This window comes from Pinus tabuliformis, chromosome 1_1, assembly GCF_031772625.1.
Source record: "Pinus tabuliformis cultivar Carrire ecotype Pingquan chromosome 1_1, CPIR1, whole genome shotgun sequence".
Taxonomy (NCBI): domain Eukaryota; kingdom Viridiplantae; phylum Streptophyta; class Pinopsida; order Pinales; family Pinaceae; genus Pinus; species Pinus tabuliformis.
In genome coordinates, this window is record NC_142297.1 from 569,513,568 (window position 1) to 569,795,885 (window position 282,318).

At 38.1% G+C, this 282,318-nt stretch overlaps 3 protein-coding genes, 1 non-coding gene and 1 pseudogene across 4 annotated transcripts; all 5 read left to right on the forward strand.

The window, feature by feature from the left end:
- The first annotated feature begins 11,115 nt into the window (after positions 1 to 11,115).
- On the forward strand, positions 11,116 to 131,229 carry LOC149214447 (uncharacterized). Its single transcript, XM_089392307.1, has 2 exons — positions 11,116 to 11,928; positions 130,516 to 131,229. The coding sequence occupies exons 1-2, from the start codon at positions 11,759 to 11,761 to the stop codon at positions 130,721 to 130,723; spliced, it is 378 nt and encodes a 125-aa protein (XP_089248433.1). The 5' UTR covers positions 11,116 to 11,758; the 3' UTR covers positions 130,724 to 131,229.
- LOC149214448 (U6 spliceosomal RNA) lies at positions 12,364 to 12,419 on the forward strand (annotated as a pseudogene).
- Positions 12,478 to 12,579, forward strand: LOC149214449 (U6 spliceosomal RNA). The gene has a single exon (XR_016251529.1). It is a non-coding gene; the product is annotated as a U6 spliceosomal RNA (small nuclear RNA).
- Positions 131,230 to 170,458: 39,229 nt separating the features above from the next.
- On the forward strand, positions 170,459 to 175,964 carry LOC149214450 (uncharacterized). Its single transcript, XM_089389398.1, has 3 exons — positions 170,459 to 171,489; positions 171,747 to 174,126; positions 174,228 to 175,964. The coding sequence occupies exons 1-3, from the start codon at positions 170,459 to 170,461 to the stop codon at positions 175,962 to 175,964; spliced, it is 5,148 nt and encodes a 1,715-aa protein (XP_089245524.1).
- A 24,695-nt stretch (positions 175,965 to 200,659) lies between these two features.
- LOC149214451 (uncharacterized) lies at positions 200,660 to 211,023 on the forward strand. The gene is made up of 6 exons (XM_089392308.1): positions 200,660 to 200,971; positions 201,663 to 201,795; positions 207,133 to 207,236; positions 208,056 to 208,227; positions 208,698 to 208,838; positions 209,166 to 211,023. The coding sequence occupies exons 1-6, from the start codon at positions 200,916 to 200,918 to the stop codon at positions 210,489 to 210,491; spliced, it is 1,932 nt and encodes a 643-aa protein (XP_089248434.1). The 5' UTR covers positions 200,660 to 200,915; the 3' UTR covers positions 210,492 to 211,023.
- The last annotated feature ends 71,295 nt before the right edge of the window (positions 211,024 to 282,318 follow it).

Genomic DNA, 282,318 nt, shown 5'->3' on the forward strand with positions numbered 1-282,318 from the left:
TATTGCAGGTGACTTGGAGGAAGGTTGGAATTGGTATTTTGGTGGCATTTTTTTCTTGGTCTTGGTCTTGGATATCTCATTTTTATCTGATTCTATAAGAGAAGGATTGTTGGGTTTTCCCCTTGTGGGTTTTGCCCTAGCTAGAAACCTAATTTAGGTGTCTCTTGTCTCTTTGTGATCTTAATATTTTCTTGGAAGATTGAACATTTGTATAATTGCTTGATGAAGAAGACATAACAATAATAAGTAGAAATCTAACATTCATAAGTAATTATAAAAAAGATAAAACAAGTGTTGAACTATATTGCACTTGATTTTCCAACACAATGTTCATAATCATAAAAGAATCATATCAACATTCAAGCAGGTTGAGAATTACACTCAACCCACTTCTCATATATATTCAACAAGGCAATAGAATAAATTTCAACCTATCATATAGTGATTCCATCAGAATATTTGAAACTGATGCATTCAACATAATTTACGTGACATTTACAAGGTAAATAATACATTTATCTATTCCACATGAATTTTATGGAAACTAAAGAAGGGGAAACTACTCTACACCCAACTGTTAGCACAACTACATTGCAATTTTCTTATAGCCAACCATCCTCGATATGGATCCAATGTTTGAAGGATGCTTCACTCAAGGTATTCAACCAAGGGTCCATTTAGGGATACTTCACTTACATGAACCAGGGAATAGGAGTGCTACCTCTAAGGCATTAGGTTTGGGTTATTAACACAAAAAATCATGGCCACTAGGGGCCTCCACAACAAAAAGGGAGACCCCTTCACTACTTCCTACACTTCCCTTGGTGATCCTCCCTCTTTTAGTGTTTCTTGTGCATGATACAACTAGATAATCAAATTCATTCAATCTACTCGACTCAATTTGAAGGCTTCTTCTTAGTTGATTCAAGTGGATATTGGTGGCCACCCGCCTATTCCACTTGGACCCCCACCATTGTTTCTTTCAATTTCCTTAATTGTAGCACAATTTACTATTTTTGGTAGTTTTTTCGGGTCCTGAACTTTCAGAGTCGTTTTGAGGCCCTAAATGATGTTTTTTTGGAAAACGGGCAAACCCATAACATATGGCAGGGCTTTGCAGTCGAAAGTTGTAGTCCTTGAATAAATATTTCTAACGAGGTATTGTACGCATCGAATGGAGATTGTATGCAAAAAGTTACGACCCCGTGAAGTCAATGTACCACTTTATCCCAATGGGGGCCACAGCCTTTTGACACTTCATCTTGTTAAGTTATGGTATGTTCTATGCTTATAACAATTTACTTCTTTTTCTTATTATATTCCACCGATTAGCAATCACATGTACATAAAGTAAAGTGCAGATAGAACATTAAACGATCGACAGAAAACAAGCCAAGACAAGAGACACAAGATGTGGCGGCTAGCCAGGGACAAACCCCACAATGTGTGGGGAAACCCTTTGATCAAATCTTCTTTTATCTTCAATAATTCAGCAGAGAGAAATAGTACAATAAATCTGATTCATATCAGCAGTAGCAAACCCTAGATCAGTAGCATCAGCATTAGCGACTTCATTATCAAACTAGGGCAGACCATATCTCACAAACCGACAGTCAGATTGACTTCATTCCACCACCAAAATTTTCGGCTTCCAGAGGAGGTTCAGATGAACCTACAGCGCAGTTCAGATGAGGAGATATTCTAGGCCACGCAAGTCAATCTTTACTTCTGCAGTTGCAGCTTCAGTTTCAGCAGTTTCCGGCTTCAAACTAGGGCAGTCGATATCTTGCAAACCGTTCGTCGGATTGACTTCATTCCACCACCAAAAGTTGCGGCTTTCAAAGGAGGTTCAGATGAACCTACATCGCAGTTCCAAAGAGGAGATATTCTAGGCCACGCAAGTCAGTCTTTACTTCTGTAGTTGCAGCTTCAAATTCAACAGCTTCCGGCTTCACATGTGTGAGAGAGAGAGACCCAAATCAGCGCAGTAGAGAAGAGACTCATATCTGCGCAGTAGAGAGAGAGAGATGTGATGAGATGAGTGAGTCCAAATGAGTAAAATTCCTCTTATATTTATACACAACTTTGGTGGGTGAATAGATGCGACTGTTGGGCTTCTGAGCCTACATGAGTTGTAGGTCGGCTTGATAATAATTCCATAATCAAAATAAATTCATATCTTCATGAATACTTATCGGAATTGGATGATCTTTATATCAATCCTACACCTCTCGACAAGAGGAATCTAATAAAAATATTATTAGCCATGAATAAGATGACCCACATGAAGTTTTGCCCTGGTTGCCAATTTTAACACTCCCTCTCAACCATGGAGAACTTCATCTGCAATCTGTCTATCGGTCGTTACTATTCATCCATCAAATGCACTGCCTTGTACAACCTGACCCTTGCCCTGCTCTACTCTATTTTGCCTGTTCTTCTTTGTCTTGTTCTGCCCTGCACTGATCTGTACTGTTTTGATCTGTTCTGCTCTGCTCTTGCATTGTTCTGTTCTACTCTGCTTTTGTCCGAATTATGAAGAAGAAGAAATGATCGAGGATGTATCATACTGACTCAAAGTCAGTCTCAGAGTATGTACCACTGGTCCCAGACCAGTCTCAACCAACCCAAAGTCAGCATCATAGTGAGTACAACTCCAATGGTCCCAGACCAATATCATCCTCCACTGACTCAAAGTCAGTCTCAGAGTATGTACCACTGACCCCAGACCAGTCTCAACCGACCCGAAGTCAGCGTCATAGTATGGTACAACTCCTACCACTGGTCCCAGACCAGTATCATTGATCCCAGATCAATGGAGGTCATCCTAGCGTAGGGAGTACGGTAGTTACAACGATGCGTCCATCGGTACTACTATGGTCCCTAACTTCATTTCCCTGCTCATTGATCAGATGAGAGGTACTTCCCATGAGTCCCAGACTGCATGGGTAGGATGCCTCGACAGGAGAACTAATCAATCCTGTCCTCACAGGAGAACACATCAATCCTGCTACAATTGCCATGGAGAACACATCAATCCAGGCCTCACAGGAGAACACATCAATCCTGCTACAATGTCGCCACGAGGTGTACATGTATACCACCAGGGGATAGTGAATAATCCTGTGGTCATATGCTGCTCCAAGAAGCACCCCGCACCCCCCTGGAGCTCTCAGAGCTCAATGCATCATACATGACCCTCATTGCAGGGTCTTTGAACAACTCCAAGTTGTTCACGGAAAGTCAGAAATTTTACTTTCCCAAGGGGTTTTGTTAGAATGTCGGCGACCTGTTCATCTGTACCGATATGATGGAGCCTTATAGCTCCCTGTTGCACCATATCTCGAATATAATGGTATCTGATATCAATATGCTTGGAACGATCATGGAATACGAGATTCTTTGACAAACGAATCCCACTTTGGTTGTCACAAAGGATCATAGTGGTATCCAATGTGAATCCAAACAACTCACTGAAGAGCTTTCGCAACCAAACTGCCTCACAAGAAGCCATGCTAGCAGCAATATACTCTGCTTCGGCGGTGCTCAAAGCCACCGACTTTTGTTTCCTGCTCATCCAGGATATCGAAGCAGATCCCAAGGAGAAACAACACCCGGAAGTGCTCTTACGGTCCTCCACATTGCCTGCCCAATCAGCATCTGTGTATCCAAATAGTCTCACATCTCTGGCAATGTATCTTAACCCATAAGTGATAGTGCCACAAAGATATCTCAGCAGATTCTTGGCACCAATCCAGTGTATGTGGTGGGGTTCAACCATATGTTGGCTCAACGTGTTGACTACAAAGCATATATCTGGACGAGAGTTCACTAAGAACATTAATGCTCCGACGAGTTTGCCGATACTCGGTAGCATTTCGTAAAACAGGTCCAGCAGCACTACCGCTTAACTTCTTGAAGTCAAGCTCCATCGGAGTAGTTACAGGCTTGCAGTCCACCATTCTGAATCTTTCCAATATCTTCACCACATATTTTCCTTGAGATAGGAAAATTTCTCCTGGCTTTTGCCACACTTCAAGTCCTAGGAAGTAGTGCATCAGTCCTAGGTCTTTCATTTCAAATTCAGAGGCCAGCTCCCTCTTACATTTGTGAATGAGAGGGTCTGCACCTATTAGAAAGAGGTCATCCACATACAACACCAGTATGAGAGGCTTGTCATCTTCAACCTTAAAGTAAAGGTTAGGATCGGCTTCACTCCTAGTGAATCCCAGCTTCATCAAGTAGTTATCGATCCCCTCATACCATGCTCGGGGTGCTTGCTTCAGCCCATAGAGAGCTTTCTTCAACTTGCATACATGAGATTTTCGATCATAAATCTCAAATCCTTCGGGTTGCTCCACGTATACCTCTTCTTTGATCGAGCCATGCAAGAACGCAGTCTTGACATCCATCTGATGTAGGTTCCATCCTTGTGAAGCGGCAAGGGCTATGATCGAGCGGATGGTCGTATATTTGGAAACAGGTGCAAATATCTCATCATAGTCTATACCTTCCTTTTGGGAGAAATCTCGAGCAACAAAACGAGCCTTATACTTTTCCGTGCTTCCATCTGCTGCATGCTTTATCTTGTAAAGCCATTTGGAAGTAACAACAGTCTTGACCTGGGGTCTGGGAACTACTTCCCAAACATCATTCTTTATGATAGACTCATATTCTTCGGTCATAGCATCCTTCCATACTTGATGCTTGACGGCATCTGAGAATGACGAAGGCTCATTTTGTATGATCGTGCTCATGATGGTTAGGTATCCTTGATACCTATTAGGTTTCTTACTTTCACGAAAGGTTCCTCGGGGTGCAACATGTCCTTCAGCATCATCAAGTAACCCCTTAAGCCATGAAGGCCTCTTCCTAGAAGAGGAAGGCTCATATGGAGGAGGATCAATCGGATCCATGGGTTCTTCTACATCAGGCATTGATTCATCATCCTTTTCTTTCGGTTCCCTGGTGTCGGCTTCTTGAGAGCTCCTCAAAGTCGGAAGATTGATCACCTTGCTGAGAGCCATATCTTCGTCAAAGGTGACATCATGACTAATTATGACTTCCCTTTGACCGGCTACATAGATTCTATAGCCTTTAGAATTTTCACCATAGCCCACGAAAATTCCCTTCTTTCCAGATGCTCCCAATTTATTTCTTTTCTCTTTCGGAACATGACAGTATATAGGGCTTCCAAAAATTTTAAAATGAGAAACATCAGGTTTCTTACCGGTGAATTTTTCTTCAGGAGTCTTGGAACCCAATGCTTGATGAGGGCATCGATTTTGTACATATACGGCAGTGTTTGTAGCTTCAGCCCATAGAAACTTAGGAAGACTTTGATCATGTAGCATGGCCCGGACAGCTTCCATAATTGTGCGGTTCTTCCTTTCTGCCACACCATTTTGTTCAGGAGTATATGATGTAGTAGTCTCCCTCTTGATGCCAGCCTCTTTACAAAAATCATGGAACTCATTAGATTCATATTCAGTCCCATTGTCAGTTCTTAAGATCTTGATCTTCTTTTCGGTTTGATTCTCGATTAGGGCTTTGAAGTGTCGGAACCAAGGGAACACTTCATCCTTCTTTTTCAAGAAGTATATCCAGGTCTTTCGAGAATGGTCATCTGTAAAAGTGAGATAATATGAGTATCCTCCCAAGGAGTTCACAGGCATCATACCTGATATGTCTGAGTGAACTAGTTGTAATATATCGAAGGTCTTGCTTTGACTTGAAGGGAATGGTCCCCTTTTGAGCTTTCCTTCGGCACATCCCGGACATACACCTTCTTTCTCTACTTGGAATTCAGGCATCCCTGTTACCATCTGTCTTACATCGGGTAGAGCTTTGTAATGAAGGTGGGCAAACCTCCGATGCCAAAGTTCGGACTGAAGCGATGTGTCACAAGACATGACACCTAGCGGACTTCCACCGACTTGATATAAAGAATCAACTCGAAACCCAAGAGTGAAAGCATCTTTAACATTATTTTTCCATATGCGTACCTTACCATCGCTGAAGGTTACCTTATAGCCTTTGTCTTCCATTGCCGAGATGGATACTAGGTTCTTTTTGAGATCAGGTACATATAATACATCTTGTAAGTGAATCGTATTACCTTGATTCAGTTTAAGAGAAACATTGCCTACACCTTTCACTGGGTATTTCATGTCATCTCCAAGGACAATTTCCAGGTTAGTTTCTTTCTCTACCAGATTATAGAGTACTTCTTTGTAACCAGTGAAGTGTCTTGAGGCACCACTATCAATGAGCCAAATTCCCATTGAGTTCGAAGGAGCGGAGGTAGATAGAGCAGCTGGTAGATAATATTCAGCCTGCTTATCATCAACAGTGTTAGATTCATACCTGGAATTTCTAGCCTTCTTGAATGGTTGCCCTCTTCCTTGATTTCCAACATTCCTTTTTCCTTTGTTGTTGAATTTTCCATTCCTTCGATTACCATGAGAGGGATTTTGATCATCGTCACGGTGAGAGTCCTTTCTATCAGGGCATTCCCTTGCATAGTGACCTGCTTTATTGCAAATGAAACATCGTCCTTTTCTTCCACCCTTAAATCCAGCCTTTCTTTTCGATTTAGACCCAGAATTATTTATTTTCTTTGCATGAGAAGAAAAAGCAGCAGGAGGACCTTTAGGCAAGGGCATTTCCTGCTCTTCTACCCTTGTTTGTTCTTGAATGCATCTAGCCATTAATTCCTCGAAACTAGGAATTACATTATTGTTCAGAAGAGTAGTCCTGAACACATACCATTCAGATGGTAATCCTCCGAGAGTTGTGAGTGCCATTTCTCTGTCAGTAATGGTTTCCCCAATAGATAGGAGATCGTTCTTGATCTCGGTGATTCTTAAGAAGTATGCTTGCATACTTTCATCTTTACCCTTCTTGGTTTCCCTCAACTTATTTCTAAGAAACAAAACTTGATTTGCATCATTAACTTTAAATAAACTCACCAGTCTGTCGTAGATTTCCTTGGAGGTGTCTAGATCAGAGATGTAGGCCACCAAGCGCTTGTTGATAGAGTCCCGGATGATCTTCTTTGTTTTGACTTCTCCATTTTTCCATTTGTTCCAGGCAGCAGCAGATGCATTTGATGAAGGTTCAACAATATTGCCTCTTACATGGTGCAACACTCCTTGATCTTCAAGGGTTAGATCGATAAACATCTTCCATCCGTGATAGTCAGCTTTCTCACGGAGCTTGTCTTCGGCAGGAAAGAGTGTTGAGGACCCCATAGTTCTTTTAGGATAGCCTTGCCAATCTTCTCTTCAATGATTGCTCTTGCTCTTGCTCGGGCTTTGTCTTCACCTCAGCTCCGATACCATGTTAAGTTATGGTATGTTCTATGCTTATAACAGTTTACTTCTTTTTCTTATTATATTCCACCGATTAGCAATCACATGTACATAAAGTAAAGTGCAGATAGAACATTAAACGATCGACAGAAAACAAGCCAAGACAAGAGACACAAGATGTGGCGGCTAGCCAGGGACAAACCCCACAATGTGTGGGGAAACCCTTTGATCAAATCTTCTTTTATCTTCAATAATTCAGCAGAGAGAAATAGTACAATAAATTTGATTCATATAAGCAGTAGCAAACCCTAGATCAGTAGCATCAGCATTAGCGGCTTCGTTATCAAACTAGGGCAGACCATATCTCACAAACCGACAGTCGGATTGACTTCATTCCACCACCAAAAGTTTCGGCTTCCAGAGGAGGTTCAGATGAACCTACAACGCAGTTCAGATGAGGAGATCTTCTAGGCCACGCAAGTCAATCTTTACTTCTGCAGTTGCAGCTTCAGTTTCAGCAGTTTCCGGCTTCAAACTAGGGCAGTCGATATCTTGCAAACCGTTCGTTGGATTGACTTCATTCCACCACCAAAAGTTGCGGCTTTTAAAGGAGGTTCAGATGAACCTACAGCGCAGTTCCAAAGAGGAGATCTTCTAGGCCACATAAGTCAATCTTTACTTCTGCAGTTGCAGCTTCAAATTCAACAGCTTCCGGCTTCACATGTGAGAGAGAGAGAGACCCATTTCAGCGCAGTAGAGAAGAGACTCATATCTGCGTAGTAGAGAGAGAGAGATGTGATGAGATGAGTGAGTCCAAATGAGGAAAATTCCTCTTATATTTATACACAACGTTGGTGGGTGAATAGATGCGACTGTTGGGCTTCTCAGCCCACATGAGTTGTAGGTCGGTTTGATAATAATTCCATAATCAAAATAAATTCATATCTCCATGAATACTTATCGGAATTGGATGATCTTTATATCAATCCTACACCTCTTGATGAGAGGAATCTAATAAAAATATTATTAGCCATGAATAAGATGACCCACATGAAGTTTTGCCCTGGTTGCCAATTTTAACACATCTCCTAGGGTTAGGTTTTTGGATGTTTAGGGTTTTCCATTATTTCTCAATAATAAATAATCTTTCAAGCCTCATTGTAACATAGTTCAGAAGGCATGTAGCCACCACATCTCTTCTCAGAGATAAGCTACCATCGCTTGAGATAGTTTATTTCCATTCTACATGTAAAGAATTTTCAGTACTTTGTTATTAATGGATTGAAGTTTTGTTTTCATTATATCTTTGTGTTTTAGTTTATATTTGTATTTCATTTCGTTCCTTCATAAATCTTAATCATTAGTGGTTTCCAATCACAATTAAACATAGACTCCCTCACATATCTACCGTGAATCCAAGGGTGAATTTCATCTCCCTTCTAGATTCACTTTCTCATAACTTCCTCCATACGCATGAGATTTTGTAGATCGTTGGTTTACCAATAGTTTTGTGTTCTTTTCCCACATAATGTCTCTCTATCTTCAGTGGCTACCATTCGCAACCACACAACAACACACAACACTCCCGCATGAGTGTTGCCTCACTTTTGAGAGGTTTGGGGTCCCTCCTTGGGCTACATAGTCAACCAAGGCTACCACACAATATCAAGTCCATGCTTAGGTAGCATGGCATCTCCTATCCCATCTCCCTCATAACTTCTTGGCAGTTAAGTAGTTTAGCTTGAACATCATGGATCAAAAACATTTATTTCTAGAAGACAAGAAACTTCCCAACCCCCTTATAGGCTTCCTTAACCATGCTATCCATTCAAACATGGATATCCATATAGGCTTGTCCTCCTCTTAAGCTTTGAAAATTTATAATTTACTTAAATAGAATACTTACATCAAATGGTCTTAGAAAGACATCCATGCTGGCCCTCTACCATTATCATTCTTTAATTACATTATAAAATTTGTGGATTAGAAAAGGGATGTTACATAAAATACCTTAGCACCTACACAATTAAAGGTCCCTAAATCACCTGACACAAATTACAAATCGACCTTATCACCCACCTTAGCCACCAAACCTAAATTTCCTTTTGCCTCACCAAGACTTTCCCCTTTGTCACCCCAAGTGGAATACCTTAGAACACCATAAGTGAATTACTCTAGAACACAAAAGCCTTAGAGGGTCCAAATGCTCGTTGGTTCCATATGACTGTCTAATTAATCCACTAGTTGGACATCTTCAATTATTCTCTAGAAACCCTGGACCCCCCTAGCTCATCTCTCTAACAAGACTCCACACCATCTTCTAACATTATTTTCCATCAATCATAACTTTTTGGCTTGTTATTTGCAAATTATATAGACTATAACATTATGAGTTCCCACTTGCTTAATGCTCTTTCAAAGTGCACATTTAAAGGTATAAATTGGTGTAAATCCATCTCAACTTTAAATTTATTAAATATTAAAAAATAAATAACTAAAATAACATATATTACTTAAAATATTAAAGTTAAGACAACTCTACAAGTTTATTTAATTATTTTTAACATATTTTCCATCTAACTTCTAAAATATTAAAAAAATCATATTATCAATTATATTTGAAAATGTTTAATATTAATTTAATTTATCAATAATAATCATCATCTTTTATTTGTAAGGTTATAGCCAAGCCATGCACCAAATTGGTACATGAGATTCCATTGTTTCTAGGACAAAGGACACAAATTTTATTATTAAAGTTTATGGAGATATACATACCCTATCCCTTGTGGATTTGAACTTGTAAACAAGATCTCTTCTTTGTTTCTAAGACAAGGACTTGGATTTGATTATTAATATTTATGGAGATGTACATACTTTACTCTCTCTAGATTTTAACTTATAACCTCTTAAAAAGAAACCCATACTCTTAACTAACAAACCCACTTAATTAAAATTTCTTTAACTTGAATATCATCACAAAAAAACAATTCTCAAAATTAAAGTCTCCAACCACTTAAACATGAATTTATAAATATTTATTACGATTGCATAGTTAAATTTGTATCTATCGCCTAATACTCTTTCATTTCTTTAGTGTTCAAATTAAGCTATTAAAAATCTAGCTATTCTCGTCCTATCAAACTAGCCTAGATCCATCTTAATTCCAAATCTACTAAATGAGAGATCAAATCTTTTTTCACCCTAAAAGAAATATGCACTTCAAGAGAGAGATTTGATCCCTCTAGATGCTTGATAGATACGAAGTTAATATAGATCTATGCTAGTTTAACTATTAACCTTTAAATAAGCCACATTAGAGAAGAATACTAAGAGAAAAACCATAAATAAGAAATATAATAGAAAAAACTATGAACTATAGATTATTATTATTTTTTATTGTGATGGTTTTTTGTTTTTTGTTTTTTTGGTGTTTTGACTAAATTACATCTCTATCTCTGGTTTTTTGTTTTTTGTTTTTTGGTGTTTTGACTAAATTACATCTCTATCTCTACCATTCGGCACTCAACACAATTACCCTCAACAAAAAAGATGTTGTGATGTCACAAATTTGTTTTCTTGTCCGGTAAAAGCAATTTCGTGGACGATAGTTTTCTTGTAGCATTCAACAAAATCTGAATCCTGGAGTGTTTGAATCATTTTTATGAGGCAAATAAAAACAGGACCATCAAAAATTTATGGGGCACCCAAAATCTTGAAATTTGATAACTCCAACCTAAATTTTCAAAATCCTTTGCCAAATTTTATAATAGTCTTACCAGAATTTCCATATATTCTGAGCTAATTTATGGGGTTTTTAGACACACCTGAAGAAAAAGTTCGCCATCCTACTGACGGTTGAATGATACGGCCCTGTGTGCAATCATTCCCACTCCCCATTGGCGCTAAGGCTAACTACCACCCAAAGTCTGGTAGAGTTAAAATCATAGATTTTAAGCGAAGTGGAGGATTTCGTCAGCGTGCAATTATTAATTATGCGCCATCAAGTTATTGAAAACCAAATTCAGACCACATTAGGGAAGTGAGCAACTTTGACAAAACCATGTGAATCCGATCATAAACTGCTCTAATTGAATGAGATCTACTGGGTATGCTTGGGCTTTGAGCTCTCGTACCCAAAAATACAGCTTTGAGCTCTCGTACCCAAAAATACATTCATCATCTCTCATACCCAAAAATACATTCACCATCCAACTGAAAGATAGAAAGATCGAAATGGTCATCGACAGACACTCAGGGTCCTCAAGTAATTGGGCACATGCCATTGAATTGAATTTAGAGGGAGGGGAGTGTGTTCTGATTGATTGATAAAGGCAGGCGCATGTTCAGGGGAGCTACAGGGCCATGCCATTGAATTGAATTTACAGGGAGGGAGGGTGTTCTGGTTGATTAATAAGGTACATGTTTAGGAGAGCTACAGGGCCATGCAATTGTTTGGGCAAAGCATGGATCGCCCATATAAAGGGAGAAATCAGAAAGATTCAATGATAACTCGTTCACATTTAGCAGAACAACTCAGGGATTATCAGATTAGATCACAGCAGAATTGGGCATCTCTTTCCTTTTTTTCATCCACAAGCCAGATTGCTTCAAGGTATGTTAGACCCCAATACTTATCACATTGCGCACTCTTTCATTTTGCTTCTTGTTTGTATATTGGTCTGTGTGTTTGTCTGTCTATCATCTCTACACCTACAAATCAAGAAATTTAGCAATTAGGGCAATCCCAAGCTTGAGATCAGAAATAGTGTTCTACATATAAAACACCAGTAGGTGCGATTACAACAATATATCCAGTCGGCACCAAGTGCAATGATGACAGTATTAAATAGACACATACACCACTATCTTGGATAATGATTACTGCCCTCCGCGCACATGGTTAACAGTTGCTGGCTTAGTGTTGATGTCGCCGAAACGATGGAACTTGAGACTCACATTCGCGAAATTCTTTATTTTAGCTTGAGGCCACATGATCATGTGCGAACCTCTGGGCTTCACATTGCCAGACACATTATACCCAATTCATGTCTCTTAGGAGACATCTGATAAAATTGTAATGATATGGAGAAGATTAGCATGGCCGATGATCGTCTCCCAATTTCTGGGCTTCATATTGCCATACACATCATACCCAATTCATGTCTCTTAGGGGACATCTGATAAAATTGGAATGATATAGAGAAGATTAGAATGGCCCTGCATAAGGATGACACATACAAATCTAGAAAGAGTCCAAATTTTTTACATACGTTATACCCAATTCGGTTGGTCTGGTATTTTATTTGAAGAAAAACATGGAATTCATGTCATTAAACCTTTTGGAAAAATAAAAGTTTGAATTAAAGCTTCCTTTAAATTTTATTAATAAGCAATATGGGCCACAGGGCCTTGATACTAAAATGCAAGCTGCAACTACAGACTGCAGAGGCTTAGTCCGAGCTCAGACTGAGGGCTGGCCTACGCCAACACACTCACTAACATACAAACAACCTGACTATAATTAAAACATTGAACAAGATATAAACCTACATATTACAGTTATAGACAAAAAGCAAGGACCAGTGGCCCATGCACCAATTGACTTGGCTTTCTTGCCAATCCGTTTCTGGACGTCTGTTCAGCCTTTGTCCACCTTGCGGACATCAACAACCATAAGCTATCTATTGTCATCATCAGGAGCCTGAGAGCTAGCAGCATCTACCTGATTAGAAGAGTTGGCTCATCCTGAACCTAGTGGAGGGACCTGTCCTCACCAAAGTGGCGTTGTCCCCTTCGTTAGAAGTGGCAGCAAAGGGCTCTAGAAGTGGTAGTAGGAGGCAGGAGGTATGGGACCAGGATTGTCAGCAGGAGGCTTGACAAGCTCCACTTTGTTGAGCACCTTGTCCAGGTTCTTCCACCATGGAGGAGAGAGAGGACTAGCACGGTTACTCTCTGCTGTCTTAGGGCATGAAGTGACTAGGTGCCTAATGTTTGAAGTAAACTCTACAATGGAATAGAATATGCGTAGTATACCACCTGTGTCCAGTGGTGATCACCATACCTCACAATGATTTGATCTGGCAGCCCATTACTCAGATATGTGTAGATACACAAGTGACCAAAGGTAGTGGCTGTTTTACCCTTGGTGGGGTTGCTATTCTCCGAAAGCATCACCAATAGCATCCAAGGATTTGTGGCTCTATGATTTGAAAGGTAGATTTGGCAACCGAACACACAGTGGCACCAAGGATAGAGTTTTAGCATGACGTTTGAAGTCAGGATGCCATGGTTGCATAAAGAGACCGGCGCTGCCCATAAACCACTAACAGTGCAGCACAACTTTTTACTGATTTTCAATGGAAACAAATTTGAGGACAAAGAAGCTGTTTGCAGCAGGGTGAATGCTCACAACATTTATGAGAAAAGGGTCCCATGTTGATTCAATCCAAGTCTGCAACTGCTTCAGTGAAAGCCACAATGCATTAAGCTGGTAGGTTAGGCGACGATCCTTGATATGATTAGTCTTTAGCTCAATCCAATCCAATTCCAATATAATATCAGGGACCTGCACAAATTTTTTTCTTATAGAGATTCCAATTGATGAATACCAAGACCTTGACCCTTGACTTACTAGGCCACTCCAAGACCAAGACACCAATCCTCTTCTTTGACACTGCTGAGATCATCATCATTGCTGCACCATCACTGAGGTCTTCATCACCGAGATCTTCATATGTATAGGAGAGCTGTATGTAGATCCACTGATGACATGTCAGTCTCATCATAACTGTTCCTTCACCGAGATCATAACCTTTGTGACTGTGTCTTCATCAAGAACAAGGTCATGACTGTGATAGGATTATGACTGCTTCTTACTGTATGCCGAGATAGTGTTTCACTATGAGATCCTTCCATCATCATTATGTTGAGACTGTGATTATCCGTGTTACCAAGACTATTGAGATCTTTATTGAGAACATAACTGTGTTCTCTTTTCACTGAGATCACCCTTGTCACTGCACCTTCTTATTATGCTGAGACTGTGAGAGTGTGTATCCCCTGTAATATCCATCTGAAAACATGTAGACACCTTCTCAACCGAAATGTTGTAACATAGCCTTCATCCGAGATTCCTGTTCCATTACTTGTCACTGTAATTATTAGCGAAATTTCAGAGATATCTGAAGTTGCAGAGGCTTATACGAAGTTCTGTCTTTCTGTGACTCTAGCCACATATTTATAGGTGTTATGTCTCTGTATTTAGCCGACATGTAAGGGTGAACCGATGTGTCCCTATTTCTGAGCCAACTTGTCATTAATATTTATTTTGAGGCCGACTTAACTGTTTTCTTCATCGTTTTGTAGGCAGACTTCTTTGTGCTTGTCTTGGAGGGTTGTTCTAGACTTGTATATATTTCATATATGCTCAAGAAGAGCTCTTTACACATGTCTTTGACTCTTTGACTTTCCTAGACCTATGGAATGAGCAAGAAACTCATTCTTATAATTTACAAAATAATATTTCTTTTTCTTGACAAGCACAAAGATCAAAATTACATTTGTAAATACCGAACCTAGTTACACTTTCTTCAACACAAACATCCTAAAGACAAGTCAACCTCCCAAGCATCAAGTTATACCAATTTTAACCATTATACCATTCATCAACATATCATGAAAGTAACTATATCAATATAAGAACACCATGAAAAACATACACATGTGACACATATTTTTAGGTGGAAACTCTTCCAAGAGGAAAACCACCAAATGCTTTTAATATATGTCTTAAAGATTACATCAACAGGAAGCTCCAACTTCCAAGATTCTCTAGCAACATGTTAATTTTCAGTTAACATCTTCTTAGCTTAGGTCAGTTACTTCAGTGAGACATATTAGCCCAATTCACCATTTTATTGCAATCATATAAGCCATTATTATGTTGATAGTAACCGAGGAAAGAACGTAAACCATAATCACAGAGGACAAGCCAAGACAAGAGAACACAAATTTGGCTCAAGCCAGAGAAAAACCCCAAGATGGGGAAAACCCTTGATCAAATCTGCTTATTATTAAAATCAAATGTTCAATAGAGAGTACAATGATTTAGAGCCAGAATGACTTGCCAATATTAAGATCCGATAACACTGCTCTTGGACCCAATCAATCCTGAGGTTAGGGCAACTGCAGATCACTGAAGAAAGTGGATCTGATTAGGGCAACAGCTGATCACAGTAATCAAGGTTTAAAATTCGTTCTATCATTTGCGGCCTTCCTTATTCTTCATGATGCTATCCTTTGCTGGCTCTAGTAGCTGGTCTATGATCATATGAAAGGGCTTCAGAGGCATGCTGCATCAACCCTGCTTTAGTACAAGAATTGAAGAATTATAAAAAGAATCGATCAAGGGTTTCCCCACATTGGGGATTGTCCCTGGCTGGTGCCATATCTTGTGTCCTCTTGTCTTGGCTTGTCTTCTACTGTTATTGTTTATGTTCTATCTGCATTTTACTATCATGATGATGTGATTGCTAAATTGGATATTGATATTGGGCTAATAAAGAAATTGAAGTAAAATTGCTCTAAGCATAGAACATACCATTGTTATCTAAAATTAACATGGTATCGGAGTTGAGGTGAAGACAAAGCCCAAGCAAGAGTGAGAAGAGAAATCACTGATCAAGGACAAGATTCAATGGCCTCCACATCCTACTTCAAGTCTGATGACAAGCTTCATGATAAGTTTGATTATCATGCATGGAAGATGTCTCTTGATTTGACTTTAGAAGAGCAAGATGTTATGGATTATGTCTAGGGAAGGATTTAGGAACCTCCTTCAAATGCACTGGCCGCCGCTAAGACAAAGTACAAGAAGGGTGAAGTAAAAGCCAAGAAGATCATCAGGGATTCTATTCATAAGCATTTAGTTGCTTACATCTCCGATTTGAACACATCAAAGGAGATATATGACAGGTTGGTTGGCATGTTCAAATCTAGCAATGCAAACCAAGTTCTTTTCCTCAAGAACAAGCTAAAGGATATAAAGAAGGGAAGAAATGAAGATATTCAATCCTACTTCATGAGGATTACTGAGATAAAAATGATCTTCTTTCGATTGGAGAAGCTATTGCTGATAGGGAGCTTACTCTCATTGCCCTTGGAGGACTCCCTCGTGAATGGCACGTGTTCAACACTACTATTCTTAACAACGACAGGATTCCAGGTTTTGAAGAATTGCTGACTAGATGTTCTCAAGAAGAAACAAGGATGATGGAACTAGATATGCCTTCAAATAGGAATGATCCTACTACATTCTCCGCTCATGCTAAAAAGAAGAACAATGCAGGTTCAAACAAGCAATGTCAAGGAAGGCTGGGTTTCAAAAATGGAAGGAAGGGAAGATGCTTCATTTGCAACAAGTTTGGCCACTATGCTAGGGAGTGTCCTAATAGAAGGGATACACCTCATGATGATGACAACCACAACAACAACAATTTCAGGGGCAACAACAATCAAAGGAATGGCAGATTCAACAACCGAGGAAAAAGGAATGCTCCCGCTCCTCATCAAGGAAATGGTCACCCTCCCAAGAGATCAAGAAACACCAGGTATGATGAATCTAATGTTGTTGATAACAAGCAAAAATATTTTTATCTTATATCTGCGCTCTCCACTGCATCTCCTGCAGACACTTTGGGAAATTGGTTGATTGATAGTGGTGCCTCAAGGAACTTCACTAGGTATAAGGAATCTCTTTCAAATCTGATTGAAAAGGTTACAAATTTGGAAATTATGCTTGGAGACTGGGAATGTTACTCTTCAATTGAATCAAAGTAACACCATTCATCTATAAGAAGTACTATATGTACCTGATCTAAAGAAGAACCTGGTATCTATCTCGGTGATGGAGGACAAAGGATTTAAGGTGGCATTCATCGATGGAAGGGTACATGTGTGGAATAAAAATTTCAAAGATGCATTTACACTTGGCTTCAGGATTGATAGCCTATATCAAGTTGGAGGAAGCCCATTGGGAACTGTCTTGTGACTCATCACTTCAATCTGGATTATGGTACCGGAGGTCTGCTCATCTACATTATAAGGCTCTACCCGATGTGAGGAAGATGGTGACAGGTATGCTCGAATTTAAAGTAGAGAACATGAAGGTGTTTGTTAAGGGTGTGTCAAAGGAAAGCATACAAGGGGACAATTCCTCTCAAGTGATAGCAAGACTATTGACATATTACAATTGGTTCATTCTGATCTATCTGGTGCGATGCCCATGAACTCATTATGGATGATTTCTCTTGTAGGACTTGGATATATTTCTTAAAGAAGAAGGATGAAGTATTCTCATGGTTCCGTTCTTTCAAAGCTTTGGTCGAAAATCAAACTGGGAAGAAGATCAAAATATTGAGGACCAATAAAGGAATTGAATATGAATCAAATGAGTTCAATAATTATTGTAGAGAAGCTGGCATTAAGAGGGAGACTACTACCGCATATACTCCTGAGCAAAATGGTGTTGCTGAAAGGAAGAACTGTTCTATCGTAGAAGTCACTTGTGCCATGCTTCATGATCAAAGCCTTCCGAAGTTCTTATGGGCCGAAGCTGCAAACACCGCCGTGTATGTTCAAAATAGATGCCCTCATCAAGCGTTGGACTCCAAAACTCTCGAAGAAGTTTTCATCGGTAAGAAACCTGATGTTTCTCACTTTAGAATTTTTGGTAGTCCCGTATAGTTTCATGTTCTGAAAGAAAAGAGAAGCAAATTGGATGCTTCTGGGAAGAAAGGAACATTTGTGCGCTACAGTGAAACTTCTAAGGCATATAGAATCTATGTGCTTGGTCAAAGAGAAGTGGATATAAGTCATGATGTCACCTTCGATGAGGATGCTGCCCTTGGGAAGATTAGTAACCTTCATCTTCCAAGGAAGGACAAAGAAGCAGATTCAAGAAAGCAGGGAGAACCGCAGGATGAGCCGATGCCTGATGCTGAAGGACCAATGGATCCCATTGATCCACCCCCTCATGAGCCCTTCTCCTAAAAAAGGAGACCCTCATGGCTTAGGGAGACTCTCGAAGATGTCGAGAAACGTGTTTCACTTAGGGGGACATTTCGTGAAAGAAAGAAGCCGAATAGGTACCTAGGGTATGTAATTGCAATGAGCACCATTGTTCAATCTGAGCCTTGCACATTCGAAGAAGTTGCAAAGCACCAAGTTTGGAAGGATGCAATGAACGAAGAGTATGAGTCGATTATGAAGAATGATGTCTGGGATGTGGTCCCTAGACCCAAGGACAAATCCGTTGTCACCTTGAAATGGCTCTACAAGATCAAGCATGGAGCTGATGGAAGCACTGAAAAGTTCAAGGCCAAATTCGTTGCTCGAGGCTTCTTTCAAAAGGAAGGTGTAGATTATGATGAGATATTTGCACCGGTTGCCCGCTACACCACCATCCGTTCGATCATTGCCCTTGTTGCCTCGCTAGGATGGAATCTACACCAGATGGATGTCAAGATTGCCTTCTTGCATGGTTCACTTAAGGAGGAAGTTTATGTAGAACAACACGAAGGGTTAGAAGTTCAAGATCGTCAGACACATGTATGCAGGTTGAAGAAAGCCCTCTATGGGTTGAAACAAGCACCCCAGGCTTGGTATGAGAGGATTGATAACTATCTAATGAAGTTGGGATTTACGAGAAGTGAAGCTGATCCGAACCTTTATTTTAAGGTTGAGAATGATAGACCTCTCATCTTGGTACTTTATGTGGACGATCTCTTTCTGACAGGTGCAAACCCTCTTATTCATCAATGTAAGAGGGAGTTGGCTTCCGAATTTGAGATGAAGGACCTAGGATTGATGCATTACTTCCTAGGGTTGGAGGTCTGGCAAAAGGCAGGTGAAATTTTCCTTTCTCAAGGAAAATATATTGTGAAGATACTTGAAATATTTGGGATGGTGGACTGCAAGTCTGTGAGTACTTCGATGGAACTTAACTTCAAGAAGTTATGCGGAAGTGTTGCTGGGCGCGACTTGGGAAATTCTTTTGAGTATCGTCAACTTGTCAGGGCCCTGATGTTCTTAGTGAACTCTCGTCCGAACATATGTTTTGCAGTGAATACATTGAGTCAGTTTATGGTTGAGCCTCATCGCATCCCGTGTTTCATGACCGCTCCAAGCATATTGATATCAGGTACCACTTTATCTGGAATATGGTACAACGGGGAGCAATAAGGCTCCAACACATTGGGACTGATGATCAAGTCGCCGATATTCTTACGAAGCCCTTGGGGAAGGTCAAATTCTTAACCTTCCGTGAATGACTTGGAGTCGTGGAGAGACCCTCTTATGAGGGTCTCGTATGAGATGGATGTTGAGCTTTGGGAGCTTCGGGGGGCTTGGGGTACTTCTTGGAGCGATGAGCGACCATAGGGTGAGTGGTTCACCTTCCCCTAATGGTGTGCGATGTACAGGGTGAGTGGTTCACCTTCCCCTGTGATACCCCATGGTGACATATGCATAGGTTGAGTGGTTCACCTTCTCCTATGGCATATGAGCAGGATGAGTGGTTCACCTTCTCTTGCCGACACATCCTACCCATGCAGTCCGGGACTCATGGGAAGTACCTCTCATCTGGCCAATGAGTAGGGAAATGAGGATAGGGACCATAGTACTACCGATAGATGCATCATGTACTACCGTACTCCTTATGCTAGGATGTTGATATTGATCTAAGATCAATGGAAGCTAACTTCGGGTCAGTTAAGAGTGGTATGACACACTCTCTATTATTGGACACTGACTTCGGGTCAGTGGAGAATGTTATGATACATTCTCGATCATTTCTTCTTTCTTCATGGTTCAGTAGAGCAGAGTAGAGACAGTGATGGTACAGATTGTCAAACAGTTTGGCAGGCGAGGTTCTCCCTAGTTGAGAGGGAGTGTTAAATTTGGCAACTAGGGCCAAACTTCACCTTGGACAGCTCATATGAGGCAGCTGATATTTTTATTGGATTCCTCTCTCTGAGAGGTGTAGGATTGATCTAAAGATCATCCCATTCTGACATGTACAAATGGAGTTATGAATTTATTTTGATTATGGACAAATTGTCAAGGTCGGCCAACCATCAAATTAGCACCCTCAAGCCCTCAACGTTGCATATAAATACAAGGAGCCTCCTCCTCATTTTGGCATCTCACACATTCATTCTTTTCTCTTTCTCATTGTTTAGGTACGGATCTTTTGAGGCTTCTCTCTCTCCACACGTGCGAAGAAGGGACTGTTCTTTTGCTGTCCCTGCGTTGACCAGCGTTGACCGAAAGTTGCAGGAAGCTGTTTTGACCAGCGTTGACCATATTTGACTGTGGTTTTGTGTGGGGTATTTCTGTTTGGGCAGGCCACAGTTTTGGGCACGAAATCCGAGGCTATTTGACCAGTGTTGACTGTGCTAGGGCTTGCTGCTGTGTTGACTTTCGTTGACCAGACTTGACTGGATATTTTCAGACTATTTTTGGGCTATTTTGTCTCGCTGTTGGAGGCTGAGTTGACCGAGTTTGACTGAGCTGTTTTGGACGTCAAAATCTGCCTTGTTGACCAGTGTTGACTTCCTGGTTAGGGATTTCTGTTTCTTCTATTTGAATAATCAGATTTCATTGTGATCGGGCAAGTGAATATTGTATATTGTACTCACTCTCTCTACTGAACTTTTGAAGAATTATAAGAACTGATCAACGGTTTCCCCACATTGGGGTTTGTTCCTGGCTAGTGCCATATCTTGTGTCCCCTTGTCTTGGCTTGTCTTCTACTGTTATTGTTTATGTTCTATCTACATTTTACTATCATGATGATGTGATTGCTAAATTGGATATTGATATTGGGCTAATAAAGAAATTGAAGTAAAATTTCTCTAAGCATAAAACATACCATTGTTATCTAAAATCAACAAATTGCAATATAGAAAGGCCTTGACTAACAAGATGTAACTCTCCACTAGATTAGAGCACAATGCAGGGAGTCATACATATGGACACCAACACCACAGCCTCTTCAAGGCACATAACCCATCCAGACGTTCATCAGGTATGTCATTCCAGGACTATTCTTTTCTTGGATTCCCAATCCTCAAAGAATATCGGTCCTCTTCGAGTACTCTTATCTTGGATACCCTATCAAATCCTCAAAGAGTATCGGTCCGCGGGGACTACTACCTATCTTGGATTCCAAATCCTCAAGGTGTACCCTCCTAGATGCTTATCCAATCCTCCATTCTCCCTACCAGTGCCTTCACTAGACTTACGACTGTTAGTCCTGGCCTAGTGCATGACACATGGAGAATATAGTGTCCCACATCACTCCCTCTCAATCAAGGAGGTAATCCTCATTCCCTCTCAAACAAGGAGTAGATCCTTGCTCCCTCTCAACTAGGGAGACACAATCATAAGCTTCTTTTTGTCTAATTCATCAGCTACTTGTTCTTTCGTGGAGATCTTAGTAGTAGCTTCCAGGGCTCCTATCTCGCATCATCATATCATACCTAAGATTTGACCTTCCTAGATGTTATGGAGCCAAACTCTTTCTTAATCTATCTTCGTGACAAGGTTCTTGCCATCAACCTTTTATATCACTTTCCATCAACCATCATTTATAGTATCTTTGTCATCAAAAGTATTTTGTCAAACCAATCAATGTAGAGCTAATCATAGCTCCCTCTGTCTATCTGGGAAAGTGAACTTCTTCATCATCAAATCCAACATGACCAACAGGTTATCTCGTGACTTGCTACCTTTTTTTCCTTTATGGTGTACACATTTTTGCCATATATTCTTCTAAGCCAATACCAGTGTTGTCCACTCAATCCATGTGCTCTTTGAATTGAGTTAAACCAAACAATTGTAGATACATCATATTATCTCAACTGCTATCTTTTCCAGTCTATATACTACTGCAATATGTTCTTCTAGGTAGCCAAATCAAATCTCAAACAAATCATCAATATCAGAGTTACCAGATCATGATAGCTTCTTCTATTGCTTGCTCCCTTTGAGGTCAGCATCCCTTTGCATGGTCTACTAGAGTTCTTCTTCATGCTATTCAACTTTCAAACATCAATCAATGTGTTCATAGAATGAATCAATCAACAGGCGTCAATATCATATTCATCAGGGTCTTTACAACTCCCTCTGAAGTTGTCATTACTATCTTTCTTACTTCCTTCAGGAGAGCATATTGGATGTTGATCAATATCACCATGTGTCCTGCTCATCTATCATGCTTCTATATATCGAATAACCATATGGAAGAGTCCTGACTTTTTCAATCTAACCAAGACATACCATGCTCATGCTTCCAAGTATATTTTTGCATCCAACTCTTCCTACAATATTTTTTGAAGACATGAATCTACTTTTTAATGAAGAGCTCTTTTCTAAAGATATGCATACCTCTTCCTTTCAGATAACCATCTAGTTGACTTCATTTTGAACAATCTGCTTCTTTGAAGATGATGTCTAAGATTATATTCCTTCTTTAACATAAGAAATGCTCCAATTATACCTTCATGCCGATTTTCGACTATTTTTCATACTTTTAAACTTCTAGATTACTTTTTGATACCGCTTCCATAATATTCTAGTGGAATATACTCCTGCGATGTCACAATGATTCTTCCATATACTAAAGAACCTTCTTATAATGATGGTTTTGTTACTGTTAGGGATCCTTGTGATCCTTTCTTGCTAGAAGACTATTTCTATAACAACATGATGCCAAGAAGTAGCTGCATGAACTTGTGAAGTGCTAGATGGTCCAAATCCTTCTATCCTTGCTTTGCTAGATGACAACTACCAATGAGATGCAACTGACTGTGTAGACTCTAATCCTTCCAATGCTATATGCTTCTTTCCATGATACCATAATTCACAAAAACCAAGACTCTTCTACAAATGTAACTGCATATGCTACTCTAACTGCCATCTTCTAATAAAAGAGAAAACAAGTTGCTAGTAAACTTGGTAGTGGTGGAGTTCTTCAATAATAGAGATCCTTAGGATCTTCATTCTTCGGCTTCTTTTCAGGTTCTTCATTTTCTTCAGCTATGTGAGCTCCACTCCTTTCCTTCCTCTTATTGTTTTTCCTATTTTGAGGATCCTTAGGACAATCTCTTTTAAAATGTCCATATTCATTACACCCAAAGCATTGTACTTTGGACATATCTTGTCTTCCATGTGGTTGATTGTTGTTGTTATTGTTGTACTTTTGATGAGGTTCAAATCTTCCAAACTTTCCATTCTTCTTCTTTGATCTAGTAACAAAATCTTGAGACTTTTCATTGGGTTCGGTGTCATCTTTGGCTTTCAATCTTGTCTCTTCTAGAATACACAAATCCCACAGCTCATCAAAGTTTGGAGTGTCCTTTCTTGAATAGATGTTTGTCACAAAACTACTCTATTTTGAAGGTAATCATTGAGTATACAAGTTGTGTTGACCTAGATTGTCATTGATGTCAATATGGAAATATTCTAGGATACTAAATGATGATATGAAGCCAAGGAGAAGCAGAGTAGATCCATGAAGAAATAGGAGCAAGAAGCCAAGGAGCAAGGCCATCAGGAAAGCCAAGCCATGAGTAAGAGTCTGTTAACGGAGGAGTTAACAAAGGAGGCATATCAAAGCTATCGCTTATGCTTAAGAGTATTGCAGAGTATCAGAGGAGTTAACACATCAGAGGAGTATTGCAGAATATCAGAGCAAGAGAGGCATATCGGAAAAGATATCAGAAGCCATCAAGGTATGAAGGTATCAGAGAAGTTCATTGAAAGACATTGCAAAGCCAAAGGAAGACCTATTGGAGCAAGAGGAGCCATATCGGGAGTATCGCATGTATTATATGCCCAAGAAGTCCCGCAAAGAGGAAGAAGTCATCAAAAGAGAAGGAACAAAGAGGAACACGCATCAGGAGGAGAAGCCAGCGGAAGAGCAGTTAACAGAGGAGCCATATCATGCGATATCGGAGGAATATCAAAGAAGAGCTATTGGAGTAGTGCATCGGAAGCCATCGCGGAGTCATATCAGACCAGAAAAGAGCGGAGGAGTATATATCGGGTTAAAGTATATAACCACATATATCGGGTTAAAGTATATAATATCGGGTTAAAGTCAAAGTGAATGCACGTGGTTATATTCCAAAAGGCGGATTTGTAACAGTGGCAGTGGTTTTCGGGCAGACGCTAGGCGGTAAGTGGTATTTAGAGGAGAGCACCCGATTCCATTAACCGAGCGACACGTAGCACGAGGGTGGAGAGAGAAAACCGCTTTATCGGGCGGGTATTCTCCGTGCTATTTGTCCACCCGAAATCTTTGATAGCCGTTGGATCTAGCGCGAGTTAATCTATGGTGGAGAATGAGCCTGATAAAGGTAAGCATCGATAAACACCAAGGCTATGGAAAAGCAGAAAATGTGCAAAGGCTGTAAAAAGGCAGAAAAGGTAAGTTACGCATGATTATTGTGTATTTCTATTATATAAACATTATAATAGAAATAGTGCAAATATAAGGATTTCTTGTGGTTAAATTCTATATAACCATATTGCAATATGATTTAATATATTATCGCATTCGCCATATCGCAAGACTCTTGTAAAGCCTTGCCACATTGAAAGCGTCGATTACGATATTGTTGTGGACCCGACTACACCATTGTAACATGATTTAATAGTAATATCGCATTCGATTGAATCACAAAAGCTCAAAAAGGGATGACATGTTAAATCTGCCGATTGCCATATATATATATGGACCCGACAGGTATATTAACTTTTGTTTATTGTTATATCGTATCCGTCGCATATCACAAGTCATGAAGAATTGTAACTATGCCGAAACTTCCGATTACGATAATATATGCGGACCCGCGGCTCCATTATAAACTGCCCTAATGTAATATCACATCCGCTGTGTCGCTAGTCTCTAAGGGATGTTAAATCTGCCGATTGCGATGGAGCTATGGACCCGACAGAGTTATTAACAACAGTTTATAATCATATCGCATCCAGTAGGGGCAATCGGTAATCGGCCATCGACGATGTTATAGACATGACTTATAAAAGACCTCCTGAAAGCTGCGATTACGATTGCGATTGTGACGTGGCATGTGGGACCTCCTTGTTGGTACAGTCTCTCCAATGAAATCCTCCGTAAATAATGAAGTCTAATGTATGAATATTATTAAAGGAAAAAGGACCTCTCTGATATTTTTAATAAGCAACAATTCTTTGTATTTCGGCCTCTCTTCCTCCTGAACGTGTCCTGTGAGTATTGGAACACTCGAATAGACAAAGGAAGCCATGGATCGGGAAGCCGAAGTGTCAAGCGAGCATAGATGGTCGAGCGAGCGCAGAGGAAGCTAAAGCGACCGGAGGAGGGAAGCCAGAAGGTCGAGCGAGCGTTGAGGATGCCGAAGCTCAAGCGAGTAAGGAGGAAGCCAAAGGTCAGCATATCAGGCTTATATAACAGAGAATTATCTTTATGCAGTTGTTGTTGGCGAACTGGAAGAAAGGAGCAAGCCTTAGGTCCAGCAGGACAGGAGGAAGCCGAAGGTTCAATAGGACAGGAGGAAGCCGACGGACGAGCAACTCTGTTGATCGTGCTAACCTGTGAAAGGCTAGGACTAATGATGATTTAATATTTAATCAGGTACATAACACAACTTTAAGAACAATTTTGTGAAAAGATAAATAAAGTTCCATTTGATATCGCTTGAAGGGAACAGTAGCCAACACCAGTATCGAAGCATATGTGAATGTATTTCTGGGAAGTAAGAGATTGCAATAGCAAGAACAGTGCGCAGTATTCACGCTGGAAGCATTCACCGTGACAGTGAGAACAGAGGCTTGAAACAGAGAGTTGGTTCTTGTCCAGAGCTTAGTGCAGCTAATAGTAGACTCACTAAAGTTGTGTGGAGACTTATCAGAGATCATGATGGCTATTAGATATCATCATGAGATAACTTTTGTAGACCTTGTGTGGACAGTAGGAAGAGTTGTAAAGACTTCTCCATATGAAGACTGGTTGCCATTGATGCTGTAGCATGGAGACTACAGTGAAGCTGTAAACAGACATAATTCAGTAAAGAAGAGTTTTGGGAGCAGAGAATCACTATCAAACATGCCTTGACAAGATTGGGTCAGAGCCCTTGGGGTTGGAGCCTCAGAATTGGAAGGATTAGTGTCCTTGAGGGTGGTGCCTCAGAACTAGAAGGATTGGTGTCCTGGGAGTTGGTGCTCCTAAGTCCAAGGTTGGTGCCTTGGCCTCACAAAAGTCCAAGTTGGTGCTTGGCAACAGATTGGAACCATATATATATTGTATCTATTTTATTACAAAGATTATATTAATAAAAGCATTTATTCTTGTTGTTCATCTTGTGTTCTGAATATAAATGTTTTAACTAGTAAAATAACAATTGAAAAGAAATACTGATTCACCCCCCCAGTATTTCCAACAATTGGTATTAGAGCCAGTACCTTCATTCAAAGCCTAACAGCTTGAAGGTTGATCTTTAGAACACAAATGGCGAAGTCAAGGAAGAAAGTCTCCAATCCTCCTAAGGATGTGTCTCCCTCTACCACTAAAATAGAAGACAATCAATTTGAGGAGGCTCCATGGTTCAATGGGAACTTTAATATATGGGAAGCAAGAATGAGGAATTTCTTAAAGACTCAAGGCATTGAAATCTGGAAATCAATGATTGTTGATAGCATGATGGATGGAGAATCCAAGGAGTACAATGCAAAAGCAATGAAGGCAATCTTGAATGGGCTACCTGATTCTATAAAGAACAATTTAGGAAAATGTTCGTCAGCAAAGGGTATATGGGACAAACTTCATGACCTTCACTCAAAAGGAGCATTGACCATGACCATCAGTCAAGAAGATGATGGAAATCAAGAAGAAAATCTAGAACCCATCATAGAAGCTGAAAATGAGAATGATGACATCAAGGCTAAAGAAGACCTAGAAGATGAAGAGAATGAAAAAGATTTTGTAGAAGATCTCCTCGCTCAACTTACAGCTGCCATGGAAGAGATTATCAATTTGAAAAAGGAAAACAAGGAACTTAAGAAGAAAGCACTAGCTAGTGACCAAGACCAAACAAGGAAGAAAGTTGACCTTGTCCAACTTCAAATACAGGAAAGGGATGAAGAGCTTGTCAAGCTTAAGAAGGAATTTCATCAAAGCAAAAGAAAGCATCATGAAGAAGTCATATCCATGACAAATCAATTGGATAAAGCAAAGAAACGGGAAGATACCTTGTCAAGTCAACTTGAACAAAGGCACAAGAGCTTGAACAAACTTGAAGAAGAGATTGGTCAGTACAAGGTAGAGGTCTCCTCTCTCAAATCTCAACTACAAGAAGCAAGAAAGTTAGCACAAGGAGCTGAGAAGACAATGGAAACATTGGCAATCATAGAAGAACAGGTCAATGAAGTAGAAAAGGAGAGAAACACCATGATATGTCAACTAAAAGCAAAGGATGAAGAAATCTTCAAATTAAAATCTAACATCAAACTTCTCAAGGCCGAAACATGTAAAGCTACAAGGATCAAGGAAGAAATGGAGAGCAGTCTAGCAAAGGAAAATGAAGAAATCTTCAAAATGAAGTTAGATATCATCTCCCTTAAAATAGAAGCAAATGAAGCTGCTCATATCAAGGAAGAAACTAAGAAACAACTTGCTAAGAAGAATAATGAGTGTGAAAGATTGGAAGAAGAGATTGTCTTCCTCAAGAAAAAGGTTGAAGGGATGAACAAAACCTTGAAGAGCTCTCAAGCCTTGGATGACATGCTCAGCCATCAAATATGTCCATTTGATAAATCAGGTCTCGGGTATGCAGGTGAATCCTCAAACAAGAATGATAATGCTTCAAACAAAAGGGATGTGAAGAAGCCAGAAAGAAATGGTGATGCTCCCAGTTCCAGCAAAGGAAAGGAGAAAAATCAAGGCAACAATGGAAGAAATCCTGCTCCAAGAAGAAATGTAGATAATGTCAAGGATGCTAGAAGCAATGGTTATCATCAAAGGATCTCAAGACAGAAAGACTTCAGAAGTACATCAAGGAAATCTCCATCTCCCAGGTACCAAAGTTTATTTCTTGGTTATTGTTATTCTTGTACAAACTTTGGTCACATGGCAAAAGATTGTAAAGCATATCATAAAGATAGATGTTATGGTCCCCAACAATCTCCAAGGAACAATTTTGCAGGAAGAAATCATGAATTCTTATTCATGAACAATGTAGAATGCTTCAAGTGTCATAACATTGGTCATATGGCACGTGATTGTAACTTAACTTGGGTTCTTACACAAGCTATAACCATACAAAAGAAGAAAGTTACACAAGTATGGAGAAGGAAGCAAATACAATCCGAAAGTCCCTTGAACTCTCCAGCCAACAACACATGTTGTTGACCTGATCTTCGACAATCTGAGCATTTGATAGGAAGATTCTGCCAAAAGAGATGATGCATACAGTTAGGGGGAGCCTGTGATACTTGATCATTATTGCAGAAGCTACTAGTGAAAGGGTCCTTATGAAATCCTTGTTGAGCTATATTAACAGTCATTCATTGATAAAGATGATTTTTCAGGAGCACTCCATTGAAGAACTTGATCTCTTAACTATTCTTTGGACTGGTGTTGAAGATGTTTTCCACTTGATCACTAAGTAGAAATTGGAACAACAGAGAATGTCATCTAATACTAGAGAAATAGGGCAAATAACCATGTTGCTGTTATTACAAAAGTTTATGTCTCGACTCAGGGATTGAATGTGAGAACAGGTAAATTATGGACACAAATAAAGGCAACCTTCAAACAAACAGATACATCTGGGAATGAAGTATGAAGCAAGAGCAGTTGGCAGCATCTAACAAAACTGAAGCATTGTTGAAGCCATGATAAAGTAGTTCTGAGACATGAAGAGGGGATAATGTGCTAGTTGCAGCAATCCTTCTATCTTGAGTAAAAAGAAGAGCACTATGACAGGGGGAGTAACAGACCCATGAAGATCTACTATTCATGAAGAAGAGTAGCAGTTTGACAGGGGGAGTCCTTGTGCACTCCTTTGCCATTGATGTCAAAGGGGGAGAGAAGAAGAATATTGCCATCAATAACAAAGGGGGAGATTTGTTGACCTAGATTGTCATTGATGTCAATATGGCAATATTCTAGGATACTAAATGATGATATGAAGCCAAGGAGAAGCAGAGCAGATCCATGAAGAAACAGGAGCAAGAAGCCAAGGAGCAAGGCCATTAGTAAAGCCAAGCCATGAATAAGAGTCTGTTAATGGAGGAGTTAACAATGGAGGCATATCAAAGCTATCACTTATGTTTAAGAGTATTCAGAGTATTAGAGGAGTTAATACATTAGGGAGTATTGCAGAATATCAGAGCGAGAGAGGCATATCGGAAAAGATATCAGAAGCCATCAAGGTATGAAGGTATCAAAGAAGTTCATTGAAAGACATTGCAAAGCCAAAGGAAGACCTATTGGAGCAAGAGGAGCCATATCGGGAGTATTGCATGTATTATATTCCCAAGAAGTCCCGCAAAGAGGAAGAAGTCATCAAATGAGAAGGAACAAAGAGGAACACACATCAGGAGGAGAAGCCAACGGAAGAGCAGTTACGGAGGAGCCATATCATGCGATATCGGAGGAATATCAGAGAAGAGCTATTGGAGTAGTGCATCGGAAGCCATTGCGGAGTCATATTAGACTAGAAAAGAGCGGAGGAGTATATATTGGGTTAAAGTATATAACCACATATATCGGGTTAAAGTATATAATATCGGGTTAAAGTCAAAGTGAATGCACGTGGTTATATTCCAAAAGGCGGATTTGTAACAATGGCAGTGGTTTAGGCGGACGCTAGGCGGTAAGTGGTATTTAGAGGACAGCGCCCGATTCCATTAACCGAGCAACACGTAGCATGAGGGTGGAGAGAGAAAACCGCTTTATCGGGCGGGTATTCTCTGTGCTATTTGTCCACCCGAAATCTCTGATAGCTGTTGGATCTAGCACGAGTTAATCTACGGTGGAGAATGAGCCTGATAAAGGTAAGCATCGATAAATGCGCCAAGGCTATGGAAAAGCGGAAAATGTGCAAAGGCTATAAAAAGGCAGAAAAGGTAAGTTATGCATGATTATTGTGTATTTCTATTATATAAACATTATAATAGAAATAGCGCGGATATAAGGATTTCATGTGGTTAAATTCTATATAACCATATTGCAATATGATTTAATATATTATCGCATTCACCATATCGCAAGACTCTTGTAAAGCCTTGCCACATTGAAAGCGCCGATTGCGATATTGTTGTGGACCTGACTACACCATTGTAACATGATTTAATAGTAATATCGCATCCGATTGAATCACAAAAGCTCAAAAAGGGATGACATGTTAAATCTGCCGATTGCGATATATATATATATATATATATATATATATATATATATACACGTACCCGACAAGTATATTAACTTATGTTTATTGTTATATCGCATCCGTCGCATATCACAAGCCATGAAGAATTATAACTATGTCGAAACCTTCGATTGCGATAATATATGCGGACCCGCAGCTCCATTATAAATCGCCCTAATGTAATATCGCATCCGCTGTGTCGCTAGTCTCTAAGGGATGTTAAATCCGCTGATTGCGATGGAGCTATGGACCCGACGGAGTTATTAACAACAGTTTATAATCATATCGCATCTAGTAGGGGCAATTGGTAATCGGCCATCGGCAATGTTATAGACATGACTTATAAAAGACCTCCTGAAAGCTGCGATTGCGATTGCGATTGTGACGTGGCATGTGGGACCTCCCTGTTGGTACAGTCTCTCCAATGAAATCCTTCATAAATAATGAAGTCTAATGTATGAATATTATTAAAGGAAAAATGACCTCTCTGATATTTTTAATAAGAAACAATTCTTTGTATTTCGGCCTCTCTTCCTCCTGAACGTGTCTTGTGAGTATTGGAACACTCGAATAGACAGAGGAAGCCATGGATTGGGAAGCCGAAGTGTCAAGCGAGCATAGATGGTCGAGCGAGCGCAGAGGAAGCTAAAGCGATCGGAGGAGGGAAGCCAGAAGGTCGAGCGAGCGTTGAGGAAGCCGAAGCTCAAGCAAGCAAGGAGGAATCCAAAGGTCAACATATCAGGCTTATATAACAGAGAATTGTCTTTATGCAGTTGTTGTTGGCGAACTGGAAGAAAGGAGCAAGCCGTAGGTCCAGCAGGACAGAAAAGGGCTGAAGGTCCAGCAGGACAGGAGGAAGCCGAAGGTCCAGTAGGACAGGAGGAAGCCGACGGACGAGCAACTCTGTTGATCATGCTAACCTGTGAAAGGCTCGGACCAGCGATGAATTAATCAGGTACATAACACAACCTGAAGAACAATTTTGTGAAAAGATAAATAAAGTTTCATTTGATATCGCTTGAAGGGAACAATAGCTAGCACTAGTATTGAAGCATATGTGAATGTATTTCTGGGAAGTAAGAGATTGCAATAGCAAGAACAGTGCGCAGTAGTCACGCTGGAAGCATTCACCGTGATAGTGAGAACAGAGGCTTGAAACAAAGAGTTGGTTCTTGTGCAGAGCTTAGTGCAGCTAATAGTAGACTCACTAAAGCTGTGTGGAGACTTATCAAAGATCATGATGGCTATTTGATATCATCATGAGATAACTTTTGTAGACCCTGTGTGGACAGTATGAAGAGTTGTAAAGACTTCTTCATATGAAGATTGGTTGCCATTGATGCTGTAGCATGGAGACTACAGTGAAGCTGTAAACAGACAAAATTCAGTAAAGAAGAGTTTTGGGAGTAGAGAATCACTATCAAACATGCCTTGACAAGATTGGGTTGGAGCCCTTGGGGTTGGAGCCTCAGAATTGGAAGGATTGGTGTCCTTGAGGTTGGTGCCTCAGAATTGGAAGGATTGGTGTCCTGGGAGTTGGTGCTCCTAAGTCCAAGGTTGGTGCCTTGACAAAACAGAGTTGGTGCTCTGGAGGTTGGAGCCTCACAAAAGTCCAAGTTGGTGCTTGGCAACAGATTGGAACCATATATATATTGTATCTATTTTATTGCAAAGATTATATTAATAAAAGCATTTATTCTTGTTGTTCATCTTGTGTTCTGAATATAAATGTTTTAACTGGTAAAATAACAATTGAAAAGAAATACTGATTCACCCCCCCAGTATTTCCAACAAGTTGTTAATTAAAAATCAAAAACAACTTCTCCAAGCCCTTGTAGTTGATCCTTCAACTGTGAGACCTTTATGAGGTATGAGGCCAAATCTTTATCCTACGATAAACTTGTCTTGTAAAGTCGATTTCTCAAGGATATTTTCTGTTAGAGAATGTAACTAGGTTTGGTCTTCATAATTGTACTTGCATCATTATGTATTTTATGTAGAAAGAAAAAAAAAGAAAAAGGAAAATTATTATTATTTTCTAGACAAGCATGTTTTTCATGCTTCTAAGTTTTTGAGTCAAAATGTCAAAGTCTTATTTGGACCTTTTGTAAGGAAAAAGGAAAAAGTAAAAAGGAAAAAGAATTTTTTAAATATGTAATTTTGGTCAAAAACCCCTCTAAATGCCAAGTCGGCCTTGCCCCAATGGACTTGTCTATTCGCACCCCTCTGGACAGTATAAAAAGAGGGAAGATGGAGCTAATTTTAACACACACACTTGATGAAATGTGGTTTGAAATATCACAGAAAATACAGAGAGGAAGTGGAGCGCTGATGTCTGAAAGGAAGAAGTTCTTCTTGAGTTGGAATCTGCGAAAGTTCTGCCTTAGTACATCTCTTGTTGTTGGTCTCTTGATGATGAATTTGTTGTGCGGGAAGGAGGTTGACTTGGCATCTATGGGTTGAAGTTTTTTGTGGTCATGGGTCTTGGATATCTCATTTTTTGATCTAATTCTCTAAGAAGAGATTTTTTTCTGGGTTTTCCCCTTAGAGGGGTTTTGCCTTGGCTTGGAGCCTATATCTTGTGTTCTTTTGTTTCTGTGATCTTCATGTTCATGTTATGGTAATTGTTTGATGAAAGAATCAAAATAAAATTAATAAGAAGCCAGCTAATTTAACAAGCGGTTATCAAAGAAAGGGAAATCTAATCTAATCTAATCGTGAAGCTTCGAAATTTTCCAACATGGTATCAGAGCTAAGCTCTGAAATAGGAGGTTGAAGATCACATCTGTTGGCAAAGATTCTTAGTCTAATGCATCCTTGGAAAGTTCTCAGATCTTGGATGAATTTCCCTGTGGGTGAATCGAGATTCTAGGCATGTCATGAGACCTTATCTTTGTAAAGAAGACCCTGAGAATTACAGTGGCTTGGATTTATGCAACAATGATCTAGTACAATGGCTCGATCTCTATCACTATGGTTCGAATATGACTTATCTGACTCGCTCTCTGTTTCTGAGGCTCACCTGTGATCCCGCATGACTTTGTGGCTTTCGATATACAATAGTTCACATTTTTTCCACTATGGTAGACAGTGACTCGTTATATATGTGACATTGGCTCGTTGTTTCAGTAAGAAATGGATCACATTGATGGTTTGGCATCACATCGTTATTATACTAAGGAAGATCGCTCATGGTCTCTGTGGCTCGGTATCCCACAGTAATCTGCGCTTGACATTACAAAGACTCATTTAAATGGTTCACATGTCTAATATCTTTTTCGCTCTATGGCAAAGTCTCATTACATTAATGGTCTATGTGGCTTACGGTGATGGTCTCGCATTGTCTTGTGGCTTGATATTTGAAGCCTGATTTCTAAATAATATTACAATGGATCGGTGAAAGGCTTGAATAACACCTCCGTGGACTCATATAGCTACTCTCCTATGGTTTACATCTGTATGATGTACATATGTGGCTCAGATCTTCACTCATACACCGAGGTCTGGAGAGATTCGTATGGATTAACCCTCTATGGATCAATTGTAGTAGTCCGTAACCTCTAATGGCATCATTAATCCTCTGTGACTCTCAGTAACATCGTTTGACTTTATGGTTTGCGTTCATGGATAGCTTCTATGATCCGCTCACAGTGGTGACTTGTTGATGGCTCGATTGTATACTTTTGTGGCATCGCACTGTGTAGCATTGTATTACTGTACAATAATATCGAAATTAACATCATGGCATGGCTCACACAATTGATAAAGAATGTGACCCACATCGCTACAGTGGATGGGACATAATTATACCATGGCTCGTATAAACTACAATGAGACAATATGACTTAATCAACGATGACATGTGGCAAGTATATTGGAGGAGTAATTTATATGATAGACAATGGCATTGTTACCATGGCCATTGTATAACATATATTTGATATGCTGTGTAAAAGCCGATCTGTAGATCGCATAATAATTCTTGTGGTTTTGGTTTGTAAGGCACAAAATTGAAGTATGAACAGTCAATGACTTGGAGTGATATGTGAGTAATGGCGATGATGTACATAAGCAAGTAATCTTGGAGAGTTATGATGACCATGTCCTCTATGACATACCAGTGCCCTTGTTTGACAATAAAATTGTGATCTGTAATATGGTAGTAACTGGATGGCCATGATAGTAATGTGTGGCTTGACGATTACTGATAATAATGGTCAATAGACAATAGTTTGGATCATCTCCAAGAAATGTGATGACTTGGTTCAAGAAAGGAATGATATTTGAAGATTGGCATAACTTTAGTTGGCAGCTTAACATAGGAGAAGTTGAGACATTTGTTGAAGAATTGTTGACACATGAAGAAACACCAAATCTTTGAAGGTATGAGGTATATGTAATATTTTTTTTTTGCATTTCTTGTTGTGTCTAGGCTATGGTAATGATAATTAGAAAGGGTTTGTATAGTATTTAGGGTTTTGCAGTTAATTTGTTGCATCTAGGGTCTATAAATTTGTGAAGTTGTGAAGACTTTTGGTATTTAGGGTTTTTGAACCCTAGATTGAACTAACCCTAGGAATGAAATCCCTAACTGGTTGTTCCCTCTAAGGAAACCCTAAGCACTTGGGATATAACATCTAGGGTTTGCATATTTAAAAGGATAATCTAGGGTATGTGGTAAAACCCTAGCAAGAGTGGAATTGGATAAAACCTAGGGCTTGAAATCAAAACCCTAGGATTGATGTTTCTACTAAAAAACCCTAATAAGGGTTAGATCAATAAATTCAAGGTTTGTATCTAGAACCCTAGAATTACACCCTCTGAGTAACCATGGAAACCTTAGATTGACATCATGCTCTTTTCTTTGTATATTTTGCTTGGTTGTACTTGTTGAAATTGTAGACACAAAATTATGGAAACAAGATGAGAAGGATGGAAGAACAAAGCAAAGCAACACTCGTGCTTGTTGATGACTCCTTGAAAATGATGAGCATGATGGAAAGAGGGAACTGTAAGGACCCTGATGGACATGATGTTGAAGCTTCCAACTAATGAGTTCATTGATGATTGAAAGATGAAGCAGAACCTTGTTGCAATGTGAAGATAAATCATGCAAAGGAATGTTGACTTCCAAGGGCACAAGTAGCAAAATTTGACATGACACTCTAACTAGAGGATATTATAATTTGACAACTCTGATGATCTGCTCGAGATATGGCTTAGCTCCCTGAAAAGACATATTGCAAAAATATGTGAAAAGGTTGGAAGGAAAGTATGCATGATGATACTAATCAGCATCCGATGCAATCTCTAGAAGGAAGTAAGCAATGACAACTTCAAAAAGAAGGTTGGTCATAACAAAAAAGAATCTGATGGACAGTATATTGAATCTGGCTGATTGGTTCATTCCATAAACACATTGCTTGATGATTGGTATCATGGAAAAAGATTCTGGTACAATATGAAGAAAGACCATGTAAAAGGTTTTTGATCTTAAAAGAAACAAGTATAATTTGGCCATCATAATGAGGTAACTATGATTTGGTATTAGTTATCCAGTTAAGATATGGTTTGCTACCTGGAAGAATGTTGTTGAAATGCATAATGGCAATTGAATGTATCTACAACTGTTTGTTCTGAATTCAATTCAAAAAGGGCACTTGGATTGAATGGAGAGATTTGGAAATCTTCAGAGGACAATGTAGCAAATATGTTTACACCATCTTGGCAGAAAAAGAAAGGTAGTGGTACAAAAGATAACCTGATAGTCTTGTTTCAAATTTCACATTCGAATACGGTTGAAGGAAGTTATGACCTGCTTGACATTAATTGGCTCGATATAATGCCTTTGTTAAATGAAGGAAAGTGATATGAAAGATGGCCCGAACCCTGTTTGAAGAAAGAGTTTTGACTCTAGTACATCTAGAAAGGTCGAAGCTCTATTATGATATGATAGGAGCTAATGCAACTACAAGATAAACTAGTAGCTGGTGTATTGTTACAGTTTGAGACAAGTTGAGAGCTTGTGGTCATATCTCCCTAGTTGATAAGGAGTGAGGAATCTCCTTTATGTTTGAGAGGGAGCTAGGATCTATTCCCTAATTAAAAAGGTATTGAGAAACTCCTTTCTGGTTGAAAGGGAGTGATGATGGACATTATATTCTCTTCTTGATGTGTCATGTACTAGACCAGGACTAACAAACATATGTCTAGTGAAGTCCATGGAGAGAGAATGGGGCCTGGAGGATTGGATAAGCATATAAGACTGGTACTCCTTGAGGATTGGGAATCCAAGATAGGAAGTAGTCTCGTGGACTGACACTCTTTGAGTATGGGACAAGATGTCCAAGATAAGAGTGGTCAAAGAGGATATTCTTTGAGGATGTGTTAATCCAAGACAAGAATAATCCTAAAAGGACATACCTGGTGAACGTCCAGATGGGGTATGTGCCTTAAGAGGCTATGGTGGTGTCCATGTGTATGCCTCCCAACATTGTGCTCTATTCTAGTAGAGATATATAGCTTGTTAGTCAAGGCCTTGCTATATTAACAATGCTGGTCATAATGTTGATGCTTAAGATGGCTTATCAATTCGACTCTTTTTATGAGAATATTTTAATTTGAGAGTATCCTTGTACCGGGTGTACAATTATGAATACCTCCCTAGTCAAGAGGGAGTGCTGGAGAATGTAACTGAGTTCGGTCCATAATTTTACTTGCATCATTATGTATTTTATGTAAACAACAAAAGGAAAGAAAAAATAATTTTTTTATTATATTCTAGAAAAGCATGTTCTTCATGCTTCTAGGTTTTTGAGTAAAAAAATCAGTCCTATTTGGATCTATTGTAAGGAGAAAGGAAAAATAATTTTTTAAAAATTTAATTTTGGTCAAAAACCTCTCTAGATGCCAAGTCGGCCCTGCCCCAACAGACATGTCTATTCGCACCCCTCTGGACAATATAAATAGAGGGAAGATGGCACTCATTTGGACACACACACTTGATGAAATGTGGTCTCAAATATCACGAAAAAGATAGAGGAAGTCGAGGGCCGAAGTCTAAAAGGAAGAAGTTCTTCTTGAGCTAGAATCTGTGAAAGTTCTGCCTTGGTACATCTCTTGTTGTTGGTCTCTTGATGATGGATTTGTTGTGCAAAAAGGAGGTTGACTTGACATCTAGGGGTTGAAGTTTTTTGTGGTCATGGGTCATGGGCCTTGGATATCTCATTTTTTTATTTGGTTCTATAAGAAGAGGATTTTTATGGGTTTTCCCTTTAGAGGGGTTTTACCCTAGCTTGGAGCCTATATCTTGTGTTTTTTTGTTTCTGTGATCTTCATGTTCATGCTATGGTAATTGTTTGATGAAAGAATTAGAATAAATTGATAAGAAGCCAACTAATTTCACAAGCAATTATCAAAGAAAGGAAAATCTAGTTTAATCGTGAAGATTCCCGATTTTCCAACATTTTCTAACCCGTGGTACTGACTGAATATAGTTTTACCAGCTTGTCATAGATTGCTTTAGATGTTCCCAAGTTAGCAATAAAGGGAATAAGATGATCTTTGATATATTCAATAAGAATTCTTTGAGCCCTAACTTCTCCTTTAGTGTACTTGGCCAATTCTTGAGTCTTATCCTTCTCTAGTTTTGTAATCTTGCCTAGAACATAGTCCATGACTTCATTTTCTATGAGCACCAAATCTATTCTCTTCTTCCATGCTTGAAAGTTTGTTGACCCATCGAGTTTGTTGCCTTCCTTACAAAATGAAGTCATTTGATTTGAAGATTGAGACATAGAGAATAATATAGTACTTACTTGTCAAAAGAGTATCTTGCTTGATGATGATGTCTTCAAATGTCTTGATGCTCCAAGATTTTCAAGGGAGTTCAAAAAATGTCCTAGAATGATGACTTCTAGGATGGTTGGTACAATAATATCTTCAAGCTGCTTCAAAGATGAATAATGATGCTTCCAAGAGTGTAGATGATGTTCCCAGGATTCTTGATGCTTCTTAAGTAATGACTTTTATAGATATGTCTTCAAAGAGCTTCCAAGAGAGAGATGTTGATCTTCTTCAAAATGATGATGATGAGTAACCAATAACCTTCAATGATAGAGAGAGAGATGGATAGCTGATGTAGTAGTCTTCCTTTGAGTCTTCTTCCTTATGCCCTTCCTTGTGTCCTTAGCAAATGATGTCCTCCAAAGTAGCTTTGATGAATGTCTTCCACTTATGCCAACAAGAGTGATCTTCAAGCTGCTTTCTCCTCACCTTCTCTTTACTTGATAATTGCTTGTGAAGATATCTTGGCTTCTTATTAATTTTATTATGTTCTTTTCATCAAGCAATAACCAAAATCTTAAACCATGAAGATCACAAAAAGACAATGAACACAAGATACTCCAAGCCAGGGGAAAATCCCTGAAGGGGGAAAACACAGTCAACTTTTTTTTTTTATAGAATCAGATCAAAGTGAGAAATCCAAGACCTAAACTTCAAGAACAAGACCTCCCAGAAGACCCAAATCAACCCTCCAAGCTCTTCCAACAAGTCAAAATCAACTCAAGTCAACAATAGTCAAAGCCTTCCGAATCTAATCAAACTTCTGATTTTTGGCTCCTGCAACATAATTTCAGCCCCTGCAATAGGTATGCAATTTTCGGACCCTGCAACTCCTTCAATTTCTCACATGTGACAGAAATTAGGGAAAAAAAACTTCACACGTGGCATATTTCTTCCCCCTTTGACCCTTTCTATCCCTTGACTTTAGCTCTTCTTCTTGACTTCTTCGTTGGTTTTCTCTCTCTTCTTGGCACAAAAGTCGAACTTGCTTGTGATTCTCCAAATGAGGACGAGTTGCACTATATTTATACACATCCAGGGGTCAAATGGGTTCCTTCTAGGACTGACTTGTCTACGCAGGGCCGACTTGGTCTTGTGGGGACAAAATTGAAAATTTTGACTCAAATAAGATTCTCTTTCTTGCTTTTTCAAAAGTCCAAATAGGACTTGACTCTAGCACAACAGATTGACTTATGAAAATATTCTTTTGATTCAATAAACCCTAGAAGCATGAAGAACATGCTTGACTAAATAATAAACTGACTTGAGCATAAAATACATGCTTGAAAAAATAAAAATTCTTTTTCTTTTGCATTTTACATGAAAAATATGATGGCATAAGTACAAATATAATTATGAAGGCCAAACCTAGTTACATTTTTCAACACTTTCCACCTTGAAGTGTTCTTAGGCTCCAAGCCGAAGGGGACTTCCATCTCCGCCTTGCACCACCCTACCATCCTAAAGGTAAAAGATAAAAGAATAAGATAGATCACACTGGTCGCACTGATCTGCAACTGCACTTACGAATCTAATCACTACCCAACCACTGTTGTTAATAACCTTGGTGCCTTTGCTGTCAAGACACCAACAATACCCTCTGCTCATCAAGTTGTTAAACCCTAGTAGCAATATGCATATATCTGTCCTTAGTCATACAATTCATTGTCAATCTTCTGGCAACATTAATATGAACACTGTCTTCTCAGCTATGCATAGTATCAATAAAAAATCTCTACAACAAACAAACCCTAGTAGCAGTAGCAACTCAAATCTCTGCACACTGAAGCCTGTAGCTCAAGCTTGTCCATACAAACCTTGCCTCATCAAAAATTCTCCCCAGTATACCTCATTGACTCAACAACTTGTTACCCAACAACATCATACTCTGACTTTTAGAAAACTAGCAGCATCATACCAAACAATACATCAACTACAACTGTGACGATACATCAGGTCATAGATATTACAGGGGTAAGATTCAACAAGTAGCAACATTATCTCCAACATCTCTGAATATCAATAGCAAACACATCAAGCTCACTGATTAAACAGGTATTTCATAAACTCAAGAGACAATTTTTGACCACTCCACTCAGCATATGCAATAGTATGGCGACTACATCAATCTCAAATACAAGGCTAGTAACATGGCGACATTGTTAAAATTGGCAACTAGGGCCAAACTCCATATGGGTCGCCTCATTTATGGCTGCAGATATTTTTCTTGGATTCCTCTCTCCAAGAGGTGTAGGATTGATCTAACGATCATCCATGGAGATATGAATTTATTTGTATTCAAAACAATCATTTACACCCCCCGCTTATCCTCAACGTTGCATATAAAAGGAGGAGACCTTGTGGCATAATCTCATTCATCTCATCTCATATTCTTCTCTCTCCTAGCTTGATTGGGTATGCGTCGGAGGAGTAGATCTCTCACACGTGTGAAGAAGGAGGACGCAAATTTTGATTAGGGCAGCGTTGACCTAGGTTGACCGAAAACTGTAGGGTGTCTCTTTGACCAGCATTGAAAAACATGACTCCTCTTTGACTGCGGATTGGGTTAGGCTGCCTCTCCTTGGCAGGCCGCATTTTTGAACAGCTGTTTGGACCTCTCTTTGACCATACTTTGACTAGCATTGAAGGCTGACCGCAGGTTTGACCAGAATTGACTGAAGTTTGACTAGATATTTTGGACTGTTTTGGGTTTCCTTTTCTTGTTGTTGGAGGCCGAGTTCACTGAGCATTGACCGGGGTTGTCTAGAGGTCAAATATGACCTGTTTGACCAGCTTTGACTTTGCTGGTTAGGGTATTGCTGCTGCTGTCATAAAATTACAGATTTGTATAATTATACATCTCTCTCTCTGCTGAATTATTGAAGAATATAAGAAGAATTGATCAAGGATTTCCCCACATTGGGGTTTGTCTCTCGCTGGTGCCACATCTTGTGTCTTCTTGTCTTGGCTTGTTTTATACTGTTTATGTTTATGTTCTATCTGCATTTTACTATCATGCTGATGTGATTGCTATTCTGGAAATTAATATTGGGCTAATAAGAAAATTTGAAGCAAGTTGCTCTTAAGCATAGAACATAGCAAAATTAACATGGTATCAGAGCTGAGGTGAAGACAAAGCCCAAGCAAGAGTGAAAGAGAAATCACCATGGACAATTGGAAAGGAAAAAAGGCTCAATGGGTTCCTCATCCCACTTCCTGGCCGAAGACAAGCTCCTTGAGAAGTCTGACTATCACGGATGGAAGATGTCTCTTGATATGACATTGGAAGAACAAAAGTGTTGGACTATGTAAAGGGTAAAATCTCGGAGCCTCCATCAAATGCATCGACTACTACAAAGAACAAGTACACTAAGGGTGAAGTCAAAATGAAGAAGATTATTAGAGATTCTATTGACAAGCGTCTGGTGGCTTACATTTTTGATTTGAACATTTCCAAGGAGATCTACGACAGATTGGTAAGCATGTTTAAGGTTAGTGATGCAAATCAAGTTTTGTTCCTCAAAAATAAGTTCAAGGATATTAAGAAGGGAAAGGACGAGGATATTCAATTCTACTTCTTAAGGATCACAGAGATCAAGAATGATCTTCTATCGATTAGAGAAGTCATTCCTGACAGGGAACTAACTATCACTACCCTTGGAGGGCTCCCATCCGAATGGTATATATTTAGAACCACTCTTCTCAATAATGATCGAATTCTGGGGTTTGAAGAATTGATGTCGAGATGCATTCAAGAAGAGACAAGGATGGTGGAGCAAGAAATGCCTTCAAATAGAGGCAACCCCACTGCTTTCTCCTCTCATGCCAAAAGGAGAAATAATTTTGGGTCTAAAGGTCATTTCAAAGGAAAGCCCAGATCGAAGGGTGGAAGGAAGGGAAGATGCTTTGTTTGCAATAAATTTGGCCACTATGTGAGGGAGTGTCCAAATAGAAAGGACACATCACATGATGATGATCACAATCACTCCAAGGGCAACTTCAACAACAACAATCAAAGGAATGGCAGGTTCAATGGCAAAGGAAAGAGGAATGCGGGAAATCAAGGAAATGGTCAACCCTCCAAGAAAGCAAGGAACTCCAGGTATGAATCAAATGTTGTTAACAATAAGCAAGATGAGTATTATCTTATATCGGCCCTCTCCACTACCTCTCCTCTGGACTCGTTGGGAAATTGGCTTATTGATAATGGTGCCTCAAGGCACTTTACTAGTTACAAGGAAGCTCTCTCTAATTTGATAGAGAAGGAGACAAACTTGGAGATTATTCTTGGGACAATGCCACTTATCCCGTAAAAGGGTGTAGGGAATGTCACCCTTCAATTGAATTAGGGTAACATGATCCACTTGCAATAATTCTTATATGTACCTGATCTCAAGAAGAACTTGGTGTCCATTTCGACAATGGCAGACAAAGGCTACAAGGTGGCATTCATCGATGGAAAGGTACGTGTTTGGAAAAAGAATTTGAAAGATACTTTTACTCTTGGGTTTCGGGTTGACTCTTTATATCAAGTTGGAGGAAGTCCATTAGGGGCCATGTCTTGCGACACATCTCTACAATCTGAACTATGGCACCGGAGGTTTTCCCACCTTCATTATAAGGCTCTACCCGATGTAAGACAGATGGTGACAGGGATGCCCGAGTTCAAAGTAGAGCATGAAGGTGTATGTCCGGGATGTGCCGAAGGAAAGCTTAAAAGGGGATCATTCCCCTCAAGTAATAGCAAGACTTCAGATATATTGCAGTTGTTCCACTCTGACATATTTGGTATGGTGCCTGTAAACTCTTTGGGAGGATATCTATATTACCTCACTTTTACAGATGATTATTCTCGCAAGACTTGGATCTACTTCTTGAAAAAGAAGGATGAAGTGTTCACTTGGTTTTGTCACTTCAAAGCCTTGATCGAAAATCAAACCGAGAAGAGAATCAAGATATTAAGGACTGATAATGGGGCCGAGTATGAATCTAATGAGTTCCATGACTTTTGCAAAGAAGTTGGCATTAAGAGGGAGACCACTACACCATACACTCCTGAGTAGAATGGTGTGGCTGAAAGAAAGAATCGTACGATTGCGGAAGCTGTCCGTGCCATGCTCCATGATCAAACGCTTCCAAAGTTAAATACCGTTGTATATGTTCAAAACTGATGCCCTCATCAAGCATTGGACTCCAAGACTCCCAAAGAAATGCTCACTGGTAAGAAACCCGATGTCTCTCATTTTAGAATTTTTGGAAGACCCGTATACTTTCATGTGCTGAAAGAGAAAAGAAGCAAATTGGGTGCATCTGGAAAGAAAGGGATCTTTGTGGGCTATAGCAAAAATTCTAAGGGCTATAGAATTTATGTGGTTGGTCAATGGGAAGTCAAGATAAGTCATGATGTCACCTTTGACGAAGATATGGCTCTTAGCAAGGTTCACAATCTTCCTATTCCAAGGAAGGATAAAGAAGCTGACACTAGGAAGCCAGATGAAAAAGAAGATGAAACGATGTCGGATGTTGAAGAACCTATGGATCCTATTGATCCTCCTCCTCAAGAACCCTCCTCCTCTAGGAAGAGGCCCTCATGGCTTAGGGGGACTCTTGAAGATGCCGAGAGACATATTGCACCAAGAGGGACTTTCTGTGAAAGCAAGAAGCCGACCAGGTATCAGGGATACTTGACCATTATGAGCACCATCATTCAAAACGAGCCTACATCATTTGAAGAAGTTGTGAAGCATCGAGTATGGAAGGATGCTATGAATGAAGAATACGAGTCCATCATGAAGAATGATGTTTGGGATGTGGTCCCCAGACCCCAGGACAAATCAGTTGTCACCTAGAAATGGCTTTACAAAATCAAGCATGGAGCTGATGGGAGTGCTGAAAAGTACAAGGTTCGCTTTGTTGCTCGAGGCTTCTCTCAAAAGGACGATGTGTATTACGATGAGAAATTTGCACCTGTAGCTCGATACACCACCATTTGCTCGATCATAGCCCTTGCTGCTTCGCACGGATGGAACCTACATCAGATGGATGTCAAGACGCTTTCTTGCATGGTTCGATTAAAGAGGAAGTCTATGTGGAACAACTCGAGGGGTTTGTGATTCAGAATCTGGAATCTCATGTATGCAGGTTGAAGAAAGCTCTCTATGGGCTGAAGCAAGCACCCCGAGCTTGGTATGAGAGGATCGATAGCTATTTGATGAAGCCGGGATTCACTAGGAGTGAAGTTGATCTGAACCTTTACTTTAAGGTTGAAGATGAGAAGCTTCTCATACTGGTGCTCTATGTTGATGACCTCTTTTTGATTGGTGCAGACCCTCTCATTCACAAATGTAAGAGGGAGTTGGCTTCCGAATTTGAGATGAAGGACCTAGGATTGATGCACTACTTCCTAGGGTTGGAGGTCTGGCAAAAGCCAGGAGAAATTTTCCTATCTCAAGGAAAATACGTGGTGAAGATATTGGAAAGATTTGGGATGGTGGACTGCAAGCCTGTGACTACCCTGATGGAGCTTAACTTCAAGAAGTTATGCGGTAGTGCTGTCGGACCTGTATTGGGAAATGCTTTTGAGTATCGTCAACTCATAGGAGCACTGATGTTCTTGGTGAACTCCTGTCTGGATATATGTTTTGCAGTCAACACGTTGAGCCTCATCACTCATATTGGATTGGTGCCAAGAATATTTTGAGATATCTTTGGGGCACAATCACTCATGGACTGAGATACACTGTCGGAGATGTGAGGCTGCATGGTTATTCTGATGCTGATTGGGCAGGCAGTGTGGTGGATCGCAAGAGCACTTCCGGGTGCTGTTTCTCTTTGGGTTCTGCTTCAATATCCTGGATGAGCAGGAAGTAGAAGTTGGTGGCTTTGAGCACCGCTGAGGCCGAATACATTGCTGCGAGTATGGCCTCTTGTGAAGCTGTCTGGTTGAGGAAGCTCTTCAGTGAGCTGTTTGGACATACGTTGGATACTACTGTGATCCTCTGTGACAACCAGAGTGGGATTCGTTTATCAGAGAATCCTGTATTTCATGATCGCTCCAAGCACATCGATATCAGGTACCACTTTATCTGGGATATGGTACAATGAGGAGCAATAAGGCTCCATCATATTGGGACTGATGAGCAGGTCGCCGACATTCTGACGAAGCCCCTGGGAAAGGTCAAATTCTTGACTTTCCGAGAACGACTAGGAGTCGTGGAGAGACCCTCTTATGAGGGTCCTGTATGATATGTACATTGAGCTCTGGGAGCTCCGGGGGGCTTGGGGTACTTCTTGGAGCGATGAGCAACCATAGGGTGAGTGGTTCAACCTTCCCCTAGTGGTTTGTTGTGTACAGGGTGAGTGGTTCAGCCTTCCCTTGTGATACCCTGTGGCGACATGTAGGCAGGATGAGTGGTTCATCCTTCTCCTGCTGAGACATCCTACCCATGCAGTCTGGGACTCATGGGAAGTACCTCTCATCTAGCCAGTGAGTAGGGAAATGAGGATAGGGACCATAGTACTACTGATGGACACATTGTGTACTATCATACTCCCTATGCTAGGATGATATTGATCTGGGATCAATTGGAACTGACTTCGGGTCAGTAAGAGTGGTATGAGACACTCTCTTTACTTTGGAACTGATTTAAGATCAGTAAGAGTGGTATGACACTCTCTTCGTTGGGACTGACTTCGGGTCAGTAAGAGTGGTATGAGACACTCTTTTATCTGGGACTGACTTTGAGTCAGTAGAGAATGGTATGATACATTCTTGATCACTTCTTCTTCTTCATAGTTCAGCAAAGCAGAGCAGAGCAGTGCATTGATGGCAGAGATAGTACTGAAAGACAGATGGATTAGCGGATGGAGTTCTCCCTAATTGAGAGGGAGTGTTAAAATTGGAAACTAGGGCCAAACTCCATATGGGTCACCTCATTTATGGCAGATGATATTTTTCTTGGATTCCTCTCTCTGAGAGGTGTAGGATTGGTCTAACAATCATCCGATTCCGACATGTAGTCATGGAGATATGAATTTATTTGTAGTCTTGTCAATTTGTCAAGGTTGGCCAGCAAGCAAAACAGTCATTTACACCACCAACTTATCCTCAACGTTGCATATAAAAGGAGGAGACCTTGTGGCATAATCTCACTCATCTCATCTCACATTCTTCTCTCTCCTAGCTTGATTGGGTATGTGTTGGAGGAGCAGATCTCTCACACGTGTGAAGGAGGACACAGATTCTGATTAGGGTAGCGTTGACCTAGGTTGACCAAAAACTGCAGGGTGTCTCTTTGGCCAGCGTGGACTCCTCTTTGACTGCGGATTGGGTTAGGCTACCTCTCCTTGGCAGGGTGCATTTCTGAACAACTGTTTGGACCTCTCCTTGAACCATACTTTGACAAGCGTTGACTGTCAAAAAGCTGACTGCAGGTTTGACCAGAATTGACTGAAGTTTGACTGGATATTTTGCACTGTTTTGGGCTTCCTTTTCTTGCTATTGGAGGCCGAGTTTACTGAGCATTGACCATGGTTGTCTAGAGGTCAAATCTGACCTATTTGACCAACTTTGACTTTGCTGGTTGGGTTTTACTGCTGCTGTCATAAAATTACAGATTTGTATAATTGTACTATTTCTCTCTCTCTGTGCTGAATTATTGAAGAATATAAGAAGAATTGATCAAGGGTTTCCCCAATTTGGGTTTGTTCCTGGCTGGTGCCACTTCTTTTGTCCTCTTGTCTTGGCTTGTCTTCTACTGTTTATATTTATGTTCTATTTGCATTTTACTATCATGCTAATGTGATTGCTATTCTGGAAATTGATATTGGGCTAATAAGAAAATTTGAAGTAAATTGCTCTTAAGCATAGAACATACCAAAATTAACAGGCATACTAATAGCAGAGTATCCCTTGCAACAAAACTTTCACACAACTATGTGCAACAACAAGCAAAACTTTTGTGATCTGATCTAACAGTAGCACATACTTTGATCAGTAGCATATCTGTCATACCTCAGCAACAACTTCATCATCGCAGACTGTAACCAATCAATATCACAAGTGCTCTGAGTACATCTTAGTCATGTACTGGCTTCACAGTTATTTTCATGAACTTGACATTGACAACAACTTAGTAGTCCTTAGTATTCTTAGTAAGACATGAATTGCCATAAAATAACCTCCACAATACTCAAACCCTTGGTCCTTGAGCTGCCTCAAGATTCTACCTTGGAGCTTGGCTTACACAGGAAATTTGGTCTGATTAAACCCTCTAACAACCCTTTAGACAAACCTCTAAAATTGTCCTTAGATTTTTCCTTGGATGAGGCTGTTTGGCTCCGCAATTTGGCCTTGACAAAACTTATATTGGCCTCTTCAACTGCGGGTCAATGCAGCCTGATAGGATTCCTACAGCCCAAACACTTAACCTTTGTCTCTCCTTGTCCGACAGCTAAAACAGGCTTGAACTCGACCTCCTTCCACAGGCCTAACTTCGGCCTCTCCTGTGGCCTAGATAAGCCTTTACTGCGGCCCTATTACATTCTCTTCCCCTAGTTGCTACAAGCCCTACTGCGGTCTTCTCCCGTGGTTTGTTCAAGGTAAAATCAACCCTTTTTGGTGCATTTTCAATTGGTTCTTAAATATGTCCTTGGCAGCCTTAGATGGGTCTTAGAATAGTCCAAATTTTAATCAAAGATGGTCTTAGATTGGGCCTCAAAACTCGCCCTCACAACCTTGTAATATGTCCAAAATTAGCCCTTAAGCAACCCACACCAAACTTCGTCCAATCCAGCGAATTCACCACATAAAAGATGAAACAATGATGATCAAACACACTCAGAAACTCAACCTCCTTCAGATTAGCGTGACTCCTCTTAGCCTTCGACAAAAAAAAAGATAATGCGTGAGAAATTGATGGCTTTTGAAATGCAACCGAGTGCCCTATATATACACAAAAGAGGGGGTCAAAATGGGGGCTGACTTGCCCTAAAAACACCCCTAAATAGGTGGAGCTGACCTGATCATTTTAAAAATAAATTTACATTTCTCATAGGGTCGACCTGAGTTCCCTTTCTTAAAATTATTTTCAAAGATAAATACTCCTTTTTTAGGCCGACTTGGCTAACGAATAGTAACAACCATGACCCAACAAAATATATCAAAGATCACCCAATAAAATATATTAAATATTGTGCCAATCTTTGGACCAAGTCATTAAATAGATTTGGGCACCATGACTAGACATTTTGGGCTTCAAATTTGAGAAGGCATATCTCCTTAACCATGAGGAGTTACATGGCGTGCCACTAATGGTTAGAAATGATATGACGAATACTATCATCTGATGATGGTCTTGTTAACAAATTCGCTGATCTTCCCATTCATTTTCCTCAACAAATGCGGGGGTTCTTTTGGTTGCTGCTTGAGGTGACATCAATGACAACCAATTTCCAATAGTCCAAGCAAAAGCTAAGTCGACTAGGTTGAATGCACCACAAAGGAATGTTAAAATCTGAAAGTTCTATGCAGAAACTATTTTTTTTGCAAAAACTTGAAAATTCTATGCAGAAAACTAAATGTACTTTGCAGAAAACTGCATGTACTTTGCAGAAAGCTGAATGTACTTCGCAGAAAACTGAATGTTCTATGCTGAAACTTGAACATACTTTGCAGAAAAATAAATGTTCTATGTTGTTACAATTATTTAGAATGCAGATTTCTTCTTCAAATCTTTCTAGATCAACAATTGTAGATAGAACATAAATTTAAGGATCATATGAACATAGCGAAGCTCAAACATGAGAAACTGAGATTTAGGTCCAATGACCAAGACAAAACCCCTCGAGGGGGAAAACCCAAATGATTCTTCTTCTATTAGATTTCTTCAATTGTTCAACAGAGTGAGAGAGAGAATGAGAATGAATAAAGTCACCAATCTTGATCAACTTGTAGTTGAAGTCCTCTTGCTCTTTGCTTGATGATCTCCTCCTTCTCTTGATCAGATATTGTCCTTCACACTTTCTCCAACGTTTCCCTTGCTCTTGCTCTTTAATTGCTCTCACACTTCTCTTGCACACACTCAACACTTGCTCTCCTTCTTCACAATGAGCATGCTACGCTCAACTCTCACCTGTTCTTGCTTAAATAGATGAGAAATAAGAGAGTTACAAAATGAATTCATGACTTGAGCCAACAATAGGAGAATCAAATTCCATGAGGGAGGAGTTACTTGAGAAGTGTAACTCATCCTAAGAATATAGAGAGAGGTACACTTGCCTTGAGGAGTTACAATTCGAATTAGGAAGAGAGAGAGTTACACTTAGACATGAGAGAATATTTAGTGAGAGTTACAAATCGAATTGAGTGAGGGAGTTACAAGTGCATTTAATGAGGAGGAGTTACACTTTTGCCGTACATCAAATTAGTGAGGGAGAGTTATGTTCTCTTAAGTGTGGAGTTGTTATTTTATTCCAAGAGAGGCTCAATTTTCCAATTAAGAGATTCTCAATTTAATTGACTTATTCCATGAGACTATTGAGCATTTGTTTTTATTAATACATTAAAGGTGAATGACTTTAGACTATTTTATAAGTAATAGTATCATAATAATAATCATACTAGTAAGGATAAAATATTATTCTTGACTCATATAATCATGATTGATTTCATTTTAAAATGGATTCCATATGTCGAGATCATTCTTGATCATTTAGACATGACTTTCTATTTTTGGAAAGTCACTTCTAAATTGAGATGTGACTTACTTTTTTTGGAAAGTCATATTAGAATTGTCGGAAATGAAATTTTATTGTAGGTGGTTCAAACAAAACTGAAAGATATGATTTCTCTAGGAGTAATTCATCCTTGAGTTGCCAAATTTTAACAAGGAAATATGAATTAGCCAGCTTGAGTAAGTAGTTAACCCACTAGAAAATTACTCAGGAAAGATGAGAATCAGCCATGAAATTTTAGCATGCATCCTCTTCTTGCCAATACATAATGACATTGTTGAAATTGTAACTAGTATCGACCTTCATAATGTATATTTGTCATATGTTCAATTATTATTAAAGCATATTTTACATGCTTGGGGCAAAAACAATTTGTTTAAAGCATGGGTTTCATGCTCAAGAAAAAGGGAAAATATTATATTTGAAAAAGAAAAGAAAATTGGTTTTTTTTTTGGGTCTATAAGTCCACAAGATGATGAGTTAGCCCTCCTTGGACAAGTCGGCCTATTAGAATAATGCTATTTTAGTGTTTAATGCTCATTTATGTATTTTATTCGGATAAGATCGTCTATGATCTTATTAGTAGTTTCATATTAGAAACTTGTTGTTTCTGTTTCTTAGTAGAAACTTACTGTTTCTGTAAATACAGTTGTATTATTTATTGAGCTTCATTGCTCATTGTAAATCAATTCAATTCATTCATTGATTATGGTATCAGAGCTCGGGTATTTTTTTCGAAATAATTTTTCATTGTTTGAAAAATTTCGTGCTTCATTTCGAAATTGCTCTCTAGGAGTTTGATTTTTTTTTTACTGGGCGTCACAATTTCTGAGCCGCAGTTTTTTTTTTAATTGGGCATCGCGTTTGTTTTCCGCTGGAGTTCGACAGGTGCGAGTTAGTTTGCGATTTGGGATTCGAAGCAGGTTGGGTTTCGAGCTTCATGTGTGCATCGACAATATCATTCTTCTGCAGGGTTCGTCTCTTGTTTTCTTCAGTGTGAATCCAGGCCCTGAGAGTAAGCTCATTGATGAACATCTCGCAGGCCTTGGCAAACACCACTGGAGCCTCCGTAGATATCAACTTGACATTCTCGTCGTCTGACTTCATTATTGTCTTGATTCTCGTGAGAAGGAGATTGTGATTTTAGAAATCGACAGCGGGCTTGATTTCCTGCATCTGGTGGGCCCAGAAAACCTCGATTTGCTGGTGGTGGTGGTGACACAACTGTCGTTGGTCCCTGTTGCTTCGAAGTTGGATTCTGCTTGGAGTTTCGGCGTTGCCCTTGTGACCTACATAGTACTCTTGCCGCCCAGAGGTGCCGCCGCGCAAGCTCATATTCAAATTCGAATCCAGCGTGGATGAGATACCTGTTGCGTCCAGACTGGCATATCTGATATCGGGATCTGACGATGACGAGAGAGCGTCAAGAGGCTCCTGCAGGCGATTTATCATCCGAGGAATCAGTATCTATTGCACTTGGACAAGGCGGCTCGCGATGCTGAGAGGATAAGTCTCGGATTACACGTGCAGTCGGTGCCTGTTTTTGCAGCCGCCGGAAATGTCAATATAATTGGACGTCTACCATTGCCATAATTCGATCGCTGGTCGAGTTTTTGCGAGGGATTGGTCTCGCTGCTCTCAATAACATTTGGTATCGCTCCCAATTTGCCCCTGACAATTCTGGTAGCTCTGACTTTCAAATTTTTTGCCCACGCCTGCCCGTATCAATCTCTCTCACAATATATGTTTTTGGCTCTTCAGAAAACATAGATTTTTTGCATACACGTTAGTTTTTGGGCATGCAATTATCCTCCAAGTTTCTCCCTGCCTAAGCTTCTTAGAACGATTTCTGGTTCTATTTCATATTGCACCAGCACCTGTCAGATTTTGTCCGGATCAGCCAGCATCTGCATTGAAATCCGTGCCGGACTCCTTTGTTGTTTTTTGTCTTGGGAAACGTGCAGATGGCCTCGCTAACCAACCTGATGTTGGAAGGCAGTCAACGCTTTAATGGCACCAATTATAACATTTGGAAACAAAGAATGTTGACCATTTTTGAATATAGGCGTCTTGACCAGCTCGTTTTGGGCAAAGAGCTCAGTCTTGGTACACCTGGTGCAGATCAAGATAAGTTTGATGATCGAAATCGAGAGGCTGTTATGCTTCTCAAACTCTCTGTGACTAATGATCAGTTACCACAGATTCCTTCTGGCAAGACAGTTGCCGAAATCTGGCAACATTTGAAGGAATTGCACAAGACATCCGACAAGAGCAGAGCTTTCTTTCTAAAAAATCAGTTGTTCTCCATCATGATAGAAGAACGTATGTATTTACAGGAACATCTTAACAAGATTAAAGACATTCGATATCAGCTCGAAGCCATTGGTTGGACCATGGAGGAAGAAGATATGGTAGTCATCACTCTGAAAAGTCTACCAAAACCTTATGAGCACTTCATAGAAACACTCAACATTACCTCCACTAATGTTGATCTGAAGTTTCCGGAGTTATGCACCAAACTCCTGCAGCAGGATCGTTGGAAACAGCAGTTTGGTAGTGGTGCTTCATCAGCCTCCTCAGAAAATGCTTTTGTTGCCAAATATCAGTCCTCTCAGTCCTTTCAGCAAAAAGGTTCTTCTCAGCCTTCTGATCCTGCTAAGAAGAAAAATGTGCAGTGTAATTACTGTCACAAGTTCGGCCACATGAAGAAAGATTGCCGACAGAGGATTGCTTCTGAACAGAAGAAGCAGGGAGGGTCTCATCAGAAAGCGAATGTTGCAGAACATTCCGAGCAGAAGGAATCTGCCTTTTACGCCTTTATGGCTAAGAGGTCCTCAGATCATGCCCCGTCTTCTACCTGGTACATTGACTCTGGTGCATCACGTGATTCTGTGGTATTCGGCGGAGGTGAGGAGTACACAGTGGTTGGCAGAGGTACAGTTCAGATCCAGTCTGATGGGCGCACACTCATCTTCCTAAATGTGTACTATGTTCCTGGTATGGAACTTAATTTGCTGTCTATCAGCCAGATTATGAGGAACTCTCCTCAGCTCGATGTGGTGTTCAATGCGCACAAGTGCTCCATTATTGATAGGGAAACTCATCTTACGGTTGCTGTTGGCCTAGAGGATCATGGCCTATACAGGCTTCTTGACACTGGTGATTCTCCAGAAGTGGCTCTAGCAGCTCGTGTTTCTCCCATCAGCACTCTGTGGCATCAAAGATATGGGCATCTAAACATTTAGTATCTCTCTCAGCTATCTCGGGAGGGACTTGTGTCAGGGTTACCTGATATTCAGACTCAGCATTTGGGAGTGTGCGGCGCCTGTCAAGCTGGCAAGCAACATCGGTCTTCATTCAAGGATGGAGAATCTTGGTGCGCATCTAAGGTACTCCAGTTAATTCATGCTGATATTTGTGGTCCTATGAATACATCTTTAGTTACTGGTTGCAAATATTTTTTGCTTATTGTAGATGATTTCAGTAGAAAGATGTGGGTGTACTTTCTAAAACATAAATATGATGTATTTAGTATCTTTCAGAAGTTTAAGTCCTTAGTTGAAAAAGAGTCTGGCTGTAATATCATAACTCTTAGGACAGATAACGGGGGGGAATTTTGTTCTTCTGCTTTCTCCAACTTCTGTGATACCCATGGCATCAAACACCAGTTAATTACACCCTAAACTCCTCAGCAGAACAGTGTTGTCGAACGTCGCAACCGTACGGTTGTTGAAATGGCTCGTTCCATGTTATAACACAGGAGTGTTTCGAACAAATTTTGGGCTGAAGCAGTGTTTACTACTGTCTATCTTCTTAACCGATCACCTACTCAAGCTGTTAAGGGGAAGACTCCAAAAGAGGTTTGGTCTAGTCGGAAGCCTAAGATCAGTCACCTCAAAGTGTTTGGCTCAGTTGCATATGTTTGGATTCCAACTGCTAAGCACTCTAAGTTGGATTCCAAAACCCAGAAACTCATGATGACAGGGTACAATGATCACCACAAGGCCTATAGGCTAATAGATATAGACACTGATCGTCTTATCTTCAGTCGGGACGTAGTATTTGATGAAGACAGAGGGTTCTTTCAGTGGCCTCCTTCTGAGCAATGTTCTAAGGATCAGCCTCACAGTGTTCTTCTTCGTTAGGTCCACCTGATGGGAGGGATGATGCAGCATCAGTATTTGATGATGCACTACCTGAGTTCCCTCCGGAAAATAATCCTCCTCTCGCTGCTCCTGTTGTTCCTGAGCCTCCTCCACCTACTCCAGATATTGGTTCTTCTACTCTCTGGCCTAAATGGTGGGCTAAAACTATTGGTGATCTCCGGGATAATGAGCTCCTTGAAGGTAGAACTTCCAGAAATAAGAGCAAACAACAACCTACAATAAATTTTGCTCTTATGGCTAACCTACACAGTGTTTTTGAGCCTCAAACCTATTCAGAGGCTAAGGGTATACTTGAGTGGGAACAGGCTATGGAAGTTGAATTCCAGAGTCTTCAGAAGAATCACACTTGGACCCTTTCTGATCTTCCTACAGGGAAGAAGCCCATTAGCTGCAAATGGGTGTATAAAGTGAAATACAAAGCTGACGGAACCCTAGACAAGTATAAGGCTCGCCTTGTTGCTCGAGGGTTCTCACAGAAGGAAGGCATAGACTATGAGGAGACCTTTTCTCCTACAACCAAGATCAATACCATATGACTCGTCCTTGCCTTAGCAGCTCAGTTCAGTTGGAAAGTCCATCAGATGGATGTAAAGAGTGCTTTTCTGAATGGTTACTTACAAGAAGAAGTCTACATGACACAACCTCCAGGATTCAAGGTTGCCAGTCAAGGACAGAAACTCTGTAGATTAGTCAAAGCACTCTATGGTTTGAAACAAGCCCCTTGGGCTTGGTACATGAAAATTGATAAGTACCTAACAGATCATGGCTTTTAGCGGAGTCCATCTGATGCAAACCTATCAAGCATACTGGTGATGATATTCTGTTTGTGGTTGTCTATGTGGATGACCTTATCATCACTGGCAGTTCAGCACATTTGATCCATGGGATCAAACAGGATTTGTGCAACACTTTTGATATGACAGATTTGGGACTTCTTCATCACTGTTTGGGGGTTGAAGTCTGGCAAACTGAGAACAACATCTTTCTCTCTTAGTCCAAGTATGCCAGAAGTCTTGTGGACAGGTTCAGAATGCAGGATTGCAAACCTGCCACTACTCCTATGGAACCAGGGCTCAAACTTTCAGCTTAGTCATCCTCACCACTTGTGGATGAATCTTTATTCAGGCAACTAGTGGGCAGCCTCATCTACCTCACTGCCACTAGACCTGATATCAGTTTTGCAGTGAGCTACATTTCACGCTTCATGACAGCTCCTAAGGCTGATCATTGGATAGCAGTGAAGCATGTGCTGCGTTATGTGAGTGGCACTCCTGATTATGGACTTCTGTACACTCGGAGTTTAGATCCTACACTCAGTGGTTACACAAATTCCGATTGGGCAGGTTCGGTTGATGACCGTAAATCTACAGCTGGGTATGTGTTTAGTCTGGGATCTGATGTTGTCACATGGACTAGTAAGAAGCAGCAGGCAGTGGCTCTCTCCTCGACAGAAGTAGAGTATCGGGGAGCAGTTAAGGCATCTTGTGAGGCAGTTTGGCTTCGACGTATGCTTGCGGATATGCATGTTTCCCAGGCAGGTCCTACTCCCTTGTTCTGTGATAATCAGGGAGTGCTCAAACTCGCCAAGAATCCAGTCTTCCATGAACGAACAAAGCATGTGGAAACCCATTGTCACTACATTCGACAACTTGTTGAAGACAGATCCATTCAGTTGCTGTATGTTCCCACAACGGAGCAGCCAACAGACATCTTCACCAAGCCCCTTGGTCCTGATAAGTTTGTAAAATTCAGAGGGTCTATAGGTGTTGTAAATAGATTGAGCATTAAGGGAGGGTATTAGAATAATGCTATTTTAGTGTTTAATGCTCATTTATGTATTTTATTCGGATAAGATCGTCTGTGATCTTATTAGCAGTTTCTTATTAGAAACTTGCTGTTTCTGTAAATATAGTTGTATAATTTATTGAGCTTCATTGCTCATTGTAAATCAATTCAATTCATTCATTGATTACGACCTAGCCCTCCAAGTGGCACCTATTCGACCCTCCTGGACATGTATATATAAGAGACCTATTCGACCTACTTGGGAGCTCATTCATTCATCATCACATCAAGTATCTTTTGCACCTAGTGAATGAGAGAGAAGCTGAGTCAAAGGAGAGAGAAAGGAAAGTCAAACTCAAGAAGAATCTTCCTTCTTTAACCGAATCTTTCACTGCTATATCTCACATGTGTGGAGGATTGTTTTCAGTGGAAGAGTTGCAGATCCAAACTTCTGTGGTTTGACCAAATTTGAAGCAGGTTTGACTAGCATTGACTTTGACTTTGAATGAGACTTGGAGGAGGGTTTTGACTTGGTATCTTGGTGGCAGTTTGGTATTGGTTCTTGACTTGGATATCTTTCATTTTGAATTAATTCTATAAGGAAAGGATTGTTGGGTTTTTCCCCATTGTGAGTTTTCCCAGGGTAAAAAGGTGCATTGTCTCTTGCGTTTTGTGATCTTGGCTTCTTGATCTTGTATGGTTAAATTCTAATGTATAATTGCTTGATGAAGAAGAAATAAGAAGATATAAAAAAACACTTAATTTTCACAAGTAATTCTCAAGATCTAGAATTTAAATTCTTTTCTCCATTGCACTTGGTTTATCAACATGGTAGCAGAGCTTTAGTGAAGAAAGGAAGCTTGAAGATCACACATTGTTGGAAGACAACTTTCTAGCAACTCTCTCTCTCTCTCTCAAACTGAGTTTGTCATTTCAACAATAACAAGTTTAAGACAAGTCCGAGTTAGTATATTTTGGTGGAAGAAGACTAGTCCGAACCTCTTTATCTTTGAGAAATGTCACAAGTTTTGAGCTCTATGATCTCTATTCTTACATAATAGATGAAGACAAAAGACATCGCAAGGAGCTGACCTAATATCTCTTTGAAGCAACTCGAAGAAATTGTGATTTGGCACCATACTCAAAGGTAGAAATGGAGGACAAGGTTGAAATATTACTCCTTACACTCTACAATACAAGAAAGAGATCAAATCTGAAGTCTGTCGCTGAAATTCTAAAAGAATGAGGTGCGTATAATCTTTTGTTCTTAGAGCTAGGTTAGCAGAAACCAAGTCCATTTCAAAGTTCTCTTGGAACCAATTATTGACAGGTGTAACTAGGTTCGGTCTTCATAATGACATGTAATTGTGATTTTATGTAAAGAGATGTAAAGAAGAAAAATAAAATATTGTAAAGCTTGATCATAAGTTTCATGAGCAAGAGATTTTATTTTTGAGTCAAGGCTCCCATTGAGAGGCTTTAGAAATTTTGTCATTTAGTCATAAAAGAATAAAAGAGTCGTGTAATGAAGTCATGTTACACATTGTAAAGAGTCACACTTGTCTATGTAAAGTATTCCTCGAAGACCTTGTCACTAGCCCTCTCCAAGTCGGCCTACAACAAATAAATAACCTAGAAGAAGATGTCAACTCTCCTCCTTATGATCATGTCGGCCTAAAATTCACGAGGCAATGTGTATATATAGCCACACTTGGCCTCACTTAGAGGCAAGCAATTCTGTAAACAAGAAGAAGCATAAGTGCGAAGAATAGCTAGAGAAAAGGAAATGAAGATCAAGAGAAGGATAGTGAAGGAAGCATACTTCTGAGAAATCTGATTTGGGCATATATAATCTCCCTGGTGTGAAGAACGGAGGTCCCAAAGCATAAAGAGAAGGTTGAAGAAACCACTGCTGCATTAGGGTGACTTTGTTTGATCTCGCAAGAAGAAGCCGAGAAGAAATAGGTCTCTCTCTTGAAGAGACTAATCAAAAGGCATAAACTACTCTAGGGTTTTCTGAATTAGGGTTAACCTAAGAGACTGAGATTCTCTGGGGAAGTTGAGAAGAGCAGTGTGGAAGAATAGAGATCGAGATTCTATAGTGGAAACCGAGAAGAAAGAGTAGAGACCGAGATTCTCTAGAAGAAGTCGAGGAGAGCAGTTCGAGATCTAGGAGAAGTTGAGAAAGGGAAGAGGCAAAGCATCAAGGCTAGTGACAAGGGTCTTGGAAGGACACTAGAGTTAAGGGTCTTTGTCATTGTTGACGACTACCGGTCAACTACCCATGCAGTACACCCCCCTTTTCTTTGCAAAAAGGGGTAGCACTTGATCGACATGTCCGTGCCATCATGCAGTCATCAGCAGCTTGATCAATTTAATTGTGAACCCAGTCTGCATGTATGAATTGTAAATAATCCTAGCAAATATGAGTCGTGTATGTAAATTGCCTGGGTGGACCTAACTTTCTAATGATAATCTACGTCCCGGAAGGTTTTTCGTCTCACCGATCCATGATCGGCAGAGTTTTCCTTCAGCCTAACCCCAAAGCCGGGATGGATTTTGTCATCAGAATTTTAGGAGAATCCTAGTGTGTTAATCTGCTAGATTATAGTTGTGTCGCAGAACTGTGTGGTTTATGAGGGTCTATGTTAAAGGGGTTTTCCCCCTTAAGATGTAAAATTGTAAAAGTCATGATGTAAAGTGTCTTGAGGGCTGGAAAATGTTTTGAATCCCCTCATGAGTCCTACGTCCTAGGTCCTAGGTGATTTTTCCAAAGGCTAAGTTCGAGGATCCATTTAAAAATGAATTAAAAAATAAAATTAAAAAAAATAAAATAATAAATAAAAAATAAAAAAAAAAAAAAAAATAATAAATAAAAATAAAAATAAAAAATAATAAAAATAATAAAATAAAGCAAAAACCCTAAAAATAATAAAATAATAATATTTTGAGTAAATACATGCAAAATTTCATTTTTTAATGAATTAACAAATTCGACAGATGAGATTAAGAGATGTCTTGATCCTCATCGACGGTCGAGATCATTTCGACATGGATCACTCGAACTAGCCGTTGGGATCATTTCCTTTAAGTAGGGTGCTAGGGGTCATTTGAGATCAGATACGATCTGTGAGTCTTGTGCTGAAGAAGCTCTCTTGTAGTTCATTTTCTTGTGCAATAAAGAAGACTTTGGGGTTAAAAGTCTTGCTGGTGTTACTCTTCTGAAAATGCTGTAAGATTGTTCTATTTGTTCTGCATAATTTTATTTTCAGCCATTAATGATAGCTTAATGAAGATTGATCTAGGCACAGGTATCTTGTCCGATCTTTGGGGTTTGACTGATAGTTTAGATTCTGAAATATATTGGCAGGTATCTCCATTTGATCAGGGTTTCACTATTGTTTTCTCCTTCTACGTTGATGGTTGATTTTAAGTTGTGCAGGAAATCCTTTTTTCAGATTACCGGGCGTTAGGGGAAGTTCTCGGCTGAACCAGCCAACTCCTGGGTTGTGTTTTCTGAAAGAGCCCAGCCAGTTCTTGATCCCGGGCTTATCATTCGAAATATATTTTTTTATGAATGCATGCAGGGTTTTCTGAAGCATTTTATATTAAAATTAATTTCTGAAAATATTTATGCTCTTATTGCTAAATTTGGCTGTTAAGGGGCCAAAATCTGTAAACTACTCAGCTGATCCAGGGTTTCAAATTTTGCTTTATCACAGTTTTCATTAGGGTTTTGTTTTCTTGTAATTGCAGGTATAGGGTTTTGAAAAGTTTTTCAGGGTTTCCGGAGTCGGAAAAATTGAAAATCTTGTGATCAAGTTACTGGATTTTAATCCCTTCTGTTGCCATCTTTAGCTGCCCAACCTGCAAATCCATTTCCACACAGTGGTTACTCCCACACGCAGTCATTCGTAAGCAAGCATCGAATGTTCTGCTCCATCTACGCTCGAAACAAAGGGAAATGCAGTGAAATGAAACGTTGTTCAAAGGAGGAGCACATCTGCATAAATTAGATCGATGATCCTTGATATATCCAATCTGCCGTGGAGTTTTCTCCAGACCTGCATCTAATTTGAGAGATCTGTTGAAACGTTTCGAAAAGGGGCATTTTTTTTTTTGTTCATCCGCCATTTAAATTCTAGCAATGGATTGTGTAGCATTCCACCATTAAAGCCTGCGCAGGATAGCAAGGACGCAAATACGCGTTGTATGCTTTTACACGCGTTGGTATCTGGACCATTGCATCGCTGTTTCACAAACACGCTGCCGTCACCAAGCTTGAGCAGCCAAAGACAAAAAAAAAAAAATCGAAAGTCTGCGCAGTTATTACAGTTCAGATGAACCCGCACTGGGTTAGCACGTCGGCTGACAAACTTGAAAACACCCACGCATTTTTTCCCATCGCTGCCGTCGGATGTCTGAACCCGCAAGCCTGCGGATTTAGTAACAAGCTTTCGTGCATCGAAGCCCCGTCGACAATGGGAGTTTTTCTCTGCGTACACATGAAGAGTCACTCTCGGTTTTCTTAAACGTGACTGCGATTTGGCTCAGACCTTTCACATATGCGGTATGGTAAGTAGCAGGTATAACGTAGTTTTCTTAGTCGTTTCATTTTCATAGCATAGGTTTGTATTTTTATTTTTTTTGTTTTTCTTATATAAAGAAATCGAATTTCGTTTTTTTTAGGTTTAGGTTTTGTATATTGTTTAGATTATTTAATTTTAGATTTAAATTTATTTTAGATTTTTTTTTTCTCTCTTTTAGGAGTAAAATTTCTATTTTAGCTTGGTTCAATTTTATTTAGTTTTATTTTAATAGATTTGAGCTTTTAGGTTTAAAAAAAAAAAAAAATCATAAAAATTTCAAAATATTTAAAATCATAAAAATTTTCTTTTAAAGTGTAGAACTGGATTTTATTTTTTAAAGCTTTAATTTTTTTGCCAATATTTGAAAAAGCATAAAAAGCATCATGGGAATTTTTGCCAGATTCAGTTGTTTTTCTCAGGAAATTATCATGTTATATTTTTTTATGCTGAGATTTAAATTTTCAAGTCATGAATAGCTGCACATGATATCTGGTTAATGATTCCTAATTGCGTGGTTGTTTAAGGCATTGATTGAAATTCTTTTAATTGCTGGATATCGTTATTGAGCTTTGGTCATTATAAGAACTTTGTGGGTTTAACTGATATCTTGCACTGTTCTAGATATTTGATGACAAATGATTGTTGTTCATGGTCTATATTTCTATATCATCTAACAAGTAATCGTTTAAATATCAATCTCTTAAGGCACTGGTCTGCTAAATTAATAAAATCATTTTAGTGCTTCGTGTCTCCCAAACCAACTGGTCGACAGTTGGTCACCCATTTTTCTGTAGGGTCTACCCCCCTTAGCCACGGGAGACAGGCTTAAACGGAGAGATCGGGGATCAGAGTGACAGCCCCCGGTCTGAGCGTTGTCGTGTCAATCTGTGCGACAACATTTTTTGGCGCCGTTGCCGGGGATACTTTATTCTCGGTGTTTCAACGACTTTTTATCATTCATCGTTCATCTTTCTATCATTCGTTTGAGCCGGCAACGCCAACATTTTTTGGCGCCGTTGCCGGGGACAGAGTTTTTCTGTTCCTGGCGTTTCAACGACATTCATCTTCTCATTTCTCATCATTCTTTCATCTTTCTCATCTATAATCTGAGCTGGCAGATTCAACATTTTTTGGCATCATTTGGATCTTTTCATCACATATCAACAACTTCTCTTCAGTTCATTTCTTGTTTGGGTGGCGACTCCATTTCTTTTATTTTTCCCAGGCAAGAAGCCTCTCTCATATCTGTTTGTTGGTTGCTTTCTGGATCTTAGAATCAGATTCATTGTTCAAGTGGCGACTCCACTTCTTTCATCTCTTAATTTTCTTGAGCAGAAATCTCTTTCTATCATCCATTTGATCCCTTATTATTCATCATGGATTATTCATTTAAACCATGTCATTTTACTGACCGTCTCCATGATTTTCTGGAGGAGGCCATTTCTAAATTACCTATGTTCTCAGGTGGTGATTCATTCGCTGTTAGAAGGCATCTAGGCTTGTTTACTCGTATAATGATCATATATTGTAGATCCCCTCAGTTTAATCATGAAGATATCAAAATGCGTCTTTTTGTCTTTTCTTTAGAGGGTGATGCTTTGAATTGGTTTAACAATATTCCTAAGGATTCTTTTACTTCTTTACAAGACATTGTCAATGCTTTTAAAGATAGATATGGTAATCCAAACAGCTTGCCTTCTGCCCCTAAAATTGTGCAACAGAATGAAAGTAATTTGATAAAAGGTCCAGCTGTCGGTGAAAGATTCCAAGATGATTCTTCATATCAGAATGTGTCGTCCACCTGTACTATTTCAGATCAAGTCCATGATAGTGGAAAAGCAGGGACAAATGACAACGAAAAGGAAGATCAAAAGCAAATTATACAAGAACTAATGCTGCTGGTAAAAAATATGGAGATTAATCAAACTAATTACGTCAATGATGTGAGAACTTTATGCACCCACCTGGAAAAACGTAATAGGGAGATGGAGATTATGCAAAATCAGCATGCTAAAGAAATTGAGGCCATGAAGACTAACCATGACACAAAAATTAGTTTCATGCAAAGCAAAATGTCAGGCTTAGAGGAAAATATGACGACCATGAAAGCTGATCATGATAGGGAAATTAATTCTATGCAAAACAAGTTATTAACTATGGATGAAGAAATGACTATCATGACGTTCAATTGTAATAATCAGTTAGCTACCATGCAAGCAAATCATAAAGAAGAAATAAACTCCATGCAGTATTGCTTGATGAACATAAAGGAAAAGAACGATAAAGTAATAAAAGATATGGAAGAAGACCATGTCAGACAAATCAATGCTATAAAGGTTGAACACTCTAGTCAGATAAATGCCATTAAAATACAGGTTCAAAAGTTTCAACAATGGTCAAAGGATGAGAGAAACCAGGGGACATCAACAGATCAGGAGCCTTCTCATTTGCCGCAACAAGCTCCATCTTATTATGAGGAGGTCATTGGTTCAATTGAAAGGTGGTTAATTGAAGGTGATCCAGATAGAATTAAAAATGATAAAGATCAGATGCAGGATAAAGAAAGACATATCACGCATATCTTACATACTTCATCTGATAGCTTTGAAACAGAAAGTTCCATGTCATCAGTGGTACAGCCTGCCACAAAGAAAAAGCGCAAGAGAAAGAAAATGAGAAGAAGATTCGATGCATCAGACGGCCGCGAGCAGCTTGATTTTCGGATAGGGAAAAGTCCTACTATATGCAGAATTGGACATGGCACATCCGACAAGCAGTCGACAGATTTGCCTGAAAGCAGGCAAATGCTCAGTATACACTATATTGAACACATCTGATGCCAGGGGCATCCGTTGTATTTCTAACCCTACTCCTTGTTTTTCCGCATTTTCATTTCTGTTTTAGGATTAGATTTACTTTTCTAGATAGTTAATAAATGAAGAGCTTTTATCTTTCCTGTGCTTATTTTATATGATGATTTTTGGATGGACGCTACTTATCTGTGTGTTGCGTGGATGCAGATTCTGGATTCTCACATTCCTACAGTGCAGCAACGTGTCCCCAAGTAGAGCTAGATGTTGACCACTACCGGTCAACTACCCATGCAGTACACCCCCCTTTTCTTTGCAAAAAGGGGTAGCACTTGATCGACATGTCCGTGCCATCATGCAGTGATCAGCAGCTTGATCAATTTAATTGTGAACCCAGTCTGCATGTATGAATTGTAAATAATCCTAGCAAATATGAGTCGTGTATGTAAATTGCCTGGGTGGACCTAACTTTCTAATGATAATCTACGTCCCGCAAGGTTTTTCGTCTCACCGATCCATGATCGGCAGAGTTTTCCTTCAGCCTAACCCCAAAGTCGGGATGGATTTTGTCATTAGAATTTTAGGAGAATCCTAGTGTGTTAATCTGCTAGATTATAGTTGTGTCGCAGAACTGGGTGGTTTATGAGGGTCTATGTTAAAGGGGTTTTCCCCCTTAAGATGTAAAATTGTAAAAGTCATGATGTAAAGTGTCTTGAGGGTTGGAAAATGTTTTAAATCCCCTCATGAGTCCTAGGTCCTAGGTCCTAGGTGATTTTTTCAAAGGCTAAGTTCGAGGATCCATTTAAAAATGAATTAAAAAAAAAATTTAAAATAATAAAAAAAAAAAAATAAAAAAATAAATAAAAAATAAAAAATAATAAAATAAAGCAAAAACCCTAAAAATAATAAAATAATAATATTTTGAGTAAATACATGCAAAATTTCATTTTTTAATGAATTAACAAATTCGACGGATGAGATTAAGAGATGTCTTGATCCTCATCGACGGTCGAGATCATTTCGACATGGATCACTCGAACTAGCCGTTGGGATCATTTCCTTTAAGTAGGGTGCTAGGGGTCATTTGAGATCAGATAGGATCTGTGAGTCTTGTGCTGAAGAAGCTCTCTTGTAGTTCATTTTCTTGTGCAATAAAGAAGACTTTGGGGTTAAAAATCTTGCTGGTGTTACTCTTCTGAAAATGCTGTAAGATTGTTCTATTTGTTCTGCATAATTTTATTTTCAGCCATTAATGATAGCTTAATGAAGATTGATCTAGGCACAGGTATCTTGTCTGATCTTTGGGGTTTGAATGATAGTTTAGATTCTGAAATATATTGGCAGGTATCTCCATTTGATCAGGGTTTCACTATTGTTTTCTCCTTCTACGTTGATGGTTGATTTTAAGCTGTGCAGGAAATCCTTTTTTCAGATTACCGGGCGTTAGGGGAAGTTCTCGGCTGAACCAGCCAACTCCCGGGTTGTGTTTTCTGAAAGAGCCCAGCCAGTTCTTGATCCCGGGCTTATCATTCGAAATATATTTTTTTATGAATGCATGCAGGGTTTTCTGAAGCATTTTATATTAAAATTAAATTCTGAAAATATTTCTGCTGTTATTGCTAAATCTGGCTGTTAAGGGGCCAAAATTTGTAAACTACTCAGCTGATCCGGGGTTTCAAATTTTGCTTTATCACAGTTTTCATTAGGGTTTTGTTTTCTTGTAATTGCAGGTATAGGGTTTTGAAAAGTTCTTCAGGGGTTTCCGGAGCCGGAAAAATTGAAAATCTTGTGATCTTCAGCTGCCCAATCTGCAAATCCATTTCCACACAGTGGTTACTCCCACACGCAGTCATTCGTAAGCAAGCATCGAATGTTCTGCTCCATCTACGCTCAAAACAAAGGGAAATGCAGTGAAATGTAACGTTGTTCAAAGGAGGAGCACATCTGCATAAATTAGATCGATGATCCTTGATATATCCAATCTGCCGTGGAGTTTTCTCCAGACCTGCGTCTAATTTGAGAGATCTGTTGAAACGTTTCGAAAAGGGGCAGTTTTTTTTTTGTTCATCCGCCATTTAAATTCTAGCAATGGATTGTGCAGCATTCCACCATTAAAGCCTGCACAGGATAGCAAGGACACAAATACGTGTTGTATGCTTTTACACGCGTTGGTATCTGGACCATTGCATCGCTGTTTCACAAACACGCTGCCGTCACCAACCCTGAGCAGCCAAAGACAAAAAAAAAAAATCGAAAGTCTGCGCAGTTATTACAGTTCAGATGAACCCGCACTGGGTTAGCACGTCGGCTGACAAACTTGAAAACACCCACGCATTTTTTCCCATCGCCGCCGTCGGATGTCTGAACCCGCAAGCCTGCGGATTTAGTAACAAGCTTTCGTGCATCGAAGCCCCGTCGACAGTGGGAGTTTTTCTCTGCGTACACATGAAGAGTCACTCTCGGTTTTCTTAAACGTGACTGCGATTTGGCTCAGACCTTTCACATATGCGGTATGGTAAGTAGCAGGTATAACGTAGTTTTCTTAGTCGTTTCATTTTCATAGCATAGGTTTGTATTTTTTTTTTTTTTTTTTTCTTATATAAAGAAATCGAATTTCGTTTTTTTTAGGTTTAGGTTTTGTATATTGTTTAGATTATTTAATTTTAGATTTTTTTTTTCTCTCTCTTTTAGGAGTAAAATTTCTATTTTAGCTTGGTTCAATTTTATTTAGTTTTATTTTAATAGATTTGAGCTTTTAGGTTTAAAAAAAAAAAATCATAAAAATTTCAAAATATTTAAAATCATAAAAAATTTCTTTTAAAGTGTAGAACTGGATTTTATTTTTTAAAGCTTTAATTTTTTTGCCAATATTTGAAAAAGCATAAAAAGCATCGTGGGAATTTTTGCCAGATTCAGTGGTTTTTCTCAGGAAATTATCATGTTATATTTTTTTATGCTGAGATTTAAATTTTCAAGTCATGAATAGCTGCACATGATATCTGGTTAATGATTCCTAATTGCGTGGTTGTTTAAGGCATTGATTGAAATTCTTTTAATTGCTGGATATCGTTATTGAGCTTTGGTCATTATAAGAACTTTGTGGGTTTAACTGATATCTTGCACTGTTCTAGATATTTGATGACAAATGATTGTTGTTCATGGTCTATATTTCTATATCATCTAACAAGTAATCGTTTAAATATCAATCTCTTAAGGCATTGGTCCGCTAAATTAATAAAATCATTTTAGTGCTTCGTGTCTCCCAAACCAACTGGTCGACAGTTGCTCACCCATTTTTCTGTAGGGTCTACCCCCCTTCGCCACGGGAGACAGGCTTAAACGGAGAGATCGAGGATCAGAGTGACAGCCCCCGGTCTGAGCGTTGTCGTGTCAATTTGTGCGACAACAGTCATGGTCTTGGTATTCGTCAATTGAAGATATATAAGAAGAATTTTCTGATTGTGTTTTCCTCTCAAAGAATGAGAGGTTTTGGCCTTGGCTGACAAGCCTACATACTGTGTCTCTTGTCTTCTATTGTTTATTTGGTTATTGTCTTGATGAAAAGAACACATTGATAATATAACGAAGAGAAGATCATAATTCAAGAAGTAAAAGTATATCACAAACAATTATCAAGAAGAGAAATCTCCTAATCATTAATGCCCTAGATTTCTCAACATGGTATCAGAGCTTAGGTGCTGAAGTCAAGAAGGGGCATTCAAGCAAGAAGACACATGAGAATTGAACTTCAAAGAAGGATCAAAACAAGTCAAGGAACACCAAAGAAGATATCTAGATCTTCATCATACCAAAACCCTAGAAAGCATTTCCAATATCATCAACAAAAGAAGGCTAGAACATTCAAGAAGGATCGTGAAGCAAGGCCTCTCCCATCAATTCTTCAAGGAGTAATCTTCAATCAACATCAAGATTAAGAAGGAAGCAAACATCAATCACTCAATTAAGTTTATGACTTCATTGGATTCTATCAAAATGTCCTTTTGCAAGGAAAGCAACAAATTGGTTGGGGCTTCAAATTTCCTTGCATGGAAGAAAATAACTGACCTAAAGCTCATAGAGAATGAGGTCATGGATCACATTAAGGTGTCAATAACACAACCTACCAGAGAAGATACTCAAGCACATGCTAGATTCATGAAGGGGGGAGTTAGGGCCCAGAGGATTCTCATAGAATCCATCAAAGGCTCTCTAATCCCATATGTATCGAAATTAGACACTACAAAATCTATATATGACAAATTGGTAGAGTTATGCTCCGTAAGCATTGCAGGAGAAGTGATCTCATTAAGGCAAGAATTCTACAAACTAAAGATGATGAAGGAAGATGGAATAGTCTCATACTTTATGAGGATTTCTGAGATAGGAGATCAATTGCAAGATCTAGGAGAAGTCATGTCTGATAGAGAAATGACAACAATGGTGTTAAATGCACTACTGGAAGAATGGGGTAACTTTACTTCAAGTATTTATGGGAAGAAAGAAGTTACACATTCCAAGATCTGTGGTCCCTATGTAAGATCGAAGAAACTAGAATAAAAGGCAAAGACTGATGTAGGATCAAATGAGCAAAATCAAGTATATGTTGTTATGTCAAGAAGAAAAGGAAAGTTTGGAACATTTGGTCCTCAAAAGAAGAAGAAGAACATGGCTAAGGTACAGTGATATGGATGTCAAGAATATGGGCACTATCGAAGAGTTTTTTCTAAGCTTACAAGGGACAATAACAAGAGAAATAAGGAAGAAGCCCATATTACCGAAGAAGTAGAAGAGCTGGAGACAAAGAAGTCTAAGAAGGAGGAAGTGAAAGATCTCTACTATGACTGAGAGAATCTCCTTCACTAAAAGGTACTCTTTTGTTGTAGATAGAAAGCATTAAGACATGATGCATTATAGTAGAAAATAACATCCTGGTAGAAGCATTAAAAGTAAGAGCTCGTGACATATGTAATATGATGAATGTCTAGAACAAAACCTATGGAAGTCAACTAGGTAGGGTATAGCTCTTGGAAACCTCATTGAAAGCTCAAGTGATATTTATAAAAATCATCTGGAACAAGAGGTTATCATACATCTGTCAAAAAGATAGCCTCAGTAGGATAAGGATATACAAGATCCTCAAAGATTCTTTGATGGAATCTTCAATGCAAAGATTTGCCGATCAAGAGGAAAAGTAAGTGTTTCTTCAAGAATTCCAATCTTGTGGAATTCATAAAATGATGGTATGATAACATGACAGTGAAGCAGATCAAGGGAATGAAATTTGAAATTTCCTCATTCAAAGGGGGCTGTTGCAGGAAGTATGGATGACCCAATGGAAAGAAGAAGTATGCTCAAATTTAATATTGTGGAAGTCATGTCATATTGTTACAGATAACATTGATCATTACTCTTAAGAGGCATGATCAAAGAAGAAATCTCCTTCCTCAAAAGGAATGCTAGAATGCATAAGTCACATATTTATTAGATGAAATCAACATAATATGTCCTCATATGGAAGTATGAGGTGTTCTGATTACAACTGAGCAACTCTGAAGCTCTTGGGAATGAAATATGTGAAGAAAGGAAGGAAGAGATCATGAAGCTATGCAACTACGGTAAAGGAAGTCAACCTCCGAAGGACCAAGAATATTTGACTATGATATCTCTCGGAAAGATATGGAGACTCTAATGAAAGTCTGGAAAAAGATGGAGACCATTGACAATACATATCTTTAGGGAGGTGTGTCAACTTGTATGCAGGATGCTGATTCCTACGAAAAGATGTCATGATGAAAGACCATCACAAGGTAATTATGATTTAAGTATTCATTATTTATGAACTAGTATCTGGTTGGGCTTATGCAAGGCTATCAAAGAAAGAAACTATGAATGTCTTCCATGAAGAACCTTGTAGAAGGATTCATGAACCTTCCGAAATAGAAAGCCTGATGAAGGTAGCAAAACATGAAGCAATGCCAGATGAAGATTGACGAATCACTTTCCAATGAAACAAATGATGACATGACAGATGAATGAAAGTGATGAATGGTCTGTTCCCTATGAAGAAGTCCCCAAAAGATGAAGACTCCACAACAAAGAAGAAATTCATGACATCAAAGAAAGGAGTTCTTCAAGCAGTTGGTTTCCCCATCATCTCCACCTGAGGAGCTACTGAAGGTCCCTATTTTGAGAGGGAGCCTGGAAAGTTTCTTACTTGGAAGAAACTTGGAAATTCCTAAGCCAAGAGGGAGCTTAGGTACATTCCTTGTGTAGGAATGAGTAAATTCCTTTAATGGAATAGATATGTCCTCCCTAATTGAGAGGGAGAGATAGACACATCATTCTGGTCTTCACTTGGGAAGACAGAATGAGAGAATTGGGTAATCATTTGGCATATGATACTCTTTGAGGATGAGATAGGGCATCCAATAGGAGAGTAGTCGTGGAGGACCGATATTCTTTGAGTGATGGGGAGTCCAAGACATGAATATCCTCATGGAACATATCCCGAGTAGCTGGGTACGATATGCTCCGAGAGAGACAATGATGAGAGTGTCTATAAATCATTGGTCTCGCCAACATTGAGTTCAGATCTTTTGGAGAGATAGAGTTGTCAGTCAAGGCCTTGCAATGTAACAATTTTGGTTGATATGATGCTAAACAAATGGGTTACCAATCTGATTCTTCTTATGAGAAATTCTTCAGATTGAGAATGACCAAGTACCATTATGAATACCTCCCTAGTTAAGAGGGAGTGTTGAAAAGTGTAACTAGGTTCAGTCTTCATAATGACATGTAATTGTGATTTTATGTAAAGAGATGTAAAGAAGAAAAATAAAATATTGTAATGCTTGCATCATGGGTTTCATGAGCAAGAGATTTTATTTTTGAGTCAAGGCTCCCATTGAGAGCCTTTAGGATTTTTGTCATCTAGTCATAAAAAATAAAAGATTCATGTAATGAAGTCATGTTACACATTGTAAAGAGTCACACTTGTCTATGTAAAGCAGTGTTGCGAACATCACGACGGGATTAAATCGGCAAAAATCGGGAAAAAAATCGGTAAAAATTGGAAAAATCAGGAAAAAAATCGGTAAAAATTGGCAAATACAAAAATATTAATTTTTTTTGAATTTTTTTAATATCTAAACTTTAAAGCATATACAACATAAAATAAATGCATTGACACATAAATATGATAAAAGAACTAATATATAAGATGTGTAATATCATTTCTAGTGCTACATCATAGATAACAGTGAATCATGTCTTGAATACTAAGTCTCGAGTCCCAACTTAGCCTCAAAATATCAACAAAAAATATAATAATGTATCTCATACATGAGTTATAATGTCATATACAATGAAATGAACCAAATAACTAATACTATTGATTTCCTCTACCTCTCTTGTGAGAAAATGCAATAGCTTTCCCTCTATATGTAGATGGCGGTGGAGTTGGTAGTGGACTTGTTGTGCTCTAGAAGCTGAAGAACTAGGAGCTGTAGGAGGTGGACCATGTCCTCTACTGGTGACAGGGATAGCCTGGGTAGGTGGTGTCACCTCCTCCTCCTTTTCCTCCTCCTCCTCCTCTACCCCCCCACCTCCTGCTCTAACCAATTAGCGACCGACTCCATGAGAGGCCTGTCGGCCTCAACCCTCCATGCATCAGTGGTTTCAATCCCATCCAATGAGATGGCCTCCACATCAGGTGTTCTCTCAAGTTGTCTCACCCACATTCAAAGATTGTAGTAGACATAGACCATGTCATTAAGTCGCTGGGACTCCAACTTGTACAAGGGTCATAAATTAATAAATTATAAATAATAATATAATAATTATAAAAAAATATTATTTAATGAATTCAAAAAATTAATTGGAAATTTGGAATATTTTAAGTTTTAACCTATTGCACTTCTTGGTGTGTATTTTTTCAAATACACTCCAATTGCGCTCACATCTGAAGGAACTACATGTTTGGCTGAGCACTCGAATGGCAAGCCTTCAAAGATTGGGCACTTGGCCACCATAGCTTCTCCACCATGCATCTACATCAAATAAGATAAACATAAGAAAAAAATGAAATTTGAAAGTTGAAGCAAAGTATGAAGTTATGAACTTGAAGAGACAATGAAATTTGAAACAAACTAAAACATACCTGGCATTTTAGTCTTCGTATCAACCACAACCATGTTAAAGCTAAATGTGCCACCTGCCATCTTGTATATCTCCATTTCTTTGGAGATTTCTACAGTTTTGCTGGAGATGGCACCATCCTCTGAACACAAGTGAAGAATCCATCCATATTTTAAGTTTTAACCTATTGCACTTCTTGGTGTGTATTTTTTCAAATACACTCCAATTGCGCTCACATCCTAAGGAACTACATGTTTGGCTGAGCACTCGAATGGCAAGCCTTCAAAGATTGGGCACTTGGCCACCATAGCTTCTCCACCATGCATCTACATCAAATAAGATAAACATAAGAAAAAAATGAAATTTGAAAGTTGAAGCAAAGTATGAAGTTATGAACTTGAAGAGACAATGAAATTTGAAACAAACTAAAACATACCTGGCATTTTAGTCTTCGTATCAACCACAACCATGTTAAAGCTAAATGTGCCACCTGCCATCTTGTATATCTCCATTTCTTTGGAGATTTCTACAGTTTTGCTGGAGATGGCACCATCCTCTGAACACAAGTGAAGAATCCATCCATGACCTCAACGTCAAATGAGAAACCTCAAGAGTAAGAAAATGCGGGGTTTAGGTAGATCCCTGCAACATGAATGGGATGATGGAGTGTATTGTTCCATCGCTCATCAATCACTTCCCATAGGAGTTGTTTCTGAAACCCCTCGTCCCCCTTATCATCATAGTAGGTCCAAATGGATTCTTTGGCCCTATCCATGGCCTCATACAAGTAGCCCATTGTAGGTTTGCCTCCATCAACTAATCGAAGAACCTTTACCAAAGGTTCAGTAATGCTGCACACCTCCTGCATGTGAAAATTCCTTAAACCAGGGAATTCCTACTGCAACACTGACGATATTTCTCCTACTTGTGAGATTTACATAAACAAGTTATTTGCAATTTGCTACGGCAAACATCGAAATACATACACTGCAGCCTACACCAATTAAATTATATGCTGAAACAAGAAACTGAACAATAGAGAAAGATACACATAGGTGACACAATTATTTTTGGACAAACGTCCCCGGAAAAACCCAATGCCGGAAAACCGGTGCAACAGATCTGAGGGTTTTATTATTATGCAATCGTAAATTTGAATACAATCATTGGATGCCTTCCTAGCAATCCAGTTACAAAGAAATGTCACTGACAGAAGGATAAGTGAGATTACCTCACCCTATCACTGGAAATCCTGGCTGATCCAGCCCTTGAGTGAACAGCCCCTGGCTGACTCTGCGTTGCCTTTGTGCAGTGTCTGCGTCAGCCCAACATCTCACTATCTAGGAACTGCGTCACTCTTCCTGACTGCTCGATTTGCCTCTGGAAATCTGACTTCTGCTCTCTCGGTCTCACACCCCAGAATCTAGCCACAAAAATCGATCTCCTAGCAGATTTTCAGACTTCCTCTTGCTCTTTGCATTGCCTTTGTGTGGGTTTGTGTAGCTCTGCATCAGCCTCTTAGGCTCAGCACTGCCACTGTTGGATCTCCCTTTGTCTTCTCTGCTGAGTATTCTCCGACTGGGAAGAATTCCCTTCGGATACTATCCCTACCCCTCACTGCAAAAGCTCACTTCGAATCTCTGTCCGACAACTGCTTTGCTTCTGAAATTTGATCTTCTAAACTTTCTCTGTGTGTCTTCCAAATGACCTTCAAGCCTCCTTAAATAATCTTCTCGTTGACATTCGACAGCCCAGATTATAAGCTAATCAATGGCTAAGATCATTTCTGCTTGATCCTCGTCTTCATCTAGAAGTTACACCCATAGTTAGATTAATACCCATTAATTATTTTATTTTCCTAAATTTAGACTTAGAGTCCTATTAAAAATAATTAATTATTTTAATAAAACTGTTTCCGGGTGGAATTTCCCAAAACGCTTTCTGGGTTCTTTGGAATACATATGTCCAAGCCTCCCTGCAAAATTTGAGACTTAGAGCACATCCGATGCTACTAGAAATCAACACTCCCTCTTAGCGAGGAATGTGCTCTAATAATGCGCACTGCTGGAGCATCACCCTGTTCTGTAACATCTCCTTCTGCGCTGTTGATGTCTGACATCCTGTCCAACAACTATTGCACAAATGCTGCATCTGTACCGTTGCTGACCCTGCCACTGTCAACACTTCATCCATATTGCAACTCCCTCTGAATTTCTGCATCTGTGCTGCTGCTGGCATTGCCACTACCAACTGTTACTGCACTGCAAACTACTACTGTGTTAGTTTTAGGACAACAGTGGTATGTTCTATGCTTAGAGCAATTTTACTTCAATTTCTTTATTAGCCCAATATCAATATCCAGTTCAACAATCACATCACCATGATAGTAAAATGCAAATAGAACATAAACAATAACAATAGAAGACAAGCCAACACAAGAGGACACAAGATATGGCACCAGCCAGGGACAAACCCCAATGTGGGGAAACCCTTGATCAATTCTTCTTATAATTCTTCAAAAGTTCAGCAGAGAGAGAGTACAATTTACAATATTCACTTGCCTAATCTAATCAGTCAAACAACAAAAACAGAAAGCCCTAACCAGAAAGTCAATGCTGGTCAATAGGGCTGAAATAGACCTCCAAAACAGCTTGGTCAACCTTGGTCAACTCGACCTCCAACAACAAGATAATGCAGCCCAAAACAGTCTGAAAATAACCAGTCAAACCTGGTCAACAAAAGTCAATGCAGTAACCAGAACTATGGTAGTCAACCCTGCGGTCAAACAAACTTGATTTCTCGTGCCCAAAATTGCGGCCTGCCCAATCAGATGTCTCCCTCACAAAACCACAGTCAAATAGGATCAACGCTGGTCAAAGTCAGCCTCTTGAAATTTTGGTCAAATATGGTCAACACAACAGCTAGGAAAACCAGTCTTCCCTTAGCACATGTGGAGAGAGAAAAATGAATGAGAGTGATGCCAAAATGAGGAGGCTCCTTGAATTTAGATGCAACGTTGAAGGCTGGAGGAGGCTAATTTGATGGCTGCCCAACCTTGACAATTTGTCCATAATCAAAATAAATTCATAACTTCATTTGTACATGTCATAATGGGATGATCTTTAGATCAATCCTACACCTCTCGGAGAGATGAATCTAAGAAAAATATGAGCTGCCTCATATGACCTGTCCAATGTGAAGTTTGGCCCTAGTTGCCAAATTTAACACTCCCTCTCAATGAGGGAAAACTTCACTTGCCAAACTGTCTGACAATCTGTACCATCATTGTCTCTGCTTTGTTGAACTATGAAGAAAGAAGAAATGGTCGAGAATGTATCATACCATTCATCACTGACCCAAAGTCAGTCTCCAATAATAGGGAGTGTGTCATACCACTCTTAACCGACCAGAAGTTAGTTTCCATTGATCCTAAATTAATATCAACATCCTAGGATAGGGAGTACGGTAGTACATGATGCGTCCATCGGCAGTACTATGGTCCCTATCCTCATTTCCCTACTCATTGGCCAGATGAGAGGTACTTCCCACGAGTCCCGGATTGCATGGGTAGGATGTGCTGGTAGGAGAAGGTGAACCACTCATCCTGCTCATATGCCATAGGAGAAGGTGAACCACTCATCCTATGCATATGCCACAATGGGCTATCACAGGGGAAGGTGAACCACTCACCCTATACATCGCGCACCAATAGGGGAAGATGAACTACTCACCCTATGGTCGCTCATCGCTCCAATAAGTACCCCAAGCCCCTCGGAGCTCCCAGAGCTCAACATCCATCTCATATGGGACCTCGTAAGAGGGTCTCTCCACGACTCCATGTCGTTCACGGAAGGTTAAGAATTTGAACTTCCCTAGGGGCTTCGTAATAATATCGGCAACTTGATCATTAGTCCCAATGTGTTGGACCCTTATTGCTCCCCATTGTACCATATCCGAGATAAAGTGTACCTAATATCAATATGCTTGAAGCGGTCATGAAACACGTGATTCTTTGAAAGACGACTCCCACTCTGGTTGTCGCAGAAGATCACAGTGGTATCCAACACATGTCCAAACAGCTCACTAAAGAGCTTCCTCAACCAAACAACTTCACAGGAGGCCAAACTAGCAGCAATGTATTCAACCTCAGCGGTGCTCAAGGCAATCGACTTCTGCTTCCTGCTCATCCATGATATCGAAGCAAAACCTAAAGAGAAGCAACATCTAGATGTTCTTTTACGATCCACCACACTGCTAGCCCAGTCTGCATCAGAGTAACCATGGAGCCTCACATTTCCGACAGTGTATCTCAGTCCATAAGTGATTGTGCCCCGAAGATATCTCAAGAGATTCTTGGTAGCAATCCAATGTATGTGATGAGGATCGACCATAAACTGGCTCAATGTATTCATTGCAAAACATATGTCCGAACGGGAAGAACATCAGGGCCCCCACGAGTTGACGATACTCAAAAGGATTTCTCAAATTGTGCCCAGCAACACTTCGTATAACTTCTTAAAGTTAAGTTCCATCAAAGTAGTCATGGACTTGCAGCCCACCATCCCAAATCTTTCAAGTATTTTCACAATATACTTTCCTTGAGAAAGGAAAATCTTGCCTGGCTTTTGCCAGACCTCCAACCCTAGGAAGTAATGCATCAGTCCTAGATCCTTCATCTCGAATTCGGAAGCCAACTCCCTCTTACATTGATGAATAAGAGGATCTACACTTGTCAGAAAGAGATCATCCACATAGAGTACCAAGATGAGAGGTCTATCATTCTCAACCTTAAAGTAAATGTTTAGATCAGCTTCACTTCTTATAAATCCCAGCTTCATTAGATAGCTATCGATCCTCTCATACCAAGCCCAGGGTGCTTGCCCAAAGACGGGTTTCTTCAACCTGCATACATGTGTTTAATGATCTTGATCTTCGAACCCCTCAAGTTGTTCTACATAGACTTCGTCCTTAAGTGAACCATGCAAGAAGGCAGTCTTGACATCCATTTGGTGAAGATTCCATCCTTGCGAGCCCGCAAGGGCTAATATTGAACGAATGGTGGTGTAGCAGGCAATCAGTGCAAATATCTCATCATAATCTACACCTTTCTTTTGAGAGAAGCCTCGAGCAACGAATCTGGCCTTGAAATTTTCAGCACTTCCATCAACTCCATGCTTGATCTTGAAGAGCCATTTCCAAGCAATGTTGCACAAAGCGGGGACGTTTTTTGGAAGCAGGGACGCGGAAGCGTCATTTTCCAAAAATCTAGGAAGCGAAGCATCTGCTATATATATATATATATATGTATATTTTTTTGCATTTATACTCAAAACAAACATCCCAAATACCAAATTAGTTGTAGAAGACATGAAAACATGCATATTTTTGCATAAATCAAGATAGATATAACATCCATTGTACATTAATGATTAATTATTCGAGCATCAACCATTTAGATGCATCAACCATCTAGAATCTAGATTCTTCTCCTCTTGTCTAGCCTTTGCCTCTACCTCGATTGTCTAGGGATATTAGTCAACATTGCCCAATTTTGATCAAACTACCTAATTCAAGACTTAAAATATGGTAGAAAAAGCTTAACATGCTTGATCGATGATTTTGACTTGATTGAAAGGTAATTTTTTGCTAATGGCGTGCCGCGTGACAAAGGAGTTTAACAATTAACACCACCAACACTAGGGTACATATAGGGCTTGGTGCTCTTGATTAAATGCTAATCGCATACCTTCATACTTGATATAATCTTATGAAATGCCACAATCCCATTGATCCTGAATTCCTGAAGATTGTTAAGTCTGTTGAATTTTGAATAGGATATGAAATTCTATTTTCTCCATATGAAGTCCAATGAGGCTGGAACCACTCTCAAACATCCTGAGTCATTTCATGGTAATGTTAAAAATTTAAGTAAAATGATGAAAATGAAAAATAAAGGAGAATGTCACTTTTACTTTAAGAATTTAACATTACCATGAGGAGCATCTGCTATATTTAAATTTTTTTTTGCCTTCATTCGTCACCCTAACCCAAGGTGGACCCACCCCCAACAAGCAAACTCACCTAAAATAAAAAAAAAATGAAAAAAAAAAACGATTTTCTAAACGCTTTTCCGGAAGCGTACGAGAAGCATACGCTTCCTCCTCCAAAGCGCCACGCTTCCGACGCCCGAAGCGCCATACGAAGCGCGCTTCGGAAGCGGTGCTTCCGTACCACGCTTCCGAATTTCTAGGAAGCGGCAAAAAATTCGGAAGCGGCGCTTCCGAATTTCGGAAGCGGGCTTCCGGCCAATCTTCCTAGGCACTTCCATACGGGACGCGCTTCGGGGCTTGGAACCGGGGGGGCGCTTTGTGCAACATTGTTTCCAGGTGACAACGGATTTGTCGTTGGGTCTAGGGACCACATCCTAGACGTCATTCTTCATAATCGACTCATACTCTTCGTTCATTGCATCCTTCCAAACCTGGGGTTTGGCAGCTTCTTCGAATGTGCAAGGCTCAAATTAAACAATGGTGCTCATAGCAATTAAGTGCTCTTGGTACCTATTCGGCTTCTTGCTTTCATGAAATGTCCCCCTTGGTGCAAGATGTCTCTCGACATCTTTGAGAGTCTCCCTAAGCCATGAGGGTCTCCTTTTCGAGGAGGAGGGCTCATGAGGGGGTGGATCGATGGGATCCACTGGTCCTTCAATGTCGGGCATCTGCTCATCTTGCGGTTCTCCCTGCTTTCCGGAATTTGCTTCTTTGTCCTTCCTTGGAAGAGGAAGGTTACTAATCTTCCCAAGGGAAGCATCCTCATTGAAAGTGACATCATGACTTATCTCCAGTTCTCTTTAACCAGGCACATATTCTATATGACTTAGAAGTTTCACTGTAGCCCACAAAGGTTCCTTTCTTCCCAGAAGCATCCAATTTGCTTCTCTTTTCTTTCGGCACAAAAATATACAGGGCTACCAAAAATTTTAAAGTGAGAAACATCAGGTTTCTTACCGATGAAAAACTCTCCGGGAGTCTTGGAGTCCAACGCTTGATGAGGGCATCTACTTTGAACATACACAATGGTGTTTGTAGCTTTAGCCCATAAGAACTTCGGAAGGCTTTAATCATGAAGCATGGCATGAGTGGCTTCTACGATAGAATGGTTCTTCCTTTCAGCAACACCATTTTGTTCACGAGTATATGCGGTAGTAGTCTCCCTCTTAATGCCAACTTCTCTACAATAATCTTTGAACTCACTCGATTCGTATTCGGTTCCATTATCAGTCCTCAATGTTTTGATCTTCTTCCCGGTTTGATTTTCGACCAAAGCTTTGAAGGAACGAAACCATGAGAATACTTCGTCCTTTTTTTCAAGAAATATATCCAAGTCTTGCGAGAGAAATCATCTATAAAGGTTGCATAATATAAGTATCCTCCTAATGAGTTCACGGGCATTGCACCAGATAGATCAGAATGAATCAATTGCAATATGTCAGTAGTCTTGCTATCACTTGAGGGGAATGGTCCCCTTGTATGCTTTCCTTCAGCACACCCCTGACAAACACCTTCATGTTCTACTTTAAATTCGGGCATACCTGTCACCATCTTTCTTGCATCGGGTAGAGCCTTATAATGTAGATGAGCAAACCTCCTTTGCCATAATTCAGATTGAAGTGATGAGTCGCAAGACATAGCTCCCAATGGGCTTCCTCCAACTTGATATAGGTTATCAACCTTGAAGCCAAGTGTAAACGCATCTTTGAAACAATTATTCCACACACATACCTTTCCATTGATGAATGCCACCTTGAATCCTTTGTCCTCCATCGCCGAGATAGATACCAGGGTCTTCTTTAGATCGGGTACATATAGTATCTCTTGTAGATGAATGGTGTTACCCTGATTCAATTGAAGAGTAACATTCCCAACTCCCTTCATGGGATAGGTGGCATTGTCTCCAAGGATAATTTCTAAATTTGTATCCCTTTCAATCAGATTTGAAAGAGCTTCCTTATACCCGGTGAAGTGCCTTCAGGCACCACTATCAATCAACCAATTTCCCAAAGTGTTCGGAGGAGATGCACTTGAAAGCGCAGATATATGATAGAATTCTTTTTTCTTGTTATCAACAACATAGATTCATCATACCTAGTGTTTCTTGATCTCTTGGGAGGGCGACCATTTCCTTGATGAGAAGCAAGAGCATTCCTTTTTCCTTGGTTGTTGAATCTGCCATTCCTTTGATTGTTTCTGCCCCTGAAATTGTTGTTGTTGTGGTTGTCATTATCATGAGGTGTATCCATTCTATTAGGACACTCCCTAGCATAGTGACAAAACTTGTTGCAAATGAAGCATCTTCCCTTCCATTTTTGAAACCCGACCTTCCTTGACATTGCCTCTTTGAAACTGCATTGTTTTTCTTTTTAGCATGAGCGGAGAATGCAGTAGGATCATTCCTATTTGAAGGCATATCTAGTTCCACCATCCTTGTTTCTTCTTGAGAGCATATAGTCAACAATTCTTCAAAACCTGGAATCCTGTCGTTAATAAGAATAGTAGTGTTGAACACGTGCCATTCACAAGGGAGTCCTCTAAGGGAAATGAGGGTAACTCCCTATCAACAATAGCTTCTCCAATCGAAAGAAGATCATTTTTAGTTTTTGTAACCCTCATGAAGTAGGATTGAATATCTTCATTTCTTCCTTTCTTTATATTCTTCAGTTTGTTCTTCAGGAAAATAATTTGATTTGCATTGCTACATTTGAGCATGCCAACCAATCTGTCATATATCTCCTTTGAAGTGTTCAAACCGGAAATGTAAGTAACTAAATGCTTATGAATGGAATTCCCGATGATCTTCTTGGCTTTGACTTCACCCTTCTTGTACTTGGTCTTAGCAGCAACTGGTGCGTTAGAAGGAGGTTCTGAAATCTTTCCCTGCACATAATCCATCACATCTTGCTCTTCTAATGTCAAATCATGATACATCTTCCATGCATGATAATCAAACTTACCATGAAGCTTATCATCAGACTTGAAGTAGGATGTGGAAGCCATTGAATCTTATCTTTGATCAGTGATTTCTCCTCTCACTGTTTCTTGGGCTTTGTCTTCACCTCAGCTCCGATACCATGTTAATTTTAGGATAACAATGGTATGTTCTATGCTTAGAGCAATTTTACTTCAATTTCTTGATTAGCCCAATATCAATATCCAGTTCAGCAATCACATCATCATGCTAGTAAAATGCAGATAGAACATAAACAATAGCAGTAGAAGACAAGCCAACACAAGAAGACACAAGATATGGCACTAGCTAGGGACAAACCCCAATGTGGGGAAACCCTTCATCAATATTTCTTATAATTCTTCAAAAGTTCAGCACAGAGAGAGTACAATTTACAATATTCACTTGCCCAATTTGATCAGTCAAACAACAGAAACAAAAAGCCCTAACCAGAAAGTCAACGTTGGTCAACAGGGCTGAAATAGACCTCCAAAACAGCGTGGTCAACCTTGGTGAACTCAACCTCCAACAACAAGATAATGCAACCCAAAATATTCCGAAAATTACCAGTCAAACCTTGTCAACAAAAGTCAACGCAACAACTAGAACTACGACAGTCAATGCTAGTCAACGCTAGGGTCAAACAACCTCGGTTTTCGTGCCCATAATTGTGTCTTGCCCAAATAGAAGTCTCCCTCACAAAACCACAGTCAAATAGGGTCAACGCTGGTCAAAGTCAGCCTCCTGAAATTTTGGTCAAATTTGGTCAACGCAGCAGCTAGAAAAACCAGTCTTCCCTTCGCATGTGTGGAGAGAGAGAGGTGCCCAGAAATCTGTACCCAATCAAGATGAGAGAGAGAAAGATGAATGAGAGTGATGCCAAAATGACAAGGAGGCTCCTTGAATTTATATGCAACGTTGAAGGCTGGAGGAGACTAATTTGATGGCTGGCCGACCTTGACAATTTGTCCATAATCAAAATAAATTCGTAACTTCATTTGTACATGTTAGAATGGGATGATCTTTAGGTCAATCCTACACCTCTCGAAGAGAGGAATCCAAGAAAAATATGAGCTGCCTCATATGAGCTGTCCAATGTGAACTTTGGCCCTAGTTTCCAAATTTAACATGCTGCTACTGCATCAGCTACGGAAAAACATCCCAAATTATAGAACAAGTGTTCAACATAAATGCATCTCGATGTTGAAGATCTGACTGGTGCTAGTCTTAGGCTGTCCCTGTGAAGCCACTGCGTTGCTGCTGCTACTGCACTGTGCCTCCCTGCACTGCTGCAACTCTGCACTACGCTGCTCAAACTTGGCGTTCTAGCCACTGCATCTGTCGCTCCAACACTCCTCTGCACCAACTGACACTGGTCCATCCTGCTACTTCTGATCTGGGCTCCCGTAGCAAGGAATTGATCCGAGAGGTGGGCTCCTCAAGGATCCTGCCCATCTGTAGCTCTTTCGAACTACAACTCCAAATCAGCCAACTCCCTCCTAGAGGTATCTCGACTATCATGACAAACTCCTCCTCCTCGATCTTCGCGGGTGCAACGTTTGGATTGTGCTTCTCATCTTTGTCCTTCTTCCTGAAAGAACACTGTGTTGCATAGTGACCCATCTCACCACATGTAAGCACTTTATCTTCAAGACGTCCTTCTTCTGCCTCCGCTGCTCCTGTTGCCCCTTCGATGCAAGGATTGCATTCTCATCCTCCTCCTTGGTCTTCAACCCACTGCTGCTACTTCCGTCAAGCTTACACTTGTCCAAGTCTCTCCTAAGCTCCTCTTGCTTGAGAGCTGCCCACATCTCATCCCAATTCGGCAAATTTACCCTGCCCAGGATACTTTGGACAAAAACTTGCCGCTCATTTGAGATAGAATTGAGGGCCATTCTAACTAACTCGGAATCTTGAGGTGTAGACCCCACAGCTAATAACTCATCTCGGGTCTCATGAAGCTTCTTGAGGAATGGATCTACGCACTCCCCCTTCTGCATCTGTGCAAATCTCATTTTCTGCTCTAAGTACATCTTCCTCTGCTTGGAAGATCCCTGATACATTGTAGACAACACATCCCACATCTCCTTAGCAGTTCCTCTGCTAGCGATGTGACAGACTACATGATTGTTTACTTCGTAAAGTATCATTCTCTTTGCCTTCGCCATTTTTGCTCGTACTTCTTTAGCGAATCTTGATTTGCAGGCACAACCACCACGTTGTCGACATATGTCTTGAGAGCATGCTCATCTAGAAGGAATGGCATCCTTTCCTTCCATATGACGTAGTTGGATGCCCCATCCAACCTGTCTTGATCTCTCAAACAACTGGTTGCCATCTTTGCCTTGAAAAACTGTCGAACTGCTCATCTCTGCTCTTACTGCTGTTGCTCAGCCAATAAGAGAATGAAATTCTTGGCTAGAAGTCTACTGAGTAAAAGTTTCCTCACTGTGCTTCTCTTCTCTTTTGACGTCTTTCTTCCCAGCAAAACGACTTGTAGAAAAACTGCGTCCCACCAGCTCTTCCTCACGCTGAGGCTTCAGCGCCACTCCCTCTGCCACGATAAGATTTTGATTTGGAAGTCGTTCTCTTTGTTGACTCACCTAGAGAGAGACTGCCTCGAAATTCAGCGCTCCGGCCAGGATTGCGCAAACCCCTCTAGGGATTCAAACCGCTACCTCGTGCAGCTTTTTCGACCTCTTTTTCTTCTCAGCGCTTAGTTCTTTGGCAATATTCTTCTTGCTTCACCTGCACTTGCTCTGATACCATGTGAAAATTCCTTAAAATCGGGAATTCCTATTGCAGCACTGATGATATTTCTCCTACTTGTTAGATTTACATAAACAAGTTATTTGCAATTTCCTACGGAAAACATCGAAATACATACACTGTAGCCTACACTAATTAAATTTTATGCCGAAACAAGAAATTGAACAATAGACAAAGATACACACAAGTGAGTTGTTTTTGGACAAACGTCCCTGGAAAAACCCAATGCAGAAAAACTGGTGCAGCAGATTTGAGGGTTTTATTATTATGCAGTAGTAAATATGAATACAATCACTGGATTCCCTTCCAGCAATCCAGGTATAGAGAAATGTCATTGACAGAAGGATAAGTGAGATTACCTCACCCTATCACTAGAAATCTTGGTTGATCCAGCCCTTGAGTGAGCAGCCCCTAGCTGAATTTGCGCTGCCTCTGCGTCAACCCAACGTCTCACTATCTAGGAATTGCGTCACTCTTCCTGACTGCTCGATTTGCCTTTTGAAATTTGACTTCTGCTTGCCCGGTCTCACACCCCAAATCTAGCGACAGAATTCGATCTCCCAACAGATTTTCGGACTTCCTCTTGGCCTCTGTGTCAGCCTACGCTGCCTCTGCGTGGGCCTGTGTAGCTCTGCATCAGCCTCTTAGGCTCTGCGTTGCCACTGCAAGATCTCCCTCTGTCTTCTCTACTGAGTATTCTTCGACCGGGAAGAATTCCCTTTGGACACTGTCCCTACCCCTCACTGCAAAAGCTCACTTCGAATCTCTGTCCGGCAACTGCTTTGCTTCAGAAATTCGATCTTTTGAACTCTCTGCGTGTGTCTTCCAAATGACCCTCAAGCCTCCTTAAATAATCTTCTCGTTGAAATTCAACGACCTAGATTAGAAGCTAATTAATGGCTAAGGTCATTTCTGCTTGATCCTCATCTTCTTCTAAAATTTACACCCACAATTAGATTAATACCCATTAATTATTTTATTTTCCTAAGTTTAGACTTAGGGTCCCATTAAAAATAATTAATTATTTTAATAAAACTGTCTCCGGTTGGAATTTCGAAAAACGCTTTCTGGGTTCTTTGGAATATATGTGCCCAAGCCCCCCTGCAAAATTTGAGACTTAAAGCACATCTGATGCTACCAGAAATCAACACTGCATTCCCGCCCAGAAGCTTTCCTCACATGAAACTAATTTGCATATGGCCTCTCCTTTTGGTTTGCAGCTAGATGCCAAAGCACGCCAGTCATCTAAAAAAATCATTCTCCTCACATCCCACATAGAATTCAAGAGGGATTGAAGAGATATGAAACTGGTGGCAAACTGTGTAATGGCAGGGTGCACCAACTCCTTGTTGTTGGTGAATGTTCTCATCAAATGAAGAGCAAATGCATGATTATATATAAATTTTGTAATGCTTTTTTATGACTCAACAATATACTTGACAAAAGGAATTTTTCCTATGTCCTCCAACATCAAATCAATGCAGGCTGTAGCACAAGGTGTCCAAAATAAGTTAAGATGCCTTTCCATAAGCATCTTGCCAACAACAACATAATTTGCAGCATTGTCCGTTATGACTTGGATAACATGTTCTGGACCCACCTCCAGAATGAACGCATCCAACAAATCACATAATTACCTTGCATCTTTGATATGTGCAGATGCATCAACAGATTTCATAAACATTGTCCCTTTGGGACAAATTAACCAAGAAGTTTATAAGGCTTGTACCCTTTTGATCGGTCCAACCATTTGACATCACAACACATCTTGTGTGTGCCATGATGCCCTAAACTCCTTCAATCTCTTGGTGCAGAATACCTTTTCATTTTGAAGAATGTGCCCTCTAAAGTCATCATAAGAAGGGACTTTGTACCCTGGGCCAACAATAGCAATAGCATCAACTGCGGGCTGGAAAAATGGATTGTTCCTTGCAACGCTGAAAGGAATATCACTCCAAAGAAGAAATTTGCCCAACAACTTGTTAGCTTCTTCTTTCTCCCTTTTTTTAATAATTGAAGAGATAGATGGTTGTGAACCAGGTGTGGTTCTAGGAACAAAAAATGATGAGGCAACTACAAGGTTGGTTGTAGATATTGATGCTGAAGTAGAACCAATACCACTCTCATGTTCACCTCCCAATCCTGACACTCTACTCCCAGTCCCTGCTAGTTGACTCTTCAGAGCTGCCTTGGACAATTTGGATTGCTCTATATCTTCCAATGATTTGAGGGATTTTCGGATGATCTCTAGATTTGTATTTGTGCAAGGCCCTACCTCATGTCCAGGAATTTGTGCAAGGTGATACTTCAATCTGTATACCCCCCTGTCATATGATGCCCACATAATTTGCAAGTCAAGTTTGATCTGTCAAACCCTCCATTAGGTTCACCAAATTCCCATAGAGGGTCCAATTTCCTCTGCATGTTTGTAACTTTGTTGAACTATTGAGTTTTAATGTAAGATAAAGTTTGAAGTTGAACGCAGGGCACAAGAAGAATTGCAAGTTAAAAAAAAAAATTACATTCAACATATTGAATTTTTGACCAAAACAACCTCAACTCAATGCACAACAACGGAAAAAATACACATTCAAACCCAAGCAAAAATGATGGAAAAGAACTAGGGCACAAAAAGAAATTAAACTAATAAATCTAACAATCAAGTTTTTGTATTTTTGACCAAAATAAACGCTCTCCACTATCTGCAACAAAAATGAAAAAAAAAACACAATCAAATCCAATAAAAAATCATTGAAAATAAATGGGTGATAGAAACCCAAGGAAACACAAGAAAAAAAAGGGCCAAATTTGATGCCCATACTTGAAAACCACGCTTTGCTGAAGAAACTTGGTCCAAACTTGAATTTTTCTTGCTTGGGATGCTAAATTCCTTCACTTTTCTACTCTCTTGTCCTTGTAGATGACTTCTCCTCCTCCTTAACTCTCACTCTTGCTCTCTGTCTGAAAAAAATGACAAAAAAAACCTCAAAATTGCATTTGTAAGTCGTTGTTTTCGGCGGTCACGATTTTTAACGATCGGATCACGATCGCCGTGATTTTTTGAAAATAAAAAATCACTGAAAAAATCGACGATTATATCGGCCCAACAAAAAAATCGCGATGTTCGCAACACCGATGTAAATTATTCCTCCAAGACCTTGTCACTTGTTGAAGAAAGTGTAACTAGGTTCAGTCTTCATAAATGTACTTTTGATATTTGTATTTATTCAAGAAAAGAAATATTATTTTTGTTATATTTGTTAATGAGTTTCTTGTTCATTGCAATAGGTCTAGCACATGTCAAAGTGCTATAGGTGAGTCAAAGAGTCAAAAGAAAATGTTGAAGACCCTTAAGGGCATGTTACACCATGTATATATTTGTATAAGAGTCAAAGAATATCCCTCCAAGCAAAGACAAGTCCTCTCCATGCAACGACATCTTCAAAGGAGCAAAAAACGAAGAAGAAAAATGAAGTCGGCCTACTGTCCTCAAGTTGGCCTAAAGGAGAGACAGTCCTCTATATATAGAGGTTTTCCACTCCTTCAACAACAAGTCAACACACCTTTGAAATCAGCGAAGAAAGATAGCCGAGAAAAGGTGAAGAAAAGTTGAGTTTAGGGAGCCTCTAGTGCAACGAAGAAGGACAAGTCTAAGCGAAGTTTAAGGGATTGTTTTTAGGGTGAAAAACAGTCACACGTGTGAGAAATAGGGGACAATGTGCGGTTACATCAGCAGCAAGATCACAGTCATATATATCTTATTGTTTGGGCTAGAAAGTTAAGCCTATAAGGTCTCCTACTCAAGCGAAGGAGAGCCTCTCCCAAGCAAAGGTCAAAGGAGCCTAATATTCAAGGAAACCACCCACATGTGTGAGAAAATAGGGCTGCTGCACTGTCACATCAAGCCTACAACTACACATCAAGAAGAAACTCGGTTGGTCAAGAGAAGGAAGGTGTATCCATAGGTGAAGGATCTCACTAAGTATAAAAGATAAGTATCTCTTCTAGAGATCACATAAACAAGGTCTATCTCTAGTCGAAGAAGGAAGAAGGAGGACGAAGTGCCGGGGAACGAAGTGCCAGAAGAAGGAGGACGAAGTGCTAGGAAACAAAGTGCAGGAAGAAGGAAGGACTTGACTTGTGCTTGGAGGATATTCTTATCAAGGGTCTGGCATTGATCAATAAGAAGCTTCAATAAGAGAAATTTACGAAAGGGTTTTCCTCTCTAAAAGAGATCGGTTTTTCCCTGGCAGAGAGCCAACATCTTGTGTTCTTATTCTTATGTTTTTGGTAGCAATTTGATGAAGTAAACACATGCATTAATAAGAAGAGAAGAAGATTAAGCTAACAAGATAAATTGTAAAAGAGATTCACAAATTGTTATCAAGTCTAGAAGAATCCTACTATACCTCATTGCCCTAGATTCTTCAACATGGTATCAGAGCTAAGGTGACTCATCAAGGAAGAACATCTCAAGAACATCTACAAGGTTGAAGCATCAAGCCAAGAAGTCTCAATCACATCAAGGACAAGAAGGTCTACCATCTATCATTCATCAAGGAAGACTACAAAGCAAGAAGAAAAGCCTTATATAAAGGCACCTACAAGAAGAAAAATCAAAGAGGGACCTACATCAAGCTACACCATCTTCAAAAGGAAAAGCACTACAAAGTCAAGTCATCAAGCAAATCTCATCATCAAGCAAGTCCATTTGGAGAAAGCAACTTGAAGAACATCAAGATCTAAGGAAGGCAAGCCATCAAGTCTTCAAGAAGAAAGCAAGTCCACTACATCTCAAACTCTATCAAGTAAGTATATGTCCCCTCCTGAATATACCTCAATGTCTTTTTGCAAGGAAAGCAACAAATTGGTTGGGACCACTAACTTCCTTGCATGGAAGAAGAGGACTGATTTACTTCTCAAAGAGAATGAACTTCTAGACCACATCAAAGGGAATATCACTATCCCTGCTAAGGAACAAACTCAAGCCTTAGCCAAGTACAATAAGGATGAGACAAGAGCTCAAAGGATTCTAATAGAATCCATCAAAGACTCTCTCATTCCTTATGTCTCCAAATTTGAAACCTCAAAAGAAATCTATGACAAGCTAATAGAGCTATTCTCGGTAAGCACAACTAGAGAAGTGATATCTCTACAAAATGATTTGTACAAGATGAAGATATCAAAGGAAGGAATAGCTCCATACTTTATGAAGATCTCTGAGATGAGGGATCAACTTCAAGAGCTAGGAGAAGTCATGTCTGACAGAGAAATGACAACTGTAGTACTCATTGCTCTACTTGAGGATTGGGGCAACTTCACATCAAGCATATATGCCAAGAAGGAAGCTACTCCACTAAGTGAACTATGGTCTCTATGCAAGATAGAGGAAACTAGACTCAAAGCAAAGGATGATGTGGGATAAAAGGAGCAAGCATTTGCAACCATGGCCAAGAGAAAGGGAAAATTTGGCAAATTTGGTCCACGAAGAACAAGCAATAGAGATATGTCCAAAGTCCAATGCTTTGGATGCCAAGAATATGGACACTACAAAAGGGATTGTCCTAAACTTAAGAAGGACAACAACAACAAAAGAAAAAGGGAAGAAGCTCATGTAACTCAAGAAGTGAAAGAAGAAGACAAGAAGCAGAAGAAGGAAGATCCTCCAGATCTCTACAATGACTATGGCAACCTCTTTACGTAAAGTCTTCTTTCAAAGTTTTGAGTAGTATAGGAGCATGTAGAAATATAATAGAATGCATGGTTAAATATATCTTCTAGAATATAGGAGCATGGTGTAGATATAGCTCAAGATATTCATGTACGAGGAGCATACCGATTATAGGACCTCATCCATGATGAAAGAATAATTGATCATGATTAAAATCTTGGAAGGCCTCCATCATCAAAAGGAAGAAACATTTGTAGGATAAGGGTCTTCAAGATCCTCTGATAAAATCTTCAAAAGAAGAATCATAAATAAGAGCAAATGTTTCATTGGGAGTCCCATTCATGGGATTCAAGAAAGGATGATATGCAGGCAAGAAAAGATGAAGCAAGAAAGGCTACACCAATCAAGAAGATCCATCAAATGAAGCCAAGATGATCAAAGAAGAATCAAGATGAGGTATGTATACATCAAAGTTTAAGTCATGTCATCATATATATTATTGGGTCATGGGAATAGTTCTAAAGCATGATCAAGTATAAAAGGATCTCTTTCACCAATGACATGCTCGAAGGCATGTACTACAATGCAATGAAGGTCAACATGAAGAAGTGCTCCCATAAGGAGTATAAGGTGGTTGACTAATCAATCCAAGAAGAAGCAAATGAAGAAAGAGATCAAGCATGTGAAGAACACCATGGTCATAAAGAATCACTATCTGACAAGATCCACTAAAGACATCTCTCGAAAGAAGGCATGACAACTCTGACAAAGGAAGAAAAAGATCAAAGGACCCTTGACACCTATGAAGGCCTTAGAGATATCAAGATGCAGATAATTGATTCAACTCTACAAAGATGTCATGATGAAGAAGCCATCCAACAAAAGCACTATTTGATGTTGAAGCAATATCAGGATGAAGTCATGAAGGGCTACTAAATCGAAGTATGGGAACAAGCAAGTACAACTGAGCATCTATGTGATAAATATTCTAAAGCATAGTCAGATAACAAAGGAGTAGCCAGATGATGAAAGAACCTGACATATATCAAGAAGGCCACTTTCCACGAAGGGAGCAATGACATGACAAGACAGGAAGGAAAGTGATTGATGGCCAGTGCCCTACCAAGAAGAAGTTCAAACAAAGACTTCATGACATCAAAAGAAAGAAGGAGATCAAGCAGCTAAAGGACCCACAAAGAAGAAGTTGTTGATGTATGGACAAGTCCCTAGCTAAGAGGGAGTTCTAACAAGTTCCCAATTACAAAGGAGCTTGGGCAAGTTCCTTGTCAGAGGAAACTTGGGCATGTCTTCCTCAATTACAAGGAAGAGATAGACAGAACATTCTTGTCTTCACTTGGGAATAAAGAATAGAAGGATTGGGTAATCATCTGGCATTCGATACTCTTTGAGGATGTGTAGGGCATCCAAGACAAGAGTAGGCAAGAGGACCGATATTCTTTGAGGGCTGGGAACCCAAGACAAGAATAGTCCTAGAAGGTCATACTCAGTGAACACCCAGGTGGGTATGTACCTTGAGAGACAATGACTAAGGTGTCTATAAGTCATTGGTCTCGCCAACATTGTGCTCTAATCTTATGAGAGATAGAGCTGTTAGTCAAGGCATTGCTATGAACAATGTTGGTTACTATGATGCTATAACAGATGGATTGCCAATCCGGTTTCTCTTATGTGAATTCTTCAAGATTGAAAAATAGCCAAACACCTTATAATGATCTATGAATGCCTCCCTAGTTAAGAGGGAGTGTTGAAGAAAGTGTAACTAGGTTCGGGCTTCATAAATGTACTTTTGATATTTGTATTTATTCAAGAAAAGAAATATTATTTTGTTATATTTATCGATGAATTTCTTTCTCATTGAAATAGGTCTAGCGCATGTCAAAGTGCTATAGGTGAGTCAAAGAGTCAAAAGAAAATGTTGCAGACCCTTAAGGGCATGTTACACCATGTATATATTTGTATAAGAGTCAAAGAATATCCCTCCAAGCAAAGAAATTTCCTCTCCATGCAACGACATCTTCAAAGGAGCAAAAACAAAGAAGAAAAATGAAGTCGGCCTATTGTCCTCAAGTCGGCCTAAAGGAGAGACAGTGCTCTATATATAGAGGTTGTCCACTCCTCCAACAACAAGCCAACACACCTCTGAAATCAGCGAAGAAAGATAGCCAAGAAAAGGTGAAGAAAAGTGGAGTTTAAGGAGCCTCTAGTGCAATGAAGAGGGAGAAGTCTAAACAGAGGTTGAAGGGCTGTTTTAGGGTGAAAACAGTCACATGTGCAAGAAATAGAGGACAGTCTGCGGTTACATCAGCAACAAGATCACAGTCATATATATCTTATCATTTGGGCTAGAAAGTTAGGCCTATAAGGCCTCCTACTCAAGCGAAGGAGAGGCTCTCCCAAGCAAAGGTCAAAGGAGCCTAATATTCAAGGAAACCACCCACACATGCGAGAAACTAGGGTTGTTGTGCTGTCACATCAAGCCTACAACTACACATCAAGAAGAAACTCGGTTGGTCAAGAGAAGGAAGGTGTATCCATAGGTGAAGGATCTCACTAAGTATAAAAGATAAGTATCTCTTTTAGAGCTCACATAAACAAGGTCTATCTCTAGTCGAAGAAGGAGGATGAAGTGTCGAGGAACGAAGTGCTGGAAGGAGGACGAAGTGCCGAGAAACAAAGTGTCGGAAGAAGGAAGGACTTGACTTGTGCTTGGAGGATATTCTTGTCAAGGGTCTAGGGTTTGGCATTGATCAATAAGAAGCTTCAATAAGAGAAATTTATGAAAGGGTTTTCCTCTCTAAGAGAGAGAGGTTTTGCCCTGGCAGAGAGCCAACATCTTGTGTTCTTCTTCTTATGTTTTTGGCAACAGTTTGATGAAGTAAACACACATGCATTAATAAGAAGAGAAGAAGATTAAGCTAATAAGATAAATTGTAAAAGAGATTCACAAATTGTTATCAAGTCTAGAAGAATCCTGATTGGCCTAGATTCTTCAACATCACTAACCCTCTCCAAGTCTACCTACAACAAATAAATAACCTAGAAGAAGATGTTGGCTCTCCTCCTTGTGATCATGTCGGCCTAAAATTCATGAGGCAGTGTGTATATATAGCCACACTCGACCTCACTTAGAGGCAAGCAATTCGGTGAACAAGAAGAAGCATAAGTGCGAAGAAGAGCTAGAGAAAAGGAAGTGAAGATCAAGAGAAGGATAGCGAAGGAAGGATACTTCTTGGAAATCTGATTTGGGCATATATAATCTCCCTCATGTGAAGAATGGAGGTCCGAAAGCATAAAGAGAAGGTCGAAGAAACCACCGCTGCATTAAGGTGACTTTGTTTGATCTCGCAAGAAGTCGTCGAGGAGAAATAGGTCTCTCTCTTGAAGAGACTAATCAAAAGGCATAAATGACTCTAGGGTTTCTGAATTAGGGTTAACCTAAGAGACCGAGATTCTCTGGGGAAGCCGAGAAGAGCAGTGTGGAAGAATAAAGACTGAGATTCTCTCGTAGAAGTCGAGAAGAAAGAGTAGAGATCGATATTCAAAAGAACTAAGTCAAGGAGAGGAGTTCAAGGTCTAGGAGAAATCGAGAAAGGGAAGAGGCAGTGCATCAAGGCTAGTGGCAAGGGTCTTGGAATGACACTAGAGTCAAGGATCTTTGTCATGGTCTTAGTATTTGTCTATTGAAGATCCATAAGAATAATTTTCTGATTGGGTTTTCCTCTCAAAGAGTGAGAGGTTTTGGCCTTGGCTAACAAGCCTACATACTGTGTCTCATCTTCTATTGTTTATTGGGTAATTGTCTTGATGAAAAGAACACATTGATAATATAACAAAGAGAAGATCATAACTCAAGAAGTAAAAGTATATCACAAGCAATTATCAAGAAGAGAAATCTCCTAATCATTAATGCCCTAGATTTCTCAACACCATTGACTCCTAAGTTCATCAAAGCTAAGATGATCTCAAAAGACTACGTCAATCACATTGCATGGAATGCTAGATCTACTTTGATATAATCACATTTAGGTATTTTCAAAACAAGATAAGGAATAACACAAGTGTGAGCTAACAATCTTATTCACCATTGAAAGATATTGTTGACATTTGATGTATTATGAAAGGGTCTGTAAAAATACGTTGTATAAGAGGTCATGTTCCTTTCTCTTGAGGACAAAGACATAATCGATATAATAGGTTCTTCTTGCATGATCCTTTCTTTGCACATAATTTTTTGTGCTACAATCAAAGATATTTAGACCTAAGACAATCACTAAACGAAACATTGATGAGCTCCATTTCAAGTATAATGGCAATTCTAGGGTTTTCAACAAGCACACAAGTATACTTATAGAACTTGCAAATATGGAAGATGGTAGGTGTTGACCACTGGAGTGGCACCTGATGATTATATGAAGACTCCATGCCCAAGAATGATCTGAAGGACACTTGTAGCATCATATATCACTAGTCAACAAAGTTTTTAAACTCTACTTCTATTTCTAGGTGACAATGCCATTACTTCCGAAACTCACCTTAGGAATTTCCACCTTTGTGTGACGAAATGGTGCCATGATATTAACCATGAGGAAATTAAAATGAGACTTTTCATTTTTTCATTAGATGGCAATGTTATGGATTGGTTCATAGACTTACTTCCTAACAATTTCAAATTTTCCTGGATGCAGATTCCAGGTTCTTGCACACTATCATTTCACATCTAGCATGCATCTCCATATGGAGCCACATGTTGACCACTGGATTGGCACCTGATGATTATATGAAGACTTCATGCCCAAGGATGATCCGAAGGACACTTGTACTATCATATATCATTAGTCACCAAAGTTTTTAAACTCTACTTCTATTTCTCATCATCTTTCTTGTACCCAGATTCCACACCCAGCGGGGAATTGTTATAAGTGATATAAGTAATGATGAGTTTTGAGTCTATAACGGACCTAGGGTGTTGGGACTCGATCAGCAAATGAGTACATCTTGGAGTGTTTTTTTACTTGGTTAATTATCCCTTCTTTTTTAGAGGCAGATAATTTTCTAGGTTTTTCACTCACTTTTTACCCCAAAGTCGGGGTGACGATTTGAAGTTTGAGCCCCTAACACATCTTAGTGTCTAGAGTCGATGTACATTACCATAATAGATCACACAAAAAATTTCATGGAATTTGGTTAGTTCTAGGTAGTCTTTTTTTTTTAATTTTTTAGATTTTCTGCACTGCAGAAATTGCAATAAAAATTGTATTTGTAATGTAATAATTGATGTTTAGAGAGGTTGTATGGAGTATGAGTAATACAAATTGCACTTATCACCCTCAAATTTCTACTATGACACATTTTTGAAAGGTTAAAAATGTGTTTTGAACCCTCAAAACCCACTTTTCCTAAGTTCATTGGAAAATTTAGCAATTAATTAAGCCAAAAATTAAATAAATTGAGAAAAATAAATAGCCACACATGCTAAATTTTGTGGAAATGAGGTGGAAAATTATGGAGTTAAAGTGAAGTCCCAGGGTTGTATGGACTCATAAAATCCAAGAAATGACATGTGTTCAAATAAAATCGAATTTCTGACATTAAATGAGGAAACTGCTTACTTGGAAATTCGAATTTGTGAAGTTAATGCACATTTGGGAGGATTTGGGAGAATATTTGGTAGAGAGTTTTGTGGGAAATTGTCCCCACATGGGTTACCAGCCATCTACACTTGTCATTCCATCATAAAATTCGAATTTGGAACATAAGGAAAAAGAAAATGATGCCTACTTCATAGAAATCGTTTTTTACACTTGGCATTGGAGCCTCATTCAACAAATTCGAATTTCTCTTTGGGATTGGCTCTAATTCCATTTGTCATTGTCATTCTTCATTGAGATTTGTTTCGAACTCTCTATATAATAGAGTCATGGGCTCTCATATAAAATCATTGTCTACTAGCTCTTGTGCTTGTGGAAGCGCTTGCTACTTTGTACACTTTTCAAGAATATCAATGAAAAAACTTTGGGGGTCGATTCATTAGTGTTTTTCCTTTGGAGCATGGTGCATTGTGAGCTATTGGTATAATCTCTCTATGCTTTGAATTATTTTATTTTCCATATATTCTTGTAAACTTGCTAGTACACAACTATCTTGTAATAGCATTTGATTTGAAAGTAGGCTCTAGAGTTTGAAAGCTCTAGTTTCTATTAAAATGAATTTTTAGAAGTTTCAATTCATTGTTTGCTTATCTAAATTTATATGGACTAATGTTTGATTTGAGTATTGGAGAAGAATTTTTGTTGGATCAAGCGTGAGAGGAAAGTCTTTGGAAGACCAACCCACTCTTTGAGCACCATTCAAAGGAACTCTCATTTGTTATTTGGATTCACTTAGTTTATGTTACGAAAAGTGTCTTGCAAAGATTCGTTTTGGGCATTGCTTGTATACAAGCAATTATTTTAAAAAGTTTAAATCTCTGAAATAATGGTTCATTGATTCATATTAGCTATTTGAGAGCTTTTCTAAACTAAACTAAGTGATGGAGTTCAGTCCAATCACTTGATTTGGTTTATTGTATATTATTTAATTGTTTTCATATTCTTTCTACAATAATTTGTTTATTGGTCTTGCAACCCATAAGTAGAGTGTTGGTGATAAGAGCATCAAGGAAGGATCACACAGACTCTAACAATTTTCTTTGTAGGACCTCTCTACCCTTTCAAAGTTGATATTGTTGAGGAGGCCATGGGTAAAGAGGAGGGCTGCTATTTGGCAAGTCCGTGGGCTTTTGAGGAGGATTGAATCTTTGTTTTGTACAACATTTCATTCACCTTTGGAGGCCAAGCCTTGGGGCACCAAGAAACATTTAACTTCTTCAATCTCGAGAGCTTTCTCATTATACTTACTTAATTTTCTGAATTTGAGTTTCAAGAAGGAGATCTAGAGCTTGAGAAGCCCCATTAATTGTAAAGACTCTTCTTGAAGATTTACTTGAGACCTCTTCAAGGTTTCTTATCTTATAACATCTAATAGAAGCTTAGTTTTTCCTGAGGGAGCGTGGGTTTTCACCCAAGGGATTTTTTTCTCCTTTTTTGCAGAAGGAGGAACAGGTAGGTGGTTTGATTTTGAACTTGTTTTATAAGATTTTCATCTTGCATGCCTTAAAATTAACACAACATCACTTTCACAAACTAATTTTCTGAATTTGTTTTTTTATGTTACTTATTTTCGTGCTTTGCCATTTCAAGTTTAGCTTTCAAGTACAATTCTAAATCTTACTTTTGGAAGCAATTTATTTTATGAAGGTATCTAATTTCAAGTAACAAAGTTTAACCATTTGCTTCATGTTGGTCTCACAATAGGCTCATTGTTTACATGCTCATTTATTCAAGTTATTTGCTCACTTTGCAAGCACATAAATTTCAAGCTTCATTGCTTTAGTTGGTTATTGGTTTATCATTTGTCAATGCAATTATTTTGAGTAACATACAATTTTATATGTTAATGCAAGCTATGTATCTTGCATTATCTTGAACAACTATCCAAGTTATCTTTTCTGAACACATTTCCATTATATTGAATGCATTGCAAATCTCTATTTGGAAAACTTATCTGCATACCATATTAAGCATTTTGGTATAGTTGCATATCTTCATTAAAATTTACCTCCAACTTAAGTTGGCTGAATGAACATTTTTAGGGACCCTATACCTCTATGGACTCCTCATTGTGAGACCCAAATCTTTGGGCGAGGGTGAGGTCTCAGGACTAGAGTTCAATTGTAACTTTGTTGTAGCGCTAGTTAATAAAATAAACCAAGAACACTATTTCATCACATCTATTTTACTTGAAAAGTTCTTAAATTTCTTGCTATCTTGATGGTTAAAGTCTCATGAAAATTTTACTTCAAGTAGCATTTTGGATGCAAGCATTGTAATCTCTTAATTTTGCAACAAGTTTAGTTTAATTTTCTTGTACTTGGAAATTGGTTTACCTTTGAAGCTGAATTACATATTTTGCCATTTTGATGGCCATTGATCTCACTTTCAAGTACTCTCATTTTTGTCGCAAACTTAATTGCATGTTGTGATCTTGGTCTTGTTGATTTATGGTAGCTGTGAAAATTTCTAACATGAAATTCTACTGCAGTAACTCACTTATTTCTCCTACTTATCTTCCACAATAAGTTATTTACAAAAACCCTTCAGTAAACATTAAAATAAATTCTACTGCAGTTATCACATAATAGCATAGAGAAAATAACAGTGATATACAAGCACAAGAATCAATCACATCAACATAGTTATCTTTTGACAATTGTCCCGAAAAAACTCAATGCGGGAAAGCCGGTGTAATAGATGAGGGTTTATTTATTAATCTTCAGCAACAATCTCTTTACAAGGAACGATTCTACAAAATATAGAGACACTTCTGAGAGAAACACTTGAGACAATTTTCCTCCTCCCTTTGGAGAAATTTTGACACCCCGGAGACCCTCTATCGTTCTCTGCATCACCTCTGCATCACTTCTACATGAGGCTTGCATGAGGACTGCGTCTCCTGTTGCGCTCTCTTTGATCTTCCCTCTGCGCTGTACCTCTAATGCTCTGCGTCACCTCCTCCTCAGTCTCTGACTGATGCTGATGTCTTCCTCTTCCTTCACCCTGCAACACTCCCTCTGAAATCGAACTCCTTTTCCTTGAGAATCGATTTCTCTCGGGTTACTGAGTATTTGCCCGGTGTGTTTCCAAATGACTCTCAAGTCTTCTCTTATACTTTTCCTGTTGATGAATCAATGACCGAGATTAAGTCCCTAATCAACGACTAAGATTAAAACAGACTTGATCCTCGTCTCTTAGAAGCTTCTCACCCGTATCTTTATTAACACCCATTAATATTTTTATTTTCCTAAGTTTAGACTTAGGAACCCCATTAAAAATATTAATTATTTTAATAACTCATAATTCGGGTTGAATTTCTCCAAACGATTTCTGGGTCTTGGAAATCTCATGTATTCTAGCCTCTCCACAAAGTTTCAGACCTAGAGCACATCTGATGCTACCCAACATCAACACTCTCTCTTAGCGAGGATGTGCTCTAGAAATGCTTTTCAATAGAAGCATCACACTGACTCACGACATCGGTCCTCTGCGCTGTTAATGCTCGGCCTGCTGCCCCTCATCTACTGCGCTACTGCAACTTGTACTGCTGCCCATGACACTGCAACTGTCACTGCTACATCTGTACTGCAACTCCCTGTGAATATGTTGCATCATGCTTCCCATAGCACTGCCATTGCTGCACTGCAACTCCCTGTACTATCCGCTTCTGCTACTGAAACAGATTCTCAACCATCCCCATCTTCTCCCTGAAATAAACAAACTTTATTCTTCCTAGAGCCTTGGTGAGAATGTCTGCCACCTGTTCTCCTGTCGGGGTGTACCTTAACTGTACTGCCCTTTGTTGGACACAGTCTATGATAAAGTGACATTTGATGTCAATGTGCTTCAACCGATCATGAAAAACTGGATTCTCAGAGAGCTTGATGCAACTCTGATTATCACACGAAAATATTGGTCGCTTCCATCCTTCTCCTGAATAGATTCACAAGCAATTTCCTAAGCCATATGGCTTCATACGATGTTGTGCTAGCTGCCATATATACAGCTTCAGCTGAGCTTAGAACTACAGATTTCTATTTCCTACAACACTAGGAGGTCATTCCTGATCTAATGTTGAAACAGTACCCAATGGTACTTTTCCGATCTACTGAACTTCCGGCCCAATCTGCGTTGGTGAACCCACTCATCTTGATGTCATAGACTTAGGTGTACATTAGTCCATGCTCGACTGTTCCTTGTATATATCTGAGAACATGCTTAGCTGTTGCCTAGTGTGCCCTCTTTGGTTCTACCATGAAGTGACTGAGGGTGTTGACAGGGTAACAAATGTCTGGCCTAGTATTGACCAGTTACATCAGGGACCCTATGAGTTGCCTATACAAGGTGGGATCAACTTCTTTATCTTCGGATGCATCTATCTTCTTCTAGTGGTAATCATTCGAGTAGCCATAGGTCTACAACCCTACCTCTTTAGTTGCACCATGAAGTTATGAACTGACTGAGGGTGTTGACAACGTAACAAATGTCTGGCTTGGTATTGACCAGATACATCAGGGACCCTTTGAGCTGCTTGTACAAGGTGGGATCGAATTCTTTATCTTCGGATGCATCAATCTTCTTCCAGTTGGTAATCATTGGAGTAGCCATGGGTCTTCAGTCCTGCATTCTGAACCTTTTCAAAATCTCTGTAGTGTATCTCCCTTGTCCAAGGAAAATTCCACCCTTCTACTGCCAAAATTCCAACCCTAGGAAATAATGCATATGCCCCAAATCCTTCATGTCGAATTTTGTAGCTAGGTTTTCCTTGCAATCTTTGATGAGCCTGTTAGAAAAGGATCATCAACATATAACACCAGGATTAAAGGCTTATTCTCTACAACCAGATAATAGAGATTAGGATCTGCGTCACTCTTGAAGAATCCCATCTTCTGCAAGTAACCATCAATTCGACTGTACCATTCTTTATTCACTTGTTTAAGCCCATACAAGGCTTTCTTCAACCTGCATCCATGAGATTTATTCTCATGTGTCTCAAAACCCTCTGGTTGTTCAATGTATACTTCTTTTTTTATCACCTCGTTCAAGGATGCAGTCTTGATGTCCATCTGGTGAATCTCCCACCCCATCTGTGCTGCAAGGGATATCACGGATCTAATAGAAGTATACCTGGCTACTGAGGCGAAGGTTTCTTTGTAGTCTATTCCTTCCTTCTGAACAGACCCCTTAGCCACAAACCTGGCTTTGTATTTTTCCACACTGCCATTTGCAGTATATTTGACCTTGTAGATCCATCTCGAACCTACAACTGACCTATCTTGAGGCCTAGGTACCACTTCCCAGACGTCATTGACCATTATGGAATTGTATTCCTCCACCATAGCATCTACCCATACTTGATGCTGAACGGCCTCCTGAAAACTAGAGGGTTCTCCAACCTGAGTCCCCAAGGCCTGGTATCTGTCTGGCTGTCTACGCTCCCTTTTCTTGTTCCTAGGAGCACCAATGAAATCCTCTGCATCCCGTAGTATCTGTCGAAGTTCTAGACTCGTTCTTCAACTGGTAGTGGGTAGATATATCTGCTCCTCCTTTTCCTGAGACTCTACCTTTTGTGATACCTCTGGAGTTTTATCTTTAGGAGAAATACCGGTGCTAGTTTCCGTTGGTCGAAGTGGCTGGACCAATGAGTCATCTTTGATTGCTTTTCGGAAGGAATTTCTTGGGATTTCCTGAAAGCTCTGTACTCCATGAACTTTACATCTTGTCAAACTATGATCTTCCTATTTCCCGGAAGAGAGACTCTATATGCCTTAGTATTCTCGTTATATCCCACAAGATATCCTTTTTCTGTAGTTGGATTCAATTTCTTCCTCTTTTCTTTGGGTATATGGCAATATGCCAAACTCACAAATATCTCGAAATGATTCACCTCAAGCTTCTTATCGGTGAAGACACTCTCTGGAGTAATCTTACCTAATGCCCTATGAGGAGTCCTGTTCTGGACATAAACTATTGTGCTGCATGCCCATAGGAATTTGGGCATATCCTGATCATACATCGCCCTAGCTACTTCAACAATAGTCTTGTTCTTCCTTTCTGCTACTCCATTCTACTATGGATTATAGGGAGCTGTCCATTCTCTTCTGATGCCTTCCCTTGCGTGAAAATTAGTGAAGTCCTTGTCAATGTATATTCTCCACCATTGTCTGAGCGCAACACCTTTATCTTCTTTCTTGTCAAATTATCAACTAGAGCCTTTGAATTGACCAAAAACCTCATCCTTGGTTTTTAGAAAGTAGATCCAAGTCTTTCTGGAATGGTCATCAATGAAGGTGACAAAATATTTGGCACCACTAAGAGATTTTGTGGACATGGGTCCGTAGATATCTGAGTGTATCAATCGCAGAACACTCTTAGCCCTGTTGTTACTTCTAAAATAAGCCGCTTTGGCGTACTTGCTTAGCGCGCACCCTCTGCATACATCATCTTGTTTGGTACTCAACTCTGGAACTCCTGTGACAGTTCTTCCAAGAATTCTCAGAGCCCCATAGTGTAAGTGTCCCATCCTCCTATGACATAGTTCATTCAAATATTTTTCCCCATTGCTGCCTATCAGTGCCATTGGAGATTCTAGCTGTAACTTATACAGCCTGTTACTTCTGACTCCAATTTGGGCCTTCTTTTTCCAACTCGGGTGTTTGACATATACCTTCTTCCCAATGAAGAAAACATCATAGCCCTTGTTTTGTAGTTGAGATACAGAGAGTAAGTTCATCCCCAATCCTGGCACATGCAACACATTGGTTGCTTGAAGCCGATCCCCTGCTTCTGTTTGAAAGACTACAATACCTCTTCCAATGGGGGTACATTTTGACTTATTTCCCATGGTGATTTGGAAGTTCATATTTTCTTCTTGATAATTCGAAAAACATTCTCGTATTCTTGTCATGTGCGCAGAAGCTCCAATATCAATATACCAAACCTTAGAGGAGGCAGAACTTGCTAAGCAAGCGACTTCTTCTTCCAGTCTGGAAGCTAACATAGAATAATTGTGATCCATGTTCTTCGTGCTTTCCTCTTTCCCTGGAGAACTGCGTGAGTCCTTCTGAGTTGTTGCCCCAGCATTATGCTCCCGACTCATAGCAGATTCTCTAATCCTGTTGCCTGATCTCTACTCTAATACCATGTGAAAATTTCTAACACGAAATTCTACTGCAGTAACTAACTTATTTCTCCTACTTATCTTCCACAATAAGTTATTTACAAAAACCCTCAGTAAACATTAAAATAAATTCTACTGCAGTTATCACATAATAGCATAGAGAAAATAACAGTGATTTACAAGCACAAGAATCAATCACATCAACACAGTTATTTTTGGACCTTTGTCCCCGGAAAAACTCAATGCGCGAAAACCGGTGCAATAGATGAGGGTTTATTTATTAATCTTCAGCAACAATCTCTTTACAAGGAACGACTCTACAGAATATAGAGACACTTCTGAGAGAAACACCTGAGACAATTTTCTTCCTCCCTTTGGAGAAATTCTGACACCTTGGAGACCCTCTATCCTTCTTTGCATCACCTCTGCGTCACTTTTGTGTGAGGCTTGCATGAGGACTGCGTCCCCTGTTGCGCTCTCTGATCTTCCCTCTGCATTGTACCTCTGATGCTCTGCCTCACCTCCTCCTCAGTCTCTGAGTGATGTTGATGCCTTCCTCTTCCTTCACCCTGCAACTCTCCCTCTAAAATCGAACTCCTTCTCCTTGAGAATCGATTTCCCTAGGGTTACTGAGTATTTGCTTGGTGTGTTTCCAAATGACTCTCAAGTCTTCTCTTATACTTTTCCTGTCGATGAATCAATGACCGAGATTAAGTCCCTAATCAACGACTGAAATTAAAACAAACTTGATCCTCGTCTCTTAGAAGCTTCTCACCTGTATCTTTATTAATACCCATTAATATTTTTATTTTCCTAAGTTTAGACTTAGGAACCCCATTAAAAATATTAATTATTTTAATAACTCATAATTCGGGTTGAATTTCTCCAAACGATTTCTGGGTCTTGGAGATCTCATGTATTCTAGCCTCTCCACAAAATTTCGGAGGTAGAGCACATCCGATGCTACCCAAAATCAACACTCCCTCTTAGCGAGGAATGTGCTCTAGTAATGCTTTTCAATAGAAGCATCACACTAATCCACGACATCGGTCCTATGCACTGTTGATGCTCGGCCTGCTGCCCTCATCTATTGCGCTACTGCAACCTGTACTGCTGCCCATGACACTGCAACTTTCACTGCTACATCTGTACTGCTGTTCCCTCTGAATATGTTGCATCATGCTTCCCATAGCACTACCACTGTTGCATGCAACTCCCTGTACTATCCGCTTCTGCTACTGAAACGGATTCTCAACCATCCCCATCTTCTCCCTGAAATAAACAAACTTTGTTCTTCCTAGAGCCTTGGTGAGAATGTTTGCCACCTGTTCTCCTGTCAGGGTGTACCTTAACTGTACTGCCCCTTGTTGGACACAGTCTATGATAAAGTGACACTTGATGTCAATGTGCTTCGACCGATCATGAAAAACTGGATTCTCAGAGAGCTTGATGCAACTTTGATTATCACACAAAATATTGGTCGCTTCCATCCTTTTCTTGAATAGATTCACAAGCAATTTCCTAAGCCATATGGCTTCATACGATGTTGTGCTAGCTCCCATATATTCAGCTTCAACTGAGCTTAGAACTACGGATTTCTGTTTCCTACTACACCAGGGGTCATTCCTAATATAATGTTGAAACAGTACCCAATGGTACTTTTTCGCTCTACTGAACTTCCAGCCCAATCTGCGTCAGTGAACCCACTCAGCTTGATGTCATAGCCTTAGGTGTACATTAGTCCATGCTCGACTGTTCCTCGTATATATCTGAGACCATGCTTGGTTGTTGCCTAGTGTGCCCTCTTTGGTTCTACCATGAACTGAGTGAGAGTGATGACAGGGTAACAAATGTTTGGCCTGGTATTGACCAGATACATCAAGGACCCTATGAGTTGCTTGTACAAGGTGGGATCAACTTCTTTATCTTCGGATGCATCAATCTTCTTCCACTTGGTAATCATTCGAGTAGCCATAGGTCTACAATCCTGCCTCTTTGGTTCCACCATGAAGTTATGAATTGACTGAGGGTGTTGACAGCGTAACAAATGTCTGGCCTGGTATTGACCAGATACATCAGGGACCCTTTGAGCTGCTTGTACAAGGTGGGATCGACTTCTTTATCTTTAGATGCATCAATCTTCTTCCAGTTGGTAATAATTGGAGTAGCCATAGGTCTTCAGTTCTGCATTCTAAACCTTTTCAAAATCTCTGCAATGTATCTTCCTTGTCCAAGGAAAATTCCACCCTTCTACTGCCAAAATTCCAACCCCAGGAAATAATGCATCTGCCCCAAATCCTTCATGTCGAACTTTGTAGCTAGGTTTTCCTTGCAATCTTTGATGAGCCTGGATGAGCTTGTTAGAAAAATATCATCAACATATAACACCAGGATTAAAGGCTTATTCTCTACAACTAGATAATAGAGATTAGGATCTGCGTCACTCTTAACGAATCCCATCTTCTGCAAGTAACCATCAGTTCGACTGTACCATCCTTTATTCCCCTGTTTAAGCTAATACAAGGCTTTCTTCAACCTGCATACATGAGATTTCTTCTCATGTGTCTCAAAATCCTCTAGTTGTTCAATGTATACTTCTTTTTCTATCACCTCGTTCAAGGACGCAGTCTTGACGTCCATCTGGTGAATCTCCCACCCCATCTGTGCTGCAAGGGATATCATAGATCTAATAGAAGTATTCCTGGCTATTGGGGCGAAGGTTTCTTCGTAGTCACTTCCTTCCTTCTGAGCAGACCCCTTAGCCACAAACTTGGCTTTGTATTTTTCCACACTGCCATCTGCAGTATATTTGACCTTGTAGATCCATCTTGAACCTACAACTGACCTATCCTGAGGCCGAGGTAGCACTTCCCAAACATCATTCACCATTATGGAATTGTATTCCTCCACCATAGCATCTACCCATACTTGATGCTAAACGGCCTCCGGAAAACTAGAGGGTTCTCCAACCTGAGTCACCAAGGCCTGGTATCTGTCTGGCTATCTACGCTCCCTTTTCTTGTTCCTAGGAACACCAATGAAATCCTTTGCAGCCCGTAGTATCTGTCGAAGTTCCCGACTCGTTCTTCAACTGGTAGTGGGTAGATCTATCTGCTCTTCGTTTTCCTGAGACTCTACCTTTTGTGATACCTTTGGAGTTTTGTCTTTAGGAGAAATACTGGCGCTGGTTTTCGTTGGTCGAAGTGGCTGGACCAATGAATCATCCTTTGACTGCTCTTCGGAAGGCATTTCTTGGGATTTCCTGAAAGCTCTGTCCTCCATGAACATTACATCCTGTCGAACTATGATCTTCCTATTTCCCGGAAGATAGACTCTATATGCCTTAGTATTCTCGCTATATCCCACAAGATATGATTTTTTTGTAGTTTGATCCAATTTCTTCCTCTTTTCTTTGGGTATATGGCAGTATGCCAAACTCCCAAATATCTTGAAATGATTCACCTCAAGCTTCTTACTGGTGAAGACACTCTTTGGAGTAATCTTACCTAATGCCCTGTGAGGAGTCTTATTCTGGACATAAATTGTTGTGCTGCATGCCCATAGGAATTTGGGCATATCCTGATCATACATCGCCCTAGCTGCTTCAACAATAGTCCTGCTCTTCCTTTCTGCTACTCCATTCTACTTCGGATTATAGGGAGCTGTCCATTCTCTTCTGATGCCTTCACTTGCGTGAAAATTAGTGAAGTCCTTGTCAATGTATATTCTCCACCATTGTCTGAGTGCAACCCCTTTATCTTATTTCTTGTCAGATCATCAACTAGAGCCTTGAACTCTTTAAATTGACCAAAAACCTCATCCTTGGTTTTTAGAAAGTAGATCCAAGTCTTTCTGGAATGGTCATCAATGAAGGTGACGAAATATTCGACACCACTAAGAGATTTTGTGGACATGGGTCTGTAGATATCTGAGTGTATCAATCCCAAAACACTCTTAGCCCTATTGTTACTTCTGGAATAAGCCGCTTTGGCATACTTGCTTAGTGCGCACCCTCTGCATACATTGTCTTGTTTGGTACTCAACTTTGGAACTCCTGTGGCAGTTTTTCTAAGAATTCTCAGAGCCCCATGGTGTAAGTGTCCCATCCTCCTATGCCATAGATCATTCAAATATTTTTCCACACTGCTGCCTATCAGTGCCATTGGAGATTCTAGCTGCAACTTATACACCCTGTTACTTCTGACTCCAATTTGGGCCTTCTTTTTCCAACTCGGGTGTTTAACATATACCTTCTTCCCAATGAAGACAACATCATAGCCCTTGTTTTGTAGCTGAGATACAGAGAGTAAGTTCATCCCCAATCCTGGCACATGCAACACATTGGTTGCTTGAAGCCGATCCCCTGCTTCTGTTTGAAAGACTACAATACCTCTTCCTACGGGGGTACATTTTGACTTATTTCCCATCGTGATTTGGAAGTTCATATTTTCTTCCTGATAATTCAAAAAACATTCTCGTATTCTTGTCATGTGCGTAGGAGCTCCAATATCAATATACCAAACCTTAGAGGAGGCAAAACTCGCTAAGCAAGCGACTTCTTCTTCCAGTCTGGAAGCTAACATAGAATAATTGTGATCCATGTTCTTCGTGTTTTCCTCTTTCCCTAGAGAACTGCGTGAGTCCTTCTGAGTTGCTGCCCCGGCATCATGCTCCCGACTCATAGCAGATTCTCTAATCCTGTTGCCTGATCTCTACTCTGATACCATGTGAAAATTTCTAACACGAAATTCTACTGTAGTAACTGAGTTATTTCTCCTACTTATATTCCACAATAAGTTATTTACAAAAACACTTCAGTAAACATTAAAATAAATGCTACTGCAGTTATCACATAATAGCATAGAGAAAATAACATTGATATACGAGCACAAGAATCAATCACATCAACACAATTATTTTTGGACAATTGTCCCCGGAAAAACTCAATGCGGGAAAATCGGTGCAATAGATGAGGGTTTATTTATTAATCTTCAGCAACAATCTCTTTACAAGGAACGATTCTACAGAATACAAAGACACTTCTGAGAGAAACACCTGAGACAATTTTCCTCCTCCCTTTGGAGAAATTCTGACACCCCGGAGACCCTCTATACTTCTCTAAATCACCTCTGCGTCACTTCTGCGTGAGGCTTGCATGAGGACTGCGTCCCCTGTTGCACTATCTCTTTGATCTTCCCTCTGCACTGTACCTCTGATGCTCTGCGTCACCTCCTCCTCAGCCTCTGACTGATGTTGATGCCTTCCTCTTCCTTCACCCTGCAACTCTCCCTCTGAATCGAACTCCTTCTCCTTGAGAATCGATTTCCCTCGGGTTACTGAGTATTTGCTCGATGTGTTTCCAAATGACTCTCAAGTTTTCTCTTATACTTTCCTGTTGATGAATCAACAACCGAGATTAAGTCCATAATCAACGGCTAAGATTAAAACAGACTTGATCCTCGTCTCTTAGAAGCTTCTCACCCGTATCTTTATTAATACCCATTAATATTTTTATTTTCCTAAGTTTAGACTTAGGAACCCCATTAAAAATATTAATTATTTTAATAACTCATAATTCGGATTGAATTTCTCCAAACGATTTCTAGGTCTTGGAGATCTCATGTATTCTAGCCTCTCCACAAAATATCAGAGGTAGAGCACATCCGATGCTACCCAAAATCGACACTCCCTCTTAGCGAGGAATGCGCTCTAGCAATGCTTTTCAATAGAAGCATCACACTGATCCACGACATCGGTCCTCTGCGCTGTTGATGGTTGGCCTGCTGCCCCTCATCTACTGTGCTACTGCAACCTGTACTACTGCCCATGACACTGCAACTGTCACTGCTACATCTGTACTGCAGCTCCCTCTGAATATGCTGCATCATGCTTCCCATAGCACTGTCGCTGCTGCACTGCAACTTCTTGTACTATTCGCTTCTGCTACTGAAACGGATTCTCAACCATCCCCATCTTCTCCCTGAAATAAACAAACTTTGTTCTTCCTAGAGCCTTGGTGAGAATGTCTGCCACCTGTTCTCCTGTCGGGGTGTACCTTAACTGTACTGCCCCTTGTTGGACACAGTCTATGATAAAGTGACACTTGATGTCAATGTGCTTCGACCGATCATGAAAAACTGGATTCTCAGAGAGCTTGATGCAACTATGATTATCACACAAAATATTGATCACTTCCATCCTTCTCCTGAATAGATTCACAAGCAATTTCCTAAGCCATATGGCTTCATACAATGTTGTGCTAGCTGCCATATATTCAGCTTCAACTGAGCTTAGAACTACGGATTTCTGTTTCCTACTACACCAGGAGGTCATTCCTGATCCAATGTTGAAACAATACCTAGTGGTACTTTTCTGGTCTACTGAATTGTCAGCCCAATTTGCGTTAGTGAACCCACTTAGCTTGATGTCATAGCCTTAGGTGTACATTAATCCATGCTCGATTGTTCCTCGTATATATCTGAGAAGATGCTTGGCTATTGCCTAGTGTGCCCTCTTTGGTTCTACCATGAAGTGACTAAGGGTGTTGACAGGGTAACAAATGTTTGGCCTGGTATTGACCAGATACATCAAGGACCCTATGAGTTGCCTATACAAGGTGGGATCAACTTCTTTATCTTCGGATGCATCAATCTTCTTCCAGTTGATAATCATTCGAGTAGCCATAGGTCTACAATCCTGCCTCTTTGGTTCCACCATGAAGTTATGAACTGACTGAGGGTGTTGATAGCGTAACAAATGTCTGGCCTGGTATTGACCAGATACATCAGGGACCCTTTGAGCTGCTTGTACAAGGTGGGATCGACTTCTTTATCTTCAGATGCATCAATCTTCTTCTGGTTGGTAATAATTGGAGTAGCCATAGGTCTTCAGTCCTGCATTCTAAACCTTTTCAAAATCTCTGCAGCGTATCTCCCTTGTCCAAGGAAAATTCCACCCTTCTACTGCCAAAATTCCAACCCCAGGAAATAATGCATCTGCCCCAAATCCTTCATGTCGAATTTTGTAGCTAGGTTTTCCTTGTAATATTTGATGAGCCTAGATGAGCCTGTTAGAAAAAGATCATCAACATATAACACCAGGATTAAAGGCTTATTCTCTACAACCAGATAATAGAGATTAGGATCTGCGTCAATCTTGACGAATCCCATCTTCTGCAAGTAACCATCAATTCGACTGTACCATTCTTTATTCGCCTGTTTAAGCCCATACAAGGCTTTCTTCAACCTGCATACATGAGATTTCTTCTCATGTATCTCAAAACCCTCTGGTTGTTCAATGTATACTTATTTTTCTATCACTTCATTCAAGGACGCAGTCTTGACGTCCATCTGGTGAATCTCCCACCCCATCTGTGCTGCAAGGGATATCACGGATCTAATAAAAGTATACCTGGCTACTGGGGCGAAGGTTTATTCGTAGTCACTTCCTTCCTTTTAAGCAGACCCCTTAGCCACAAACTTGGCTTTGTATTTTTCCACACTGCCATCTGCAGTATATTTGACCTTGTAGATCCATCTTGAACCTACCACTGACCTATCCTGAGGCCTAGGTACCACTTCCCAGACGTCATTGACCATTATGGAATTGTATTCCTCCACCATAGCATCTACCCATACTTGATGCTGAACGGCCTCCGGAAAACTAGAGGGTTCTCCAACTTGAGTCACCAAGGCCTGGTATCTGTCTGGTTGTCTACGCTCCCTTTTCTTGTTCCTAGGAACACCAATGAAATCCTCTGCGTCCTGTAGTATCTGTTGAAGTTCTCGACTCGTTCTTCAACTGGTAGTGGGTAGATCTATCTGCTCTTCGTTTTCCTGAGACTCTACCTTTTGTGATACCTCTGGAGTTTTGTCTTTAGGAGAAATACTGGCGCTGGTTTCCGTTGGTCGAAGTGGCTGGACCAATGAATCATCCTTTGACTGCTCTTCGGAAGGCATTTCTCGGGATTTCTTGAAAGCTCTGTCCTCCATGAACTTTACATCCTGTCGAACTATGATCTTCCTATTTCCCGGTGTTGACCTCTACTGGTCAACCACCCATGCAGTGCACCCCGTTTTTCTTGACAGAAAGAAGCAGCACCTGATCAGCATGTCCGTGCCATCCTGCCATCATCAACAGCTTGATCTTTTTGATTGTAAACCCAGTCTGCATGTATTAATTGTAAATAATCTTAGCAGACATGAGTCATGTATGTATTTTGCCTAGGTGGACCTTACTTTCTGATGATAATCTACGTCCCGGAAGGTTTTTCGTCTCACCGATCCACGGATCGACAGAGTTTTCCTTCAAACCTGACCCCAAAGCCGGGATGGATTTTGTCATTAGAACTTTAGGAAAATCCTAGTGTGTTAAATCTGCTAGATTATAGTTGTGTCGCAGAACTGGGTGTTTTGTGAGGGTCTGTATCAGTGTTGATAATATCGGTATCGGGAAAATATCGGCGAGGGTCCGAAAAATATCTTATCGGCAATATCGGCGAAAATATCGGCAAAATATTGGCAAATATCGGCAAGCATAAAAAATGCATAATATATTCATTTTTTTCAGATTTATAAACATATAAAGCAATAACAACATGAACTAAACACATTGGCACATAAATATGAAGAAGGCATTGATATATATGATGTCAAATAGAAATGATACATCAAACTTCAAAGGCGATACCAAATCCTGTTGATCCCTGATAATTGTCCAATCAAGGACTCAAACAAAATAACATCACATATCCTGTTGATCCCTGATAGTGATAATTGTCCAATCAAGGACTCAAACAAAACAACATCACATATATAAAACTTTAAAAGTATTTCATCATCATGAGTTATAAACTTATATGTAGCAAAAGTTGCAAAACAAATAAAACTAGCAGCTATCTATCTGAGACCATTGGCCTCTCCCTAGCAGAGTTCTTTCTGTCTTGTTCAGCAATTGCTTCACGAGCTTTTTGTATAACCTCTGCACTAGAAACCATACAAGGCATCACATCTGCATCATATGCGGAGAGTTTAGCCAGATGGTATTTCAATCGTGTAATCCCTCCTGACATCTTGGTCCCACACAAGTTGCATGATATATATGCCTGATTTGCCCCACCAACAGCCTCCCCATACTCCCAAAATGGGTCCAAGGCTTTTGGCATATTTGACATTTGTACTGAACTAATTCAAACCTAGGGCACAAAAAAAACAAAAAGTTGGCATTAAACCCCCCAACACAAAATGTAAAAATAATAAGTAATAACAACCTCATTCAAAAAAGATTACTACATTATTTGCATTTTGCAATGTGAATGAAAAATGGCAATAAGAGGGTGCATAAGAAAGTTGAAAAAAAAAAACTGAAGCTTGCTGTCCAAATATGGAGAAAACCCTTGCATTGGTTCATGGGCATGAAAATCATAGCAAATGGAAAAAAACAAAGAAACAAAATGTTGGTAGGCAAAGAGGCAAGCAAGCATAACCCTAAATCTATGAAAAAATCATTAACATAGAGGTTTTTAAGAACATACCTGCTAATGGAAGAAATGAAGTTTGTCTCACTACTCTTCAATCTTTGATCCACAAAAAAATCTTAATTGGTGGTGATAATCGTCGTTTGATCTTCAAACCCTCCTTGACAAGCACCACAAAACTCTTTCCCTTTCTTCTCCAACACTCAGAAACAAAAATGAAGAAAAAAAAACCAATTTTCGTCTTTTATAGCCGCGGAAAAACACGCCCGGCGATATTTTAGATCGTCGCGCGATATTTTCGAAAATATCGCCGATATTTCGTAAATCTCGCGATATTTTCAGGACCCGAAAATATCGCGATATTTTCGGGGCGATATATCGGCTCGCCGAAAATATCGCGATATTTCCGATATTCGGCGATATATCGCCGATATTATCAACACTGGTCTGTATTAAATGGGTTTGTCCCTTAAGATGTAATTTTGTAAAAGTCATGATGTAATGAGTCCTGAGAGTCGAGAATTTAAATCCCCTCATGAGTCTTAAGTCCTAGGTCCTAGGTGATGTTTCCGAAAGGCTTAGTTCAGTGATCCATTTTAAAATGAATTAAAAAATTAAAAAAATGAATAAAAATAATAAAATAATAAAAAAAAATTAAAAAATGAAGCAAAAACCCTAACTAATAAAATAATAATATTTTAAGTTAATAAATCGACGGATGAGATCAAGAGATGTCTTGATCCTCATCAACGGTCGAGATCATTTCTACATGGATCACTCGAACTAGCCGTTAGGATCATTTCCTTTATATAGGGTCTTAGGGGGTCATTTCAAATCATCTGATCTGTACTGAAAAGCTCTCTTGTAATCTGATTTATGGTTAATAAAAGAAGACTTTGGGGTCCAAATCGTGCTGGTGTTACTCTCTGGAATTGCTGAAAACTTTTCTGAAGGAAATTGTGGGCGTTTGGGGAAGTTCTAGGCTGAACCAGCCGACTCCCACTGGCTCTTCTGTGCAGAGCCCAGCTGATTGTTCCCTGGGTTAATCATTCAAATTTTCTTTTCTGTTTTACATTGAGAAATTTTCTTTCTGTTCACAGTGAAGTTCAAGATTACATGATATTCTAAATATTTCTGTTATCATTTGCTGAATCAGGCTGTCAAGGGGCCATATCTGTAATTTTTTTTTTTTGTTAGACCTAGGGTTTTGATTTAGTTTACTGCATCTTTTTTTGTAATTTTAGGTTTTACTTTAAAATTTTGTGCATCTGCCTGGTTTTGTTTTCCTTCTTGCAGGATGCAGATCTGAGATAAGATCTGGGAGAAAAATTTTGCAGGGTTTCTGAGAAATTTCAGGGGTTTCATCAAACTATTTTATTGTTCAAGATCTGTTCACATTTACGTGGCCCCTGTCTACTCAAAATTCCATCAGTCAAGGTGGCATAAGCATGAAACGTTTCAAGCGTCCTTGAAAAACCTGCAAGAAATTGTAAAAGGAAGTAAAGCATGTTAGCTTAACCCTCATCGAGCCTGCGAAAATCTGTGGAGGCATAAGGCCAAATGTCTCACGGGTTTTTGGCGTAAGGTAATCTTCTGAGGATGCGTTGAGCATTTTTAAGCGTGGACATCATTCAGTGCTGGCCGAAGTTCCGTGGGCATGCATGGAAAACGTTCAGGTTGAACTCATCGTTTTCGTGTGACTGTCAAATCGATCTCCATTTGCCGCCGTCGACTGTAAAATTCTTTTTGTTCGAGGCTGAGTCAAACATTTCCTTCCTCCGGTGGCTAAGATATCATTCAACGCATTTCGATTTTTCATTTCTGCTGGGGACGTGATTGCATATGAGCGATAACGTTTTGATTTTCGAAGGAAAGTCGCATTTTTTGAAACGCTGGCTCCTGTTCCGCTCCAATCGCACCTGCACACAGCAAAAATCCACCATTATAAACCCGCTAACGTTCTATATGGGCCAGGTAAATGAGGGTTACGGTTTCTGTCTGAACTAGCAGCTCGAATTTTTGTATACGGCTTACGTTTCCATTTTTTAGTTTTAGTTTCATGTATATATGCGTTAGGGTTTAGTTTTTCATTTTTATTCGATTTTGTTTTAGACTTAGGATTTAGCTGTATTTAGATTTTAAATCTTTGAGTTTTATTTTAGTTTTGTTTTATAATTTCATTTCTTTTAAAAAAAATACATTATGAAAATAAAAAAATACGATTTTCCTTTTTCATTGTTAACGTAGATTTTAGACTTAAGATTTTTATTTTCTTTTGAGTTTTAGTTCCGTTTTATAGATTTTAATAGTTATATTTTAATGTATTGCTGTTTAGATAAAAATGTTTTTGTTAGATTTTTTTTTAATTTTAACTTAATTTTTTTTGTTTAGTTTAGTTTTAAAATTAGATTAGTTTTAGAATTTTAAATTTTTTTAGATTTATTTTTAATTTCCATAACATTAAAAAATAAAAATTGAAAAAAGATTTAAAAATTTTTGAAAAAATAAAATTTTTGTGGAAAATCATTTTGCCAGTTTCAGTTGCTTTCGCGATATATCTTTCATGCTGAGATCTGAAATTTTCAAGTCGAAACACGAAATCCAATGTCTGGTTAATAATTCATGATGCTCATGGTGGTTTAAGGCATTTATCTCTTCAAAGCTTTCAGTTGCCGGATATCGTTTTGGTCACATGATTTAGCTGATGATAGATGGTTGTTGTTCATGGTCCATGTTTCTTTAAAAAGTAATCATTTAAACATTGACTCCACAAGGCACTGGTCTATTAAATCTCTAAATCCATCTAGTGCTTATCATATCGTGTATCGTGTCTCCCACCCAACTGTTTGGCAGTTGGTCTTCACTATCTCGCAGGGTCTACTCCCCTTAGCCGCGGGAGACGGGCTTAAACGGAGGGATCGGGGATCAGAGTGACAGCCCCCGGTCCGAGCGTTGTCGTGCCAATCTGCGCGACAACACCCGAAAGATAGACTCTATATGCCTTAGTATTCTCATTATATCCCACAAGATATCATTTTTCTGTAGTTTGATCCAATTTCTTCCTCTTTTCTTTGTGTATATGGCAGTATGCCAAACTCCCAAATATCTTGAAATGATTCACCTCAAGCTTCTTACCGGTGAAGACACTCTCTAGAGTAATCTTACCTAATTCCCTGTGAGGAGTCCTGTTCTGGACATAAACTGTTGTGCTGCATGCCCGTAGGAGTTTGGGCATATCCTGATCATACATCGCCCTAGCTGCTTCAACAATAGTCCGATTCTTCCTTTCTGCTACTCCATTCTGCTCCGGATTATAGGGAGCTGTCCATTCTCTTCTGATGCCTTCCCTTGCGTGAAAATTAGTGAAGTCCTTGTCAATGCATATTCTCCACCATTGTCTGAGCGCAACACCTTTATCTTCTTTCCTGTCAGATTATCAACTAGAGCCTTGAATTCTTTGAATCGACCAAAAACCTCATCCTTGGTTTTTAGAAAGTAGATCCAAGTCTTTCTGGAATGGTCATCAATAAAGGTGACAAAATATTCGGCACCACTAAGAGATTTTGTGGACATGGGTCCATAGATATCTGAGTGTATCAATCCCAGAACACTCTTAGCCCTATTGTTACTTCTGGAATAAGTCACTTTGGCGTACTTGCTTAGTGCGCACCCTCTGCATACATCGTCTCGTTTTGTACTCAACTCTGGAACTCCTGTGACGGTTCTTCCAAGAATTCTCATAGCCCCATGGTGTAAGTGTCCCATCCTCCTATGCCATAGTTCATTCAAATATTTTTTCCCACTGCTGCCTATTAGTGCCTTTGGAGATTCTAGTTGTAACTTATTCACCCTGTTACTTCTGACTCCAATTTGGGCCTTCTTTTTCCAACTCGGGTGTTTAACATATACCCTTCTTCCCAATGAAGAAAACATCATAGCCCTTGTTTTGTAGCTGAGATACAAAGAGTAATTTCATCCCCAATCCTGGCATGTGCAACACATTGGTTGCTTGAAGCCGATCCCTTGCTTTTGTTTGAAAGACTACAATACCTCTTCCTATGGGGGTACATTTTGACTTATTTCCCATGGTGATTTGGAAGTTCCTCTTTTCTTCCTGATAATTCGAAAAACATTCTCGTATTCTTGTCATGTGCGCAGGAGCTCCACTATCAATATACCAAATCTTAGAGGAGGCAGAACTCGCTAAGCAAGCGACTTCTTCTTCCAGTCTAGAAGCTAACATAGAATAATCGTGATCCATGTTCTTCGTGCTTTCCTCTTTCCCTGGAGAACCGCGTGAGTCCTTCTGAGTTGCTGCCCCAACATCATGCTCTCGACTCATAGTAGATTCTCTAATCTTGTTGCCCGATCTCTGCTCTAATACCATATGAAAATTTCTAACACGAAATTCTACTGCAGTAACTGACTTATTTCTCCTACTTATCTTCCACAATAAGTTATTTACAAAAACCCTTCAGTAAACATTAAAATAAATTCTACTGCAGTTATCACATAATAGCATAGAGAAAATAACAGTGATATACAAGCACAAGAATCAATCACATCAACACAGTTATTTTTCGACAATTGTCCCCGAAAAACTCAATGCGGGAAAATCGGTGCAATAGATGAGGGTTTATTTATTAATCTTCAACAACAATCTCTTTACAAGGAACGATTCTACAAAATATAGAGACCAGTGTATATGATATCGCCGATATTCGGAAATATCGTGATATTTTTGGGGAGACGAGATATCACCGAGGAAATATCACGATATTTTGTCTCCCCGGAAATATCGCGATATTTCCGAAATATCGGCGATATCTCGGGATAATATCGCGCGACGAGCTAAAATATCGTCGGGAGACAAAGAAAAATGCCGCCGTGGCTATAAAAGTGAAATTTTGTTTTTTTTTTCAATCATTTTCATTTCTAATTGCTGGAAAAGGAAGGGGAGAGCTATGTGCTTGCTGCCAAGGAGGGTTTCAGTGTTGAATAGCTATTATCGCCACCAACAACGAAGATTTTGTTGATCTAAGCTTGAAGAACAGTGAGACAATTTCATTTCTTCCATTAACAGGTATGTTCAAATAAACCACTATGTTAATGAATTTTCTGATAGTTTTAGGATTATTCTTGCTTGCCTATTTGCCTACAATCATTTTGCTTGTTTTTCTTTTCCATTTGCTATGATTTTCATGCCCATGAGCAAATGCAAGGGTTTTCTCCATATTTGGAGAGCAAACTCCATTTTTTTTAAACTTTCAAATACACCCTCTTATTGTGATTTATGGTTTTTCATTGAATTCACATTGCAAATAATGTAGCAAAAAAATGATTTTGTAAAATGATGTGGTTATTGCTTATTAATTCCAATTGTTTTTTTTTGGTGCCCTAGGTTTGAATTAGCTCACTACAAAATTCAAATATGCCAAAAGCCGTGGACCCATTTTGGGAGTATGGGGACCCTGATGGTGGGACAAATCGAGCATATCTTGCATGCAAATTGTGTGGGACCAGGATGACAGGAGGTGTTACACGACTGAAATACCATCTGGCTAGACTCACTAGACATGATGTTGGGATTTGTACAATTTCTAGTCCGGAGCTTATACAAAAAGCTCTTGAGGCAATTGATGAAAAAGATAGAAAGAAGGAAGAGGCAGAAAGAAACAAGGCTGAATGTGCAGGTAGATCTTTCGGGATATCTTCTCCTGATTTTGATGTTGAGGGTAGTGGGAGGGTCTCCACAGCTGGCACATCATCACCTGCTATTGCTATTGCGAGGTCATCATTTTTTGTCCCACGAACAGGACATGGATCACAACGTGGCATAAAATCGCTTGTTAAAAAAACGAGAAGCAAGAAGCAGATAGAGTCATGGGGAGGTGTCTTTTCTGGAGCGACTTACCTCTCAGCATCACCAAAACCAATCCATTTTGGCAACCAATGTGTGATGCTATTGCTGTTGTGGGCCCAGAGTACAAAAGTGCTACATATGAGGAGTTGCGGGGGCCAATTCTTCAAGCAGAAAAGCAGGACATCAACTCTAGATTGGCAGAGTTGAAAAAAACATGGGAAGTTACTGGATGCATAGTGATGTCTGATGGTTGGACAGATAGGAAGGGTAGGACCCTTCTAAATTTCTTGGTACATTGTCTTAAAGGTACCATGTTTATTAAATCGGTGGATGTATCAGAACATATCAAAGATGCAACAACGATATGTGAGTTGTTAGATGGGTTCATTCGAGAGATTGGTGTGCAGAATGTGGTGCAAGTCATAACAGACAATGGAGCTAATTATGTGTCTGCCGGCAAGATGCTTATGGAGAGGCATCGCACATTGTTCAGGACTCCGTGTGTAGCACATTGTCTTGATTCGTTGCTTGAGGATATGGGGAAACTCTCCTTCATCAAGGAGGCAGTTGATATGGTTAGGAGCGTCCCCAAATTTATTTATAACCATGATTTTGTTCTTAGCCTCATGAGGAAGTTCACTAGAAACAAGGAGTTGCGGCGTCCTACGATCACATGTTTGGCCACAAACTTTATTACTCTTTAGTCTTTGCTTCGATGTTAGTTCGAGTTGAAGCAAATGTTTGTGTCTGATGACTGGCGTAATTGTAGATACAGCAGGAGACAGGACGGGAAAGCCATTGCAAAAATGGTGTACTCTGAGACGTTTTGGCATGGAGTAGAAGAAGCATCATCAGTTCAGTTAGTGAACCTATAGTAAAGGTTCTCAGATTGGTAGATGGGGAGAAGCCTGCAATGGCTTATTTGTATGAGGCCATGGATAGGGCCAAGGAGGCCATTCGTTCTTATTATGCAAACAAGGGTTCTGCTGGCCTTGATAGGCATATGATGTTATGGGATGTGATTGATAGTCGGTGTACAGGGATGCTTCATCGACCCATTCATACAGCAACACTCTTCCTCAACCCCACATTTTCATACAAATGTGGCTTTGATTTTGGTGGCGAGGTGATGGAAGGGCTCCATTCCTGTATTCATAGGATGGTACCTAATCCTGAGTTTCGTAGCAAAATCAATCGCGAGATACAGTTTTATCGGGATTGTGTTGGCCTATTTGGCTTTGATGATGCTATTAGGGAAAGGACCCTCTTCATGCCACGCAAGTGACAAGTCATCACTCATTAGAAATTAGAATTTTCAGTTTAGAATTTCCTTACTTATAATTCTATTTTTTTTTAAATTCAATTATGTAACTTTTATTTGAAAGTTTAATTATGTTTTAAGTTTTTGAATTTTTTATTTCTTTATTTTGTTGTAGATATTTGGTGGCAAAGCTATGGTGCAAGGGCACCAAATTTGCAAAAATTGGCCATAAGAATCTTGAGTCAAACATGTAGCTCTTCAGGGTGTGAGCGCAATTAGAGTGTATTTGAAAAAATACACGCAAAAAAGCGCAACAGGTATAACTTTGAGCTCCAACCTTCAGTTGAGCAATTACACTTATTGTAATTTTTAATTTTTAATTTGTGACCTTCAAGTGTCAAGAGTCAAGAGTCAAGACTCATTAATTTTTTTGACACTCTTACAGGTTGGAGTTTGCATGCCTCAATGATTTAGTGTATGTGCATTACAACATCCGACTTCGAGTGAGGCAAATAGAAGCACCAATGGAAACAAATGCCATTTCCTTAGACAATATTGATGTATTGTCTCAGTGGAGGGTGGAGTTGGAGGAGCCCATCTTGGAGGAGTCACCTGAGTCACCTTCATGGTTAGAGCCAGATGATCCATTAGAACAGGGGCAGCAAGAGGAGGAGGACTTGGAGGAGGAGCAGCACTCAGAGGAGGAGTAGGAGGAGGACACTGTGGGAGCATCAGCATCAACACCATTTGCTATAGATATAGGAGAGCACAACTCCATACCTAGCACTCATTATTTGACATTAGGTGCAGAGGAAGGGTCAAGGCCTTCTACTACTAGGGGCAGGCCTGGCAAACAACCCATCATGTTTTCCCGTAAAAGGGGGAGAGGGCAGTGATTTCAGATAGATAGCTGCTAGTTTTATTTGTTATGCTACATATAACTCATGATGATGAGATATTTTTATATATGTGATGTTATTTTTTATTGGTTCTCCACATTTGAGTCCTTGAATGGACAATTATCAGGGATCAGCAGGATTTGGTGTCGCCTTTGATGTATCATTTCTATTTGACATCATATATATCAGTGCTTTCTTCATATTTATGTGCCAATGTGTTTATTTCATGTTGTTATTGCTTTATATGTTTAAAAATCTGAAAAAAAATGAATATATTATGCATTTTTTATGCTTGCCGATATTTGTCGATACCGATATTTTCAACGCTGATAGAGACACTTTTGAGAGAAACACTAGAGACAATTTTCCTCCTCCCTTTGGAGAAATTTTGACACCCCGGAGACCCTCTATCCTTCTCTGCATCACCTCTGCGTCACTTCTGCGTGAGGCTTGCATGAGGACTTCGGGGCATGATGGCGAGCCTAAATCCTGCTCATTGCTCTGACAAATTTGTTTTAATTTTTTATCGCTCCAAATGCAGATAGGCCGAGAGGTTGACACGTCGGGAAGATGATAGGCCCCTGGGCGCTTTCTTGTCTAACCTTCACGACCGAGGGTTGTGATCAGTGCTCTTTGGTTCACTACTCGTCGCTAAGTTAGTTTCTGCATCCACACACTCCCCCGAGGTCGTGATATCGGGACAAATTTTTGATAGACATGGATATTCCCGTTCCTTGTTGTTGTCGATAGATGAGACTGCTTGCTGCTAGCAGAGTTTGCGATGCTCGTTCTCGTGTCGATGGGCAGTGGCCGATGGCCCCACCAGCGTAAAACCAAAAAAATCACAAAAACTGCAAAAATTAATTAATGCTGAGAAGTTCTGCAAAACTAGTCCTTGGGGCATATCTTGAAGCAACCAAAGTTGCCATGTCATGTCGACGTGCATCAACCAACGAGTGCCATATGTCATCCACGTCACTTGCCATGTGTTATCCACGTCATAATCACTGCCCCCTGTCATGCCACATCATTGCCAATGTCACGAGGAAAGGGTCCACTTGTCCACCCAAAAAGGCCATAACCACCTGCCACATGTCCTCACCACAGGATGCCACATCATCACCATACACTTCCCTGCCACAGGCTATCATCTCGTTGGGCCACGTCATTGACTTGTCACTTGTTTGTGCCAGCTGGTACCTACATGGAGGCGCCATGTGTGCTGACCACCACTCACCACTCAACACTATGTTATGTGTAGTTGAGTTTTCACGAAGTGGACCAATAAGCACCTTGTTGCTTAGGTCGAGCACTGTTGAGTTATGGTATGTTCTATGCTTATAATAGTTTACTTCTTTTTCTTATTATATTCCACATATTAGCAATCACATGTACATAAAGTAAAGTGCAGATAGAACATTAAATGATCGACAGAAAACAAGCCAAGACAAGAGACACAAGATGTGGCGGCTAGCCAGGGACAAACCCCACAATGTGTGGGGAAACCCTTTGATCAAATCTTCTTTTATCTTCAATTATTCAGCAGAGAGAATTAGTACAATAAATCTGATTCATATCAGCAGTAGCAAACCCTAGATTAGCAGCACCAGCATTAGCGACTTCATTATCAAACTAGGGCAGACAATATCTCACAAACCGACCGTCGGATTGACTTCATTCCACCACCAAAAGTTGCGGCTTCCAGAGGAGGTTCAGATGAACCTACAATGCAGTTCAGATGAGGAGATCTTCTAGGCCACGCAAGTCAATCTTTACTTCTGCAGTTGCAGCTTCAGTTTTAGCAGTTTCCAGCTTCAAACTAGGGCAGTGGATATCTTGCAAACCGTTCGTCGGATTGACTTCATTCCACCACCAAAAGTTGCGGCTTTCAGAGGAGCTTCAGATGAACCTACATCGCAGTTCCAAAGAGGAGATCTTCTAGGCCACGCACGTCAATCTTTACTTCTGCAGTTGCAACGTCAGGTTCAACAGCTTCCGGCTTCACATGTGTGAGAGAGAGACCCATTTCTGCGCAGTAGAGAAGAGACTCATTTCTGCGCAGTAGAGAGAGAGAGATATGTGATGAGAAGAGTGAGTGAAAATGAGGAAAAAGTCCTCTTATATTTATACACAACGTTGGTGTTTGAATAGATGCGATTATTGGGCTTCTGAGCCTACATGAGTTGTAGGTCGACTTGATAATAATTCCATAATCAAAATAAATTCATATCTCCATGAATACTTATCGGAATCGGATGATCTTTATATCATTCCTACACCTCTTGACGAGAGGAATCTAATAAAAATATTATCAGCCATGAAGAAGATGACCCACATGAAGTTTTGCCCTAGTTGCCAATTTTAACACTCCCTCTCAATCAGGGAGAACTTCATCTGCAATCTATCTGTTGGTCGTTACTATTCATCCATCAAATGCATTGCCTTGTACAACCTGACCCTTGCCCTGCTCTACTCTATTCTGCTTTGTCTTGTTCTACCTTGTACTGATCGGTACTGTCTTGCTCTGTTCTGCTCTGCTCTTGCATTGTTCTGTTCTGCTTTGCTTTTGTCCAAATTATGAAGAAGAAGAAATGATCGAGGATGTATCATACTGACTCAAAATCAGTCTCAGAGTATGTACCACTAGTCCCAGACCAGTCTTAACCAACCTGAAGTCAGCATCATAGTGAGTACAACTCCACTGGTCCTAGACCAGTATCATCCTCCACTGACTCAAAGTCAGTCTCAGAGTGCGTACCACTGGTCCTGGACCAGTCTCAGCCGACCCGAAGTCAGCGTCATAGTAAGTACCACTCCTACCACTGGTCCCAGACCAATATCGCAGTCTCAGAGAGTGTACCACTGGTCCCAGACCAGTATCGCAGTCTCAGAGAGTGTACCACTGGTTCCAGACCAGTCTCAACCGGCCCGAAGTCAGCATCATAGTATGTACCACTCTCACTGGTCCAAGACCAATACTGCACTGACATGAAGTCAGTCTCGGAGTATGTACCACTGGTCCCAGACCAGTCTCAACCGACTCGAAGTCAGTGTCATAGTATGGTAGAACTCCTACCACTAGTCCCAGACCAATATCATTGATCCTAGATCAATGGAGGTCATCCTAGCATAGGGAGTACGGTAGATACAATGATGCGTCCATCGGTACTGCTATGGTCCCTAACTTCATTTCCCTGCTCATTGATCAGATGAGAAGTACTTCCCATGAGTCCCAGATTGCATGGGTAGGATGCCTCGACAGGAGAACTAATCAATCCTGTCGTCACAGGAGAACACATCAATCTTGCTACAATCACCTTGGAGAACACATCAATCCAGGCCACCATGGAGAACACATCAATCCAGGCCTCACAGGAGAACTAATCATCCTACTACACAGGAGAGCGAATCATCCTGTTCCACAAGAGAGCGAATCATCTTGTCCCACAAGAGAGCGAATCATCTTGTTCCAGTGAGTCACCCTGTGGTCGTATGTTGTTCCAGTAAGAACCGCAAGCCCTCGGAGCTCCCAGAGCTCAATGTATGCAGGACCCTTTTACAAGGGTTTCTTGCCGACTCCAATTCGTTTGGGAAAATCACAGATTAGATCTTTCCTCAGGGCTTTGACAAGGTGTATCGACCTGTACATCATCTTAATGCGATGGAGCCTCCTTGCTCATCGACTTACCATATCCCAGATGATGTCTATCTGCTGGAGCAATCGATGAATACGAGATTCCTCAATAATCGAATCCCACCTCTGGTTGTTACAGAGAATCATAGTGGTATCCAATGTAAATCCAAACAGCTCACTGAAGAGCTTTCGCAACCAGACTGCCTCACACAAGGTCATGCTAACAACAATATATTCTGCTTCGGCGGTGCTCAAAGCCACCAACTTCTGCTTCCTGCTCATCCAGGATATCGAAGCAGATCCCAAGGTGAAACAGCACCCGAAAGTGCTCTTACGGTCCACCACACTGCCTGCCCAATCAGCATCAGTATATCCAAGTAGTCTCACATCTCCGGCAGTGTATCTTAACCCATTGTACCACGAAGATATCTCAGAAGATTCTTGGCATCAATCCAGTGAGGCTCAACCAAATATGAGCTCACAATGCTAACTGCAAAACATATGTTCAGATGGAGGTTCACTAAGAACATCAATGCGAATGAGTTTATGAAACTCAGAGGCATTTCCCAAATCTGGTCCGATATCACTACCATATAACTTCTAAAAGTTAAGATCCTCAAGGTAGTCACAGGCTTGCAGTTCATCATACCGAATCTTTCCAATATCTCTACCACATATTTTTCTTGAGATAGGAAAATTTCCCTTGGCTTCTGCCACACTTCAAGTCCTTGGTCCTTCATTTCAAATTCAGAAGCCAACTCCCTCTTACATTTGTGAATGAAAGGGTTTGCACATGTTAGAAAGAGGTCATCCACATACAACACCAGTATGAGAGGCTTGTCATCTTCAACCTTAAAGTAAAGGTTAGGATCGGCTTCACTCCTAGTGAATCCCAGCTTCATCAAGTAGCTGTCGATCCTCTCATACCATGCTCGGGGTGCTTGCTTCAGCCCATAGAGAGCCTTCTTCAACCTGCATACATGAGATTTTCGATCATAAATTTCAAATCCTTTGGGTTGCTCCACGTAGACCTCTTCTTTGATCGAGTTGTGTAAGAACGCAGTCTTGACATCCATCTGATGTAGGTTCCATCCTTGTGAAGCGGCAAGGGCTATGATCGAGCGGATGGTCGTATATCTGGCAACAGGTGCAAATATCACATCATAGTCTATACCTTCCTTCTGGGAGAAACCACGAGCAACAAAACGAGCCTTATACTTTTCCGTACTTCCATCTGCTGCATGCTTTATCTTGTAAAGCCATTAGGAAGTAACAACTGTCTTGTCCTGGGGTCTAGGAACTACTTCCCAGACATCATTCTTCATGATAGACTCATATTCTTTGGTCATAGCATCCTTCCATACTTGATGCTTGACGACGTCTGAGAATGATGAAGGCTTATTTTGTATGATCGTGCTCATGATGGTCAGGTATCCCTGATACCTATTAGGTTTCTTACTTTCACAAAAGGTTCCTCGAGGTGCAACATGTCCTTCAGCATCATCAAGTAGCCCCCTAAGCCATGAAGGCCTCTTCCTAGAAGAGGAAGGCTCATGTGGAGGAGGATCAATCGGATCCATGGGTTCTTCTACATCAGGCATTGATTCATCATCCTTTTCTTTCGGTTCCCTGGTGTCGGCTTCTTGAGAGCTCCTCAAAGTCGGAAGATTGTTCACCTTGCTGAGAGCCATATCTTCGTCAAAGGTGACATCATGACTAATTACAACTTCCCTTTGACCGGATACATAGATTCTATAGCCTTTAGTATTTTCAGCATAGCCCACGAAAATTCCCTTCTTTCTAGATGCACCCAATTTATTTCTTTTCTCTTTCGGCACATGAAAAATATACAGGGCTTCCAAAAATTCTAAAATGAGAAACATCAGGTTTCTTACCGGTGAACTTTTCTTCAGGATTCTTGGAACCCAATGCTTGATGAGGGCATCGATTTTGTACATATACGGCAGTGTTTGTAGTTTCAGCCCATAGAAACTTCGGAAGTCTTTGATCATGTAGCATGGCCCGGACAACTTCCATAATCATGCGGTTCTTCCTTCCCACCACACCATTCTGCTCAGGAGTATGTGGTGTAGTAGTCTCCCTCTTAATGCCAACCTCAGGTATGCCTGAGTGAACCAAATGTAATATATCGAAGGTCTTTCTTTGGCTGGAGGGGAATGGTCCCCTTTTGAGCTTTCCTTCGGCACATCCTGGACATACACCTTCTTTCTCTACTCAGAATTCGGGCATCCCTGTAACCATTTGTCTTACATCGAGTATAGCTTTATAATGAAGGGGGGCAAACCTCCAATGTCAAAGTTCGGACTGAAGAGATGTGTCATAAGACATGACACCTAGCAGACTTCCATCGACCTGATATAATGAATCAACACTAAACCCAAGAGTAAAGGCATCTTTAACATTATTTTTCCATATACGTACCTTGCCATCGCTAAAGGTTACCTTGTAGCCTTTGTCTTCCATTGCCGAGATGGACACTAGGTTCTTTTTGAGGTCAGGTGCATTTAATATATCTTGGAATTTCTAGCCTTCTTGAATGGTTGTCCTCTTCCTCGATCCCCAGCTCTCCTCTTACCTTTGCTGTTGAATTTGTCATTCCTTTGATTTGCCATCAGAGGGATTTTGATCATCGTCCTGGTGTGAGTCCTTTCTATTAGGGCACTCCCTTGCATAGTGACCTGCTTTATCGCAGATGTAACATCATCATTTTCCTCCACCCTTAGGTCTAGCCTTTCTTTTAGAGTTATTTATTTTCTTAGCATGAGAAAAAAAGGCAGCAGGAGGACCTTTAGGCATGGGCATTTCTTGCTCTTCTTCCCTTGTTTCTTCTTGAATGCATCTAGCCATTGATTCCTCGAAACCAGGAATTACATTATAGTTCAGAAGAGTAGTCTTGAACACGTACCATTTGGATGGTAATCCTCCAAGAGTCGTGAGTGCCATTTCCCAGTCTATCGTAGATTTCCTTGGAGGTGTCCAGTTCAAAGATGTAGGCCACCAAGTGCTTGTCGATAGAGTCCCGGATGATCTTCTATTTTGACTTCTTCGATTTTCCATTTGTTCCATGTAGCAACGAATGCATTTGATGGAGGCTCAACAATATTGCCTCTTACATGGTCCAGCACTCCTGGATCTTCTAGGGTTAGATTGATAGACATCTTCCATGCATGAAAGTTATCTTTCTCACGGAGCTTATCTTCGGCAGGAAAGAGTGTTGAGGACCCCATAGTTCTTTTAGGATAACCTTGCCAATCTTCTCTTCGGTGATTGCTCTTGCTCTTGCTCGGGCTTTGTCTTCACCTCAGCGTTGATACCATGTTGAGTTATGGTATGTTCTATGCTTATAACAGTTTACTTCTTTTTCTTATTATATTCCACAGATTAGCAATCACATGTACATAAAGTAAAGTGCAGATAGAACATTAAACGATCGACAGAAAACAAGCCAAGACAAGAGACACAAGATGTGGCGGCTAGCCAGGGACAAACCCCACAATGTGTGGGGAAACCCTTTGATCAAATCTTCTTTTATCTTCAATAATTCAGCAAAGAGAAATAGTACAATAAATCTGATTCATATCAGCAGTAGAAAACCCTAGATTAGCAGCATCAACATTAGCGGCTTCATTATCAAACTAGGGCAGACGATATCTCACAACCGTCGGATTGACTCCATTCCACCACCAAAAGTTGCAGCTTCCAGAGGAGGTTCAGATGAACCTACAACGCAGTTCAGATGAGGAGATCTTCTAGGCCATGCAGGTCAATCTTTACTTCTACAGTTGCAGCTTCAGTTTCAGCAGTTTCCGGGTTCAAACTAGGGCAGTCGATATCTTGCCAACCGTTCGTCAGATTGACTTCATTCCACTACCAAAAGTTGCGGCTTTCAGAGGAGGTTTAGATGAACCTACATCGCAGTTCCAAAGAGGAGATCTTCTAGGCCACACAGGTCAATCTTTACTTCTGCAGTTGCAGCTTCAAGTTCAACAGCTTCCGGCTTCACATGTGTGAGAGAGAAACCCATTTCTGTGCAGTAGAGAAGAGACTCATTTCTGCGTAGTAGAGAGAGAGAGAGATATGTGATGAGAAGAGTGAGTGAAAATGAGGAAAAAGTCCTCTTATATTTATACACAACGTTGGTGTTTGAATAGATGCGACTATTGGGCTTTTGAGCCTACATGAGTTGTAGGTTGGCTTGATAATAATTCCATAATCAAAATAAATTCATATCTCCATGAATACTTATCGGAATCGGATGATCTTTATATCAATCCTACACCTCTTGACGAGAGGAATCTAATAAAAATATTATCAGCCATGAATAAGATGACCCACATGAAGTTTTGCCCTAGTTTCCAATTTTAACAAGCATCCTATGTGTAGGGGTTGTGACTGGGGGCTTGTCGCCCTTGTTATTTGTGCATTGATAGGACCAGGGAGTTTGATAAGACCCTAAGTGCTTTACCCTAGCGCCTTGTGGATAGAGGCTAGGAACGATGGTTTACCACTCCCTCGCTTGCCAATACTCATCGCTTACCACTTGTGTCACTGAACTTTGTTAGCCATTGATTGTTAAAACTCTTGCTAGATCAAAGGCGGAGAATCATTTTGGGGTCCCCTTGCCTGCTCGATGTTTAACAAGAGCGGGGGTGGAGGGGCAAAATTTGTCACATATGCAACTAATCCACCTGCACCTCTGTTGAGCGCACCACACAAATCTAATAGCTTGTCAGATCAAATGGCTATAACTGAACTTCAACCCCCCGTAGTTTTTCCGCAGTTTAATGAGAGGGAAGGCGGGGGTGGAATTTTTTGTCATTTTGTGCGCACTGAAACCAGGAGGAGTTGGAACCCTGCCAAACTTTAACCTGACTTTTCTTGTCACTCCTTTGGAGTTAGGTCAAGTGCCATATATTGTTGGAAATGTCTTGGAGAGGACTATCCAACTGAACATGTAGTTGCCTCATTCGAGCTAAGAAATTGAAACATAAATGCCTCAAAGATATTACCTGCATCTTTGAACTAGGCTAGGCAGCAACACTCACACAACAATGATGACACACTTACTAGGCTCCCCGTGAACTTGACACAAACAATTGTAGCCGCCAACATGCTCAACCATCTCACTTCAATAAGCTCCCCCTTGAACTTGACATAGCTGGACATCAATGATTGAGACTTAACATCAGTGACAACAATTGACAGCAATGACTAAAATTTGACATCAATGACAACACCTTGCTCAACAGTCGCCACAGTCACATTGCAAGACGTAAAGTTAGAATTTGAACAGAATTCCTATACCACAGATTGGAGCAACAATGTCACTGAGTTGAAATAAATAAGGCAACGACCTATGAGTGAGTGGGAATGATGAAGAGAGTGCAGATTTATGATCAAGGAGCTGGTTATGAGGAAGCACAATTAAGTCTGTACATGTGAAGGATTGTGAAGGAAGAAGGATTGGGGAGGCTGCTCATAGAGGTGACTGCAAGGATGAAGGCTGTATCATCAGGACTAGTACAACATAGGACATGAAGAGGCTTGGTACACTAAATCTTCTTGTTTTATCCTTTTATTCTCTCTTTTTTTCAATGAAGTGCACATCTTGGGAAACCCACTAGGCACTTTCCCTCATTTTGAGGATCATGATACCCAGGGTAAACCAGCCAGTCGCAGTTTTGGCAACCTAACCCAGCTGGGATATCAAGTGAGGCTCACAGCATTCACAGAGGCAGCCAGCCATGGGACTTGACCCCATGACCACCTACCTGTAATTAACAGCAGTCAGCAACTCAAGCTTATCCACCGGGCTTGAACCTACCCAATGCTTTATTGTTCTTGAATTAAATAACATGAATTTATGAATTGCCTCCATCTCTGCATCAGCTGACCATTAAAAACCTTGTATTTGAGTTGCCATAACTATATATATATAAAAATAAAGAGAAAATTATAATCTTTCTACTCTTCAGAAGCATCAATTGTTACTAGGGAAATGCTTCTTGCAGTATATCTTACTTTTCTAAATAATTTCAAGTGAAAGAGTACATATATTAAAAATAAAGAGAAAATTATGATCTTTCTACTCTTCAGAAGCATCAATTGTTACTAGGGAAATGCTTCTTGCAGTATATCTTACTTTTCTAAATAATTTCAAGTGAAATAGTACATATATTTTTGCGTATTTTTTCTTTTTTTTTTCTGGAGAGAATGCCCCCACCTCTCCTCATCTTGCTATTGATATCTGCTGTGCATTTGAGTCCTATTTTCATATCTTTGGTCACAAGTGGATATTACAAAGAAATAATTTTTTTCTAGTCTGTAAGGTAATATGTGGCTTTAGCATTTTCCTTTTGGGTATTAGGGTTTGTAATGCAGAATTTTCAACATGCATAGACCAAGGTTTGATGGCTCTTCTGCAATTAATGCTATATTTTGGGGCATTAATAATTATATGTAATCCTTCTTGTAGGATGTCTCCTAAATTACAAATTTCCACTATCATAGTGAATGCTTAGGGTTAGTCTGTTACTATTGTTTGATATTCATAAAGCGATAACAGGAAGTTAGGAGGAGAGTAGCAACATTTAGGTGCAAGTTGGGTTTTTAGGAGTACATTTACGGTGGAAGGTAGGGTGTAAAACATAGAGCATAAAAGGGAAGGGTTTTAATCTTCATGATTCACCATGTAGTTATCCTGAATTAATCCTGTGGCTTTTAGCGGCTCTTGGCACATAGGCGAGTCGCTTACTGCAATTTATATTTCTATTGCCCAACCATTGTATTGGTTGAGCCGAGAGGCTCATTCTACAGCATAGTATGATGTGTAACCCTGTCCGTCCATCATCAAAGTTGAAATTTTGCTCATTTCGGCCAAAATAAAAATTTAAAAACTCTAAAAAGAAAAAAGATAACTATACAAAACATTTAATTAATGTCTGCTCATAAAAAAATTTGCACGTGAAGAAGTTGGATCCCTCTCGACTCATGTTAGATCCGTATTTAAAATGGATCTATGCTGGTTTTAGTTTAATGTGAGGATCTATGTTTTCCTTTTGTTTCCATTGTAAGGTCTGAATTGTTCTTTTGTCATCCATAGTTTTTCAAATATAAACTAGCAATGTGAATTCATTTAACCATCTTTCTAATGCATCTTAGCTTTTTTATATGGAATGTTGGTTCTTAGATCTACAAATACTCATGTCAAATATTGGTTGTTTCTAACTCAGAGGCTAATTTTATGTGTATGCAGGGATGATGCTGCCAAAGCTCGTTTATGGTTATTCCTGTTCTTTGTGTTATTGATATCTGCATGTATTGCTCTTTATCTCAAATATACTTGGCCTGCTGTCAGCTTTGTATGTTTTGCAATTCTTTTACCAATATGCTTAAAAATTATTCGACATTTCAAGCTAGCAAGGAAAAGGCAAAGGAGAATGTTGTTACCTTTATCCATGTAAGCCAGAAGATACTTTATTTGAATTGGGTCTTGACCGAATTTGAAGGATGCTAGGTTGCTAAATCTCTCTTCAGGAAAAGCTGACCATGCGAAGGATCTAGTCAGCTTAAGAAAGGAGATGCAAAAGAGGAATTATTAAAGCTTTGCATTTAAACTGGACAAGCCCATGTTTCTATATAATATATTTGTCTTGAATGGCCCATGTTTGGCATCGGTTCTGGATAATTTGATGCATTTTTTTATATGTGCTAAACTATATTGAATTCTGCCATTAAGTTCCAGTTCAGAAGCCTACCATGCAAGGTAGCTATTCAGGCAAAGAATGGAGATGCAGAAAATTGAATGAGGAAAGTTTGCATGGAAATAACATAACCTGTTTTGCCAATTCTTTTCTCTCTGGAGTTACCCATGCTCACTGAGAGTTTAATGTGTGCAAGAATTTTGGGAGTTTTACTACAGGCTCTGGACTCGTTCTATGTGACAAAATATATGGAATTTTGTTATACACGTTCCAGTCTCCATCATGTCTAACTTATGTAGAAATTTAAGTTCTAACCATCCAGTTGTATGACGTGTGGCAATAATAGCACTTTTAAAGCGTTTGTGGTATTTCCAAGATCCAGAATGCGTTTCCAGTAAAAATAGAAATACCTTTTCGTGGAGATGGCCGATCATGCAATGTCTCAGTGAGATAGAACCTCTGGCAACTTATTGGTTACGTTATGTGAAAATTGCATATAGTATACATTTTAACTTTTAAACTTCGTCTTAATTAGTGGGATGTCGGATACTGTATACATGCCTTTGTCTCTATGGTGCATGTGTATGGATACATGTTTTTGTTAGAACACATGATACAAGGTGGTTTGATTTATTGTTTCAACTGTAGCAGGTTGTTTCCTCATGGTGGCCTCTAAGCTTTGCATTACAGGACCTAACTCTGGGAGGAATGCAGACTTATTTTTGGTTAATTTTTTTAATGGTTTTTTTAGTCCGATGCTCTTTCATATATGAGTTCCAAATGATATCTTACACTACATTGTACAAATGATAACATTCAAGATTCTTGCAATTATGTGGCTACTCCTCACTCTTTAGCATGGTATTTCTCCTTTTGCTATATGCATCTGTTCAAGGTATGCGGCTGGTTTATGTGTTTGCAGATTTATTTCACAGTAGTTAGGGGATGGGGTGAGAGGGGCATGAATTTCAAGGATGGCTAGAGATACCGTCATAGATTTCAGCATATGGCACATGGGAGAACAAGGTACAGGACATAGGGGACATCCCCTTGCCCTGAAATATAAAATTTGTGCAGGGGACGACTTTCATAAAGTATGAACAGAGTCCATAAACACAAAAAAAAACTCTCTACTTTGTACGTGGAACTCTAAAAAGAGATGGAAAAATCAAAACTGGTTTTTAATGAGTTTCACCAACTGGGAGACACCTGGGCATTCCCCAGCTCATTGAGGGATGCCTTGGTATCCCTTTTGATAGGGGATGTCCCATTGAGGGATGCCTTGGTATCCCTTTTGATAGGGGATGTCCATGGGACATCCCTGTGACATCTCTTCTTGGAAAGAGGAAGGTAGGGGATGTTCTCAGTCTGTGCCCTCATCTTGGGATGCAGGTGATCCATCCCCATGGAGCATTGGCTGGTCTTTGTGCCCTCATCCTGGGATGTAGGTGGTCTATCCCAATGGAACATTGGTTGGTCTTTGAATTCTCTTTAGGAAATTGAAAACCATAATGTATGAGGTTTTTTTTTTTTTTTTTAAACCATGGTCAATCCATAACTTGTTGGAGTAATCTGGACAAGCCCAAGAACAAACCTTTGGGCTGCCACTATAACACCAAGTATATATCCAACAGCCTGCAACCCAGATATACCGAGAAAATTATAATAATAGTTGGAACATCATGACCCGACCGGAGTGGACTCTATCCCAGGGAGCGCCTGCTCTTCAAGCTTTATCACAATGTGCTAACATGTCCTTGTATGGGAATTGAAACCAGGTGGAGAAGATAACAAACTATTTTCCCAACCACTCGAACTAAACCCAAGGAACCAAGGTCTTGTTACAAAAATGTACTCAAATCTGGAGGATATATAGATAAATTTAGATTTGTCCAGCGGTTCTATGGCAAGTTCACATTATGGGGGCCACCAGTTTGATACCCATCGAATCGTTGTAAGATCTAATTGTACCTAAAGGATGTTTTTTATTTGAAGAACTGGGCCCTTTTCTCGGCCTAATTCATAAATGGTACCAAGTTTATTTAATGTTGAATTCTGTGGCAAAAGTTAATTTGGATAATCCTGTGAAAGTGTAATAAAAATGACAGTATGCCTTTGTGTATATGTTCCTATCATAGTTACCCAACTCTATCATAGTCACCTCCAACTCAATCTGTTGCATTCTCTCCTCCCTTTTTCATTTTGCTCATTGTATTCAACTTGTAAAAAAGAGTTTCACATATATATTGGATTGCTTTGGCAAAGAGTACAGTGACTCAATTGATGAATTGATACTGAAATAATGTAAAGTGAAATTTTCATTTTTATATGCTAGATATATGTTACTCAAGGTATGTATTATGGATGTACTATGGTCCATAACCATTGCAGAAGAATGTATTTATAGAGACAAGACATATTAACAGAAAAAAATAGTTCCTCTTTGTTATTATTCTCTTTAGTATTATAGTAATAACCATTAAGATTTGTACATAGCTAGGCATTGTAGACATTCCAAGCCATGGTGAATTGGATTGCTTTGTCAAAGAGTACAATGACTCTATTGTTGAATTGAGTAGTTAGTGAAATAATGAAAGTGCTAGATATATGTTATTCAAGGTATGCACTATGGATGTACTATGGTCCATAACCATTGTAGAAGAATGTATTTATAGAGATAGGACACATTAACAGGAAAAAATAGTTCCTTTGTTATTATTCTCGTAAGTATTATAGTAAAAACCATTAATATTTGTACATAGCTAGGCACTGTAGACATTCCAAGCCAGGGTGAGAACACAATTGTTTAATAAGCACACAATTATGTTTTAGCCCTTAGCTTCACCTACTCAAAATTGGAAGCCCAAAAAGGCAAGGCTATTAATTGTCTCTTTTCAGACAACAGCTTTTTCATCTTGGTGTTGCTTGCTTTGGTTGGTTTAGTGGTGTGGGCTTCTAAGTCTCGAAGCTTATTTTATGAAGCTTAGTAAGGGAAATTATCTGCAACTCAACTTATTTTGTGGTGATAAAGGTCCTTCATTACATAATTGGAAAGAGAAAGGTCACTGGTTCATGTTTGGAAATGTGGGACTTCATATTAAATTGTTGACAGATAGAAAAACAAATTCCAATTGATGTTTTTTATTCGAGTTTACAATCACTCGTCTAGATTTTTGGGGTCTCAACACTAGTGCTCAAATAATAGACGTAACTATTTATTAATAGAATTTTGATTCAAGCATACAAAAACATGAGAAAGAAAGAGAAAATTTGAAATTGAAATTAAAATTTGTAGCATCAACGCACATTGTATAATACAATGAAAAAGACTTGTATTGGTGACATCTTGTTGGACATAATACCAAACCTTGACCATCGACTTTGGTGTGCTAGAAATACAACGTTGGTATATTGCTGCTACAATCCAATAACCAATAGATGACTTCGGTGCAATAAAAAAATAATAAAGAATAATACATAACTAATTTAGACTTCCCATAAGTACACAATAAATACATATTCAATCACTTTATCCATCCCCACTTTTGTGATTTGGTAAGGTTCAAATGATAGATTAAATTCTGGAATGCTCAACTAGGCCCATCCATGGATGAACTTGTTATTGGTTGCACATGATATGTTTGGTCATGAGGACTCTGAAAATTATGTGATATAAGGCTACTCATAGAAACATTACGTGAAATGGTTTCTCAAAAAGTCATTGTTTTTACATAGCAGGCAGCTCACAAAAAGGCCAATGTTTTTTACATGAAATAGCTATTCATAGAGAGTTGAGGTTTTCTAGCTGTTCATAGAGAGGTGAGGTTTTCTGCATGAAATGTTCATTCACAAAGACCTACTCTACAATGAGATTTAGGTTTGATATCCCTTTTATTTTTATTTAATATGCAAGATAATCAATAATAAAAAAATATCTATGTGAGTTTGGATTCTCACCTTAAAAATTTCAATTGTGATTAACAATGGTTAATTTTGAGTTTATCCTTTGACACAGATGGATAAAAACAATAAAGAAATGGATTACCATATCATAGATACGTGTCTCTTTTATTTTTTATATTTGTACAACCAAACTCAGAATTGCTTTCTAAACAAGCTTTCTTCATAACAAAATATATCGTAATATCATTTACTAAAATATAAATCTCTGATATAATTTAGTTTTATATTTTTTTTCAAAGAAAAAACTTGATATATTCATATGAGAAATATATGCATTGCTGCCTTTTGCATCTTGAGCCTTACTAAAGCCTGTAGAGATCACAGCTTGTACATCTTTGTTGTATCCACCTCTACAAAACTTTCTGTTTTACAAGTTGCTGTTCCAAAGTAACTTTTTATATTTCTACATGCCTTGTTGTAAGCCATTTGTACATTGCCTTCCAAAAAAAGATGAGAGCAAAAAGAAATTATGAAAATGGAGGGAGATTATATGCATTAGCACAGTATTGATTTTCTGTCTTTCATTGAACTCATATATTCTTGAGAGGGCCGGGAAGGGCTGTAAGGCTTATTTTGAGACAGTGTTTGCTTCCTCCTTAAGTTCTATCAAGATATGGCTATATGTAATTCATTCAAAGGAGGATTCCAGCTCCCAAATTTTCAAGATGAGAGAGTCCAATCCAATATTATAAACTGTGCTCTTGCTTGTTTCCCAATCAATAACCAATTTAGAGTCCCCAAGGATTTGGATCCTATTAATATTTTTCATTTTTGCAATCTGTGAGCCCCAAGGACTTGGATCCTGTTAAGATTTTTCATTTTTGCAATCTGTGAAAGGAGACAGCGCATAAAATTATACCTTATTATTGGTACCTCCGGCAATGGAAGATCTACTGTCTACTTCAAGGAAAATGTAAATGGGAAAAGTATATGACAACCCCTATTCCATAGAATAATGGTGCAAGCACCGTCAAAATAACCCACTGGATATCATAATCCAACTCTGGCAATTTAGTTTTATAAATTTAACATAATAATCTAAAATTTTCATATCATGTCTAGTTTACTATCCAAAAATACTCTTTATGAGGATTTTGAGAAAGTTCTTAAAACAACCCACTAATGATCACTTCTTGCAATTCATCCATATCGCAAATAGCAAGTCAGAGAAGATGCACATTAAAGGAATATACAATCATTCTTCTGTATAATTTTAATTTTTAAAAATAGAATTATATTATGTTAAATGATTATAAAGGGTTAAGCTTTGCAAGTTGGTTTAGAAAATTTTATGGATTTATAATACTTATGAATATGGGATTTTAAATATATTAAAGTTTATAATTTATTTATTGATTTATTTTTTAATATGATATCAATTTTGAGGTTTTATGCATGTTTAAAATTAATTGAAGGCAAATAGTGACTGTATTCATAATGTTGCGTATATTAGTTTTAATGATAATAATTATTTTTGTAAAGATAAATGAAATATTATAAATATAGAAAGTTTATATATTATAAAAAATTTAATTTAAGAAAAAGCTAAATTCAATTCAATGTGTTTTGCTAATTTCTTTATGTTAAATATTTATTAGAAAAATCTAAATCTGGTATATTTTTATAAGTCATCATTTTTTTATAAATTTATTTAAAGGTTTTAAAAATAGTCACCTTTTAAGATTATTAATCAACCATTTAGAAAAATAAAACCTAATAACAAGAGAAATGTTGACATCTAAATTTTATTTGAGGAATTTTTTGGGAAATTTAAAATGACAAATTCATGTATTTCTAGTCTATTTCACAACTATGTTAGAACAAAGAAATTTAACACAAAGTTATCCACGATAAGGAAGAAACTATTAAATAAAAAAAACCACTATCACAAAACATTATTATGTGTAGTGAATGAAATCTAAGATTGTTAACAATAGTGATTGAAGTATTCATAGTAATATAAATTGCATCCCTATGGATGCATAAGGAACTTCACTTAAGTTGATGGAAGATGAGAAAACCAATCATGAAGAGACCATATCAAATGAACCCCAAATATGTTAAGCATGTATCTCTCAAAATCAATGAAATGTTAGAAGTTGATGAACTTCAAAGTTAATGAAATTGATTAGGTGTTACCACTAGTGATAATGTCAAAGAAAGAGATGGACAAGTTGGGAATATGTTGTGATTACTAAGAACTTGATGCAAGAATTACTAAAGATTTTTTTCTCTATATCGTTTATGGATACCATAGACTTACCATTCCTCGTTAGATTTTGTATATGTAACCATATCAACATTATGGAGAACTCTGAGAGATTGAAGACTGCATTCATATTAGGAAAGGGACAATATGCCTGTAATTGGATGGCATTTAGAATATATAGTGTGCAAATTATATTATAGATAATGATAGTATATGCATTCATTGAAATGTTGACAATATATCTAAATACATTCTTGGGTGATTGGTGAACGCATCGATCACAAGACCAACATTAGGAAGCTTTGCTAAAATGAAGGAGACTATATCAAATAATATGATTATCATTGAGTCCATCAAAGTGGGCTCTGTGAGAGTAACTTTAAAAAGATCCTTATAAGTTACGAGTGATTATGATGATGGGAGTTCATGAACTAAGCATTACCAATGACTACTTAACAAGGAAGCAAGTGTCGTTTAAATCAGGCAACATGCAACATGAAGCATTTGAAATGCTTAAATTGATGATGGTATATACACCCAAATTAGCATTTCTAAAGTGGGATCATGAGTTCCTTGTGCATTTACATGCTTCAAATTGCATGGCTAGATGCACTCTTGCATAATAATGGTTGCATAAGTTAGACCATTCAATCCACTTTACAAGTTTTGTTTGTTTGTTTGTTTTAGAAATCATTACCAAATTAAAAAATTAAATCAAAGATCAACCATAAAATTTCAAAAGATCCATAAAACTACTGAGCATACATATCCAAGTCGATTACAAAATTCAAAAAAGAATTCTATAATCAACAAAATATTTCAAAAGATAAATAAAAGTAGGAAGCATAAATATCTAGCTCCACCTATCGAGGTACATTGCTTAACATATTGTCCCATTAAAGAATATATAGTGAAAAAACATAAAAAAAAATTAACATAATCACCTAAGGAGAGCATCAACTACATATACCACCTAGATAAAGGTGGTAGTGTCTTTGAGGAGTTAGTAGAGCATGCATACTAGTGAGGAGACAACATAATCAAGTCTTGAGGAGGGAGGTTGATGACACTAGAGAGTTGAACCAAAATTTCCTACTTGATGATGAGGGAGGCATCCACTATTCAAAAAATTCATGTAAATAATTCCTAGAGACATGGAAGGCTCTTCCTCCCACTGATACAAGGCTAGGAGTTGTTTCCCTACCTCAAATGAAGGTGTCCCTCACCTTATGCCCCTTGTTATCCATGGATTCAAATTGTGATTTCCACTTGTCTGCAACCAAAGCTTAATAGTTGATATTGTTGTGTCTCTTCTATATATTTTTCTTATTGGCGAGCCTTTCCTTAGTTCATAGATCTCTTCTCTCATGTAGCGACAACAAATCCTATGCATGATGATCTGAGAGTGCACATGAAATGACGCATCTAAACACCAACAAAGCACCCTACATAGGTACTTGCAAAGCCAAGAGAACATTCATGATAAACCGTCAGTGGAGCTGTTGCCAACACCCTTCAGTAGATCTCAATAGATGAGAAACATAAACTGTCGTGGATATTCCACTAGATAGTTCATCACAATAGATTTGATAAAATTATATTTAAAAATACGAAATTCTACACTTTTGCAGCTTTATTTCTTTTTAGGTTTCTAGATCTATAGATTATTGTTAATAGTGTATGCATGAAAAATTATGTAGAAAATAGAGAACGATGAAAAAAAAACCTCACAAACACATTCGACACACAATATGACTAGGGAAACCCTTACAGGAGAAAAATCCAATTGGAAGGTGAGGATGCTCCACTCCTTTTCTTTGAATGAAAATATGATTGTGAGTAGGTTGTGAGTACAAAAAAGTATGGCTTGTGGTTTGTGGGCTACTATATTTCACAAATCCTCTCTGTGTGCTCTATCTCCTATCCCTCTTGCCTATTTCTGCTCAACCATGGAACAAATGCACTCGAAAGAATGGAACCCCTTTCCCTCCTAGTGGAACAATTATAATGCAACCCAATAACCTACTAATGCTTAGGTTTGACTACCTAAACACTTAACAAGATTTACTTCTAGAGTCTTCTTCATCATAATCAAGTGGATATCCCATTTTCCATGAATTATGAGGGGTGATATGGCATCCTCTCGAATTATGGTTGTGAAAATAGGAAGGTCAACTTCTGAGTGGCATAATTTTTGGATACAAACTCCAATTGATGCAATTCTTATGTTGTTGGAAAGGGCTCTATGTGTAGAATAGGAATAAAAGGTACCAAAATAAAGCAATACAATTTCACCCCCCAAAGAACATTGTTTGATGCCTTAAAACGCTCCTGGAAGGTTTCAGACCCCAATTTTCTAGATTGGGTCCCAGTGGTAAAAAGGGTCATGTGAGTTGATTCCTCCACTTTTTCCACTCTAAAAGCATCAATATGGATGAGAAACAATATAATGATCCAACTTAGATCACACCTCCCCATTTGGGAGGTTTTTGGTCCCCAAAATATTTCATTGAACGAGGTGAGTAAATTTTTCCTCTGCCTTCTCTTGGGTACACCATTTGGCTTTTCCTGGAAGTTGTCCTTTCAACCCAATCTACCAAAGTTCATGCTACCCTTGTCTTGTAGTTCTAGACCTCTTTTGTAAAACTATATATTTTGTCAACTTTGCCTGAGCATCTAGTTCCAAATCATCCATAGAAGGTAGGAAATATTCCTCTTCTTGATCTAACATGGAAGGCTCATATAATTTTGTATTCTCTACATTCAAAACTAAGTAAATGCACATATATGGTGTCAAACTATGTTTATAGGAATTATCACCCACCTTTTCCAGTATCTCTAAGGGACCATATCGTAGAGCCTTGATTTTTTTACTAGGCCCCTGTAACCTCTCATTGTTCAAATGTAGCCATACTCTCTCTCCTACCTTGAAGGATTTCTTTGTTCTATGTTGATCCTGCCTGGCTTTATATTTCTCCTGCGACTTTTGTAGTGTCTCTTATACCAGTATATGGATTTGCTTGATCTTCTCTATAAGATTTCCAGCCCTCAAGGCGTCTCCTATAAGATCTTCCTTCACTCCTCCTTGTTGTCCATATGCAATGTACAAAGGTGAAGGTGACAAATATCCAAAACAAGTTTCAAATGGGGCCTTTCTAGTAGAAGTGTGGATTGCTTTGTTGTAAGAATACTATATATATACCAGATTTTCATCCCAGGTCTTTGGATGCTTCTGGTTATATCCCCTCAATAGTTGCACCAAAGGCCTATTGACTACTTTTCTTTGTCTATTTGTCTATGGATGGAATGTTGTAAACCTCTTCAACTTTGTGTCCATATTCTCCCACAGTGTAGCTGTCCCTATCTAAAACGATGCTACTTGGTATCCCAAAGTGCACCCATACCTATCCAAAGAACAAGTTTTCTATTTCTTTCCCACTAATGGTATTTTTACAGGGCTTTAGAACACATATCTTGCTAAACTTGTCAACTACCACAAACATGTAGTAATGTCCCTTCCTGGTTGTTGGTAAACCTCCCACAAAGTCCATGGAAATTCTTTCCCAAGGACGAGTGGTTACTAAGAGATGATATAGACCTTGTTTCATGTTGCTAGGCTTGCTGGTACAACAAAGCATGCATCCTCTTATTAACCTAGCTACTTGTTCTTGCATCTTGGGCCAATACACATATCTCTGCAAGTTGGCCATAGTCCTTCCTACACCAGATTTCCCTGCAACCTTGGAGGCGTGAGTCTCTCTAATTAGTTGCAATCACTCACCTTTAGGGACACATACCTTCTACAACATATAGAGTAACTCATCCTGGAGATGTTAGTCAGTAGTGCTATTGCCACATCCACACGAATCTGACTTTGCAACTGTTAAAACACCTCCTTGAGTCCTTATCTTCTAAATATGCTTATCTATATTCATCATGGGTGAATGACTCCATATGTGTTAGAGTTCCCAAAGTTGTGGTCTTTGATGTGGGCGGCCTTAAAGCATGCCGTCCAACTTGTTTGTGTTACCCTTATTGTACTTGATCACCAAATGAAACTACTGTACAAATCCCATCCACTTGTAATGCATGTTTCACTGTAGCTTACTTTGGGCCTACATGTATGGTAGTGGCTAGTGATTTGTGTGGATTGTTGTCTCCTTTCCCATTAGATAGTGCTTCCACTTCTTCACATCCTGCACTAGGGCATAAAGCTCCTTGTCGTAGGTAGGGTATTTAGGAACTGCCCCATGAAATACTTCACAATATTGGTAGCATATAGGCCTTCCTCCCTACATCAAGACCACTCCCATAACATACCCACTCGCATCTATCTCCACTTCAGAGGGCTACTGTAAGTTTGGTAATGCCAAACTGGTGCTTGATTGATATTCTTCTTTCTAGTTCCTTGAAGACCCTCTCTTGACCCTTTCCCCATAGGAAACTCTTTCCACTTGCTATTATGACATTGTGTGGCGTTGCTACCATTTAAAACAGGATATGAATTTCCTCAGGTACTATGTTGCTGCAACAAAACTCCTAACCTAAGAAACGTTATTAGGCATCTACTATTTCATGATGGTTCCCATCTTGGCTAGATCTATATTCAACTCTCCTCCACCTATCGCATACCCTAGATACACCAAAGGTTGCTATGAAAACTCATACTTCTTGAGATTTTCTAGTAGTTGTTGCTTCTTTAATATCTCCACCACCTACGTCAAATGTGAGATGTGCTCCTCCTAGGTAGCATTGTATACCACAATATCATTCAAATAGGAAATAACAAATGAATATATAAAAGGGCATAGTACATCATTCATTATTCTCGTAAACATGGTTGATGCATTACATAATCCAAATGACATGTGTAATCACTCATACAAACTTTTCCTGGTTTTGAGGGTTGTCTTCCAAGTCTTGTTCTTTGACTCAAGCTTGGTGATTTAGGCTTTAAGTACAACTTGGTGAAGTATTTTTCTTGTTGTAATTGATCTAGCATATCATCTATCTTGGGTAGGGGGTACTTGTTCTAAAGTGTGATTTTGTTCAACGCCCTGTAATCAATACACATCCACCAAATCCCATCTTTCTTTGGTACTATGATGATGGGTGACCCACATGGTGATGTACTTGGTTGAATGACAGCCTGTTCCAGTAGTTGTTGCAACTATTTCTTCACCTCACTTGCTTCTATAACATATTGCCTATACAACCTAATGTTTGGTAATGGGGAGTCCGACAATAGCCGGACCTCGTGCTCCACTTCCCTCTTAAGTGGTAACCCTTTAGGCTCCCGAAATACATCCTTATATGCCTATAGAAACTATTCCTGTTTTTGTTTTTGTTTCTTAGTACATCGTTGTTGTTTATGTTTCTTAGTACACCCCTGCAGGGATGCCTTGCCTCTTACTAACTCTTCTACAAACTGTTTTTCCTTAAAAACAATAAAACATACTTCTTGCTGGAACTGATCAATTTAATGGCTTGGTTGGCACTTACCAACGAAATTTTTGACTTGCATTTGTGCGCGTTAATGGTGAATGGTTTTCCATCCTTGATAAGCCAATACTAGTTGGATCTTTGCATGAATATTGACTCTTGCATGTACACGTAGGGACTTTGAAACATGACTCCACATACATTAAGGGGAACCACATATAGTTCTACTTCATCAATAAAAAAACACTGATGGAAAATCTAATTTTTCATTGTTTTGTTTTGTTACCTTCAACTTCGCATCCTTATTTACCCATCCTAATGGATATGGGCTTGGATGATCACAAAATTCCAACCCAAACTTCTTGAATAACTCTTTTGAAATGAGATTTGCCTGCGATCCTAAGTCAAATGGAGCATTAATCTTGGTCTTCTTGACCTATATCTTTATATGGAGGACTTTGGTCATTTCTATCTCTTCCTCTTCCTGAAGGCGACTCAAATTCACCTCCTTCTCCATGGATGTACAAACGATCTTCTCATCTACATCCATGATGCTTTCAACTTGGTTGCTCAAATCAATGGCCATGAGATTCTTCTTCTTATTTTATTTCTTTTTTTCTTTGGGTTAAGCTCTGGATGCAACTTCTAACACTTCTCCTCTGTATGGTTGTCAATGTTGCAGTGGTTCTAGGATATTTGCATATGTGTGCTATGGCTGTTGTTTTTTATATTTCCCCCCTTTATGCTTCTTTGTCCCCTCCTTAGAACCATTTTGTTGCTCCTTCTGCTTCAATCCACTTGATTGCCCTTTCTTTAGGCCTATGTTTTCCAATTATAGTGCCTATACACAAGCCTCATCCACTAATCTAGGATTAAACAACATCACTTGCTCCCGCAGATGGTGGTGTAGATCCCCAAAATATTTGAGTATATCTAGGTTCTTTGGGGAGATACCCAACATTATGGCCATCTTCCTGAACTTTGTGGTGTACTCTTGCATGCTTTGCCCCTACTTTTGGTTAAATTAATGCCACCAGATGCACTGGTCCTCTTCATACCGAATAGGCGAAAATTGTTACTTTATGAGGGTTTTGAAGTCCCCCCACTTAGTCATTAGAGGTTCTCCCTCCAATATCAAGGTCTCAGTGTGGATTTCCCACCAATTCAAGGCATGAACCTCAAATTTTGATTACACAAATGAAATCTTCTATTCTTCCTCAATTTGATGGATAATGAAATACACTTCCAATTGCTACAACTAGTGACTTAGCTTCAAAGCATCGATATTACTGTGGTACAAATTGATATTGACCTTCACTTCCATTTTGAACAGGGATTTTGAGTAATTCATGGCACTCAAACTGGGTTGACCTTTTTCAAGTCCTTTCTCTGATAGGTTCTTTGTTTCTTCTCGATCTCCTGATCCCCTCTATGATTTGTCCCCTGCATTAGAACCCCCACCTTCTTTGAATATCCAAGCTTATTGCTAAGGACCATAATGAGGAGATTTAGGTTACGATTTATATCTGCGAGTTGCTGTTCCAGTTATGAAAACCTCTCCTCTGTAGAATCACGAGGGTTATTTATAGATTCATCGACCATGATTAGGGTTTTATGATTTTTGGCCCAACTGATATAGATCCCCTACAAATTTCCACAATATACCCAAAGAAACATGCTTTGATACTAATATGATTCATAAATTTCCGTGGATATTCCACTGGATAGTTTTTCACAACACATTTGATAAAATTATATTTAAAAATCTAAAATTCTACACTTTCACAATGATATTTCTTTTTAGATTTCGAGATTTGTAGATTACTATTAATAATGCATGCACGTGAAATAAAATTATGCAAAAAATAGAAAATAATGAAATAAAGATCACAAACACATTTGACACATGATATGACCTGAAAAATCGTTACATGAGAAAAACCCAATTGGAAGGTGAGGTTGCTCTCCTCTCTTTCTCTGAATGGAAATATGGTTGTGAGTATAAAGAAGTATGGCTTGTGGCCTGTGGGCTACTATAGTGCACAAATCCTCTCCGTGTGCTCTATCTCCTATCCCTTTTGGCTAATTTTTCTCAACTATGGAACAAATGCACTGGAAACAATGAAATCCCTTTCCCTCCTAGTGGCCTGGTTATAACACAACCCAACATCCTACTAGTGGTTAGGTTTGACTACGCCAACTCTTAACTAGAGTTACAATATATAATTTTTTAGAGTATTATTCATCATAATCATGTGGCTAGCCCCTGTTCCATGAATTATGGGGGGCTAACGTGGCATCCTCTAAAATTATGGTGGTGAAAACATGAATGTCAATGTATATGTGGCATAACTTTCACATATAGACTCTGATTGATGCGATTCTTGCGTGATTGGAAAGGTCTATGTGTAGAATATAAAAACAAGGTTTCATGCTAAAGCAACAAAGTTTCACCCCCTAAAAACATCGTTTGATGCCTCAAAATTCTCTTGTAAGGTTTCAAACCCCAAATTGCCAAACTGGGTTCCGCCAGTGAAAAGGGCCCTGTGAGCGGATTGCTCCACTTTTTCCACTCTGAAAGCATTGAGATCAATGAAAAATAATTTAATGATCTAACCTAGATCAACCTATAGGAGTAACATAGAAGAACATCGATTGTGAGAACTCAACATAAAATCCCCTAAATACCAAGAAACAATAACACTTGGCTAAACAAAAGTAAAACATAATAAATTGATTAAGGACCACTCATAGTCCTACACACGATGTAAATAAATACCAACACTACACACCTAAGTTCCCATGATAGAAAGAGTAATGAAAGTTAGTTGGAAACAAAGGGGGTATTTAATTCCTTAACCCATTTGAGATCTTTTGTAATAGATCTAACCCAAAAATATATGATAATATAAATAAACCCAAGAATAACAAGATAGAAATAGAAATGCTCCTTTATTGATCAAACCCTTAAGGTAGGGCAACCATACATTCACTCCTTAAGGAAGGAGAACACTCCACAAGCCATATGCCTGTTCATACAATATTCCTTGAAATCTCTCAATGTGGAGTCTCTAGCCTCTATATAGGCCTCATACATACAATACCATGGGTCATTACCATGGTTCCCTCAATACCATCTATCTAATACCTTGGGCCCATTACATTATTACTAACTACTTGTGGTCCCTTACATGATACGGATTAACCACCTTATTTATTACTATGGCCCATCCCATTATTACATTATTCCCTTGGGTACCTCCCTTTGTACCGCATATTATCCCCCCTAGGTATATAACATCTTTTCAATGTGATGGGTGAAGAGTAAGGGATCTCCTTTCCCTTTATTCATGTTTTTTTTTATTTTCTTTATGTTATTGTTTTTTTATGGTAGTGGGGCTCTTCAAGGAGATTTTAAGCCTTTAAATTTCATAATTTCTCACATCATGAGTCCTTAAATTCCATATTTTCCTTCTTCAATCTTAAGCTCTACATAGAACATTGCATCAACATTAAGGCTATTAGAAAATTTCACTTAGAATAGGAGATCTAAGTAGAATCCCCAACAATAGTGGCTTCCAATTTGATTTTCCAACTCAAAATTTGTAGTCCTTAGGATGTGGCAAGAGCCTCTGCTTCATTTTTTTTGGTTTCTCTAGTCCTGTTATCACTCAGGTTGTCCCTTGGCTCCTTAAGGGATACGGCTGAGGTAACCACAAACCAATCTTTGGGCTGCAGGTCCTAGCCTACCTGCAGTCAGAGAGGGCTCTCTCTTTAAAATTTAGCTTTGTTTTGGGTTGATTTTAGGCTAGTTATGGTGTACATGGGTTTTGTTTTGATTTTGGTGGGAAGGATGATGTTTTCAAGCAGAGTTGGGATGCATAGAGTGAGAAGTTCAAACCATTGGGCATGGAATCATGGATTAGGGCTTGCTGTTGCGTTTTCTTGGTCACAAGAGGAATACAGAGCAGGATAGCTACACATAGAACAATATCAGGCTGGAATAAAGATGGAATGAAGGTCAGAGATGAAAGGTAACTAAGAATCTTTCATTAGCTAACAGAGAGGGAAGGTGGATGAAAGTTTGTCTAGGAGCAGCCAAGAATTCCTAAATAACATTCATATGTGAAAGAAACAGGGTAAACATGATCATTTAAGTATGCATATTCATAACCATTTCTGAAGAAAACATATAGAAATAACAAGAACTGAACATAGGGTTCAGTCAAGCAAAGCCTAAGCTATTCTTCTTTCTTGCTATTTAGATGGTAACACAATGATGGCGTAGACATATATAAACTGTAAACAGAGGTAAGAAAACACTTATTGAGCCATGTAGTAGCACAGGAATTCCACAGTCACTCTTTGTCCATTAATTAACACAACATGCAGTTCTTCATCCAAAGCATTCCAGCAGTCTTTGATTACAGAGCTCTGAAAGTATACAGCGCAAGTCTAGAATGAAGATTATCAACCAACCAACCCTTTAAACAATGAATTAGGGTGGTTTATATAGAGAAAATATCCAAAAATATCTATTACAGCAGACCTTAAACAGGTCTGAGGGAAATGAGTTCTTTAACCTAATCTTGTCCTGAAATTAATGCAAGAAGATATTTATTTGAGCTGAGCTGGAGGCAGCTGCATCAAAATGAGTTAATATGGTGTCCTTGGTGGCTCGGTGCAGTGTTTCTGCAATAATTGTGCCTTGTCTTATATCTATACCTCTTAGGCGGTTCTGCTGCTTTTATGTGGTTTTAATGTGCACTAATCTTGATCTGATAAGCTTTGAATGGCCTTTACTGCTTCTTTGACTTGGATGGAGGCCTTTAATGTTCACCTGCTTTGATATTGTCGATCTGATACTCTTTGCCGCTTCACTGATACTCTTTAATTGAACCTGGGCTTTATCTTTCCTCTTATATGCTTGTAACTGTCAAATCGCCCCGTTTTTGCCCTTTCAAGGCAAAAATAACTGTTGCAAATGCTTTCTGTGGCCTCTAGACTGCTATCGGCTCTGGCCGATTAAATATGAACATACATGAAGAAATCCTGTAAAATTACGGCGGAGGAATGCAACCTGATAACTGTGCTGGGCTGAGGCTGGTTTTTAAGCCCTCCATTTTGAGCAATTTTTCTTAGCGATGTGCGATTAGCGCTAAGCGCTAATCGCGCATCAAAAACTGCCTCTATTTCTCATTCCGGGCATCCTTTGCTGCGATTTTCGCCCTTTGCGCCTTTTCTGCGATGACATCAGCATGACGTCAGCAGCAGGTCCCGGTACGACAGGGTGACGTGGCAGTACGGCCGAGTGACGTGGCAGAGGACAAAATGCGGGGTAGGGACGGAGGCAGATGCGGTGGTAGTGACACGTAGCAGTGGCGGGTTGACGCAGAGGTGACGTAGCTCTGTCGTCAGGGGAGGAGAGACAGAAGGCGGTTTGTGGTTTTATCGGACCGCCTTTTGTACGAGGGTGGTATTTGTCAGAGCCCGCCCGATACAATCGCGTGGAGACACGCGTCTTCTGGTACGGTGGAGAAACCACTAGCCTATCGGAGGCTAACTGTCGAATGTCGGGGCAGCTCCGAAATCGCCGAGAGCCATTAGATCTGGGAGGGCGGATCGGAGGGCTGATGGAGCGCGGAGCTGGCGGCAGGTTTATGTGCGGGGGCCCGCCATATATTTGATTTATTTATGTGGCAGGGGGTCAAAACTTTGGGTTTGTGGGTTATGCACTGGTGGTGTTTAATGTTTATTCAAACATTTTAACACTAAACTTTAAACGATGAGCGCGAGAGGGTAAAAATGATGAAATGTTATGGGTAAAGGGGTGAGGAAAGAGGTTATTAACTTAACCAAATGTTAAGTTAATCCCAGGGTTAGGACGCGGAAGGCTAATGCCAAGCCCCAAATGAACTCAGCATTTCCCCAAACTGATGTTATAGGGCTATAGTGCCAGGGGATGGGAATATGTACATAGGGGAGCTATTTAGTGCTTTTTAGTAAGGGGAAGGGGAAATAGATAGGGAGTTATGTAATAATGTTAGAAGTTAATATGAAAATGACAAGAAAGCGCTAAGTTTAGAGATCTTAGGCTACTTAAAAGGGAAAAATGACTTATAGAGTGAATAAGAGTACTCCTAAGCAAAGCAAACCTTTACTTAGGCCAATGATATGACAAATGATGAAACTTAAGAGATATCAAGCAGATCTTGACCTCTTTGGGGAGGTTAGTGAATGATTTGGGGAATAAGAAGAAGGGGGAGTTAGACATGCCTCACTTGAGCTCCTCCAAATGAAAAACTGCCTCATACTGTGATCTGAACAGATATAACACTTGAAAACATGAAATGGATCAGATAGCTTGATTCTACAACCACAAAACTACTTACCCAGCCTACTTACCTAGCATTTTTTCTTACTTTTGCATGGGTGCACTTAGACTTGCAGACCCTGATTGTCTTCTTTTCTTTTGACTGCCCTCCTATCTAAAATCAACCCTTATCTCTTCCAAGGGCCCAGATTAAGCAGTTGGGCTCCTTCATTTCTCTACCTAGCTTCTGATCTGCCAAGCTTAAGCTGTTTGGACAAATATTCATTCTCTATCTTCTAAAACAAGCAATTTAAACCTAGGGAAGCCAAGATTAAGCTGTTTGGCTTTCCCTTAACTATAAAACTCTTCAAAAATGGTATGATTCTTCAAAATGGAACTCCTTGGAAATATGGAGCCTTGCAGCATGAAAACATGACATATTTGGCATGTAAAACAGTCAAACATGAAATATGAAACCTATTACAATAGGAGGCTAATAGTGGCTCCACTTGGGGATGGTTTTTCAGGATGAAAAGCCAAGAACAGCAGGCCAGAATGCCTTGATCTTCAATTGTTGCTGTAAACTGAAATTCTCCTTCTTCTCAATGCCTTTGACTGAATTCTTATAAGCTGATATGCAGTATCATTTTGAGCTGAATTGCAGAAACATTACAGCTCTGATTCTTGCCCTTTGGGTGCTTGTAAACATATTGAAATCTGCTTGAGCACTTCTTTGGGATTATTTCAAAAACAGAGATCTGAAATAGAGATTTCTTTGATCTTTCCTTCAAAATTTGCTGCGTTGTTCCCTCTTATTTGCCTGCTATAAGAAAAAGTGTTGAAAATACAAATATTAATGTACAGATAGTATACAAAGCTGTGTTGCGTTCAACCAAAGGGATCATGATAGTGCTTTAGCATTCGGCCATTGACAGGGCCTTCTTCAGCTGTGATGCCATCCAAACTCTTCAGAAAATATGTGTTGTTGCCTTGAACAACAGAAATAATAAAAGGGCCTTTCCACAGGAAATCAAACTTGCCATGCTTTCCTTTCTCCTCTCTTCTTGAATCCCATCTTAAGACTTTGTTGCCTATGTAGAAATCTTCGGCCTTGGTTCTTTTGTCAAACATTTTCTTGAGCTTCTCGTGTAAAATCTGAGCTCTTTTGTACACTTGCTCTCTTGTTTGCTGCAAATTGAGGGTTTGGTTTATTCTTCTTTGGATATCATTTGGCTCTGCCTGCATCTCTTGCAGCAATTTGATAACAGGGATTCCCAAAGAAGAGGGGAACTTGGCCTCCATGCCATAGACTAACTCATATGGGCTCATCCCAATGGATCTCTTGGTTGAAAATCTGTCTGCCCATAGGGCATTTACAAGCTTTTTGTGCCAGTTCTTCTTGTTCTCCTCCAAGACTTTCTTAATGATGTTAATCAGACTCTTGTTGGATGATTCGGCCAAGCCATTACCTTGAGGGTAATAGGCTGTGGAGTGACCTAAGGTAATGTGGAATTTGTGGCAAAAACTGATCATTTTCTTGGATTTGAAGGCAACAGCGTTATTTGTAATGATCTTCTCAGGACAGCCAAATCTGGACAAAATGTTGGTTTCAAGGAATTTGATGATGGTGGAGTCATTGGCTTGCCTACATGGGATGGCTTCAATCCACTTGGTAAAGTAATGTGTGGCTGTTAGAATCCACTTATGCTGGCCAGAAGAGGATGGATGGATTTCTCCAATGAAGTCAAGACCCCATTGTTGAAAAGGCTTCTTGGTTGAAATGGGCTTAAGGGGCAAGGGCAGAAGCTTTCTTTTGCCTTCAAAGATTTGGCATTTGTGGCATGAAACATCAAACTTTCTCACATCAGCAAACGAAGAGGGCCAATAGAAACCAGCCCTTAGTATCTTATCAGTAGTGGACTGCCAATATAAGTGCCCTCCACAGTCCCCTACATGAAATTCTTTCATGACACTATCAGTTTCATTCATAGTTAGACAATTCAGCAATATTCCTTCATGATTTTTCCAAAACAGGGCACTATCTAAGACACAAAACTTTGATGCTTTCATCTTTAAAAATCTCTTTTTGGTTCTAGACAACCCTGGAGGAGCACACAGGTTTAACAATATAAAACATATATCAGCATACCATGGGGATTGCAAAAAAGCTTGACTGATCTGTGGAGTCGCCAGCTCCTGTTCATTGTCCAGTTGATTAATGTCTAAGGCTTGAAAATTGGTTTCGGACATCAGTTTGGCTAAACCTTGTCCCTTTATCAGCTTGGTGGGTTTTGTCTCAATATCATACTCAAGGATATTGGCAATCCATTTGCCTCTCTTTTCCTTCTATGCCCTCTTGAGTTAATATGTATTTTACAACAGCATTTGGCACATAAGCAATCACATGTGAATATAAAATGTAAATTCTGAAATCTTTGATTGCTTTAACAAGGGCATATGCTTGCTTCTCCATGATTTGGTACTTCAAGGGTGCATCTCTAAGGGCTCGGCTGAAAAATGAAATTGGCTTTTTATTTCCCTGATTATCTTTCTGCAAAAGGACAGCAGCAATGGTGTGTTTAGATGCAAATGAAAAAATGATGAAATCCTTATCAAATTGAGGACTTGTGAGGACTGGGGCTTGGGTTAAGGCAGATTTTATGCCCTCAAAGGCTTGCTTGGCCTCTAAAGTCCATTTAACCTTGGAATCCTTCTTTAACATTTTATTTAGCATTCTTATCAGCTCGACCAAGTTTGGGATAAATCTCCTTAGGAAATTGATCTTTCCTAGGAATGCTTGCAGTTCTTTGATGTTTCTCGGATAAGGGATTTGCAAAATGTCTTGGATTCTTTCCGAATCTATTCTAATTCCATCTTTTGAAATGATATGGCCTAGCAATTTGCCTTCTTCTAGGCCGAAGAGAGATTTCCTAGGATTTAAGGAAATGCCATATTTCCTACAAGTTAGGAACACTTTCCTTAGGTGTTTAAGGTGCTCTTGATCAGATTTTGAGAAAGGAGTAAGGTCATCAAGGTAAACCACTAGGAAATCATGGATTTCCTTGGCAAATGCAATGTCCATGGCCCTTTGAAAGGTAGCACCTGCATTCTTTAGTCCGAAAGGCATCTTCACATACTTAAATGTTCCCCACGGTGTTGTAAAGGCTGTCTTGTCTTGGTCATCCGGGTGAACAAGTATTTGATTAAAACCTGAAAAGCCATCTAGCAAAGAAATTCTTGAAGACCCCACTACTCTTTGTAGGATGTGGTCCATCTTTGGCAGTGGATAGTGGTCTTTAAGGGAGACTTGGTTTAAGTTTCTCAAATCTACACAAAGCCTAATTTCACCTGTTTTCTTTCTTGTGGGAACAAGATTGGATACCCATTCTGAAAATCTAATGGGTGCTATGATACCAGCCTCAAACATTCTTTTCACTTCTTTCTCAATCAAAGGGAGAAGCACAGGATTGATTCTCCTTAGTTTCTGTTTGAAGGGATTTTGATTTGGCTTTAAGGGAATGGTATGTTGAATAACAGAGGTGTCATAGGACTTAAGGTCCTCATAACTCCAGGCAAATACATCTTGAAACTCTTTAAATAAATCAACATATTTTGGTTTTTGATCGGGAGGCAAAGACTTGGACAGTTTAATCATTTTGGGCTTCTCTGCTGTCCCAATATTACAGTCTTCCACAACAGCATTTAAGGGCTGCATCTTTGGCTTTTTGGGGACATCGTTTGAATCAAATATGTCTTCTAATGGAGTGAGGCCAGCAGGTAGAAAATTGTCTTTTAAATCAATCACTTCGGCCTCTGCTTCAGCTATTTCATCTAAATGCATTTGCTTCAGCTCTTGCATGTTTTTCTCATAAAAAATGGTTGGGTGCAGCATTTGATTTGCTGCTTCAGCTGTTATAGTTTGCTCATTTTGGCTCATTTGCTGTTGTGGGTCATCCATGGCATCTTCATCAATGTTTGAGCTTGAGAATTCTTGTTGTAAGGTAAGAAAATTGTTGATTTGAGCATCATCCTCAAACACTTGCCAATCTTTGATATTGTTAGGGACAGCAGGCCTGTGCTTTATCTCAGCAGTAAAGTGGTAATTGGGCTCAAAGGGCAGCTTGCAAGTGCTAGCAAAAGTAGCTAGACTATGAGCATGCATGTTATGGCTTCTAAAAATCTTAGCAAGCTTGGATTCGATGAAGGAATTGAGTATTTCTGTGGCAGTAGCCCTATAAGCTCTTAGCCTATTGTCATTAGTAACAAAGTTACCTTTCATCTGTTGAATGATCAAATCGGAGTCACCTAGAATGGACACTTTTGCAGCTCCTAAAGCTTTGAGCAGTTTAAGGCCTAAAAAGAGAGCCTCAAACCTTGCCATGTTGTTGGTGCATTTGAAGTTTAGTCTGTAAGCATGACCCTCTGCATGGCTATCATGTGTATTGTGAATCCATTTTCCTGCCCCTGCTCCTAGCTTATTAACAGAACCATCAAACTCTAAATACCATGTGATTTCTTGCTTGTGGTTAGTATTAAGAGTTTTAGTCAATTTAGGATTGGGCGGACCTAGGTTTTGTGCTTCATGTGGTTCTTCTTGTATGCTGGTTGCACTAATTGTTTTAACAGTTTCACGGGTATGGGAAACCAACTCTTGATTGATGCATGTTTCTTGTTCTAAAGGCAAAGGCTTCTCATCAGTGGGAGGGCAGCTATCATCATTGAACAATATAAAGGAATCCATATCAGAATGTATTGAGTAAATGGGAAAGTTTTGGGGTTTTTCCTCACTACTTACCACATACTTCATCAGTGTTTCTCTATACAGTCTCTTTGGTTGCCCAAAGACTGAAATAGTGGCATAGGAGAGGTCTAGTTGAAGAGATCCTTAGAGTTTTTCCCCCCAAGATCTTGATAAGAGCATGCCATACTTTGGTGGAATGTCAGCAACCACCACATCCATTAGGATCGTTTTGTTGGGAAATTGGACTAAAGACACACAAAGGTCTTTGATTAAGCCTAAACACTCGACCTGACTAGAATCAAATGAGAATAAGTCTTTGTAGGGTCTAGTGACATCATGGTTTAGCTTCTCCATTACAGCTTTGGGCATTAGATTGTGTGAGGCACCTGAATCAAACATAGCATTGTGCAACACTTTATCATGAATGTGCAAACTGACATAAAAGGGTAGAACAGCTCCATGTCCTGATTTACCATTGACTTCAGGACCAAAAAGTAATTCAGGTTGATTATCTAAGACATTAACATCATCCCTGTTTTCTGGTATTTGCAGTGATCTTTTGATTTGTTGTCTGTACACATAATGTTCGGAAAGCTCAGAGAGAGGAATAGATATCTTTAATTTACCAATTTCTACTTCTAAATCAAAAGGTTTTTCTGACTGTGTTTTAGTATTGTGACTGGCAGATTTTCCCTTTTCAATTGTATCTTCAGTGATCTTCTCTTGGTTATCAGTGATTTCTTGAGATTGTTCTGTTTTGGGAAGGCTTTGAGGAGTGCTATTTACATTGTCTTTTGAGGGAAAGGATATAAAAGGCTGGTTATTAGAGGGTTGCATGTCAGATACATCCTCTATGGTCACTTCTTTTAATTTTGGGTATGTTTTATTAGCAGGTTCTGTGATAGCGGCCTTGTCTTTTACTTTCTTAGGCTGCTTGGCATCCTTTGGCTTGATGGGATCAGACACATCAATGGTTCTTGTTCTCAATTTGTATTGTTTATGGACTTCGTAGATAGCTAAATCATAGCCTTGTTTGAAGTCAAATGACTCTCCAGACTTGATCTAAAATTGCTTTATATCATGGTCATCTTGGTCTTCTTGGGTTAGAAATACTTGTTGTTCACTCTTCAAACCCATCAAGTTTATGTGAGTGTCCTCTATCTTCTCACTAGATGTGGATGCTTCAACATAGTTTTCATGAAAAAGAGGCCTTATATCATGGTCAGGACTTGCCCTTCCAACGTTTGGGTTCTGATTTTTTCTAAAGTTTGGATTTCTGATAGGACTGTTTTGCTGTCCTTCCCATGAGGCTTTTCTTTCAATAGTTCCCATTCTATTTTCAAAACTGTCCATACCTTTGATGATTGTGTCCAATTTTTGCTCAAAGGCTGAAGGTTCATCTTTAAAAGTGGTTCTTCTCTCAGCTCTTGCTCTACTTCGCTTGGCAATCAGATTTGCCTCCACACTAACGGCTACATTCTGCATGTCTGTTAAGGTTTGAGGGGATCTTTCCCTTAACTGATAAGCCATGTCTGAATCAAATCCATCAGGGAATTTGTATAAAGCAAGATCAGGTGGAGGTCTAAGGTTTTGTCGAATAGCGTTGTAAACATTGTTAAACCTGGCACAATAGTCTAAGACAGCTTCTTGAGGGCCTCTTTTGATAGTGTCATACTCAGATAATATGTGCAGAGGGTCCTTCTTCTTCTCCCATCTGTTAAGAAATGTTTGGTAAAGGGCCTCTGGGTCAGCTATGGAATTTGTAGGAAGAGCTCTAAACCAGGGCCTTACATCTCCTGTTAAACTTTGGACAAAAATCTTCATTCTTACACTATCATCATCTATTTCATAACTCTCAAAATAGTCCTGCATTTTCTTGGTATGTTGCAGGGCTGTGCCAGAACCAGTACCTTCAAAGTATGTGATTTTGGTTTGATAATCCTGAGGCATAGCCCCTGGATTTGCAGGTAACTGTAAAGGTGCATATATGTTAGCCATATTTACAGGGATAAGTGGAACGACTGGAACAGCTGGAAGAGCTGTAATAACAGTGGTGGTAGTGGTAGTATGCGTAGTGAATGGAGGTGTGGAAAAGGTGCTTGGAGAGGTGGATGATGAACAAGGGGAAGTGGGGTTTTAATGAAGCAAAACTTTAACAGGGGTTGGAAAACAGCTTGGCTGAATTGTTGCAGGACTAGAATCAGCAAACACTTCTTGTTTTTGTTTGCTAAGGTTTCTAGAGATTAAATTGGGATTTTCAAAAATAGCTGGTGGATTTGCGTCTGGATTTGACCTAGTATTATGTGTTTTCTTCTTGGGAGCCAACTTCTGAATTTGTTTTTGGTATTTTTCTAAGAAATTTTTGGAATTTAGAAAGGAAGTAATCAAACTTTTGGAACAACTATCTGTAGCTTAAAACTAGCATGAAGATTGACTGAAGCAGCTTTTATTTACTCCTGTAAATGCAAAGCAAGAACAGTTTCAAAGGCTTCCTGGCTGACATTCAGGCTTCATCTGTAGCTTTAAGGAATAGACAGTGATTGAAAAATTCATTCGATCCCCAGTATGGTCACCAATGATGTTATCACTCAGGTTGTCCCTTGGCTCCTTAAGGGATATGGCCGAGGTAACCACAAACCAATCTTTGGGTTGCATGTCCTAGCCTACCTGCAGTCAAAGAGGGCTCTCTCTTTAAAATTTAGCTTTATTTTGGGTTGATTTTAGGCTAGTTATGGTGTACATGGGTTTTGTTTTGATTTTGGTGGGAAGGATGATGTTTTCAAGCAGAGTTGGGATGCATAGAGTGAGAAGTTCAAACCATTGGGCATGGAGTCATGGATTAGGGCTTGTTGTTGCGTTTTCTTGGTCACAAGAGGAATACAGAGCAGGATAGCTATACATAGAACAATATCAGGCTGGAATAAAGATGGATGGAAGGTCAGAGATGAAAGGCAACTAAGAATCTTTCATTAGCTAACAGAGAAGGAAGGTGGATGAAAGTTTGTCTAGGAGCAGTCAAGAATTCCTAAATAACAGTCATATGTGAAAGAAACAGGGTAAACATGATCATTTAAGTATGCATATTCATAACCATTTCTGAAGAAAACATATAGAAATAACAAGAACTGAGCATAGGGTGCAGTTAAGCAAAGCCTAAGCCATTCTTCTTTCTTGCTATTTAGATGGTAACACAATGATGGCGTAGACATATATAAATTGTAAACTGAGGTAAGAAAACACTTATTGAGCCATGTAGTAGCACAAGAATTCCACAGTCACTCTTTGGCCATTAATTAACACAACAGACGATTCTTCATCCAAAGCATTCCAGCAGTCTTTGATTACAGAGCTCTCAAAGTATACAGTGCAAGTCTAGAATGAAGATTATTAACCAACCAACCCTTTAAACAATGAATTAGGGTGGTTTATATAGAGAAAATATCCAAAAATATCTATTATAGAAGACCTTAAACAGGTCTAAGGGAAATGAGTTCTTTAACCTAATCTTGTCCTGAAATTAATGCAAGAAGATATTTATTTGAGTTGAGCTGGAGGCAGCTGCATCAAAATGAGTTAATATGGTTGGTGGCTCGCTGCAATGTTTTTGCAATAATTGTGCCTTGTCTTATATCTATACCTCTTAGGCGGTTTTGCTGCTTTTAGGTGGCTTTAATGTGCACTAATCTCGATCTGATAAGCTTTGAATGGCCTTTACTGCTTCTTTGACTTGGATGGAGGCCTTTAATGTTCACCTGCTTTGATATTGCCGATCTGATACTCTTTGCCGCTTCATTGATACTCTTTAATTGAACCTGGGCTTTATCTTTCCTCTGATATGCTTGTAACTGTCAAATCGCCCCGTTTTTGCCCTTTCAAGGCAAAAATAATTGCTGCAAATGCTTTTCGTGGCCTTTAGACTACTACCGGTGCTGGCCGATTAAATATGAACATACATGAAGAAATCCTGTCAAATTACAGTGGAGGAATGCAACCTGATAACTGCGCTGGGCTGAGGCTAGTTTTTAAGCCCTCCATTTTGAGCAATTTTTCTTAGCGATGCGCGATTAGCGCTAAGCGCTAATCGCGCATCGAAAACTGCCTCTGTTTCTCATTCCGGGCATCCTTTGCTGCGATTCTCGCCATTTGCGCCTTTTCTGCGATGACGTCAGCATGACGTCAGGGGCGGGTCCCGGTACGGCAGGGTGACGTGGTAGGGTGATGTGGCAGTACGACCGAGTGACGTGGCAGAGGACAGAAGGCGGGGTAGGGACGGAGGCAGATGTGGTGGCAGTGACACGTAGTAGTGGCGGGTTGACGTGGAGGTGACATAGTGTTGTCGTCAGGGGAGGAGAGACAGAAGGCGGTTTTTGGTTTTATCGAACCGCCTTATGTACGAGGGCGGTATTTGTCAGAGCCCGCTCGATACAATCACGTGGAGACACGCGTCTTCTGGTACGGTGGAGAAACCACTAGCCTATCGGAGGCTAACTGTCGAACGTCGGGGCGGCTCTGAAATCGCCAAGAGCCATTGGATCTGGGAGGGCGGATCGGAGGGCTGATGGAGCGCGGAGCTGGCGGCAGGTTTATGTGCGGGGGCCCGCCATATATTTGATTTATTTATGTGGTGGGGGGGTCAAAACTTTGGGTTTGTGGGTTATGCGCTGGTGGTGTTTAATGTTTATTCAAACATTTTAACACTAAACTTTAAACGATGAGCGCGAGAGGGTAAAAATGATGAAATGTTATGGGTAAAGGGGTGAGGAAAGAGGTTATTAACTTAACCAAATGTTAAGTTAATCCCAGGGTTAGGACGCGGAAGGCTAATGCTAAGCCCCAAATGAACTCAACATTTCCCCAAACTGATGTTATAGGGCTATAGTGCCAGGGGATGGGAATATGTACATAGGGGAGCTATTTAGTGCTTTTTAGTAAGGGGAAGGGGAAATAGATAGGGATTTACATAATAATGTTAGAAGTTAATATGAAAATGACAAGAAAGCGCTAAGTTTAGAGATCTTAGGCTACTTAAAAGGGAAAAATGACTTATAGAGTGAATAAGAGTACTCCTAAGCAAAGCAAACCTTTACTTAGGCCAATGATATGACAAATGATGAAACTTAAGAGATATCAAGCAGATCTTGACCTCTTTGGGGAGGTTAGTGAATGATTTGGGGAATAAGAAGAAGGGGGAGTTAGACATGCCTCACTTGAGCTCCTCCAAATGAAAAACTGCCTCATAACTATGATCTGAACAGATATAACACTTGAAAACATTAAATAGATCAGATAGCTTGATTCTGCAACCACAAAACTACTTACCTAGCCTACTTACCGAGCATTTTTTCTTCTTTTTGCATGGGTGCACTTAGACTTGCAGACCATGATTGTCTTCTTTTCTTTTGACTGCCCTCCTATCTAAAATCAACCCTTATCTCTTCCAAGGGCCCAGATTAAGCAGTTGGGCTCCTTCATTTCTCTACCTAGCTACTGATCTGCCAAGCTTAAGCTGTTTGGACAGATATTCATTCTCTATCTTCTAAAACAAGCAATTTAAACCTAGGGAAGCCAAGATTAAGCTGTATGGATTTCCCTTAACTGTAAAACTCTTCAAAAATGGTATGATTCTTCAAAATGGAACTCCTTGGGAATATGGAACCTTGCAGCATGAAAAGATGACATATTTGGCATGTAAAACAGTCAAACATGAAATATGAAACCTATTACAATAGGGGGCTAACAAGTCCTTTGAGTGAATTCTATCTCCTTTTGTCCTTCAGGTTCAAAGACAACACCCCTCACTCATGCCACCTCTACTTCAAATTTTTTTTATTACTGAACTTTATCTTATGACACAATGTGAAGCATTTAGTGCGATATATGTTGTATAGAAAATTTGATACTACTTATTACAGACTTAATAGTAGGGTAAATGATAACATTTTGATTTCACACCCTTTCGTAGAATCCTACCAAAGTTGTACAAGGGTGTTGGTGATTACTTTGTAATTAAATAGTGTCCACCATCCACTAGAAATATCTATGTAAGGAAAATAAGGTTAATAAAGAAGTGAACACTATCCCAATTAATCCATGGATTGTTATATCATGTGGAAAAACACCATGTCTTAAAAATATTAGTAATGCGAAGAAGATTCTTTTGTTCGAGATATGTTGGCCAACATTATTTCAGAATTGTGGTATACAAGTAAATATTAATAATATAGCAAAGGATAGTAAGATTCACTATGCAATTTCCTTGCCTTTATATCCAATATAACCACAAAATCAAAGGCAAGGTTTGAATTTCGTAGGACATGTTTGAATGTTGCTATAGAATACATTAAAAAATGGTATTGGGCCATCCCTTCATCAATATTCTTGACCCTCGGCTCGATTTTCTAAAAACCAAAATTTCCCTTGTTAAAAGATAGTGAAAAGTGGTCTTGATCTTTAGTCAGCCCCAATTTTCATGTTGACTTCTTTTCCACTATCTCTTTGTCCATTTCCTGGATTTTCCTCCAAGCCTCGTTGCAACCTACAAACTGTTGCTCTTGAATGTAAAACCTTGCTTTCAAAAAATTTTAAAGTTTAATTGTGCTTAGCTAAATTTTTGAAATATGGGCTCCTCTATGTTACCCTTGATTTGATTCCATGATCAAGCCCGATGGCTAGATTGGTCTCTCCCTCATCAAAAGATAGTTAAGGGTAGCCCTAATTCTCAAATAATCCCACCTTTTTCTTTTTAACTCTTCACACATGTGGACTTTTAAAAGTTTAAATAAAATTCTCAGCATATACATGTCACTTATGCATTATCAAACTTTTAAAGCATATCCTATCTCAACTCAAGTCAATGGTACCATAGCTCAAACCGCCTCCTTTCAAATTTACATATAAATGTAAGTTTTACCTTAATTTGTTTATGATCTAGATTAGATCATTACATTGTTTGTCATATATCTTGATGCTTTTAGAGAGGAAAAGTTAGAGGAATCATCTTGCAAGTTTAGTTTTACAAGCATGTCCCACTTTGCAGAATTGGGGTCTAGAACGTTTCGGGGCCATTTTGTGGCATCAAATGAAGTTTTTTGGAGTCCAAAACCTTTCACTTAAGTGAGAACCCTTGGTGTTGTTCTACACCCAAACACATTTCCAATGGTGCAAGAAAGACAGTAGTCAGAGTTTGTATGTGAAAGTTATTACTCATGGAAGTTAACCTTCTAGTTTTACCACCATGGTTCAAGAGGATGCCACATTATACCCCATTACTCATGCAAAATGGGTTAGCCACATGTGGAATATGAAGAGGACTCTAGAAAGGTCAAAATTGTCACTCTAGTTGAGAGTTGAAGGAGTCAAACCTAATATTATGAGGAGTCGAGCTATGTTACAATCAGACTAATAGGAGGAGTAGGGATTCCATTCTATTGGATTGTATCTTGTTCCATAGTGGAGTAGATCAACCAATACTGGGAGTTAGAGAGCATAATAGAGGGCATTAGTTCTTTGTGGTATCTTAATGGGTCACAGGTCTCAAATAGCTCCATAAGGAGTGCCTTGCCTTTTTAACTTGCATTATTTCCATTCTAGAAAAAAGAGAGTAGAGAAACCTCACCTTCTAGATAGGTTTTCTCCCATAAGGATATCCTAGAGGAAATCCTTGTGTTCATTATGGTTGGTGTGTGATTGTATTTGTTGTTTCCTAGATTTTGCATTTTATCTATTTCATGCACAAGCATAAAAATTATTAACTAACAAACCTAGAATCTATGTAATTTAACTTGCATAATATAGATTTCAGTTTATTTTATCAGATTTGTTGTGGCATTTTGTCCAATGAATATCCATGACAATTTATATTCATTTAATTTATTTAAAAGTTTAATTTTGAATGTAAAACACATTTGTACAAATATTTTATACACTAAAGCAATGATTAGTCTCCCCTCATAATGCTTAAAATTGCAATTGAGCTCATGAACATTACAACCCTAAAATAGGCACCTATCTATCAACTTTGCTAACAAGGTACTTGATTTTAAAACACTCTTGTTCGACTAGTGATGTTTATTTGAAATGAGCTAGTAATTTATATTCTTTGTTTTATCCAACAATGATAGTGATTGCATGCATCATCGATACAATTCCTCTTTCAACTCTTGAATTTTTTTTGCATCTAAGCGAGTTACTGCATAAACTTTAGTTTTCGTATTCCCCCTATACAAATTGATTTTGATAAACGTAAGTTCGAACTATAAATCCCAACAAAAGTTCAAATATTTTCTATGAAATCATGTTCCTTAAAGTAGGGTCAACGTCACCATCCTTACAACTACTTTTCATTTCAAATTTGTTGGAAGGTATCTATTAATTCATTTAATTCAACCTTTTGAGCTAAACCTTGCATGCCTTGTTTCTATGTTGTGCTATTCTACTAGAATTTCTATATGGATACTAATGGATATGACAGGAGGAAGAAAATCACTTAGGAGAAATAAATAAGGGGGTTAGTTGATGGATACAATTGAGATCATAGAGGTTATTGAGACAATAACACTAGTAGGACAAGCAATGAATCATGGAATCCTAGGTTATTAGATATTCTAAATTGTCCATATATGTTTGTATACACTTCATACACTACTCGAGTTAATGGGGCCCACACATACAATGAATTGTTTCTTTTGATAAAAAATCGAAACAAACTCGGGGATGATGAGGACTTGGATGAAGGAGGAGAAGAAGAGATTACTACAACACACACTTTTAAAATATCCTTCATACACAATGTAGTATATATATATATCTAGCAACGCCTTGTGTAGAAGTGATTAGATATATGATACAACATACAAATGTTGGTACCAAGATAATTTTGAATGATCTAGGAAAGTGTGTTGTAGCGTTCACATCAATAGATTTTGAAACTTACTATAATATGTCAAAGGTTGAAATATATTTCACCAACGAGTGGTTGAAAGTATCTACTCATGACCATAACTACTATGAGATCTTGATTGATTTTTATGAGGAAGGGAGGACTTCCAAATCTTTAAGCAACGAGCCTTTCCCCACTATGAACTCCAAGTTAAGATACACATAGGTAGCCCAATTGGTCACCCAGGTCTATGGAGAGAAATATTCAACTCATGTGAGGATATCCTAGGTGCTAATGATGTATGAGATCCCGAAGGAGACAAAACTTTGATTGGGATGATATCCTCTCCAACTAGTAGAATCTACTTGAAAGGATTAGATGGATGCATTCTTAGGAACCATATAATTTTACATTTAATCTTACCTATTATATGTGTGTTCTTTGTGCACATTCATGGGATTAGGTTGGTCTTGGTCCCCAGAATAACTCCCCATTCATGTATATTTCAAAGACTTATGAAAGAACATGTATAAATTTTAGTTTGCACTTATTTGTGGTGGCTTCTTGGAATCATTGTATGAACTCATATTTTGTAAACATTTCCTAAGAATATATCTAGAAACTACAAAAGTATTGAAAAAAATTAGAGATTGGTACTTAGATGAATACTCTACCTATATCATGATTTATGGTGTTACGCAAACACCTCATACAATTATACCTTAAGTCCCGAATAGTTTGATCATTCAAGAAATCGGATACCAAATGGATAAATGATTTTAATGCATGCCTAATCCAACATCAAAAGAAGTTGTACCCCACTTTTCCATTGTATTGGCATGTATGGGCCACATATGGGCTAACAATTCTAATAGAGCTAGGATGGAAGGAAGAAACATTGAGGAACATCATTTTACATTTGGAAAGAAATTAAATGCATGTTCTCTTGGGGATTATTGAAAATCATAGATTTGAGATGAAGATATCCTTCGCCTATTGGCATGAAGAGATTGTTGTTAAAAAATATCACAAAAGAGCATTGGCCTATGAAGAGATTTTAAATATTTGCAAGTTATTATTGAGGAGAAAGAGAGAAGAGAGAAGGAGGAAGTTAAAAGGGATGATGCTAAGAGATAAAATCTTCAAGAAAAAAGAAAAGAACATGAAAAAATAAGATTGGAATTATTGGACAATGCCAAAAGAAAAGGTGCCAAGAAAGAGGAATTGACAAAGAAAAAAGAGGTTGATGCTAAAACCTGCGTTGAACTATCAACAAAGAAGAAATAAGGAAAAAAGGAAAAAAAAACGAATTAGAAAGGAAAGCCAAAGCTAATGCAAAAGTTGAGAAGTTGAAATCTGAAGCTGAAATAGAAAATATAAAGCTATTAGAGTTAGCTAGAAAAGGAACTAAAGAAAAAGCTAAAGAGTAGAGGATAATCGAAGAAGAAATCAAAAAGAAAAATGAAGATGATACTTAAGAAAAAGAGTCCAACTTAGAAAGGGATGAACTAGCACAATCGGTGAATGTCAATGAAGGAAACATGGAGTAATGAAATTCTTCATGAATGAAAGAAGCCATCAATACTAAAAAAATTTCCAATACCTTTGGTCTAAGAAAGGTTGGAGGAGGCCATTGCAATATTCCAAATCTAGTAGATATTTTTGTTAATCTAAAATTGTTTTCATTTGATAATTAGAGGAAGCAAGTAATAAGCAAAAGCATAAAAAGAAAAAAAATCAACATGGGTTCTAAAATAATACTCACTACTAAAGTTGTGGTGATGGGTACAAGAAAACTAATTTTTCCCCTCTGTTTATATTGGATTAGTTATTGTCCAAGTTAATGTTCATAAAGGTGTGCATGGGGAGAAAAGATGAAAAAGTATGAAAGAAAAACCACCTTGCTAGAAAATCAAGTCAACTATTAGAAATCCAACTAGTATCATAATTCAAATTTTATTAACCATGCTTTCAAAGTGTAAAATGAATTAAACAAATAGAATTTTATGATTGAGGCCAACATGTTTAGGCCTATGGTCAAGATATTGTTGATGTTATGAGTCATGTTCCAACATGGAACCTTGTTATAGGGATTCTAGTCCCTAGTATTTGTGTATTTCCATATATATTATTATTTGTATGATGTGAGTATTATTGAGATTGTTATTGTCTAGGCATTTTAGTTCCTTATTATTAGGGGCTAGTTGAATTTTTTATTGGGACAATTGAGATCTTTCCTAAACTTATTGTCTATTTTGATGTATAGATCATATTTTGTTGGATATGGAGAGTCTTTTTCTCCTTGGTTTGTTGAAGTAGTTTCCTCTTGTAAAATCTATATAAGCTTTTGATTTGATTAATAAAACTTAGTCAAATTTTGTATTCATTCTCGTTGTGTATGAACTCGATTCCCGCGAGTGTGATTTCCCACTTCATTGTGAAATCCCACATCATTGGTATGAGATAAATTTTGATCTTTTTGGGAGCTAGGTTCGTTAATCTTCCATTTATTTTATTTGATCTAGAGATTTTGAATCATGCTTTGGTTTGAGTTGTTTTAGAGTATAATGTTGCTAAATATATATCCCAACAACTTTCATAGTTGAATTTAAATGCATATTTTTTATATCTACTACTCATTTCATATTTGATGGAACTTTCACATTTTTCTTTCATGATTATATGCTCATATATCAACCCCAAACACTCAAATTGTGGCCATATGACTCAATTTCAATGCTAAAATTATATTCATGGTTATACAAACTACAAACTTTTTACGAGTGTCATGATATCTATAAATCATTTTCGAGGGCATATTATAACTCGTTTAAAAGGATTTTCTATTAGCTCAAATGGGCATCTTAGATAATTTCATTTCATTTCTTGGTTTATGAGTTATCATTGTCTGAAGTCTCATAGGTATGAAAACAATGTATTCACATGTACCTTGCATTTCAAAAAGAATTTTCTCATTTCATAAGCTACCACAAAGCAAGTATCTTATATTAGTGGAAGATCTATTTGATATCTCAAACAGATCTTTGATAAAAATTTATTTCATCCCTTATAGCAAATCTACGAACAAAATTGTAGCTAGAGGACCATTGGCTTTGCAACTCCTGTCCTTAGGCCTAAGCTCATTTTATTTCATTCTACCCCTATCATTATCTTTTGCTGACATTTTGTAGCCCTGTTTGGTGATACTATATTATGTAAAAATCATCTCAGAGTTAACATTGTGACATGTGTGGTGGCCAATGTAAAAATATAGCTAGATATTGCTCCATGGTTAAAGACTTTTTGTTGTACTATAAGTCCTCATTCATACTTGCATAGAGAATGTAATATTGACTTGTATACATCTTGTATCCAATATTTTCCTAGATTACTAGCAAGCTTTGTAGTTTGGTACCTAGGTGTCTCAATAAATGGAAATATGTCGATAGGATGGTTAATAGCTCAATTTTTATAGTTAGGTTGATGTTAGGCCCTAAATAGTTTCCTAGTCAATCTGTGGCATACCAATGTTTGGACCAAGGGTATGGTTGGTTCCTAATTGCTATATTGTTTCAAATCATAGTCTCACAATTGAGGAAAGAAGAATCAAGATTTTATTTTGAGAACACATATATCATTTTTGACATTCAAATATGTCCATATTTGGCATCATCCACCAACATTTTGGGTGTCTTTGTAACACTATCTTAAGCAATCATTTTTCCCACTCCTTTTTTATTTTCTTTACAAGATTGCTTTGGTATATGTGACTCTAGGATTTTACATGTCTTATTTTGGTAGTTACTTAGGGACTAAAAGTCTCCATGTCATAGTAAATTCTTCTTTAATAACTTTACCATTTAGATCATGCAGATGTGTATGGTGTTTTACCCTTTTAGAAGCTTGTTTGCTGGGAGAATTTCTATTGGTTTTGAGAATTCATATACTATTATATGGATTTGGGTTTTAGGTCTTTGAATCACTAGTTTCATCAGCCACACCAACAACTTTTTATATCTCCCCTGATAGAATTGGAGGCCAATTCTTCTATGATTAAGATGAATGATAAGGATTCTAGTATTTAGTATTTGCATATTTGTATATATACATATATCTTACTATTTTGTATGATGTGAGCATTATTAGTATTGTTATTGTTGAGACCTTTTGGTTCCTTAATCTTAGGGGTAGTTGAGATTTTTATGGGAATGGTTGAGATCTTTACTCAACCTATTCCTTGCTTTGATGCATAGATCCTATTTTTGTTGGGTCTAGAGAGTCTTTGTCTCCTTAATTTTTTGACATAGTTCCTCTTGTAAAGGATATATAAGATTCTAATTTGATGAATAAAACGTGTCATATTTTGTGTTCATCCTTATGTGTATGAACTTAGCACTCATGATTGGAACTTCCCTACATCAACTTGCTTATCAACAAGATCAAGTATAGTTTAATGGAGAAATGGTTTGGTAGTCCTTCCTAAAGGAAATACCTATAGAAATTCGACTTTTCTCCTGTATGAGAAATTTGTTTTATATTCTTTATCTCATTGATTGTTTGTCTATAGCCATAAAAATAGTATTGTAGTTAGTTGTTCACTTTTAGACTTCTCTATTATGCAATTTCTTATTTAAATTTCTACTTTTATTTTCCTATTAATCTTTTGCGAGATATAAAATAGTAATCTAATTGTTGCTAGGTTTACTTCCTTGGTTTTGTTAGTTTAGCATGGGAATTACTTTGCATTTTTCATATTATAATAGATCTCATTTAATTCATCCCCAAAAAAAATTAAGCGATGGACCACGTTGCAATTGGTAAAATCTCTAATAACCATTTAAAGGTGGCCAAGCCATAAACTACATGGATTTGTTAATCCAAACAATGTAAGTCATAATTGGAACCCTTGACTAGGGAGAATACTTATTGATTACACATGATGATTCAATTATGTCAATAGTAACCTAGATAACATACCACAAGGCTATGCAAATGCCTTAAGAGTAAATATATATCACATAGGAAGAGAAAGTGACGATAAATTGATATGTGAAAGAAAAGAAGTCATAATGATGTTTGATAAAAAATTGTATAAAAAAGTATGGGCATGCATTGAGAATCATTTGAATGGCGTGATCAATATAGATGGCATTTATCCCGACACTTTTTTTATTAAAAAGTATCATTAAAAACTAATGACAATATGAGTGGTCATCGATGAAATGTCATTCAATATGCATCAATTTGTACTCATGAAATTATGCACAACATGCGATGACCATCACAAAATATCGTGTACCAGTGATCACTTATGAGACCATGTGATGTCTATCACCCATAGGATTGCATGGAACATTTAGGAATATTAATCAAATTTTGAGTGATTATCACTTCAAGTGTGACATTAAAAGTATAGCCACAAAATAAGTCATCCAAATGAATGTTTGTCGTATCTCCAAGGCCAACATACACCAAATGATTTGAAAGGTATCTAAAATCTAATAACAACTTAGATCCATCTTAATATCAGATTTATCAAGCATCGAGAGGGATCAAATCTCTTGAGGTGCAAACCTCTTTTAGAGTGCAAAACATGAAGAAAGGTTTTCACCTTAAGAGATTGGATCCCTCCTGATGCTTAATATATGTGGGGTCAAGATAAATATATGTTTGTTGTTCTTTATATACACCATCTAAACTCCATCTTGAGCATGTAAGGAATTACACATCTCCTTCATTTTGAGTAACACATTAATAAATTGTTATGACAATACAATTCTCTTTGAGATTGTAATTTTTCATTATTTAAATTGCATTTTTAAATGCATAAATGGACACACACACACACACACACACATCATCTCCCAAATCCATATTGAGCACATAATGAATTACATGTCTCCTTTATTTTGAATAACACACTAATAAAATGTTATGACAACACAATTCTTTGTGAGATTGTAATTTTCCATTGTTTAAATTGCATTTTTGAATGCATAAATGGATTCAACACTTTGAAAATCCCCTTGGCACTCGAATTGTCTAGACTACACAACTTGACAAGTATTTATTAGAATTTAGGCAAAATTAACTGAAAAAATATACTTGGGAAAGAGTCAAAATGTATAATAGTTATATTAATTGAAATGTTTTTACCATAAGTTTTTTTTGTTTTTATTTTTATTTATAATATATACATAATTGACAGTGAAATAATTTATTCAACATGTTCATTGCAATGTTTTATTTTCAGTTGTTTTATATAGTATATACATAGTTGACATTGAAACACTTTGCTCAACATAGTTCGATAAAACTTAACTTGGTGAAAGAGTCAAAGTTGCTTTGTCAAACGATGGTGGTTTTGAGCACATGGTTTTTCTTTCCCATGTATCGCCGGTAATGAAGCCTTTAAAAGGCTTGGGAATACTTCATTGCAATGTATTAGGGATATGAGCAGTGAAGGGTCAGTTGGACGAGTTTGGACAAGGGACACTAATAGAATATTTTCTTAGTTGGTTTTTCTGTAGATTGGGGTTTTCTAAGATAAACATTGTGTTTAGGATTTTTGATTTGTTACTAATTGTTTTTAATATTTGTCGGTTAATTTATCCTGGTAATTTTTAACATGGTATCAAAGTCAAGTTAATCTAGACTCTCCAAGGAAAGTGGTTTAATGCAGGGAACCAAGAAGGGTTTGATGGGCGTGACGATAGTCATCAATAACTGTTGTAGCGCTGGGAAATTTCATAAAGACGAGATGCACCTACATGATGAGTGCATCGAGAATATATTATTCCTAAAGCTATGAGGAGAATAATTGTGTGAATTTGTGGTAGCAATGGTCGATAATTTTTTTTTAAGAGGTTGTGGAGTGGAGGTTCTTCCCTACCTACTGGATGATCCCATGATCATTGGCTAAGTAGATGACACCAAATGGAGCATATGACTAGGTAATTTATGCTAAGTATACACTCAAAGTGTTTGGTGTAATCCTTCAATGAGGTGACTTATCATGGATTCACATAATGTGGTTGTACATGGATGAGGAGAGCATACGATATGCCAAATCGAGAGGGCGATGACATAAGTGTCAGGATATAAAAAAAAAAAAAAAAAAAAATAATGAAATTATAATGAAATCAAAAACATTTTGAATTGCATATAAATGAGCATACAACTATAAGACTCGATACCCTAGGAAATTACTGGTAAATTTTGGAGTTAGACCTAGGTGATAAGAGGGCTTGATGAATTAACAAATACCTTGGATAGAAAATTTGAGGGGAATAGAGCCTGGAGGTGAGTGGTGTTGGCTCACTTGTTCTATTTGGATGGACTTGGTCAAGGGAAACTCCAAGTCAAGGTTTAAGGGGGGGATTATTAGTAATACTCGACTCAGTGAAAGAGTCAAAGTTGCTCAGTAAAACACTGGTGGTTTTTGGAACATGGTTTTTGTTTCCCATGGTTTTGGGGTCGTGGATTGCATCTAGTGAATCCTTTAAAATGATTGGGAATACTTCATTGTAATATTCCAAGGATGTGAGTGGTTAAGGCTCACTTGGACAATTTTGGCTAAGGGACACTAATAAATATTTTGTTAATTGGTTTTTCCCTGAATTGGGTTTTCCAAGTTAAAAATTGTGTTTGCGATTTGTTGTTGGTCGTTTTCTCTAAGTAAATTTATATTTCTCTCTAATAATTTCAACAAACATAAATATTTAAATATTTTATTTATGGTCCATATTGTTCACATTAAAATGTTATACATACACACACGCACACACACACACATATATATGAATATGAAGTTGATACTAAAATATATTAATTATGTATTTTTTTTCTGCGGATTTCAGAGCTCGGCCCGCAGCTAGGGTTCTGAGCCCGCCGCCCTGTTCTGGCTGCTGCGCCCCAGCGCACAGCTCCCCCCCTCCCTCTGCAATCAGATGGAGACCCCTGAGGGCCCTTCTCCCCCTCCGGATCCGCCCCCTGAAGTTTCAGCATTCAAGAATCTGATAGCGAACGGATCAGTTCGGCAACCTTCACTGACCCAGCAAAAATTCATTAAAAGGTTGGAATCGATCCCTTCTGTTGCCCTGCCAGAGGAGGATACCTGCAAAGCCGCTCTGAACCTGTCTGAAAAAGGAATCATTGGCCAGTTTACAGGCCTATGGCCCTCTCCCAAATCTGTGGAGGAATGGACCCAAAGAAACTGGCAATCTCTCATAAAAAATGGTGTGAAGAGTTACTTCGTGGGCAAAGGGTACTTCATCTTTGTCTTTGAATGCTCAGAAGACAGAAGCCTAATATTCAGAAACGGCCCCTACTTCATGGGGCCGCAGGGACTCTATCTAAATCAATGGAAACCAGATTTTGATCCCACTCAAGACGTTCCATCCGCGGTACCGGTGTGGGTAAGACTTCCCCATCTGCCCCTTCACTGCTGGAACCAAAAATCGTTCCAGACCATTGGGAACGCTCTAGGCAAGTATATAGATCAGGCAGTAAGAAGAGATCAATACTCTTGTGCGCGCATCTGCGTCGAAGTGGATCTCGAAGAAGGATTGTCGGAAGCGATCAAGCTCACGGTGGCAGGTTGGTCTCACATCCAAGAGCTTGATTACGAACAGCTCCCATTTAAATGCAGACACTGTCATGGCTATGGCCACTTCGCCAAGAACTGTAAGAAGAAAGCAGAGGAACAGGCTGAGAAACAGAATGGAGAACAATGGACCTTAGTCCAAAGATCAGTCCAAGCAAAGAAAAACACAGGAAAAAGCGCTCCAACAAGTGACAGGAACAATGATACCCCAGCTCAGGAAACAGGAGATAACGAAAAAGGATCTGAGGAGGCGCAACCAGATCTGCCGACCAAAGCTCAGGCTAATGAGAATCCTGAGGAAACCCCACCAAAAAACAAAGAGGCAGGAGGTGAAATCCACATTGAAGCCAACCAAGGCAGCCCCTCAAGCCCCACGTATGCTGACATCGCGAAGAAAAAGCCAGCTATAAGCTCTGAGTCTTCAGAAGAAGAACTCTATGAGAGGCCATTAAAAAGACCAGGAAGGAAATCCCGTAAAGAAAAAAGAGAAGAAGAAGCAGAAAGGTTCAAAACCCAAGGGAGCCAATCCACGATAGAAATGACAATCGGGAGAAGTAACAGGCCCAGGACTTCCAAGGGCGGTTCCACCCCAAGCATAGGTAAATAATGAAATTAGTCTCTTGGAATTGCAGAGGACTGGGGAGCCCCGCAAAAGTCGAAGCAGTAAAAGACCTTCTAAAATCGGAACCTGCAGATATCCTCATGCTCCAAGAGACTAAGATAGCAGGACAAGCCCTGCTAGAAACCGGAAACTCAAAATGGAAGAAGAACTCAGGCATAGCTGTCAGCGCTCGGGGATCCTCGGGAGGCCTGGCAACGCTCTGGAATGGAGAACTATTCCAGCTGATTAGCACTCATGAGACCTTGCACTGGATCTACACAGAACTCACCCACACTTCAAGTAAGTTAACTATCTCTTTGGTCAATCTTTATGTTCCAGTTAACTATTCAGAAAAAAGAGACTGTTGGAAGTCTTTGGCAGATTTCCTCGAACAGGAAGCCCCTAACAACATCATCCTCGCGGGTGATCTCAATATTGTCCTGAAAGCCAAAGAAAAAAGAGGAGGCACTGATCACAAGAACCCTATGGTGGGCGTTGTGGAGGAAATCGCTCAGACTTGGGATCTTCATGACTTTAACCCAATACACGGTTTATATACCTGGTCAAATAATAGATCTGGAACAGACCACATCTCTGCTCGGCTCGATCGCTTTCTAGTGCAATCTCTCCTCATGAACAAGAAAATCATAACATCAAAAATCCTGCCCAAATTGTCCTCGGATCACAAGCCAATTCAGCTCTGCCTAGAAGATGAAGAAGACTTGGGCCCCATTCCCTTTCGATTCTCTCCTCAGTGGATTGAAAGAGAAGGCTTTATGGACACGGTGAAAGCATCCTGGAACACCCCCATTGCAGGATCCCCAAGCTTTGTTTGGGAGCAAAAACTGAAGCTCACTAAAAAAGCTTTGAAAGAATGGATCAAGAAGCCAGCGCCCAACCCCACTTCTCTAAGAGTTGCAGCTGTCCAGGCCCTGCATTCCCTGCAAAATAATATGGAAAGCAAAATTATTAATGAAAACCTCTTGGAAAAGGAAATTAGAGCGCAGAGAGCAGCCTATAAATCTTTCAGAAACGAGGAAGAATATTGGAGACTAAAATCAAGGAGCCTGTGGCTAAAAGGAGGGGACCGCAACACCTCTTTTTTCCACCGGCAGTACAGGGCTAGATTGTCTAGGAACCACATAACAGAAATAAAGACTATGACGGGCCAAATCTGCAAGGGCAATCAACAAGTCAAAGAAGCTGCAGAACAACACTTTCAGAATCTCTTCAGCTCGGATGATCAAGGTGAAGAAATGGAGGAAGCAGAATTTCTCAATCACATACCCTCCTTAATTTCGCCTGAGAACAATTCAGAGTTATGTAAACCTGTCACAGAGGAAGAAATTATCAAAACCATCTGGTCCATGGACTCTGACAAGGCCCCCGGACCGGACGGTTTTTCCATTCACTTCTACAAAGTCTGCTGGGACATAATAAAATATGACCTCCAAAGGATGGTAAGGGGATTCATGTCAAAAGCCAAAGTAGGTGGTAGTACCAACTCAACCTACTTAGCTCTGATCCCCAAGGAATCTAACCCGGAAACTTTTGCCAGATTCAGGGCAATTTCCTTATGTAATGCTTCCTATAAGATCTTGGCAAAGCTGATGGCCAATAGAATGAAGCCCTTGCTCCCTAGAATCATCTCAACTTCTCAAGGAGGTTTTGTGAAGGGTAGACACATCCTCGACAACGTCATCCAAGTTCAAGAGACCATCCACACAAGCCAGCAGAGAAAGGAGAAAGGCATGTTAATAAAGCTAGATATGGCAAACGCGTTCGACAGAGTTAATAGAGCATTTCTCAGCAAAGTCTTGCTGTCCTTTGGCTTCTCCATTCAGTTTGTCAATCTTCTAAAAGCCTGCATGAACAATCCATGGATAGCTCCTCTCATAAATGGCAGACCTGCAAACTTCTTTAAAGCGAAGAGAGGCATCAGGCAGGGATGCCCGCTCTCTCCCTATCTTTACATCATAATGGCAGAAGCATTAAGCAGAAAACTCGAAGATGAAAGACTGTCAGGCTCCATCCCGGGCCTCAAAATCACCAGCAGATTAAGCCCCATAAACCATGCTTTATTTGCAGATGATTCGATTCTTCTGGGGGGTGCCTCAATCAGAATTGCAAAAGCCTTTGGCAAGGTCATTAGGAGCTACTGCAAAGTCTCAGGAGCATTGGTAAATGAAAGCAAAAGCGAAGTCTTCAGCTGGAATACAAACCACCAGGAACTCATTAACATAGCCAACACTCTTGGATTCAAAGGGCATTCACAATGGGAGAGCATCAGATATCTCGGTCTCCCCATAATCTCAGGAGTGAACAAAAGATCGCTGTGGAGTGACATAATCTGCAAATTCAAAGCCAAAATCTCGAAATGGGGAGGCCATTGGCTGACAAAAGGAGGTAAGGTTGTTTTAATCAAATCACAGCTCTCCTCTTTAATAATTTACCAAGCTGCCTTTCTGCTTGCTCCCAGAAATATCATGGACCAAATCTCCTCTCTTCTTAGGAATTTCCTCTGGCAAGGGGGCAGGGCAACGACAAGAAACTGCACCTGGTCAACTGGGAAACAGTCAAGAAGCCTTTCGATGAAGGAGGTCTCCAAATCAAAGATCCCTCTCTGGTTAATCTTGCTCTAGGCAGTAAGATCCTGTGGAAAATGTATAAAGAGCCAAGTCACCCTGTCAGCGCCACTCTTCGCTCAAAATACACTACCAGTGATGAGTTAAGAAACCTTCGATTGGACCACACAGCCAACAGCACTCTTTTGTGGAAACTCTGTCTCAAGAGCAGCAAAATTTTCAATAGTAAAATCTACAGAATACCGGGGAATGGCAAGAAAACCAGCATCTGGAATGATAGGATAATGGGGCGAGATGCCATAAAGGAAAATGAAGAAATCGCAGGTTTAATAGAGTGGTTAACCTCTACCGGGAAGACAAGTCTCTATGACATATCTGAATGGGACCAGCAAGGCGATTGGGCAGGTTGGGCAATCCCTGCACCACCAGCCCATCTACTGCATCAACTGAATATCTTCATGGAGCAACTCGAAGAGGCCGCCCCGATCCACAGAGCAATGACAGATCGATGGGGTTGGGGCCATTCTGGCGATTACTCTGCTGCGGAAGGATACAAAGCATATCAAACAAAAGGAAACAGCAAGCACAGTCCAGCGCTTTGGAAAAACATTTGGGCTCCCAATGCTCTTCCGAAAATCAATTTTTTTGTCTGGTCCCTGATCCATAATAAGATCCTAACAGGCGATAACCTTGCAAAAAGAAGTTTTGCCGGCCCTCATTGGTGCGCCCTCTGTAGAAGCCACGCCGAGACTGTGCAACACCTTTTTATCGATTGTCAATTTGCAAAGGCAGTTTGGGAACATACGCTGCAAGATCTACATATAACCTCCCCGGCTCACATAACAATTCCGGATCTCTTTTCTGAATGGAGCCGTCGTTACCCTCGACACATACAGCAAAAATCGATTTGGAATAAAATTTGGAATGCGCTGCCCAAGTTCGTCTGCTGGAAAATCTGGTTGGCCCGCAATCAGAAGGTCTTCAAGGAACACCAGTTAACTTCTTTGCAGGTAGCAGCCAAGGCTAGATCTCTTCTCCTAGAGACGGTGCAGCAACAGTACTATAAAGAAGATGCAACTCTACAGCAGGTTGAGAAGCGTTGGATTGGAAAGCTTACATTGCAAAACAGGAAAACTCTCTTTGCACCTAATCTAGAGCACCCAACCTGGAAGAAAAGAGATGCAGATGAAACATTCCAGAAGTGGTGGAGAGCTCAAATCATTCATACAATATTCTTTGACGGGGCTTCTAAAGGTAACCCTGGCCCCTCGGGCGCCGGTGGGATCATCTTCTCTCCTGAAGGGCGCTCCAGAGATTTTTTCTACTGGGGCCTCGGCGTGAAGACCAACAATCAAGCAGAACTTCTCAGCCTCCTTAAAGCCTGCCAAATAGCCAGAGCAAAAGGGGTCAAGGATATCCAGATCTTTGGAGACTCGGAGATTCTAATAAAGAAGTTGAGGGATGGAGAGTTATTCCGAAATGCAGGTCTCAACAGAACTCTGGAAAGACTAAAAAGAGCTCTTTCATACTTTGCAACCACCAAATTATATCATATTCTCAGAACTTCAAACAGTGAAGCGGACTTGATGGCAAACAAAGGAAGCGCACTGGACAGAGGGCGGCTCTTCATCAATGAGGATAGCTTCATAGAAACTCCTCCATAATAGTTTGTTTCAGCAGCTGTATTAGAAGCACAAGCAAGTTGTAAGCAGGGCTGCCTCGGCAAAGCCCCTCTCCTTTTCCACCAGATTCAATAAAATTCCATAACCGTTACAGTTAAAAAAAATATATATATATATATTAATTAATATTGATATTTATTTATTTAAAGAAAAAACTGTAATTTTATTAGTGTAAATAAAATTACATCCGCATGTGCTTAGAGCACGTTGCTTAAGTAAGAAACTACCACTGAAATTATTATATCTCTCAATTAGATCGAGAAACATACGAAAAAACAAAACCGAGTATACATCCATCTTATAATATCCTTATGTATTTTTTTTCTTTAAACATGAAAATACAACCATTATGACTATAAAAAAATATCATAAAAGTAGAGAAACCATACATAACAATGTTGATAAGACTTGCATTTACCAAAAACAAAAAATAAGATCAAGTGGGAGTTGCCACTGGATCATCCACTTGAAGACCTTCATTAAAAGGCCTATTGAAGTACTTTGTGATAGCTTCATTTAGTTGCTTGTTGATTTTCTAGACTCCTAGAGCCTAAGAAGAACCTGCCTTATGGAGAGAATCTGCTTCATTGTTCCACACCCTATAAATATGGTGACAAGAAATATGATTAAAATGTTGTTTGAGAAAAAGAACTTCCTAAAAGATGGGTATTAGCATGTGAATGTGACAATGTTGCAAACCATTGAACTAATTAACAATGAACATCAAATCACTAAAAATATGCAATGAATGAATATTTTTTTCAATGGCAAAGAGAAGCAAAAGTTTAAGGCTAAGAAGTTTGCGTAGTTATTTGTGCCCCTCTCCAAATTACTTTGAAGCTTAAAGAGACGATTTTCACACATATATAGGACTGACCACCAGCACAATGCATAGCCTAGTTCTATAGTTTCATTTATGTAAAATATGTCAGTTTAAATGCATGTACATACCCATTTTTCGTGTCTGATGTTGATCCCTAGTTGACGTTGCTCCCTAGGAAATCTGAGTCCTCTTCTTTATTTATCAAACTGACCAATTCATCCCTTCCTATTTGTGATCAACCTGTCTGGTTCCTACATCTAGAAGACTTTGAGATCGAAGTATTCTAGCCCTTGTGCCCAAAACTCCAAGAACAATGTTCAAGTTTCCAAGTTTTTGGTTGAGTCCAAAGGCTCGAGATTGTCCCTCATATTCGCTCAAGTGATAAACTCCGTCCACCGTGGCTCTCCCTCTATTTTTTTCTGTCTCCCAACCAAAATAAAAAGAAACACCCTGCTCATTTCACCCTCTTCGCCTCCTTATATCGAAGAGGTTTCTTCCTCTCCATGAAAACTTCTCACTGCCTCATAAAAATCGTTTAACTCCATCTGTCCTCCTAACATCACAATGAATGGGTTTTTATGGCCCTGAAGTGATCGTCCACCCTTTGGATTTTAATATCCCAACAACCATTACATAGACCGCTTCATAGGTTTCAATATATATCTATCACCATTAATGGACCGCTCTTGGGAAATGTATTTACAACCAAAAATCATATTTTGTTGATTTCTGTTTCATGGGTTTTAATATATATCTATTATCATTAATTGACTACTCTTGGGAAATGTATTTACAACCAAAAATTAGATTCAGTTGATTTCCGTTTCATGGGTTTTAATATATATCTATCACCATCAATTGGATGTTATTGGGAAATGTATTTACAACCAAAAATCAGTTTCGGTTGATTTTTGTTTAATGGCTTTTAATTAGTGCACTTTTAAAGGGGTTTTAATTGATGGATTTATTAATTAATGGTTTTATTAAATGAGTTTATTAATTAATGGTTTTATTAATTATAATTTTGTTTTGGTATACTCATTAAATTTTATCATAGAATTATAGACTTATACATTCATGACATTCATGATAGTTAGGTATTAATTTAGTATTAATTTGTTTATCCTTATCTAGACATTATTCATGACCAATTAGTAGGTTTACTAGTGATGTGCATGTGATGCATGCATATGTAGCTATCATATGCATGCCTTGTATGCATGCTAATAATAATATTTTGTCCATAATTTGAGATGAGTCATTATATACACCGTCCTTCAAAAAACTATCTCGAAGTTAGGGTTTATATTGTATATTCGTAATTACTTTATTGATTAATATAGGCATGTAAGGATTTTTTTATGTGACTAAATTCTTGTTTATAATGTGAGGACACTTAAAGTTCGTATTTTGAACATTCATTGGTTACACCTTAGTATTGATACCCTGCCCCAACAAAGTTCCCAAACTATTCCAGAATCATCCTATCCTTCCTAATCTCTTCCACCCTCATCCTATCCGTCCTCTACTAGAATATGCAATGGCGTCAACTATATTGACCTAACGATCCATAAAATCCCAAGGGTGGGAGTGTCGAATGCATCGACGAAACTTCCCCAGTAGGCATCTAGTAGTCTAGGGGAGTGTGACTCACACAATCCTCCCATGACTATAGATTTTGGAGGATAAATGATGGGCAACACCTCCAACCCTCCTAGTAGGACCAAATTCAACACCCTATCATGGAATCTCATTGAGCCTCAACTGTTCTTGGAGTTTTGTAATCACGTGGTTGGTTTGATAACGATACCATTTGTAGTATAAACACTTGTCTACACATTATAACGTATGCATCAATTTATTCAAAACCAAAATAAAGTTAAATAATTAGTTTCCAACATTCATATTTTTTGACATTTGTGATATTTATCTTTGAGTTCATATAACATGTTCGGTTATCTCTAACCAATATACATGTAGTTAACTTTCAAATTAAGTAGTCAAGTGTGGTCACTATAGTTATATCCATCTCATCAATAATAAGAAATATGGTGTCTTTAACATAATCACACATGTTGATAAGTAAAACATAATATGTAGACATTTCATTCATAACATAATTCACATTGGTATCCATGTACCAACAATATGTACATATTTAATTAAGCATACATAATGAAACATAATCATTTTAAATAACGTTATCACGTGTAACTCTTCATAGTTGTAAAAAAATTCTAAATGATAGTCTCATGCATCTGGCTAAATAAAATAAGGCCATACAAAATAAAGTTTTTAAGTGCGTCAAAAGCAAAATAGGTTGGGATAATTATGGCATATGGTCTCTATGTCTTCCCAGGTAGCAGACCTAGGACTATACTTGTCCCATTGGACCTTAACTTGGTCCACCAAGTGGTTCTTAAGCTTTCGAACCCTACATTGTAGTATACATAATGGTTCAACCGGAATAGTTCCCTTGTCTGATACCTATAGTTCCTTCCATTCAAGGTTATGAGATTTTTCAGCTACATAGTGTCTTAGTATAGACACATGAAAAACATTATGAATTTTATTCAAGTGAGGTGGCAGTGCAAGATGGTAGGTGACAAGTCTGATTCTTTTCATAATTTTAAATTGCCCAATAAACAAGGGTGACAACTTTGTTCCCTTTCCAAATCGAATGGTGCTTGTTTTTGGTTTGATACAAATAAAAACTTGATCTCCTACTTCATAATTCCTATTCATCTTGTGCGCATCATCATGCCTTTTTTGTCTATCTTGAGCTTCCTTTAATCATTCCTAATTAGTTTTACCCCCTCTTCCATCTCTTGAATTAATTTTGGTCCCACAATCACCCAATCTTCTAACCTGTCCCAAGTTAGAGGTGTTTTGCAAGGTCTTCCATATATCACTTCAAATGGAGGCATTCCAATTTAACTATGGTAACTATTATTGTATGCAAATTCAACAAAGGGTAAGTACTTTTCCTAGTGTGTTTGTTGGTCCATAACATATATCCTCATTTCCCAGTGTGTTTTTTGGTCCATAACACACATCCTCAATATATCGTCCATTACTTGGTTAACCCTTTCTATATGTCCTTCAGTCTCTAGGTGATAAGTCATACTTACATTTAGTTGGGTTCCTAAAGTAGACTGCATATAAGTCCAGAACCTTGAAGTGAATCACGAATCCCTATTTGATATGATCTTCTTAGGAACTCCATGGAACCTGATAATTTCATTTATAAATACCTGAGCTACATCAACAACTTCATAAGTATCTTTTATGGGAATAAAGTGAGCACTTTTCATTGGTTTATCCATCAAGACCAAAATTGCATTGTGTCTTTGTCGGATAAGAGGTATCCCTATGACAAAATAAAAATAAATCACCTCCCACTTGGTCATAGGAATGTTGTGTGGTTGTAGGAGGCCCACTGGGTGACAATGGTCAGACTTCACCTACTGACATTCAAGACATTTTTCAATGAATTGGACAATATCCATCTTCATACCTGCCCAAAAGAAGAGTTTCTTCATGTCCACATACATTTTCTTTACACTAGGATGCACATGATAAAGTGGTTTGTGGGCTTCCTTGAGGATGGTGTTTTAGATATCTCCAATATCAGGGACATAAATCCTTCCTTGAAATCATAACAGTCCATCATTCTCATGTTCATATCCTTCAAGCTTAAGTTCTCTTGGATCTTTACTTTGAAGCTCAGATCTTACTTTTAAATACCACCTATCTTCTAAGAGATTTTATAGCACTCACTCCCACAAGTATACCTTAATGGGTATAAGGGAAAAAAATCCTTGGTATTCTACTTAGAGCATCTGCCACTACATTTTCTTCCCCTTTGACGTATAAAATTCTAAAGCCTAGTATTCAAGTCCCTTTGGGTAAACAAATATTTCAAACTTTGGTGATCTCTTTTGAACACAAAGTTTCTCCCTACAAGGTGGTGCCTCCATATCTTTAAATATAGCACTACAATGGCCAATTCTAAATCACACGTGGTGTAGAGTTCCTCACAAGGCTTTAACTTCCTTGAGGCATACACTATTACTCCTTTGTCTTTAGTTAATACTACACCTAATCCTTTCTTGGATGCATCAGTACATACAATAAAGTCTTTGTCCATGTTAGGTACTCGCAAGATTGATGCATTGTTCAACAATATTTTAAGCTCAGTGAATGCAATATGACATTCCTCGGTCCACTCATATCTAATGCCTTTATGTTGGAAGGTTGTGATAGGATTTGAATTTTTTGAGAACCCTTCTACAAACATTCGATAATATCCTGCTAAACCCATAAAACTACGTACTTCATGTACATTTTTTAGTATCAACCAATCCATGATTGCTTTTACCTTCTCAGGATCTACTGTGATCCCTTCACTAGATATAATATGACCTAGGCAATGAATCTTCTTCTGAAAGAATGAACACTTATATAACTTTCCATACAATTGGTTCTCCCTGAGGTTAGATAATGTTATCTGTAAGTGTTCTTCATGCTCCTTCTTGTTCTTGGAGTAGATGAGAATATCATCTAGGAAGACTTGTACAAAGCGATCGAGATACTTACAGAAAACACTATTAATAAGATTCATGAATACTATGGGTGCATTGGTCAACCCAAATGGCACCATTGTGAACTCATAATGCCAAAGCGTGTTCAACATGTTATCTTAGGAATTCACTTTATTTAATTCATAATTGATGATAACCAAACTGTAGGTCAATTTTTGAAAAGACAAAATCCCCTTTCATTTGGTCGAATAGAGCATCAATATGGGGCATTGGATACCTATAATTTACTGTAGCTTGATTTAAGTCTTGATAATCTATACAGAGCCACAAGGAACCATCCTTCTTCTTGACAAAAATTATAGGTGCACCCCAAGATGAGATACTAGGTTGGATGAGTCCTAAGTCTAATAGTTCCTTCAACTATATTTGCAAGTTTGGAAGTTATGGAACCATCATTCTATAGGGTGTTTTAGAGATTGGTTATGTACCAGGTTTTAATCCTATTGTGAAATCAAGCTCCCTTTCAGGAGGTAACCCTGGTAGTTCCTTTGGAAAAACATTTGGAAATTCAGGAAACAGGAGATATTTCTCTAGGGATGGTCCCTTTTCCTTTCTTACTTCATTTACTGCATACACTTAACAACCTTTTCTTAGGCAACACTTCATTTGCATTGTTGAGATGAAGCATAAATATACCTTCCTTTTAATACCCTAGATTTGGATTGACTCTCCTTCATCATTTATGCAGAGAATTCTCTTTGCATAACAGTCCACCCAAGATTGGTGAGATTCCAACCAATCCATCCATATGTTGAGATCATAAGTTCCTAAGGTAGTGACGTATACTCTTAACTTAGTCAAATAGACTCCTAGGGCAAGCACACATTCCTCAACACTTGGCTCTACTGACTATAGTTCCCCTAAAGCCATTTCTACCTGTCTAAATCGTTTTTCTCATGTACTACCAACCCACATTTATCTAATGCATATGAAGAAATGAAACTATCAATTGCACCATAATCAAATAATATTTTGAGTTTTATGTTGTTAATTGTACCTGATGACTCCACTACAGTGGATTGATGTTTTTCCTGGTTGTTATTAATTTTTGCATGGATTCTATGATTTCCTTTAGTATTTAATGATGGTTCTTTTCATTCCCTATGTACAACACTTGACAAAGCCTTTGGGCAATCACGTTGGAAATGAGGTCCTCCACATCCCCAACAATTAACCTATGGTGATCCCCTTGTGTCATTCTATGAGTTTCTTGAAAATGAGTTCCTTCCCTTTGCGCTTCTTCCTCTGCTGAAATTTCCTCGAGAGTTCCACTGCCTTATGTGAGATCTTGATGAAACTGTTGATACAACATTAGCTGCCATTGTAGCCCTTTCTCCTACTCCCGTTGGAGTAAAATTACCACCATAAGGAGGTGGACTCGAACTACCTCCCTAGAAGAAGTTTTGGGGGGTTTTCCCTAGAAGTCCTTGTTATGGGGGTCCCGATGGCCTGATGTACTTTTTGATCCCTAGGCATTCATATGCATAATGGGCACATTCAATTGCCTCTGCTACTAATGATGGCCTCCACATTCTGACCATGGCCCTAATTCACAGGTTTAATCCGTACACGAAATAATCAGCTTGGCATTCATCATAGGGGACATATTTTATGGGTTTCATAAACCTCATCTCATATTCCTCCACTATTTTGTTACCTTGGACTAAAGCGTGAAAGGCTCTGACTTGTTGCTCTTGAAAGTAGGGTGGAAAGTACTTTCCACACAATTTTCCTCAAACAACTCCTAGGGAACGTTGTCTGATGTGATATGCAACTATTTTTTAAATTTCCCCACCAAATCAAATCACTTCCCTTTAGCTAGAATATAGTGATATTTGTCTTGGAGGTGGAGGCATATTCCTTTAGCGCAAAACACCTTGTCATTCCTTCCAACCATGCTTTGACACATTCTCCAACTCACCCTCCTGAAAATTCCAGGAGTTTAATATTTTGTAGCTCCCTTGAAATATCATCATGAGGTTGTCTATGATATTATTCCTTAGATCCTTCAGGATTTCCTTCCTTAAAATGAGTTTGTTCTTCCTCGGTACTAGTTTTCAGCGACCCTTTTATTGTTTCCATGATTGCTTCCAATGAGTGCATTATAATGGCAAGCTCAGGTGTTGGAACAGTTGGTGCTAACGATGTTGCCGGTGGTGGTGGTGGTGGTGCCATTGTCAGTCGGCCTCGTTCAATGATGTGTCTCTATCATCACAACTTTGTTCTAATAAATAATAATAAAAAAGTGATTATGACTTTTTGAGTTGTAGACTTAGTTTAGAGAATATAACATCGTAAACTCAAGCTCATATGAAAGTAGAGGTTTTTTTGTTATTATTACATGTAGGCAGGTGTTACTGATACTGAGGTCAATGAGGGTGGTATCGTTACCTCCTTGTCCTAATTTGAAGGGTAATATGTTATGATATGTAACAATAATTATCATACTACATAGGTCTTTATAGTTCATCAAGAGTTGTTTATTAATGGTTTTAGCTCAATGTTTTCAATATTTAGCAAATGTCGTTCAACAATCTATCTTTAATAATGCCACCATGTTACAATCTATCCATATGATTCCTACATGGATTTCTCCTTATGATGTTTAGTTATCTTGTGGGTTGATGTTTTTTGAGAATATATATATTCGAAATGTAACCCAATTTTACAAATAAACAAATGTATGTGAATAAAGGTATAATCTCAAGTTAACCCATAGACATATGCACATATCGAATTTCACATTTATGTGTGGATAAACAAATGCAAGTATAAAAAAATGTAAGAAAAATACATTATATAAATATATTGTATATTGAATATGTGGTTATGCTATGCATACTTTAATAGCCATTATATGTACCTTGTTTGACACACAAACTAACAATAATACATGTAACATATATAGTAACAAAATTATATATAAATAAAGGTACAACTCCAACCAATATATATTAGACATAAACATATATACAACTTTATATAAACCAATTATGCCACTTTAAAAAAAATATAGCACATGTTTACATAAATAAACATGCAGGCGACTTCTCTGAACAAGGAATATGACTAGGGTTTCAATGTATGCAGTAAACCACACGAGAGATGTTGTCTTGTGTTTTCACTCTCGCCATTAATGGTTGGATGCCTTTCGTCATCTCCGTTGTCACCTATTTCCTTTTGCTACCGCTGTGTTTGCTGCAAAATGTCAGACATGGAGCTCGAAGATGTGGACTACTCTGCCGACCCTAACCCCTATGTTTCTATCTGGTGAAGCCCTAACCCTATTCTAGTTTCCTCACCCGCTGGTTATCAAGACCTATCTGATCCGCTCATCTCCGTTTTTCCCCCGTCGTTACTCTCCTCAGTCCATCTACTTCTGGTCTCCCCTTCACCGCTCTATCCATTGACTCCCCAGAACTCGACTTCTCTCCCCTCTCGCCGACAACCCTCCATCTGCTAACTGCCTGTATGCTATCTTCCCCTCCATTCAAGCCATCGACATCAAGGAATTTGACTTAGCTGACCCCCTTCAAGCTTCCCTCCTCTGCAGGGTTCGAATCAATGCCTGGACCCGCCCTGCCTGCGTCCTCTACTCCTTCCTCTCCTGCTACAGCGCCAAAATCCTCATCCAGCCCATCTGGCTGCTTTGAAACCCCGGTCATCAAAGTACAACACTTATCTTAGCAGTCCCAATAGGAGCACCTAGGCTCTCCAGACCCCTTGCAGGACCATCCTACTACGCCTCGTTATGGAAAGCGGAAAATCAAATGCATGAAGGCCACGAGTAAGGACCTGACCCTCAAATTTGGGGAAGGAATTAACATGGGGGAAATTGTCGATACGACTGGTAGGGTTCTTGTTGGTAGGGTTCGGGGCTCTGTTTATTCTGCTGAGAGGCTTAGATTCTGGGTCAAGGAGATTTGGGGAAATATATTCAACGACCTCCCAGAAGTGCAAGCGTTGGCTCGAGGGTGGTTTGCACTCCATTTTTAGCAAGAGGAATACACCAATTAGGCCCTTACCAGATATTGGCACATTGAGATGGCGTTGGTCATGCTAAAGTGCTGGAGCCCACTTTTTGATCTAGAGAGGGAACAAATTGGAGCTGGACCACTATGGGTTAGGCTTCCTGATCTTCCCTTGCATTTTTGGTCTGAAGATATATTCATTCGCGTTGGAAATGCACTCGGAACCTATCTGGACTTCGACAAATCATACATCAAATATGGAAACTATTCTCTAGCTTGCATTCTGGTCTACTTGGATACTAGAGAAGGGTTGGAGGAAAAAATCACTCTGCAGTGGAAAAATTTCACCAGGATTCAAATGCTCGACTATGAAGGAGTACCGTTCAGATGCTGGAGGTGTCATAAGGTTGGGCACCTCTACAAGGAATTTCCATTGGTTTGTAAGGCTTCGCCCCCATCTAAAGAAGCAAAGAACGTTGCAGCTAAGGAATCACCTACCATTCCTAGGCAGACTCCCCTAGAAAATGATCCTCTACCAAAGAAAGGATTATCGACTCAGATGCCATCCTCGAGCACTCCACGTCCTCCCTCCCCACTAATGACAAGATCAAGGGCTTCTGATGAGGCTGCTCGAACCTCGGGTACTCCTCCTCTCCCTTGCTCTGTTTCTGCATCTACTATTTCATGCTCTGCACATCATTTTCATTCTTCATCTACATCTATACCAGATTTTATTCCTCACTCCATCCCTTGCTCCCTTGTCTCCCATCTTCCGGTCATCTCTACTACTCCTCCCTCCATCCCCGTCCCGGAGCATTCCACCCCTCATGCTGCTTCTTCGACCATCTTTGGACACTCACACCCCTACAACCTCCATCCCCATTCTACTCACCCTCCAGAGGTCTCTGTGAACTCTGGGCTGGGCCTAATTTCCCCCTCCTGCGCTCCCAAATCCACTAGGGGGCGTAAATCTCATCTATCGAAGGTCATCCTTCTATCTGGGGTCGAAGTGGCTTTTGGTCGACAATCCTCTCTCGGCTAGGTACTTAGGGCACAGACTACTCTCCCTCTGTCTCCCCATGAAGTGGATTTCTTTTAATTGTCAAGCTCTAGCTAACCCTCCCAAAAAACTAGCCCTCAGACGATTATTTGAATCTGAGCCTGTTGACATTATTTTTTTGCAAGAAACCCTTGGGTTGGCTGATCAAATTACTCCTGTGCTTCAATCATTGAAACTGGGTTGGACCTTCCAGTCCCTTGATGTCATGGGGCGATTAGGTGGGCTGGCCCTAGGTATTAATCCCCGCACTATACATCTCAAGGCCTCCTGGGGTGGCACTGGATTTATCGGCATGGATATTTTTTCCTCGGATCTGGGCATGGATCTCAAGATTGTCAATATTTACGGCCCTTGTCATAATAGAGAGGTTTTTTGGAACCAACTTCTAAATCTCTCCATTATAAACTTTGACAATATCATTCTGGGAGGCGATCTAAACTTCTCCATTGGCTTTGGGGAATCTTGGGGAAGTAAGGCACAGGTGGATTCCATATCAAATTTTATGGAGAAACTCCTTGAACAACATCACTTGACTAATATTCTGATGGTTAAACTCAAACCCACTTGTCGCAATCACATTATAGGGGAGGTTGCCCTAGCTAGGTGCCTGGATCGCTTCCTCATAAAGGATACCCTACTGAGAAGATTATCACTTTACATATAATGGGTTGGTTCTGGAGGTATATCGGACCACTCCCCCATCTTTATGGAGATCTCTGGCCCTTTTCAGAAGCTAAGGGAACCCTACAAATTCAACTCCTCTTGGCTAATGAACCCCTCATATATTCACTTGGTCAACAATTATTGGTGTTCTCACCCACCAAATGAGGGTTCACATCTTTGGAGGCAAAGTCCCATCTCATTGAGTTGGAAGAGCAACAATCCAAGATTTTAAAAGAGAGGGAAGAAACCTGGCACTTCTGAAGTTGGATTGTTTGGTTACAAGTTGGGGATGAGAATACAAAGTTTTTCCACAACTATGCAAAGGTAAGGAAATTTAGCAACACTATTTGGAACATGCCCATGGAGGACGGGAGATTGGCAACCTCTTTTAATCAACTGACTCATCTAGGTAACTCTCACTTCCAAAAAGTATTCAAGGCTCCTTCAGGTGCCACACTTGCTGATATTGTCTGGATAGTTGGACATTTCCCCAGGTTTGTCGACCTGGATGATACTGAGGAACTCATCTCCCCTATCACTATGGGGAAACTGGAAAGAGTCCAAGGCCTGATGGTTGGACTATTGAATTCTACCTTGCCTTTCATGAGACTATTGGACAGGACCTTCTCAAAGTGGTGGAGGAATGCAAGACATCTGGGCGTATGTATGAGGCCATTAATTCCACTTTCATTGCCCTTATTCCCAAATCTAACTCCCGCTCATCGTTCAACAATTTCCAATCCATTTCACTTTGTAACTGTCTCTACAAGCTCATCGCTAAGATCATAGCCAACTGCCTCAAGCCTATTCTATCCTGTCGCATATCCCCTGAACAATTTTCTTTCCTCCATAACAGAAAAATCCATGAGGCTATTGGCTTAGCGCAAGAAGCCCTTCACTCCATGAAAACTAAAAAACTCAAAGGGGCCATCCTAAAAATTGACCTTGCTAAAGCTTTCGACTGGGTTAGCTCGCTCTATATTAAAATGATTCTCACCCACCTGGGCTTTCCCCTTCCCTTCATAGATTGGATTATGTGCTGCATCACCTCGACCTCCTTCAGTGTCCTGATTAATGGCTCTGCATCACACTTCTTTCATGTTGAACGTGGTCTAAGGCAAGGTTGCCCGCTCTCCCCTCTCCTCTTTCTGATCGTTATGGAAGGCCTCAGTAGACTCATTGCATCTACCAAGCAGGATGGGCGATTATAGGGACTCAAAATATCTGATCAGTGCTTCCTCACTCACCTGCTCTTTGTAGATGATGTGCTCATTTTCCTTAATGGAAGTATAAGGGATACTTCTACCTTCTTTGATATTCTCATGCTCTTTGCCAAGGCCACAGGTATGGAAGAAAACCATTTAAAATCCACTATTACTCTCTCTGATTGTACTCCTCATGAAGCAAGGGTTGCACAACAAAAATTTCCTTTTCAGAGCCATCACCTAGAGGATGGACTCAAATATTTGGGGTTATGGATCAAACCTCATTGCTACAAGATTGCCAACTAGATTTGGCTTGTGGTCAAGATCAAAAAATGATTACTCAATTGGAATCACAGATTCCTCTCCAGAGCTAGTCGGTTAGTCCTCATTAAATCAGTCTTAGAGGCTACACCTATTTACTAGATGTCTCTGGCTTGGATTCCTAAAGGAATCTTATCCCGGATACAAAGGATATGTTGCAGATTCCTTTGGAATGGTTATAAGGAGGGCAAGCCATTTTCCTGGGTGGGTTGGAATCATATTTCTCTACCTAAGAAATGGGGTGGATGGGGCCTAAAGGACTTATCTACCTTTGCACATGCGCTTGCTGCCAAGATGGGTTGGATTATTCTCACCTCAAAAAGTCTCTGGACTGATGTTATCTATCATAAATATATCTGGCCCCATCAACTTATGGATTGGATTCATTTGCCCTCTTGGCAGTGATCTGGGATATCCATGGTCTGGCGAGCAATATTACACACTTTTCCTACTATCAGAAATGGACTAGCATGGTGAATCAATGAAGGTACATCTGTTCGCATTGGCTTGGACCCCTGGTCAGGATGTGGGAATATGTTTCGATTACCTCCAGACCTTATTCATATACTCAATAATAGGAACATTAATGTGATTGCACAGGTTGTTGATCTGGAGAATAGTACCATCCTTGCACAAGCTTGGTTATCAGCGGTGCAATTAGGCATCCCTGAGCAATGAAAACATGACTGGGAAGGATGTATCACTGCTCTAACTGAAACACATGTTCGTATCAAAGAAGGAGCTGATGAGCCCATCTAGACCCCTGCTAAACATGGCATATACTCTTCGAGGGTGGGATATCCCATCATTCACTCCGCACACAGACCGCTTGTCCTCTTGGACTAGTGGGGAAAGCTTTGGAAGCTCAAAGCGCCGCCGAGAACGAAGCTCTTCATGTGGAATGTCATTCGAAATAAGACTCCTACTGGAAATAACTTATTGCATCGATATTTCTATGGCCCTACCTGGTGTGTGCTCTGTCAACAGGCAGAAGAAACCAACGAACACCTTTTCCTATCCTGCCCGATGGTTGTTCAACTTTGGAATCAAGTCCTAGATGCGCTATCTCTATCTATCAGATGGCATGGACAATCTGTAACTGATGCTTGGGACCTCTGGCGTGCTGCAAGCTGCGATACAAAAGTCCATTGCCTTCCCCTTCTTGTTTGCTGGTCCATTTGGCTGACAAGGAATGGGATCATATTCAGGGGAAAATTGGCTAGATGGCCATACATCACCGCAAAAATCATTGTTGCATACCATGAATTACCAGATGATGATCACACTTCTACAGGCTGAGTAGTTACTCTAGAAACTATTGATCATTCTATTCCCTGGGCTTATTTCGATGGAGCAGCTCAAGCACAGGGATGTGGTGGGGGATTTTATTTCATCTATCTGAAAACCACCATTTCAAAATTCAAATGGGGTTAGGAGTGGGAACAAATAATTTTGCAGAACTGATTTCCCTCAGACATCTCTTACACTTTGCACTGGCACATTCATGCAATCATATTCAGATTTTCGATGACTCTAAAATCATCATCAATTGGTTCAATAACATTTCTGCATGCCATGTGCACTCACTCAGGAACATATTGGATGAAATTATGATATTAAAAGCACAATTTAATTCAGTTTCATGTCATCATATTTACAGGGAACGTAACTCGGCTGCTGACAAATTATCCAAGGAGGCTATGGCACATCCCAGAGGCCTGTGGTTAATACAGGAGCAGATTGGAGAGGAACAATACCAGTACTATCACCGGCCCTACATTGATAGGTCATATCCAAGGGATGACAAGCCCAGTTATTTTGATTATTTCACAAATTTTATTACAGCTACTTTTCGCTGATATGTATACATTTATACTACTGCTTTTAGACTTATCAGTGTACCCTGCGTGGTAATATATGTACATAACTATACTTTTTGCATGGATTCAGTCATATGTTTTTTTATTTCTACTTTAAGGCTACGACCAATAGAATGCATATGCCACAGTTATCTACTACATGTAATTTTTCAAATTAATGAAAAGTTACGATTTTTCCTCGGGGAAAAAATAAATGTGGAAATGTGTGATATATGACCCATGCCATAATTATCGGATGGAAATATATGAAATATAACCCGTGTCATAATTATCTATAAAAAAATATTTAATCGAATATTTAAATGTAGGATATGTAAGAGCCACATATAATGACAAATATAAAAATCAACGTTCAAACCTTGTTTATGAGAAATGGCACACCGATTCAATCCACATCCTGTGGTATAAAGTCAAAACAAATACATGTGAATAGGGCAATATCCACATTCCACGATGGATTGCATAGAATTTTTTTGTCAAGTTAAGCAAGCTATGACAATTGATGACTTTAATATGTCATAATTGATCTCATTACACTTGTGAACGATATGGTTTCCACAATGTTTATGATAATAAATGTACTAAAAAGAGATAAAAAAATAAAATAACAAAATAAATGTACTACTGAAGAGTCGGATGCGGCCAAAATTATAATTAGAATGTCGAGAAATGTGGCACAATGAAACATAAATGTTGATTCAGAACATGAACAATAATAGGATGAATAAATTATGGTAATAAATGGTTAGAAGGCAATAATAACCATCACTTTAGACACAACTATAATTGTAAATCTAGAATATGTAAGAAGCAATTATTCATTTCTATGATGATCCTTATGAAGCAAGGGGCAAGGAAGAATTTATTTTGTTGTGAACATTTGGGTAGGATTAATCCAGAGTATTTTAAAGATGGCAGATTCAAACGGACATAGAATGTAGTGAAGGGCTAAGTAAAATTGGCATTGTCCTCACAACCCCATTTGATAGGGTCTCCAAATCAAATAATAAAAAATATTGATAATGAGAAAACCAATGATATTGACTTTGAATGCTTGCAGTCTATTTCTTTGAAGTCTCAAATAATGAAAGGGAAGAACAAGGTTGTAGAGTTAGGAATGAAGAAATTAGTATTAGAAAAAGATGAGTGAAGAATTGCTTTAGAAGGAAAGAGGGAGTAGGAAGGAGTGTAGAAGGAACATTATAAAGAATGAGAAAATCAACCTAAGGAGAGAACAAATCTAGAAGTAATATTTAAAAGCTGGAACCAATTACACAATGGACATTAATAGAGACATTCCACAAAAGGTTTATGAGAAGAGACAAATGTGACGAAGAAAAGAAGCTTGATATTGTAGTTTCCATTGGGTTTTGGGTTGCCGCAAGAATTGATCAACATTTTAGTACCATTTTATAGGAAGGAATCCAAATTCTTCCTTACCATTGAAAATATACAAACAATTGGTATAGGCCCTTGTATGTGTCCATGTGCTACTTTAAAAAGGATATGATGGACATTTTCCATCTTGGGATACTTTTTTTTCTTATTAATTTGTTTAAGAAAATTATTACATGCCAATTATAGAAACCCCTCTCCTCCATGTCATTGCCATTTCTGACCTGGAGACATAGAGTGGAGATCGCTTTGGATGTGGCATATAGGCTCAAATATCTTCATAATTACAACTTGTCACACTACGTCCACAAGGACATCAAGAGCAACAATGTTCTCCTTGATGGAAATTTCTGAGCCAAGATTGCTAATTTTGGCTTGGCGAAATCTGCAGAAGAGAAATTTGCAAAATAGGGCTTTTCTCTAACCACTTTTCTTCTAAATAAGAGCCTTGTATTGGAAAAAGCACTCAAACAATTCACTTTTCTGTTTTAGGAGGAGACATGTGAGTGGAAAAAAGGGATACCTGGCACCACCACAAATGGCTCGCAACTATCTTTTAGAAGTTATGAGACTGACTCAATTGGCTCGGTTTGGATCTTATCTTTCCCGGATTTGAAACGAATTGCAACTAGCTCAAAGTAGTAATCCCACAACTACAACTGGCCCGCAACTAGCTCCTGGAAGCTATGCAACTGGCTCAAATGGCTCGGTTCGACTCTTATCTTTCCCGGCTCTGAAACAAATTGCAACTGGCTCAAACCAGTAATCTCACAACCACAACTGGTCCGCAAGTAGCTACTGGAAGCTATGCAACTGGGTCAACTGGCTCGGTTAGGCTCTTATCGGAAGACCTTATCGCTGGGATAAAATGCCCCTGAATCCAATTCTGATGCTACAACCTTTTGAAAGGTGGGCAGTGGAATTTATAGGGTTAATCAATCGACCGATGGGAAATTCCAACACTCGATACATTATTATTATAATTGATTACCTTTCTGACGCTACAACCTTTTGAAAGGTGGGCAGTGGACTTTATAAGGCCAATCAATCGACTGATGGGACATTCCGACACTCAGACATTCTGACACTCGATGCATTATTCTCGCAACTGATTACCTTACCAAATGGGTTGATGTTTCTCGAACTATTCATTGTTCATTGGTAAAAAGAATACCCTAATATTATTTAGGGTTTGTTGCAAGCCATAGGTGGAGACCTGGTGAACACCTTTATCAATTTGTCTACCATAGGTGGGCATTTATCAACGTGTCTGCATGCAAAAACACACACAACTGGCTTAAAAATAAAACGTAGGATATGATCTTGGAAAACTTATATGATGAGTTATACAATGAGTTGAAAGATCAATTGTAAAAGTAAGGATAGATTAGAAATTTGGATAAAAAGGTGGATGGTTTTTTCAAACTTTCCATAAAACCTCAGTTTCAAACTTTGAATAAATAGGGAAACATTAATTTCAAACTTTGGATAAAACATTTTTGTGCATGAGCAAAACTTGCAGCTCGGTTAGAACAGCTGAGGTTCAAGTCAGCGTGTTTTTGTTGTAAAACAGTTCTCGGTATCCCCTCTGTCGGATCAGTGATGCTCAGCATTTACAATGTAAACTTTTTATAAATCTTAATAAAAAGTTTCGCTTTTTCCTTGGGAAAAAAAAAAAACTTGCAGCTCGGCAATAAGACCTCAAAATCGAAACATTGGATAAAAGCATTTTTGACATCGATTTTTTTTGAAAACATTGGTTAATTGAAGTAGTCAATCCAATTTAATAGGGATTCAACGCTCAAGCAAATGCAATAGTCCCATTATCGAAGGCAGGGACTAAAAAACGTTTGTGTAGTTTTTAATACGTAGTGAAGCAAAAGTTGGGAGAAGGTTATATTTTTTTTCATCAAGACGATAAATTATAAGATTGAAGAGAAGGCCCAAAAGAGGAATGATGAAACTGCCCTTGTGTTCCAACTCACTTTATTTTCGAGTAGCAAGCACAATACTAGCATTGCGGGATTTGTATGATGACCCTAAGTGGATTTTACAGGTTTACTATTGCTGGTATCTTTTATTTCACTAGCAAACGTAGCGAAGGATGATTTTTTGGGGATGGTTTTGTTTGATCTCCAGGAGGTGCATAGTGAGTTCCTCTAAATAGCCCATCACCTCCAAAATGGATCATCGTACCATTGATGAGACACAATAATTGGTCAATGAAAGCTTAATCCGTCACATTATGTATTGCTATTAAGACTTGGAAATGGAAGGAGACGTTCATGCGAGGAGATGCACCACGTTAAAATAGAAGTGACAACCAATAATTGCAATGCAGGATGAAGCAACATTTGAGAATCAGATTCTACTATGAATGTATCCTTCACCTCATGGTTCACATACTTTGGTTGGTCAATTAATCGATACATAATATTAACCACATAGCTATTGAAACCACTGATACATAATGATCCATCAAAGTATTGAGTATGTTTATTGAGTATGTTGTTAATAACATAATTGTATGTTGAGTTTTAGTCAACATATAATTCGTATGAACCACATTGGATGGTTCGAAACATGTCGACAAAACATCTCCTATGTGATTATTGCCGAAATTTTTCTCAATAATTCAAGTACAGATCACAAAAGCCTTAATTCGAAAATACACGGGATGAATCCATCCCAATTTTCATATTTGAGCAAGACTTCTTTTAGAACACGACCATTTACACCAAATTTTGAATATGTGAATTTCAGTATGGAACAAATACTGAAATCTACGTGTAGGTAAAATTTAATTTACAGGTACCACATAAATATTCAATATCTATCTATAGAACACATAATTGTGTAGGGCCTATAAAGTTCAAAAGAGTTTGAAATCACCTTTGATACCATGTGTAGAGCCTAGTTCTATAGGTCCATTTACATAACATATACCAAATTAAATACATGTACCTACCTAGTTTTCTCGTCTCATGTCGATCACTAGTTGACGTTGCTCCCTAACAAATCTGAGTGTTCTGCTTCCGTCATCAAAATGACCAATTCCTCCTTACCTAGATGGGATCAACTTCTCTAGTGCCTAGACCCAGAATATTTAAATATTGAAATCTTCTAGCCCCCATGCCCAAAACTCCAAGAATAGTGCACAAGTTTCCAATTTTTCAGTCCAAAACTCGAGGATCATCCCTCGGATTCACTCCAATGAAAACCTCCCTCCACCATGGCTCTCCCTCTATATTTTACTTCCATCTCCCATCCAAAATAAAAAGAAACTCCCCCTCACTTCACCCCCTTTGCCTCCCTGTATTGTAGAGGTTTCTTCCTCTCCATGAAAACTCCTCACTGCCTCATAACAATCTTTTCTTCATTCATCCTCTTGACATCACGGTGAATGGGTATTTATGGCCCTTAGGCGGTCATCTGCCCTTTGGATTTTAATATCCCTGCAACCATTAAATCAATTGCTTCATAGGTTTTAATATATATCTATCACCATTAATGGACCACTTATGGGAAATTTTCTTACAACCAAAAATCAAATTCGGTTGATTTTTGTTTCATGGATTTTAATATATATCAGTCACCATTAATTGATTGCTCTTAGGAAATGTATTTACAACCAAAAATTAGATTTGATTGATTTCCCTTTCATGGGTTTGAATATATATATATATTTGTCACCATTAATTGACCGCTTTTGGGAAATGTGTTTACAACCAAAAATCAGATTCAGTTGATTTATATTTTATGTGCTTTAATTAGTGTGTTTTTAGAGGGGTTTTAATTAATTGGTTTATTTAATTGGGTTTATTAATTAATGGGTTTATTAATTAATGGGTTTATTAATTATAATTTTAGTTTGGTATACTTATTAAATTTTATCATAGAATTCTAGACTTAATACAAGGTATTTAATTTAGTATTAATTCGTTCATCCCTATTTAGATATTTAGCTATACTAGTCCAGTGCATGTGATGCATGCATATGTACCTATCATATGCATACCTCATATGCATGCTAATAATCATATTTTGTTTGTAAGTCGAGATGGGTCATTACACACAGATTCCAGTTTTAGATGCAACTCCATCAAAATATTCCCACGGGTAGGAATTACCCACCTCTTCTGCGATAATGACCCTGAGGAACATGTGAATCTTCTTCCATGGGGAGGAATTCAAATTCAACACATACTTTGGCTGCCAAACACTCAGGAATAGATGTTAGCTTTTTAAATATTTCTTTGTTTATGGCTATCCATATGCCCAACACACCAAAGGATGCATGTTTATGAGATATTTTAGGTTGATCTGTTCCCACCATAACTTCCATACTTCCTAAACATATGCCCCGACTCAATTCATGACTTTTCCCAATTGTCCTTTCATCAAATTCCAGACGGACTCCACAAACAGGCAATCAATGAACAAGTGAGATTATGATTCCAGGGAATTCTTACACAAAGCAAACTAGCTCGGGCCCTATATGCCTCACTTCAGGAGAAAATCTCAGGTTTGGGGCTTGTTTTCCAGCATGCACCACATGAAAAGGTGATATTTTGGAGGGCCCTTCAGTTACCACAAAATTTGGTAGTAGTTTGTATCCAAGCTAGATACATTACAAACTTGATGAATATCTTCAAAAATACGAGACATTCGAGCCATTTTTATTGGTGCACTATTATGAGTGCATTAGATTTGGGAGAAAGTCGGATGACTTACGTGGAAGCAAGGAAAAAAGGTGAGATCTGGGGTGGGTCCTGTTTATGGAATTGAAGGTTTGAACCTAGATTTTCCAAGCAAGCTAGATATCGTCACGAGAAGTGGATGTATTCAGAATTATGGGACGTCTGAGGTTGAGGATGAGGCATGAATGCACAAAGCCCGGATGTGGGCAAGACCCGAATAATAATGTGGAATTGGAGTGATCTGGATATTTTTGGGAGTTCAGGGAATCCAGGAGGTTTTCCAAAGTGCAACTTGCGTGCACACTTGGATATCTCCTAGATCCATATACAAAGGAGATTGTGGGTTTGCATGAAGGGGCCAAACCTTGTGTGGCCCATAATTTGGGATGAGGTGGCAAGTGCCATGGATGCACAACTATGAATGCATGGATGCCACGTAGATGTTGTGGGTGACATGGTCTGAGCCACGTCAGCAATCATGTGGTTTCCATGTGGCAGTGACTATGGCGAATGTAATTGAGAATCCGGATACATCTAGGGGCAGATGTATCTAAGGATCTAGATACATCCAGGGGTGGATGTGGGCTAGGGCTATATGTAGGCAAAGTCTAGATATGTTCGTGGAGACATGGTGATCTAAGGAGTTTTCCATAGTGTAAATATTGTGCACACTATATTCCCCTTAGGACTAGATATAATGCGAACAAAAAATATAAATGGGTCGGAACCGGTGGGACTCGTGAGTGAGGCTAATGTGTAAAACACCACAAACATGTTGATGAGGCCATAAGGGTGCCACATAGGTGTCGCAAATGATGTGGTAGGGCCACGTGGGCCACCAATGGGTTCCATGTGAAAACATTTCAATGACATGGCCAAAGTATATTAGTTAATATTTAAAAGGGCATAACTTTCAATTTGTGGGTTAGATTAGGATTAAATTTATATTGTTAGAAGTATTTCGACGAGCTAGACATGATGTTGTTGTCCAAAGTTAGTTCCACTAACTTTGGTGATGAAGGAAAATTTGTAGCCCATCTTCATAGTGAGACCATGGAGGTCGGGTTAATTGAAAGTAACACCTCTCATCAGTCTGGAAATTCCAAGGGGGTGGGAGAGAGCATTACACACATACAGTTCAAATAAAATTATAGTATTGAGAAAAGGATAAATGGAACATGGAAAGTTTATTATGAACTTGAAAACAAGTATAAGTTAGTGGACATTTGGCTATGAGATAAGAAAAAAACTCCTCTTTGATACTCTCATCACTCTATTATGTTCTAATGAGGTGAAGTTTGCGGATGATGTATCCCTACAGAATCTTGGAGAAAGATAGAACATATCTAGAAGAATTTTACAACTTATAAGATCTTTAATATTAAAGGTAATACAACCTATATTATCCTCCTCATAGAAATGAAACTTTCCCCTATTGAGTGTATGACTATGTTTAGGAACTTATTGTACAAGAAAAAGTTAAACAATATGGATACCAAGAGGCTCCCCATAAATGCTTCCAAATCCAACTGAGACCATCTATGACTCAAGTGAGGATGGCATCAAGATGCCAAGTCTTGTCTAAATCATTACATATTACAAGAAAATGTCATCTTGTAGGATATCGATAATAATAAAAATATTATCACATTTAAATTTAAAGAGAATTTGTGGTATGATAAAGAATTAGGAAATAAAAGGAAGTTAAGATATTACATGGAGGTGGTCAATCCTCTCCATAAAATCAAGTGTATGTCTCAGTGCTGATTACCACAAAGAAGAAAATCAACATTGCTAACATACAAACCAACTCCAACAAACTACATAATAAAACAAGGTGTTGGACAATTTTCAAAGCACAGTGGGATGTAAAAATCTGTCATATTGTGACACTAAAAAGATTGGAGATGAAATTCATTCTTATAAAATGTCTTGCAATCTCAATTTACAACGTTAACATTCCTAACCTCATAAATTATAAAAAATATGGTGATATTAGAATGCTTCTCTTAATGTCTTTTAACACAAATAAAATTAAAAAAAATCTCCATAATATCTTACCTTTTTAAATTTGATAAACAAATCTAATCTCAATAATTAATCATCATTATATTTATTTTTTATCAATTTATATTTTTATAATACTTTTAAAGATTTATAATGGTTTATTTATCTATTCCCTAACCCCCAACATTTAATTTTAAATATGTCAGCATTTGTTGTGCCAGCTTAAAGTGTTAATCCTCGTCACAAACACAAGTTAAAATAATGCATATTTAACAACTACACACATTGTTACATCATACAAGTTTAATAATCACGAATAATTCTTTTTCTTATGAAGGATGGAAAATATGAATTTATGGGAAATAAAAAAGGAGTTGTTTTTAAGTGCAGATTTTTAAAGTTCATGGTGGATTTTTGGTCGGAATCTGACAGAAAAATTTGTGGTGAAATTTTGATTTGTGTTGTTTAAACTAGTTTTTTTGACTACAAGTATGGATTCAACACCCTGAAAAACCCACGAGGTGCTTTAATTGCTTAGAGTTCACCCATCAAACTTGTGATTTCAATGAATCCCTACTGGATTCTAGACAAATTAGATCATAAAATAAACCGAAAAACTTTTCAAAAAGTCACACTTAAAGACAACTCAAATAAACAGAGGTTGTCTAACTATTCTATGTTTTGTTTTTTGGGCTATATGATACAATTTTAGGCGAGATTGTGATCTTTCGATATTTAACATGTTTTTTAAAATGCATAAATGAATTCAATTATGCTAGTTACATAACTCAAACTTGTGATTCTAACCCATGTTTACTAAAATTTGAGTAAAATTGATTGAAAAATATACTTTAAAGAGCTAGAAGAATTATACTATAACAACTAAAACAATAATAATTCTTATTTATAGGTTATCTTGGAATTATAAGAAATATTAATGGTTAGTTGCATAAAATTTTATGTTATTTATAATTTGATGTAGATTTTTATATAATTATGGAAAAGTTAAATTTATTATATTTATTTATTATATTTGAAATTATTCATTATTTACAATGTTATAATTGGTTTTTCTATTAATTTTTATTATAAAATAATTATTTTTTAAAAATATATCATTTAAAACATTGGTTTGTGTTTGGTTAAAAGCTTGTTTTCTTTAAACTTATTAAAATAAGTTATGCCCTAAAAATAAGAAATTGAAAAAAATATAAATGTGTGTTTTTAAATAACTAAAAACATGAGATTGAAAGAAATATAAATGTGTTTTTTAATAATTATAATGAATAAATCCACATTTATTGATAATAGTTAATAATCATTGTGTTCTATTGATGACAATTAAATGGTGAAAGATTTTTTTTTTCACCAATTAAAACATATGACTCCAAATTTTTTTAAATACAATTATTTAAATATATTAAAAGTCAAATATAAATTTAATTATATTAAATTTCCATCTAAATTAACTTCATTTTAAAAACAAAATCTAACTAATTTATATTTTAATTTTTTTAACTAAAATCTTATAATATAATTCTTAATAAATTCATAATTTTTCATTATTTAAAATATATTTAAATACATAAATCAATTTAACACCTTAAACCATTAAGGTACTATAAAACATTCCATTAAACAAACTCAACCATTTAACCATTAAAATACTATAAAACATTCCAATTAAACAAACTCAACCATAAATGGTCACAAATAGTATCTAAAATGGATGGTCCTAATTCTACTCATTGTGTCCAATGTGATCAAAACTTTGTCTAAAATAGTATCTAAAATTGATGTTCCTAATTCTACTCATTGTGTCGAAGGTGATCAAAAATTTTTCTATCTGGAAATCATTAAAATATTGAATATTTAAAATCGAACACATTGCCATGGAATCCTTCACACTTTACATCATTCAACCTTAAAACACATCTGATTTATTTTTCCTTTGTGTCTGTAAAGGTATCCAAAGCCTAATTTATGATTAATTTCAGTTTTAAATTCTTCAAAATTTACCTCGATGCCTCCCCGTTACTAACCAGCTTGGGATACCTTGGAAACCCACTCGGGTTTGACATCTCTGTGGGGTCATTCTCTCGAAAAAAGTCCAAAATACCCGCAGTGATAGCTGGTCGAGTCCAAAATAACCGTTGGAATCGCACTTTTCAAATCCTGTGTGTTACATTCGATGCCTATCACTTATATGAAACATATTCCCTGAAAATAGATGGGATTTAATACAGATCTGCGGTTGGGGTTTTCATTTGAGTAGCAGGGAAGCGCCCATGCAAGGGAGCCGCCATGTTCACTTGCAAGGGAGGCGCCGTGTTCGGGAAAAGTTTCAAATCTTCAAAATGGTAAGCCTCACTTCACAACGACTGTTAGAGGATATAGAAGATCAGACTTCAGCCCATTAACTAAAACTTGCTTCACACACATTGTAGTTCAAACCAGGCAAATATCAGATCACACAGTTAGCATGACAATTTGTGAAAAATGGCCCAAATTCTTCTAATGTTCATCTAGGTACTACAATGGGTGAAAACTGGCGCGAATACTTCTAATGGGGTTTTGGGTACTAGACTTTAGCATAACAGTGCGTGAAAACTGGCCCAAATTCTTCTATTGGTAATGTGGGTACTAGACATTTAGCATAATAATCAGCGAAAACTGGCCCATGCTCTTCTAATGGGAATACGGGTTCTAGGCTTTTGGTATAACAATCTGTGAAAACCGGCCCACATTGTTCCGATGGGCATTTAGCGTAAAGTCTGAAAAATAGCCCAAAATCCTCTGAGGGGAATTTGGGTACTCGACATTTAGCATAGAGTCTGTGAAAACTGACCCAAAATCTTCGAATGGAAATATGTGTACTGGACTTTTAGCGTAACAGTCTGAAAACTGGTCCAAATTCTTCTAATGGGGATTCGGGCTACTAGTAGTCTTCTTGAAAGAATGTGTTGCAGAGTTATAATTCAGAATCAATATTTGTACTATGTTGTTTTACCTAACACTCAGAATGCACTATCTGTTTGTCTGTATGAACAGCAAGACCTCGTTGAGGCTCGCAATGTCACGCATAAAGCTGCTCAGGAACAAGAGAGATATGCAGCTGCAGACTATGAAGAGGGAGCTGGCTCTTCTTCTCCAATCTGGTCAGGACCCAAGTGCGAGGATCCGGGTTTGTTGGTTCATCTATCCTCTCTTGTTTGTTTTTTAAAAGGAAAAATACAAAACTGTGGACTGTAGTAGGTTAAGTAGCCTAGAAGATCAAAATATTGAGTTTAGAGGCCAAGTACTTCTTGCCAATCCTGTAGATCTTACTTAAGTAGGGGTTAGGCTGCATTCATAATCTGCAAATGGTGCTTAGTTTGATAGTCTGAATTAGCTAGAATAGAATTTGTAGATGAGACAGACTACTGCTGATCTGTCACCACAGTGAGAATGTGGATGCCTAATTAACATGAATGATGAAATTATGTTTGATTCCTGAGCTTTGCCAGCGAAAACAAAAAAGAGAAAACATATTATGGTTTGTCTGACCAAATTTATCACTGCAAATGGTGCTTATTTTGATAGTTTGAATTAGTAAGAAAGAATTGGTAGATGGGACCAACTACTGTGGTTTCATATTTTTCCACAAGAAAACTGCCCTTCATTCTTGGGGAGAGAAGCTCTGGATTCGGGAGCAGGGGAAGTAGGGTTGTCCTTTGTTGATGGGTACCCCTACTGAAGGATGAGGGCCTTAGGCTTAGAGGAAACACCATTGGGGTAGATCCCTGCAGTACACAATTTTTTCCTTGCATGGTATATCAAGCAGATCTCAAGCAGGCAACTGATCCATTGACAGAACAAGCATGAAGCCAAGTCCTTATTGTCTCTCATTACCGGTGTTTAGAATGCGCAAAGTATTTGACTTTGGCCATTTCAATTAGTGGTGTTGTGCCAGAAAATAGCTATTGTTGATAGATAAGTATGTTATCAGCAATCATATCCTGGAAATTTTAGGGACCGAGTGTTTTATCTCCCTATGTCACATTTCTGATTACTGTAGCATAACCCCTCGCAGGACGATTCTGCAGTGTAACAACATAGGTTTTATGAAATTTGGAAAACTAATAAATATTGTCCAACAAAACTAAACTGGGCAGATGAACAGGAATATGCTCTTTATTTTCTTGAATTTCACAAGGTTTTCTAAGTTAGGTGAAATCCAGCGATTACGAAGCCAGCTTTGTGACCCTCTGGAGTCTGGTCATAGCATTCAAATGGTATGATCTGTGCCATAGTGTTCCAATGGGAGTGTCTACCTTGTCCTCAACAAAAAGGAGTTATTTCTGTAGCTCTTTGTTCATGGCCTAAAGAGAATAAAGAGAATGAAGTATTCATGCTAGTTTTACATTCTTTGCTGATATAATTGATATATCTCTGATTTTGGTGGTTGACAACTATAGGTCCAAGCTAATTCATGTGACTTTTTTACCACTTGCAGAGTTTCATTGATTGTATGTAGGGTATGATTCATGAATAGTGAGCCTGAACAACACACACACATATATTCCAAAAAAACTCATATGGAAACCCAAGGAATCCTTCCCCACATCCATGGATGGCATCCCTAGTAAACCCATCATCATAGACTAGCTACGTAACCAAGGGGTATATTCATATAGATATTCCAAATAAAACCTCATGAGGCATACGTAGTAAACCCCATTGACATAGACTAGAGCACCTAAACCTAAGGGTGATTCAAACTGGGCACTTGTTGGCACAAAACTAGATACATATAGAGAAGCTTTTGCAGGGAAACCCAAGGGATGCTTCCCCGCATTTGTGGATGGCATCCCTAGCAAAACCATCAGCATAGACTAGTGCATCTAACCCAAAGGATTTGAACTGGGCAACTATTGGCATGGAACTTACCAAATGCTCAATAACATTGGCTACAACTGGTTGAACTAATCCCTTGGCCTATGCTAGTACACACACACACATATATATGCCACATTCCTGCAACTTGACAAATCCGAATTTTAACAACGAATATCCTTGTGTAAGCACCTACACCCACACCCATGAACCTTGACAACTTGAGTAAGAGCAATAATCATATTCTGTTTGCATTGGATCAAGTGATGAAAAAAGCTTGCAATAGTGAATGGAATACTATATTCACTGTAATCATTGCTCTTGCTTGTCGCATTTCAGTACAATTATATCCAACTTTGGTGTTTTGGAGTAGCTTTGGTTGTTTGGATGTCCCAACTTCACAAGCTGAAGTGGGAGTTATACTATCAGGAGCACAGAATGGAAATGTAGCTAGAACTCTAGCAGGCGAGACGGGAAGAGAGAAAGATGCCAATGTGACCTTCAAGAAATTGTAAACTTGTAAACTTTCCAAAGTGGAGAAGTTGGAACCTGTTATTGAGGTACTCTCTAACAAACTGCAATTGTTGACTAAGATATTCCAATAAGGTTCTGCTAAAGTAATGTTTGTTTGAAGTCCAATGATCTTGGAACTAAATGTGAGGAATACGGAGTTTCACAGCATAGACTACGGTTCCATTTCTATGGGCTTTTGGTACCTTGGGGTAGCCATGAGAAAAGTTAGTGGTAGGGGTCATTATGGCAATGCATGGCACAATCCCCTTCGAGACGAAGTGGGATGGAGTGGTGTTATTACACAGATCTGCACTAGCAGATGTGCCTAATAATCATAGGCAATCTAGCTCTGTCATTGCTAGATGCCTTTCCATTCGGATTGGTGCTTTTCCAGTCTACAAGAGGTGTCCCTATGGGTTGTGTGCTGTAATGAAACTAATATATCTGCATAAATAATCTAACTGATCAACACACAAAAAGTCACCCTTGAAATGCCCGAAAGCATGGGTAAATGTGAGGAATGTGAGGAATACGGAGTTTCACACCATAGACTACGGTTCCATTCCTATGGGCTTTTGGTACCTTGGGGTAGCCATGAGAAAAGTTAGTGGTAGGGGTCATTATGGCAATGCATGGCACAATCCCCTTCGAGACGAAGTGGGATGGAGTGGTGTTATTACACAGATCTGCACTAGCAGATGTGCCTAATAATCATAGGCAATCTAGCTCTGTCATTGCTAGATGCCTTTCCATTCGGATTGGTGCTTTTCCAGTCTACAAGAGGTGTCCCTATGGGTTGTGTGCTGTAATGAAACTAATATATCTGCATAAATAATCTAACTGATCAACACACAAAAAGTCACCCTTGAAATGCCCGAAAGCAGTCAAGAGCATGGGTAAATTTTTAACAGAAATCAAGTGGTTGAGATCAGATTCCTGAGACAATTGTTACAGTGAGTGAAAATGAATGAAACAAAGAGAATATCTGCCTTAAGTGAATAAAAAATCAAAATAAGTGCATCGATGCCAACCAAATCATTGCAATACTATCCGACTAATATCCAACCAAGAGATACTGAGAACCAACAACAAAACGTAGTTGAATCAAATCAATGTATTATTCAAGAGACATGGATTGCATCATAGTGACAACACCTGACATTGGTCCAGTTGTATGCAATGATTGAGGTGGTCTGTCAGACAGAAGGTGGGAGGAGGATGAGAGTTCCACTGCATGATGGAATCTGGATCTTAACCCTCCATTTGCACAGGCAAAGCTGGGTGTGAACAAGTGGCCAAGGTGGAACAGAACCTTGATATGTAGGTTCAAATTCTTGTGGCCATCCTGAAATGATATGTTCATGTTCACCCTGAAATGCATTTCATTTTGCTCTAGGGATTTTTTATTGGTGCCTTTTGTTTGGAAGATGATCAACTAACTTTTAAAGTGACCAAAGCTGATTAAAATTTGTTCAAAAGTAATCTAGCAATGTAAGAAACAAGAATCAAAAGCTGTCTTACGGTATAGCTGGGGCATTGTACCTCCAGCAAGAGCTTGCCGGGCATGGACAAGGTTTGAATGTTCAATGTACTTTAATAAAACTTAATAATGTATTTGTTAAGAAAGTATGTTAATTAGAAGATTTAAGGAGTGATGAAATTTGAAATAAACTTACATCACTGTCCCATACCTGGTTAAAATGTACTATAGAAATGCCTCACTTGCCTAGTGAGGGATCATATTTGAAGCCGTAAGCTAGCTGTTTAAAGGCTGCAGAAGTTTTTTCCTGTCAAAAGAAGAGCATCATGTGCATTGGCCATAGAGTTAGGAAGTGAGGCACTTTTATTATTTTTCTATTGACATGTTACAATCTAAACACCATATACATCCCTTCAAATTTAATCTGAAATGCCTCACTTGCCTAGTGCGGGAGTAGTACATTTGAAGCCCTAAACTAGTTGTTTAAAGGCTGTGACGTACTTTTTAAAGAAGGTATTTTACCTTGACACTCAATATTATATTTCTATTATGCCCTTGACACTGAAGAAAGATACTTCCCTTTAAATTTAATCTGATATGCCTCACTTTCTTAGCAGGGGATTATATTTAAATCCTTAAACTAGTTGTTTAAAGGCTGTATTGTACTCTTTAAAGAAAGGTATTTTACCTGAAAGGGGGGAAATTTGCATAAGTTTTTCCAGTGTTCCACAGGGATGTGTCCCCCAAGGTTGGGGGCATACACCATGTTTCCCACGCTTGAGGGACAGAATGAGATACCTGGGGAAACGATTCCAGGGAAACACATGGGGAAATGTTTCCCTGGTGTAGGGATACTTTTCCTCAGAAGGGGATGTCTGGGCACACCCCATCACCTAAAAGGGGGATGCCTGCAAAGGCCCCCCCCCCCCCCCCTCCCCAAGATTTTTTGTCCAACAACTCATAAAGATGGAACACAGATGGGGGACACAGCTTTGAGGAGTCTGTGACATTGGCAATTAATGGTACCATTAATTGTTTTAGGATGTTTGAGAGGGGTTCCAACCTCTTTGAATTTCATATGGAGAAGTAGAATTTCATATCTTATTCAGAATTCAGCAGACTTAACAGTTTCAGGATTGGCAGGATTATATTTCCACTGGATTGCACAATGATGAATTTTATTTTTATAATATTAGATAAAGGGACCCTCCTAAATTTCCCCAAAATATGGGGCTGCTCCCACCCATCACCCTTGTGTGTCTCCCTACTTCTGTGCTTCCCTGTCCCAGAAATTTGGTGGAAGAAGGGTTTTTTCTGTCAACAGAAGAGCATACTGCACATTGGACATTGGCAATAGAGTTTGAAATCAACTTTGATCAAAATATAGGCAGTGGGGTGCTTTTATTTTTGATATATTGCCACTTTACAATCTAAACGGCCCTTGAACTGAATAACGATACTTCCCTTTAATTTTAATCTTTGCACCTAATTATCCAGACATGCCCCTTGCATCTGTATGTCGAATTTACATTTATCAGGTATACTTTGGATGATTGCATGCTTACTGTAATAAACTAACTTTTCATATTGTATTTTAAGTAATACTTTATTTCTATACATTTATTCTCTGTTGCCCTTTGTGGTTGTTTACAGGTTGAACATATATTAAGAGAGCAAAATATCATGGCAGCATATGATATCATTGAACTCTTTTGTGAATCAATTGTGGCACGACTGCAAATCATTGAATCCCAAAGGTGTGTTTCTGAAAGTGTTCAACAAGAACACAAAACTGAACCTTGCTATCTCACAATTCTTATTACATTGGTAAAACGGAGAAAGCTACCTCAGAGTCAATTTTCTGTTCTTCAGTGTACGAGCATAGCTTGCTTCTTTTAGATAGAAACCGTGAAGTCTAATCCAAATGATAATAAGGTCAGATTACGCATATGCCCTTGCAAAAACAGAAGCAATAAAGTCATTCGTTGAAGTTATGCACTGTAATTGATTGAGGGAGTTTTATCTAGTTTGGCAAAGCACAGACCTTGCGGATCATTTTTTGGAGCAACTATGGAAGCACTGTTATCCTGTGACAGTCAATATTTGCTGTGACAGAGGCAAGGTGCTCATAAAGCATGGGTATGGGTGGGAGAGATGTGTTACAAATGATGGAAAAAACGAGCATAGATCCATCTTAACCCCAGATTTTTTAAACACCAAGAGGTTTGTATTTGGGTTTCTTTTATCCCTTTGGGTGCTTAAAAGATGTAGTTAAGATGGATCTATGCCAGCACTTTTCTTGAGAGTCTAAATCATCAGAAACTAAGTAAACCATCTATAGTTGCATTCAAATTCTATAATTACATATACTTATGGTATTTTGTCATGTATGAAATTCATTACTAGTCCAGTTCATTTTGGTTGTTTAGCCCATGTCACGACAAACAATGAGTTTTGTTGAGCATTTGTTATGTTCTTTTTTCTTCCATACAATGTTTCAAACTTACTATTATATCTAGAGTCCCAATGTTTTTTGGACTTCATCTTGTTTTGTATTGTCTCATATGCATAAATAGGCAATGTCCTGTTGATTTGCGGGAAGCTCTTTCAAGTTTAATATTTGCAGCTTCAAGATGTGCCGACATTCCTGAACTTCTAGATATTCGCAAGCTGTTTGGAGCAAAGTATGGTAAAGAATTTGTAGCAGCAGCAGCAGAACTACGCCCCAATTGTGGTGTCAATAAAACGGTAAGTCCAAGTTTAATGTTGTGAATGATTTGGCTGAAGCTGGTGGCAGCTTCTTTCAGCAATTTTTTTGAGTAAGATTTCAGACATTGGTTTGACGACATAATTTTATTGGCATTCAAGCACCACGTTTCTTACTTAAGTAGCATTCATGGATAGAGAAAATAACTCTGCTCTGTAGATAAGAGGTGGTGAAGTAGCCGTGGGTTAATCAATTAAATTTAAAATTTCAATGGACGCGTTAGCCCAATACAATGCCTGTGGATCAAAATGTGCACAATTAATGCATGCTATAATGTCAAAAAATCACTTAGACTTGGTTTGGCGTTGTCTCATTTGGGTCTTCAGAATCCAGATGATGATTTGCAAAAATATCATATATCCATGTCATTGTAGTTTACTACATCTCAGAAAAAATCAGTTATTATTATCCATGAAAGAACTTAATTTCGATATTGTTCTGAACATTTCAGATTATCGAGAAGTTATCTGTAAGAACACCTAGTGGAGAAGTGAAGCTGAAGCTTATGAAAGAAATAGCAAAGGAATACAACATTGACTGGAATCCAGCAGAATCAGAAGCAGAACTGTTGAAACTTCCTGAAGACCTGCTTGTAAGGCCATGGCCGAAACATTTCATGCATGTGATGATGAGTTGACTATCATTTGCTAGATTCTTAATGCCGCTTTGCACAGACCCTATAATTTCAAGCAAATTATCTTGAAGGTTTATAGATAGATCTAATTAAAGGTCATTGCCTGTGAAATTGTTGAAGTAGATCCTTTTGTACTTAGAGAAGTTATTTTATTCAAATTTAGTTTATATTAAAAGAATCCTGCATAAAATTTCTGATGTTACTGATAAAATTTAACTCAATGTATTGAGCAATGAGAAACAGCCCTAGGTAAACTAATTTCTATTTTTGACACTGCTTGAGTAGGGAGGACCAAGTAAGTTTGCTAGTGCCACCCATGTATCAGCAGGCTCGAACAACTACAAGGATAGCTCAGATTCTGTTTCTGGGCACAAGCGTGAACCTCACACTTCCAATACTATGCCTTCCCAGGCTCCACGAGTCTCTTCACCATATGCAACTGAAGCTACATCATCTGTTGGAAATATTTACCAGCAAAGTAACATGAGCACAAGTACAGGAAGAACAAATGTACAACCTGTAGATTCGTGTCAAGAATCTTTTGACAACAGGCATATGCACACTCTTTCTTCAGCTAAAGATAATCCTTATAGGAGTGGCACAGATAATTTCTCAGGGCCTAACTCCTTTGATTTCGATGGTCTAAAGAGAAACCAAACAGGTAAAAGTGCAGTATCATGTGGTAGGCTCAATGAGAATGTTTCTTTGGAAAGCAGTAGAGGGTGCAATATGTATTTCAAAGATATAGATTCAGCTGCCCAGGCAGCTGCTGCTTCTGCAAAAAGAGCAATTACAGCTGCCCAGGCCGCTGCTCACCTTGCAAAGCAGGATAAACTTGCACAGCAATCAAATAGCTCATCTGATGATTCAAGCTTAAGTGATGAAGAGGAAATCAATTTGAACTATTCCGGCATGAATAGGAAGCCTAGTTTACACCAAGCCCAATCTTTTCGTGTCTATGACCTCCCAGAGAGGACCCAGGTTGAAAGTCATACAAGGAACAAAAACTTTTACAGGAGTGCAAGTGAACACATCAGCAGGCAGAGTAGAGCAGCAGACCTCGACAATCGTCATGAATATGAAATTCAAGCTAGGAGGACTACAGGACAGGATGATTTATGGCAGAATGGAAGTAAAGCCAACTATGATAGTTACAGTGCATCTGATATGCGGAATTATGGAGGTGTGAAAAGGTCAGAGAAACATTGTTTTGGTGGTTATAGTGGTCATTCAACCAGGCAGGACACTAATGAGAAACACCCATCACCATCTGCAATGACAGAAGTAGTTTACTCAAACACACTTTCTCAGGTTTTTGATGATTCAGATGGCACAAACTCTGAAAGTGATAAGGAGATCGGTACACAAACACGACATTTGGTATCTAAGACTCATTACAAGCCTCAGTCTCAATCTTCTCCACCAATTCAACCACCAGCAAGGCCACCTCCAGGTATTCCATTCTCCAAATATAGCAACTCTTCATCAGAAGAATCAAACGCATCAAGAGTTAGCTCCTCAAAAAGTAACAGTTCACATGTCCATCCCAAGCTTCCAGATTATGATGAGTTGGCTGTCCGCTTCGAGGCCTTGAAGTACAACAGACAGTGAATCAGGTAACTTACCAGGAATCATCCAAGTGACTATCATGAAGCTCAGGGGAGAGCTGAGAGCATCATTATTTTTCCTAAGAAACTATATATTACTGAATAATATCAACAGATTCTACTAGCAGTCAACCTGTTTCTAAAGAGGAAAGCAGTATCATTGATCACGGCATTCTGTAAAATGTGTCATTGTCGTTAGTTTTTTTAGTCCATTTTTCTTACTGGGTTGTTCTTGACTGAAAGATCTTCAGTTCAAGTAAGGAAAGTTTTAGATAAAGACGTCTTTTCGTATTATATTTTTGTTATTTTTTTCTGGTTTCCTCCCAACTGAAAGAAGTTGAGATTCCTTCATGTATGTTGGATATGGTTTTTTACTTGCAGAGTTCTACTCCTGAGGCTGTTTACTATGTTGCTTTGCATTCTTATTATCAAGGGGTTCAGTCTAACAATATTGATGATAAAGAATCATGGTATGTAATTATAACGAGAACCAGACTTTTATTACGTAGATCAATAAAATTATTGTCTTATATGTATATAGTAAACAGAGAACATTGGTGAGATAACAATTGTAATTATAGATAAAGACATCTTTTGCTTTATATTTTCAATGTGTTCCATGGGGATGTGTTCCCCAGGTTAGGGAGTATGCCCCCTCGCTCCCCCATGTGCCCGGGAAGGAGAAACTCCTAGGAAACGTCTACCCACATTCCCCCTTTGGGGAAATGGGGGAAACGCTGGGGGAAACATTTCCCCAGTGAGGGAACACGCTTCCCTTGTAGGGGGTGCGAGGGGACACAAGGGGACATAGGGGGATGCCGGTTTGTACATTGCGTCTAAGGACCCCTTTGAATGTAATTAAAAAAAAAAAGGACAATAATTTATGATAGGGGAAGCCCAATATTCGACCATAGTGCCCTACTAATGCTATGCAATTCATGGTAATGTTTAAGAATAAAAGTGACATTCTCCTTTATCTTTCATTTTCATCCTTTTACTTAAATTTTTAACATTACCATTAAATGACTCAGGATGTTTGAGAGTGGTTTTGACCTGATTGGATTTCATATGGAGAAAGTAGAATTTTAGATCTCTCTCAAAATCTAGCAGAGTTAACAGTTTTCCAAGATTTCAGGATTGGGGGGATTGCAATATGGTCCTTGGATTTTTTCATGTACAAGGGTATGGAACTAGTATTTTAATCAAGAGCACCAAGCTCTCTATGTACCTTGATGCTAGTGACATTGGTTGTTGAAGTCATCTATCATGAATGAACTAAAAATAGTACCCATCGCTTGAACAAAATCTTGACTTGACATGCTATGCTTTTTCTATCTTATTTTAATGCTTAGAGGGTGATATTGATGACGAAGGTCCAAATATATGCAATGATTTTGATGACATATAGGTATTTGTTGTAGCATGATTTTTTTGGGATTGCAATGGTCCATTGGACTTTTTCATGTACAAGGGTATGGAACTAATATTTTAATCAAGAGCACCAAGCCCTCTATGTACCTTGATGCTAGTGGCATTGGTTGTTGAAGTCCTATATCATGAACCAACTAAAAAAAGTACCTATCGCTTAAACAAAATCTTGACTTGACATGCTATCCTTTTTCTTTCTTATTTTAATGCTTGGAGGGTGATGATATAATGACGAAGGTCCCAATATATGCAATGATTTCGATGATATGTAGGTATTTGTTGTAGCATGATTTTTTGGGGATGCTAGAGGCCATGTGGAGCTTATTTGTTGATGTATTTTTGGTTTAAAGATGGATTGTACTCGGTGCTATTTTGTTTATGTGCACCCTTACATGCTATATAAATGAGAACTTGTATTTATTTTTGTATAAATGGTTTGGGTTCATATGGATGCACATGAATTTTTTTTATTTTTTTTTTGTTAATTTGAATATTTTATGTGTTTTTGGTTGACTGTTTTTTGGTCCAATTTTTTACTGGTTCCTGTATGGTTCTACCAGTTCGATATACATTGCATAATTTTAATCGTCAAATGATGAATTTAATTTAGATGTACCTGTACCTTGCATAATTCCAAATGATGAATTTAGATGGAACATTGCATAATGTCAAATGATGGATTCAATTTACTTTTAGATGTACATTGCAGAAATGAAAATTCATGATAGTTTAATACGAAATAATGAATTTCAATTTAGATGTACTTTTCGTAATTATTATGATTTACCATTTAGTTATTGACATATTGTTGAGATTTTACTTTTTATTTTTATATTTTAAAATTTTAATAATTTTTATGACTCCGATGTTCCCTCTTGTGTGTATCCCTGCTCCTGTGCTTCCCCTTCCCGGAAACTCAGTGGAATATTGATTATTGTTTTCTGTTGTTTTATATCCCGTGGTTGAGATAAGATGCTGCCTAAAACAATGCGAAACACGCATATGGATTTCTAATGAATGAATTGAATTGATGAGCAAAATTTAAGCTCAATAATAATACAGAGATATTTACAGTAATAGAAACATCAAGTTTCTATTAGGAAATAGAAACAACTAGTTTCATCTAAGAAACTGCTAAAAAGATAAAAATAGCAACAACTAATAAGAATGAGCATTAAACACTAAATAGTATTATTCTAATACCCTCCCTTAATGCTCAATCTATATACAACACCAATAGACCCTCCGAATTTTACAAACTTATCAGGACCAAGAGGCTTGGTGAAGATGTCTACGGGCTGCTCCGTTGTGGGAACATATCGCAACTGAACGGATCCGTCTTCAACAAGCTCACGAATGTAGTGGCAATGGGTTTCCACATGCTTTGTTCGTTCATGAAACACTGGATTCTTGGCAAGTTTGAGCACTCCCTGATTATCACAAAATAAGGGAGTAGGACCTGTCTGGGAAACATGCATATTCGCAAGCATACGTCTAAGCCAAACTGCCTCACAGGATGCCTTAACTGCTCCTCGATACTCTGCTTCTATTGAGGAGAGAGCCACTGCCTGTTGCTTCTTACTAGTCCAGGTGACAACACCGGATCTTAGACTAAACACATACCCCGTTGTAGATTTACGGTCATCAACCGAAACGGCCTAGTCAGAATCTGTGTAACCACTAAGTATAGGATCAAAACTTCGAGTGTAGAGGAGTCCATAATCAAGAGTGCCACGCACATATCGTAGCACACGCTTTGCTGTTATCCAATGATCAGCCTTAGGAGCTGACATGAAGCGGGAAATGTAGCTCACTGCAAAACTGATGTTGTCTAGTGGCAGTAAGGTAGATGAGGCTGCCCACTAATTGCCTGAATAAAGTTTCATCCACAAGGGGGGAGGATGACTGAGCTGAAAGTTTGAGCCCTAGTTCCATAGGAGTCGTGGCTGGTTTGCAATCCTGCATTCTGAACCTGTCCACAAGATTTTTGGCATACTTGGACTGAGAGAGAAAGATGTTGTTCTCAGTCTGCTAGACTTCAACCCCCAGACGGTAATGAAGAAGTCCCAAGTCTGTCATATCAAAGGTGCTGCATAAGTCTTGTTTGATCCCATGGATCAAGTGTGTAGAGCTACCAATAATGATAAGGTCATCCACATAGACAACCACAAACAAAATATCATCACCAGTATGCTTGATATACAGGTTTGCATCATATGGGCTCCGCTGAAAGCCATGATCTATCAGGTACTGATCAATTTTCATGTACCAAGCCCGAGGAGCTTGTTTCAATCCATAGAATGCTTTAGCTAATCTACACACTTTCTGTTCTTGACCGACAACCTTGAATCCTGGAGGCTGCGTCATGTAGACTTCTTCATGTAAGTCACCATTTAGGAAAGCACTCTTTACATCCATCTGATGAACTTTCCAATTGAACTGAGCTGCTAGGGCAAGGACAAGCAGTATGGTACTCGTCTTGGCTGTAGGAGCAAAAGTCTCCTCATAGTCGATGCCTTCCTTCTGTGAGAACCCTCGAGCCACAAGACGAGCTTTATACTTATCTAGGGTTCCGTCAGCTTTGTATTTCACTTTATATACCCATTTGCAGCTGATGGGCTTTTTTCTTGCAAGAAGATCAGAAAGGGTCCACGTGTGATTCTTCTGAAGACTGGAATTCAGCTTCCATAGCCTGTTCCCACTCAGATGTACTTTTAGCCTCTAAATAGGTTTGAGGCTCAAAAATACTGTGTAGGTTAGCCATAAGAGCAAAATTTACTTTAGACTGCTGTTTTCTCTTATGTTTAGAAGTTCTACCTTCAAGGAGCTCATCATCCCGGAGCTCACCAATGGTTTTAGCCCACCATTTAGGCCGAAGAGTAGAGGAACCAATATCAGGAGGAGGTGGAGAAGGCTCAAGAACAATAGGAGCAGCAAGAGGAGGGTTATTTTTTGGAGGAAGCTCAGGTAGTGTATTATCGAACACTGATGTTGCATCATCCCTCCCATTAGGTGGACCTATCGGAAGAAGAACACTGTGAGGCTAATCCTCAGAACACTGCTCAGAAGGAGAAAACTGAAAGAATCCTTTGTCTTCATCAAATACTACATCTCGACTGAAGCTAAGACGACCAGTGGCTATATCTATCAGCCTATAGGCCTTGTGATGATCACTGTACCCTGTCATCATGAGTTTTTGGCTTTTGGAATCCAACTTAGAGCGCTTAGCAGTTGGAATCCAAACATATGCAACTGAGCCAAATACTTTGAGGTGACTTATCTTAGGCTTACGGCCAGACCAAACCTCTTCGGGAGTCTTCCCCTTAACAGCCTGAGTGGGTGATCGGTTAAGAAGATAGACAACAGTAAATACTGCTTCAGCCCAGAATTTGTTCGGAACACTCCTGTGTTGTAACATGGAGCGAGCCACTTCAACAACTGTGCGGTTGCGGCGTTCGACAACACTGTTCTGCTAAGGAGTGTAGGGTGTAGTTAACTGGCGTTTGATGCCATGAGCATCACAGAAGTTGGAAAAAGCAGAAGAACAAAATTCCCCTCCGTTATCTATCCTAAGAGTCATGATATTACAACCAGACTCTTTTTCAACTAAGGCTTTAAACTTCTGAAAGGTACTAAATGCATCAGATTTATATTTTAGAAAATACACCCACATCTTTCTACTGAAATCATCTACAATAAGCAAAAAATATTTGCAAGCAATAATAGAAGATGTATTCATAGGACCACAAATATCAACATGAATTAACTGGAGTACCTTAGATGCGCGCCAAGATTCTCCATCCTTGAATGAAGACCGATGTTGCTTGCCAGCTTGACAAGCGTCGCATACGCCCAACTGCTGAGTCTGAATATCAGGTAACCCTGACACAAGTCCCTCCCGAGAGAGCTGAGAGAGATACTGCATGTTTAGATGCCCATATAGCTGATGCCACAGAGTGTTGATGGGAGAAACACGCGCTGCTAGAGCCACTTCTGGAGAATCACTAGTTTCAAGAAGCCTGTATAGACCATGATCCTCTAGGCCAACAACAACTGTAAGACTAGTCTCCCTGTCGATAATGGAGCACTTGTGCGCACTGAACATTACATCAAGCTGAGGAGAGTTCCTCATAATCTGGCTGACAGACAGCAGATTAATTTCCATACCAGGAACATAGTACACATTCAAGAAGATGAGTGTGCGCCCACCAGACTGGATCTGAACTGTACCTCTGCCAACCACTGTGTACTTTTCACCTCCGCCAAATACCACGGAATCACTGAAAGGTGAGAAGTCAATAAACCAGTCACGCCTGTGAGAGAAATGGCGTGATGCACCAGAGTCAATGTACCAGGCAGAAGACGGGACATGATCTGAAGACCTTTTAGCCATAAAGGCGTAAAAGGCAGATTCTGACTGCTCGGAATGTTCTGCAACATTCGCTGTCTGATGGGGCCCTCCCTGTTTCTTTTGTTCAGAAGCAATCCTCTGTTGGCAATCTTTCTTCATGTGGCCGAACTTGTGACAGTAATTACACTGCACACTTTTCTTCCTAGCCGGATCAAAAGGCTGAGACGAACCTTTCTGCTGAAAGGACTGAGAGGACTGATATTTGGCAGTAAAAGCATTTTCCGAGGACACTGATGAAGCACTACTACCAAACTTCTATTTCCAACGATCCTGCTGCAGGAGTTTGGTGCATAACTCTGGAAACTTCAGATCAACATTTGTGGTGGTAATGTTGAGTGTTTCTATGAAGTGTTCATAAGATTTTGGTAGACTTTTCAGAGTGATGACTACCATATCTTCTTCCTCCATGGTCCGACCAATGGCTTCGAGCTGATCTCGAATGTCTTTAATCCTGTTAAGATGTTCCTGTAAAGACATATGTTCGTCCATCATGATGGAGAACAGCGGATTCTTGAGAAAGAAAGCTCTGCTCTTGTCGGATGTCTCGTGCAATTCCTTAAGATGTTGCCAAATTTCAGCAGTTGTTTTGCCTGAAGGAATCTGTGGTAACTGATCATCAGTGACAGAAAGTTTGAGAAGCATAACAGCCTCTCGATTTCGATCATCAAACTTATCTTGATCGGTACCAGCTGTACCAGGACGGAGCTCTTTGGCCAAAACAAGCTGGTCAAGACACCTATACTCAAAAATGGTCAACATTCTCTGTTTCCAGATGTTATAATTTGTGCCATTAAAGCGCTGACTGCCTTCCAACATCAGATTGGTTAGCGAAGCCATCTGCACGTTTCCCAAGACACAAAAAATACCAAAGAAATCTGGCACGGATTTTAATGCAAATGTCGGCTGATCTTGAACAACAAAAAAAAGACACTGACAGGCGCTGGTGTAAAAATTTGTCAAATGCAGGATTGAATACTGAGAAGCACGATAATTACTGAATTGGAATATCTGAGATTGCACCACCAATTCTGGTTAATTGGGAAACAATGGTCACAAGAACTAATATCTTGTTTCCTGGTAGTTGTCCATATCCATGACCTTCTGAAAAAATATCACAGTTCTAAAAAAATAGCACAACCCTCCATACAAATTTGGAAATGAGTCACACAAAAAAAAACTGGAAATGAGTCTGCGTGGCCCTTTTTACGAGAACTCAGACCCACCTGTGGATGAAAACTTATTGCTAGAAACTTCGGTTCAGTTGTAATAAGCAGTGAACGTGGCCAAGAAGAAAATTTTAATTTTCAATACGAAAAAAACGGACCGAAGAATAGCGTGCATAGTAACCTTTTAATCCACGATAAAAAACAAATTCTGTTACGTGGAAAAGAATTCTGCATCCCTGGCATTAATCGTAGATAACAGAGAGGCGGGTAGTTACCGTCTGAGAGAAACTTGGAAAAGAATGATCGATTTTGGAAGCGTCAGATGATGGCGAGAACAAGCAGCAAGCAAGAGTTTTCACGGGCTTCCGGTCCATGTAGTTCCGAGTTCACAAGTTCAAAAAACTCGAACCTGCTAGCATAATCAGATCTGCGGATCTCGGCCTGCGTCCTCTAAAATCGAGTATCTGGAAAAAATATGAAGGTTTGGTCTGTGTGCCTTTACTTGCTCGGGTTACACATCGCACGACGCAGGTGAAGAGTTCGGATCGCTCGATTCTATTCGGAGCAGACAGGAAAGTGCGCAAAAAAAAATCTATATAGCACGTGAAATAATGCAGTATCTGTCCACGCGTCAAGAAATTTCTTGAGATCAAAGTTGACTTGGAATTTGTCGTCTGAGGGCACGCTGTCCTCTGGTATGGCTGAGCGTTTCAAAGCAAGTTGTCCACTGTGTGCCTTTTTGGCTGTCGTGAAATTCCAGAAGCAGGAGGTCACCTAAATGCTGTAAACATTGTCTACTTTCCACGCACACTGAATTGTTCGATTCAACCACAATGAAAACTGAAGAAAAGAAATCCTTCACAGAAGAGCAGTTTCGAAATAAAAATAACCTAAGCTCTGATACCATAAAACAGTGCGAAACACGCATATGGATTTCCAATGAATGAATTGAATTGATGAGCAAAATGAAGCTCAATAATAATACAAAGATATTTACAGTAATAGAAACATCAAGTTTCTATTAGGAAATAGAAACAACCAGTTTCATCTAAGAAACTGCTAAAAATATAAAAATAGCAACAACTAATAAGAATGAGCATTAAACACTAAATAGTATTATTCTAATACTTCCCACCCAACTTCTTTCTCAAAGAAGTTGGGATTCCTTCATGTATGTTGGCTATGGTTTTTACTTACAGAGTTCTACTCCTAAGTCTATTTACTATGTTGTTTTCCATTATCGTTAAGGGCTTCAGTCTAACGATATTGATAATAAAGGATCATGCTTTGGAAATGCATGTTCTTACAACAATAACCCAACTTTTATTACCCATCAATAAAGTTACTGTACTTCAAGTTAAGTAGTGGCGATTTTATATGTATAGCTTGATGTACACAGGAAACATTGGTGGAATAGCAAGGAAAAATGATAATTGATAATAGATTCAAAACCAAAATTCTGCTCATTATTATGGTAAGTAATGCAGCTAAACTCTATTGCCATAACCAAAGATGATCAGCATGAAAAATTGCCTGCATAGGTTTGAGACTGATAATTACATGTTTCAACAAGTACAGTTGATAATAATAGTTCAGCAAAAACCAAAACAAAAAAAACAAATGAAATGTGCTTGTGATAACAGGCCAGTTGGGTGTTTGTTGGCCCGATATGGATATAAGCCTGCTGAGATAACAATAAACAGCTTCAAAACCAGAGACTTCATTATGTGATTCCTGGTATTCATGATGTTGATCCACCATCCCCATCAGTGAGGGCTCTTCATGCCCATTAATATTGAAGAATGATGTATGATTTTGTTACAGTGCTTTTGTTTATAGATGGATTTTATACAAAGGGCCAGAATGATGTATGCTTTTGTCCTTTGAAGATTCACCTTCTCACTTTCAATAGTTTATTACAGGCCTTGGCACACAAAAACAACTATGAAGAAGACCAGCATTTTCAAATATGATGTTGTAATTGAAAAATTGCACCACAAATGAAGCAATATCTTGCTTTGGTTGTTTATATTTTACTCAAAATGACCACTGCTGGCTTATGGTGACTTTCAGGTTGATGTAAGTGGGAAATTGTTATTGCTTCCCCTGGGGTTCAAGTATATTCAAGGTGTTTTTTTGTTTTTTTAAGCATATTTTGAAGATTCACTTTTCCACCTTCAATAGTTTAATACAAGCCCATCAGATAGAGGAACAAGTACTATGAGGACAAAAGCATTTTCAAAAAGTGCACCACAAATGAAGCAATTTCTTACTTTGTTTCTTTCCTAATATTCTATTCAAAATTACCACCACTGAGCAATGGTGAATGTAATGGCCTGAACTTCAAACATTATGTTTAAAATTACGTGCAGAAATCCAAGCCCATTAATCATCAAACATGAAGAAGATTTCACTTAATAAGTACATAATCCACAAGAGCAATGAGTTGTATGAAACTTTCTTGCAAATTGAAAAGGCCAACCAACTTGTGACTTTAGAACTGTTGTGCTACTTTGATCTAGCTGATTGCAACCAATGTGTAGCGCATGATTCTCCACTCAACCATAGGCTCAACTGTATTGTCGTCTTTATACAACTAGCCACCACTAAGGTTTCAGTCAATTGCCTTTGCCAATGATTCCCTCATTCCCTAAAATTCATGGAAAATGATGTTTCACATCCTCATTCTCATCCATAGAACAATTTTGTTCCAAAAAATGGAAGAATTTCTTCATGCACATTGTTTAATTATGAAATTTTTATTTTTATTTATTTATTTTAAAATTTATTTTTACTTATTTTATTCTTTTACATTTTAATAACAAATTAGTTTCTTTTGTTTATTTATTATGATCTTCACTTTGTTATTTTTATTTATTTATTATTATTTAATAATAATACCAATGAGGCATTACATACTAGGTTATTTATTTATTTCCTACTCTTCTACACTATACCCTCTACTGTAACAAGTATAAGGGCCACCCAAGTGACCGCAATAGGCATTGAAAGTACTCTCAAGCTCTTATTTCCCAACTTTTGGAATTGGGTTTAAAACCCATTGGCTTATACCAAAGCCAAGGTTCAAACTTCATTTGCCCCAAGACAAACATCCAGTGTGGTACTCACATACCCCAAGCATATTGAAAGCTTGACACAAACTTTTTTCACAACTACTACCAGGTATAGCCCCAAGCATTGAAGTCCCACACACAACTCCATTCCTCTTTTAGACTTTGGCATCACAATTTAAATATCAAGCACTCAACCTTTTCAAGATGGTCCCATATCCCATCGACAATTATAAAAATAAAAATAAATATTGATATAAGTAGTTGATTGAGTTTGTTCCTAACCCATAAGGTGTTACACATTTTACCTCATAGATATGGACTCCCACGAGATCATCAAATAAACTAACCCTCTTGGTTCATTGGTGGATTTTCTGTTAATCATCACCTCACAATGTGTAACTAATGCATTAGTTATAATTCATCTCATATAAAATAGTTCAAATGCCAACTCTTGCACGTTATCATGAAAATACAACATCATTGCTATCACAACATTATGAATAGTAAGGAAATGCATGCTTACGCATACCATCACTATACATCTCATAAAAAAAACTGCATGCAAATACCACATGCCATCATGTCATGAAATACAATCATAATTATAACGTCAACTATTTGTATCAAAGATATATCATTACACCATATCATCGTTTGTAGCTCAGGTTGATACCTCTGCACAAGCCTTAAGTGTCTATGCGTGCAAAAGCTGCCCACAATCTCCTTAGACACTTGTTCTACTGTGAGCAAGTTGTTTTTGTAACTTAGTTTAAGTTAGACTCTGGGAAATCACATAATTATTAAATTGGCTTATTGAGATAAGCAAACTTGGGAAAAGTAAAGTAAATTACTTTAGTGAATATGTTTTAATCTCAACCCTTGATCTCTAGTGAAGCGAGATTTAATGTTAACCCTTGCTCTCAAGTGAAATGAGATCTAGTTTCAACCATTAATTACTTTGGAGATTATGGTTAGGAATTTAGTTCAATGTAAAGTTATAAATACAAGACTAATGAGAAGAAGACACCATACAACAACACAAGATTGAGAGAGACATCTTAGTGAGGAGTGTGATACTTTAATGTGTTAGGTTAAGGGGGCAACAAAGAGATCCAAATAAGGTAAGGAGGGATTCATCAGTGGAATCAAAACCAATTATCATATGTATTTCTTCAGTTGGGCCATTATCCCAGGATGGGAGCCCAAGTAGGTTTTGAATCATATTAATGATGAACTGATTTGATTGGACACAATCTATTGTGTCACTTTTTTGTGAATGAGATTGGTAAATTTGCTTTCGCTGAATTTATTATGTTAAGAACCTTATTGTGCAATTAATCAGTAGATCAATGTTTTGCTAGGAATTAAGTGTTGGGTGCTAGGCTTGTAGGAATTCTAACATGGTTTTAGAGAAAAAAATCTGAATAGTACCAATCTCTGAATCACAAGTGGTGGGTTTGTACAAAATCATTGAGGCTAGGTTTGACCGTGATCATACAATTCAAAAGTTTTTTAAGGAATCCCAAAAAATTTGGATTCATAGTTCCAATGAAGCAAATATTTTTAAAGTGGTTGAATTTTTTCTTTCTAACTTGAGATAAAGATAAATTAAAAAGAAAAGAAAAGGAAATGGGCCTTGGTGGCTGGTGATTGACAACCTAGTCACCAACCAAACCACATGTTGTACACTGTGTTATCGGTCGAGGGAAACAAGTTGGCAAGGAAAGACTCACATATGACGCTAGCACAAGTTTTGCCAATAGTGATCGAGACATTCGTTGAGCATGGAAAACCCACCCCCAACGAGTGCAAGTGATAGTGGCATCATGTAGGCGGCGTAGCAAGCCACAACAAACACCAATTTGGCATTAGAAATATTTTGAGATAAAAATGAGTCTTGAAACAAAAATGTACAACCAAAATCAATTTTATAAGAACCAATAGGATTCAAGATATTGATGTCAACCATGGGGGATGATTCACCATTTTTGGAGTAAAAAAAGTATGATTAAAAAAAAAAAACTAATTTTTCAACTCATATTTTCCACTTATCTCCCTATGGTTTTACTCAAATTTCGAGCAGGAGCGCTTGTAGATCAATGTTCTGCCAAGAATTAATTGTTGGGTGCTAGGTTTGTAGGAATTTTAACATAGTTTCACAGCAAAAACTCTAAAGAGTACCGATCTCTAAATCACAAGCGCCAAGTTTGTACAGGATCATCGAGGCTAGGTTTCACTCCGATCATACAAGTTGAAAGCTTTTTAAGGAATTCCAAATAAATTGGATGTATAGCTCCATTGAAGCAAATATTTTAAAGGTGGTTGCAAATTTTCTTTCTAACTTGAGATAAAGATAAATTAAAAAGAAAAGAAAAGGAAAGGGGCCTTAGTGGTTGGTGATTGACAACCTAGTCACCAACCAAACCACCTGTTGTACACTGTGCTATTAGTCGAGGGAAACAAGTTACCAAGGAAAGACCCACATATGATGCTAGCACAAGTTTGGTCAGTAGTGATCGAGACATTACCTGAGCATGTAGAACACACCCCCAATGAGTGCAAGTGATGGTGGCATCATGTAGGCAGTGGTTGCAAGCCACAACAAACACCAATTTTGCATTATAAATTTTTTGAAATAAAAATGGGTCTCAAAACAAAAATGTACAACCAAAATCAACTTTATAATAACCAATAGGATTCAAGATGATGATGTCAACCATGTATGATGATTCACCATTTTTGGAGTAAAAAAATAAAAAGATTAAAAAACAAAACTACTTTTTCAACTTATCTCCCTATGGTTTTACTCAAATTTCGAGCGGGAGCACTCGTTGAATGCATAATTTAATTTCTCATCCAATGAGTATCCATGTTACATATTTTTAGTGGACCTTGCTATATGAAAAATGAGAAATAGATGAAAAACGTGAGTGGAGAATTGACCTTAGGTTGTGTTTTTTTTTTTTTTTTTTAAACTTAATTTATAGTTTTTAATTTTTATTCTCAAGGGTTTTGTTTTTTAATTTAATCTTATTGTTTTTTTTTTTTTTTTTTACATTTTTTTTTGTTATTTTTACTTAAAATTTTATCTGAATCATTTTTTTTGGAGAAAAAAACTTCATATGTCATTATCTTTAGATATAAAATTCATAAAATTTGTTAATTTTTCCAACTTTTTTTATTCATTTTTTTTTTTAATATTTTATTTTACATGTCATTTTTAGGGAAAAAGTCTTGAAATACATATTTTTTTAACTATAGTGTATTTTTTGTCGAGTGTTTAAAACTATTATTTTTAGTGCCAATTATTTTGTGTATTGAAGTATTAATTAACGATATATAAATTTATAAAAAATCGTAACCTCAAAATATTAATATTATTTTTTTTTTAACTTTGCAAAAAAAAATCATTTTAAAAACCATTGCAACGAAAAACAAAAAACATGTTTGAAAAACCCTTAAAAATAAACATCTTAGGACTAAAAACAAGAAGATGAATAAGACAACTTGAAAAATGGTTAAATAATCAACTTTAAAAAAAATTGTGCATACTTAGGACATTAGAAAATTTAAAGTGTCAAAAATGTGTCTTAAAAAATGTTGATAATTTTCAAAATTCACATGAAAAACACCAACATTTAAAAAAATTATTCACACTTAACACATTAGAAAATTTGTCAAAAATAACCCATCTAAAAAAAGAGTTTGATGTTGTATCAACACTTTTCAAAATCAACATGAAAATCATTAATATTTTTTAAAAAATGTTCATACTTATACATAAGAAAATTTGAAGTGTCAAAAATATGCTCCAAAAAGAAAATGTATACTGAATCAATGCTTTTCAAAATGGGATGGATTTTTTGCTATCTCAAAGAAATGGGTAATCGGTAAAGTTCATGTTTGATCGGTAGCTATGTTCATAAATATGAAAATCACATCAACACATGGTTTTTTTGCTACCTAAGAAAAAAGGGTAATTGGTAAAGTTCTCGTTTGATCGATAACTATGTTCATAGATATGAGACTCACATCAACACAAGTCACATGCAGAGCAATAAAATATCATGAGCATTCTCATCATAATTCATCAACAAAATCTTGCATAAACAATGAATACCAATGCTTACATTTAATGCAGTAATATAATTACACATTCATTGAGTAGAAGGGAAGAGAAAAAAAAAAAAAAAATTTGTCAATGAAAAATTATTTTGTGTTATAACAGGCTTGGTAATATTAGAAAACCAATTATTGGCAAATACCACCAAGCAACATAAAAAATTCAGTTTTGAAAACCTCTTTGGAGGCACAACTTAATGAACTTCCACTTGAAAATAAGATTTATGGCAAACAACGATTCAATAGGGAAAATAGGAAGAATAAAAAAATGGGAAAAACAAGAGGAAAATTTTACTAAGTATTTCAAGGACAATCCCAAGTCCATGCGAGCATAAAAGTGGACTATCAGAAGAAATTTCATTTTATGGTTGTTAAAATCCTTTTTTTTCAAGAGTGATATTTTTGTAAGCACCTAACATGTTTTGGTGAAGAATACAGTACACAGTTTTTGCCTTGTTATCTCTTTTGCACCAACTTCATGATATGTTCTTTTGTAGGAATAATGCCATAACCATCTTCATCCAAGTATCCATGGGTAGTTTGTAGAAAAGCTCAAGGTTGACCTCCCATGTTTCAAATTATCACAATCATTATAAGAGACTCATTAGCATGAACATGACACCTTTATTACATGTTCTCTTGTAGCAATTTAGGTTTTCTCTAATTCATGGTTAAATTTTCTCTTTCCGTGTAGGTAATGTAGGAGATTGATAGATAAAATTGATACCAAGAGCTACTTGTTTCCTTTCCTTCCAAGGAAATAACCAAGGTTATAAAACCTACATAACCTATATATCAAGGATTTAATGTTATTTGGTAGCATGCTAATTATCATCTTATCAAAGGTCCTATGCCATAATGCTCTAAACCCTTGAAAATTTTGAAATGACATGTCCTTTGGTAGCACTTTGGCCGGACTTCCCACTAACCACGAAATATTTAGTAGCATGCTATTTATGAACTTTTCAAAGAAACTATGGTATGATACTTTGAAACTCCAACATGACATGCTGGTTAAACTGACCACTAATCAGGAAACATTTATTATCATGTTAAGTTCAACTAGTATGTCAAAGAAGTTATGTCATAATACAATGACATGCTATTTGGTAGCACCAGGTTGGTTAGAAATTAAATTAACACATTCAATAGAATCCAAACCAATGATACCTTGAAGTGGCCTAAATTGATACACGTGCCAAGGGATTTTCTCGATGTCATCATAATCCATTCATGATAAAGTCACCTTATCTTGATATCATTTCTATCTGCCCCATCCCTTAAGCTACTAAACTCAAGCCATACATTTTCTTCAAGTTGATTAATTTTGATGTTATTGATAATAGAAGGATAGTTGTTATAGACTCTCACCATTGGTCTACCATTTTGTCATAGTCTAACTGCATCAAACTCATCACTACAATTTTGAATAGTTACAAGAATGGGTGGGTCTATGAATGAAATAATGCCTTAAGGGATCAACAATATAAAGTTCAACCTAGAGGTTATGTAGATATTCACACAAGCTAGATGGATTTGGTTCTTTGAGAAGTTCAAGGCTCACATTGAACCAAGGTTGTGGCGTGACTATCGATTTTTACTGTAGATTCAAACTGCTTATGTGATATGCCAAAACAAAAGATGAATCTACTCTACTCATCAGCAGAAACAAAAATTGATTGATGAAATCATGAAGCAGAAAAGGAAGAATTTCAATCACACATAACACAATATTTTCTAGGGAAAGCAACTGCGCAAAGCCCCAACTATCTATATTATATTAACCAAAATATCTAAGAAGAAAATACAATGCTTGTTCAACCCGAATAATCTTTGCACAAGTATAAACTATCTCACTGCTTCACAAACCAACTCAAACCAACACTTAGCCAAATCTGCTGCCTGCCAAGTCCCTATGTCCTTGCGAAATCCCTAAGGGAATTAACCCATATTTAATTGGGAAAAGCCTTCACCACAATTGTGTAATCCATCATAGGCCTTCTACTGATTTCATGCACCATTTGTACAACTCGGAAAAATTATACAACTGATAGTACACTGTCTTTGAACTCTAATCTCAACTGAGTGTTCCTTTGAACTGACATGCATGAGTTATTTTTTAGTGAATTATTAGTTATTTGATTGATCACGCATGTGAATTAAATCCAATTTATTTCACTTGACTACTCACTAGTTCCTCCAATAGTTAGAACTAGTTTAACTGAATTTAAATTGAATTAAATAATTACAACTCAATAAGAATTCAACTTGGGCCCTATGGATCACTCTACATGACTCTAGGTATACTTCCAACTCATTTACTGAACCAACTAAGTCAACTTAACTTAGTTAACTACAACAAACTGCTATGAGAATAGAATTACAATTTAATTCCCAATTTAACTCGAGGACAAATTAAATTTAGATTTTCTTGTTGCTATTTTTAACAACGACAACTCACAATAATCTTTATAGAGGAATTTATCAACATGGCGACAAGACTCCCACAACAAGGGGATAAGTAGTCTAAGAATTTCAAAATTCCAAACAATAGATGGACCCAATTTGAAGAGATATGATGATGCTACCATGGAGAGAGGTAGTATTCTTTGTTCAGTAATATATCACTTGCAAGGGTAGGTTCAGTATGGTATACCACTACCATCTCAAGATTATAATACACTTAAAAGAGGGTAAGCTACTCACCATGCCTTTTTACGAATGACCTTCTCCGCAGGCAGGAGGTTGTCCTTCCTCAATAACGCAATGATTTTTCTGTGCAGCTGCATGCGTGGCTTTGTACGCCTTGGTCTTTGACTCAATTGTTAATAGAAGCTTGTGAGGACCAACCAGGTCAGTTCCATATGCATTTTTTCCGACTGCTACATTTATGAGTATGGTTAGTTTAAAAAACTCTCACATATGGAAAATTTTGGAGTACTCTTACAGATCAAATGCATTGCAAAGACAATAATCACATGTAAGAGGATCACACACGCAAACAACACTCCGTTTCTAATTTCTTGATTGCTAGGCATTTGTTATTATCCCTCTGTAATTTCTTAAATTTGTCAACTTTAGCAATAGTAGCGTGACATTATTTCTGATCAATCAGTGAATTTGAAAGTTTGTTATTATCCCAGTTTAATCGTGATGAAGGGTCTGTCTGACCGGATTTTGGGTCAAGTTAATAAAATTTAATTGTTTTTATGGTAGGTTTTGGAGTTTTTCATTTTAAATTTTCGAAAAAATAAAAATAAAAATAGTTAACTTGTTTTTTTATTAGATATATGAATTTAGAGAAAGATTTCGGCGAAAATCACATGGAATCTCATTTGACAAATGAGATTCCATGTGATTTTCGCCGAAATCTTTCTCTAACTTGATATGGATCACAAAAGCCTAAACTCTATTATAGATATATGAATTTCAACATTTTGATTTTAAAATATGATCTAATAAAAAAAAAACAACATGATTATTTTTTAACTCATTATTAAATAAAGAAATGGATAACTTCAATACATTTTTTAAATATATTATAAAGATATATATAATTTTTTATTCCAATAAATAATTAAGAGAAAAAAAACAAAAGACAAACTGAAAACAAATGGATTACTATTTACCTTCTCCCTCTGCTAAAGAAATAAATAGCTGAAATATATTATAAAGATATTTACAAATTTTTAAATTTACATAAAATTCACTAAAACATTGTTTATTTAAACTAATTAATGCAAGCAAAAAGATAGATTCCACTAAACCATTATTTAGTGTAATTAGTACCAGTGAACTAGATATCATATTTTAATGTGAAATTCAAAATAAATGAATAAGTTAAATACATTTTTGTTTTTTAATTGCCTTTTAATAATATATATAAAAGTACTTAAAAAATATAGATATTTCTATCTTCACCAATTATGTACATCGTAAAGATTACAATATCTATAATAGAAAATAAAAAAATAAAAAATAATATATTAGTAGTTAATGCAATTATTAGTTACAAAATCTAAATAGTAACATGATGACTTTGAAGACATGTTCACGACGAGTGGTACATGAAAAAAATCTAATGAAAATCCTCCAAAGTCGTGATTATTATTAAATGGACGCTTTATCCACAATTAAAATATATATTTTTAAATAAAACATTATATAAACAAAGTTGTAGGGCAAAAATACATGAACACCACCATACAAAAGTTATAAAAAGAGAGAACGCTCACATAAAAAATTATTGAACCAATTTGCTCAATAAATGGCACTAAAGAAAAGTGAAATTGTTATATAACATCTTGGAAAAGAAACAACATGACAAAAACACTACTTTTGACCAATTTTTTGAATAATTATTACATTTAACTGAGACTAATTACATCATAATAATACAAAACAAATTAGTAACTAAACTGAGCGACAAGGAACGCTAGCTATGCAACCATGTTTACTTAAGAGTTTGACAAAGATGGCTTTGATTGTGAGGAAATGGTGAAACCCTGATTTAGAGTTATACCGCCAAGGCTTGATGAAGATGTTAATATCAAAGGAATTGGAATAAATTGACATTCCATGGAATTTATTTTCTAAGGGAATTAAAACTACGCTGTATGCTAGGGCCTTGGCACCAAAAGTTCCACTGGCTCGGAAATAGTTGCAAGTTTCTATTTCGACTTCGACCTCATAGCATTGCTATAACACAAGGGCATCATAACACTTGAGTGTATTGGAAGAAAAGAGGGCAACAAGCCCTAATACATATACTACTATGGAATCAATACCATCCGAAGGTGAGGATATAAAGGATGCCAAAGACCAAGAAAAGTAATTATTTGATGAATAACATGATTAGTTTAACAATGAGGAGCATTCTCAAGGCTTGAACAAAGGGTTTGGCCAAATCCTAGGCTGGAAAATAAAGGAGTAGTTCGAAGAAGAGTTTGGAGGGTCCACACTTCAAGAACCCCTATCACCCCAAGGTAATCCGGTAGGGATATTTCATTCACTAGAGTCAATGTCCCCTATTCCACAGGCTTAATCTAAAGATTTTATGGTGGAGGAACTCCATTATTTGAATTTCATTATGGGACTAGAAGAGGCAAGGACAAGCCAAATAAAGAAAATAAAAATTTGAAAGAGGTAAGTCACTTGGCCCAAAATAATTTTGGTTTTTAGCCCCATTTATCAATTCCTATGCAAACAAAATAAGAGATCAATGTTATAGAATTAAAAACTTAAAGGTAAGCTTCAAAATAACAAACCCAAACTCAACAATTTTGGAGACTTTGTTAAATACCATTGTTCAAGATGAGGGCCTAGATCTAAGGGCACATAATTATTCATAAGAATGTGTTAAGGGGGTCCAACAATCCATTAGTGCCATCCTTTATGACATCATAACCAACACTTATGTTTTCATTTATTTAAAACTCGAATTGCCACAATGGAGGACTAATGATGAACTCTTTGACTTAAGAATTATTATTAGAGAGAGTCGTCACCAACACATTGAGAAATTAAAACAAAGATGGCTTTCCATGAGGGGAAATGGAAAGAACAAATCAAGAAGTATAAACATCAATTGGCACATGCTTAAGCCTTATAGGAACATGCATGTGAATTTCTTTTGAAGCAATATATTATAGAACCCTTCCCAGATTTATCCTATATTTCTACGTGAATATTGGACTTCATTTAGATAAAGGTAGTTGATAATAGGGAAACCATACAAGGTGAAACACCCTACAAACTTGTGTGTGTTTTTATTTGTTGAATCATAGGATACGAAATTATTATGTGACTTGTATCAGTTTAATTTTCTACTTCAAAATAATGCTCATTATAACCCTGACCCATATGTTGGGGATGTTCAATTATGAGCTTTTACATACTATATCCTTAATCTAATTCAATGGAAAAAGGCTATAAACGTCTATGCACAGACTAAATCAGAAGCAAGGCTAATGATATGGGGAAAAGAATCATTGGCATGTGTGATAATATATGATTACCAAAGATTTAGGATGGATTCGAGAGACTCTGTAACCATTAGACATAACCAAAGGTTTGGAGTAATAGAGTATCAAGAAGTTGCAAGAGCTCATTCTTTAGTGGATCTTTTGGTTTCTCATGATCTATGGGGAAAAGACACCAAATTATTTGAAGGGGAGGAAATCAATGGGATACCCCTTCTTTAGTTTATCCCTTAATAGGGATACATTTTATACCAATTCTCTATTGAGATATTGACCAAGGTGGATATGATTACAATTTCATTACCCTATTATAGTGTTTAACCCAGTTCTTGGGATACTACAACCCTAGAGAATTTGGGCACTTGGCCTTTGACTGGGGAGAATTTCATGTAGCAGTGCCAAAGTTGGAATAGTTGGGGTTGTATAAGGGAGATGCAGCCATGCCAATTGATGAGAGATGATGAACCATTGTTTTGACATATTTTTGCTAAGGAAATGCTCCCTTTTTTATGCCAATAAATATCTATTTTTCCTCCTTTTAATTGTAAATAGAGTCGTTCCCATATCCTTGTGATAACTTTCCCGAGGGTAATAATATTTTACCATTTCTCTCTTTTATTTATTTCATGGATAAATTAGAATGTGTAAAGTGATTACTTTTATTGTTATATATGAAGGTGCATAGAACAGTCTTCAATGAATATTGTTGACTCAACCTATGAAGTGTGAATCGTGCCTATTGGTTATTATGAAGGAGTATTATCATGAATCATATTCTCAAACAAATCACTAGGGTTTTGTTCAACATATTTTAGAGTTATACCTCAACATTCTCCTGTAAGGACACTTGGTTCCATGTGATCACATCACATACAAAATATGGCATCAACCTAAACCAAGAAATTATACCACATAACTAATTCAGATGCCATCAAAATGAGTCTGTGAATGTAGGATCCAATTTGTAGCAACTTGCAACATCAAACTCACCCACCTGCAAAATGACAAACATAGGTCATACAATACTTTGATTGGTCAAGCAAAGCAAAGTAGTTTAATTGTTGGAATGTTTGGTTGGCATGATTCAATTAGAGGTTGTGTTGTTTTGATTTTATTTATGTTCAAAATTGTCTTTCTGAACTTAAAGGGGCCATGATGTTACTCCATCCTTGGAGCTAGAAAGTTTATATGGATCACAAAGTTTGTGTATGGGATTGGGACACACACACACACACATATATGGACCACAAATTTTGTGTATGATATTGGGATGTAGTTCCATTATGGTGATAATTTATAGCTTGCATAAGCCATCCCTTGAGGGGGCCCACTAGAGGTATGGTACTGTGCCAATATATGTACATGTATAATACTTTTTTGTTATACTTTCTCTGTTGGTTAATCAGTCATTGTTTAGTACTATCCATTTTAGTTTCATGTATTATTCCTTTTATTTTCATGTAAATTGTATTTGTTATGGAATTGTATTATGTAGAATCACTTTGTTCTTGACCGAGCTTAGTATACAGAGTTGAATGTCAAGTTATAGGCATGGTTCCCAGTAACTTTGACATAAGAGCTTCCATTAACAAAGTTGAGATTGAGAATACTACAATTCTTTTTGTTAAATAAAGTTATGTCTTAATGTAGTTTCAAAATTCAAATTGCCTTAAATTCGTTACATTGCGTCAGAGTTAAATTAGATCATACAATAGTTGATTTCAATTAGGAGAAATTCCTTTTTCTTTGTATACTACGTCAAGTGCCTCAAAATATCAATAGACCCTAGATTGATATGTTAAATTATTTTGAAACATAAGTTTACCCTAATATTAGGAAAACACACAAAATATCATCAATTATGCATGGGTGAAGGAGACCTCAATCAATGTAATTAATCATAGATCTGTGCGCTTGGTAATTAAAAAAAACACTAGATCCAGAAAATAAGGTATGTTCTAACAATGTAAACTTTGAAACGGGAACTATAAACTCAAAACGGGAACTCTGGCCAAAAAACCCCAAAAAAACATCAAAAATAGTGCTAAAAACGAAAAGTGTGTATACTGGAACGATGTTTTTTTTTTTTAGGTGTCAATTTTGAACGTGTTTTAAAAATGGCGGTGACTACGAAATTTAATACGAAATTTTCGTGCAAAATATAGCTTCAAAACAAAAGTGATGATGCTGGAATAATGATTTTTTTTTTTAGGGTCAATTTTCAAACTTTTTAAAAAATGCTAATAAAACCAATTTTTTATGTCTCAAACAAAGTTAATTTTTAAGGAAAAAACACATTAATGTTTCTGGTAGAATATCATTTTTCTTTCCTAAGTATAAATTTAACATGTTTTCAACCACACCATGCTAGATACAAAAGAAATTGAAATTTTTTCAACTATAAAATTAAAAAACCATCCAACAACATAAAAATGCTTCATAACTTCTCATTTAACAACATATGGAAAACATTAATTTTATTTGAAGATATGATGCATACATCAGTTATATAATCTGTCTTAAACAATTATTCAAAATCACTCATATTTTCTTGCACACCATCACAATTCACATCTTCAGATGAGTGACTGGATGCTGACGAAGATGTTCCATATTCTTCTCTTTCATCAACTAGTGCCCCATCTGAGTCCACATGCACGCCCAACATTCCAGGTTTCAAAAGTCTTCTAGATCTACGACTGGTTTCAGCAGTCTCCCATGTCAACACTATTCCTTCTGGTAACAACCTTTTCAGAATCTCTGTCATCTTGAAGCGGAGAGTTCCTCTCTTTTTTAAATTGAAGTCATAAACAAGTATGTCAACATCCTCCAATTGTAATATGTCTGTGCGGCGGCGATTTATATTTGTACCCTTTCTTTTTCTTTTTCCACCATTTTTTTTGTCAACTACCATCTCTGGCTTATACTCACCATTGAATGGGTGTGTATTTGTGGCATACCAATGTACTTCAACACTTGTAACATCCTCATTTTCTGTAAAGACCTTTATAACTTTAGCAACCCAAAATGGATAGCCTTTGGGATCTCCATCTGCTAGCACTGCAATCATGCAACCCTCCTTAATATCATGTACTGAACCCCTATAAAGGTCTTGCATGGCTTCACGTTGTGCACGAGATCTTCTGGAACCAATATACATCTCTCTTTCCATTGCCTGTGAAGAATTAATAATACCTTGAGTTTGTTGTTGTTCAACAATGTTTACTTCCTCTTGTTCATTCGACACATTTTGTGGCCAAATAAATGGATTTTTCAAAGGTATATCTTCATTGGTTGTTGTTGAAATGATATCACTTTGATTATTGAAAAATGACTCCCACCAAACTGAATCAGCAATGTCAAAGTACTCATATGTATATCTAATACATTTTTTAATTTCTTCTAGGCAATCAGAATAATTTATATGTCTATTCTGTCTGCGTGCATTCTGAACTTCACCAACTGATTGTAATAACAATATTTTTGATGCAAATATTGGACGATCTGGAATGAACTTCAAAAATTGCAAACCTGATGACGGTGCCCATTCTGTAGTAGTTGAAAGCTTCTTGCCCCATATTAGTGTTTTCCCATCAATTTTTTTTATACGAAATTGATGTTGGAAGCTAATATCATTAAGTTGTTCAATGCATTTCCCCTCACCATATGATCCTAGAATAAACCTTTGCATGTCAACAATTTCTTCCAACACTTCAAAAGCAGGCTCTGGCATGTATGATTTCTTAATACATTCAATTAGTGATGGCAAGCTCCCAACTTCCTTCCTCCTCAATGTGACTGAAAAACGACTGAACATCTGATCAATATGGTCATTGTGTGCCCAACAAGAAGGAAACCAACCTTTACCTTTTGAAAAATTCTCAATTCAACAAGCATGTTCAGATACCCAAAAACAACCTGATTTTTGTTTTCACGGCAAGTGTTGTCCAATTGTAGATACAAAACTTCAGGAAGATTACCAGACCAATGAGAAATCACATCATGAATTATGGTTATGGTCAGATTTGCATCATTATGAATATTTGGAGCTGTGAAGTACACCCTTGGCAACATTTTCCCATTGAAGACCATACAACCGACCAAGTGAAACTGAATAAAATTTTCCTCTTGTAGATTTTTGGGTGTGCGAACAAAATGTGGTAAAAGTGTTTTCTTCTGGTCCATACCATCAATTATCAAACCCAAATATTTATTTGGATTATCATAACACTTCTTTCGATGCTTGTACAACTTCTTCCTTTCATTTGTTTGTTGTTCGCGATGCTCCTGAAGTTCTTTGACAATTAAATCTACACAACATAAAAGAAATTCATTAAGAAATATGTTTTCATAGTTGATGACTATACAATTTTAAAAGTAAAAGTTATGAACACTTACCTCTTTCTGAGCCTTCACATTTGTCCCTTTTTTATTTAAGAGAAGCACATGTACTGCAAATCCCCATCCTTGTCTTCTTAGGAATACGAACATTATTGAATTCTTTCTTCCATATCTTCACAAAATATTGATATGTAATAAATTGGCCCTGTCCCTTAGCACTTTTTGCATATTCTTTATATAAGTTGTAGATTTCTCGTCTTGAAAAATTATCTGGAATATGTATTGTCTCTCTATTTGGCATACACTCTCCATGCTTTGAAAAGAAATCTTTCATCCATGACATTGCAGTATTTGATAATGGCCCAAACTGTCTTTTATAACGTACTTCTGAATAAAATGTGGGATCCTTTTCCAAATTTTCTTGAATTCTCGAGAGATGAAAATTCCCAATTGAATGAAACATTTTGAAAGCTTTTCTACACAATAATAAATTCCTAATATGATAATCATAACCTGACAATGTAGATTGCATGCAGCCAACTAAATATGAGTTTTGCATGCTTTTATTCATTGACAAATATCTCTTCCTGCTTTCTAATGCAAATGTGAAATCCATACGTTTCAAGCAATTTTTTTGGCAACATTCACTTGAAATGAGAGCGCTGATAGAACTTCTTCTCATCAGATACTCTGCTCTACCCCTTGTATAACTAGAATAGTTTGCATTGATACGAAAAGGTCTGCTCCTACTCATCGATACAATATTTCTTGGCAACATCTCCATCATTGGATCATCATTTTTATAAGGATTTTCATCATCATTAAGAGGAATGTTATCCACACTATGATCAGCTCTGATTTTCAAATTTTGACTGAGAGGATACCCTTCATCTTCCCATTCTTCAGTGCTACTGTCATAGTCCTTAGAATTCAGACTAAATGGAAAATCTGACTCGATGTTTAATGGATATTCTTCCTCATGTACATTGTCAGTGCTACTCTCATAGTCCATAGAATTAGGACTACGTTGAAAATGTGGTTGTTTACTTATTGAAGATGCTACATCCTGTCCTTTGTCACTGCTACCTTTATACTGATTAGAATTAGGACTAACTGCATCATCCTATTCTTCATCAGTGCTGCTCTCATAGTCCTTAGAATCAGGACTAAGAGGACATTGTGATACTCCAATCTTTTGAAAATCATCATCCCGCGCTTCATCACTGCTGCTCTCATAGTCCTTAGAATCAGGACTAAGAGGACATTGTGATACTCCAATCTTTCGAAAATCATCATCCCGCGCTTCATCACTGCTGCTCTCATAGTCCTTAGAATCAGGACTAAGAGGACATTGTGATACTCCAATCTTTCGAAAATCATCATCCCGCGCTTCATCATTGCTGCTCTCATAGTCCTTAGAATCAGGACTAAGAGGACATTGTGATACTCCAATCTTTTGAAAATCATCATCCCGCGCTTCATCACCGCTGCTCTCATAGTCCTTAGAATTTGGACTAACTGGACACTTTGACACTCCATTCTTTTGAAATTCATTATCGCATTCATCATCACTGTTGCTTTCATAGTCCTTAGAATTAGGACTAAGTGGACACTTTGACACTCCATTTTTTTGAAATTCATTATCACACTTTTCATCACTACTGCTCTCATAGTCCTTAGAATTAGGACTAAGTGGACACCGTGACACTCCATTATTTTGAAATTCGCCATCATGCACGTCAAAACTGCTGCTCTCATAGTCTTCAGAATTAGGACTGAGTGGACACCGTGACCCTCCATTCTTTTGAACTTCACCATCACACTCTTCAAAACTGCTACTCTCATAGTCCTCAGAATTAGGACTAAGTGGACATCGTGACACTCCATTCTTTTGAACTTCACCATCATGCTCTTCATCACCGCTGCTTTCATAGTCCTTAGAATTTGGACTAAGTTGAATCTGTGACTCTTTATTAATTTGAAATTCTCCATCCCCTCTTTCATCAGTGCTGCTCTCGTAGTCTTTAGAATCGGGACTAAGTGGAAGAATTGACTTTCTATTCATAGTGGAAGAATTCCCGCTATATTCATCAATATGAATAGAGTTGTTACGCGATGAAGATGTTGATGGTGTATAAATCGAAACTTCACCATCAGAACAATCCATCCCTTTCAAATAGAAGATGTTGAATGATACAAATGGAATCTCCTAAGAATATTATATAGCTTAAAGAATGAAATATTCCCTCCAAAATTATTCCCTCCAAAAATTTTCGCGAAAATATTTCCCTCCAAAAGTTTGTTAGATTTATTTTCCTTTATTATTTTATTCTACAATTCATTGAAAAACATAAACTAAATTTTTTTATGAAATCAATCATTGAAATTCAAATTGTAAACTACAACTTCTATATTAATTATTCTAATAGTTAAAGTATATAATATTTACTAAACAACTAATTTTTTTTTTTAATTTTTATAATATATTCTAAAACAAATTAATCCCACATTCAATCCATTGTAAAATAACTCTACAATATTCGCTCTATAATAATTTAAAACAAATTATCCACATTAATCTTACAGAAAAACATCTTCATAATTTCACTTATATATTAAATTTCGTTATCACTATTACTTACCTCACATCCAGGTTTTCTGAAGTTCGTTGAAAGACTTGTGAATTTGTGGAGCAGCTATATTGCTATCAACAACATATTCAACGAAGAATTATCACAATTGAAAGGTAAGTTCAATTTTTTTTCAAAATTTTCATATTAAATTAATTTAACGAAGAAGATTTTTTTTTAAATTAATAATTTTTCCAAGCCAAAATAACAATTATGTCAATCGTGAGCATGGTGGGCCCAATCAAACTCAATCACCCAATAACCGTGGGTAGGTCGTCGTCGTGCCCCCTTCCCCCAACCCATTACCGATCTTTCCCATTCACCCATGCCCTCTTCCCCCTTCTACCCTACCCATGCGCCAGCCCTTGCCACCCCCAACTCACCCACCCATGCACCTTTTCCGCAACTCTTCCTTCCCTACCCCACAACTCTCCTCCCCATAAGCCCACCCCCTAACTCCCATTCCCCTCCAATCTCAACTCCTCCCCCCCTTCCTTAACGCCGGCCCCATGGGCCCCACCCCCTAACTCCTTCCCCGTGCCCCCTCTCCCTCCACCCCCTTCTGCCCCCCCCCCCCCCCCCACCCGCACCCTACCCCCCCCATCCCCCCCCTTACACCCTACCCGCGCCCTACCCCTCTACCCCCCCTACCCCCTACCCTTACCCTGCCACCCTACCCGCATCCTACCCTTACCCCCCACCCCATCCCTCTACCCCCCCATTCCCCCCCCCGCCCCCTACCCTCACCCCCCCACCCCATCCCCACCCCTACCCGCGCCCTACCCTTACCCCCCCACCCCATCCCCCTACACCCCATTCTCCCCCCGCCCCCTACCCTTACCCCCTTACCCCCCCCCATTCCCCCTCCGCCCCCTCCCCACCTCGCACACCCTCCGCCCCCTACCCGGCCCACCCCGCCTACCCCTCCCCGGCCCCCTCCGCCCACCCCTCCTACCCCTCCCCCTCCCCCGCCCCCTACCCTCCCCCTCCCCTGCCCCCTCCCCGACCCCTCCGCCCACCGCTCCCGCCCCCTCCCCAACCCTCTGCCCACCGCTTCCACACCTCCCCCCCCCCCCGGCCCCCTCCCCAGCCCCTCTGCCCACCCCGCCCACCCCTCCCCCTCCCCGGCCCCTCCGCCCACCGCTCCCCCTCCCCCGCCCCCTCCCCGACCCCTCCCCCCACCCCGCCCACCGCTCCCCCTCCCCCGCTCCCTCCCCGGCCCCTCCGCCCACCCCGCCCCCTCCCCGCCCACCACTCCCCCTCCGACCACCCCGCCCCCTCCCCGGCCCCTCCGCCCGCGCAGTGCCACCCCGGGCCGCCTCGCCCCGCCCGACCGGCGACGAGTCGAATGCGGGAATCGACCCGCCGCGGTCGGGCGGGGCGGGGCGGCCCTGCGCGGGCGGAGGGGGTCGGGGAGGGGGCGGGGTGGGCGGAGGGGCCGGGGAGGGGGCGGGGGAGGGGGAGCGCTGGGCGGGGTGGGTGGAGGGGCCGGGGAGGGGGAGCGGTGGGCGGGGTGGGGGGAGGGGCTGGGGAGGGGGCGGGGGAGGAGTGGGCGGAGGGGGCGGAGGAGGGGGCGGGGGAGGGGGAGCGGTGGGCGGAGGGGCGGGGAGGGGGAGGGGTGGGCGGGGTGGGTGGAGGGGCCGGGGAGGGGGCGGGGGAGGGGGAGCGGTGGGCGGAGGGGCCGGGGAGGGGGCGAGGGAGGGGGAGGGGTGGGCGGAGGGGCCCGGGGGAGGGGGCGGGGGAGGGGAGCGGTGGGTGGAGGGGGCGGGGAGGGGGCGGCGGCGGAGGGGGGGGGGGGGGCGGGGTGGGCGGGTAGGGGCGGAGGGTGTGCGAGGTGGGGAGGGGGCCGGGGGGGTAGGGGGATGGGGTGGGGGGGTAAGGGTAGGGGGCGGGGGGGGAATGGGGGGGATGGGGGGGTAGGGGGTGGGGGGTAAGGGTAGAGGGGGGGTAAGGGTAGAGGGGGGGTAGAGGGGTAGGGCACGGGTAGGGTGTAGGGGGGCGGATGGGGGGGTAAGGGTAAGGGGTGGGGGGGTAGGGGGATTCGAGGGGGTGGGGGTAGGGGTAGGGGCAGAAGGTGGGGGGGATAGGGGGGGGGGATGGGATAGGGCACGGGGGTGGGAGTGGGGAAGGGTAGGGGTGGCCAAGGGGTTGGGGGGCGGGGGGGGGGGGGGGCGCGGTGTGGGGAGCGGTGGGCGCAGTGGGGAGGGGCGGCCGCGGGGAGGTGTTGGGGGGTGTAGGGGGTTTGGCAGGATGGGGGGCGGGGGATGGGGGAGCAGGGGGTTTTGGGGGTGGGGGGCGAGGGGGGATGGGGCGCGGGGGTGTGGGGGGGCAGTAAGGGGTAGGGTGAGGGAAAGTGGGGAGGCCGGGGAAAGGGGGAAGCTTAGGGGGTTGTGGGGGGCGCGTGGGTAGGGGCTCGCCCATACTTGCATAAATGTCTACTTAGCCTCATTATCCCTCACCTGACCTCCCGCTCGCCCGTCGACCCGCCTGCCCGTTAGAGGTGGCTAGGAAATTCTGATTATACAAATAAAAAATTTATGGTATATTTTTGTTATTAATTTAAGTTAAGATGTTTTTTTATTTACTAATTTATGTGTTTTTTTTTAGGAAAATGGCATCAAGGAAAATTTCTGTGAATCTTTCTGGACCAAAGAGTCTTAAAGGTGTATCTTCAAAAAACATTGGTGAACGAACTCCATCTGAGCTCATGCCTACAAATATTTCAAGTGATAAGAAGCTAATCTCAGATTGGAAAAGTTCAAAAGAGGTGAAATTTCCATCAAGAGTCTGGTATGTGAAAGAAAGAGAGAGCACAACTGTGAATATATATCTATACATTGATATACCCCATAATAATGAAAATTTGGAGGTGATGGGAAGAGTCATAGATATGTGTTCGGTACCAAACACTGAAGTTGTTTACGTACTTACAAAAGCTCCCAAGTCACATGAAATGATTAAATACCGACTATCATATTCATTATATGACACGAGAGAGGTATCTACAAAGTTGTGTATACAAATCGTAAATGAGATGACACAAAACATCGTAAGTATTGTTATTTGTATTTTTACTTTGCGTTTTGAAAGTGTCTCGCTATATTTTTTTAACTTTGTTTATATTAACATATGATATTTTGTTTGGCAGAATTTTGTTGAAAGCTGTTCAATTAGGTTGGGAGGCATTCATTTCATAGAGCATGATATCATGAAAGTTGTCAGCCATTTTTACTCAGTGTCAGAAGAAGATATGGAAAACATGGAAAATGTAGTAATTGATGATGCTACAAAACTACATCCAAAGAATCAGAAAAAAAGGCCTCTGGTGGATAAATCTAGCAAGGATAAACAAGTTACTTTTGAGGACGATGAAGTTGAAATTGACAATGAAGCATATGTTGCCATTACTGAAGATGACATTGGAACTGAAGAAGGTCGTAAAAGACCAAAAGTAACAATGCCCAAGAATAGATCTCTTGAGAATGTTATGACGAAAAAAAGTAGAGTTGAAGATCTTGAAGTAGTCATTACCAGCAGTCAAGAACCTAGTGAAACTTCAAAAGAAAGCAGAGAAATCATTACACCAGGAGCTGATTTAGATGATGGCATAATCAAAACAAAACAAAATGCCATTCGACAGAATTTGACAAAGAGAAACTTAATTGATGGTGGTCGTACATTTCAGTTAAATGTCAGACAAACCTATAAGGCAAGTGAAGGACAATGCCAATATCAAGTCAGAAAGCCACATCATCTGCATGTTCACAACTTGAAGACATTGATGAGGTACAATCCATATGCTCATGTGGTTAGTTATGTGCTTCTTGTTGATCCACTTCAAGTTCCCAACAAAGAAGCATTTGATAAGTCAAAATGTTTTGAATACAATTATTATGTGCTTGGGGGAACCATTCTGTTGAAGCTCAAAGACAATTGATGGAGGAATATCCTAATAACCCACGTTTTGAAACAATGAAATGTATCATTTATGCTGGTTTAAATAAAACAGAAGCAAAGTTAGTGGCATGGGATCATAATTCAGATAATGAATATAGGATGTCTATGACTTTGATCCAAAAGGTTAGAATTATTCATAGTGAATTCCTAGAAAAATGTGGTGGGGATAAGATAAATATTACTGCAGATTTCCGAAAGGAATGTTGTATGGAAATAGGCTATCAAATTGAAGAGAAAACCAATTCAAAAGGTGGAAAAGACAGTAGATATAGCGATTTATTCGGAGGTGTTGATAACATTTTCCAATTGGCATTTAGAACTGGAGATATTTGGAATTTGATTGATGACATTTTTAGCATGTGGGAAGACATTGGCATTAAAAACCAGAAGGTCAAAAAGTCTAAGCCATTGATATGTAGCAACAATAAATCAGCGCCTGAACTGAAGCAACTTCCAGACGATATGACCATCACGCCTTGGAGGGCGATGCAAGGAGTGAAAGATGAAAAAATTTTCAAAACAATATTATCTCGTGTGAGGTCAAGGGAATTATCATTGGAAGAAATGTCTGAAGAATTTCAAAAGTAAGTTTGCTGAATTATTTTTACTTATTTCCAGGATTATAGTTATCTTTTAAATAAAACATGTTGTTATTGGTAGTATTTGTTATACATATCATTATATTAACTTTTTTTTACTTTATCTATGCAGTCACAAAGTTTACATGAAAATTCAGGAACAAATGGTTAAATTGTTGAATGAAGATAGTTGGGATGATGTTGTACGCAACTATCCAGATTCAAGTTCTACATCAACATTAAAAGCTTTTTATCTTGCATTTAAAAAAGGTAACTTGATTTATACATTCAGTTTTAATCATCTGTGTACTATTTTTAATTTAAAACTTACACATACATTTGTTTGTTTGGTAAAAGATGAGGAAAGAAGATAATGGAGCACCAGACAGTTTCAAGACTTTTATTGAAAAAATAAAGATTGAAAGACTGAGAAAGCAACGTATTAAGAATGTTGAACTTGATCCAACTCTTAATCATTTCATTTGGAATGGGCTAGACACTATTCAATATCAAGTAATACAAGGCGACTGTGAAGACATTGCTAAACTCGTACCAAAAAGGGATTATGCCCTGGTTATTGCAGATATTCCCAATGGTTTCAATATTCCAAACATTTACTATGATAGTGACCCTTATACTTATCAAGCTTTTAATAAAGTGGTGGCGGGATTTATGGAAGTGACGTCGTCGCCATTATGGAGATTTGTGACATTTCATTCAGACACACAATTGGCAATGGTATTGTCAAGCTTCAAGGGGAAAAAAAATTCAAGGATGCAGCTTACATGGTAAGATGTTTAAAGGTATATTTGATTAATATTGAAAAATTCATTTATGTACAAGTTAATTGAACTTTTACTATTTTATGTTACAGGCAAAAGTCAAATCTTCTTAACAATGAAGATCAACAATTTATAAATGACTGTGAGTTCATTCATATTGATAGTTGGGCAAAAGATGATAGCCATATGTCTATGATTTTTAATCGGGTGGACAGAAAGAGTCATAGCCAAATACTGACTTATGATGCTGTTGTGAGAAAACTAACATATGAAGACAAAGAAACGAAAGGAGAGATAGTTAACATTTATCAGAAACCACAATTATTGATTAACTATCTTATAGACATATGTTCAAATAAAGGAGATTGGGTTCTGGATTTATTTTCTGGCTCAGGTAGGTTTTGCCACATGAAATTGAATTTCAATATGTTCTTTTTTTTTAATTAATATGTCATTGTACTAATTTACTTCATTATTTTTTTGTGCTTGATAATTAGGTACAACACTAGCATGTTGCCTTCAAAAAGGAAGAAATTGCATTGCAATTGAGAAAGATCCATTACAATGCAATTTCATTCAGCAAAGAATTAATGCTCTTCAATTTCTTCCAGATGCAATGCAAGAAATTGGGTTGAAGAAAGGGGACTTTAGTGAATCACGTGTGGCAAAAAAGGCAAAGGAACCCCAACCACCATTATATGGAATGTTTGGAAAGACATATATTGGGAGATTTGCAGACATCAAAGACCCATTAGAAGAGGAAATTGCGCAAAAGGAAGCAGAAAATATTGTGGAAGATGACAATGATGAAACTCTAGAGGACGAAGAGTTTGGATTACGTGACATTGTTGATTAAATTTAAGTTATACCTGGAAATCAAGCTTTGCAATGTTTTGACTCTGACATTTCATGAAAAGAATAATCAATGAATTAAAGTTGTTATGTGTTCAATATTTGTAATTTGTGATTTTCGCATTGATTTTTAAGTTAATTATTATTTTTTGAAAAAAAAGTTGTTATTATTATTTTTTTGACATGAAATTCATAAAAAAAAACTATTATTTGACCATTTTTAGTTAATATTTTTTATAAAAATTGTGATTTTGACATGTTAATTCTAGCAAAAAATTATCATAACATTTAGTTTTTTTGTTATATTTATGTTAAAAATGGTTATTTTTATGTCCATTGTTAAAAAATGTTGTTTTTTAGAAACAATTATTTCATGTGGATTGAAAAAATAATTAAGGATGTATAAATATGTAGATTATCTAAAATTCAAACTATCGACTTTCTAATTTAAAAACGCAAAACAATAAAAACCCCACTAAAAAAAAAAAAATTAAGATAGAGAACAAGAAAATATGAATAAAATGACCACTTCAAAAACTATCAAATTTAGAAAATAATTTTTTACATTTCACACACTAGAAAATTTAAAGTCAAAAAAAAGGTCTTTTAAAAAAAGGGTGTGATGCAGAATACTCACTTTTTAAAATCAGCATGAAAATCATTACCATTCTAAAACTTAATGCACATGAAAAAAATTAAAGTTCCAAAAACCATGTTCTAAAAAAAACATGTGTATTCTGCATCACCACTTTTGAAAATCGGGTCATTTTTTTGCTATCTCTACGAAACGGGTAACAGTATCAGTTCCCGTTTCAAAGTTTACATTGTTTTCTCTAGACATGTATGCAAGTAGGGTGGTTATGCCTCAATGAATGTTCCAAGTAGTAAGGATCAGGGGAGCAATCCACCAAAGTAACAAGTTGAGACCATCAACAAACCATCCAAATTCTAGAAATCTCTATATGCACCAAGGTGCTCCATAATCAAGGCAAAGATCACATGAGAATTTCATCAATATAGCCATTATAATGCTAAACGACATAGGAATGTATGCAAATGAGGAGCACTCCACTAGACATGTGATAAGTCACGAGGCTCCACAAATGAAACTAGTAACCTCCAATCCAAGGTCCTCCAACCTGGGTAAGATAACAATTTAAAAACAAGTCATGACACGAACTCCAAGATGAGCTCTCTAGGGTGCAACACAAAATCTATACTAGAACACCTTTACACCCACAACGTGGTCAATTGATAAACTACCACAATGTAAGCATCCAAGAATTTAGTGTAGATAAGTGACATGCGCCTCATCCATCCAAGTTCTCAATCAAAATCAACTTGCACACCTATTACATGAGCGAAGAAGATGGAAAATAGATAAAACCAATGGTTGAAATGCATTCACATAGGAACATAATGACTCTGAAACCAATACTCTCTAAATACATATGCTCGGCCAAGGTCTACAACTATGATAACACTATACCATATGGAGGATAACACTATGGTATGGATTTATGAAGGAATGAAATGAAACAAATATTTAAACAAAAACATAGAGATACCACATAACATAACTTCAATTAATAAGTAGCAAATGTTGAAAACTATTTACATGAAAATTGAAAGAAAACTAGCTCAGGTGATGGTAGTCTATCTTTGGGAAGATATGTGACGGCTACATGCCTTCTAAATTGTGTTACAATGAGGATCTAAGGCATTTTTTATCATGAAAAAGCAATGAGAAACCATAAACATCCAAAAACATAACCCTAGGAGATGAAGCACCAAAAGCTTATGGGCTCTGAAAGAGTTAATTGGAACATCAACTTCCTAGAGTTGTAACTTTGGCATCTGTTTGGCATGCATGATAGCCCATTAGAAAGGTTTATCCGAGGAAAAAAAATTTCAACTACAAATGTTGTCTTTGGCTCACATTTTCCTATTTCCCCAAAAAACATTGTTTAGGGGCTCAAAATGGCTCAGGAAGTTCAGGGCCCTAAAAATGCCAAAAATAGAAAACTATTGAAAAAGGAAACTGTGCTGAAAATTAGGAAATTGATAGGAAATGATGTTGGGGGTCCAAGTGGAATAGGAGGGTGGCTGCCAATATCAACCTAGATCAATCCTCTCCACTTATGAAGCAATGGTCCCCATTGCATTGAGTGCCTCCAAGTGAGGAAAATTTTTCCAAACTTGGTCCTTGGTGAGCCACTTGCCTTGGTGTAAGAGCTAGATAATTTTGACAACCCAATACAACAGGATCCTATGTTGGTGGGTGTTCTTAATATGTGTGTCCATTATCCGATTAATTGTGTCATGTTCAATGCACTATGGATTGAGCTTTGTTGGTGTGAGTTGCTCAACAATGTCTGATGTGTCTAACAATGGTGGAAAGTATGGTTGAAGGTGATCCACATTGAATACTATGTGTAGGAAAAGGAATGGGGGATACTTAGCTCAAAACCGTTGTCACCCATAACCTTAGTGATGGTGTAAGGCTCATATCAGAGAGGTCAAAGCTTTCGATGAGCTCTAGCAAGGTGTTCCTTCTTCAAATGCAACTAAACCTTGTTACCCACTTGAAACTTATGTGGCACTCGATTTTGATCATGATGTTGTTTTTACTTAGTGTTGGATTTATCCAAGATATCATGAACCTGATGGCAGATGTGCTGAATGCATTCAACAAACTTGGTAACTTTATCAACTTTAGATTCAACATGTGCATATTATGTTCATGTAGTTTCAGATCACAAAGAAACAATGGTTAGTTGAAACTAAAGAATGGAGGTGGAATGGGGGATTTTAATGTGTGATGGAAAATGTTAAGTATGACATAGGGATACATCATTGGAACTATGCAATCTCAATCGAGACTTTCCAAATAGTGCCCCTCCTATGACCATTAGGAAAGTAGGGTAGGTCCCACTAGAATAGGATCGAAGATTAACCTGCCATTTAATGTGAGAGAACAAGACCACATTCAAGGACCATCCTTCTTCCAAATCATAATCCATATCAAATGCCCAAAGAAAAACACACATAAGCACTCAATTGAAAAATGATTAAAATACCTTTTGAGTGGAAGCCCACCTTCGTCCATGTGCTCATGCCAAATGGGTTAGAAGCATTTGGCTTATGCATGTGGAAAAGATATAGTATATCATCAACTAGTGGTGGTTGTTAGGGACTATTAGCTAAACAGATGGCTAGTTGGCTGTGAAGAATAGGAGAAATATTTTCTCCTATAGGGTTACCCATTTTGGTGGGTAGCATTTGGCTTCAACTCATGGACATGAGCTCATTGTAGAGTGTTTGAGCCATATGCTCGAATGGGGATTTCATGAGGAGTCCAACAATCTCTGGCTCACAAACGTGTAACCTGCACCTTGCAATCAACTTGTCTGGGAGCTTTTGCATTAGGCGTAGGGTATTGCCATGTTTTACATGATATGAATGATGTTAAAATTCTCACAACATAGTTATCGATCAAATGAGAACCATTACCTCAAAACAAGAACTCTAGCCCAAAAACCCCCCAAAAACATGAAAAAGCAACCCAAAAATGAAAATTGTGTATGCCAGAACAACGGTTTTCTTTTAGGGTAAATTTTCAACATTTTTTAAGATGGAAGTAAAAACCATTTTTTTTTGCAAAAGGGATGAAAAAAACACCCCCAAAACAATAAGTGTTGATGCTAGGACCAAAAAAAAAAAAACAGGGTTACAATTTTGACACTTTTTATCAATGGAATTAAAGATAATTTTCAAAAACCGTAAAATTCCAACAATTCTCAAACATGATGTTAAAGATAAAATATTATGTCTCAAAGTTTTATAATTCCAACAATTTCCATCCATATTGTTAACGATAAAATATCTTGACTCTAAAAAACTCTAATATTGTAATTGTTTTCAACAATAACATTAAAGATAAAATATCATAACTCAGAACAACCTTAAGATTTTGACAAATTTTCAACCATGAAATTAATAACCTTAAGTTTTTAACATATTTCAACCATGAAATTACGAACAAATTATATGACTACAACAATTTTTAAAAATGAACAAGTAAATAAAAGATTCATTATTCCAAAAGTAATTTTTATTTTAAAGTCTAAAACTATTGCTCTTTTCAAATCTTAGCCTAAGAAGACTTATATTATTGCAACAAAAACATAAAAATCAACCATCAAACGAAGTGTCCCCTTTTAATGAGGCATTAAAATTTCAACATTTTTAAAACTATATTATACCAGATGATAAAAATAAATAATATCAGGGAAATATCATTGTATAGTTTAAAAAATCAACATTAATGTCTAATATTTCTTTACTTTTAATCAAAATATAAACTTTGGTAGATTGAATATAATATAGTAAGATAATCTTCGGCAAAATCACATAGCGAATCTTTTGTCGACGCGTTTCGAACCAACCAGTGTGGTTCATCGTCAGGACAAGTTGAAGAATCAATCTGGCTTAGCGTGAATAAATAGAGTGTGCAGAGATCCCAACGGCTACATTTCTAACGGCTAATTTGACCAAGAGACCCTGGTCAAACTACTAAATTTTTTTTTTTTTTTTTTTTTTTTTTTTAATTAAAAAATTATTATTAAATTATTCAATTAATATTTCTCTAAAAAGCTAAAAATAGGTAAATATTTGGTAAATTTTAAAATAATTAGGTAAATCATTAGGTGTATTATTCTTATTATGTACATTTTTAATTAAGATGGGGTCATAATAAGAATAATACACCTAATGATTTACCTAATTATTTTAAAAATTTACCAAATATTTACCTATTTTTAGCTTTTTAGAGGAATATTAATTGAATAATTTAATAATAATTTTTTAATTAAAAAAAAAAAAAAAAATTAGTAGTTTGACCAAGGTCTCTTGGTCAAATTAGCCGTTAGAAATGTAGCCGTTGGGATCTCTGCACACTCTATTTATTCACGCTAAGCCAGATTGATTCTTCAACTTGTCCTGACGATGAACCACACTAGTTGGTTCGAAACGCGTCAACAAAAGATTCGCTATGTGATTTTGCCGAAGATTATCTTACAATATTATGGATCACAGAAGTCTAAATTCCTGAAAATAATATACATTATTTTTCTAATTCATTATTCTATTCACGGGGGATTGATTCAATGAACCTATAACATATTGCATGCGTTCGTGGCATATTAAACAATACTCTTAATTTGACTACATATTGGAAAATCCCTCTAAAAATCACATTATTTAACTCCCTACAAATATGAACCCAATACAACTTCCCAATTAAAAAAACCCTACTTTCACTAGATATTGTAGGTATCCATTTTTTCATTTACATTTTTTATATCCCTTTATATTTTTCCATTAACTTTAAGCTCCATTTTTTATATTTGCCAATATAAAAACCCTTTACCCCCTATATATCCCCCAATATATTATGTCATTTTTTCCTCGATATATATCCCCCAATATGAACTCACGTGGTATGAGATTTCTCCTCCAATGAAGCCCTCGTGATTGCATTGTGGGTATTCTAAAGAGATGAATTCTTCATAATTAAAACATATAATCCAGCAAACATATAAATGATTCATAACTTCATGTAAGCCTTCATATGGAAGTCAAAATATTTATTTCAAGTTACCATGCAAACATCATTTACATAAAATGTCTTAGACATTTATTCAAAACCACCCTTAGGTTTTGGCACCATCAGAATCTACATCTTCAAATGAGTGACTGGATGCAGATGAAGATGACCCATATTATTCTCTTTCATCAACTAGAGCCCCATCTGAGTCAACATGCATGCCCGCCATTTCAGGTTTCAAAAATTTTCTAGATCTACGACTAGGTTCAACAAACTCCCATCTCAACACTGTTTCTTCTGGTAGCAACTTCTTCAAAATCTCTATGGTCTTGAAGCGAAGTTAAATTGAAGTCATAGACAAGTATGTCAACATCCTCCAATTTTAAGAGGTCTATGCGGCAACAATTTATATTTGTACTCTTCCTTTCTCTCTTTCTGCCAAATTGTTTATCAACTACGATCTCCGACTTGTACACACCATTGAATGGGTGGCTATTTGTAGAATACCAATGTACTTCAACAACTGTAATATCTTCATTTTCTTTAATGAACTTTATATCCTTGGCAACCCAGAATGGATAGCCAAGTGGATCACCATCTACTAATACTGTTATCATGCAACACTCATTAACATCCTGCATAGAACCCCTATAAAGGTATTCAATGGCTTCACGTTGTGCACATGATCTTCTAGAACCAATATAGATTTATATTTCCTCTACCTGTGGATAATTAATAATTCCTTGAGATTGTTGTTGTTCAACAATGTGTCTTTCCTCTTGTTCATTTGGCATATTTTATGGCCAAATAAAGGGAGTCTTCAAAAGTGTATCTTCATTTCTTGACCTTGAAATGATATCACTTTGATTATTGAAAAAGACTCCCACCAAACTTAATCATCAACATCAAAGTGCTCATATGTATCTCTAATACGTCTTTTAATTTCTTCCAGGCATTCAGAATAATTTATCTCTCTCTTATGCCTTCGTGCATTATGGAGTTCAACAAACGATTGTAATAATAATATCTTTGATGCAAATATTGGATGATCTGGAATGAACTTCAAAAATGATAAACCTCATGATGACCCTCATTCTGTAACAGTTGAATACTTCTTGCCCTATATAAGTGTTTTCCCATCAAATTTTTTGATATGAAATTGATGTTAGAAGCTAATGTCATTAAGTTGTTCAATGCATTTCTCCTCAGCATGCAATCCCAGAATAAACCTTCACACGCCAATAGTTTCTTCCAACACATGAAAAACAGGCTTTGGAATGTATGATTTCTTAATACATTGAATTAATGATGATAGGATCCCAACATCCTTCCTCAATGTTACTGAAAAATGATTAAACTTCTGATAAATATGGTCATGAGTGTGCCCAACAAAAAGGAAACCAACATTTACCTTTTTTAAAATTCCCAACTCAACAAACATATTTAGATATCCAAAAACAACTTAATTTTTGTTTTCACAGCTTGTGTTGTCTAATTGCACATACAAAACTTTAGGAAGGATACCAAACCAATGAGAAACCACATCATTGATTATAGTTATGGTCATATTTGCATCATTATGAATATTTGGAGTTGTGAAGTAAACCCTCGGCAACATCTTCCCATTAAAGACCATATAACCAACCAAGTGAAACTGAATAAAATTTTCCTCCTGTAAATTTTTTGGTGTGCGGAAAAGATGTGGCAGAAATTTTTTCTTTTGGTCCATACCATCAATTATCAAAGCCAAATATTTATTTGGATTATCATAACACTTCTTTTGATGCTTATACAATTTTTTTCGTTAACTTGTTTGCAGATTGCGATGCTCTTGAAGTGCTTTGACAATGGAATCTGCACATAAAATAAAAGAAACCTATTAATAAATATATCTTCATAATCGATAACTATCCAATTTTTAAAAATAATGTTATAAATGCATACCTCTTTCTGCTTCTTGACATTTATCCCTTTTTTATTTAAGAGAAGCACATGTACTAAAAACCCACATCCTTGTCTTCTTAGGAATACGAACATTGTTGAATTCGTTCTTCCGTATCTTTGTAAAATATGAATATGTAATAAAATTACCATTTCCTTCAACACCTTCTGCATATTCTCTGTATAACTTGTATGTTTCCCATCTTGAGAAATTATCTAGGATATGTATTGTGTCTTTATTTGACATACACTCTCCATGCTTTGAAAATAAGTCTTTCATCCATGACATTGCAATACTTATTGATGGCCCAACCTCTCTTCTATAATGTACTTCTGAATAAAATGTATGACCTTTTTCTAGTCTTTCTTGGATTCTTGACAAACGAAAAGAACCAATTGAATGCAACATTTTGAAAGCCTTTCTACAGAGCAATACATTCCCAATATGATAATCATAACCTGCTAATGTAGATTGCATGTAACCCACTAAATATGAATTTTTCATGCTTTTATTCATTGACAAATATATCTTTCTTTTCTCCAAAGCAAACTTCAAATCCATATGTTTCAAGCAATCCTTTCAACAACATTCACTTGAACTTAGATCACCAACAGAACTTCTATTTGTGAAATATTCTATCCTAAACCTTGTATAACTAGAATATTTTGGATTGATATGAAAAGATCTACTCCTACTCCTAGATACAATATTTTCTTGCAATGTCTCCATCATTTCATTATTCTCTGTAGACGCATTTTCATCATCATTAGGAGGAATATTATCCTCACTATGATCATTCTAGACATAGTTAGAAAATTCATCACCATCATTACTTGGAAAATATTCATTACCATCCTCACCTGAAGGAAATTCTTCACTACCAACATTTGCGCTTTTGTAATCCTATCTCGAATAAAATTATTCACCATCTTCATCCGTTCTTTTGAAATCCTCCCTTAAAGGATTCAATTCATCATCACCATGAGTGCCTTTGAAACACTCACTTAGAGAAAATGCATTATTCACATATGTGCCTCTAAAATGATTATTTACAAGAAACTCTTCATCCTCCCCTTCATAACTGGTGCTCGCATAATCCTTAGGATTAAGACTAAGTGGAAAATATGACTCTCTATTCATAGTCAAATTATTATTTACAGGGAATTCTTCATCCCCCCCTTCATCAGTGGTGGTCTCATAATCCTTGCGATTAGGGCTAGGTTGAAATTTGAATTTCTATTTAGTGGAAATTCTTCATCCTCCCCTTCATCAATGGTGCTCTCGTAATCCTTTGGATTAAGACTAAGTGGAATCTTTGAATCTCTGTTTACTGGAAATTATTCATCCTCCCCCTCCCTTTCCTTAGTGGTGCTCTCATAATCCTTAGGATTGGGACTATGTGGAAAATTTGACCCTGGAAAATTTTCATCCCCCCCTTTCATCATTGGTGTTCTCATAATCCTTAGGATTAGGACTAAGTGGAAAATTTGACTCTCTATTTATTTGAAATTCTTCATCCTGCCCTTCGTCAGTGGTGCTCTCATAATCCTTAGGATTAGGACTAAGTGGAAAAATTGACTCTATTCATATGAAATTCTTTTTGCTATCTTTCATGAATGCTGCTCTCATCATCCTTAGGATTAAGACCAAGTGGAAAATTTGTCTTTCTATTCATAGTGAAATAATTCTTATTATATTCATCAAAATGAATAGATTTGTTGCATGATGAAGATGTCAATGCTACAGAAAGAAAAACTTTACTATAAGAAGAATCCATGACCTTCAACCAGAAGATGTCGAATGATACAGATGCACTCTCTCCCAATGACAATTTATAGCTTAGAGATTGAAAATTTCCTTCTAAAGTTCCCCTCCAAAAAAAATTTGCCAAAAATTTTCCCTCCAAAGTTCCCGTACAAAAACTTCTGCTGAAAATTTTCCCTCCAAAAATTTCGTTTGAAATATTTCCCTCCAAAATTTTCATCTAAAATATACCTGAAAACATATTACTAAACTTTTGGTCTTGACGAATTTCACCTTACTTTCTATTCAAAATATCCACAAAAAATTTCGTTTAATGCATTCTTTCGAAATTAAAATAATTTTTCTATTTAAATGATATAACATTGAACACGTAACTAAATTAATTTTTACAATTAATATTTTATTTTTTATCCCACAATGAATAAAAGCTAATCTAAACCCCTAATATTAACTATATATATATATATATATATATATATATATATATATATATATATATATATATATATATATATTAATTTTAATCCCACATTCGAGAAATGCTAAAGCAATCCCACAATCTTCGCTATATAATAACATTCATTGTTTCTATTTGTCACATCACATCAAGTCTTCTGGGTTTTGTTAAAAAGTTTGGAGCAATTTTGCAGAGGAGCTGCATTGTCATTGATAACACATTCAACGGGAGTTTTTCGCATTTGAAAGTTTAGTTTTTCTTCTATTTTGACTATTTAAAGAGGAATTTGGGAAAAATTTGTTGCTTTATGGTCTTTATGCTCCAATTTTTTATTTTTTATTTTTTTTCGAAGTTTTTTTTGCACTATCATATTTTACAGGAAAAACCACATAAAAAACTGTATTTTTTATATTTTTATAGCAAAGAAGACGAAAACACTCAAATTTGTAGGATTTTCAACAGAAAAATTAAGTAAAGTTTTATTTTTTAGAGTTTTGAAATGAAAAATGTGTTATTATTATTATTTTTTTTTGGTTTGGGGGCATTTCAATTCCTGGACAAAAATAAAATAAAATAAAACTATTCCATTAGAAAAAAAATCCAGGGCTTGAGCATGCCCGCCCACGGGACTTTGGCTCCTCGTTGGGTTGAAGGGTTCATTTTGTGGGTGGGCCTGCTCGCGGGCCTTTGGCCCCCAATTTTAAAGAAAAATCAAATTAAAAAATAAATAAATAAATAAAATAATTTAAATTTTTTGAGTTTTGTTAATATATATATATATATATATATATATATAATTTAGGTGTTTTTTTTAAATAAAATTTATATTGTTATTTTTTTTTATTGTTTAATTAATATATGTGATTTTTAATTAACATATATATTCAAGAAGATGGCATCAAAGAATCTTTGTGAATGTTTCAGGAACATGGACAACAATTCCATCATCTAAGATTCCAGTTGGATGCTCTATGAATATTGCTAAAAGTAGAGATTGAAGCTGAAAAATATGTTACCATTAGTGAGGAGATTAGAACAGTTGTTCAAAAGGAGAAAATAAATAAAACATCAAAAAGAAAAATGGCCACGAATGTCTCTCTTCTAATTGATGATGAGGATATTGTTTATGTAGAAGAAGATATGTTAACCAGTAAGAAGAAGAAATCAAAAATTGGTCAATCTGTTAAAATCATGGGCAATAGTGAAGATCAAAGTGAAAGTTCTAAAGGCAACAAATAAATCATAACACCAGGTGCTGATTTAGATGATGACATTATTAAAACAAAACAAAATGTCATTCGAGATCACTTGATGAAGAATAAATTAATTAATGGTGGTAAAACATTTCAGCGTAATATCAGTCAATTCTATAGGCCAGATGAAACATAATTTCAATATCAATTAGAAAGACACATCACCTACATGTTCATAATTTGAAAACATTGTTAAGGTACAATCCATATGCACATGTGGTGGATTATGTCGTTTTTGTTGATCCAAATCAAGTTTCCAACAAAGAGGCATTTAATAGGGCACGATGTTTTGAATACAAATATTATGTAATTGGAGGGAACCATTTAGCAGAGGCCAAAAGACAATTGATCGAGGAATATCCCAATAACTCTTTTTTTGAAACAATGAAATGCAACATTTATGTCGGTTTAATAAAAACATAGGCAAATTTATTGGCATGAGATCATAATGCAAATAATGATTATAGAATGTCTACGACTTTATCCAAAGAGTTAGATTTATTCATAATGAATTTGTGGAAAAATGTGGTGGGGATAAGACAAAATTCAATGTAAACTTTCAGAAGAAATGTTGTATGGAAACAAGTTATCCAATTGAGAATAAAAACAATTCAAAGGGTGACAAAGTAAATTCAGAATTATTCAGAAGGATGGATAACATTTTCTAGTTGGCATTTAGAACTGGGGAAATATGAGAATTGATTGATGAGATTTTCGACATGTGGGATAATATTTCTATAAAAAATCATAAGGTCAAAAAGTATAAACCCATAATATGTGCCAACAATAAGACATGTCTTAAAATGAAGCAACTTCCAGATGATATGACTATCACACCTTGGAGAATAATACAAGGAGTGAAGGTGACAAATTAGTCAAATCAATACTATGACGTGTGAAGTCAGGTGAATTGTCATTGGACGAAATGTGCTTGAAATTTCAAAAGTAAGTTTGTTGAATTATTTTTACTTTTTTCTTGGATATTAATATTATTTTAAATATAACATATTGTTGTTCGTAATATTTGTTATACATATCGCTATATTAACAAAGTTTACTTTATTTATTCATTCATAAAATTTATATGAAGATACAAGAACATATAGTTAGAATGTTGAATGAAGAGAGTTGGGATGATCTTGTATGCAACTACCCAGAATTAAGTTCTACAACAACACTTTAAGATTTTTATCTTGCATTCAGAAATGTATGTTGATTTTTACATTCATTTTATTCATATATATATATATATATATATAATTTGATTACTTGTACTTATATTTGTTTATTTCATTAAAGATGTCGAAGAAGGATGCAGGTGGAGTACCAAATACTTTCAAAAACTTTATTGAAGAAATTAAGTTGGAAAGGTTGAGAAAACGATGTCTTAGGAATGTTGAACTTGATCCTAATCTTACTCATTCCATTTAGAATGTGTTAAACACTATTCAATATCAAATAATACAAGGTGATTGTGAAGACATTGCAAAACACATACTAAAAGAGAATATGCTCTAGATATTATAGACATTCCTCATGGTTTCAATTTCCCAGACATTGGATATGATAGTGAACCTTATACTTATCAAGATTTTAATAAAGTGGTCACAAGATTTCAAGAAGTCACAACATCACCATTTCGGAGATTTGTAACATTTCATTCAGACACACAATTTGCGATGTTATTAACAAGCTTCAAGGGAAAATAAAACTTGAGGATGTAGCTTGTAAGACATTGAAATTGCATGTTTGATTAATGTTAAAAAATTTTATTTATGTACAAGCTAATTGAACTTTTACTATGCCATGTTACAAGCAAAAGTCAAATCTTATTTCTTTCAAAAATCAACCAATTATAAGTGATTGTAAGTTCATCCATGTTGAATGTTGGACAAAAGATGATAACTATAAACCTATTCTTTTGGATCAAGTAGATGGAAAGAGTCATAGCCAAGTACTAGTTCATGAAGTCATCGTAAGAAAGTTAACATATGAGGATAAAGATGCAAAAAGAGAGATAATTAACATTTATAAAAAACCACAAGTATTGATTAACTATCTTATATATTTATGTTCAAATGAAGGAGATTGGGTTTTGGATTTATTTTCAGGTTCAAGTAAGTTTTATTATATAAAATTGAATTTTAATATTTTCTTTTTTAGTTTTTATGTGTTTATGCTAATTTACTTTTTTTTTTTTGTACTTGATGATTAGGTACAACACTAACATGTTGCCTACAAAAATGAAGAAATTGCATTGCGATTGAAAAAAACCCACTACAATGCAATTTTATTCAACAAAAAATTAATGCTCTTCAATTTTTTCAAGATGCAATGCAAAAAATTGGTTTGAGAAAATGAGATTTTAATGAATTACGTGTGGAAAAAAAGGCAAAGGAACCTCAACCACCATTATATGAAATGATTGGAAAATGATACTTTGGGATATTTGCAAACATGAAAGACCCATTAGAATAGGAAAATGAGGAAACCCAAGCATAAAATATTATGGAAGAAGAAAATAATGAAGTTGTAGAAGATGATGAACATGGATCATATGATATCGTTGATGAACTTTAAGTTATGCTTGCAAATCAAGCTCAATTTTGAGAGATATTCATTAGTTTTACTTGTAATGTTTTGACTTTGAGATTTTATGAGAAGAATGAGCATTTGATTATTGTTGTTATATGTTCAATATTTGTATTATCTGATTTTCACTTTAATTTTTATGTGAATCATTTTTTTTTGTAAAAAAATTGTGATTAATATTAATTTTTAACATAAAATTCATAAAAAAGTTATTTTTTGAAGTTTTTCGTTAGGATTTTCCCATAAAAATTGTTTATTTGACATGTCATTTTTGACAAAAAGTCTCAAAATGTGTATTTTTTCATTATATTTATATTGAAAATGTGTATTTTTTTGTCAAATGTTTAAATTATTGTTTTTTTAGTGACAATTATTTGATATGCATTGAAATATTAATTAACATTACATAAACATATAGAAAATACTAACTTTAAAATATTGACCCCTTTGTATTTTTTAACTATGCGAAAAAATTAAGATTTCATTACAAAAAAAATCAAAAAGAAAAATAAAAAAACACTTATAATTAAATATACTTAAAAATAAATATCTTAGGGAAAAAGAAGACATTAGAAAATTTAAAGTGTCAAAAATAAACTCTCTAAAAAAATGGGTTGATGTTGCATCCACACTTTTTAAAATCATCATGAAAATCACTCACATTTAAAAAAAATGTTCATATTTGATACATAAGAAAATTTAAAGTGCAAAAAATATGTTAAAAAAATGTATTATGAATCACCACTTTTCAAAATTGGGAGATTTTTTGCTACCTTAAAAAAACGGGTAATCAATAATTTTCTCATTTGATTGGTAACTATGTTTCACACAATATGTAATGCAACTAAACTAGTATGCATGATAAACTTGTCAGCTTCCATTGAAGAAATTTAGGTGGCTCCTTTTAATTGGTGAAGGAAAATTCCACCATCAAGTAAAACAAGGTAGAAGTATCCCACACCTATTTTCCCATGGATTATAATAGGGATGAGATCTTTATCAACCAAAATGAGATCACCTACTTGGTATTCCCTCTCTAGCTTTTGGACCCATTGCTTCTTAGGGATGGTTAATCTTGAGTTTGACATCTTGATGTGGCAAACTTCTTGAGAAGCTGGAGACTTGATTGATTTTGAAGTTCCACTAGGAGGGTTTTAATTCATATCCTTTAGGATTTTGATTATGGTCTCATGGTTTTTATGGGTAGGGTGTGGGAAGTGCTCATTGTATTCCACATGACTAGGGAAATGAGATTCCTTATAAAGGACGAATTGGGTCCCATCAACTTGGGGAATGATGACATATGATAGATCCATTTGTAATTTTCCACCTATTAAAGCACACCAATTCCTTGATAACATCATGCCCCAAGCATCAGGCACATTGATGAAAACAATATCCATTAACCCTGAAATATATTTGTTGGCTGTTAGAGACACCTTAAGAGCTTTAATAATACCATGGACATGAATAGAACTAGAATAAAACACACACATTCTTATATGGCATAGTGATATCTAGTTCCAATTGATACACAAACCTTAATGTCATGACATTAGCGGATGCTCCTACGTCAAACATGAAATTATGAAGTATCGGATTGTTAATCATTAAGGAAAACAAGAAGGGTTCATGACCCCCATTTTTCTTGCCAAAGCACATGTTTTACAATATAACAAGGGGATCATTGGGATCATCTACAAAACCTAAATCCTTCTTAATTTGCCTCCTTTGGGGAGGAATATTAGCCATATATATAAGGTGGAATTGTACATTAACCTTGGCCAAAAAATTACCCATATCAACATCTAATGCAATATCATCACTCTTGGGTTTTGGCTTTGGTTTACCTTAAGGTTTCACTCGAGGATTATCATTCCCTTGAGAAGGATTCCTATATTCATGTGCTTAAGATTCTCCTACTCTTTCTCTTGGTTGTAAGGACTATCTTCTTGGGAATGAAGATCCTAAGAAGATTGATACCAAGATAACCCTCCTTTCCCAACCAATTTTGTTGGGGAAAGAGTGTTTGGAATGCTTTGTTTGATCCAAGATCTTTTTATTATAAAGAATTACATTGATAAATTGCAGCTTAATCATAGAAATTTAATGTGCACATGAAAGAAGAGGGGAAACACATAAAAGCATGAAAAGAAGACAAGAGACTTGATAACGGAGTTTGTCCAATTTGGACTATGTCTCTAAGCCTTGCTCGATCAATGGGGGAGGCCTTCATTCATTAAGTAGCAAGAGAAAGAAGAAGTACAATCAACATTTACAAAAGGAGTCTTATACCTCCAATATGGAAAATGACCGAAAAATGGAGAGCTTTGTTATAGAAACTGACATCACCATTGAGTTCCTGTTGCCGAGAGGCGAAAAAACGATATAAAACTTGCCCAATTCTGACATTAAACCAAAACTGACCCCCTAGAAAATGTGTTCAGGCAAGGTTCCGCCCCTGTCACATGCCTGCTCAAGGTTCCGCCTCCTCTCTCTCGAAATTTGTGTCGTGCTCTCTCCCCTTGTGCACTGTTCAACAATGTTTAAATAAAAATTCATCGGTGGACTTTCCAATGGAAGTCGTTTGGCGTAGTGGTAAGAAAGGCAAATGGTTGAGGAGGGTTCGGGGGATCAAATCTTGCCCCTCCATTTTTATTATAGCTCGTTGTAATGGGGGGTCCGCCGGTCCAGTGGCCCGCTTCCCCCATCTCCGCCGGAAAATTTGATGTGGTAACAGGTGTGTGAAGGGGCGGTAGGGTTGATTGCTCACCCCCCAACACTATTATTAATGTTTGTTACAGTGGGTACTAGGGGCGACGGGATCATGGCCCCTCGCCCTATATATATTATGTTTTTTGTTATATGGTAGTTCTGGGGGTGGCGGAGTCATGGCAGCTTGCCCCATATATATTAAGTTTCTGTTATATGGTAGTTCTGGGGGCGACAGGGTCATGGACGCCCGCCCCTTTTTTTAATATTATTTTGTTGGGGTTCCACTGGGCGGCGGGGGTCATGACCTGCTGCCCTTTTTTTAAATTTTATTAACCATCCGTACAAATTTTCCAGAACCTTAGGGTTCATTGGACGAATTAATCGTCCTACAAATTTTCCTAGAAAACTGGCCAGATTTTGGTGCCAGATTCTTGCGAAATTGCACCCTCCTTACGCTGCCACATGGGTAAGTCAACCCCGAACTTTGACTACTTCTATACTTCTCATACGGACTCAGATTGGAGTGTCGTTCACACCGTTGGAATCAGAGCGGCGAGCATTTCGATCTGGTGTCAAGTTTATCATCTTTCTACCACTTTGAATTTTGAGCCTCTTTCATGCCACGGGTGTCTGGAGATTCATCTGGATCAATCCTCCCCATTGAGAGCTTTTGGACTACCAAAAGAATTAACACTATTCAACATACGACTTGTGTTCTCGCCAAACCATACTTTCAATCATTTTCACACAAAACTAGTACATCTTCTGCACTCATTCCTGACTCAACAATCCCTCACTTGCCAAGAGTTTATAGCTCACACTCTTTGGTAAAGGATTACACAATAAAAATCAATACTTCAATTACTGATAAGAAGGCCTATCCAGCCTAAGGATCTGAAGGTTGTTGTGGATTTTCACCAGAAAAATCATCAACATTAATCATCTCATGTTTGCATAACAAATCATGCCATTATCCATGGATGTTTATGGACTTCAAGAAATTTGTTTTTGTAACTCAATAGGGTACTCCAGCATGTAATTCCAGGTTATATTAATAAAACAAATCAAATATATTGGCTAAGTTTGTTTTATGTGGTCTTTTCTGTTGTAGTATGATGATTGATTTATTTGTTTAACAAGAAGGATTTATAGTTGTATTAGCTAACAAATTTGTTATATGGGTTGAATTTATTCACTAACATATTTTATTTTGGGTATATTGGTTGCGTTGCATGAGTCTAGAAATAGGGTATTTTACAATGGTATCATAGCAAGGGTTTTCCCACCAACTTGTGAGTGGATACCATCTTGATGTCTCCAGAGAACATGGAATACATCACATGTAGGAAATAGAGAAAAAAGATTATAATTTTCACTCGGAATCAAAAGAAGACAAAGACATAGGGGACATGAATGAATAACCCAAGGGAAGTGCTACGAATATTCTAAATGACCTTCTAAGGGAGAAACAACAGTTGGCTCGACTTATCACCCAACTTCTAAAAAATAATTACGTGAACCAAAATAATGTTGACAACAATGGTTCAAGAGGTTTAAATGGTAACAATGGGAACAATGTGTAAGGGAGAAAAACCCATATCCTAGTTCAGAATAACCATTGGACAACAAGTAGAGTGACTCCTAGACCTATTTTACCTCAATTCTTATAAGAACGACTTGTAGGAAATCAAGGACAACAAGGAAAACATGAAGGTTTTTCTTATTATTTGAGGGAGTATTAGGATCATGGCAAAGAATTTCATGTAGCCATGTCCTTCTAGGATTTTTGTACCATTAAATATAGGAACAAGCCAAAAGACTACAACAGGGGTACTCAAAATTTTGATCTTCCACAGAAGTTGGGGAAAATTTCCATCCCTTTCTTTGATGGTTCATCCAAATGCACTTTTAGAGTGTGGGTTCAAAAATGGGACACAAATTTGCAACTCAACCCTATGTTTGAGACAAAGGCCATCAAATTTTCTACATTTAATTTGGAGGGAGAGGCTCATGAGCGGTGGTATCATGGGCTAATCACCTTGGGGTATGTCAGCATTACCTCATCCCTGGATTTGACACAGAGAATGATTACCTAATATGATAAGAATGAACAAGAAATACATTTTAGGGAATTGGCATAACTTAAACAAATAGGTACAACATATGGTTACATTTCAAAAATTCAAAGGCTTGAAATCATTGTGTCAGATGTGTTAGAGCACGGAATAAATATTCTATTCATTGAAGGATTATCCAAACCCCCACATGGTTGTTTTAATATCTTCAAACTAGAATCTCTATAATAGTCTATCATTAAAACCCCAAGACATGGAGGATGTAGTTCCAAAGTAATTATTGTCCCAAACTCTTCGTTCCCGGAAAAGAAAATACAATAATCCCTTCTAGAAGGAGCATAATAGGAAATACAAATTAGATGATGAGACTCGGAAGTAAATAATAAGGAAGAATGTTTTTTTTGCTATAAGGAGCCTTGGGAAATGTGTCACAAGCACATGGGGAAGGTTCAGGTCCATTACATATAGGTGCTCTCAGACAGTGAGGGGGAAGAGGAGGAAGGATAGGTTCATGGTGATGAGCATAGCAGTAGGGATGATAATCATCCATGTGCAGAGAAGGCATTAGAGAAATGTTGAGGCCTAAAATGGGCCTCCAAAGGAATATTTTGAAATAGTAGTGGAAATAATAAAATAAGATTAGATTACATCATCAAATGTTAGAGGGAAAAAAGAAAAAAATATTTTTTCAACTCATATTTTCAACTTATATCTCTGTGGTTTTACTCAAATTTCGAGAATGAGCACTCATTGGATGAAAAATTTAATTCCCCATCCAAGGATTACCCATGTTGCATAGTCTTGATGGACCCTGCTACATGAAAAAAATGAAAAATGCATGAAAAGCGTAATTGCAATCATGTTTTTCATGTATTTCTCATTTTTCTTATAGCAAGGTCCATTGAAAGTATGCGACATGGGTACTCTTTGGATGAGGAATTAAATTTTGCATCCAACGAGTGCTCCCACTTGAAATTTGAGTGAAACTGTAGGGAGATAAGTTGAAAAAATAGTTTTATGTTTTTATTTTTATTTTAATCTTTTTACTTTTTTACTCCAAAAATGGTGAATCATCCCCCATGGTTGACATCATCATCTTGAATCCTATTGTTTCTTATAAATTTGATTTTGGTTGTACACTTTTGTTTTGAGGCCCATTTTAGACCTCAAAGTTTCTCTAATGGTGGAAATATATCCACCCTATCATACATCCCCATATATCACACTTACAGGGTCACGAGAGTAGTATAGGGATATTGTGTAACTATATTGATTGATGGTGGGGCAATCCAAAACTTCATTGATGTGGCCCTGGTGGCTAGGAGATGCATTCACATAGAATACTTTAAGGGATTTTATGTTGTGGTAACTAATGGGTAAGATATGGCATGCACAAAAAGGGTTTTGTGGTTGTAGTTGGCGATGGGTAACTATGTTATGTTCGATGACTTCTATGTGTTTGAATTGGGATACACTGATGTTGGATGGGTGTTCAGTAGCTTTATTCTATATGGAAATACTTGAACTATCATAGAATGTAGATGGAATTCACTACAATAGATGGTAAGTTGGTAGTTCTTAGGAGAATTTCCAATGGTGCCTCTAAGATTGTTACAACCAAGTAAATGGAAAGAATATTCAAGAATGGTGATGTATCTTGGGCAACACAATGTCAGATTACAATACATAAACCTTCATATAGGATCCAATGTTATCATCTATGAATTATGTCATTGTTGAGCAAACATGATTGGGTTTTTTAGGAGATCCCTCAAAGGTGGCCTCTTGAAAAAGGCTTCAAGCATACCATTGAGTTAGGAGAAGGGACCAAACCTATAACAACTACTCCATATAGGCACTAAAATAATTTTAAATGTGAGATAGAGAAGGAAGTCAACAAGTTGTTAGAGATGAGAGATATTAGACCCAACTATAGCCCATTCACTTCTTCAATAGTCTTGGTTAATAAGAAGGATGGAACTATGAGGATATGTATTGACGATTGGGATATGAATAAGAAAATGATCAAAAATATGTATCCCCTTGCCATGATCAATGAACTCTTGGATTGTTGCATGGGGAAATATACTTCTTGAAGATTAATCTTCGATCAGAATATCAACAAATTAGGGTTAGGGAATAGGATTTCCACAAGACTACTTTCAGGTGTCATTATGGGCACTACGAGTTCTTGGTCATGTCATTTGTGTTGACCAATGCTCCCATCGCTTTTAGGTTTTGCATGAACCACATATTCAAAAATAAATTTTGGAAGTTTATGTTGGTGTTCTTTGATGATTTTCTCATATATAGTAAGACATGGGATGATCACTTGAGGAATTTAGATGAGATATTTTGTATTGTAGTGGAATAATCATTATATGTGAAGGCGCCAAAATGCCAATTCTGCCTTATAGAGATTTTATATTTAGGCCATGTGATCCATGTGCAAGTGGTGTAGGTACATGAAGAGATGACCCAGTTGATATTGGATTGGCCACCACCTAGGCTCCTTACAATGTTGCATAGCTTCTTTGGATTATTCAATTGTTATAGGTGCTTTGTTAACGGGTTTTCACAGTTGGGTGCACCGTTAATATATATGACTAAGAAAGGGGCATTTAGGTGGTTAGAAGAAGCTTAATATGAATTCGATAAACTCAAGAAGGTTATGAGTACTTGTATAGTATTGGCACTTCTTGATTTCAATCGGCTTTTATGCTTGAGTATGATGCTTTGGGAGAGGGTGTAGGAGTTGTCTCGATGCAAAACAAACATACAATAGCATTTGAGATTCAAAAGCTTAGGGAACTCAAGAGGATATACTCCATCTATGATAAGGATCTACTCCATCTACGATAAGGACATACTCGTCATTATGCATGCTTTAATGAATTTAACATAGTTACCGATCAAACGAGAAAATTACCTACTACCCGTTTTTTTGAGGTAGCAAAAAATCACTCGATTTTGAAAAATGGTGATTCAGAATACACTTTTTTTTAGCATATTTTTGGCAATTTAAAATTTTTTATGTATCAAGTATGAACAATTTTTTTAAATGTTAGTGATTTTCATACTGATTTTAAAAAATGTTCATGCAACATCAACATATTTTTTTAGAAGGCTTATTTTTTACACTTTAATTTTTTTTATGTATCAGTGTGGACATCTTTTTTTTTGTTAGTGAGTTTCATCTTCATTTTGAAAAATGTTGATGAGCATCAACTCTTTTTGGGCTTATTTTTTACACTTTAAATTTTCTAATGTATTAAGTGTGGATAATTTTTTTTAAATGTTTGTGATTTTCATGTTGGTAATAAAACATAAAAATATAAATAAAAAAAACATGACAAAAAAAATCAAATACAAAAAAATATTTAAAAAAAAACAAAAACAAAAACAAAAAACCTATAAAAATGTAAAAAAGAAACCAAAATTAACTTGTAAAAATAAAAATAAAAAATTAACGAAAAAAAAAAAAAAAAAACAAAACAAAACAAAACAAAAACAAAAAACAAAAACAAATTAAACCAAAAAAAAATCTAAAACCATTTTTTTAAGTTTAAAAAACAAAAAATAAAAATAAAAACCACAATTAAAAAAAAAATTTACTAAACAAATAAATAAATATAAAATAAATAATAAATAATAAATAAAAATTTAAAATTTAAATTAAATAATTAAATAATTTAAATAAACAAAATTAAAAATTTAATTTAATTTTAAATTTTTTGGGAATTTTTTTTAATTGAAATTATAAAAATCTAAAATTAATGTGTATATATATATACATAATTTTAAAAAATAAATAACTTTAAAAATATAAAAATATATATATATATATATATATATATATATATATATTAAAAAAAAAATTTAAAAGCATTAAGAAAAAATTCTCCGCATTCTACCCCTCCCCAATGCCCCTCGCTCCCCTTCCCTCCGCCTCCTCACCCCCACCCACTCCCCCTACCTCTGCGCCTCACCCCACTCCACTCCCGTCCTCCCCTCGATTCCCCACCCCTTCCCTCCCCAGCCGCCACCCCACTCAGCCCTCCCCGCCCACCTAGGCCCTCAGCCAGAGCGGCCAAAAGGTCGCTAGCTAGGGGCCCAAGTGAGCGGAGAGCACTGAGCACACCCCCCCCTCCCCCCCACCTGCCCGGGCTCCCAACTAGCAGCCTTTTGGTCATTGGCTGAGGGTGCGAGCGTACAGGGCGAGGTGAGTGGGGAGGAGAGGGGGGAACTGGAGTGGGGTAGGGAGGGAGGGAGAGCGGGGGGGGTATGGAGGGCGAGGCAGGGAGGGCCGCTATGGGGTGGGAGGGGAACTTTTTTTTTTAATGTTTTTTATAATTTAATTTTTTTTAACTTTTTTTAATTTAAATTTCTTTTAACTTTTTTTTTTGGCCAATTGGGCCTTGGGGTGGCAGAGGAATTTTTGTTTTTTTCAAGTTTCTAATTTTTTTTTTTAATGTTTTATTTTATTTTTGTAACTTTTTATTTTATTTTTTATTTTTTTTAATTCATTTTTTTCTTTTTCTTTTTTTTAATTTTACATTGTATGGTCAATGTTTTGTTACATTTTTTAGTTTTTTTTTAATGTCATTTCTATATATTTTTTATATTTGATTTTTTTGTCATGTTTTTTATGTTTTATTACTTGTTATTTTAGTTTTTTTTCCAATATTTGAATTTTTGTTTTCTTTTATATTTTTGTGTTTTTTTCAATATTTGAATTTTTTTTTTTTTATATATCTTTCATATATAGATATATATATTAATTTTGTAGGGTCCGTGTCGATGCTTGTCTAGCAACCCGATCCCATTATATGCAATTTGATAGTTGATTTTAAATTTTTCGTTATATTGAATCGAAATGCCTCGCAATGTGTTAATTTCATTGTTGGTCTTTAAGTTTTCATTACAATGGGTTGAATTCACCTACAATGCGTGTCAATTTGATAGTTGATTTTTAAAAAAAAATTGCAATGTATCAAGTTGTCTTTGGCTAAGATTTTAAAATCGCTATACATTTAGCATTTAAAAAAAAACTACTCTTGGTATAATAACTCTTTCATTCAGGTGTTCACTTTTAAAGTTTTTTTAGTCATCAAAACTTTCCATAATGTCATGCTTAAAATATTTTGAAAACTTAAGTTTGACATTTTGTAGTCATAATATTTGGTTTTAATTCCATGGTTGAAAATTTGTCAAGATTTTAATGTTTTTCTAAGTCATGATATTTTATCTTTAATGCTATGGTTGAAAACAATTATAAGTATTTTTTCTTACCACTATGCCTGAAAATTGTTGGAATTTTAAGATTTTCAAAAAAATGATATTTTAACTTTAATGTCATGCTTAAAAATCGTTGGAATTTTAAGGCTTTTCAAAGACGTGATATTTTGTCCTTTTTTTTCTGCAAAGACTAAAATCTATTAACTGAAAAGTAGAATAATTTTACAAGGAGTTGAGGCCTCAGATAACAGTACCCGAGAGCACTCAACACAGCAAAACTGCCCCAGTATAGAAGGAACCTGGGGAGACCAGTTACAAAGAGCTAGAAGACAGATATAGAACCCAGAGAGAGACCAGTAGAACATAGGAAGAAACATGAAAGCAAGAAAGCCTATGTACTTGGCAAACCAGACGGTAATTAAACAGCCACTGCCCTGGAGGGAAACAAAATCATCAGGTTGAAGATGCTGAACCATGACTGTAAACAGAGTGGCCTAGAAGTAGTCATCTGAGCGATAGCAAAACCAAAAAGAGAGAAAAAACAGACCCAGGTGGCCTTAAACTTCCACATCATCACCAGGAGTCTTCTCCACTGCTGGACACGCGCTGCCAATCCTCAAATTTTCATTGCCATCCTTCTCGCCCACTGGGTTCGCCAAGGAATGATTAGTGGCTCCAAAAAGTACTTCCCCGGCCACTGGAGTAATGTCTTCAAGAGGCGGAGTGATTCTGGGAACTTCATCCTGACCAAGCTTATCACTCATACGATTCTCCTGGCTTCCCCCATCCATTAATTACTCACTGCTTTGAGAAGGTTCAGGATCCATGCATGACAGAGGATAGAGTTGATTTTCTTCTTCCGATAGGATTATAGTGATATGAGCAGTGATTAGAGGCCTATTAAGATTGCTTTGGAATTTGAAATGCGTGGTTTGGAAAGCACTATTTGGAGTTGGCTTGCAAACAAAGCTTGGAGGAGGCACATCCACATGAGAGGAGGGAAGATTGACAGGAGACCGTTCAGGGTCCATAGAATGACTAGCCATCAAACGTTTGCCGCTACCACGTCGCCCCCCGGAACGATTCCTCCCACTCTGGCGAACCATTATGAAGAGCGAAGGGGAAGGCACAGAGTAACCAGAAACAACGACAGGAGGACAAAAGGACTGAAACAAAGACCAATACAAGCGCACAGAGTATGCCTGAGAAGGAGAAGAGACTCACCCAATTCTAAATTCTAGAGCTTTAGAAAGCTTACCCCTTAAAGCAGTGCTAATCCTGCCGTGGGGATCCTTAGCATAGTAATACCTCTTCCAGAATAACAGAGAACCGGCCTGGAGCTTGCCTCTGTTTGCAGAGTCCTGCTTGTCACCAAAAACCGCATCAAACCAAGGCCCGGAACAAGAAGACTGAACGCGAGGTGTGAAGAGAATAAACAGGATCGCCATGATTATAACTACCACAGTTTTGCTTTGAACAGTGCACGCCATTAATGCAGAAATCCTGCCATATCCATCCTTATTAAGACTATCCCTATTGCGCGATGTGAGATCCTGGGAAGCCACGCTGCCATGCAGCTGGCAGTTCCTGGTCTTACAATCTGTCATGAATAACATTTAATCCGTTTGTGTCACCCGCATCAAGGGTGATACTTTATCTTTAATGTCATGCTTGAAAATCATTGGAAATTTAAAGTTTTTTAGAGTCATGATATTTTATTTTTAATGTCATTATTAAAAAATGTTGAAAATGTACCTTGAAAAAAAATGTGTTATTCCAGCGTCAACACTTTTCAATTTCAAGGTGTTTTTTGCACCAAACAAAATGGGTTTTATTGTTTTTTACTATTATTTTTTAAAAATATTAAAAATTTACTCTGAGAAAACAAAAATGGTGATGCAGAATCAACACTTTTTTTTGGGCTGTTTTTTAAGGGTTTTTGGGCTCGAGTACTCGTTTTGAGGTAATAGTTCTCGTTTGATCGGTAACTATGTTATTTTAGATAGTATTTGGTCAGTGGCAGATTTGTGGCTACGACTAAGCACAACAATTTGTGATACTTTTGGGAATAGACTGACCTCGATGTGAGAGGAAACAGAAATGGGTGAGAAATATACAAGCTTATGATTTGGACATTGAATATATGAAGTTAAAGATAAATGTTCTTGTTTATGCCCTTTCCAAGAAACTTGTAATATGTTCCTTTATGGGTATCTCAGTTGATTGGAAATCACATATGCTGGTGGAATGTTCCAAGTATAAGTTTGCTTGTGAGTTGACAGATGGTCACATTTAGGATGGCAGGTACAAAGTGGTGGATGACAATTATCTTATACAAGGACATAATATATCTAATCCTTTATTTCACACTTAAGGAGAGGATTATAAGGGATAATCCTGACACACCTTTGGCAAGACCCCTAGATACTTCAAAACTTGTACGAATATTAGCGAGAGGTTCTCATGGAAGGGCCTCAAGGGAGAATTTTTGTGACATGTGAAGGAGTGTATGAATTTTCAGCAAAACAAGTCAGAACATACTCATCTTGTAGGTTTATTTCAACCTTTGCCCATTACAGGACAAAATTTGGAGAGTGTGTTAATGGATTTCATCATAGTTCTACTGAAGGTGCAGGGCCGAGATTTCTTTTATGTATTAGTTTATTGATTCATGCATTTCTTCACTATTTTTTCGAAGTAATGGCAACATAGGTGGAAACATTGTATTTTAGGGAGGTGTTTAGGCTCCATGACCTACCTATGTATATTTTTAATAATTGGGAAAATATGTTTATTAGTGCATTTTGGTAGGAGATGTTCAGATTGGCTAGCACCAAGTTAATTCCTAGTACTAGCTATCACCCTTAGACAAATGGCCAAACAGAGATTTCAAATAAATAAATTAAGAGATATCTACATAGTTATGCATCATGATAGAAGAAAGCTAAGATTAAGTGATTACATCTAGGAGAACATTGCTACAACAACATTTACCACATGTGCAATGGTGTGAACCCATGCAATCATTTTATGGATATGATGCACCTTCATTTTTTGTATTTGGTGTTTGGGGTTAACAGTGCTCCCAAATATAAATAGTGGATACATGAAAGCCAAGATATCCTTAATATCCTTAAGGAAAACTTACAAGTTTTTAGAAACAATGGAATATGTATGCAGATAAGCACAAGGTTGAGCATAATTTTGAGATTGGAAACTTGGTTTTCTTGAGGATGAAACAATACATACAATGTTCTATAAAGAGAAGTGGTATAGAAAAGTTTAAACCATGCTTTTCTAGTCCCTATAAATTAATAAGGATAGTTAGGGAAGTAGCTTATTATCTTGATCTTCTAAAGGGGAGCAAGATTCATAATGTTTTTAATGTATCATGACTCAAGAAGGTATTGGGATAATAGGTTATTACTTCAACAAAGTCACCCCCATTGGATGAGGAGGGTATATAATATTGATCCCTCAGGATATTTTGAAAGTCAAGGAAAGGAAATTGAGGAGCAGAGTGATTAGAGAGTATATTATCAAGTTGAAAGACTTGTTAGTAGAGGATGTTACATGGGAAGGAGAGCTAATTTCACAACATCCTAATTGGAAGTTGCTTGAGGGAAAGCAATCTTGGGAAAAGAGGACTATGATTTCCCTCTTTGAATGATTACTCTAGGAGAGAATAAATTTGTTTTATAAAAGAGAGACCCATGTTATTCTGATGACCCATGGTATAGACTCATGGTATTCTAAGGATAAAAAATAGATTGGAGCTCACTCTTTGGGCATGCATAATCATTTTCCTAAAATATTTTTGGATAGATATTGTGTCTTTGGAGTGCTAAGGGTCAAGTTGTTGAGTGAATTAGTTTCGATCGTGAAACAAATCCAATGTAGTTAATGAGAAGGAAGGGTCACTAAGTTATTTCACTGGTATTTGTTACTCAAGCTTCATCTCATTTCTAGGTCGTGGATATAGCAAGAGATCATGGGATTTATGGATGTTGAATTTTTCATCTACTGTTCATGAAAAGCCTTAAGGAGGCCATATTAGTTATTATCAGCAAGTTGAGGGTATTTTTTGTGGGTAGTTTCATCCCATGTTTTTTCTTCCCCATCTAGCACCATTTTTTTCTCAGTGGTTTGAACCATCATCTGTTAGGTCATGGCATAAAAAAGTAGGGTTGAACCATCCATTAAATATGCTTCAATATATCAATTTATAACAATAGAAGGGGACGTTTCAATATTATCATCATCTCCTATTTTCACAAAAAAATGTGCCATTACACATGGTCATTTATGGGCTTCCAAAAATATTTTTTTGTAACTCAAAAGTATGCTTCGGCATTCAATTCCATATTAGATTAATAAAAGATATTATAATATATTGGCCAAGTTTGTTTGTTGTAGTATTTTTTCTTGTAGTATGATGGTTGAGTTATTTGCTTAGAAACAAGGGATTTTACAATACTACTAATAAACAAATATGTTATATTGGTTGAATATATTTGTTGTGATTTTTTTTTTGTTATATTGGTTGAGTTTCTTGTATAGAAAGAGGGAATTTTACATTGAATTTACTATAAATTGAAAAAGGGACAACTACTCTCCACATAGCCTTAGGAAAAACAATATTATTGGTTTCTTTTAGCTAGCCACCATCGATTTGGATCCAATGTCTGAAGGATGCTTGACTCAGGGAATTTCAAAACAAGTTCAATTCATGGTGTCGATTATGAATGTCATTCTCATTCACTTGTAGGAAATATGGTTACTACGTCTCAAGCATTGGGTCTAGGCTAATCACACAACAAAAGGTGCCCACTAAAAACTTGCACCATAAAAGGAAATCCCTTCACCACTTCCTATGGTCCCTCAATGATTCTCTTTCTCTTCAATGTTGCATTACATGAAAATGGCCAAACATACAAGTTCCTCTCTATATGCCCGACTCAATATGAGAAACTCCTTGCTAGTTTCCTTAGCCAAAAAAAATTCAAGCATGGACTATGTGGTCTAGCTTCCAAACATAGGCTTACCAGTCACTATTCATGATGGGTTCAAAATTCACTTACACTTTGTGGCATACAATAGGTTCACAAGTCACTCTAAAATTATTTCACACGATAGGTTCATAAGGATTCACATCCATAGTCACTCGTAGACTCCCAAATGCTTAACCTCCATTTTTTTTCAATGGCAATATCCTAATATTGCAAGTGTTGCCACACATTTGATAGGTTTTAGGGTCCCTCCTCAAGTTGTAGATTCAAGCAAAACCTACCACATGGTACACATCTTGTGTTGGAAGAAAAATTGGAAACAACAACTCAAGGAAATGATGGCATAGGCTCCTATAGGACATCAATCTCTTTCCAACGAGAATTTACTTGCCTCATAACCCCTCATATTTTGAGAGAAAATGAATTTACAAATTGAAAAATTGTATTTTTGAAGCCAGTCGACATGAACCTAAATAAACTCAGGTCCGCTCCCTCCAACAGACATGTCTATTCATGAATAGTTGACATGTACAAACAAGGTCGCATAGCTAGCGTTCATGTGGCTTAGTTTAGTTATTGATCTTTAAAAGGTATGAATTAGCTCCCACATTTGAACAAGGGCTACAAAGTAGCTACTTTGGCTTAGTTTAAATATAGTTAAATTAGAGTAGAAAACAATAAATACATACAACTTTATATTAATAAAAATTACAATTAAAATAGCTAGATAATTCATGATAAGAACTCTATTTGTTAAAAAAAAATATTATATTATGATATTTGATAAATAAAATGAGAAAATATTAAATAAGAAAATATTTTTTTCTAAGTAAGGTTAATCTATTAATATGATACAAAAAGGGGAATTACAGTGAGGCTTGGCCACAGAGGAACCAAGCCTCAATCAGCACACATTCATAATAATTGTCTTTGACTGCCCCAACAGAGGGGAAACCAGTCCAAAAATAACCCACACAGGGGTAACGAATTTAAACAGAGCATTACTGAGACAAGGTAACCAGATCATAATTTTATCCTGAAGACACATAAGACTAAACATAAACTGAACCAAGAACATGACAAAACTTCCACCTGGCTGGCACGACACATGGCACTCAGTCTTCCGGAGCTGGCTCCTCCACAATTGGACACGCCCAGTCATCTGGGTTGTCCGACTCGCCACGTCCCAGCGCTTGATGGCCTTCCTCCATGCTGCATGCCTCAACACGCGGGCCTGACGTGTCACCTTGGCGGCTACCAGAAGCCTGCATGTAACTGTGTATGCCCGTCTCAACATGCTGACTGCCAGCAACAGCTTTGCCATGCATTCTAGTTCGACCTTCATCAGCTTCCGGTTCACCATTGTTGTCCCAGTTCCTGCTGCTCGGGCCAGCTCTGTTCGCCTCCTCCGTAGGATCATCCAGAGGAACATGCGGCTCAGTCTCTTCTGTGATGGTAATTGAGACAGTTGCAACGATAACAGGGCGGTTCAGAGAACTACGAAAGCGAAACTGCGTGGTGTGAGGAGCAGGATGCGGAGGCAGGGGAAAGGTTGCAGTGCGAACTGCTACATCTCCATGACATGGAAAATTTTAAGAACCCCCCCAAATTTACATGTATAATAAATGGGCGAATCTCCATGGTATATAGGAAAAATGGAAGGCGATTTTATCAATAATATGATATGTATATATAATTTTTTGGCGAATCTCTCACCAAGCATGGCGAATATTTTACTCAATTATAAAATCTTGTGTTTATTGAATACACAAATGAAATCATTGCATTTCTTTAAATATCTTTTGAAATCAAAATTACCGAAATTACATATCCATAACCTAGTGGGTGTAGGATAAGATTCACCCGTGCCATTCACAGAAAGCATGAGAAAAAACCTAATACTATATATAAAACCAAGAAAAATTCAAATTCATCACTTCTAGGACCTCGTAGCCACCCTGCAAATACACAAGTATGTTCCTGTTTACAATTAGAAAAATTACCCAAATTACAATCTGTGTACTTTAGCATATGTTGGAAAGTTATAGAAGGATGACTAGTGCAATCAATCCATTCCTTTTAGCCCTGGATTTGTTTTAGTTTAAAACAAAAGTATACAAATATACTTGTCCTATGTCTATGCTTTAACCATTCACCTTAAGACGTTTTTACAATATAATTTCCTAAGTCTATTTAATATCTTCATTATCATAAAAACCAACCTATATCCATCTTAACTCCACATCTACCACTCTTAGGGGGATGAAATTTATTTATCCCTCTGAGCACTTGGTAGACCCAGAATTAAGATGGCTCTAAGATGATAGAATTTCCCCTTTAAATAGTCTATGCTCACATGAATACCATGGTATTACCATGGGTCAATACCATGGGTTATCATAAACCTGGAGCTTAAAAATTACTATTAGTAATTTATAAAAATTAATAGTTGATTTTTATTTTATTTTTTATTTTAACCAAGCTAAAATGTTTAACATACATTAAATTACAACATCCATTTTTACTCTTGATCGGATCAAATATTTTTTCACTCTATGCTAGTTTGCATATCACGATATTTGATACCTCTCGGGGGTTAGTAGATCCAGAGTAAAGATGGATTTATGCTGGTTTAATTCCCCCATTTAAATAGGCTGCATTCCAAGTGAATACCATGGGTCAATACCATGTACCATTTGGGTGAATACCATGGGTCAATACCATGTGCCATTTTTATTTTTATTAATACTAATATTAGGGTTAATAACGTTTTTTTTGCATGGTATTAATAACAATCTAGTCCATGGTATTTGTCCCATAGTATTTTGCCCATAGGTTTCATCTAAATATAACGCATTTTTTCGAGTGTTCGTAAATATAAGGTGACTTATGGAGTAATATAAAAAAATGTTTTATTTGTTTACCATACCTCTGGTTTATTTATATTTTTATTAATTTACCATACCTCTTTTACAAATATGGTATTTGGCCCATAGGACTCACTTAAATAAAACCTCTTTCTTGAGCCTTCATAAATAGAACGAGGGTTATGGACTAAATATAAAAAGAGGTTTTATTTATTTACCATGCATCTAGTTTATTTATATTTTTATTTATTTACCATACCTTTTGAGTAAGTATAAATAGACATTTTATTTATTTACCATACCTCCACTTTACTTATATTTTTATTTGTTTACACCTTTGCACGTATATAAGGTGACTTATGGAGTAAATATGAAAATTGTTTTATTTATTTACCATACCTCTCATTTATTTATATTTTTATTAATTTACCATACCTCTTTTATAAATATGGTATTTGGGTCTTTGGCCCATAGGATTCGCTTAAATAAAACCTATTCTTGAAAATGGGCGAATGGATTCACTTAAATAAAACATATTCTTGAAAATGGGCGAATGGATTCACTTAAATAAAACCTATTCTTGAAAATGGGCGAATGGAAGGTTGTAACTCCTAATTTCAATGGATAAATTTACCTTTTTTATCCTCTCCCTTAAAATAAGGTGGGCTATTTGAGGTGATTTGTAAAAATGTACTATGATACAAAATATTTGCCCACTAAAAATTTAAAACCCCTTAATTTCACCAAAGGGCGAACATTCGCCTCTAAAATTTTCTATGCTCCATGACCTGAGCTATGGAGCCAGGCTCTGCCTCTGCCACTTCACGTGTCTAGGTACCGGCCCGCGAAACTATGCGGGTTGGGATTATCTGCAGAGGAGGCAGGGGATGCAAAATCAGGGCTAGGCAGAGCAGGGGAACGAGAGCTGCCGCCTTGCGTGCCCCCTCTTCGACTGCGAATACAATGGCGGACCATGGTGGATATGGGAGCAGGGAGAGTGTCAGCAGGAACAGTGGAGGAATTGACAGAGGAGCTATGCGAGGAAGTTACAGAGGGATTGAGGTTATGAGCAAGATTGCAGAGGTTGGTGTGGGAATGGTGGAAGCCATTACCCAAATCAATACAGCTCAACAACCAACATCTGCGGCCAGTGCTGGTGCGCACATTTGGCTCTCCCGCCTGCGGAGGACAGACACAATGAATCAGGGGCAGAATAACAGAGAAATTCTCCGGCTCCATTGTTATGTGGGCAATGGCTCTGCCTCGGCCTGTGCAGGCATTAAATGGCTCCTGCGAGGTGCCATGAATGCCATTCAGGGTGGCATGGGGAAAGTTGCAGGGGGCCATGTGGCCTCCCCATCCACCGTCACTCCGTCTTATCATATTAACTCTTGGGATTAACACCCGCATCCAGGTAAAAGTTCAAAAAGTTATTAATATATAGATATTTTGAAATTAAGTTTGCTAATACAATAAATATTTTGAAATTTAAACTTAAAATTCAAAAAATTATTAATATAATATATATTTTGAAATTAAGTTTGCTAAATATATATGGATCAATTTAATATGAATTTTATTCATAAATTTAATTTTAATTTTATATTAATATTTTTTAAACCAATGATAATTATAATTATCATTTTAATTTAAAAATAAATATTAATATTTTTTAAAAATAAATATTAAAAATAATAACAAATTTATTTTTTCAATTTCAATTGTAATTATAATTATAATCTTGGCCATAAATATTTTAAAGATACTTATTTTATTTATAATAATTTCTTTTATTTTAAAGATACCTATGATGTTTATAATAGTTTATTTTTCTTCTTAAAATTAAGATCACTGGGTGTGGAATATATCACTTATACAACCATATTATAAATTTCACCTCAAATCTTTCTATATAATTAGAAAAACAAAATAATTACTACCAAAATAAAGGAAAAAAATTCAAATAAAAATCTACACTATGAAATATGCATTTCATCCCAGATAACTAATTCAAATAAAAATCTACACTATGAAATATGCATTTCATCCCAGATAACTCCGATCAAATTTTTGAAAAATTGAGAGGTCCCCCAAAAAAAATTCCGCCAGAAATGGATGCATTCTCACTGCAAAACTTTTTCAGATTTTAGACTTGCAGTTCCTTGACATGTCAAAGAGAAAAATGGGTGTGCCTAGCCTCATAGTATATAAGATGAAATCCATACCTTGGTGTAACCAGCCACATTGGCTCGCAACTTCACGTGTCCGTAAGCTACGTTCGCTTGTTGGCCTTTACAACGTGTCAGCTGTTGGGAATGTTTTTATGGTTTGCATGCAAGTTGGTCCGTTGATATTTGCATTGGTTGATGGAACGAGTTAATGCTGCATTTAATCATTTAATGTCTACCCACTCGCCTCGGGCCTGGTTCCTCGACCTGTTCTTTGGCCAAAACACTTCACTTCTCGGTCATTCGAGACTGTTCTGTCCGTCGGTGAGGTTGTTGTGAGGGTTTGAGGACTGTTTTGTGTAGTCCCTGTGCTGGTGAGTATGGCAATTCCTGGTTCGCTTCCGGGTAGGTCTATGGGTGTATATCGGTCTGTTCGACTTGGTTGTAAGCTCGTGGAAGGCTTTCTCCAGTGGTTCGATGTCGTTTGGGTTCTGGTGTGCTCGCTCGGCCCCTTTTCACCTGGTAAGATTCTTGTCTCGTTCTGTTATACTACTATGGTCTGGTTGTAAAGTCTGGCCCCGTCAGGTAACTGCTTTCTGGTATTATTTCTTCGCTTCTACCTACGTTTGATTGTCTTTGCTGGTATTTTCGTTGCCTCTGGTCACTGTTATGTGCATAAAATGATATCAACTCTCGTCGTCTTAGATTCAAGTAGCAATCTAGTGGTTTGCCGCGATCTTAAACAGGTAACGAAACCCTTCTCTGATTCAAATCGGCCTCTTCGTAATATCGATGCTAACCAGCCTTATTCCTTCTGTCTCAGCTCCGCCGGTTCTCTTGGCAGCGACTCTGTTCCTCGAGCCCTGGTCCGCTTGCTCAGGTAAGGTGTGGAAACCCTTTCGATTCTATGCAGTTTTCGTCCCTGGTTCTTTTACTGTGCATGCATATTAATTAGCATTCGTTTGTATGTACAGGTCTGCAACTCGACCTGGGTACGCGGGCTCTTCCGGTTTCAACTTCCCCACGATGGCGAACCTGCCGGTAGGCTCTGGTTCTTCAAGTTGTTGATGTATTGTTAGGTTTTTGGGGTTCTCCGTAGGGTTGATAGTTGTCGTCCGTTGTTGTTTTTATCTGTGGTTGGTGTCAATAGCCCCAATCATTGGAAGTATCATAGCCAGTAGGTAATCATTGCCGCCGATAGCCACTATTCATCCAGGTGTCGATGCACTCGATCCTGGTACTCGATATACTAGATGTCGGTACTCCATGTCCAGTGTAAATGCCAGGTTTCAATGCATTCAAAACAAGAGTCGATTTCGGTACTCATCCAGCTGTTGATGCCGGTAACTCGATCCTGGTACTCGATCTCGTAGTCGATGCCAGTCATAGCTGGGTTGGGCTGGATACAGTCAGTGTATTTCGGTCTGGTTATGATGACTGTTTGTTCCCAAGGATTATGGGTTACTGTTCCCAAATCCTAGACTAGGGTTTGCCCGCTTTGGTCAGGACACTTGATTTTGATATATTAAAGGAAATACAATGGATATATATGCTTCGGTCAATCAACAAAGATAATACAGTTTTTGTCTTTACTGTTCAACCTGTGATAATTATAAAAGATGTTTGATGAAATACCTCTGTTATAGGTGGCCCCTTTCGCATGCCGTTTCCTGTCTGCTCATGTTTGTATATTATTCTTCGGTCCTCGGACTATCGCTCCATTTGCTGGTCTCCACTCTGTATACGGACTTTTGTCTAGACTTGAAATGATTTGCTTGTTAGACGAGAGCGACTTTTGTCTAGACTTGAAATGATTTGCTTGTTAGACGAGAGCACAGTAGGATCACGACTCACGTGATCGCTCATAGTTTGTTAAATACAACTCTTTATTAATTCGACAAATGAAATTTACAATGTTACAGGAGATAGGCAATGAATGCAAATGGAAAATAACAAAAAAGATCTGTCTCTATTTCTTTTCTTATTTCTTCAATATGAAATTGTTGAACCTTGTTTTTGCTTTACATTTTTGCTTTTATACATTTCTGATTCAGTTGATTACAGTTAATTGAAACTGTCATGGATTTCAGTTGGACAGTCATGACATGGTTGATAACCACAGTTCGGTTGATATTACAAGATTTATTTAGACAGTTTGTCTTTTCCCTTCTAATTTGTTAGATTACTTCCTAATTACAGTTTTATCACTGTTTGGACTATAATAACTCTAACTGTTTGTTTAACCTTGACTTAACATAACAACTCAGAAATAAAACAAATTAAAAATCCTACCTTATGACCTCATGTACTAAAATAAAATAAAATAAAACAATCCAGATAAATAAAATAAAATAAAACAATCCAGATAATCAACAACCTTCACATGTACTAAAATAAAATAAAATAAAACAATCCACACCTTCAAACCTGACAGAGACTTCGCCCGGACTTCACCCAGTCATGGTGAGCTAGATACTCCTGCATCATACCTCCAGTTGTCTGCATTCAAGGTTGGAATTTCAAAACAGATTCATCTTTCAAATTTGAGAGTTTTCACACCTTCCCAACCCATCTTCACAATTTCAAAAAAAATCATGCATTCAAGATTGGAATTTCAAAACAGATTCATCTTTCAAATTTGAGAGTTTTCACACCTTCCCAACCCATCTTCACAATTTCAAAAATCACCCATGACCCAATATATTTAACCATTACTAAATTCATCTGTGATCACATCTAATCATTGCAAATGTTAGAATAACCATAATTGGATGAAAGCGAAAGGTGCATGTGAAGGTCGTGTCAGAATTTTTCAGGGGCTTTGCAGGGTCTTCCAGGATTCTAGATATCCGAATAAACCTGATATTAGGAAATTATTGTTATTACGAAATATTAATATTATTAGAATTTTTATGGCAATTCAATATATACAAATTGTAGGATAATAAATATGGGAAAATAAAGCTAGTAATGACTATGAAAATAAAGTGTTATGTGCTAAAGGTTCTAAGTTCAAATTCTCATATTCACTTATGGGTGGAAGGGCATAGATAATAAATAAGCACCTAGAGAACCACCTGTGGGTATTCACCTATGGGTGGGAGGTGGTTGAGTACAAGGGCCATGCAAGTACAAGACAATCTCAATATAAAGAAATAATGCACTAGAAATGAATTATTTTATTTCATTTTATTGAGAAAACTTTTATATTTATAATATTATAGATAGTCTAAAAATTAATTTTTTATTCTTAAAGTAAGAATTCATTACAAGGAGCTTATGGAGGCAATTCAATTGGGGATCGTCATGTTTTGAATTGTTGTGTAACCTATGAGATTTAAGGTTCAAATCCCTCATAGGTCAAGTCAATTGTTGTGTAATCTATGAGATTTAAGGTTCAAATCCCTCATAGGTCAAGTCATGTTTTGAGTTGTTGTTTAACCTATGAGATTTAAGGTTCAAATCCCTCATAGGTCAAGTCAACCAAAAAAGAGAATTAATTGCAATAAAATTATTTTAAAAATATATAAAAAAATTGTTGAACAAAATAATACAATCTTTGTATTACAATGGAAATTGAGAATAAAAACACTTGAAAAATGAGAATAAGAAACACTTAATGAGTAATTTACTTATCAATTCTACAATATTTACAATATTATCCATTTTTTTGACTTGTTAACTTATAAAAACCTAGTAAAAATAAAGAAGCTTCTTTTTTGACAATCAATCATAATATTATTAATTAATTAATTAAAAAAAAACTTTAAATAAAAAACAAACTATCAACTTCCTGGAAATAGTGGACAAGATATTTTTATTATCACAAGAAAATAAAGTGAATGCTCTAAGGCCATGATTGAAATAACATATGCTTCCATATTTTCCTCATGAGTAAGTGTGACAAACTAGCTCCATATCAAGTTTTAAAAAAAAAAATCACTTTTTTCAAAATAAATTAAGATCGCCACTAGGTCTCTCGTTATAATTTATCTCGCCACTCGCCAAAATAAACTTAACCCAAAATAAACTTAACGTGCCGATGGAGCTTAAGGGTAGTAGAAATGATGGAGAAAATGTTTCCATATAGTAAATAGGATTTTTTCCGTATAAACCATGGGTGGTGCATCATCCTACTGTGTAATGAAAATTCAGTTTTGCAGTTCCGCTGGGGTATACAATAACATTATTTCCTAGTGGAATAAATACGAACTCTGTAATCGCATTTAGCATGAGTAATTGCATTTTTTTCTTGCACAAAAAGGGTTTGGTTGTTGCGATATTGAAGTGAATGTTCTAATATTATAATATGATAGGATTATTATTTATGTAAATTTCGTGTTAATATAATATATGATATGATGGTCATTTATGTGTTAGTATAAATTTATTTTTATTTTGTATCTATTAAGTTTTGAGAGGGATCAAATTTTTTTCACTTTATGCTAAATAGATCTATATTGGTTTACTTTCCCTCTTTAAATAGGTTACATTCCACTTGAATACCACTGGTTCTCAATACCATTTCCACTTGAACACCATTGCTAAATAGATCTATATTGGTTTACTTTCCCTCTTTAAATAGGTTACATTCCACTTGAATACCACTGGTTCTCAATACCATTTCCACTTGAACACCATTGGTCAATACCATTGGTTCTCAATACCATGGGTCAGTACCATGTGGCATCTTTATTTTTATTAATATTAATATTAAAGTTAATATTTTTCTTGCATAGTATTAATAATAATTTGGCCCATAGGCTTCACCTAAATAAAACCTCTTTTTTGAGTGTTCGTAAATATAAAGTGAATTATGGA

Bases quoted from the DNA above. Each gene is read 5' to 3' on its own strand.
- LOC149214447 (XM_089392307.1), top strand. From the start codon at position 11,759: ATGCAATTGTTTGGGCAAAGCATGGATCGCCCATATAAAGGGAGAAAT. The intron at 11,929-130,515 runs GTATGTTAGACC...ATGTGTATGCAG, and splicing joins ACAAGCCAGATTGCTTCAAG to GGATGATGCTGCCAAAGCTC.
- LOC149214450 (XM_089389398.1), top strand. From the start codon at position 170,459: ATGGAGACCCCTGAGGGCCCTTCTCCCCCTCCGGATCCGCCCCCTGAA. The intron at 171,490-171,746 runs GTATGCTGACAT...TTGGAATTGCAG, and splicing joins GGCAGCCCCTCAAGCCCCAC to AGGACTGGGGAGCCCCGCAA. The intron at 174,127-174,227 runs GTTGTTTTAATC...CTCTCTTCTTAG, and splicing joins GGCTGACAAAAGGAGGTAAG to GAATTTCCTCTGGCAAGGGG.
- LOC149214451 (XM_089392308.1), top strand. From the start codon at position 200,916: ATGTTCACTTGCAAGGGAGGCGCCGTGTTCGGGAAAAGTTTCAAATCT. The intron at 207,237-208,055 runs GTGTGTTTCTGA...ATGCATAAATAG, and splicing joins CAAATCATTGAATCCCAAAG to GCAATGTCCTGTTGATTTGC. The intron at 208,228-208,697 runs GTAAGTCCAAGT...TGAACATTTCAG, and splicing joins ATTGTGGTGTCAATAAAACG to ATTATCGAGAAGTTATCTGT.